This window comes from Ammospiza caudacuta, chromosome 1, assembly GCF_027887145.1.
Source record: "Ammospiza caudacuta isolate bAmmCau1 chromosome 1, bAmmCau1.pri, whole genome shotgun sequence".
In the NCBI taxonomy this organism is placed as follows: domain Eukaryota; kingdom Metazoa; phylum Chordata; class Aves; order Passeriformes; family Passerellidae; genus Ammospiza; species Ammospiza caudacuta.
Window position 1 is genome coordinate 43936316 of NC_080593.1, and position 275959 is coordinate 44212274.

Consider the following 275959-nt stretch of genomic DNA (forward strand, 5'->3'; position numbering starts at 1 on the left):
AACACAGCAGTAAAAGGCTTTCTGCACAGCAGTGGAAATGGCTGCTGCTTTTTTTGGAGGAAAGGAAGAGCACCCATTACAAAAAGCTTTCCCACCAGTCTGCCACCTTGGGTAGTCCTTGGAACTTTAGGAAGAGGAAACACCACTTTTGAACTGTCAGCCTTCACAGGAGAGGTCACCTGGATTTCACCTGATCAGTTTGGAGGATCTCTCCAGTTTTGCAATGAAATTGGAAAAAATATCATTGGGAGTGGGAGTGCAGCCGCTGATGGTTAGCAGTGAGTGCTGCAAGCAAACATGCAGCTGGGCTGCATTCATATATCATTCATATAGCTCTGTAATTGCTGAAATTGTCTCTGGTATAGTGCAGCTCCGCAGCTCAGGACTGCAGGTACAAATAAGACCTCTGTGTGAAGGACAGGAGGTGCTATAAAGTCTATTTTTCTTGTGGCAAAAATAGCACTTTCTGTGAATAAAAAAAAAAAAACAACCAAAACATGAGAAGTGTAAACTTATCCTAGGAATCTTTCAGCTCATCCTCCCCAAAAAACACCCCACAAACAAACAAACAAACAACAAAAAAAAAACAACAAAAACCCACAACCAACCAAAACCAAACAAACAAAAAGTAGAACACTACATTGTTCATCATGGTAAAAATCTTTGTATGGAGAGGTTTTATCTTAGGGTAATAAGCACTTAGCAGATTTTCTCAAATCTCTTGCAGACTTAGTTTCTCCTACAAACTAAAAATGCAACTCATCCCAGTATCTGGCTCAAGAATTATTGATATTATTGTAGTTTGGGCTAATAGGAGGTTTTTGTGACCTTTTTTTGTGTTTTTGAATTGGATTTGAGATAAAAAGGAAGGCAGGGTTGTACTTGGCAGAGAATATATTTTAGATCATTGGTTATCTCAGAAGGACAAGATGTAATTTATTTTAAAGCAGTTTTCAGAATTTAAAATGATCCATCAAAAGGCAGTTGAAGTTAAAATTTGCATAAAAAATCTGCAGGAGAAATAGATGGCAGTTCAGCCTAAAGGCAGAATGGCCTTGCTAAAACCTTAAGTAGATAAAGCAGGAGAAAAAAAATCCCATTTCAGAGATATATTCATATATTTAATGAGGTTACCCTGCACAAAGTCCACAGTATTTTATTGCAGAGAGTAGCTTGGAGCAATGAAAATAACATTCAATGCCTCATTAGAAAGCCTTTACCATATGGCCTGTTTTGTCTTCTGTGCATCCTGCACCAACTCACCACACTGTTACGTGTTTGTCTTACATGCTGAGATCTGCACATTCTGAAGGAGATTTCCAATTGATTTTTCAATACCATGAAGGTATCTTTCCAAGTACTTGAGGGCTGCTACAAAATTGCTGACTTATATCAGCCACTGATAATGATTTGTTTTTAAGTAAGAGCATTTATAATCTGGATTGTGTGAAATTAACAGAAAGATCTGCAGCAGCTGGGGTTCTAAAGACACTTATATAGACCATGTACACACATGAAAATGATTGATGGTTTATCTAGCTCAGCATACAATAGCCTGTTATCTCTGCATTTTACCTGATGCCACATTTTAGAAGCACCTCGTAACATCTCTGGAAATGAAGAGCTTTAACTGCCCAATTCTGTGTAACTATAAACACTTCAAAAATTAGTTTAGTCAAAGATCACATGCACCAGAAGGACAATTTATCTGATTCTAATTTTTTCTTGCTGGAAGCTTTCTTTCATTCAGTCTGGGAAATTATAAAGAAAAGGCTGAACTTCTCCTCAGTTGTACATGACATCCCTTAATGCAGGTCCCAGGGTGATGTAATACTCTTTACATGGTGAGAGCACCACCATGCCTCTGAGGAAGGATCCGAAATCACTTTTCAAGTATTAAAGTCCCCCAGTACTATTGCAAGATATTTATGATACATAACAGTGACCTTCATTTTACAGAGGAGGAATGTGAGGTGCAGAGAATTTAAAAATCTTGGGCAAAAAACAAAATGAGATACTGGAGGAGGAAAGAACACGGAGTCATTGATTTTTCAGTCCTGTGCTTTAACAGCTAGTAAATGCTCCTCCTGAGAATAGGAAAGGAAAGAAAATAGAGGAGAAGTGGGAGTAAGAAACTAGAGGTGCTGGATGTAAGAATTAAGAGTCATTGGCAGAATGGTCTATGACACGTAAGGGGAGATCACAGCAGCTTCCAGATGAAATACACCCACAGAGGGAGAGATGTGCAGCCTGACAGGGTAAGCTCTCAAATGGAGTGTCAGCCATTACATGGAAATGTGGATTTGAGATCTATCAGTTTGGACATCTCCAGACAATTTATACCCATGACCAAGTAATACTGGCTGATCCTATGGAAGTTACCTCTAAAGGAGAATCAGGGAGCTCAACTCCTATGTTACCTGCAAACTCATTTAACAATACATATTTCTTAACCAAAACCGCTTGCTCACAGGGGAACATTTCCAAAATTTTCAGCACTGGGCCCAAACAGCTTCTTCAGGAACTAGCAACAAGAATGTTTTCAGTTCAGTGGGAGTACAACTCATCCAAAATTGTGCCTTTTGGACAATCCCACTGAGATTATTTTTTGTCAAATTTTCTCCTTAGTTTTTAAAAAGTCACATCCTTCAAACACAGAAAATACTGATCTAATTTCTTCACTTACACACAGAAATATTTCAATAGAAAGTGCAATCCACCACCATTCTAATCTTGTGTGTGTCCTCTTTTATTTAAAAAAAGGTGGCTTCAATATTCTTTTGGTAAAAAGCAGTTCTTCTGTTGGGTGATCTGTGTGAGGATGAAGTTACAAATCACTGCTTGTCACAAAATCAGGCCATGCAAAATTTCATTTGGAAAATGTGCCACATAGAGTTGGATACTGCATGTGAGATTTAGAAACACAAATGAAACAAAAGAAGAATTCCCAAACAGAAGAGGTTATAGAATTGGATAGCCAAAATACATCCTGTTTGAAAGCCAGCCAGACTGTTTGGATTAAGTTGGCATGTTTTAAGACATGCATTCTTGATGGATCATGCTCTCCAAGCCAGATCTCTTTACAGCTATGGTCTGAACACTTTGTAACAGCTGGATTTGTCAGGCTTTTGAAAAGTTACTACTCAGGCCACAGACTGAGTGGGCTTGTTTGGGGGTCCATGTTAAAAGCTGCTAACATTAGAAATGTCCATGCTTCAGGTCAGGTATCTCTTGAAACCCTTTATTACCCTTCCCTTGGAATATGGAAATTGAAAGCAAGGCAGCCTTGTTGCAGAGAGAGAAATAAAGACAACTGCAAAACTGTGTTGTTTTTATTTTAAACATGCAAAATACAGTTCATGCATCTGCCATTTTGAAAAATCTCTCAGTTCATAGCAGATTAAACCAAAGACATTTTGGCTATCGACTCTCAATAAATATTTCAAAATGCTTTACAGTGTAAATATAAGAAATTTAGCAAAATTTCAACAAACCTGTATAAAAACCAGATACAGATAACTTTTTATTTCAAGGCAACATGCTGTAATGTAAAGAGTTCACTTTTTTTTTCTGGATTTTTTTTCTCATAAAAAGGTTTCAACAATACAACCGCTTAACAGATTTAAGCCTTTAGGCTACACATGCAAAAAAACAAAAAAGGTATTTTAGTTAAAAATCACCAAAACGTGCTATGTTTTTGTTTCATTTTTTAAATACAGCAGTTGTAGACAGTAGCATTTTTCTTTTTTAGTTTTGTAAAAGAGTGCAGGCAGGTTCATGGAGCTAGTGTCCTGGAAGACTCGTACTCTGACATACATTTTGGTTTTATCCCTTTGCCATTGTAATAGTCCACGACTTGGTTTGGAACTTCAGCCAAAACGCTTTTTGCTAGAGCAGCTGGGGATGCCTGCAGGAAATGGTAGAAAACACAAGCATTAACCTGGTTCTCTGCTTGAAGTGCCATGGGTTTTAGAGGCATTGGTGCCATGAGATCAAGGGAGGAAGTATGGTACAGAAATGGAAGGCAAAAAAGACTTAAAGTGAATCATACGATTGCTGGAAACTCATTTTATAAGCCAGTTTGGGTATGGAGCTGTAGCTGCCTCAAAGTACACTAAAGCCAAAATTTCTCTGTGTGACTTCAGGCCCATTTGGACTATTTTAAGTTCAGGGTAACTGAACTTCCCTGCACTCTGGGAGAGCCCCATATCACAATAAAAAGCTGCAAAGACTTCATTCATCAGTGTTCAGCAAGGAACCCCACAGAGCTCCAAGCTGAACATGAATGGACAACACTGAGAAAGGCAGGCCTTCATCACCATTCTGTTCCTCAGAATCTGGCATGGTGTTTTAATGGATGGGAAAATTTTAATTCAATCAAAAATACTTTGTGTTTATTGGAGCTAAACCTTGGTTACAAGAAATCTTCAATCCTGGGCTTGGTGGAGGCTTCAGAGCTCTTCCTGCAATGTAAAACTGGCAGGTATCCACCAGACTAAGAACTGATGACCCTGAAAGGTAGGGACAGATACAGAGATGGCCACTGGCTTTCACCCCAGGCAGGGAGGAGGGCTCCCCATCAGTGCAGTGAGGAACCCTGCCCTCCATCAGCCACACAGAGTCGCTGCCTCATGTCCTGAAATGCTTCATTTTAAGCAGAGGGGCCTGTGGATGTTTTGTGGGCAACCATTACCTGTGTGTGTAGCATGGACATTGCTCAGCCCCTGAAGTCAGCAGTGACAAAGTTGGACTCATTCTCCCATGCACCCTCTTGCCCCATGTTTTGGATTTGCTTGTTTCTAAGTGTTTGGGTAGAGCTGGTTCCAAGTCCTTAGGAGCCAGCCTTCTTGTTTCCTTTGAGCCCACGACAAAATGCAGTAAAAATGCAAACACTTAAATGTCATTTTGAGAGCTTTAAATTGAAGTATTTATCTCCAGAGGGTGCAGACTGCACCTCAGACGATGCATGGGAACTCAACCAGTGACTGGATCACATTTCTTCTGCACACCAAGTACTTTTCCCCAAATTAATGAACACTTTCCTCCTCACTCTCTCTAGTGTTATCAGCCAAGTTGCAAAACTACCCTGTCACAAGCAGTTGCATTGACTATTTTTTGGCCTACTCTGTTTCATGGGGTGGCATCCTTATCCTTACAGAGTCTTAAAATTTGGCTTACACAGAATGTAAATGGTAATCTATTTGTAGGCACATGAATCCCAGGGTAAAGAAAACTCCGGACTATTAGAAATTCCAGAATCAAATAATACTAAGATAATGCTGGCAAAACCAGAAACAGCTGGGGTTTTTCTTCCCTGTATTGTTGTATTTTGACTCACATATGAGATTAGTAACAAATAAGATTAACTGCTGTGACATTTATATCAAAATATTTATGCAGCCAAAAAAGCCTGGAACATTTCTGCATGAACAAACTGGCAAAGGATAGAGCATACTTTATGTGTCAGTGCAGCAAATGTTTTAAGGTGTTACACAGTAAGAGAACCCATTCACTTTAATCCTGAAAAGGGAAATGCATGGTTTTTCAGAGTTGCTCTATTCTTGCCTGAACCTGTTTTATAGAATAATGAAATTATTTGGGTTTGAAGGCCCTAAAGTTCATTTAGTTCCAACTAAAATAATCAGAAACTATCCCTTGGAATCACACAAATGGCTGATTTCTACAATGCTATTGAAAATTACTGTTTTTTTAAATCTCCTTCCCAGTGTGTCAAAGCTGTACATACCTTAGCCTGCCTCTGTGCTATTTTACCAAAAATACAACCCTACATAGAAGTAAAAACAGGGAGCAGGGGAAGAGTGCTGAGTCAGTGCTGCACACACATGCTGTAGCAATCTGGAAACTTCACTCTGCTCTGTGTTTAAAAATGCTGGGCAAGAGCATTGCCATCAGCTTCTCTGGATCTGTGTAGTTCACATGTTCTGAACTTTGGGCCAACAGCACTCACTGCTGTGCATCATCCTCCCTCCACCACTTCCCTCTCCTGATGCCACATCCATTCCTCCTGAAGGTAGGAAGGGTCAGCCCTTCACAATAGGCTCTGTCAGGGCTCAGATGCACAGCTGAATCACTCACACTTCAGGAGCTCTCAACTGAAAAGCCTTTAATTGAGGTTTAGGCAAAAACAGGTACTGTGCCCACAGGTTCACAAGCAATATGTCCCCACACAGGATTGCCCTGGAGTAGTTGGCTTGACCCATACTTCAGTCTGAGCATGGGCACCTGTTGCTTTAGAGTTTCATCATGCCAGTGACGTCTTTTGGTCCTGGGGCTCTTTCTAGCAGGGAACATCCCAAAAACAAGCTTGGGATTGTTTTCCTCTCCAATGATTTGGACTACCTGTACGTTACATAGTTTTTTTGGTGGTAAAGCACTTTCATTTGCGGATCAGATGGTGCAAAGCAGCGTTTTCATCAGTGAGAATTACACTCAGTAACTTCTAAGCTAAAACACAGACCCAGTTCATCAGTGTTGTGAAAAGATTGCCTTTGCTGGGTCTTTACCACAGATGGGATATTAAATTAATGTTTTACTGTAACATTTTCTCCACTGCTTTAAGAGCATTCTAGCAATAAGCAGCTCAGATGAATAGTTATTAAGTGATAGCTGACACACAACAGTCAGATCAGTCAGCAGCAGGAAAATAATCCCCTGTGAGTCCATAATTGGTGTGTATTACAAATGACTGTTGGTTCAGTTCTATAACTTCACAATGCTTAACCTTTAACTACAATGCATAGTGCAAAACATTGCTCCTTGCAGTGATTATGAGCTGTGCTTTCCACACTCCTTTGTGATGTATGTTATTAACACACAGCCGTTAACCTTTGTGATTAAATACAATGCAGAATGGAATACAATCTACCTGTGGCATCAGATTTGTGCCCAGTAAATATATCATAAATCCCAAAGGCAGAAAATTTCATTTCTTAAAATATGACTGTGAATGCATTGAGGCAGGTGATTCTCTTCAACTGCATTTCAGTGATGTAACATTGCTGTTTTACAGTTTCAGGTGAAGGACACTCACATTACTGAGGTGTCCTTTGGTGGTGCTTACAGAAAGAAAAAAAGTCACTTGGATTCAGGGAAAATATGTTTCCTTGGTTTGTTATGTTCCCCTTTAGCAAATGGCATATGTCACCCACTCTACAATGGGACATGTTAATGGTTACCTTGATTTTATCAAGCTTCTACAACTACAGGATTTGTCAAGAGTCACTACTGTTGCCGTTATTATTTTGATGACATCAAAGATACTCCTTAAAGAGAGAGAGAAAGAGCATAGATGTTTTTCTGAAGTACTTCTGCTGCACTGTATCTTGTAGGAGATGAAACCTCTATAATAGAGGCTGCTGTCTGCACTGAGTCTTAAGCCAGTAAAACATTGATGTGGGTATAAGATTTTAGGTATGTGAATAACTAATTGAAATGTGTTAAATTCCTGTGTTAGTGCTGTGCAAGCTCAGAACCTTCTCTGAAGTCAAACTTATAAAATAAAAGGGATTTGTTCTATAGGTTATTTTTTACAACTTCCTTCTCCCCCCTTCGATTTTCTCAAAGGGGAAGGTTTTGCACAGGTTATTTTTGATCTCTTTGGATAGATATGAGATTTTGAGTTCCAAGCTGTCCTGAGAATAGAAGTAATGAAAAAAAAAAAATTGCTTGGGTTGACCCCAAGGGAATTTTGGTTTGCTTTTCCAGCAAAACAAAAAAATAAATGCTCATGCATAACATTTTCTTCTCTCCTTCTGTCATTAACAGATATAATATGGATTTAGGAATAAGTAAATAAATACTTGATTTATCAGAAAAACCTATAAACCTTACACAATTTGATTTTTAATATTTCTAAAAAGATCTTTCAACTTTTTTTTTTCTTAATAAATTAACACACCGTTCATTGACAAAAGGAATGGAATTTTTACCTAAACATGTATTTTGCTTAAAGTTGTCAAAAGTAATATGCTGATGTATGTAAATTCTTGTGTTCAGACAGAACTGATCTGACAAAAATCTCCCAAATGTGTTAAATCTGCATTTCCTCTGTGGGAAAAAATAAATTTGAATCAAAACATCACACTCATTTCTCCTATGAAAAATTATTTCACTGGCTGATGTATAGTCTTTTGTTAGTGCTAAATAAGCAAGGAAGATGTGAATGTCACTTTGTTGAAAGAGGGAGATTATTTGGGATATGACAATAAAGAAATTCAACCAGAAGTGACTATTTTTATGAACACTCATCCATTACACTGACATTTGTTGAAAAGCTGAAACATCACAATAAACAGACTAAATATCAGGTTGCATAAGATATATTAACTTTTCTGATAGAGAAAATACAAATCTATCTCTATACCTGTGTTATCTTTGTTACTGAAAGAGGGAGAAAAATATCACTATTTAAGAATAAGAATACATAAAGATTGCTTTCCTCTCCCAATACCAAGAAAGTTAATCTAAATCAGCTAAAAAGAATATATGCTTGTCATTTGACCAGTGCTGGTAATAACAATGCCACAGATTCAGTCACAAGTTAACATCAGGGGCACAATATATTTAGAGCCCAGAACTGCAACTGTCAGCATTAATCTATTGAATCCAGGATGATTTTAGCTTCATTAAAAAAAAAAAAAAAAAAAGAGTGAAGCTAAAAATAACAAATGTAGCTGGCTTTGCCAGTTCCTTGCAGAAACATGTCACCTAATTAAAAGTAGCTCTCCCACTCGCCCATAAATAACTCAGCCCTGGACACTTTTCCAATGACTACAGTGCAGCACTACACACTTGTGATTATGTGCTGAAGGAATCACAAGCTCTCAGGTGGTTGTGCTCATACTTTGATTCAGCAGGTAGGTGGCTGTGTGCCCCTGTCAGCACAGAAATGTGTTTGTCTACAACTCAGAAGTCAATCTGCAGCTATGTGGCATGGTGGCACCAAACTAATACCATAAGGTGAGTTTTCCCTCCTGTGTGCATCCATGGCTTACATAAAGATAGAAGGAAAATAAGGAACAAGTTTCTTTCTCTTGCTCCTCAGCAGAGTTTGTGAAAGTAAGAAGCGTGTGTGGATCTAAAGCAAATATTGCAAAATTGCATTTTTAAATGAGAAAAAAAGAACCCTTGCCAAGAGAAAAATAAAGGTATTTTGGAAGTAGCAAACAGAAAAAAAAGCTCATGTGGTGACAAAAATCCCAGAAAAACTAAAAAAGAAGCTAAATTTAAAACGAAATGTAAGCAGTGCGAACCCATATGCAGATCAAAGCCAGCCCAGAGTTGAGAACTTGGCTGTGACATATCCAAACTAAGGATCTCTAGTGTATGGGAGCAGATTGAAAAGAGCAATCTCATGAGGAGAATGAGTCAGTTGCACTGCGAGGTAAAGAAATTCTCAAATTGAATACTGAGGATATCCTTCCTAGACAGAGCAAAAAGACAGCCTTGAGAACCAAATCAATGTAACAGAAATGAGAGGAAAGAAGAATGATGGAAAAAGGAAGGAAAGGGATGGGATCAGCATTTCAGGAGAACATAATGCATGTCTCCATATGGAGCAAAAGGGCTTGGAAAAACCCCTCTGGGTGTGGGAAAGCTCCTTCTGCTGGTGAATGCTGTGCCCACCCTGCTGCTGAAAAGTCTCTGGAACAGATGGCACAGTGTAGGGCAGGTGACTGAGAAGAAAAGTTCATGACCAAAGCTTTACTTTATATTTGGTAATTTAATGCTGGTTCTGTTCCTTTCTTTTCTACAGAGTGTCTTCTACACCACACTGGCCTCAGCCAGGAACAGCTGCTGAGGGCAGAAAGAAGCTCTCAGTTATGCCACTTTCTTGCCTTTGTTCTTGTGCAGAATTTGGGAAAGGGTTTAGAGGTAACCAGGATGCCGTGGGTGGATTGCCCTGCATTTGAGAACTCAGGGACCAAACCTCAATAAAGGAAAAGCCTCCTGGGGAACACTGTGAGGATAAATTCAAAGCCATTTCATCTACCTGTGGAAATGAAGGAATGGAAAGCAGAATACAATAGTCTTAACAGAACAGTTGCAAAAGAGAATGGGAAACAGACACCATGAAAAATAAGGCAGGGAAAGTAACCAAATTAAATCAGGGAGAAAGTGGAAGCAAGGACTGACACCACGAAAAGCACAGGGATTGTGCCTGTCTCTTCCTTCCCCACCCTCACCAGCTCACTAATGGAACACGTTCTGATTCCTTTTTTTTTCACTATTTCTGACACAATAATGCCCCAGACTTACTCAACATTTCACACATATGCAGAGTTAAGCCCAGCCTCATGAATCATTCACTATACCCACTCTCCCTTCGGTGGCAAGGATGAAAAACCAGCTTACATGTTTGAAGTTCCTGAATGGCACAAACTGGACAATGTCTCGAAGCACAGGCTCGCCCTTGGGGGACCTCAGGATGCCATCATCTCCATCCAGCATCTGCATGTCACTGAAATCAGCGTTGCCCACGCCGACGATGATGACGGACATGGGGAGGTGGGAGGCGTGGACGATGGCCTCTCTGGTGTCAGCCATGTCCGTGATGACGCCATCCGTCAGGATCAGCAGGATGAAGTATTGCTGAAGGTGTTGGACAAGTGAAAAATTATGGCATTGGTTAATAGTCCAAAACTGCTTAATCTTTTAAGTTAAAAACTATAAAGTTATTTCTGGTAACTCACTCGTGGACCTTTTTAGAGAGAAAAGAACCTTTATATTGACTACACAGAATTTTCCATTCCAAGCTCCTCAGCTACTAATTTCTTCTCTGCAGAGTAAAGGGGTCCCTGAGGAGAGCAAGGCAGGAATATATCCCTCTTCATACTCTTCACACAGAGCTCCAAAGAGAGGTTTTCTCATTCTCTAGTGCACAGCAAGTAATTTGGTGAGCTTGTAATTTCTCTCCCAAATCTCCAAAGCCCGCTGAACTGGGAGCATGAGCTATGACATGGTAATGGGAAAGAATGACCCTTACTTGGATCCTTTATTAATTGTTGGGCAGCTGGAGTCATTTATAAGAAATTTATAGTGCATTAATAGAAAAAATGAACAAATCATAGGATTTGGTCACTCTGCGTGAGCAATACCAACACACTATACATTAATAATATTTATGTGTGTACAGTGGTATAAATTCAGAGTGTTCCAATCATCATGTCCTGCCACAAATAAATTAAAACATGCAGGGACAAAACTTCATCTTGAACATTTATACTGTAAATTGTTTTTCAGATAGAAATATCATATTAGATCAGAAGCAGCACTGGGAATAGAGTGAGCCATCTCAGGATTAAGGTGGGTATGGAAATTCAAACATAGCAATTTCCCATTTTAGGACTGGGACCTTAAATACTATCAAGGTTCTGGAAACAACAGTGGAATCACAGAATCATAGAATGGTTTGGATTGGAAAGGACCTTAAAGATCATTTAGGCCGAACAGATGATGAAGCAGGGACACGTTCCACTAGACCAGGTTGCTCAGAGCTCCATCCAACCTGTCCTTGAACACTTCCAGGGATGGGGTAACCTTAGCTTCTCCAGGCAACCTGTTCCAGTGTCTCACCAGTCTCACAGTAAAGAGTGGTTTTCTAATATCTAATCTAAAGTCATCCTCTTTTAGTTTGAAGCCATTACCCTTTGTTCTGTCACTACATGCTTTTGTAAATATCAGTCACAAGCCAGACTCAAGAACAGAAATATTTGGCAACTGCTGCCCTAATAGGACTTTAAAAAGGCCCTGCACATGGAGAAAGCTTAGAGTAAGCTCTAGGCCAGGTGATCATGCACATGCCAGTGTACAGCTCTATTCTGTCCTGTACTTAGCACTTTTTGTGCTGCAGTACACAGTATCTCTCTTACATCCTTTACTCCTTTTCAGCACTGCTCTTGTAAATGGCTCAGACCTACTCGCTCACATATTCCCTCCATTTCTCTTGGTCTCCCTTTCTCCCATTCTGTCTTCAAGGCAGGATCAAAATAAACTTAAAGCATCTCAAGGGTGTACATTTAAAATGTGATCTATATGTAAATGTTTTAGCCCAAAAAATCTGTCCTGGGGTTTTTATCAGGTGCCGGCTAACAGATTTTCTTCCAATTTCTAAAAGGCACAAATCACTTCATCAGTAATAACAAGCTGAAAATTGTATCCTTACTATTTTCAAATTAATAGTTGGAAAAGTTCCCTAGGTGAACAGAAAAATTTTAGTACAGCCTGTGCAGGAGACGCAAAATTGGATAGTCTGAATTGGGAATCATTTGAACTCATCTCATGGTACAACCAAGACTTTTAGGGCTTCAATGCTCAATTTTTGTAACCTTAGCAGTGCCATTTCTATTTCCACAGTGAAGAACTGGGTGTGCTACAATGAAACAGTACTAAAAGCAGGAAATAGATCAGTGGGGAAAGACTTTAAAGCTGGGACAACCAAAGCTAGAAAGACTGGATACACTGTTCCAGCTGACACACGTTTACGCTGCCGAATAAAAACTGTGAAGGCATAGTCTGCATTACAAGGCCTTGATGGCCTACAAGAGATCCATCATAAAACAAGAAAAAAAGGCAAACACAGGGTTTTTTTTCCCTTACTGAGGCCTCCTTGGTGTTGGTCTCCTCTGATGCAGATTTTGCCACTTTCTGGATGATGGGAGCAATGTTTGTTGGTCCGTACAGCTGCAGCTTGGGAAGGCAACTCTGATAAGCTTCCACAACACCTTGTATTCCTGGCATGAAAACCCAAAAAAAAAAAGAAAAAGAAACATGGAGCACTTAGCCTATATCAGGCTTGTTCAAAATGTAAATAAAAGGTGGGTTTTTAATGAAGAAATTTAAATACTACATGATAAGCAAGGACTGGAATCTTAAGATAATTTCCAGGAATCTGTCTCTAGTTGTCTTAAATCTACTTTTTAATATATAATTACTATACCATGCTTCCCCTTCCCAGCAGCTTTTAATGCCTTTTTTCAGGTATGAGCTTGCAATGCCATAGCTTCCATTCTTCTTGGTTTAAGATATGATAGCTTCCTGATCAACATCTAAGATTCATGATGAAAATTTAAGCACATATTAAGAAACACATCAATAATTCTTTCTCCTCTTTAGATAATTTTTTTTGTTTATCATAGCTGTTGCCAACAGATTTGTCCTTTGTACTTGTGCCCTAAAGCTGTTAAGGAATTCAAAACATCTTTTCACTCTCCTGTGCTAAGAAAATAATTTCTCAGGGTTAATTTGCATAATCACTCATAGATTGAATTTGACTATGACCAAAAGCTGTGAAACCTTGGAAGAAACAGCAGGATGCTTTTCAGCCTACAGAAAAATGAGCTTCAGCTGAGAAATTTTGATGGAGAACTAGCTATTTTTGGCTTTTTCATTTCAGGATATATAGTCAGACCAGAGAGCAAAGACTTAGTTGCTGACTCACTTGACAGATCACAGAATGGAAATTGGTATTTTCAATCATTGAGAAGAAGGATTTCTTGAAGTGATGCACATTAGCCTCCCCATTCAGAACTCCCAGCTTACCAGCCCTAAAGGATTAGAGGTCTAATGTTGGAAAGAAAGCGATAGACTGAAAAGCTTTGCAAAGGATGCTGAAGAATGAAATGGCTTTGGTGAGATCCTAAGCCACTTTCGGTTTGCACAGAGACTCTCTCACTCATGAGATTTTTTTTTACCCAACCATATTTACAGGATAGATGGGTGCAGACTTTTTGCTAAAAAATGACAAGGAGTTGTAATTGTTTTACAATGACACACATACACTCCTATGAAAAAGTGGTGGAGAACACAGTTTTCTCTTTTTAGAGCCAGCTACAGATATATTTTTACATTGCAGTGCCAAAAAAAAAAAGTTCCAAACAAAAGAACTTGCTCCAATTATAGTTGCATTGGTTGAAATGTAAAGTAGTGTTACAAAATGTCCCTTGGTAATTCCAGCGACTAAATTACATATTGCAAAACTGACCTTTTGGTAACTCCCAATTTTAAACTTGCTAAGGATTTCATTACATATACATAATGATGTTGCATGAAGGCCTCATAAATCTTCCCTAAGATGATGACAAGATACACCCTACCTTTCTTCTTATGCAGTAAAATAATGTAAGATAAACCTTACTCCTTGCATTCCACAGAGATTGTATTGTTCATGTCAGAAAGTTGCTCTCATTTTAGAAGGAGACACATTCTGGAAACATAATTTCTTTTTTGATTTCTCAGATTAATGCATTTTAGAGATATCAACTGTCTATCCAATCCCAACTCAATAGGATATGTGACTGGATTACTTTGTAGCTTGATGTTCTTGTACTCCTTTATCTTAGGCACATGTGCATTTTTTTTCGCAATTCAACTCCTTATATTTTTATTTGGAATTCACTTTAAGCATCTCAAATGAAATACAGTGTGTGCATACATATATGGGTTTAAGACAGATGTGTAGAAGCAGTCATTCAGACTAAAGGTTTTTCCCTACTTTCTTCTTCAGATAATAAACTAAGTATTAATTATAAGACTATAAAAATAAAATATTATAAATATACTAAATATAAGAATATAAATACTAAAATTTTCAAGAATGGAAATGGTAACAGGTGAGGATATCCATAGGTTATGAATTCCAGTGCTCTTCATCTCAATATACAGTCCCTGTATGTAGAGAGATGCTTCACACTACCTTGTGCTAGGAAAAACTCTACTTCCACAGATAAAAGGATTTCATTACTCAATGGCAAAATAGACACATACTTTTTATATTGCATCCAACTGCTGTTTCTTTGTTTAAAACAAGATACTCTTAAGCAATTTTACTTTATTTTCTGGCAAGTATGCTAGATATTACAAGGTAAAATAGTGTAATCACTAAGCACTTTATCTCCTCAGTCTTGCATCCTTTCTCCACATGACTTGCTGATGTTACTGTTCCCTGTGACACCTAATAACAGTGAGAGCATCTAGAAAACATCACAGAATAAACAAGCACCCATGACAGGCAGATGAGCAAGCTGCAGCAGATAATTAAACAACACATTTTCTGGTTTGTCTCCACTTCTTGCTTTCACCCAGGTAGATATTATTTAAAAAGGTATCCTTTAAGACAAACAAGTGCTTTTAATATCTTGCAGATACAGGTGCAAATGCTGCAAAATTTCTTCCCTGGCATTCTTTCATGTTGCAATGATATTTTTATGTTTTCTTAGGCCTAGAACTCCTTTCAGGCGATGGGCTAATTTAACAGATAACTGACTCTTATGCAAAGATACAAAGTTTAAATTATTAAGTGACATAAGTCAAGCCTCGTAGAGCAGCTCCTTCCTGGTTTTTCTATCCCCTTTCATTTCCATTGTTGCATTTAGTTTTGCACACAGATTGTGGTTTGGATAGTAAATCCTTGCTTACAGAGGGTTTGTCTGTCTAAACTCTGCTGCTGGCACCACCTAGATGTGGCAGCCATTTCAATCAATAAAAATCATTATATAACAATACCAGTGTGATAAAAGAATTAGCCTTGAACTCAAAAGAAGCAGCAAAGAGGGAGCAGGGGATAAAAATAAGTGTTCTTTGCATGGACTGCTATAGCTTTTCTCTGTAGTTTGCAGAGGGTCACAAATATCCTGCAGTTAGATTGAGAAACAAAGCTCTATTTGAACACTAAACACATAATTATGTTATCACCTAATGCTGACCACGGTTAACTGTGTGTTTTAATGACACATTATTAAATATGATGGTCCAGATGAAATTCTGAGGTCTCTTTTGCTTCCCCACCCCATCCTCACACTGAAGTCTCAACATGAAGCTGGCTTACAGTCATTTCTAGATGCATACATGTAACTCCTGCTTCTTTTGACTCCTTAAAAGCGCTGTAAAAAGCTGTGTGAGCACACCAGGCAGCTGTAGGACTTATGCCCAATTGCATTTCAAGCACATGACCTGCAAAGACTGGGGCAGTCCAACAATTCAAGTGCAATAACAAAGCAGGAATGCCCACTGAACCAAAAACAGGTCTTGCATTTAAGATGTATGAACTCTGAATTCTTTTATTGTCTCTTTTCCATGAATTGCTTGTCTTCTTTTCTTTTCCTCACTTCATTTCTCTGCATCTTAGTTCTCATCCTGAACATTTGTGCTGCCCATGTCCAAAAGAAAGCCACTAATAAGCCTGAGAAGGGCTAAAAGGAGCAGCTAGAAAATTTGAACAGAAAGAGCATTTTGAAATACCCAGTTCAGTATTTGGATGGAAGCAGAAGGATAAGGGAGAATAACAACCTGTGGACTGTAGACAGCAATGATCACCCAAGCAAGATTCTTAATTGTTACTGGATTTAGAGGTCATTTTCCTGGTATTGTCTTTTACAAAATGTGTGAATTGTGGCAGGAGATTTTAAACTGCAGATCTCACTTGCAATACAAGACATAGAGCAACATCTGCTACATAAATCTGGCCTCTGATTACCAAGGATTAATGACTGTTGGTAGAACACACCAATATCTTACACTGTAGCCTCCTGCTGCATTTACTCTCAGAAAAGGAGGTTTCTTTCAACCACAGCAGTCATCAACTGCTTCCCTGCCCTTGACTTGCAGCAGGCTACAGATCTGGTCAAAGTGTTGGCTCTAAACTGAGGGAATTTTTGATCACAGAGGTTCATAGCTTGCTTTTTCATATTCTGTCCTTCTTAGCAGCACAACCTATGAAGTTGAGGTAGCTGAAGATTTTAAATTAGTCTAGTTCTCAGAAATGCAAGAGATTCCAGAAAGTCCAAGTGCTGAATGTCCACCAACTTTTCAGGAAATTATTATATGGCACTTTCCAAGATTTCTAAAGACAAGCTCAATGGTTTGGAGTCTGTCAGGTCTCCAGATCCTAGCTGCCCTCTTTAATAAAACCACTTTGAATAATACTCAGGTGATGCAATAAAAAATGCACATTTTTTTGCACGCAGCAAAACTATGGCAGTCTGTCCTACTGTGAGCATTACCTGCACATTCTGGGTTGTCTTCATTGAAATTGATTGCAAAGTCATGAGAGACCTGCAGATAAATGGAAAGAAAAGAAGACTGTTGTCAGAAAAATTATTCCAAGAAGACTTGTGGTTAAACACTCTTGACATTTTTTCTGTGCTAAACTGGAGACCTTTCAAGCTTTCAGCCATTAAGTGTGAAATACAGTCCCAGCTGGAGCTCCCTGCAGAACCAAAGCAGCAAAACTGGAATGAAACTTGTCAATAACAGCAACAAAACAAAACAAAACAAAACAAGGCACGTAGAAAACCCACCCAAATACATTAAAAAATCATATAAACATGGTGTCAGGATTGGGCAATCAATGCTGGGCACAGAAGAGGAATCTATTGCTGAGGCCATTGAAATGGCAGCTCTCCCTTGCTCAGCATCTCAGACTGCAGGAGAGAGAATGCAGGTTGTGGTACAGCAGTGACTGCAGAAACTCAGCTCACTTCTGCATCCCGACCTCACTGCGTGAACAGTTCCTCATCTAAGGCCAAGGAGCACTGGGAAAGTAATTCTATGGAGAAATCAATGATCCACTGTGCAATAGTAGTGTAAAAAGTGTAAGGAGTTGAAGTTGGTTAAAATGTTACGTCACTCTGGGGCATAATAAATAAATAAAAAAAATCCCGAAGACTCTTTGGTTTTCCTTCCGTGTGGTGAATATTCCAATCTCTCTCTCTCTCTCTCTCTCAATCTGTCTATCATTAAATCCTACAGAGCTGTTTTTTAAAAGAACTCACTGTGAATACAACAAAGTAGCTGTTTTGTTTTCATTTTGTTTTCTAACAAAACAAAGTATTTTGTCTTTGGTCCCCTGGGAAAATATTACAAGACTTTTGTATGCTTAAATAATGCTAGGCACTGTAAGTCTCCCATTCCAGAATTCCTCTTTAAGTTTTATTCTTGCCTGCATTTTTCTTTTTCTTTTTCTTGATTCCCTTTAATCTCTTTGGGTCTGAAGCCCAGCCTCTTAATTCTGTTTGTCTTAATTTTTCTTGAATGAAAAAGCTCAGATTTTGTCCCACAATGCATAATGTGTGAATATACAGATATGTTTATATACATATATTTTATATATATTTGACTTGCAAAAAGTGGCTGGGAGTTTAGCAGGTAATTTGCATAATTTGAAGTTCAATTTAGATGTGTCATCCCAGATTTAAGAAGGCATTTATATAACTGCAATTATACACATTTAATGTTTTATAGATCTCTGTAGGATCTTCAAAAGTGCCAACAGTTTTAGTGATATGGAAAAAACCTCCTGTACAATGGAGCCAGATTATTTGCAGGAAGAGATTTATTTTTTCTATGTTGCTGTTCCATTTGCTAGTTTAGATGTCTCCATACAGCAGGGTATGGAAATTGGTCTATGACTAAGGGTCCCATAGATCAAATTTGTGACTGCAGAGAAGTTTCTGTGAAAGTGAAGTGGTGTAAGTTGGCTTATTACTGCCAAAGAGAGTTCTTCATGGAGAAATGGAATTTCCCCATCATATGCTAGTCTTGTTTACCACAATGATGCCTGCCATTATTAAGCAGTACTTCTACCATGATGAGAAAGAATTGAGGCAAAACTTCACTGAGAGTCTGCAGTTGCCTCCACCCAGCAGTCAGCATGCCTACACCAAGCATCAGTCTTAGAGAGGGTTTTACATGGTCCATTCAGTCTATCCCACTTGGCCATGGAAGATAATGCAGGAAGTCACTGTTTCTGTTCCTCACGGAGCAGCACAGAAGATCAGGGCTGCCAGATACACTTCAGAGGTGCTCAGAGCCCTTCTGCCTGGCTGCTCTGGGTGTCTCTCAGTGCACTTTGCCCAGCAGCTATCTGCCAGTCTCACAACCAGCTGCAGGCCTAAGGTAATTGCATCTGTCAAAACCTGTTATGGGAGTTTTCTCATTGATATTTTTTGTTGTTCATTAGCCTTTCTCTTTCCTTTAGGGTTTCTGTATTTTGCATTAACTGTGTTAGAAAAGCAAAAAGGATGGCAATGCATGTTTATCTATTGCAGACTGATTCTTCAAACACTGTGCCTCTTCAGTGATTTTATTTCTTTATTCCAAATGCATTTGAAATTATACCTAAAGGAAAATACAAATCTTTTCAAAAGCTATGAATACAGTATTTCAATCTCACATGCAAGCATGGTTTGGTTGCTTTTGTTGCCATACCTCTTTCAGAATCACATAATGCAAAGAATTTATCTGGTTCAGAGCTATGGGACGCAGGCTATTATTTAACAGGCCCATAAGGAAAGCCCAAGTCTACTCAGTGTGCACAATGATGCAAAAAATAATACTGTCTGAGCATCAGCTGCTATCCTCCTAAAGCAAATGGCCCTCATACATTGTCATTCTGATTCACAGAACAGTGTTAAAATGTACCCTGAAGGCAGCACAGGAAACACAATGAATGTGCAGAAGCATTGGCTTGTTTCCTATGCTCCTTGAGTAATATATCACAATTTAAACAAGATTTAAGTACAATGTGGAGGAGAGAAATTCTTTGAGCAGCTCAGTGATGGTTCACAAACAGGAAATCATCACTCAAGGCAAGGCAACAGCACATATGTTTTAAGCAGAGCTTCTCCAAATGCTCAGATCTCAGCCCCCTCTCTGTTAAGCAAAGCCAAGTGTGCTTCAACCTGCCCCTTTGCTGTCTTCCCTGTGGTGTCCAGAACTCAAGTGTCCAAACCAGCAGAGACTTCAGACTCATACCACCTACTGAAGGCCTTACTAAACTTGGGCTGCTACCTGATAGGACTCCATGTAAAGCTCATCCATGTCAAAAGGTGGTTTGGATCAGACATTCAATGCTTTTGCTTTCTAAACAGTGCAAGGTGATGAGTTTCCCTCCTTTTTTTTCTTTTTCCCTTTTTTTTCTTTTTCTTATTAAACATGCAAGGGCTTTGTGGCTGAAGGGCAAACCATACTGATGACATAGAACCAAAAGCTGGTATACTCAATGGCATCTTTCTGATATTGAATGACACAGCCCTTGAGTGACACTCCCAGAACTGATAAACTAATGCCAAAAAGGAGGCAAAAGTTTGAACACTTAAGATGCTGAAAACTGAGAAATCCTCAGTGGAAACAAGAAGACACTGGGCTGCTCAGAAGCAGGCATGTTTATATAATTTTCTAGGATGGTTTGTATTGTGGATTGATCTATCAGCCAGAAAATCCTGGAATGTGTCAAATCACACAAATACAGAATGGCTGCCTTACATCAGTACCTGGCACAGAGAATTTTGCCCAGAACTGCAGAGCACAGTCTGTGGTGGAAGTCAGCCTCACATCAAGGAATGTCCTCACAAAACCCTGAATGTTTTGTGACTGGACTAAGATTTTGCAACCCTGGACTAAGTTTCAAATATGAAGCTGACCCTCTGCTCAGCCCTCCTCTCTTAACATTGCTCCATAAAATCAATCCATAAAAGGGAAGGAGACAGAAATGCTGCATGCAGAGGTGATTATATGGGATCAGCCTGGTGTTACTTGGGCTGCTGCACAGAACTGCACTCAAAGCCTGCAGCTAAAGACATTCCCTTGCACTTGTATGACTCTTTTGCCTCTGCAGGGCTCCAGATACATTCTTTACCAGATACCATCATGGATGTGGCATTATTAAACTACTACTAGGAACTCCCTACACCAGGAACACACTATTTCACAGGCAATTCCTTCAAGGTTTTTAACAAGCAAATTAACTAGCTCTATCATACATTATAATATAGATTACAGTGACAGCATTTCTGGCTGTTTCTGTAGGATATGACAATTAAATAAACAGTGCAGAATAGTTTTGCTAAGACAAGTTATAGAAATGTTGCTTTTTACCACTCTATAATGCTTCCTTCACTGTCTGTACATTTACAATGACAAACACCTGTCACTGTTTTCCTTCAATGTGATGGCACCCATGAGACTCTTGGAAGAATTATAACAATATTTCCACATGCTTATGGCCACTTTTGTAGAAAAAATGACATTGATTTAACATAGCATAACATCCCTCATATTGGGATGCAATGAAATTCATTCTCATAGCATGGCCCTTGCTGGAAAAGTTTCTAATTTAGGCTGAAAGAAAAGGAGAATTTCCTAGTTGATGAGAATTTTTGAGATTTCTTAAAAAAATATTTTATGAATTCAGATAGAGACCTCAAATCACAAAAAAAAAATATCCTATTTTGGAATCTGAAAAATAATAAATCCCCCAACACTGATAAAGCAAATTGCTGGAAAGCTTTTGAACTATGCAAAGGCATTTTATTTAAGTTTCATTGAATCTTGTTATTCTAGTTTGGCCTACACATTTTTTAAACTCCTTTAACTGAATTTCTATTTTTTAAAATAAGAGGTTTTCATTTTCAAATGATGAATATGGATGCCTGAATTCTGAAAATTAATAATCCTTTCCCCCCCCCTCTCTAAATTGTTGAATTCATTGAAATTAACCTTCATGTCCCAAACAGCTCCAGCTTTTCTCTGTGGTGATGGTACTAGGGCTATTTGACAAACAATGTGACAAATTCAGATTTCTAGGAATGCTTTCTTAATAGTTTAAATAGAAATTGTAAAAAAATCCATGAACAATAGATGCATACAAGTGTAAATGCCAAAATGCACTATGTTGGACACTTATCTGTGAATTAATTGAATGCTACTAAGCTACTGTCATTCAGAAAACTAAATATGAAATGCCTGCATATTTTGCAAAAGCTTAAGACACTAATGAATTTCAAGTACTTTTGGTCAAAAGCTATTATTTTCAGAATGCTCATTAATCAAACAGCTTGGGAGCTGGAAAGCTTGTGTTTCTCACTAAGATACATTGTACATATTTCTGCTTGGCAAAGCTGGGCCACTTGTTTCCCTTTATACTTCATTTTTGTACATGCTGCCCAAGTTTCCATGTCTAAATCCAACTTGCATGGATAAGGAGACTAATTCTGTTTTGTCCCTTGGTCTGCTACACATCCTTTTTTTTTTTTTTTTTGTCAGGTTTGCATATATTTTAGCCATCAATCTCCTGAAAAATGCAGGAATCATAAAGAACACAGTACTTCTCAAGTCCCTCAGCTGTCCAACAAACCAGGGCAGGTTGGGGCTGTAAAGATGCTGCCCTGTGTCTGTAACTGCAGTGAGTTTGTCTCCAGCACACATTCACAGCAGAAGCAGGCAATGAAGCTTTCACTAAAAATACAGAAATAACCAGGACTCTCTTAAAACAAACTGGAAGTTGTTTAGTATCTATTCAGGTGTCAGCTGCAGTTCTCCTTTAGGGAACAGGCCTTCATTAATGACAATCCACCTGTCATGGGGCTGACACAATTTGAACTTGCTTTTCATTTTAACAGTAAGTTTTGTGCTGCTGTGTGGTTTTTCATCTCCTTTGAGTCCTGCCTGCTAAGAAGTCAGTGTATGTGGTTTGCTTTCTTTCCTCCTCTTCACTGTGACCTTTCACAGCCATGTCTGAGTCCATATTATCTACCACCACTTCCCTTTACATCAGACTTCTCAGATGCTTCCTTTCATTGCAAAAAAAAAAAACAAAAACAAACCCAAAACCACCAAAACAAAAAAAAAAAAATTCTGGAAGTTTGTATGATAGAAACTCACCCTCCATGGAAACATTTCTCTCAGAGCTTTACTTAGATCAAGGAACAGGGTGATGTGTTTGTCAGGTCTTGGTGGAAGAAGCTCATATTGTTGAATATTAGATGAAAGATCTCTACACTGATGAAGAATGATGTATATGGCATTTCCTGCTTCCTTCACTTCCACAGATTCCTTTTGCCACTAAGAAACTGCTGGTTTTCTACTAACAGCTGAAGTGTGTCATTTGGAGATGAACTGAGGGAAAAAAATGTCAACACAACATAGCAGTGTGCTCTTGAAATGGAAATTCTGTAGAAAACATATATAAGAACAAGATTTAAAGGGGTAGAACATCAAGAGATTTATGAAAAGCCTGAAGAGATAGAAACTGATATTGCTGATATGTTATTTAGGTTGTATGGGGGCTCCGTGGTTACTTAGAAACCCTTGGCAGTGGGAGTAATTTCTTCCATAGCCCTAGTTCAATTTGTTGTCTACTCAAAGAAATAAAAGACCAGATGCTGGAATGCAGAGACCAACATGCTATGAGCAGGTTAGATCACTTCGTTAGGACTGGAGACTTGAAAACAGACACTCTAAATTAATGAGAAGCTGATTTATCCACATGATGGGGCCAGAACTTAGAAGTTCTCATCTGATTCAACTTAAATTTGAAGATGTAAAATTGTTACAGTAGTGGCACTGCTCTTCTTTAGTAAAACAAATGTATGGTATGTATGACTTGTAGTACCTGTGACTGAAAACATGAAAAGCTCATTTGAATAGCACCAGATCTGCACTGTTGCTGTGGTGTCTAGCATGTTAGCACATTTTTGCAGCAGGAAATAAAAGGTTAAGGAAGCAACTTGGCAGCACTTTTTTCCTTCAGTCTCTGTTACTTTTAATTTTATCTGTTTCTTCTCCATTTCCTATGCATCCTTGCTATCTTCCACATCAAAAACTAATCATTGTTGGCTTTGAATTTACTTTATGCGAGTGTAGACTAAGTAACTGAAGGATTTTCAGGTTTATTTGTCCTGATTTAATAATGCATCATGATGAAGGTGACCTTTCACTCTTGAAGGACGTATCTTTGAATTCAGAAGAGCAGTCAAAGCCAAGCAGGGACCCAGAAGTATTGACATAATTTATTTTAAGAAGCCAGGTACTTTCATGGACTGTGTAGAGTATTAAGAGAGGGACTGAACTATGGCACAGATGACTGTTAACTCCTCATGCAGTTCCAGCTGGATGTGCCCATGATAGACACCAAGCTGATTATTGGTCCCCAACTGTGGCACAGAAGAGTTTGTCCCCTGCAATGTGGTTCTTGCCTTCTTCGAAATTTTATTATGTTTGAGAGCTGATGTCATGTCATTTTGTCTTTGTCACTTTTTGTCACAAGTTTAATTTCCATAGCAGAAATTAAAGATGTTGTTCCGGCCTTCAGCGGCATCTCCATTTACTTTGGGATTTGTTTTATTTAGTCACACATATGTAATCCACAAGAAAGCAGCCCCATCTTCTGAAGTTTACCCTTACTTTTCCTGAACTTTGCAAAATCTGAAGGTCCTGAATCCCATTCATTTTCTTGCTTTGAGAAGTTAGCAACGGACAGACTGTTCAGGAAAGCTCATGCTACAGGATAAGACTCCTCATTCATTCATGGACTACTAAGTTCAGTGCAATTATCTGAGTTTCTTAAGGGCATTTGTCAGGAAATTATCCAAACACTAATTCTGCCAAAGAAGAAAACCAATTGATGTTTGTGATTGCAGGAACAATTGGTTACACAGACCCCTGAAGTTACTTTCTGGCAAGACATCTGTTTTCCAGCAAGCACCTGAAATGTGCTCTCACAATCAGGTGAGAAGGATGATACTGGAGTCTAACAAAACTGCATTGTTGCCAACAGGTTCATGTGACCTGAAGTATCAGTGCTACCAGCTGATTATTTTGGCTGAGAAGAGCACCTTTGTGCTGGGATCTTTATCTGACTTCAGCTGACACAGTAACACCTTCCTTCAAGCAGTCCTTAGATAAGGATGACTCCCTATGACTGGAAATGTAAGTTTTTCCCCATGCACCGGTGGTCACCTCACAGATGCTGGAACAACCAGGCCCTGACACACCACCTTAAATAAGAGTGAAGGTTGTCAGCTGCTGCAGTTGGAACAAACATACAACAGACACAGATGGTCTGAGCTCATAATACCACATTAAAATGTATATCAAAGCCCTGGAAGACATCTCTGACTTTGGAAAACACTAACACTGGTGTTACCCTTAAGGAATAAAGCAAGGCAAACACCTTGCCAGGCACAGACAAGCTGAGAAAGCAATGTTGTTAAAACATACATGAACTTACCTTAGACATCTGTTTGCAAGACATGTATCAAATTCCCTGTACATCACTACTGTTATTCTTCTGCAGGTACCAAGCCTACAAGCCGTGAGGAACACACTGGTACATTTTTGCTCATCTGCTGACTCATGCCTTACAAGGCAGAATGCACACAATCCCTCTCAGAAATTCTTACCTGGCTAGTGTTCACCTCCCTACCTCAGCCACAGCCCAGAGACACAACCAGAACAGGGCACACAGGGACACTGGATGAAGTCTGCATGATTAGATGGCTGATACTTCTCCTTTTCAGACAGTACCTGGGTTGCAGATTGCCCACCAAGATTTTGGTTACTTATCTATGCAGAACTACTCTTCTGCCCCCACAACCTCTGCGAAACAAAGGATTTGAATTTCTCCTTATTTTTTCTTGGGCCTTTCTTTTTGGGTGGATGCTCCTTCTTTTACTTCACTATCTTCACTCCAAGCCTACTAGATGGCATGTTTATGCTCACAGTTGCAGCATCACTGCAGATCACTTTTAAAATTTTTTGTTGTTGTTTTTGTTTTATTTTTGCTTAGTTTTTGGGGTTTTTTTGTTTATAAATACCACTTCTCTCTAGCATGGCCACATGCTCTTGTATTTCTCTTCCTGGTAGAGAAATACAAGAACATTGTTGACTCAATGACAGTGTCCGCCATGACACGGAATTTTCCCAAATTCTTCTCAAGTCTTTATTTTCAGGAAGATGTTTGGCAAGGGATGTTTAGGGTATCATCAAACAATTATTTTAAGTCTAGCCCTGTCTGATTTCTGGTTTCACTGGGGATCACTGGATGAGAAAGCCAGATGGAAGAAAACAAGCAGAGTAGCTGTTCCCGTTTGCCACTGCCTTGCCTTTCACCATTTCTCCCTTATTTTGAGTCTCATAACTCAAGGAAATTAGAAAATTACACTTAAGCACCTACTTTGTATTCTGGGGGTATTCTTGCTCCAAATCCAAAGGCTGGGAACATTTTGTCACTGGAAAAGAATGAAAAAAATATAAGAGTACCCATAGAGAAATATTTTTACAATAAACATTTACTCCTCTGTATGCACTCATGAGAAATGCAAGCCTCACAACAGCACAGAAATGGCTTCTAAGTCAAGTGATGGCAGAGTGGAAGGGTACTGGATTGGAGAAGTAGGGTTGTGTACTGAACAAATTAGGGGGAGTGTGTTATGGAAGATTTTTCAGTAGAGCTCCTAGTATTTTTGGGCAGTTAAAATCACTTGGAGAATACTGAAAGATCAGGATGTCTTGTACTTCCCCACAAATGCAATAACAAGTCTGTATTACCCACTCTTTTGCATTACCTGGCTGAAACAAGAGAGTTTGTTGACTGAAGAGCCTGTAACAACATTTATTTCATATAAATATGGATGTGCTCCCCCAGCTCAGAAAATGAATCTAGTGAAGCTATGACTCAGATTAAAAGTGTTTACAAATTTGGGTTCTTACAGTTGTCCAGTTGCTCAACAGGCACTTCCTAAAATATCAGAAAGGGGCAATTTCATGGTCCCAAACCTGCAGGTTCTGTAAAGCTTTCCACCGGCATCTTTAGCAGTTCCACTAAAACATGAGATTATTTTAATTAAGCTTAGATTGACTGATAACCTGCCAAAATGCCTTGGCATGGTCAGTTTGCTTTCAGACACTACAGTGAGGTTATTTTACCCCAGTTAGACATGCAGGAGAAAAAATACCTGATTCAGAGAACCTGGAAACTTCAAAGCTGTTAATACCCTTTCAGAAATGCAATAATGTCTCACACAGCCCACATGCTGTCAAGCTGCCTCTTCCCAGATGGCAAAGTGGAAAACAACAAGCTGCAAGGAATGTCTTGTCCCTGAGTCAGCAAAGCACTTGATCATACATTTGAGGTTAACAATTCGCTCAAACATATGCTTAATTCCAGACATATCCTGAAGTCTCACTGATGTCACTGAACTGTACCCCAGTCCTCTGATGAATCAGACTAAGTTTACCCTAGTCTACTTACAGGGTTTCACGGCGCTTGGAAAAGTTGAATTCCAACTACCATGATTGGAACTTTTAAAAATTCCCAGGAGAGGCTAGCAGCTTCAGTATTTTTGGTGTAGTTCAAGAGATGGCCACTCCAAGTATCAACTGAATAATTCACATCCCAGACAAAAAGATATTAGCACCCATTAAAGCTGCTCAGTTCTTTTGTCTGGCATAGGCTGTTAAAGGCACCATGATATTTCAGATACAACCTAAAGAAAAATTTAAAAGAAAGCAGAACTGTGTCCCTTCTGCTGCATAAATCTTGGGAGCACAGTTCTGTGTACCGTATGTTACACCATGTGACAATGGATCTTGGAAAGAAAGACTAACATCATTTGCATGGTAATGAAACATTTTTTTCCCAAGAGATGTCAGAAATGAAGTGGCAGCTGACATTCTATGCTAACCACCTGCTGATAGCATTCTCTTTGATTAAACACTCCTGGAAGAGGGAAAGCCCTTACAAATGGATGCAGGGAATTCAGGCACACTTTGAGGGCAAGAAAGAAGAAATCATTAGAAAAGAATCTGAAAGGGGGGAAAAAAAATCAATCTTGTTTTACATAAATGATTAAGCATGGCTGGATTAGAAAATCAAACTCTTTGGAGCTGTAGTTAATTGATTTGGGGCAAGAACAAACAAAGACCAAAAAAGAATTTTACTTAGAATTTTACTTAGGTTGAGAATAAGTGTCTAAGTTCAATGCTGGCAGCAGTTATACAACTGGGAGATGCCTGAACCCATCCAGTGCCTGAATTCCACTGCAGTGTTTCTGGAGTGTAAACAAGTGTAGGCACTCTTGTATCCACAGCTCCATCTTCTGCTCTGCAGCAATAAGTCATACCTCCAGCAGCCTGGATTCTCCTTCTGGTGGTGAGCCTCCCACATTCCCAGTCACACAGTGGCACAGCCCCCACTGTTATTCTGCACCCAGGATGCCTTACCTCCACAGTCAGGACACTTGTCTTCATGTTTGAACCTCCCACATCTCCTTTTTGAGTAAGTGCAGCCATTATATTGTGAAAGAGTGAAGCAGGATCACGTAGCCCCTCAGGATGGGGCTACATATGGCTGCTTTTTTGAGTGTTCTGGGGTCTTCTGTGCTTAGTACTTTCTGTTGTCTCAGCCAGAATAGCTCCACACTCTCATTAGGCAGCTCACCAGAATTTAAGTCCATACCTCTAGTAATTTGATTCAAGCTGCTGGGACCAAGAAATTAACTCTCACGTGCTACTGGAGCTTGATTTTTAAGGTAAGAAGGGAAACTTTTGACACTAATGACATCCCTTGCATAAAAAAGATGATAATGTCATTCCCTGACCACACCTCAAAAATTGCAGCTGATAGCTTTCAGAATAGAAATAAAATTCAAATGTATGTATTTAAATGTATTCCCCTTCTACCACACAAAACAAGGTGTTTAGCAATATTTACTCTTTAGGATGAGCAGTTTAATGGCTCAGTGGAGTTTTACAATATAACCCCCTCTAGTCTTCCCATCCACCCTTCGCTCGATCATATGAGAAACAAATCCTACAGCTGATCCGGCTGCCCTCATTCTGCTTGTCCTGCACTACTGAGACACAGCAGGGAAAAAATGACCCAGAAGGGCAGACAAGAATTCTCTCACTTCCAGGATAATCCTTTTGTGGTGTGGCAGAGCTGCTCTAAAAGGCCTGGGGATATCAGGGCAGCATGCAGAAGAAAGCAGAGCAGCTTCCCAGCTTCTGGAAGCTATGTCAAGGGTTAGGCCATTCAGGGACTTAAACTACAGTCAGAAAATAAAAAGAATATTTTTCTCCTGCCTCAGGGGTGAATCACATGCATCAGAGACTCCAGCCTTGTTACTCAGCCTGGCATTTCAGTAGGAAAGGGATTTGCTCTAATGACTTTTCTTTGTAATTGAAACTCACTCCAAAGAAGAAAAGTGAGAACCAGTTTCCTTTTTCTTCATAGTGCTTGATCAGACATTTGGGTGTTATTTATAGTAGGAAACAGGCCTGCAACTCTGGTTGAAGCAATGGGACATAGCCACAGACATGATCTGTGAGCACCCTCTCTGGTGCAGCACTGGCTCCTGCCAACCAGAACCCCCAGAGACCTCCCAGGGACTGTGCTGGGTCTGATGCCTCAGACCAAACCTCAGGGCTTTGGCTTTTGTATTTTTCAGATTCTGTGCTGCTTTGGTGTGTAGTTCTGAGCTTCATGTTGGGGGATGGTAAGCTCTCTTCACAGAGTTTTTGGACAAAGCAATTCTCACTCTAGCTGGGGACCAAGGACAACTGATCCAAATCTCAGACCCAAGAGCATAAACAACAGTGGAATAAAGAGAGAAAAACAAGAAGGATGGGACTTCATAATCTAAAGCTATAATTGGACAGTTAACTCCAATATGTTGATGGACCAGAACTTATGAAAGTGAGAGATCTCGTGATTGATTGTCCATTTTGGGCTCAGCTTGGGTGTAGCCCTGGCTGGGCTCTTGTACTGCCCAAGGTGTATCCATTGAGGCCTTTTAATAAATCCCTACTTTATTCTTTAACTCTGTCCAGCCTCTGTTCTAGGTCAGCCTTCACGAGGCATCAGGTCCAGCTGTGCCTGACACTGCTCCCAAATGCAGTTTGGGCATCACCAGTTTGTACTGGGAGGAAGAAAGCTGAGACACAAGGACATGGGCAGTGTCATGTGCTTGGCCTCAGGCAACCTCAGGAACTTTGACTTGTTTTGTTTAAAGGTGGCCAGAGTGTCCTTGACGCACAAAAGGAAACTGCCTGCACTGTCCTGCTGGAGGCAGATTGATAAAGGGAAAGGACAGGAGAGAAACATGCAACTGGAAAAAAAGCTAGTTCTATAGAACCTGAAATTTACAGAATCAAGTAAGAAATAGAGGACTGTGACTTGGCAGAATGTTTACAAAATTACTCTGTCACATCTACTTCACCTTCTATAATTTCTTTGTTCTACATAGGTTCCCTTGAAAATTTAAATGTGGCATAACTTTCAAAAAGCTGAAGTACTTGACATGAAGATCAAAAAAGCAAAAGCATCAGACTATGAATTTTATACCCAGTAATTTAAGGACCATGAGTAGTCATGCAAGCACAGATGTATATGACTTCTGATACTTTTTCAGCCAAACATGCATATATTACTGAAAGGTACCCAAGACTGAGCAGATCTATGGCATTGCTTAAAATGTTTAAATATTTCAAATGATTTCTGTATTTTCTTTGGAACTGCTGTTAATCCCTGTAAGCTGTTATGATTCACAATTTACTGGCATCAAGCCCTTGTCAGATAAGTACTAAATAATATACTCAGAAACATGATTAATTCATATGCTTTAGAAAAGAAACAATTCAGTTTGTAGTCTTCAGTCACCCTGAAAAAAAAATCAGGGAGCGGGTTCAGATTCAGTGTTCATATTGATCAATGTAAATTAATGCACAGGGAAAATAATTGTCAGGGCTCCAAGACTGCAGTCTTCTGAACAGAAATACAACCAGCTAGAAAAAAGTTTGTCAGTAACCTCAAAAATAGCATAACTCAATAGCAGAAAATAATATCTGAAAATATTGTCCTTTTGAGACAATGCTTAGTTTTAACCACCCATCCTTCAAGCTATCTACTGGAAGCAGAGCAAAAGCAATGACAAATCAAAACACTAATGGGGCAGAGAGAAGAGAGATTTCAGTGACCTGTACTGCACCTACAGGAAAAGAGATGAATAGAGGTAATATTATGGTTTTGTAAATCTGTAAAAGTGATACAGATAATGATCCTATTTTCTATTTCACTAGGAAGTCCAGTGAAAGGGGCTACTGGAAGGAAAGAAATATGCTTATTATAAAGAGACAAAATAAAGAACATTTCAAAATCCTGTCTCATTAACCACTGGTACCTTCTGACATAGAGTATCATTGAAATCAGGATATTACATTTATTCTGGAAAAGATTTGCTATTCCTATTAATGAGATGAAGAAAACTCTTCCACTAGGTAAAATTAATTAGTCAGACACTAAAGACATTTTGCAACCTCCTCAGAAGTCCCAGGGACAGATGATGCTTGAGATATTCAGCAGTACAGCAATACCTGGATTCAAAAAGGTTGCCAGGACTATAGTCTCTGTAAATCAGTTGCTTTTCGAGATTGAAATTTGGAATCTGGGTTTTTAATTGTATGGAGAAAAAAGGCCTAAACCATTCTATATTAATTCTGAATTTATTAAATCTGAAAGATTAACTCCTAGCTAGCCACTTGCACAACTTGTTCTGGACTAATTTTATTGGTTCCCATTAAAGCCCAGTGGTATGTAGCTGTAGCTGTCCTTAAGTTTATTCTCTTGAATCCAATGCAGCATTTTTATGGATGCTACTTAACTGACCTTGGAGACCATCAGCATGAAAACCTGCTCACTCTATGCTGGAACAACGCAGTAGCACAAGCAGTACTAATGATGCAGTGGATGGGGGGAAGGAAAAAACATGGAGTGAGGAGAGAGAAGCACTAAGAGCTCACTTTTAGTCACAAGTAGCTGAGAATCTGAAATTTACAGCTTGCAAGGAGAATACCAGACTTAAATCCCTGGATATTAAGCTGTCACTTGTAATTTTGGTCTTAGGTCAGATCAGAACTACCAGGGAGATATTTTAAAAGTAGTGGAGGCAGCAAAATCAATTATTATGCCTTTCATTTTCAATTCCGATCTTAAAAGAGTAAATTGTTGATCTGCTCTACTTGACATACTTTTTTATGACAAAATCAGATAATTTTCCTCTGTTAGTAAGAAATTTCAAATTGACAGCATTAAAAAGGGAGGTGTGTAAAACATGTAATTAAAAAAGGTGTGAATGTGAGGAGAGAAAGAAGGAGGGGAAAGGAACATGGAAAGAGGAAGGGGGAGAACAGCTCAGAAAAGGTAAAGATAGAAGAGAAAACAGCAAACAGCACAAACAAAATAGAGTTATCTCTAAACTCAATTAAAATTGTAATCTTTCATGTTCAGGGAGTGAACTGGAAGACTACAAACTGAATTTTTTCTTTTCTAAAGCATATGAATGAATCATGTTCTGAGTATATTATTTAGTACTTATCTGACAAGGGCTTGATGCCAGTAAATTGTGAATCATAACAGCTTACAGGGATTAACAGCAGTTCCAAAGAAAATACAGAATACAGAAATCATTTGAAATATTTAAACATTTTCAGCTCCCGCTTTGCAAGCAGAGCTGGGCAAATAAAGGACATGATCTGGCATGGGGATTGGTCCCTTGCAACCCAAGCCATTCCATGATTCTATGATCAAATAGGGCTAAATAAAACCATTTCAGTTGAAGGGACCAGAGCCCATCCATTTCACCACTTGCACTCTTGCACAGCCACCTGTGCTCCTCCAGGGTGCAGAGCCAGGCTTTGGTCCAGCTCTCAGCCTGCCCCAGTCAGAGCCAGAAAGACCACAGGAGTTCAGCAGTAGCAGTGTTTTCACTCACTGACCTGGATTCTTCCCTAAGGGGTTGCTCCTCTGTCACCACATATTCACTGTGTGGTTTCATGTCTGGTTTGATACAACCACATCCCTGGTTTTGGCCAGGTTACTGCGTGTTGCATCAAGCTTGCTCTGTGCCTAACACAGCCTGGCATTCAGTCCATAATGCACAGTGATTTCCAGTGGAGTAGCAAGGATGATAATCATCCATCTTGGTCACAAAAGAGGTCTGGGAGCATGCAAATCAGTGGTAAATCACTGCTACAGTACATCATCGTCTGGGCTCTCACAGAGATGCTACGTCATTGGGTGCAAAACCCTGACATTAAAGTTCACTCACTGTCCTTAATTACAGCTCTCAGGCACCTTAGGGGAGTTGGAATCTGCTGAATACTGAGAAATAGATGCTGTCATGTAATAGTGTTTCAAAAATATGAAGCAACGCCTGTCTCACCTGAGGGAGAAATAGTTAATGAAGCAGGGGAATACCAATCCCCTGAAGCTAACCACCAAAAGGCATCAACTCATGAAATAACTAACCAAGCCAAATCCAGATACAATGGATTTAAACTTGCCCTTGTTAACATTAAAGAATTGCAAAAGAAGCTCTGCAGAGTAAAAATATCAAGTAAATTCAGAAATTTTGAGGCTGGGGAATACACACAGTAAAAAAAAGTCTCCAGAGATTTAGGGAGGAGTAGGTTAAGCAAAAGGAAATGGCAGTGAGATCTATCACAAGGAAATGGCAATGAGATCTATCACGTGCTAGAAGAATAGCCTAATAAAATAACATAATCAGGAAGGTGAGACAAAATGTCAAGCTCCCCTGCAAGATAACAAATAAATTGCAATGACCTGATTTATGCCTACATGAATGACCCAATTCAGTAAAATGCATCTTGAAAAAGAAATGAGACTCTACAACTGGGAATAAACAAGGAAAGGAGATGCTGCAAGAGGCTACAACAAGTTGTCTTTAACTTCTCAAACCAGGCAGTTTTCAGACAGTCTTGTATTTTAAGGGATTGGCATGTCTCTAAACCTTCCAAAACCCTAACTCTATATAAAGTGATTTGGCTTATCTGTGGCATTATGCATAGATGATGGCATCTGTGCCATCACTGAAAAGGTGATTTTCACACAATCTGTAATCTCAGATGTTTAAAATCTGACATGTCTTGAAGGCCACACTGCAAGCAGGAGGCTGAATTCCATCAGGTTGTGAAGAACCCCAGACTGAACAGAGATGGGGCCCTGCCCTCCTGAACCACAAGTGTGGCTGACAGTGTGTGCTGCACTAGGCAACCACAAGAACAAAAGGTTTGCCACCACATATGCACATAATTCTGTCCTTTTTTACAAATGACATTGAAAAGGGTTGGTAAGAGATCTTGCTCTGCAACACTTTTATATCAGAAAATATCTGTCCATAAGGGGTGTGCTGAGAAGAGGGGATCCCAGGACTGCATTGGCATATATATATATATATATATACAGAGAGCTGCTGGGAGAGGAATTTCTCATCAAATGCTCTCAAGATACAAATGAACTTTCCAGGATGAGCAGGATAAAACCTTTATAGAGATGATACAGTGACTTAATGCAATCAAATGAGCTGCTGATGTAATTTTACCAAAACTGGAATGATATTAAGTCAAAATGAAGAACACTAAGAAAATAAGTTAAAGCAATACCATAATTGAAGTGTACTGATGACTACACACATTCAGCTAGGCATCACTAAATATGCAGGAGGAAATGGGTTACTACCTTCTGTTCATCTGATAATTTCGAATCTCTGACCAAGGTCAATTTCACAAGAATTTGGAGGTGATACTATGATAATAAGTGCAACTTAATTCACAAGAATTAACTAGTTTTAACTGAGCAATTGGACACATAAACCTGTTAAGGTCAACTCAGGCAAGGCGTTCATTTGCCCCACAGATGGGTTTCCAAATGTGAATAATTCTCAGCTATACCCTAATATAATGGAGTGGAGTGCTTCTGAAATTGTGGAAAGGATTGCATTGACTAAAGGTGCACTAAATTAATATCAAATGGCATCAGTGAAAATGACAACAGAAATTGCTCCTTCACTTATGAACATTTACTCATTGTTTACACAAATGTCTGGTTTCAACAGCAGTAAGTGGAATGCAATGTTTGCAGGGCTTTACATGTCATGTACTTTTCTTCAGAAAGGACTTTTGACAGAGAAATCCCTACAGTACCCATTTGCACAGTTGCAGAAAAGCATCAAGTACTGCACTGATCAATGCTCTTCAGAGGAGATTTCAAGCTGAGCTGAAAAATAGTACAGACCACACAGAAAAGCCATGTAGAAAGTTCAGATTTTCAGGTTTCTACCAGCTGACAGAATGCAGCAGAGGTCTGAAAAGCATTTGGAGGTAGCTGCAGCTAAGCAGTTTTGTAACAAAAGAAACTTGGAAGGGACTGCTTGTGACTGATGCATTGGCATAGGAACTGAGTTCCTGGAAGAAAAGGCACAAAGATGAAAACCTGGCAATGGAAAAGGCAGAGCTTAAAGAATTGTCAGGATCTGCCCAGAGAAGGGGCAGATAGATGTGTACATATACACAGATGTGTATAAATGTATGGATGTGTATTTAAATACATGCAGACACCCCCACACATCTGCAGGTATGTACATTTGCAAAAGAAGCCATTATGAAGTCATCTTCCCAACACAGTTGGTGTATGAGACTAATTCTTCTGTACTGATTCTTGGGATAAAAAGTAGTGATTGTGGAAACTCCTTGGTGATGTGGGAACCCTTATGTGGCAGAAGTCTACAAATGACAGGTTCTGCAAGGTCAAATACTGAATATATGTTTGCATTCATTATGTAATTGTGCCAGTCTGGGTCGTCAGCTTAAATCCAAGGATTTTCACTGCAGTTTGTAAATGGAATCTATCAATGGTTCCTTTTTGCCAGTGCAGTTCTAGACCTGGGTAATCCAAACACTTCAGAATATGTTTACCCACACCTGAGCTTGTTGACAAACATAAGCTACAAGTTTGTATAGGTTACTGTTTCTCAATTCTTGTTTTGTTGTATGTCTATGCAAATTTGGTCCTATTAAAGCACTAAATAAAAAGATTCATGTCTTTTCCTCTGAAGATTTTTAAACTTGTTTAGATATGCTAATCAGGCTTTTTGCTAAACAGGCTCAAGAAAGGTTGTTTCTGTAATTAAAGTGATAAAGAGAGATGCTTAATAATTAAGCATATTTTTATTTATTGATCTGCATGAGTAGATAAAATTTTAACATCTACAGCTCTATGTAGGAACTTCATGAAATATTTAATGTCAGATATAGCGCCAGTAATTCTAGGCATCATTCTTTTGCCTCGGTTTTAATGAACTACAATTGTATTACTATCACAATCAAAGCAAATTGCTGCTTTTCTCTTGGTGTCTGGCAAAATTACCTAGAGACAGATCCTTCCAGTCAAGGTAGCTTTCTGAGTTTTCATCCACAAACCCAGACAGAGCTTCAGGATGAAGTGACCTGTTAAGTGCTTCTTGGGGACAAGCTTCTGATTACTAAAGAAAGGTGTAAACTCTGGGATCTCTCTCCACTTAAAGCCCTAATTGAAATCACAGTATTTAAGTGAGGACTGATATTTGTATTTGGGACTGATTGCACTGATTTATAGATGATTTCCATAACACGCACTGTGTTACAAATCCCTTGTTCTCTTTCTCTTCCCCAACTGCCCTCTGCTGGTACCTCAGGAAAAATATTTCTGGGACAGTTGAAACCACTCAGGCATGTGTTTTTTTCACTTCTTAGATCTACACCAAAAGCATCATATTGGGCTGGGAACCCTGGTCCTTTTATTTTCTCCTTCCATTTTTTTCCTTCTAAAATTTGAAGTGCAGTTTACAGAGCAGGAAGGGCTTATAAACAGTTTTCAGTCATAGTGAACATACTTGCTCAGGCCTAAAATATGAAAAAGAAATGATAAAGAGCAATTTTTGCATTTAATCAGCAACTGCTGCAATTAATTGTTTGCAGAAGGTAATGATGCAACTCAGACTGACTTCAGGAGTTTCATGTCTTTTTTGGAATGTGGCCTGGTTTCTAAATTTTCATTCCTAAGTATTTTGTAGAGCTCTACACATAAATAGAACCTGCCCTTTGCAGGAAAAATGTACTCTTTGTTCATTAGTGGCCTTTGGGGGGGTTGCTGGTCAAGTTTGCTTTACACAAGCAGTTTATTTGTTAACACACTCTCTCAGTGTGAATGTCACTTTCAAGGAGTTACTTGAAGATTTAGAGTTAAGGAGACTATTTGCCTAATGAAAAGAAAACATCAGTGTCAGGAAACAGAGTTTATCTTCCATGTGTTTCAATGAATCTTGAAACTGAAGAAAAATCTGCAGTATCTTTAAGAGTGAATGAATTAACAGAGAGATTTAAAATAATTAAAAATAAAGACTATTTTGAAATAGGTTTTGGATAAAAAAAAAGATAAATTTGACAGGACTTTACAAAACTGTGCTTAAATACATGGAATCATGCATTGAGTGCCTAGATAAGAATGGGGATGGCCCATCAAGAACAGGAGTTCCACAAATATCCAATGCAGTAAATGCTTTTGGATTTGATAATGCAGTAAAAGCATTTGATAAACTACCTCTAATCTTGTCTTTTCAATGAATGAATATTGATTTATCACACAAAAACTGATTCTCCTACTTGTTTGTGAATGCTTTTTATTAATCCAATGAAGAATCTGAATGTATCCACAAACATAAAACTAGGTGTAGGAAAAAAATTTAAAAAATCAGCCAGGTAAATGGGAGGCAGTGGACATTTGTGTGTGGGGCAAACAATTAATAATAAAGTTCAAATTCAGTAAAACTCTTAATTCCATTTTAGTGCCGTCTATACTTTGCATAATACCTCAGGATTAGCTTGAGTCAGACTGAATTCAATGGGATTAGATAATAAGCTCTAGTGTCTTGCTGATTCAGAACAGAAGTTTTAATGCAAAGATAAATATTTAATGTAATTTAATGAGATTCTTAATAAGCACAAGAAAAAGAAAAACTACTAACTGCAGAAATCAGATTTCAAAGTGAGGAGCAGATTTGCAAGACCTGCCATAGGCTTCACCCACAATAACATCATTAAAACCTGCAATAATATAAGATCATTCAGGAAGTATTTCAGCCTTTAGCACTGTGTACAAGGAAAACATTTATCCTTGCAAACAAGCTATTTACAGTACCATTCCAGCCCATTTTTCCTTTGATAGAAACAGCAATCACTGCAGAATGAAGGATGAGCTACACTCATGCCTACTTGCTTGTATTCCTGCACCGGTAAAACAAATCATTAAGATCAAAGCACCAGCCATTTTAATAAACTGTGAGCACTGTTGTTATTGTGGCTTATGGATTTGCTCTGCACAGAGGGAAGATGTAAACAGCACAAAAAATCTTTTTTTTTTGCTGAATGGCTCTGTATTCACACTAAATATTGTACATACATATTTAATAGCTCTCTGTTATATGCATACCTATATATTAATATACATGAGTAGACCTCTAGTTTTATATACAAGGAGGTAGTTCAGGTCCTGACTACAAGTCAGGACATGGCCAGACATTATGCTGGGACAAAAGGGGAAAGCAAATGTTCCCTGATTCCCCAGGTTTTTTCCTCTGGCTTCCAAATAGGTGGTGTTGTTCCGTGCCAAGCAGGACGCAGTTTTATCATACAAATTGAAAAGCTTTGGGCAAAAGCTGCCATGCAGAACAATACACATTCAAAATTATTATATAACTTAAGAGAGCTTCATGGCTTTAATAAGATTTTAGTCACATCTCCTTTATTTCAATTGTTGGATTAGTTTGCCTTTCCTCATATCTGGGTGTTCAACCAGCAATGACACCTGGCACCCACCGTTTGAAAGCAGCATTCTCTTGCAGGGGTCTCCACCGGGCTCCAAAACCAATGGGTGGCCAAAACCATTGTTCAACCAGAGTTGCTGAAGGTTAGAAGCCCTAAGCCAGCACAGGGAGTTAGGTTTAATCCCACCTGCCTTAAGTAAACTTGCTAACTCATTGTGCAAAACATGTAGAGGGAATATACATATATATAGTAGTGATCAACTGATTTTTCAGGATCCTGGCTATTCCTGGTCACCAGAAAACATTTTATTTGACTTCTGATACAGAGAACTCAAGACAGAAATTACTGAGGTAAAACAATAAACATGAAATTATACAGAAGCAGATCTTTTAATATTAAGCACTCAGTGCCCAATGATTTTTCATCATTTTCCCGTTTCTCTATGCTAAAAAAGGTGGACTGGACTTGCACAATTTCAAGGTAAAATCATACCAGTGATATAACTTTTAATATAAAAAGAAAGCTTCTGAAAATATTTAAACAGAAATACATATTTCTCACTTATTACTCCATGAGGTTGTTTTTAAACATTCATGAGTCATTTATCTTAAACTAAATTCTTCTCCATGAAGCTGTCTTCTTATTTTCAAATTTTTAATGTGTTTTCCCCTTTCCAGTGTTTATAACTGCATTTTAGAATCAAATTCCTTAAAACTAATGAATATTTCTCCTTCCTTTATGATCCACTGCCGCTGTTGCTTAGCCACTGGTTATATCACCTGCACACTCCATCTTCACTCTTATGAAAAAAGTGGTTATAGCCCAAAACAATGCTACCATATAGATAAAGTATTAAATATTTTGTGCAGGTGAGCAGCTCTTCCATTTCCCTTATCATTATCAGATTGGCTTATTCCTACAGGACTGCAGCAATTCTACAATCAGGACAATAATCAGTGTCTCTCTCATTCTCTGAATATTGCTGATAAAAAAATGAATCTTATTCTTTCACGCTCAACTATACAAAACAACGCTACTCATTTAACTGCTTCAGGAATCTCTGAACCTGGATAGAAGTGCTCTTGGATGAGCAGGGTTCATTCCACTGTACCTAGAGATGTGAGGCAACACTTCATTTGGAGCATTAATTGCTTACAGGCGCATTATGCTAGGCTGATTTGTACAGAAACGTATATTATGAGAAGATTTGGCTTGATAGATCTAACTAGCTAGAGTTTAAAAAAGAAAAATTTGCATTTTGAGTGTAGTCTCACTATGTATTACTTGCTAATCCAATTCCTCCCAACATACAAATAAATTTGAATGTTTCTAATGAAGTATTTTAACTAATAACCATATGGTTTTTTTGGGGTTTTTTTTTACAATTAAAAAAACCAGTCTGCTTATATAAGTAGCAAAAGTACTTAGAATTCTACAGCTCTGCTATTGGAATGCAAAAAGTATTGTAAAAAACAGATTTTACTTTACTCATCTACATTTGATGCAAATACATTAATCCCAAGACGAAGGTAAAATCACTCTATTTTTCATGGTTTGGATTGAAATCAGCCAGTTCTGCCTATTTGAGAAAACTGATGGGTACAAACTATAAAACTTCACATAAGAGCACTACTATTGTGTGATCTCATATTCTAATCTTATTTAAATACATGCCCCCAAGCAAATGATGACACTGGCTTGAAACAGCCCTTAGGTTTAGCAAGTCTGTTTCTTTTTACCTCTGGCTTGTCTTAATATGGAACAGATGTCCTGCTCTATTATCTGAAGCCCAACTGGACTCACTGGAGCAATTAAGGATCAGTGCCACATTTCAGATTTTAAGGATTTGTACTTTTTTTTTTTAACTGTATATACAGAAAATTTCCTTGTAGATTATATTTGCCCAGATATACAAAGGCTTCAACTCAACACAAAAAAGGTCTATACAGAACCTGTAGATCATTTTGTGTGAACGCTTGCTCCTCCTAATTTCTTTCATTGTTTTGAGAAATTTTAAATTCTCCTTTCCAAGTTACTGGATTCAAAATGTGCAAGTATAAAGAAAAAGTCCTCACTTGACATTTGGATCAGAAAGCATTAACCATGTTGAATCAACTTGTCCATGGGAATAAATAAATTCATAGTGCCACAGCTTGAGAACACGTACTGGTCAAACTCATGCCCAAAAGGTGACATCTTCATGAGAAAACAATTGGCTTTTGTTCAGCCCTAGATCAGCACAGCTTTCAGACCCTCAGTTGTGCTGATTAGCATCAAAAGGCATTTTCTGCAGCACAATAGAACAGAATGATGCTGATGATTTCATTTAAAAAATAACTGGCTCTTTTTTTGGTACTGATTGCAATATACTCATTGAGAGAAAAATCCTGATTTGGAGTTAATATTCCTGCATAGAAGGGACTGTGCCATTTAACTATTTAATTTTATAAAAAACCTACAATTTAATTAATAAAATCAAAAATTCTATGTGCATAAATCAGCCCATTTTACTCCTTTCCCTATTTTTTGAAGTTTATTAATGTTCTGAATTATTGCTAGTAATTATTAAGTTACTACATAATCACTGGGGAATTCTCAGCTCACTTGCAGTAAAATATTAATTTTCTCAAACTCATTGACTAAATCTGACCATCAAGTTCTTACAGAACTCATAAGAGAACAGTATTTTTGTCATTTTTGAGAAGACATTTCATTACCATGCAAATGGAAGTGCCTCTGAGCAGGCTAGTTGGTATATGCAAGAAGTAACCTGTAAACCATAGTCTGAAGTCACTCCACAATTTATATAGAAAGTTTAACTCAAATTTGAATGGAAATATCATTGTTTTCTTGAGATCTGGTATTTACATATGGCAAAGTGGTGGGTGGATATCTATCATATGTGCAAATATTAGAAAGAGCAGCTGTGTAAGATACGGTGTCTCACCACCAGAGAAAGAACATTTAAAGGAAATGCACTTGGTAATTAAATTAATAATGGAAAATTAATTTGATAGAAGCAGGCAGCCTATTTGAAAGCAACAGAAGTACATAATGTAATCAAAGCATATTTGGTCCAATTATTTGCATTTGTTTGTTTATTTAAAGGCATGTTATGTACACACACAGTACCTTTCAATATTTATTTTAGAAGAGAGTGCAATGTTCAACAGGCCAGGGGAACACTGAAAAAGACCATGGGTTTACTTCTAAAAATAGACATAATCAATAAGCAGTTTGGGCAACTACAAATCCAGTTTCAAAGTCAATGTCTCAGGAACGCTTTTCAGTAGAACAGGGCACAGACTCCCAACTGTATCAGAAAGGATGCCGCCAGCATCTGCAAAACTGGCTCCAAGTTGTTACTCTTGAACACATGAACAATCCACCCTAACATGTAATTTTAACATGTGAATACAACCCTGAAACTTAACATGCAAATCAGCCAAACAGCCAAGAACTGTGACTTTTCTTTATAATGAAACCAATCTAAACCCAGTATCACTCGCAAAAGCAGGTTAAGGTAGACTAATCTTTCTGTCATTCTTCATAAGTGCCTAAACATGGAGTCTCTGCAGCCAGCCACAGGCAGTCATTAATTTCACACTGTGAAAACACTTTCTAGAGACAACTCTGCAACCAAACGTGGTTATTTACCTGTCATAGTCTTGGCAAATCTCCCCAACAGCCACCAAAGCTTTCAGGTACTCGTTGGGCTGATAGGGGTGGATGTAGTGCAGCGAGCAGCTGTTCCTGGGGTCGCCGTTGGATGCAGTGAAATCTATAGCTACCTGGAAAAGAAGAGAAGTCAATGTGCTGCAGAGCTCTTCTGGCCATAAACACACCTACAGCAACTATGTATCTTCACCAGAAATAATCTGCTGCAGCAAAGAGACAGCAGCCTCACAGCAAAGGTCATTTTACAGTGCACTTAATCAAATTGGAATTAGGATTGTACATGTAAATATATGTAGAAGCAAATGACAGTTTATAAAATAAGAGATAATAAAATGAAAATGGCATAATTAGGTAAAAAATTACCTGCATTGCTATTCTATGGGGAAAATTATGTTCTAATACAAATGAATCAAATTAACTATCTCTAGGTTCTCATACTTAATTTAATTATTCCAGCTCAGGTGACATTCAGGACATAAAAGCTTTGCAGCAAAAATGTCCATAGAGAGTTACAAGTCCTACTAAAACCATAAATTAGAATTCCAATTAGGGATATTTCTTAGCTATTTTAATCGTTACTGTGGCTGTAGTAGTAGATATTGCTTGTCTGGTATTTTTTCTCTTCAAAACATCTAAACATTAAAAATTAACCCTCCCAATTTCACAGTTGATAGCAAGCTTAAACATGAGCTGCAGGGTAAAAAAGTAAAGCTTGAATCCTGCAAAGATGTTTTGTTTTTGTTTTTGAAAAACCTTAGAGAAGATTGTGGACAGTAGTCAATGCAAAAGCAAGTATTAATGAATCATCTTAAAATTAATTTCTCCCTTTTAAAATGCTCTTTATATGTCTCACTGAAGGTAGGCTCTGGCCTGCATCTTCCTTTGTTACAGAACAGAAAGGCCTCTGCTGAATTTTTGATGCTGCTTTATAGGAATCCCTAAGAGGAGCAACAAGAATTCCAAGGGTTTTGCAGAGGGAACAAAGCCATTTATAAAATGTTCATGTGTCCAATAACCTATTTCTCTAAAAAACCCATTATGCCTGAATATTCAATAGACAAATGCAGCAAGTTCAGATTTCAGTTTTACAGTGTAGCTGAAAGGTAAGAAAGGGTCTTGCTAAAGGCTGCAAAAAGAACTCTGAAGGCACAGCTTGCTTTTGCAAATGTTCAGCTTTCCCAGCTGCAACCTCTGCTTGGCACAGGGAACACTACTTTATGCAGCTTCAAAATGAAAATGAAACATGACATTTTCATGCTTCCTTAAAAAATATACACAGCCCTTCTGAAACTTATTTTTGTTGCTAAAAATTTAAAGGGAAATATACTAGGTCAACCCAACACAGCTTTCCCCCACTGGTTCTGTTTTTTCACCTCTATCTTTTAGCTGAATAAACTAACCTCTAGTAGGCTTGGAAATCCCTTCTTTGCCTTGATCAGCCATGAACCCTGGCACCTCACCACATCCAGTCAGGAGAGAGAAGAGCTTTTTGGCTTGCAAGTAAGAGTAATCTTTCACCTCTGCTTCCTACTCACTGCTCAGGCACCAAAGCACTGAGTTTGTTTTCCACATAGGCATTTCTCCAAAAATGGTATCTGGATTTAACTTGAATAAATCAATGGAGAGCCTCTCATGACTTCACTTTTGAGGGCACATAACTGAGGAACACTACACATATTTAACTGAGGAAGAAAACAACACTAGTGGTTTTTAAAACCCAAGAGAAATCCATGGATGCTTGTATGAACTAGCTTAGTTTGGGGGAATTTTTTTTGTAAAAAATCTTATTCAACATATGTATATTTTCTTAAAAATAAGTATATTTCCTCTGATAATAATTCAACCTTAATTTGATTACAGAAAGCACAAAAATGCCACTGTATGATAGGGAAACAAACAATTGTAAAATTGTTAAAAGTAGGTGTTTTTACTGACAATCCCAAAACACTAAAACCCATTAACAAGACTTTAGTGACACCTCAAACAGATCTGGACAAGTCTTCCTTTATGGCTAGCTGCTTTGGAAATGAAATCAAGAATATGGAGCAGGAATAAGGTTTCATAAGCTTGGAAAAAAGCCTGTGGCTAGTGTTTGGGAAAGCAAAAAAAAAACTTCCTGGAACAAGCTTCCTTTTGGAAATGGTCCTTGCAGTAGAGGTCTGTTGATAAGTAAAAAAATATCCTAATTTCCTATGATGAAGAATTTATGAATATTTGTACTCGGATGCAGCATGCTTCTTGAATTTGATCCAAATCTGTTTGACTCCCACAAGGAGGACTTATAAGAAAGATGACCGCTGTAAATTGCCACGATTCCAAAATAACAATGCAGAGCTCTGCTCCTTTAGCATTACCCAACAGGACCAAGGTCTTGTGCAAATATATTGGATAAGGATTTGTAAAAATAAGTTAATATATGACAAAAGTTATGTTAATATCTTTTGAGCAGTAAAGTAGGAATCTTTCTTATCATGCATGCATTGGATTTTATCAGTTTATCTTTAAATGTATCAGTTCAAGTGTGGCAGTCATCTTCTCTCAGCTAAATAAGAGCATAACAGAGCAATAACTACACTCAGTACCAGCTTTTTTTTTTATCCTCAGACCTGTAAAAGGGTGATTTTTACCACACTCAAAACATCCTACATAGCTGGGACCTCCTGCTAGATCTGTCAGCAACAAATCAGGCTGCCCAACACCGTGACCTGCCTGAGAGAGTATCTGTCCAATATATCTTTCTATTACAGTTCCTTTCTGCATGTTACACATGCTTTCTGCTGTATTTCCTGAAGTGATGAAAATGTCTTCTGACTACAGACCCATTTGTACTGCCAACCTCTGAACATTTCTTCTGCAGCAGGGAACACTGTCTGATAAGAGATGCAGTGTTTGGCAATAAGCTGGGCTTAAAAATAGAGGGCTGGAATCAGCACTATTGATCTCTACAGATGAAAGCTTCTTAATAACTGGTTGTAAAGTGAAGGGAAAGTTTACTTTCATTTTACAGAGACATTCTTTCTAACTACAAACCATGTTTCTATAATCAAGCTACAAAGTATCCCAGGAATGCACAGCATGATGTTACCAAGGCTTCCATTAGTGCCTGAAATTATCAGGTACATCACACTACAGCTTTTTGTTACCAAATGTGTGCCTAGCATCCCAGTTTCCCTCCCTCAGCAAGTGCCCTTTCAAATCACAGTTGTGTCGTACTGCCTGTACACAGCACGAGCTCAACAGAAACACCATTAATATTAGGACAGCAACAACAACAATACATGTATCAGGAGAGTTTCAAGCAATCCCAAATCCACTACAGTTAGGAAAAATGGAAATCTGGGAAAGTCCAAGCAATAGGCCTCCTCTGTTTCAGTGGTCTGAATTAATCAGATTAGGTGAAGAGGAGATTATATGATGTATGCAGAAAGCAAGGGAGAATGGAATATCTCCCCAGCAGGCTGCAGCCTTTTGTTTCAGTGACCACTGAAGAATTCATTTTGGAAAACAACAACACATCTCACAACCAGTCTGTGCTGAGGACTGCTGGAAGAAGAGTGGAGGAAAATATGTGGAGAGGCAGTTTGAGAGGATGTTGAGGTAGAACCAGTGGGCTGTAAATGCAGACAGCCATAGCTACAGAGATGTCTCACTGGCTTACCCTGGGTCCCTGCAGGATTGAAAATTGATAGGGATGAGTTTACACAATACTGTGGATTTACCATTAAGGGCAACAGTATTTCAGGGATCTCTGTGGCTGACAGTATAATACTGTTTTATTTCCTTTATGTCCTCACTGCCCATCCTTGAAGATGAGCTTACTTAAACTTTCTGTAACCAATTGTTTGTTTCATTTTAGTAAAATGAAATACAGTAAAACACAGTAGAAGCCACTATCCACTTTAACTCATTTGCCTTATCACTTTCAAACTTGTGTTTTGCAGCCTACTAATAGGAAACACGTGACAAGTAAATAAAAGGCAAGCAAATTGCCATAACCCTTCCTTGCAGGAAGAACTTGCTCTTCCATTGGAAAACAGTTATGAAGAATCAGAGTTTGAAAAGCTGTAATTTAATATGTAAATCCCTAGACACTTTCTAATGGTGGCAGTGCTCCTGTTCTTGAGCTGGAGTTGTGGGAAATGCATAATAACTGGTCTTTGCATGTGCCTAACCACATGCCCTTATTAGAAAAGGCTTTCAAATATAACATGAAGGCATTAATGTCTTTCTGATCATGACCTTGAATACATTTGCTAATTGAGATTTTCCAGTCATATTCTAGGGAGGAAATGTCAGAAAAGATAAATTAAAGGGGCTTCCAGTGACTGGGAAGTTTCAGACTTCAAGTAGAAATGTGCATTGCTGGTACGTGGGGATAAAAGAAGTAGCCAGGTGAGGTAGAGAAGTAATTACACAGTATGCTTTACATGAGAGAATACAATTATAAAGATCTTTGTCCACTGCAGAAGGTATTTTCTTCAAAACCAAAACAGAGTCCTGGGTCTATCAAATGAGTTTGTGAAGAGTATGGGCTAAGTCCATGTTTAACACTTAAAAAGTCTGATCTGTACACAAGAAGATAATCCACTACTGTCTATAGCTGCTGCTAGAACTTCCTGGTACAATTAAAAAAATCTTTCTTTTTTTGTCAAATCTTTTTTGGAAAACGGAGGCTTGTCTGGAAAATGTGTAATGGAACAGCCAGTAGTATCCAGTGTCTGCTACTTTGTATGTGGGAGCAGAAATAGGGCAAGATGCTACCAGAAAAGAAAAGATCTCCAGAAGAAGAATATTACCTCTGTGCATAAGATTTTAGCTCTTTAGCTGGCATAAATTAGAAATCACATAAACCAGATTGGAATTGAGCCACAATCCATATTCCTACACTATGGGAAAAACTGATATACTCATTATTGCATTCTAGTTAATTCATATTACGTTATATTAAGTATATTAATTTTTAGATACATGATACAAAAAAAAGATCAAGCCCACATATCATTTCATGTTTCTAAATTTATTAACCGGAAATACAAGAAACTGTATTTCTATTTATGAAGAGCCCTGCAAATCCTTTCACACCCTGTTCCTTGAAGTAAATAGCTTCTGAGTACATTCTAAATTAGAGCTGTGTCCCCCTGTAGTGCCATCTTACTTGGTAGCTATGGCTGAGATATGAAACACCAGTGTTTACCCCAGGCTGACAGAGAAAAGTCCCTGGCTGGATCTCTCTGTGTGTGACTTTCAGTATGGCACAGTTTCAGGGGAAACAACTTGCTTTAACAGAGGACTCATTCTGGAAAGGAAGGCTGGCCCTTAATACATTTTGCAAGAAGAACTCAATAATTTACCAAGGAATGGCATGTAAGAATCATTTCTCTGAAAGTAATGAATTGGTATCTAAGGGGATTCCTTTTCCTCAAAACAAGTTAGAGAAGTAAGACACTTACTGTAAACTGTATTTGGCAGCCTCCCATGATATAATCTAAGAAAGAATGCATCTTGTGTATCTGCAGACAAGAAAACAAGACATTGAACTTAGCTGTGTACTCATAAAACATAAGAGAACTGCCTGAAAAAAAATTTGGAAGGAGGAGAGGGACCAACTGAAAATAAGGTAAAGGGAGAATCATTAAATACAGTTTGAGACAGAAACAAAACTATAAACAGTAAAAAACCATCTAAACCTACAGAAAGGAAAACAAAAAAGTAGAACCATGATCTCAGTGGGAAGTCAGAGAAAATTTTGCTGTTTGTTTAGGAGAAACAAGAGCAATGTTGTGGATATAATGGAAGCATTACAAGGGATACACACAAAGTTGGAGAGCATTTAGGTGTTAGAGTTTAGTATTGTCTTTTCCATTGTACAAGAGCAGGGATAGGGCAAGAGAAATGAAATGAGAGTTGAGGACAGTCAATTTGCTTCTGAGATTCAAGTCCTTGTTCTTTAATTTTTGTAGGGAATAGTTTCCTTTGCTATTCTACAGGCAGTTCCACTTTGTTCCAAGCACCATTAAAATGTATCACTGAGAGCTTAGTAAAGAAACAGTCAAAGAGCAAAACATATATTTACCTTGCACTGGTTAAGGATGACAATGCCTGAGTTCTTGTAGTTCTTCTTCTTTGCTTTGTACTTGGGGTTAATGCATTCCCATTGTACCTGTGAAAAAAATAGCAATCATTCTCTGCAGGAAAAAAATTGTATGTACAGATTGAATAATTAACAAAAATTGCACTGCCCAATTTCCACAGTTGACTAAATCATTACAGATGATGGTGCAAAGAGAGGAAAAATAATGAAAACTGTTAACTATGCTGAGAATAGTTAATAGAAAAAGGCCCAGGGCAAACATCAGTCTTGGAACATATACATGTGGATATGGCACTGAGGGAGACATCCAGATTACTTTGTTGTCATCTTTCAGTCTTGTAGTTTGAGATGCTACATAAGCAAGATTGAGGATCTTTTGAGACAACAAAAAAAGAAGGAACTTAATACAAATGAAAACTGGAGACAGTAACCTGATGCATTGTATTAACTACAAAACTGTTGTCACACTGACTTTTGTATTAAACTCATGATTATAAAAATTCTGGTCAGCAATCATCTCACTTTCTCCTTTAAGTCTGATAGCAAAATAAAAAGTTAAGAAAATCAGTAAAATGTTCACAAAGATGCAGCTAAGTAATGATATATTTGAATTTTATCCCCAAGAATATATTAAAATACCTTTTTGATTTTTTTTCATAGTTTTATTTACAAATCATCAATTTTACAGCACAAGTGTCTTACCTTGTAACTGAAGTACATCTCCTTATTCTTATAACATGTCCCAGGTTCTTAATCATTTCCACTTGAAATGTCTTCCTCTGGCATCACTCTCCTTCAGGCAGAGTGATAAGGCCAAGCTTTCAGACCCTCATCTCTAATGTCTACAGTATTATTCATGTTTTTTACTGCAGGAGTAAAATGTACATTTGTACATGCAAGTGTCTATTGGCATTTGTACGTACAGATTTTTATCTCTATTATGCTCTTACTGTGGTTAATGATAACATGACTATTTCCCTTCAGGGAGCTGTTCTCAAGCGTGGAGACAAGACGTCAGACTGTGTAACAGAAAGAAATACAATTCCAAAAGGAAGCAGAACAATCTATTATCTAAAAAATCTCTATTATGACATTTTGAAATGAAACATGTCTTAAGTGTTACAGTGTTTTGCCTACAATGAAAACCTGCCTGTTACAATACTTTGTCTACAGTGAGGTACATATGTGATATATTTTAGCAAAGTGTTGGAGCATGAAAAACTATTTTTACTTTGTGTTCAGCCCCAGAAATTTCATCAAGCTTCAAACCATTGTCTAACAGCAATTATTTGGATGTCTCTGAAGTATTCCAGACTTAGAGATTTTGTCAAACATCAAAAAAAGGGAAGGCAAAACATATGGCTTTGGAGCAATATGAGACCATTTCTGCACAGGGGAGGAGAGGTATCTTCATCACTCTGAAATGGAGACAGGCGACAGAGTGAAGAATAGGAAAAGACAAAAAAACTGTTCCAACTGCAGGAAGCACATCTGCTTGCTCTCCCAGCTAGCCTACAGCTCAGTTATTTGTCTTGTGAAACAGATTTTCCAGCTGAGAAGAAGGGCAGATACTGACCCTCGTGTTCAGGGGAAATCCTCTGTAAACATTTTTTCTCTGCTCAAGAGAAGCAGTCAGGCTCAAGAAATAAAATCCCTTCTATCCCAGCAAAGAGAGTGCTCTGTAACACAACACTGGAGTGCAATAAGCTCATATTTGGGTCTGAAAGCAAGGCAAAAGCACTGCCTAATCTTGATAGGTTGCTGTCAGGCAAAATGGTTTAATACACAGCTGTCTGTACCCTTACTCAAAGCATTTCTACAGAGAAATCATGCTGTCCGTATTTCATAGATAAACTGCAATATATCAAATTGAAAAAAAATAGGAGACAGGATTTGCATTCCTCCCTTTGACACTAAAGTACACTGGAGAGGTGCATTAGCTTTCCCCTGAACATCCAAGGTGAACATCCTTAATTCTGGCATCCTCCAACATGAATATTTTTTCAATGTGCATATTTAAACAAGGCCTGACCTATATGAAGCCATATACTATGCATATAATTTCTCTTCTTAGGAAAAGGATTATTTAAGCCTGATAAAAGAAATTTCCATGGTATTTTTATGGAAGAAGTTTATAACAAATAAGGACCAAAGTGGCATAGAACATAACTTCAAGAGAGAAAAGAATATCTCAGGTTCCTTTTGCTAGCTGTAAAATGCAATTATGAATGTTCACCTATTTTGCAAAGCATTTTGAGATGTATGGATAACAATCTCAGTAACTACTAAAGCTCATTAAAATATTCTATGTGCAAGTCACTAACATTATTGGTTTATATGGATAATACAGCAAAGGATAGAACAGACTAGAAAATTTACAGAAAGGAGGAAAACAAAAATAAAGAAAAATTTTGCACTTATTAAATCTATTGATGATAGCATAACAAAGGGAAGGGAAGAAGAGAGGAGAGAGAAGACATTTCCCAGTTCATAGGCTTAAAAAAGCCAGTAAGACTGTTTTACACAAAGCTCAATCTTCACTTACCCACCAAGATCCAGTTCTGGATCCTTGACAACTCCCACAGTTGAAGCTAAAGACGTAACAAGCATCATTTGAAGGAAATTCCCTATACAGGTCTTACTGTTTATCCAGCTTTTATAATGAGAACAGAGTTCAGAATACAGCTCTAAGCAGGTAAGTAATAACAAGAAACAATTCTCAAATATTTTGCTTGCACTGTTGAAGCCAACCTCAATTTCCAGTCTGCTCCTACATTCCCAGTATTGATTTGGTATCTGACATTGTTTTTTATCGATCCATTTTTGCTCTTAAATTAACTTTTCAGTGGAGAGGAACTAATGCAATAGTCTGCAATCTGACACTAATGGTAAACATTGTGAAGTTTGGATTCATCATTCTGAAAGTCACTTAGCATTTCCTCCAAATGCCTGACAGCTCTGGGCTGTGCAAGCTCTTTCCCTATCAAACAACACAGAGAATCTGAAACAAAGCAACCTGGTTTTAAACTATCTACTGCTAATTTAAGTAATGTTGCAAATGTTGGTAATGGACTCCCAAGACTATACTGTGCTGGTGTTTCTTTTACACACTTAAATTTAAACCACTGTGTGGAGAATTTCGGAGCCAACTCCATTCACCTGCTCTTCACCTAGAGTCAGTGAACTAATGCTGACACTTGGAAGGTCCCAATCCTCTTGTGCCTGTGATGAGGAGACACAGATCCCTCAGTGGGAGATGTTACTCTGCACTGAAGGATACTGTCTTTCCAAACACCCTTACTCCTTCCCTTACAAAACCTCCAGAAGAGAGACAAAAGCAAACAATGCAGCCACTTATGCCACACACCAGCAAAGGGAAGTGGGGCTGGCTAAATGAAGGCAACCATTGCAGAAGAAAAATTTGGACAGTATGTGGCACAAGCTATTCAGAGAAAGGACTGAAGGTGCCAGGAGAGTTTCATGTTCCCCAAGGCCAGACAAATGACAGCAGATGCTTTCTCTGGGACAGTGCTAGCACAGCAGGACATCAGGTAGGCCTGTGAGGAAAGGGTTAGAGAGCTTTCATTGCTTGTTGTATGCTTGCGGCATAGCTCATGTTAGCAGTAAAATGTTCTCTTGCCTCCCCTGCACTTTAGTTTCTCTTTTCTTCCTTCCTGTTCAGCTGCTGCAATGAATTGCACAGTTTGTGAATGACAAAGGAGGCACTGCAGTCTAATGGATGGGGCAAAACCCCCAATCCATAGCAGGCAGCATTATATCCTGCACTGGCTCTTTCTGATGCCTAAAGAAAAACAAACCACTTTTGTGTGAACTGAGTCTCCTCCCACGAGGAAGGCTGCTTTTTTGCTGCCATCCCTCTAGGCAAGAGCACAGGATAGTTTCGTGGTTTTTTCCTCTTTCTGTTCAGAAACACATCCACCAAGAGAGAAGAGCTGCCTTTAATCACAATCGGAGGTTTCCTTTGAAAACTTGCCCCCGGAATGAAGTGGAAATTAAAGCATTTCTTGTTTCCCCAGTGTCCCCTGCACTTCTGAGGCTGTACCAATGGTTGCCTCCTGACAGGGATTTGGCAGGTGCCTGGTGTGGCTGCCCCCTCTGCTTCCCTGTCTGGGGCCAGGAGCAGCTGCTGATGCTGCAGACAGTCCTGGGTGAACTGGGCTGTCTCTTGATAAAACTGGAATTGTCCATAGGTGTCAATAACACCTTGGCCCATTACCAAGAGCTTAAAGGTCTCATTGTGCAGAGTCATCTGAAGAGCTACCAGATGGAAAGCCCTCCCTAATAACACCCTGAACCTGAGGGAATGTCAGTGGAGATGAGAAGTGCAGTAGGATCTCTTCCAACTCTTTCCTTTTGTGTGTGTGCGCAAAGGCACATGTGTCTATTTTTTATGTAATACAGGAACAGATTTTTCCCTTATGTAACTCCTGTGCTGCATGGGGATCCAGGTGATTTCTCTGACTTTTTTTCCTCTCAAATCCCTCTGGCTTTATTGCCTTGATTGAAAAAACCCCCAAAAAGTGATTTTTTCTCATTAGTAGAGGATTCCTTCTTTCAACTATAATAAGCTTTAATAGCATTTACATTTATGTAATCTCAAGCTTCTTCTTGTCCTGTTTAAATATGCTTGATAGATCAATATTAGAACACCTTAGAAACTGCCACTGTACACACATATTAAAAACATATATTATATGTATTCTTGGAAGAAATCTTAAGACACAATAAACTAAGAGTACTTATTAGTATTTCACTTAAAAAGATAAGGATGGAGTTATTCTTACTGTGAGGGTTTTTTTTGTGTCAAGATTATGGTGAAAGAGTAAATAAAAAAGTTTGAATGGTGGAAAGTGTTAAGAGGAGATCTAGAAACCACAGAATTACACTTTGGAAAAGACTTCTAAGATCATTGAGTCCAACTGTTATCTCAGCACCACCAATTTCATCATTAAACCATGGTTCATGCAAGGGCTGCTTCAGATGGGCACTTGAACAGGAGGATGTCCTTGTGCCATTTTCTATTGGTGGCCAGTATGAAAACAGGCAAGATGTCAAAACATAACAGTCTGTGACCATAAGATAATTTTTATGGAACAGAAACACATAAAGTTATTATCCTGAGGTTGTTCACGATCAGAAAGTCTCCTTAAAACAGAAGAGCAGCAAGTTTTCCCAGAAGTCAGTCCTCTCAGTCATGGAGAAGCACCTAACACTCTGAAGGAGTGGTAATTCAAGATTTGTAAACCTCACCCAAGACATACCATGTTCAGAAAAGAAATTCATAAACAACTTATGCCACTTCTGATCAAAACAAGTGATCTCATTCAGGTAAGGAATTTTCTCTTCACACAATACTGGTTCAACCACTCAGAAGATACAAGTGCTAGATTCACAGCATTTATCTAAATGATGCCTGGTCTCACACATGCATTTCTGAGAAATCTCACAGCCAAAGCAAGCCAGTAAGCTCATCTGAGGCTGACACTCAAAACTTGGGATAATCAGTACATAGTCCAGGGATGGAAGAGCCTTAGAAGCGCTACCAGCTCCTTTAAGTAAGCAGGTGACACATATCCATTCTGTCCATCTCAAGCAGTTCTGTAGCAGTTGATAGACTGGCTACAACACAAAAATATCTTTACTTTTAGAGGGGGAGGTTAAAGAATGGGTCAGAAGGCTCTGTGTTTTCTGAAGGATGAACTATGTACAATTAAAAGGCAGCTTCAACACCATTGTCAGCTCCTCTAGAGATGAGGTGAGCTGGTGAAATGGTGAGAAGCACTAGCAGCTCACACCACACAGTCCATGCTGCTCACCAGCACGAACTGTGGTACTCCCACTCTCACTGCTTAATGCATCTTTGACAACTTGTGCTGCTGATTCCAGCCAATGCAGACATTGCTGATGGGCAGAGATGGAGATCTGTGCCACTGCTGTAGCCTCCTTCAAAACCACACAGATATGCAGCTGAAGCTTAATCACAGTTCCTGGATCTCCTATCAATGATGAATGTTCCTTCCAATTCTCTCCAGTTTCCTGGGAAAGTGAAAAATCCTGGCTGACAATCACTAGGGCGTTTTGATTATCTTTTGACAGAGCTATAGCAATGTACTGTAGCTGGCTGTAAAGTCTACTGCACAAAAGAAATATAGCCAGAACAAGAAGCTTCACTTCATCTCCTTAGCAACTCAAATAGGGATGCCAGACCTGAGCCCCACTCTTTACTCTGGCTTCCAGAGCATCTGAGATGAAGTTCCAGCCTTTGGCTCCCATCTTGACACTGTTGTGATGCAATGTGAAAGAATACTAACATCGGGGGCTGGAGGATGTAGTTTTATTCCTCTGACTGAAAGGAGTACATGGAAAAGAATATTTTCTGAGGCTATGAAAGGGTCTCTTCTAGAAACAAAGCACTATGCTTAACCTACTCATCTTTCCACCCACATGTAATTACATTTCTCTGATATGGCCTTCCTTATCAGAAATAGCTAGCAACACATCTACTTGAAGGCAAAACACCTTTCTTCTCTATAATTTTCTCAAGGTGCACTGTAACCTCTTTATTCAAAGTAAACACTCCACTGCACATGCTTTTCCTTTAGGGAGGCTAAAACTAAATAAAAGAACTGACAACTGCTAATCACACTACTTAATGTTGAACAAAGGATGTTGACATAGACTATGCACTAAGATGTTTTTATGGGTCCACAGACAATGGAATGTATTGCCTTTAGCAGCAATAGTTCTTTCTCCAGAATAGAGAAAAATGAGATAGGATGAGGGAGACACAGGGAGAGAGTGAAAGGGAAATTGCATTCTGGCTCCAGCCAAGTGACATGGCTTCCCACGCGACTGACCTCTCCTGTACAACATGGGATCACAGTATTGTTTTCTGTAAGTACCTCATCTCCACCAGGACCTGCTCAAACACCTACTGCTTGTTCTTGTCTATTGTGCTGTTAGTGCTCACCAAACCCTGACTTCATCAGGGGCAAGAGCCATCTAGCACGTGCATTTATATTTTTAGACGACTATTTATCAGCCACTTAAATGACTAATACTTACTATCTTATCCACTCAATCTTGTTTTTCCTCTAGAATAGGCTACAAAACAAGGATTAGAAAAGAGGAGAAAGGAAACTGAGTTCCACCTTGATGGCAACTGTGTCCCATGAGAATTAGTTATACCAAGAGCAGGGTTTTGCAGGTGCAAGCCCACAGAATAACTTCACAGCCACAACAGAGTGAGAGGAACAGGGAAGAAAAAAGGCACAATTCCTAGGGCATGTGGAGGAAGACTGCAGGTAAAAGGTTACAGGTGAAAGACAACCTGCAGAATGGCAAATGGCAGGCCCATAGCAAGAGTAAGATTCAGACATACAAACCACAGGGCAAAATTAGAACTTTTTAGGACAGCAGTCTGATTCTGTAGTGACAGCCTAAAAGAAGAACTGACAAATGGCTGCATTAACTTCTTATGCCTCTGAAAGAGTAATCATCCTTTTTACTAGCTGAGGATGAAAAAAAGCATACTATTTTTCCATCAGAATAAAGAATGTATCTTTTATCTTGCAGAGCCATTCTTACCATTCTGGACAACAAGGCTCTTGTTTTGGCCAACAAGCTGTCACCTGGGAAGGACCATGATGTGGTTTTAAGACACTTATATTGAAAATACACATCTTTACCACTCTCACACAGGTACGTACGTACCTGAGACAGGTACCTGAGACTCAGGTATTTGTATACAAATTTGGAGTGTTGTCACATCACTGGCCTTGTTAATGTTATTTATTCTGGGATTTGTTTACCTCCTTATTTCCACTGAAATTTTGTTTGATAAAAGTTTTGATCCTCTGACTTGATTTAAGAGAGCAAACAGGGTTTCATTTACACTCAGGTTGTGTTCAGAAGTTATTTATAATGGACTAATATATGACTGATGCATATCAGCAGTATTTTACACACATGAGCAGCATTTGCCAAACTTTAGTTTATTCTAAGAACTTCAACTGAAAACATCTAGAAGAGCCATAAATGCTTCTTGACCCATGGCATAGACTGACTGCTTACCACTTATCAAACACCTTCTGACTCTGTGTTAGATTGTTGTTAACACATTATAAACAGAACCTTAATAAAAAGCCCAGATAAAGCTTATTAGGCATTTGTGTTTGGGGTTGAGATCATAGCAACAGTGGAACAATGAATACAAATTATCTGCAGGATCAACATTTTTAACTCCCCCTCAGAGAATTTATCAAAACTAACACCTTTAGAAGTAAGTAATAATAGAAAATTATGATTTCTGGAATTAGACATGCCAAATCACTTATCATATTAAGTAATTATTATCAACTGCAATTTGAAAAGATCAGGCTGACATAAAGAAGTGAAATTATTGATAAGCTAACAATTTCATTTTTCCTTAGGCTGTAAATCAAGAAACACTTAGAAAACCAATTAGTTTCATCACGATGGGTTCTAGATAAAGCTGGCAGCGATGAATGCAGCACATGAGAAATGGAGAGAGATGGAGAATGACCCTCACCCAACAGAGGCCTTTGGGACAGCAGGGAAATGCTTTGAGTTAGCCAGAATGGGCTTTGCAGCACAGCACCTCATGGAACCCATGTGCTTGGGCCCAAAGGAAATAAATCTTAACAGAAAGAAATGCCTGTGGAATGGGAACTAGGAAAAAAACCTTAAAGTATTTCAGGCATGGACGTACAAGAACAAATGCTCTTTTACATTTTCAGATTACTGTGCCCAGGTAACAGTAAGACCTGTGGGGGAGATCAACACAACTAAATGCTGGGAAATGATGAGGCAATGCCATCTGCTTTATGGCAGGATTGTCTGGGGCACACTGCTCTACAAAGATTACATATTGAGATTGCTCAGGTGGTTCCCACTTACCTGTCTTCCCTCCATGGCTCCTCGCATTTCCTTAAAAGTCGAGCTAAATTCTCCAATGAAGTCATGCTTGCCATTGGAATCCCAGTCCCAAACTATGCACTGAGGAGACAATAAGGAAAAGAACAAATGAGCACATTTTTCTTCAGACAGAAAAGAGATTTTATTGAAAAACACTACAGGAGAAATTATTATGTACACTGGGTGGAGTGTTTTATCTAAAACAAAATCACAAGACATTAAAATCCTATTCTTGTTCTGATCAAACTAAAATGGCAAGTGGAATCTCAACACAGCTTGCTGCTGATGGTTCTGTGTTATGGAGTTTGCCTAATGAAGCATGTATTTCAGAAGGAAAGGATTTCTCGTCTGCATCATTTTGCTAGGTGTGAAAATACAGGATTATGTGTATTTGCATATTCATGGTTAAATGGTGTCCCAACTTACCTTGCTGATTGTGCTTTACAAATACAAATTAATATTCAAAACCCTGTTTGCCTTGGGCAAACATTACTTTTCTCATTTTTACAGTCAGTGAAGGTGAGACAATAGTTACAGACATAATTTTTTGAAATGGCTTTGAAATTATACACATCAGTGTTTGGTGACCATATCTTGGCTGTTTCCCAGTGTTGCTCAACAGTGACTATACAAACCAAACCTCACTGGTAGACTTGCCTAAATTCATGCATAAAGATGAATATCTCAATGAGTTCAGCTTTGAGAATTTTATTTTACAGATTTTTCTAAATACAACTCAACTAGCCAAGACAGAAGCACATACCAATAACTACATGCTTTGCTAAATTGTAATTTTAAAACTGCTCCAAGGACAACAAAGGGGCTCACAGCTTTAAAGAACAAAATCCCAAATTCTGCCTTATGTTCTCTCTAGATAAAGGTCACATGCATTGACTGAATCTGGAGGCCTTTACTGAAAATGCCCTGCTAAAAAATACCTTTTAGGGTTTTTAAAAGCAGAAATGTGTCATCTGCCTTGTCACATGAGGAGTGCACTGTTATATTACTATCTGATGGTTCTGAGGGTAACAGCAGATAATTTTTAACAGTTTTATCTGCCTTCTTTGTCTCAATGAGGCTCTGTACTTTTGACCCAGCACTGGTGGTCAGACAACACAAGAGGAAGAGCAAGGTTTGCTCCTCAAAGACTCCTCAGGCCAATTGAAGTTAGCTTGGTCCAAAGGGGCACTGAGTTCACTCAGAAGGAAACTGAAATCCATGGATGTCCACTGGATTTTGAGTTTTAAAAATTAATAAAAAAAAGCACTTTATTAAAACAGACTTCCCTGCCTACCACTTATGCTTTCTAACCAGTCTGAATAATCCAGTCAAAGCTGGTAGGTGGACAGTCCCTTTGGAGGGTGTGGGAAAGACTCTAAAAAGCTTGAGATTTGGACCACCCTATCACCTCCTATTTTAAGATCTCCAGATCAATATGTGAAAATATTTTACTCTAAGACTTGGAGATACTTTTTTTAGCAGCTTTGACATTTATGGGGTGGGTAGATGGAAAAAAGGGGAAATTCCTGCATGCGTTTGTTTATAGGCTAAATTTCATACAAGAGCAATCAAATAAAAGTGGGTTTCTGATTCTGATAGTGGTAATAGTGGCAGGGAAAAACCTAGACACAGTATTTTCAACACTAACAGTCCTGGAGTATTCTTTTGGATTACATCTTCCCTAACAATTACTCTCTGTTTCTTATCAACAGAAAGTTTTTACATGAACTGGTAACAAGAAATAAATCCAAGAAAAACTAGTTTAATTCACAAAAAAAATCCTGAAATCAATTCTGTTTCATAGAGCTTGAATATTTCATTTTATTTTTTCTGTGAAATTTCTTGATAATATAAAAAGCTTATTTTTTATTGAAATTACTTTATAAATATACAATAAAGAATGGATTACATAGGTGAAGCATGACTTAAAATTATTTTTTTCTGTAATGGTTGCAAAAGCTATTTAAGATCTTAAAAGTAATACTAAATAAAAAGATTTGTCAAAATGCCATAGTAAATTGCTATAAATGTGCAAAAAGTGTAGTTTTAGTAATGCTGGAAACTTTGAAAACAATGTTTTTGAAAAAGTTACGATTTCACAAAGAAAAGGAAAAAAAAGAACTCTTATTATAAAATTATCCAACCAGATTTCCTTTTCAGGTTCTGTCTTTAAACTCAATTGGAGCATAAATACAAGAACAGATCCAAGGTTACCAGAGTTGTCCAGGAAAAGGTACTTGGAAAAATTTCTATTAGGGTGCTGACTCACCCTAAGTACAGAGAGGGAAAAGCTCTGAGTGCTTATTTGTGGTTAGAACTTTGAGTGGAGAGGAGCAAAGTTAGATTACATATGAAATGTCCACTCAACGGGGATCCAACTGCTTTTTCTTTCAAGCTGGAGGTTTTCTAACTTTAGTTTTCAGAAAGCCAGATGGTACTTTAATCTTCATATTGGCTTAATGGAAAAGGCAAACAATTACAGAATTATCTCAGTGCCATTTGTTCTATTACAGCTAAGGGAGAAAGGGGATTCCTGTATGTACATCCATTATGACTTCTTTTTTTTCCCCCCAAGTTTCACATCTGGCTGTAGAAATTAATTGTTACTGTCTGAAAAACATGTTGTACACAGTAATGATCTCACATTTTAAATGTATGTGAAAAGCATTTCTGAAACATTGAACTAATGTGGTCCAGACATTTTTATAAAAACCAACTCAGACAGATCAAATAAGCAGGGAAGGATCTTTGCAAATTATCCACAATCAGGTAAAGACCACAGATGATAACCAAACCAAAGCATTATTTCCCTATGAAATACTTTAAAGGTTTTTTGGTCTTTCTTCAAATCAAATCCTCCACAATGTAAATCATACTTTAGCTTTAGGCAAACCTTAATGTGTTCTTTGGGTCTCTACTCCTTGAGGTTGTTAAGTAGATGATTAACAGTATATCTACAATCTATTAAAAGTCTCATTAATTTAAGGAGGCTTTCCATACACTTAGTTTGAATGCTGGTAAATCAGTGTTGAGATAACTTGTGAAAGAATTCAGTTTCCTACCTACAGCTTACAAGCTCCAATACAGGGAATAAAAACCTCTGCTAATGCTTCATGGTGCTGGAATAGCACTGACTGGAATGATGGAGAACATCTTTCCAGTCAGTGCTATTGCATCAGCCTGCATGATCCTATCTTCCTCCTTAAAATACCCACTGAGTGCAGGGAGAGGGAACCCTATGCTATCCTTACTAGAGCTAACCAGTAGACTGAGTTAAAATGACATCAGAGGATCACTTCTGGGTATCCACATCTTCATTCTTTCAGCTCTTGTAAATACAGCAAAATGAGAGATTTCTTTCTAGGCTAAAATGGAACATTTCACTGGAGAACGTCCATTAAAAAAAAAAAAAAAGATATCTCAGTTGGATGCTGATGGAATTTTTCCCTGGTTTAATTTTCAAATTTTTTACCAAGATTAGATTTGGCCAATACTCTCCCTACAAAGGGCATTCAAGAAAGATTGCATTGGCACTGGAGCTACAACAGCACAGGATTCTCTGGCTGATTTTCCTAATGCTTCCCAGAAAATGACAGCTAGATTAATCTCGCTACCTCTGCCTGAGCAACAACTCACATGCATGATTTCTGATTATACTGAGACTTTTCCCAAGTCTTGATACTAGAGCTGACAAAATTCTGGTACAATTGTTATAAAATAATTCTTCCCATAGTCATCATCCCAGCTAGCTTTAACTACCAGAACTAAGTAAGAGAAAAGTCTGGCTACAGTAAGCATGTGCTTGTGTGTCTGCAGATACTGAGGTTATTTTTCCTACACAGCTTCTGAGAAATGCTTGAAGTGATTTGTCCCCATTTGAGTTTCACAATGAGAGAACTATTACATACAGCACCTTTGGGGACGGGTAATGGAGAGATGGGGAACTTAACAGTGTAATTTATGATCAAGCCCCAGACATGCTCTGAAGGTTAGTTTCTAAAAGACTGGCAGGGAGTCTCCTGACTAAATTCTACCAGGAGGCAGCTGACAGCCAGACTGTGGAAATGTACTTCTTGAAAATAATCCATTCAAGTTTCCCTCAGCTAGCCAGACACTTCAGATTATAGCATGCACAAAGCCAGTAAAAAAATGGAATATTCCCAATCTTGCCAGCCTGAGTTTCTCCAGCTCTGTGTGTGTATGTTCAAAGTCCAACTATGAAATGTTAGCATGGCTTGTGCTGGTACTGCCTTGCCACTTAGCTGGAGAGGAAGAGTGTTAGACAGCCCTCCTGACAACCTAAGAGCTCACTTCACTTAAAACACTTGGATAACTTGTGACCAAAAGATACTGGCTTGGGTGGGAAAGAAACCCAAATCCCTGGCCCACTCTCCAGCTGCTCCATGCCAGCAGAAGTGCCAGACAGAGAGAAAGGCAGCAGCCTCAAGCAGTCACAGTCAAGTCCCTTGAACAGGAGGCTCCCTACCCTGATCTGGCTCTGATCTAGTTCATCTGTTGCATCAAAAAGGAAACTTTTTTCTGTGTTTTTACTTCAGTATGTGACCCCTGACATTCAATAAGGAGTGGAAGCAATACCTTTCATGGAAGAGAATTCTCTTTGTCCATTAATTACCTGTTGTGTCTAGCTGTCAGAATTCAGGACATACCTGTGGCTGTCCTGGATTGCTCGAACCCCTGCCAGGGGGCTCAGAGACCTTGGCACAGAGCCCAAGACACCTGTGACTTTGATTATGACCCATAAAAAATCACCAACCTTATATGAGGATCTGCAAGCCACAAAAGTCTAGGTAGAATAAGAGTTAGTTTGTCACGGGGTGAAAAATAGATTTTCTGGGGTTTTTAGAATGGAGGTTCAGGAGGCAAGATGGAGGAATCTGGGCACGTCCAGTCTTTCTCCTTCTTCTTCTTGGCCTCCATCTCCTGCTGTGATGGTGGCACTTTTGGATTGGTTTAGAGTAGAAACTCACTGTCTAACATAGATGATAGGTATTGGGAAGTTATTGTAAATAATGTACACATAGTTTTTAGTGTAAAAAGATAACACCGCCCTGAGGGTGGCCGGTGTGCCTCTGTCTGACCTGCTGAGCAGACCTCAGCAGGCCAGAGAAAGAGTTTTATAGATAGGAAACAATAAACAACCTTGAAACCAAGAACTGAAGAGCTCTGAGTGCTTCTTTGACTGCTGGGCTGGGAAAAGAGACTCTCTAACACATCTTGGGGTCACTCTGACCAGCTGGAGTCCCGAGACCCAGCTATGTGTTAGGGTAAAAGTACTGAACAAAATGGCTAAAATTCTGTACAGACACTGCCTTGGATGGCTCTTCCTTGCATTTCTGTGAAACAAGATATATTGTGGCAAGAAGGAGAATGCTTACTGTTGGATTTGAATGGAATGAATTACAGCCCAGTCATTAAGTTTTTACCAATTAACTCTAAACTAAAATAACAGCACAATAATTTTTATTGGTAGAGTTTGTATGACACTATGTTTCAAAGAAATGAGGTCTTAAGACAACATCAGTGACCTGCTCTACTTCTTGTAGCCCTCTGAACTGCAGGAGGTATGTGGTGGCAAAAGGCTACAAACAACTGCTTCTTTAGTTCATCCTCTAGTATCAATGAAAACTTAAAAAAAACCTTACCAAACAAACAGAAACCCCAACACACACAAACCCCCCCCCCCCCCCAAAATGCCCAACTTGCCATCCCATATCCCCCTGCTCCCCTCAAACCCCCTACCAGATAGAGAAGGTGAAGAAAATCTCAGAAAAAAATGTACTTGATTATCGAAATGATCTTTCTGGAACAGTCTGTCTCTCATCAGGGTTATTACTACTTAATAATGAAGCAAATATACAACTGTACCTCCCTAAATTATCCATACCCAGTTTGGAATACTTAAAAAATGTCTTTTTTGTAGGAAGACCTTTTTCCACTATTTACCCATTCTCCCCACTTGGGTATCAGAAGAACTATGTAAAACCTTCAGTATAAAAGAAAACACTTCAAGTTATCTTGTTTGTCTAGTTGTGACGTTCCAAAGCCAAATTCTACATTTTAAACAGCACAGTACAGAAATTTGTTTTTTTTCTGATATATATATATATATATATATATATATATATATATATATATGAAATACTGGTGTCGCAGACATTTTTTCACAGAAATCCTTTCTTTCAGATTTCTGCCTCTTCTGGAGGGCAGAGGCCTCAGAAGAGAATGTAAACAATTGTTATCAGCTGCTGTAGAATGCAATGAGATGCACCTTGATTGGCTCATTTTATATGTTTATAATTAAGGGCCAATCACCAGTGCAAGCTAGGGGACTGAGTCCCTGGACACAACTTTGTTTTAGATTTCTTTCTTTCTATTCTTAGCTTAGCCAGCAACCTCTGCAACCTCTCTCTTTATTCTATTTAGTATAGTCATAATGTATTATATATCATAGATCAATAAATCCAGCCTTCTGATCTAGAAACAAGATTCACCGTCTCTCTCTCACCAGCAGCGACCCACTCAGGATGCTGTAATAGTAGGGCTTCTCCAGAAAGTGAAAATAAACTTTTAAAGTCTCATTTCCAATTTCCTCTGAAGTTGGTTTCCAGTGAGAATAGAGAGAAGCAACTGAAATGAATCAATGTTTCTTGCAAGTCTCTCACTGGCTCAAGTAAAACCTGCTTCAGAGCACTGTAGATAAAATATTTTAATTTTTTCTTCTCAGAGAGATTAGCTCAGTTCTTCAAACTAAAGTACTCAAAACCCCCTGAACTAATGGAGGAAAAAGAGTTCATATATTATGCTGTTAGAATACGTGTAGCTTCTGTTAAAGCTGAAGTAGAAGCAGATTTCAAAGTCTTCTTTTTAACTACAGAGCAACATTTTTTTAAAAACCACATCTTCTATTCTTCTGAACCAGAATGGACTGACACCAGTTCATTCCAGCACAGCTGAGTTTGCTCCTCAAACATTAGGTGAAATACTGGCTCCATTGCAGACAATGAGAATTTTCACATAATCTTCAACAAGTGCCAAGATTTCTTTAACACCTTTGTGCCTCCTGTACATAGATGGTGGTAATTGAGATGTTAAAAGTTTATAGTGTTTATAGTGTTCTACTGGACTCAGGTCCTTTGCCTGTTGAAGGACACTTGAGACACAAACTCATTGATAGCTTCTTCTTGGTTAATGCCAAGAGATTCTGCATTGCCTTTGACATGCTGCAGTTATTATAGCAGCCAAGACAGACACAAAACACAAAGAAAATAATCTGCCTGTGTATATAAACACATGGGAAGTTTGATTTTAAAATTATTTGCCTGGAGAGAAGAGTGAAGGGGAGTTCTTATTTTTCTACAAAACAAGGCAGATACTCTGACTCAAAATGGAAGTGAGTGAGTCATTTTTGTTGACAGCTGTGATATGGCACCTGTCTGAGTCTACTTCAGTTCTTGAAAAGTAAAAACAGAGACCATTTACAGAACCACTTTCACTGAACCAGCATCTCTACACCAGCACTAGAGGTTTAAGTACAGCAGCAGTGGCTCAGCAATGACAGGAATCCTCACAGTTGGACATTGCCCTTTCTTGACAGCTCACAGCAAGTAAGGATCATCAGAGTCATTCCAAAACCAATTACTTAAAACCACAGCTTGTTGATTACCCTTATTTGTATTACAAGGGTGCCTAGGAGCCTCAAACACAGTTCTTTCAGTGCTGACTAATGAAGCCCACAGATACTTCTCTGAAACAGAGAAATATGCTACAATAAGGTAAAGTATGTGAGGGAGAACTTATAACTGGATTTTCAATGACTCTGTAGGGTTTTCATGGTGAAAACATAAATAAGCTTCTACTTAACAGTCTAGGTTTATGCAACAACATCCTCAGTATATTTACAAGCAATCAAACAGTAATTGAACAGGTTCAGCATGGACACAAATGCATGCACACTTCCATTTCTGCAGATGAGACCTAACATACATATAATGTGCTCTGTCTCTACCTATATCTCTTGGTTTTCCATAGGAAACATGGTTTAGAATATTATTTTAATAAACATTTAGAATTGCTTCATGTTTCTCAATTGATTTCATGTCCTCTTTATACCAAAAAATTTCTATGTTTGAAATCTCTAATGGTCTTCATTTTAGAACTTACATCTGTGTAGTTCTGTTACACTTTCTTTATATTAAAGAATTCCATGTTAATAACTTTTTTTGGGCATGTCTGTCTAAAAACACCCCTAGCAACTTAATATGCAACACAGAAATTGGGCAAGTTTTTTAATATCCTGCTTTTGGTCATGAAGACTTAAATTGTCCAACAATTAAGAGAACAGGCTGGACTATTTTTCAGGTGAGTATAAAATGGTGACTTTCCATGTCAATCAAGCAGATTTAAGTTTCTGAGACTGTCTTTGGCCCTGTAGTCCACAATGTAATGTGCAACATTTTTTCAGTTATGATGAACAAATAGCAAAATGTAGCAAGAGCAAAAACTTCTGGAAATACTCTCCTGAGGCTCCTGTTGTGATATTATCAATATGCCTCCTGTAGTTTTCTCCATGAATATCCCTTCTTCTAGTTCTCAATCTGTTCTGTCCTTATGCAAAAGAATATTTCTAAACTTTTGTGAGAGATGATAAACTAGTGTACTGACCCAGCAGCGCCTCCTCCCATTAGATGTATCTGAGATTTCTGCTCATCGAAGTTACTAACAATTCCCTACATAGCAAAAAAGAGCATTACTCATTGGCAGACCACTCTGGGTTACCTTTTGGAGAAGCTGAAAGCACAGCAGTGAAATTCACCATAATTCACGTCTGCATATCTAAAAGCTCTCAGAGAGAACAAAATTCTATCCAGTTTCCACTATCTACGTTCAGTTCCTACAAAAAGCTTGTTAGCTTTATCTTGCCCTCTGAAAAGCAGCAGATAAAAATCAGCCATTGCCTTGTATGTCAAAGAGGAAAGCAAGATGGTGATGGAAGAGTACAAAATGCTCTTCCACACCAGAGCAACATCAAGCTGTCCCCAAACACCAATTGTAATAATTATGAATGTTTACAGAAAGTAACTGATTACACTGTTTGTTCTGTTGTCAGTCAGTGGGGGACTTAATGACACATCTCTTGGATATCATTACAAAAGAATGACCTGGCAAACAGGTTTAATGGCCCTGAACTGGCCACACTATTCAGTGCATGACAACACAGTGGAGGTGGGTCTTCCCAATTATAGGCAAGTTCTAAAATGAAGACCATTAGAGATTTCAAATATAGAAAGTTTTTAGTATAAAGTCGACAGGAAATCAATTGAGAAACATGAAGCAATTCTAAATGTTTATTAAAATAGTATTCTAAACTATGTTTCATATGGAAAACCAAGAGATATAGGTAGAGACAGAGCACAGGCCATTATAACAGAAATGGCTAAAGTAACCTTAGACATCAATGTTAAAGGTTAAACCTGAGCTTAACTTAAGGGTAAAGGTCTGAGAATAAAGGTCACAGTTCCTTATCTCATAGTCACATACTTGATTTTTTAAATCCTTAAGAAATTTGTAATGAACACTTTGCACTTCTTTTAGCAGTCATCTCCAAGTGCAAAGGGCCTCATTTCTGGGATGTGTTTTTTGTTCTTTTGGTTTATTTACTTTTTGTTTGTTTTTCTCCTGTTCTAAGCTTCAGTTAGTGCTTTCACACAGGTGCACAGATGCTTCAAGGTGAGTCCTCCATATAACACCTCACAATTAGTGCACAGAACACACAGTTGGAAACAAAACCACCAGCCCTTTTCAGCACTGTTTTAGTTTTCTGTCCAGAGTCACATTTTATTTCCTATGCTGTGTTTAGTGTTGAATTCATCTCCCTGCACTGAAAGCATCTCCATGAAGAACCTAAATCCCTGCAAAGCCACAAGTACCCAAGGCAATGTACTATTATAGATATCCAGTAAAGAGTTAAATTAAGATGACATGGTGCCTGGATCTTCTAAAAACATCATGTATCAGCTAAAGAGCAGTTATTTTCTTGGAAGCTCATGAAACTGCCAAAACTGTGAAACAGCAACACTTGACAAATATAATATTTTTTATGTAACTGCTCACGTTTATGTGGGATTTTATATAAAAAAAATTAATATGCTGGTTTCTTGTTTTGTTCTTGTACTGAGTAGAAAACAACACTTTAACATAGTACATTAGAATATCTATTTTAATCTTTGCAGACTTCCTTTCCTGCTTGTATTCCCCTTGCATGCATTCAAGTGTTTAATAAGTGTTCTCCATAATTACATATTCTTAGTAGCTGCTCTATATTTTCCAGGTTTATCTCTTTCCATAACAACAGATGTGACACTTGGTACAAACAAGCAAGTTGTATGGTGGGGTGGGAATGTGAGGGTGAGCATCCTGAGAAAGCTGGCTCAGGAGCAGGGAGCTCTTGCATTTGCCTATCAGGTTTGTTTCCAACATCTCAGGGAAAAACAGGCTGAAAACCTCAAGTGCTCAGCATCCTGGTAACCCTGCACGAGTGGCAAAGCTGAGGGGGTGGCCATATATGAACAGAGCAGTCTCTTCTGTAGGAATATTTTATAAGGACAGAGCCATGGAAGGAAAGGAGAAAAACAGTGGCAGAAAATTTGCTGTGGAAAATAGAATCACTGAAGTTTCACATGGGTGAAATGATCTAGAAATCAGATGAAAGCTTCAGCCTAATGAGGTAATTGAGCGCTTTGCTGTAGCATCTGGGGAGGCCAGATTCTTCCCCTATGAAGATGAGGCACTGTAAAATATACATATATACTATAATGTAACATATTATAATTCTATATTAATGAAAGAATATAGAATTAATTTATAAAAAATGGTATATATATTTAGAATATATACATAATATTATACATATTGTATGTATACATATATATGTGTATGTACATATACACATATATATATACACAAAATATATATTCTAGAATACACTTTATAGAATATATATGCATTCCAAATCAACAATTAAAATAGTATTTTGATCTTGCCTTGTATGAGTCCTTCCCTGCTTTTTATCAGGGAAACATGATGCTGTTTAAACACTGACTCATAAGGAAACTCAGCTACATACATTGGAACTAAAAGAAGGAATCTGACAGCTTTCTGTAAGTGTAACAATATTACTAAGACACAAATAGTCTGCTGCACACTAAGTGCTCCAGAAAGCAGTTGCCTTAAATCACTGCTGTGATTTTCTTTTGCTAAATATGCAAAGCGTGCACAAACAGTTATTAATTTGATTAATTTTCTTTCCCTTCCTCTTCTGAACCGCCTAAAAACAGATGATGATTTTTTGGTGAAATTATATCTTTATTTTGAAGAGTTTCTATGCTTATCCTGTTTCTCACTCAAGAGCAATATGTTGTGACTTAAGCGAAAGTTTGAAGTTTGGTACTAAACAACCTCAACAAAGTTCTGCCATATACACAACACAGGAAAATGAAGAGCCCCAAATGCCCAGAATCAGTGATGAGAAGCTCAACATTAAGATTTTCAGGAAGGAAACATTCAAATTCTGTTTCTTGGCATGTCTTCCTGTGACAATAAGAGGTGATTGTGTTTACTATCAGTTTTATTTTTGGGATTTCTGTTTTTCTATTGCATTATCAGATTTCTAACAGGTATGTGTCTGTTTTGAAAATAAACCTGTATCCAACCACTTTTCTTTCCTTTAAAATAAAGAAAGTGACACATGGCTATCATCAGTGGCATTTGAATAAAGTGGCAGAGATATACCTTCATCCTAGCCTCAAAAGACAGGATTTTGGCAAAAGATACCAGTGAAGACAGACACTGACTTTATTTGGGTGAATCCTTAGGTAACAGGGTTACAGGGTGGGCTCTTCAGCTCAGGGAAAATCCTCTAAATACAGGATAGGATCGAAGCTCGCTGCAAAAATTTTCTGCTGCAACTCCAAGTGCTGCTGCTGCATCTGTGATGTGCCAGAATACTTTTTTTCAAAGGACAAGAGAGCTGACCCTGTTTCCTGGCCTGATTCCAGCACAAGCAATTAAATTTCTGCCATGTCAACAACCCCTGCAGTTCAGGCTGGCACAGAGTTATTTGCTGCTTCCTGCCCCGAGGTGTCACTGAGCACTGATGCCAGCTCGTGAGGAGGTGCCAGAGTCAATTCCAGAACGGAATTGGGCTGCCCAGCAGCAGCAGTGCATGAAGCCTTGCTCATGTGAAAGATTTTGCAATTACTGTGCTGAAAGCACCTAAGATCATCACTGCTCATTGTTCCACCATCATCTCTCAGCAGCTGAAAATCTAGCTCCTTTTTGTTATTGAAAGTGACTAAGTGTCAAAGAACAACTTAAAAAGCATATACTTCCATGGCATAACAGCATAGAAGGATAAAATGAAAACATATCCACCCATTTTAAGTTTCCTCCTCTGCATTTCAAATCTGTTCTCAGGGTGTTGAGGAGCAATGAGAAGAAATGAAAGAAAATGTTTGATTCCATGAGAAATTCCTGTAAAGATAAACCCCACACATTTCAGTATGCTTGTTCTCAAGTTACAACTACCCACTAACACACCCCAGACTGAAGAACACAAAAAAGTAGTAGGGTTACCATACTTGACTATTTTATAGCATATAAACCCAGCAAACAGTTTTGGAGAAAAGCAGCAATGCCTGTTTCCTGGGTTTAGCAGAGGGCTTCTGCGTTTTGAAGATGCCAAGAAATGCTGCATTGTGGAAAAGCAAGAACTTCCCTAAGAGTGGAGCTGGCACTCTAAACCCAGACTTTCAATAGCTGATCTCTGTGTTTGTACTCCAAATAAGTGGTAGGAAGTAGCAGTGCTCAGCTATGTAAGTATCTTCTCTGAATATGCAATCAGGATTGCATGAATTACAAAATTATAGCAAAAAATAACTGAAGGTGAATAAAAAGAGGTCTGGTTAAAACTGAGCTGGCAATTCATTCCCTAATGTTAACATTATGTCAGATGAATGTGCAATTTCCTTTGCGTTTGGGAAAATCATGTAGGTGCAGACGTTCTCATTACTCTGCTAGGTGAATTAAGAAGCTGTCATTAAAATAATTACCAATGGAAGAAGAAGGGGAATCAAACATTTACTTCAATGTAATTATAAACCCTATTTCCTACTAATGTGGGTAATTTATCTTACTACTATTAAAGGAAATAGAGTAAAACGTGCCTGTATCAATACCCTATTAAACAACGATCACATATCAGTGAAAGAGAGACCCTACACATAGCAGAATATTCAGGCAGAAAGAAGTGGTTATTCCCTCTGCTCTGCAGATAGTCTCTGAAGACTACCCACAAGGAAAATTAATTTAAAAAAAGATCCAAGTCATAAATACCTTAGTTCATCCTATGAAAAAACTGCAACTGGAACTAATAGGATTTTCTCATGTCTTCTCTATTTCACCATGTTTCTTTTCCCAAACAAAAAGTATGGTATGTTTGCCCATTGTCTCTGTACAGGTTGCCACTTCTTATTTTCATTTATTTAGGTAAAGCAAAAATGCACTCTATTTTTAACAGCTATGAAAAGGAGGTGGAAGAAAAACTTATGAAAATCATGTCAAAATCCACATATTAAAAGTAATAATAATAAAGAATTTGTAGCAGAACACTTGGTAGTTGGGCCATTCTTCCATACAAGGAAATAGGTTTCCCTATAAAACAGGAAAAGAGAAAATCAAATAGATCAGAAAGACACAAGAGAACTACACTAATCAGTTAATCATTCTGATTTTACACTGCTAATAAGAAAATATCTCTCAGATTCAAACTCAGGTTACATGGTATGAGCTTTTTTATTGAGGATGTGTGCACAGGGGCTGATATTTGCAATGAGGGGTCTTGGCAGGTTCCAGAGCACTTGGTATCATAAAGAGCTACAGAGAATAATGTACTGAGCTTTACTGGATGCCTCTGACGAGTCAGCAGTGCAAAGATTACTGGTGCAGTGACTACATTTCCAAGGAAAATACTGATAAATTTAGGGTCCTATTATGGTAGCTGAAATAAAGCATATTTTCTTAAAATGCAGTCCCTTCTACAAATAACTGATGATTGTTACCCTTCCCATTTCTGTGTTTTTCAGTGCTTTATTACTGTGAGCCACATTATCCCAAACCATTTGTATAAGGCTGTGGACTGCAGGTGGCACCATTATGTCATTATGAAATGAAACAACATTATTCCTGAGACAGGTAGGCAGAACAGAGTACTCTAACCTAATTAGGGACCTACTCTGTGAATATGAGGTGTGCAATCTAATACTAGTCCTATATACATATAGGAAAAACAATTCTCTCTAAGGTGAAGATTAGGAGGTATCATCTGATGCACACTGTCAATATTAGCCAAAGTAAATGGAGCTGTATAATTTACACCAGCTGAGAATGTCCCATTGACCTTCAATGGCCTTTGGATAGGGCCCTCAGAAGGAATACCTCAGGAAAAAACCCCAAACTGCAAGTGTAGTAGTGTGAGAACTCTATCTTTACAGCAGCTGCTCAGGAGTAAAGCACATGCCACACTGCAGTTAATTCTGATATGCATTGGATGAAATGAAGAGCAGATATAATGATGGAAAAATAAACCTGTGATATTTTCAGGAATGTTACTGGAATGAAAAAGTTGCTTACATGCTCCTGAGGAAAATGTATAAATTCTATGCTCATGTATTACAAAAGAAGTAAGCAGTGTACCAGGAACCCATCTGGTACGCAACTCCCATCCTCCTAGAAGTTAACTCTGTCCTATGAACAGATAACAAGAAGTTTCTGGTGGATCTAGCACGAAGCCAGAGACTGGCTTCACAGAGCTACTTAGAAAGAGAAGGAACTCTGCAGTCAGAAAATACTTTTCTTTACCTTTCACATGCATACACAGAAATATTTCCAATTTGTGATGACTCTGCTGTGTACAAAGACACTGATTCCCAGAAGACTTCTGCTGAGAACTCAAAAGAGGTACCTCTTGCTGGCAAGGAGATCAGCATGCAATGTGTAGAGCCCACAAAAGCACTCACTTCCACTAGGTGTGCACCAGCATGTCAGCAATTCACTGCATTGTCTTTCTGCAGCACCGTGGGGAAGAGTTTTTGAGTCATTAACAGCTGTCAATCTCCCTGCAAACCAGCCCCCACCTACCAGTTGGATCAGTTATTCCAAAGCCACACAAACTGTCCCTGGTAGACCTTCTCTGGATGCAGAAAAAGTATTTTTGCTTAGCAGTCAGTCAGTTTACAGCCAAGATACTGTTGGTGAGGCTGAGCAGTCAGTGGGGATTCACAAGTGGAAAGATGAAATCAAGGGTAGAATCTCTCAGGAAATACAGAGAGAAATTGGTAAATAACCTTTCATATGAATAGGCCTGAGAATACTCCGGGCTCAGAGAAATCTGTATTCCAGGAAATCTAACATTATTTAGGACAGAACTTTCTTCAATATTTGTCATACACTTTGCTTTCTGACTGCTCACAGAGTACTGTTAGGCTTAATTCCAGTAGTGTATAAAGAGTTGGCATGGTCCTTAATGGAGATTCAAATTATTGAAAACAGGTCTCGGACTTGAAAGTGGATTTGCTCATTTTTGAAGTCATAATTTCATTTTAGTATTGCACTGTGCAAGTGCGAGCTTGCACTTGCTGACATTTGAACAAAGATGTCAACTTGTTACACATCATTAAATTCTCATCATTATACTGCTGCATTTAGTTGGGAAATATATATACAAAATGCCTCATATTCTGAAAATTACCTGTATGTACCTAAGCACAAAGCTCAGTGTCTAGAACTACTAGAATAATTTTGGGCCAGGAGTTAATTTCTGTGGATTTGTTTCACTCATCTGTTAAAACAAAATACCAATAATCAGGCTGGTTAGATATTTTTTCCAGATATGTTAATGAGGGCTCCAAGCAGGACCTGTTGCTCCTCTTAAAGGGATTAAATTTTATGAAGACTTGTTGGTTTCTCATGCTATATAATTCTAATTCCTATCCTTAGACAACAGCCTGGATATCCTGCATATCTCTAAGATTCTGCCTGCTACACCTGTCCTAGTAAATAACAAACTCTTTTCTAATGAGAGCATGGGAAAAATGTTTTTCTCTCCCTGGAGGTTTTCCAGGATTTCAGAAGACTCCCTCCTCCTGAACCAGAACAAATCCAAGACTGTTAATATTTCTTTTAGGAATGGAGGAAAGGAAGAGAAGATAGTGTTTCTGGCCTGTGGGTAAGGGCCTTTTAAATTTTGACTTGTTGCTCCATCATTTCCCCCACTTTTTATGCATGGGCTTTATCCACTGTTATAGAAACTATTCCAGGCTTCTGCTCTGTGCTTCTCTGTTGTTCTTCTCTGTTGAAGCTGCTTTGTTTTGCATAAATCTTTAAATATTTATTAAGGCAAGGTTTTGAACCTGAGTTTCCCACATGAAAGAGAAGCATTTAAATATCATATGATGGCATCAGCCTTTCTCTTGTTCACTCCCCCCATTTTAATTATACAATGTGGATCTGCTTCAACAGAAAAGACTGGGAAAGCCAGCCTGCAATTAGTCAATAAGTGAATGACTTGTATTCAAATGGCTTTTCTGCATCTCAGCCAGCTGCTCTGGCCTGGGGACTCTTGCAGTGCTAATTGCTTCCTCCCTTTCTTTCTCTCTGTTATTCCAAACAGAATTTCCCATCCTGCTTAAAATATTTCTCAAGGAAAATTTTTGTCAAAATAGGCGTTTTTCCATGAATTTCCAGATGCAGTTAAATCAATCTTTTCTGGTAAAATTCTCTTAATCTATGGAAAACATCTATTGATGCTTAGCAGCCATCACGAGTGTTAGGTACAGGTGGCAATGAGTCCTGGTTCTACCACTGATGAACTCTCAGTCAAGCTATTTCTGTACACATTATCACTCTTCCCATCCTCTGGAACTAGGAAAAAGATGGGCTTAAGGTATAAAACTGCTTGGCTATGTAACCTGAGTGACAGTGTCCCTGCATTAAACCAGAAATGTGCTGCAACTTGTCCCAAGTATTTTAACAATTTAAAACTTGACTTCCTGGAGTTTCATGACTATATCTCAATTGACATATAAAAATGAGTCTTTGTACATACGAAATAATTTTCAGATCATAAGGTAAGCAATAGTATTTAAGAATGTTATCCTTTTGTTTTATTTCTATAACTTGCTGAGGTCTAATTCATTTTTTGGACAAGGGTGCTTTGCAGTGTCACCTGAGTTAAAGGCAGGTTTTGCTCTCTCTAGTTCTCCTCAGGGCGGTCATGTTAGAAACCAGCTCCAACACCACATGTGTACAAAATAATTAATTGCAGGGTGTTTCAAAGTCCTTCAAAGGAATGCTCTGAATAAATAATCAATATTAAAATTATGAAGTAAATGTGTTATGAAAAGATTTGTTAGTTCCACACACTGGAACTGTGAAATAAAGAAATACATTTAACAAATGCACAAGAAAGCAAGTAAGAAGAGGAATGGCTGCTTTCAGTGGTTATAAGTATAATCTTCCATTCACTTACAGAAAAATGGCTATTTTTTTATTATCACAACATACTAGCAAGAGTTACAAAACCAAATGCAGTTAGCATAATTCTCTTTAAGAGATGTGCTCCTCACTGTGTTAGAAGATCTTGTCTTCCAGAAGAACTGAAAGCTACCATAGAAATTGATCAAACATGACAGTCAACTGGCCCCTACCAGGAAATATGATCTCTGCCTCTGTTTTGCAAAATTTAAGAAGTCAGTCAATTTAATAGACAGTTGAGTTCAGAGGGAGCCTAGATGTATATCTAGACAAAATAATAAAGTTGAGATACAGAACTAACTTCACAAATGAAAAAAATTCATTGGAGACTTGTGATTTTGACTCCTCCAGTTAAGTCTCTTCAAGAGATTTTTCAGAGAAAAGTACTGAGAAGAAACCCTTTTGAAAAATCAGATCTTCCTAGACTGCCTCAGGTTAGGTACATAGAAATAATTGGTACTTTTTAAAAATCCCAGGCAAAAATCCCCAGTGAATTTCAGTTAAAAGCACTTGAATCAGGCTGAACGTCACACAGTTTCAGTTTACTTCCAGTTTAGGGAAAGGGCTGGAAGATAAAAACTCCTTTCATGTTTATTCTCTAGTTCTACATATTCATCTAAAAGAAATACTGTTAAAAAGGTCTTTTGAATTAAAAACATTAAGGTCCCTTCCAGGCTAAATTTTCATACAGTTCTGTATCCATCTATGGGCATCCAGATCCAGAACAGTAACAGAAGACAACATCATTACTCTCATTTTTCCAGCAGATACTCCTGAGGCTTAAGGAGGCCTAATATCCAAAGACTCAGTACAAACCCAGGCCTGAAGAGCACCTGCAATTTCATCCCAGCCCAGAAAGCCTTTCCATGGTTTAAGTCACTACACTGATAGGCTTTATTCATGCTATTAATACAGCAGATAAAATATCTAAGGGATTCTGAAGGGGCTTTGGAAGTAAATGCAACATTAATAAAATCTTGAAGAAAAAATATGCTGTAGGAGTGACAATATCCCACTGGCTAACCATGATGTCAGAACTGAAACATGGATAGAAATGGATAGAAAAATAGTTAAGGAATTATTCCTGAATATTACAATATATTATCCTTTTTGGATATCTGATTGTCCTTCTTCAGTTATCAGTGGAGAGAAAATACAAAACAGCAAGTGATGCTCAGACATGTATTTGCTTTAAAGTAGGTTTGATACATAATTCAATGTAATGTAGGAGTAAGGTGAGATACAGATATTAGAATCAAGTGTTTCTTGACAGATCGAACTTCACTTGTCTTTCATTATCTGAGATGTGATAACCATTGTCAACAACTGAGAAATGTATGAAACAATTAACCCCTTTTTGGAAATCACTATGAAGCAATGGAAATGCCAAAGGAAAAGGAGATTCACATCATCTCTCATAAAAAAAAAACAACTTGAAAAAGGGAGTCTCACCGAAATGTCTCTGTGTCTCTGTGAGTTACGTATGGGAAAGAGGAGAGAGCAAAGGAAAAGGTGGACTAAAGAGCACTACAAAATCAAAAACAAAGCGGTAAAATAACTTTGGTTTAGCAGAAAATAACTTGAAAGTATGAGCAATGATACTGCCTGCTGCTTGAGTGCTGTGTTCAGAGTGAGAAGACTTGCACATTTTCTGTTTTAAAAAGCCTAAAACCAAGGCTTAATCAGAAACATCCCTGAGTTCTGAAGCAAATGTCCATCTCTCAGATGCTTAAGATTAGCATGGTCAATGAGAGCAACTTTTCATTAATTGCAATGCACAGGACATGGGTAATAAGCTAGAAAGTGGGCTTATGAAAGAAAAATAGTGACCATTTAATTGAAAGTACATTTTTTAATTGAGGCAAAGAGGAAAGAGGGAAAATAAGTTGATAGCTTGTTGTTTTGGTTTTTTTTTTTCCATCAACTACGACATCTTTTTGATAATCATTCAGATCTGGAACAGGAAAAGGCACTAAAGAATTATTATTAGCATGGCAATGTCACATGAAAAATTGATGTTCAAGGAGGAGAAGCTTTAGGAAACTTGCTTAGCCTCTACAAAATCAACATGTGAAAGAGTATAAAAGAAGTAATCTATTTTTGTAAGTAATCATTTTTATAAACTCCAAGCACAATTAATTTCAATATACCAGTGTGTTCATGTTCATTGAATAAAATCATTCATGCTTAAATATGGTTATATTTCTCCATTGTAAGAAAAGAAGGCAAACGGAACATGCAGTTGCTCCTTGTAGTACTGTAATATTCATTTTAGTAACACTCTCCTCTAGATGAAAACAGTATTTTATCACAAAGCCAATGACTGTGTAACATCTTGACTAATATTTGAAATTTACAAGGTAATTTAAGATTCCCAGAATATAATCAAGATACATAATTTACAAATTATACAAGGTAGAAAATTAAAATGATTAATCAACAGCCCCTTTTCATACATGACAGCTGGGAGGTGCAGATCTTACATATATGAAATGTATTCTTCCAAAATATGGTTTTCAGCAAACCACGAGGGGGCTTGGATCAAGCACCTGGACAGCAAAGATGCTGAATTCATACTGCCTGTTCCCCAGGAACATCAGCCTGAGCTCACCACTATCCAGTTTCCTGGAACTGAACAATGGAAACTGCTGCTTTGATTGGAGGTTGCAAAATATATTTCAGCAAATTGCTCTGTTTGATCCAAACTGATAAAAACAATAATTAAGCAAGGATAATAATAATTTTTTTTTTAAAGAGTAATGGGCTTTAATTCCAGTTTTAGAATTTAAAGCAAGAAAAGAAAATTTATCTACGAAATGCTGTCTTGACTAGCAAAAATAACTTTTAATTTGGGGAGCACTTCTTTTGAATAATAGTCTGCTAAAATTGTGATAAATTCAAATTGTTTTATGTGAACCAAGCAGCATGTTTTGGGGAAAAAAGTTGAGATGATAATCCTGACCAACTTTAGCCCTTTGTATTTATGCTTGTTTGGCAAGAGATATCTTCAGCATTAAGACAATATAAGCAGAGGGATGGGTGAAAAGGGGATCTGAAAAAAGGATGGGTGAAAAATCTGCCAATATCCTGAGGTTTTCCTTCAGCACAGCATTATGCTGGCACAAACAGGCTATTCACTAAGTGCCCTTGTGGGATTGCTGTTGTAGGACTCTTACTGCAGACCTGCACAGATGCTTCTCTTTCTCCATGGATAGCAAGTGGAAACACGAACATCTAAAAGTCACAAAAGGATCCTGGCACCTGGATTTCGTGGAAACTTTCCTAAAAGATGCAGGGCAGTATTTCTTAAAAATTATCATTAATTCTGACTGGTTTTGGCAAGTAAAACTTGTGCAATATTGAGATACTGGAGCAACGGATATCCCAAGAGTAGCATAAATTAATGGATTGATGAATAAGGAAGGTGAAGGAAGGAAGTCTTTCCTGGCAACAGTTTATGGAATAGTGTTTACAAAAATTTTCATTTTTGTTAGTCCTGGCAAACAAACGAGGGAAGGTTTCATTATGAAAAATATGCCTACATTTTGCAGAATTCACTGGAATCTGTAGTGTTGGGGTCGTGAAGGACCCCAGTATCTGCAAATGGGAGACACATATCCTACATCCAAAATACCAGAAGCAGAACTGACTCCAATACCAGCCTCTGCAAATGCTGCACCCTCTGAAACAGAAATATTGAAAAATTAAACAAACAAACAAACAACCCAAAAAAACCAAACAAAACCCCCCCCTACCCTAACCAAACCAAACGTAAAAGAAACCCCTGGCAAACCTCTGCATGCCTTTTAAGATGAAAGTATGCTTAAATGTAATACTCTGTAATGAAAACACTTAGTTTTACAAAAAAACTCAGATTTTTGCCTATGAAGGAATGCTAGTCTACACAAGACTGACAAATTAGTGTCCTTCTTCAGCTCAATTCTTTTCCCCAAACTTCACTTTTACATCCTAAGCTCCTCTGAATAGCCAACCTGCAACTAATCTTGATTTAAATTTGGTGGCAAGCCTGTCCCTGGGCACAGGGCAGTGACAGTGACAAAGTGGTGACCAGAATGATGGTTTGCCTTCTGTAGGAATGAAGGAAATTACCAGCCAAAGGAATCAGCACTGAAACTGTATAGAAGACAGATCAGGCTCTTATTTCTGTATCATTAAAGATCGAAGGAAAGAACTCAAATGTCAACAGCTTTACAAGTGCATGCTTAATGCTCTGAACAGCCAGGAAAATGGGAGCAAGTCAGACTAGGAGAGCATGCAGGGAACATCACATTACCAGGATCCTGTATTTTACTTTTGCAGGTCACCTTAAAGCTATGTAGTGTCAAGGATTTAAAGCTCTTAAGGAGATTAAGAGTTCAAGAGCTGTGAACAAACAAATTTAGGCTACTAAAATCACAATTCTAAGTTTTAAAATGTGCATGAGATGATTATGAGTATGAGTTAGTGATTTTTAATTATTTTGTGCAAGTCTTGCATATTCATAAGTCTGCCTGGAAAAACACACGCTGCATTCTGATGAAGAATGCCATTACCTCTCACTCTTAAAACAGCCTCAGCATAGCACAAGACAAAGTTTCAGGGGCAGGACATGACACTGCAGCAGACTCACTTTCAGATACCCACAGTGACACTGGGGACTGATCCTTCCCACAGCCTCATTTCTAACCACACATGGCACCTTCTGCTGCCCATTCTGCTTCACCTCTGTCCTCCCCAGGGCTGGTAAGTTTCATCTGCCCCAATTCCTCATATCCAGCATGCCATGGGGAATGGCTGTAGCCAAATCATGCTTCTGATTCCCCAAACCATGCTTCTGCTTCCCCACCTCAGTCAGCCTCTGCCAAATGTCAGAGCTGGGGCATCCAAGGCTCCTAGGAGAGAGGGGCAAGGGAGGGAGGAGGTACGAGCTGTAGCACAGGGTCCCACACTCAGGAAGAAGTTGGAAGGCATTTAGGCTTTGGTTCCATGTCCAAAAAACACAAACAAAACAAAACAAACAAAAAACCAAAAGTCCCCCATGGCCAGATTCTGACTCTCCCCAGACAGCTCCAACTGGTGGGGAGAACACACCTAGGGAGGAAGGACACACCTTCCCCACAGGTATCTCTGTCAGATAATCTGGCTGTGCCCTTTCACCTTTCCTTCTTAGTGGCAGTATCATAAAACATTTAGGTGATAACTTTCAGCACTGCTTGGATCAACACAACTCATCTATCAATAAGATTTATCATCAATGTGAAGCAGCGTTCACACAAACCTCCCCTCCCAGTTCAATTTTATTAATGCATAATACTTGTGGTATTACGAAAAAATACTCTTGAAATCTGAAAATTTGCAATATTTTACTCCCATATTTTATCCTAGTCAAAAACTGAGGACTCATTTCTGGCACAACTCTAATAAATAAATCTTCCAATATTTTGAAGTGCAAGGGTCTGAAACACTGTTGTCTGAGAGAACAATTGTGTCTCCCTAATGTGAGTAGCCGACTTCTCAATTAGCCTGTAAAAATAAACCTGCCTTTCCAGACATTAGTCACCAGACTCTCAGATGTTTTGCTTGCAACTAGAGATGGATTCATTAAAAAACCAGAAATAGCTGATATCAAACAGGGATTCTGTTGAAGGGCAGTATTTTTATGAAAAATGTATAAGCTGATACGTACAAGAAAGGAAGGCAGCAGAGGGCTGTGCATGTGTAACCAGGGTCAGTATTTGAATCAGGATGAGTATTTGAAGGCATACACAGAATTCCCTATGCTCTACTGCCACTGCCACAAAATAGTAAAGAACTAGACTGGCTTATCTGGCTCATCTATTTTGTTTATACAAAGCAAATGAGACACACTTCAGCCCTAAATAATCCATTTACCTTTTCATAAAATTTTACTGGAGCAAAAAAAAAAACAAACCTTGCAGCATGACCTACTAGCAGTATCCACATCACCTTGCTATAAATATGCAGTTTCTCAGATAATGAAGCCCTAACAATTTAAATGTGTTTCAAATGAAAATCAGCGGAAAATGAAGCTTAAACTTAATTTTGAAAGCTACAAGTATTCGTCATAAGAAAATAATAAAAGTACGTGGTACCAGTATCATCTTTCTGTCAGATGCTAGTGAACACCTAGAGAAAGGGAAATTCTTCTTTACTTCACCACATTTTCACAGTTATTGGCAGTGAACAACTTTGCACTCTTGTGAAGCTGGAAAGAGAATCTAATAGATGCTGTTAAAAGCCAGCCAGACAGCAATAAACACTCATGAATTTGTCCACTGAAAATTTTAGCATATTGACAGATTTTGGCCTCCCAACATCCTTTGACAAAATATCTCTGTCCCATCACCAAATTGTGCTCTATAAAAAGAGAAATACCTTTGTGCCTGGTCACAGTGATTTTCACATTCACGTGCCCTGAGGACAAATAATGAAACCATTCTCTCACCATTCCCCCAAGTCATTAATGACTTCAGAGCTACCTCTTTACCTTTTCCTACCATAGAAAAAAAACTGCTATCAGCAAATCCTGGAATTTTTCAGAACTAAAATCAATAAGGAGCCGCAATAGGGACTCTAGGCTAATAATGTAATGGTCAACAGTGTAAGAGGTGATTAGTAGATCTAAACAAACCTTAGGCATTTGATCTCTAGAGTTGTCTAAGAGATCAACTGCTGATGCTGTTGCTGTTATTATATTGTAACTTCAGACCAAGGCAATTTGGAGTGCATGGGGCAGGCCAGCCACAGCCTTTTCTATCATCTCTTCTGAAAGCAGGCCAGGAGATCTGACAGCCTTACTGGTACTACTGAGAAAGGATTTCTAGCATTACTCACCTTCTCTTCCACTCAAGGATATATGGGCAATTAATGTGCTTTTCAGGAGAGGAAGGATTAGCACGTTTGTGAAAGGAAACACTGTCACTGTGCTAATCTCAGGCAAAGCAGATACAGTGGCTGTCATGCTTAGGACACGAAACATCTCTATGATCACAAAGTAGTCTTATGCTCAAAGCAGCTTGCAAATCCTTTAAGGTGTTCTGTGGCAGCAATGAGCTAAATACACCAAACTTTGAGCAATTCTGTTGAGCAAAACTTCTATGAATAGCATGGTGGAACAGCTAAATGGAAAGGTGTGGGATTCACATTCTCTGAACCTGAGAGATGCAGTGAGAGAAGCAGGGAAGAGAATGATCAGAACAATTCTTATCTCATTTGCTGCTCCTGTGTTTGTGCACAAGTAGAATGCATTATGGAAGATGGTTTACCTGAAGGGATTTGGTAATTGGATTCTGGTATGAGTGTTTTGTTTTCTTGACCAATCTATGCAAGCTGTGTCCTGGTGGTCGGTCAGGAGACAGTAACGAGATTTTGTTCAGTTTAGATAGAGTGAAATATAGTATAGAATAATATAGTATAATGAAGTAATTAATTAGCCTTCTGAATCAATGGAGTCAGATGTATCATTCTTCCCTGGCATTGGGGTCACCTTGCTTTTCCCATAGAAAGGGGTAAGGATGGCTGCACCTCAGCTGGCAGGTCAGTGCGGGGCTCTGAAGAGCACTGGTTTATCTGAGAGCTGGAGCTCTCAGTGGCAACAGCTGGGGCTGACACAGTGGCAGCTCAGCAGATGAGGGGCCAGGAGAACACCATCCTCCAAGGCCTCCTGAAGGACACAGCTGAGCCATTGCTCCTGGTGAGCAGGCCATTAAAATAACCCCAGTGTCCCCAGTGAACAAGCAGCTCTCGATTTCTCTGTCTGGGTGATACTGGGATGGAGGTGTCCCAAAGGAGATTTATCCTAACATCAAATCCTGCTCAAAGCTCTGAGCTAGTGATAGCAAACAGTGGCAAAACTTCCCTGGCATGCTTTAGCAGCTGTAACACACTAACAGAACAACAGCTACCCATAAACACACTGAAGCCTCTGGTCCCAAGAGCCATGGTTTCCTCCAGTATTACCACAAGGAGGGCTGTTTTTTTTTCATGGAATCCTGTAGAGAACTGCCATTGAGCAATTTCAAAATTGTTGGGAGAACATGAAAATCATGCTTAATTTAGGGTAACTAATTTAGATTTGGTAAGGGAGATAAAACATTTTTTATTGCAAAAAATAATTAATTATGTCAGGTGCATGTACATTATACACATGTACTTACATATTACAAAATGTGTATATCATCTAGCTGTGAGAAAACATGTTTTTTGTAAACTAAAAATGCAGATCTAAATTTTAACAGAATGAGTGTTAGATGAGATCCCTGGGTACAGAAGGGCTAAATACACATATTTAGTGTGAGACTAAGTTCACACTTTTCAAGTAACCACTGTGTAATAAGACATCTTCTAAAATATTTGCATTTAGACACACTTAATACCTATTTCTGCCCTTGTGATGCCCTGAATATCACAAACAACTTATAATTGGGCCCCTGAAGGTACTAGTTCTATTTTTTTTAACAAATGTTTTCTTTTGCCTAATATTTGATTCTGCTAGTTTCTCTGAGAGTACTAAAATTTAAAATACACATTTTATTATCTGCACCATGTAGCCATTTTCACATGGCAGTATGTTAGCCCATAAACTATCAAATACAATTTATAAGTGGAATTTTAAGGTAATCTTTCTGTTTAAAGTATGTAGTTCATTGCAATGACTACATTTATTACAAGATTTTGCAACAAGGAAAGAATTTCTGTGAGTGCCTAATTTTCAATTTACACAGTAAAAAATACAACTGGAAAGAAACCAAAGGCCTTAGTAAGTTGATTATATTTCAGCCAATGTGAGGCTTTGTTACTTTATAAGAGACTGAAATGAGATTGTCTAGAAATTGCCTTCCCTATTTTTTCCAATCTCAGCAGAAAACAATGAAGAAAAAGAATATGAAAAACTGGTTAGACTTCCATTTTTAATATCACAGGATGGTGTAAGTCACACAGTAAAATGTCCTGGAGACACAAAGGCATGAAAATGATGGATTTTCTTTAAGATACACAAGACTTCAAATTCTCTCAGTACAGCATTCAGCTGCTTTACAAGGCTACAGCCATGCCTAATCCTGATCCAGTTTAGTGACAGAAGAGCTTCATTCTTTTATTTTAATTCAAAATGGTAACACTTGTTTCTAAACTTACACAGTAAGCAGCTCTGAGCTAATTCTGGGGTCTGTAAGGATGTTCAGTGCACTATCAACACAGAGATATGAAAATTGGGAAGAATATAGAGGTCATTTAATTAATTGGCATCCCACATGCCCGCCCTCCAGTATGGAATGGTCCTCATTACCAGGGCTGTGCTTTGTTTCATTTTAAATGGTCCCAGGGATGGGACTTAGTGCTCTATCAGCTATTCCCCTGTGAGGGAACCAGACCCCTGATTTGGATTACAGTCAGCAGCACTTACAGGAGCCTCTGCTTCATTTCAGAGGATTAAAACTCGGTTTCAAAGATAATGAGAAAGAGCCCTTCAAAATGTTTCTCATACTGATGACTTGCATAGCAAAGCTGTAGAAGCCTGTACTTATTTGTCTTGAGATGGAACCATGGAGGCAGTTGGCAAATTGAAGGAAGCTCACAAGAAATGCAATGTACAAATTATTTGGAGGCAATCCTCTTATTTGCAAAAGAGAAACAGAGAAAACACTCCTCAGATCCCCTAATCCAGACAAACATAGTCACACAAAATATTTTTTTGTTTTTTGTCCTCTCTGCCCTTGCTTCAGACTATGAATTCTCCTTGTAATGTCAGGATGAAATTTCATTTCTCCCCAAAAGGTCATGGAACTGGTGGTTCTGGTAAGGAACAGGAAGTAAAAATCTCTTTTCACAGGGTGAACTCTGAAATTTGGTCTGTCAGTCATCCAAGTTTGGGAGAAAGACTCCTGTCCCTTGCTACCCTGCCCATTTTATTTAAATATACCAGATTTTCAGCCTTCTACCACCTTTTTCAGCACCCAGGCCCTTGGAGATGTGAATATAATCTCTTTTCTTTATAACAACAGTGTGTCAGATGATCTCTCCTTGTGCAATTCACTTGGATCCTTAATTATTGTGACAACATTTGTTATTTAGAGAGCTCTTTCATCTTCAAAGCACGTCACAAACATCAATTAACCCAAATCTAGATTAGTTAATGTGACAATTAATTTGCTATATATCCAGCAATTCACTGGAGTTCATTTCAATGGAGAACAAACTAGTGGCTATGAAAGTCACTGGAATGAGTTCACTTGACTCCAACAGATATGGGATCAAGCTCATTTCTTGAGTCTATTTCTCTCCCCTAAATCTTGACTGCAACATGGTATTTTCTTCCCTAGCATCTTCAGCTGCTTTATCAAGAATACAACTAAGGAACAGCAAGAGAAAAAAATAAATAAATCTGTAAGCTGAGATCACACACACACATAGAGTTAATCAGTTTTGTTTTGAGGGTCATCTTAAATCTTACACTCCACCTGCATCGAGTTTATGAAGATTGATCAGGTCAGTCCTTGACACACTCAGACAAGTCAGGGTTCCAAACACACTGCTACAATTAGTGAATTCAGGAGGCACTCATATCATAAGCCAATTGTAGATTAACCCAAACAGACAACAGGGAGAGTGGTTGCAGCAAATTCCCCACAGTCACTGTAAGCCTTATGAAATAGGCATCTAAAGTTTTTAATAATCATTGTAGTGCCTGTGGTAGCACTTCTCTCTCTCATGTAGAGAAAGCAAGGGGAATATGAAAGAAAAGGAAAAGAAACATTTACTTGAAATGAAGGTTAGATGGTATTTAGGCAAGAAGGTCTCAGACACTGCCTTTCATAGTGTGTTGCTCGATTTTATAATAACCCTCAAAATAATGCATCATTCTCTCTGAAGACTGTATTACAACTCCTATGCTTATGAAGCATAAGTATGCACTGAAACAAATATTTCTCTTAGCTTATTAAATATACACCTCATCCTAATATTTAAGCCTATTTTTTTTCTTCTTCACCAAGAAGGAACTTTTAATTATCCAAAATTATCAGCTGCACACTGAGCTCTAGAAGAACTTTGCTGAAAATTCACAACACAATAACATCCTTGAAGTGGCTAATAAATAAATAAACAAATAAATAAATAAATAAATAAATAAATACTATTCAGTCTGTAAAGAAAGAGTGGTATTCTCTAAGAGTGACGCAATTATTCTACAGATTCCAGGAAAATGCTTTGACCTAATGAAAAGGAAACAACTAACTAAAAAAGAAATTTGAAATTATCTTTTGATTCATACTAAAGGCATGTAAAGGTTGAGTCACCCTTCTTTATTTTTGAACATTTTCTACATGAAGGACTCCATTTGCAAACATCTCTTCAATAACACCAGGGTAAGCAACCAGGGAATGATTGGCTCCACTGGCATTAATTTGGTGAGTAAATTGAAGGGAAAATGTAGAACTGCTTAGTTAATCAAGTATGACTGAAATCACCCAATCAAGAAAATAACCAGCAAATCTAGCCTGTGTTGTAATTTGTTCTTGGTGCCAGTCTCTTTCTACATGGAATTAAAAGCCCAAAGAAAACAATAAATGAGCCTTCTTTTAGGGAACAGCATAAAATCCTTCAGCTCATGCCTTTCTAATCATCATTTGACACTGCTTGAATTGCCTTTTAAGGCATGTGCTTTTCAAAATCCTGCAGAAATTATTGCTGTTGACCACAAACTGTTTCTTTCCATACTAGTGCTTCACATACTCTGGCAGCTAAACTGTGAAAGAATAAAAGCACTAATGGATTTGTCTGACTATATTATTCCTTGTATTTTAAACTTTACTTGGTCTCCTTCACAGGTTCTGCTCAGTTACTTTCACTAGTGGCTTTCAGAGATACTGAGGGTTTATTTTACAGTTTATAATGCACCTTTATAAGCAGAGCTGTAGTCAAGTATTAAAGGTCACTGAAAACTTATTGATCTAGAGAACACAGCAGCAATAATTCAGAGAATATAAAAATATCCGCTGCTATTCACTTTTCCTTAACTCAGAATGGAGCAAACAATCTGTAAAAAGCAATTTCTTCCCCTAATGATCCATCATTTTGCATGAAAGAGTCAACACTTTTAAGAAATCAGAAGGAAACAGAAGGTTATAACTGTCTGAAGCAGACCCAACATTCCACCCCCAAAACTGCAATAGCAGACACTGGGAAGTGATCATTATAATAAGAACAAATTCTCATGTAATGATTTTAATTAATAAAATTAAAATCAAGTGATTATCTATTTGCATCCAGAACAATGTCAAGATCTTTTTTGTAAGCTGTGCAGCTTCTTCTATTAATATTGTAATGAGGTTCACATTATATAATAGTATCAACAAGGCAGAGACAGCACTGCATAGATTACTAATTTAAGCAAAGTGCTGGTCTCTCAAGACCTTGTTAACAATGACCTACCAAAAAATGTAGAAAATTCACAGTCTATGAAAATTCACATTGGAAAGTGACTTATTTATCAAGATCTTAATAAGGAAATAAATTGAAAATGACCTTTAAAGTCCTGAGTGCACCTTGCTAGAACTAAGAGCATTGTAGATACACTGCAGTTTACAAGCACATGGAAGTAGACTTGTCAGCAGAAACCCAAACATTGCCTGTGCTGAGATACATCTACTCCAACACATCAGATAGACAGAGCCAAGAGAGTCAACTGGACATAAAAGAAAATGGAGAAGAATGGCAGGAACCAAGTTTTAATCTCATTAGAAGCACACAGGAAGAGGCAACCTTACCATGGTTGCCAAAAGAAACTGTACTGTCTGAGGGCTTCAGGCTGCAAAGAGCCATTCATACACACAGAGAGAGGCCTTACAGCCCGGTGTATGGAACAGCCCTGGTAACCACGGCTGCGTGTCCCTCTCGCAACTGCACCAATTTCACTGTGATCAGCACCTGTAATCTGGGTCACGCAGGGATGAAGCAGTAAACAAGCTGACAGCAATGATATAATTGCAACAGACAGATTTTTGAAAGGTAGAAAAATATCTAATGGACAGCCTTCCTTCGAAAATTTCCCCTATGTGGGTGGAAGATGGAAAGGGCTTTCTATACAGATATGACATGTGCCTCCCACTCTCCTAGCAGCTTATCAGTTCACCTCAGAAACATTTTTATTCCCTCAGTTTTTTTCCCTCAGTTCCTACTTTTCCTTGTGAACAGAACTTCTTTTGAGGAGGTTCTCCATACAACCTCAGCAGGAGATAGAATTATTGTATGCCGTGTGCTTGTTTGGCCTTTGCCTAACAAGCACCTTGTTAGGAGTTTATTTTCCAAGTGTTATAGCACCTAACACTAAAACAAAAAGAGATTATTTTTCTGTATACATTCCCAGGACTTCTCTAGAGAAAGAAGAACCCTGCAACTATTAGAATGGCAGTAGATGATCTCTACCAGAAGGTAACCACAATACAATCTTTTATTTCAGATAAACCATTGACAGCAACATAACTCACATGCTGAAACCAGATTTGAATGCCAAAGTTTCACAATTTACAGGACTTTCAGCAGAACAGACTAGGATAAACCTGCCCTCAGAAGGAGTACAATCCTCACTCAGATTTATCAGTAGTCACTTTTGTGATTTGAAAATCTTTACATATCAGAAAAGCAATGCACCACTTTTGGATCTAAGAGGCATTTTGTTCACTTCAATGCATACACTAATTGTCTGTCCTGTTAGCATTAAAAGAAGGTATGATTGGCACTGAAGCGTGACCAGACTTCTTGGATGGTTTCACTGTCTGGGAAGAAAAGCTTAGTAGGTCCATAAATCTAATATATACTTCTCATAATAAAACCTAGAGCAGCAATAATTGTAATAAAGTTTTACAAGATGTCCTGAGAGGAATAAAATGTTCATTATTCTCTGCACCACAGCTAAATAAAGCAAAATTAGTTTTTTCTTTAAAAGCCCATAAGTAATTAAAATTAACAGACTTTGTAAAGAATGATAGCAAAAGACTTTTGGCAGACCCAAACTATTGGTTGCTTTGATTTTAGTGACCTTGCTCATCTTATCTTTCTAAACAGACATTTGAAACCAGAAAGTTTCAAATGCCCAGACAGTGTAAAGACTGCTTTATGTGCAAGATTTATGAAGAGCAAACTCCCTGTGAGCTGAATGACTTTCTGTGAGTTGTTAGGGTTCTTTTCCCATGTTAATCCTCATTCCCCATTACAAAAAAATCTGACCACTAAGCTCAGTACCCATTTGAATTCAGTGGCAGAGATGAAGGGCGAGGACTTCAGGCTTCCAAACAGCCTACAGAGGTAAACCAAAGGTAGGCATAATTGCAAAGTGTCTGCAGTTGAGAATTTCCACAAGCTGACAGCTCCCTCCGAGCCTTTCTGGTGCCTCTTTAAGCCTTAACTTAGATTATGCTTTTAGAGTATGTTAAAAACTAACAGCAGGAAGAGACACAAAACTACCCAGCCTTATGCAATTACTGCTCACAGTGATCAAACAATCTTGGCAAGAAGCTGGTGCTCAGCAAGGCAGCTGGAATACACTAAATCTCCCCCACGTTAAATAAGGCGCAGGGAACTCTTCCAACACTTAGCAGTAACATATTGCTATATACTTTATGAAGTGAAACAAAGCAACTGAAGTCAAAATTTCCAAAATATGGTAATGCAAAGAGTAGAATGCTTAGCCAATCAGAGTAAAACAAAATATAAACATTCTTACAGTGCTATACCAGTCACAGACACTTCATCTCTCTAATTCTTATAATTTTCACTCTTCTGTCCTAGCTGCCATCCAATTCCTAGGTTATAGATCATCTAGAAAAGAAGTAAATAATTATCTGAGAAGTACTATATGGCATCTCTCAAATATAAGTGATTTGGGTGGCTGCTCTACCATAACAGTCTTATCTTACACTCACCAAAACTTATAAAAGGCCTGATTTGAAATAAGTATAAAGTTGTTTTTTTTTATTTTACAGCCATAATTAGTTTTAAAATATTCCTGTACTCATAATCTGATGCACATCTTAGTACTTTTAGCTTTTCTGCAAATAGCTGAACTGTAGCCTCAGGCAAATACTCAGATACCTAAAGCAGGGCTGCAAACATTTGCATACACAAGCGAAAACCATGAAAAGTTCTCCCAAAAAGAGGGAATAAAAGATTGTCTTGAAAATTACCAGTAGTTTAATGAGACCTGTCTTGCTCTGGTTTTCTTCTTCAGCCATTCTCTCACTGACTGCCTGTATCTTCTCTACAGGCAGTCCTAAGGGACTACTCTTGTTCCTCTTCACTTCTACCCTTTCAGCCTGTCTTTTGGCAGCTTGTCTGCAAACAATTTTGACTACTGTCTCTGCTCATAGCTCAAAAGACCATCTTTATTCCCAGACCCATCTTCTTCTGCCCACACTGAAATCTGAGCCTTTCTTATACATTCTCACCTTGATTTCAAAGATAAGAGCATTTTTCTCCCTGTGGAACCTCATTTCTCTACACTTATGGACTTGCCACTTGTTCTCACATCCTAGACTTCATATTTTGCTTGCTTCTCTTCCTAGGTTTTCTCATCTAAGTGATTTAAAGACCACATGTACACAATGTGATGAAGGCAGTGCTGTGCTAATTCTGCTTTTCATTTCAGTAGCAGAAATCTGATCCATTTCTTGACTCAAATTTATATGTTGTTCCATAATAACAGGGCTAATTTTGTGAATCCAAGCATTCATAAGACAGCTTTTATACCCTTTCCACACATCTGTGGAAAGGGTAAAAAAGTTACAGCGAAGATGTGCACTGTAACATGTCCTCACCATCATTTTATTTTTTCCATCTGCACAGTGCATCCTGCGGTAAGGAGTGAAAAATGACAAGACCTGTTCTCCAGGGTTTTGCAGCTATAATGATGAAAGAAGAAATGTTTGCAAGGACAAAATAAAATTCTATTAAGTAATTTGATATAGTAAGAAAAAAAATAGTCATACTTTTAGGTCCAATATCCTTCCATCAGGTCTAAAAGTCTGAATAGACACTCTGCACCAGTGCTCTTTGTTTGATGTTTTTAAATTTAGTATTAGCCTTAAACTTGGTCAGAAAAACAATTGGATAAAGATTTGATTTAAGACAAATTAGCCAAAAGAAGATGATTTTTTTCTACACAAAGCTCCATGTTCCCAATTATCTGTCTTTCTGCCGACTAGAAACACTTCCATTACTATGACACATGTCTTTTTGCGGCCATCCTATTCTTCAAGTATAATAAAAAATCTCCTATTGCAGCGTTTCTTTTACAGAAGGCCTCCAGATATAGAAGTGAGGAAATAGTAGTTAAGATTGTGGTAGGGCTGCCTCTTCTCCTGAGTATACTTTCACCAGTTAAATGATGTTGGATTTAAATTATGCAACTGACTGGGGAAAACAGCCCCATATTTTTTGAGGTTACTGTAAAAAATATAGAGCATAATCTACTCATTACAGTGGATTACCACCTCTCTGCATCCTTAATTTGATAATGGTAATCATAATGCAGCTGTGTGATCATCTTTTCCATCAAAGAAGAGGGAAGTGAAGAATAGCAATCTACACTTGAAAAAGAGAGACCAACTTTTGTTTTCTATGAGTAAAACTACTAAAAAAGTAGGAATTACTTCTGACCTTTAGCCTGCGATCCTGGTCTCCACTGCACAGAGAATTTACAGACACTTTAAAGGTCTTCCACGCTGGATTTAAGTTATTCATCACAACCTGTGAGTGAAAAGAAGAAAGAGAACCCTTAACATTTCCACATCTCTCAGCAGAATGCTAACAAGAGCCACAATTCTCAATACAGTACATTCACCAGCAAGAGAAGAAAGCAGAGCTCAGCTGGAGTTTTCAGAACTACATCCAATGAGATATGAGCCCTTGAGCAACAGGCACTTTCCAACACTTTTCCTCTGCAAAGCCCCAAAAGGAGCAGGAGTGGGAAATGGACCCATACATACCCACAGATGATGTTACAGACATTGCTCCAGCATTGCCACACCCCAGTGGGAGAAAACTGACAAGGGAGAGGGTGCAGAATTTAACTGGAAGCAATGAAGACATGCAGGACTGGGCTTTGGGGATCGACAACATCAATTTACAGGCACACTGTTTACCTTACTAGGAAAACTCTGCGGAATCCATAACAGGTTTATAACCCCTAACACCTGCCACAGCTCCACCCTGTACACCTAAATGCCATTTTTAAAGGCAGTGCCATTTATTATGGAGCAATTATGTCACTAGTTGATAACAAACAAATGTAAAGCACCCAGATTACAATCCCTGAGAGGATGTGGGGAAGAAGCAACATAGTATTAATGGGAAAATATGATACAGCCTGTAGCCTGGTTTTGGCTAAATCCAATGTTTAAATCTCCTGACCTTCCAACCGAGTACCTGCCAATTTAATTAGGTTTGGACCTTTGGCTTCATCTTCCTTTACTCTAAGGTGCACAAGTCAAGACCTGATACCCATTAGTTAACGACATCAGAGTGTAACACCAGGAAGTGTATCGGTGATATTTTTGCCTGACATGTGAGAGGAATGATGCATCTGACTCCATTGATATCAGAAGGCTAATTAATTACTTTATTGCACTACATCACATTACATCTAAAAGGAATCTGCACAAGCACCCAACTCAACTCAACTCAGCTGAACAAAATCTCATGACTGTCTGCTGACCAGCAGCCTGGACATGTGCTTGGCCCTGATAGGCCAAGGAAACAAAATGCCATCACTTTCGGTAAACAATCTCCACATTGCATTCTACTTTGACACAACACAGGAGCAGCAAATGAGATAAGAACTGTTATTTCTTTCTCTGAGGTTCCTTGCTGTAATTCCCAGAAAATCCTTGGGAAGTTGTGCCTTGCTTTTCTCTGAGAAGAGAAATGCGGCCACAGAAAGTGTTTTAAAGTGTGAGTGTTTGCACATCCACATTTAAAACCACTTCCCTTTGTGACATGGGAAGCATAAAGTATGCCTCCTGACAGCCCATCTGTGTCCTTGGAAAGTGAATTCAACTCTATTCCTTACCTCAGTCCTGTGAACAAGTTGTTGGGTTGCATCATCGTTCACCCGAAAAATCTCCAGAAAAGGATCAGATTTGCTGAAAAAATCCTAAAATAAAGTACAGGATCAGTTACTCTTGAGGCTTCATTTTCTTTCATCTTTTCAGGCACAATGCACTGGGTTCTTCCCTGACTGCTAATGAAAAGGAAGAGCCAGAGTAGTTTTAGTGAGACGTCTTGGTGTTTCTCAGCAATACTTCATTCTTGTCCTTGTCTCACAAGGATTCCTGTGGTACTGTTGTTATTCTCAGTTTGACTATTTAATCATGGCATGCAAAACTGTAAAATATCATTTTACAACCTCTTCCCTTCTTACATCCAGCCCAGATTCCTGAGCATTAGCTCTGTCATCCACCTACCTTGTTTCTTTTTTCCTCCACACCTGTTTGATCTTTTGATACCAGTTTTCTAATGCATTGCACTTTGAAGCATATTCCACACTGGGGTTGAATTGCACACTGTTCACCTACCCTCTCAAAACAGAAATTAATTGGCCAAGACATTATGCTGCCACCAACTAACACAAGTCCTGTCACAATGGATTAGAGGTGGTTAGAGAAGCCAGTCCTCTTCAGGGTGTGGTAACATGGCCCATGCTAAGATGACAAACAGAGCAGTGTAATGCAGGAAACAACTTGGTATCACTAGGCAAATCTGTGACACTGCAGAACACCTTCTCCTAGTCTTGTATCTAGCTAACAACCCTGAACTTTCTTACACAAACCTAAATTAAGTTGATTTTTATAGTGCTGCTTTAGTTTGGTCACAGGCTCTTTTGTTTCAACATCTCATTTATTCTGGATATGCTAGTTCGGAGGAAGAAGAGTAACTGCCTGCTAACCCAGGAGGGAGAAACCTTCAAATTTCTAACTGTGCTATGCTGAAAAAGTAGGGTTCAAAAGCACTAAGTCCATTTCCTATAGTTTCAAGTCCCTTCTTAATTTTCTTCTTCAAAAGAGCCACATGATGAACTTTGTGCATATGCATATTATTCTTCTGTATAGGACATATCCAAAACCACACACCCCATGTCAGTTTGGGGAAGTGAAAAAGTCTGTTCAGTATCCAAGTGTTTCTATGATAGTGTTAGTGTAAAAATTACTCTAATAGATATAATTCTATTAATTTCTCCTCACCAAATGTCCACCATACCTATTTTTGATTAGCTGCAAAACCATTGGTTTGGGAACAACTTTGGATAAGATGCTAGCCAAAGTCTGGGCCTTGCAAAATTATTTTTAGGGCACTTTTTCAATTCCACAAGTTCAAAACAAACAAAAAACTCAGGGCTTTGAAAAGGGACACCTGAATTTGAATGTCTGGAGAAGAAAATGAGTTCCTACAGACCACAAAGCCTTGAGCAAGGCTCAAGGGACCTTAAGTCTTGTCATCCCCTAAAAATGACATAATGTTGTGTTGAGAGGGCTGTTTTATCATTGATCTGCTTCTTCACTTTCTAGAGAAAACTTAGTGGCCCGTTTAACAGCTGATGCAAAGCTCATGAAGATTTATTTGTCAAATCCTTTCATGGGGAGCATGGAACAACAAAGCTGTTGGCTTTGTTATTTGTTCCAGCTACATGGTAAACAGGACATTTTACATCAACCTCTGTAAAACCGGTGTCAAATTCAACTAAATAACTCTAGAGTTTGCCTCAAGGCCCTGATGAAGATTTAGTATCTGGACACCACTCAAAATTTGAAACTTCTAGGATATGGGGGGTTTTGGTGATCAAATTCTGCCAGATTGCCGGTGTATAGCAAAGAGAACAAGCAGAGAGAGAGGGTGTTGGTTTAATCATAGTGACACGAAAATCCAGAGTGCATAGGGTTAAAAAAGACTGAGCTGTCTCTTCTCACACAGAAGCATTCTGATTGAAGTTGGGTAAAAGCTTAATGTTCAGAGTTTCTTTATCAAACACAAATTGATAAGTTATTTGAAAGTACCTCAAAATGATATATCCAAAGAATGCACCCTGCTGTGCAAAAGCATTCAGAAAGGAAGCCAAGATTTCATTTAATGCTCAAAACACAGTATTGTTCCTAGCTGAATATCACAAAGGTATGACAGCACATCAGCACAAAGGAAATAATTTCTGGTTTTAACTACCAAGATAACACCACATAAAAGGAAAGATTTTAATGCTGGATGGTTGTTTATATTACTCCTCCTCCAATGCAAAATAAAGACCTAATTACTATCAGAATTGAGGTGTGAACAAAAAAATCCTTCTATATTGGAAGTGCTTTGCAATAAGTAGAAATGATAAGCTAAAGAAACATTTGCTTTCACAATTAACTTTTTTTGGTTGTTATGTTGAAATTAATAGCTTTGTATTATCCTCCAAGAATATCCTCTGAAAGAAGAATAGCTGCAATATAGTGTGCTATTTTAATAATATTTAAATGATTAATGTAATACATTTGCTGGTGGTATAATGCACATTGTTCTTTCAGTATGCGCAGCAGTTATACAGTAATAACACAAGTACATTAGATTTAAAAAAATTAGATATATCTGTTTCTAAGCCCCTAGTTTGACACATGTTTTAGTAGATTCATTTTCAGACCTCAACAATTTTTAAAATTCAGGATTGGGGATCAAGTCAAAGGTCCCTTAAAGAAGGGTGAAGCTGCCAAAAGACTAAAATGTTGAATACTATGCAACAGGGCATTTGATGAGGTTTTTTTCGGTAGTAGTTTAATACCAAAGAACTATATAAAAAAGCAATATTAGCTCATATTTTGCAGATATTTGCTGGATAATCTTTCCCAAAGAATGGTAACTGCTTCTCTCAGAACAGGAGAAGCAGTTTTCCTGCCTCAGTGCTCATAATTTATTATAGCTATCATAAAAAATGTAGCTGCTTGTTATAGTAATTGTGACACAGCTATTAATGCAATAAAACCTTTCCAAAAGTTATTGTTCCACAGTGAAGTGTTCTCAGTGGATCTCTTGAAACAAAGATGTGCCATTTGAGCTGACAGAGCTTCAATAAAACATGAAAAAGCAGTTATACCTTCCAAATAAGCACTGTAATAAAAGAATATAACTGTTATTTCTGCTGAAGTCAGTTAACTAAAGGAAACTTTCCTATCCATAATTTTCCAATAATTTTTCACTGAATGTTTCAGCCACTCCAGTAGGAAAAAATTATTAGGCTTTGTTCTGTAGCTTCTCTAAAATTCTTGCAGTTTTACGTCAGGAGAGTAAAAAACATGCAACAAACATATCCTCCCTGATAAATCTGATCAACAAATTCAGTTTAATTTTCCAAAAATGAGTTTTTGGAAATAAGTGTTTTTCCTTAGTGTAGGAAATACATACAGAGGCTTCCTCTGTTTTTCAGGAGACTCCAAAGCCAGTTTCAACCCTCAGTTTGTTTCTCTGATATTACATCTCTACTCAGGTGGTCACTTCTCTGAGTGGGGAGAGGCATGCAAAACCATGCCTAGGATTTTACAAATTGGCTCTTTGCAATTCTTGGATGTTTATTTCCCTTTTTGTGTCATCAGAGCACTCATTCTTTTTCACCAATGGCTGAACTGTGAAATGTAAGTAATTTCAAACCTTAATAAAAATAATTACCAATAGTGCCTTGCATCTAATGATGTCAAAGTTCATTATAAGCTGTACAATTTTTTTATAGAGGAAGTATCCTCTATAAGAAAATTTTCAGCCTCTAAAATCAAGTTTCAGCCAGGTATTGAGCTACATCTTTAGCTGGAGGAAATTGAAAGACTTCTTTCAATGCAATAGATTTCCAGAGATTTTCATCAGTTGAAGACAGGAGTTTGGATTCAGATAAGACATGATGAGTCACTGCTTGACTTGCACACTGCATCATCTAAGAATTCTTTTTTAGATGAAGCCCACCTTGACTGGACATGTTCAATGGCAAGAATGACAACACTGTTGCAGTATTTCAGACTGATCCTTCTCACCTTATCCCCATAAAGTGTTTCAATCACTGTCTAAAACTGCTTCTCAGTCAACGCTGACTTGGCTCAGAATTGCACTCTGGCAGTATCCTTTATACCAACAAGAGCTACAAGCAATCATAATATTTAAAGCAGATCACATCTTGCATTTGTGGAAAGCAATAACTAAGTGGAGTCCTATTATGTTGCTTATGTCCTTTCCTTTTTCCTAGATGTGACAGCATGTGGAATGGGAGGAAATTGTACAAGTTTGGGAATCACCTCTAAAGATACCTGTCTAAAGAAAGGCTATTAAATTGACATTTTGACACCTAAATAAATTATGCAACTCAAAACCGCTCAGACTCCAGCAACTCTGGAAGAGGAAAGTAATTTATTTTTCAGATGAGATGCAAATTCAGGTCCTGATAATTTATGATTGTTAATGATCCTGAGCACAGTAAAATTCTATACATTTTATAAAGTTTATTTTGAAGTTATATGCCAGTACTATTCATCTTTCAGTGTACTTTCTGCTTGCCTGAGATTTTCTGGTAGTTTCAAGTGAAAATATTTTTCATAAGTTACAACCTGATTTTGTAAACCTGATGTATATGTATCCAAAAGTAGTTTCACTGATTTGATTTTAAGCTACTCTCACATCAGATGTTTACAAGAACACACTTGGGGCATCACCATCCTAAACCTTTTTATAATTCTGCCATATGTTTCTAATTAGAAGCATCTCCATGTATAAGAAGGGACTATATACCTCAGAGTATTCTATGCCTGCTATTACACTGAAATGACAGAGAGTGGTACAAGCAGACATCAGGTTTTCTTGGGTTGTGAGTCGAGATACTTATTATAATTGCTAAACAATAACAGATAATTTCAGAAAGAGGTATTCCTTATAATGTTGAGAAGTGTTTGAGTCAGTGGAAAGTTTTTTTCCTAGAGAAGGAAAAAGTTTTTCACAACTATGCAAGTCTTTTTCTCACATTTGATATACTTTTTGTTGAACAAAATGTCTATCATGACTGAGCTGTTATGAAATTTTCTATCTGTATTTTAGGAAACTTCAGTGATAACATCACTGACTACTCACAGAAAGTTCACTTCTCTAAACACTTCTGATCTGTGGCATTTTACATAATTAAATTGTCTTGGTTGTAGTGTAATTAACTTGTCTTGATTTTAATTAGATTTCCTTGAGGTTTTTTTTTAATTACTTGCAACCCGAGGAAAGCCTCATTGTGAACATCCATCTGAAAACCCTGATGTGTTTAATAACACAAGGTTAAAAAAAAATCTGTCATGGAAGATCTCATCAAATTATATTTGCAGGCATTCTTATATCTTTCAGAAAGGTTAATATCGAGCAGCTTACCTTGTCATCCAATTTCCGTGCACTGAATGAAAGTTCAACGTAGTCATCGTTGCCAGACAATTCCTCAGCAATCACCTAAATGAAATGGAAAGCTACATTTGAGTTGTGCATGGTGTAATGGGAGGGGAGAACTATGCCATTTTTTGTGTGAAGACTGGAGACTCCTTTTAGGAAACTGAAGTTAATGTGTTTCTCTTTGCCGTCAGGAAGGACATCACCTTGGTCAGCCCACAAACCTGAGTCACTTTGTGCCATGCAACTATGCCTTGTCAATCACCTGCCAATGGACAGACACCCACATCCACCAGGGATTCCTTTCCTCTGACCAAGTGCTCCTCCTCAGAGTGGAAAACAGAGAATTCCACAATTTCCCAGTGTCCAAGGGGACAAAAACGCTCTACAAGGGTTGTATTACTCGGGTCTAAAGCCCAATTATTTTTATGCCACTTCAGCATCATTTGGCAAGATAAATGAAGAAAGGAGTGAAGTCACCTGGCATTAGCTGCCATGAAAGGCTCATTTTCAGCAGGAGAGCTCTCCTGATATAGCTTTTTTGCAATAGCCACATTGGCAAAACAATTTACCATGGACGGAGTCAGAAGCAAGTAATCCTAAAATAATTTAGTGTGATTCTTTCAGATGGTGTAAGCTATATCAGTAATCATGCCAGTCACTCTGCTGTGCAACGTCATAAAAAAACCCAACAGAACCAACTAAACCAGTTTCCTAAGTAAGCCATTACAATGCCTCAGGGAAGAGAAGGCACTAACCAAACCTGCCATATTTCACTGAAAAATATTCTTTGAAACAAACCACATTATATTCTATTTGACAGCTTTAAAACTTTTTCCTCATTGTAAATGTTCTCCCCACGGATTAAATCTCCCAAAAAAACCTATTCCCTAGGTGTTTCATGCTCATGACCACACACATAGCAGCCATGGCACCTTGCCATATAGGATCTGGCTGTCTCCACCACTTGAAGTCCTTGAGGAGCTGCTGGGAAAACCCAAAAATTTGCCAGACTGGTTTGGCAGCAGCTACTGACTGCTCTCAAAAACATCAACCCATCAGAGGTGCATATGGGGTGCCATCTGCATCTTGTGAACCTATGTCAGAAGTGCAGCAGCTGCCAGAGGCAAGAGACACAAAGGAAGGAGAGGTGAGAGGCCTGCAATGCCCCCCTAAAGAAGATCCAGGAGGAGGCATTGAGAAGGCCATGTTGTGGGAACGCAGCTGGAGATTCACTCTCTGATGGAGGTGCTCCATGCTGGAGGAGGCACCTCTGTGTACACCCACAGGTAAGACCCATCCTGGAGCAGAGATGCCCCTGAAGGGTGTGTGTGAGTCCAGAGCAGAACTAAGAAAATGAGAGAAAAAAACCTCAAAGACCGGCAAAAAAAATCACTATTTTCTGATCCTGACCTGTGTCACACAGCACCTCATCAAAGGGACTGAGCACAACATGAAGTGAAGGCAAAGAGAGTGAAGACTATGAAGGAGGCAGGAGAGGTGTCAGAAGTGGAGTACAGGAGAGGGGCAGGAAAAACATTTTCCCTAGGAGTTTTTTTTTTTTGTCCAATTTGTTTTTCAGTAGTTTAAAGTTTACTTTGATTGGCAATTCATTAAATTAAGTAAAATTCCCTGAGCTGAGACTATTCTGGCTGTGACACCTCCCAGCAGCAAGCTGTGGTGTTTCTCCAAACAAAATACTCACATGCAGCCACACAGGGGCACAGATGGTTAACTGGGGGATAAAGTACCATCACACAGGCACATATGTGGTGTGTTACATCCTCCAGGCAACATCAGCTTGCTGATGAAATTTGACCCATGGAGTCTGACACATTTCTCTCCCATGTAATCTGATGGTTTACAAGATCTGGTTAAGCTGTGTGTGACTAACAGCGCTCTGGGAATTGCACACTAAATTTCATGAAGTATTTTTAACTGAAAATAATGAACCTGCTCTTGTAAAGGTTGACAGACTTCCAACTGGAGAAGCAGAACAATGTTCTGTTTGCTTCCCACAGCCATATCATAAGATTGTGTGGATGAGACATTACACAGTCAAGAGGTCAACAAAATTCCAGCAAAACTTGCTAAGATAGGAACTTTCAAAATACTATGAAAAACTCGTAATTCACTACACTGAATGAGTTAGGAAAAAACTTCCATGCTTGACAGACACTTGGTATGTCCCCAGGTCCAGAAATAATGATCATTAATCAGTTTTTAATTATTCTGTTGAGACAAAAAACTTTCCACACAGTATTTTTTTGTGTGGGTTCAGTTTTCTCCCATTCAAGTCAACTTGCTCTTTAGAACTGCTGGACAGAAGCCAAAGCACGTAAATAAGGTCCATATTTCATGGTTATCATCCAGTGTGAGGCCAGCAGGGACTATTAACTCATTTTCTCTCATCTTCTGTTTATCACAGTGATTTAATTTTTGCCAGAACACTGCCCTAACAAGCCTAATAATTTTAGTTGTACTACAGCATTTGTGTTTTCACAAGACTAAACTACTTTGTGCTCCTCAAAGAACAGAAGGGAGGTCCAGAACACCATAGGGATGCGTGAGATGAAGTATGCTCAGATCATCCCAGCAGGCAAACCATATGAAATTATTTAGGGAACAAAACTCTCTCCTGGTTCTGTTCAGCCAGATGAGGGGGGAACTCCCTTCCAACCCCAGACCAAGACCAAGTTTACTGTATGCATTTAAGCGAATCAATTCCCAGCCAAGCACATAGGAAGACATCTAAGAAATCAAACTCCCTGGGTGCTCAAGAATTTACCTCAGAGTCTGCTCTCTCTTTTGCAGCTGAAGGCAGAAAATAAAACCCCAAACAATCAAGCCAGAAGAAAACCATCTGGCAAATCACACATTAAGGAAAAAAATCCTTCTGAATCTCATGAGGCAACAGAGCAGATATACCCAAAGCAGAGTATTTTATTATAGCCTTAATGCAGAGCTGCAAAAGTCACAAGCATGGCAGTTTCAGTGCAGACAAGATTGATCACCCAAGCAAGCCAGCATTGATGAAGATGAAAGAGAGGTAATACACTGATTTTCAAATTTCAAGTTACATCCGGGGCTATGGCAATCCAGTCCTTAGTTGCATCACAACACATTTAAAACTAATCTCATCAAACTTTTTTTTTCTTGAGAAGCTGGAAGCAGCCCAAGGGAAAAGAAAGATGAGGTTCCTTTATGTGTCAAAGCAGGTACAAATTAATTTCTGAAGGTTCTAGTCATTCAACTAAAAGTATCCAAGCAGCAGAAGTTACTTGCTGCCATCCAAGTACCCTAAAAGTAGTAGTTGTAAGTATCATGGCTTTTTTACAAGTCATACATTATTTGTTGCCATTTCCTTAAAAGAAGCATTTGTCAGAAATAGTGCAAATTGTCAAATAAACAATTTAAATACATTTCTCAATCAAGGGCTGTTCTGTGGCTTAGCAGGATGCTTTTAGAGAGAATTAGTCACTTTAGATATTTCTAAATAACAGGAAAACAAAAGCATGCTTAAGACTGACTTACTGTTATAGATGACTTTCCTGCTGTGTTGCCATGTTTGAGTAAGGACTTGGAGAGCTTCCTCTGAGAAACAATCTGCAGGAAAACAAAAACAAAGGGAAAAATAATTAGAATCTGTAGTAAATACATGGTTTGTTGTGATTTCAGTTTTATGTTGCTTTCTTTTTTTTTTTTTCCTTTTGTATCAAGGTACTTTCTCAATCCATGATCAGAGTTAATGCAGTAAGACCACAACCAACAAGAAAGGTCCCCAGGAAGTGTGCATAGCATAGGATGCAATGGAAGGACAAAAAAGCATTTGGGGTCAAGCAGAATGGGAAGAACACAATTCACTGCATTGAATAGAAGAGTGAGAAACACAGAGATTTTCCTCAAGTATTGCAGTGATGGTCACAGGGGACAGAAACAAGGTTTAACTGGACTTAAAAGACAATAAGAAGGGAGCAGTAAACAGCAAATCTGTCAGAGATACCTCCAAAACTCAACTCATTAATTTTTATTGGAAACTGAAGTCCATTTACAAGGAGAAGGAATTAATTTTTTCTCAACATGTCAGTAGCTCTAAATTCAGGGCAGAAGTAAGCAAGCTGTCCCACACTTCAGATCCAAAATTGTCTCCTTTGCTTACCCCATACCAAACCTCCCCTAGAACTCAGCATTACAAATGAACTTGGTCATTAACCAAATTGTAAATATACTACAAATAAATGGCATCAGAGGAACAATGACAAAAGATTTTATTTGCCATATCAATAGTAACAAGCATTCCCTTACGATTTTGAAACATTTAAAACCAGACCAGCAAAAGTATTAGAAAAGGAAGAAACTTACAATAATGTAGAACTGCTAAGCTACAGTGATGTTCCAATGTATTGGTCACCAGTAAAGTGAATGCTATATTCATTTATTTATTTATTAAGTGGAAACTTCAAAATGTTGACAGATGTAAAGGTAATCTAAACCATTGCTTAGAAGTCACAGCATTATTTGTAATCTGAAAATAACTGTAGTACAGTTGTGCTGTGCAGATACTGAGTAAAAGATTGTGTCCTAAGAAAAAACTTAACCTCTTGAATGTGGCTTTTATCCTAGAAGCAGTCCTTTCCACCTTCCCACATCCAACAGTACTTGGATAACTTCATCCATACAGCTGATCTAAATGAACCATGAATAGACATCTTTGGCAAATATGCCAAAATATTATATGCAAAAGAAAAAGTGAAAAGGAGAGTTCCAGACTCTTCATGCGAGTCCTGGGCATCATAGAAACTTCAGCAATAAACCACAGCAGTAGGTAATGGCCAGAGCTGACATGCTCTGAGTAATGCAAAGTTGCAGCCAACCAGAAAATGTGCCGTGAGATAGGAGTGAGTAGGATGCACATTTTAGCCTAACATCAGTGGGGGGAAACATGTTTGTCCTGCCTATCAATTTACTAAATTGAACAGAGAATCAAAGCTGCACCTCAGATTATCCTCAGGTACAGTTGTCATAGAAGCAGCAAGACAGAAGCAAGTTTTAAACAGGCTTTAAATGTGAGATGGGAGAACCACCAAATGACAGGAAAGCACATCTGGAATCACTCTGACCAGCTTCTTGTTCCTATTTCAGCTATACCTGACAGGGGTATATCTAATCAGTTCTTAAAGAACTTAAAGGGAAACACTCTCCTGTGAAAATTTATTGTATTCATTATCCTTATGTAAATATATTTTCCTAACAGCTAATCTGATTCTCTGCAGTTTAGAGTCCATTATTTCTATCGAATGCACCATGAATAGGTAAAACAATCCTTTTCCCCTTTTCAGGCAATCCTTGTATCTGAAGACTTATTACCAACTCCCTACAGTCTTCTTTACTACATAACCTGAGTTTGTCCTATCTTTCCTTCTTGACAAAATTTCCTAGCTCTCAAACCATTCTCTGCACTCTCTGATGAGCCTTCATGGACTAGCTCATAAATACTCTTAAAATAATGCTCAAAATTGGGCATAATAACCCTGGTCCTTCCCATGAGAAGCAAGAAGAGCTTCTCTTGCAAGGCTGATACACTCCAGAATTACATTTGCCTTATTTTAAGAACATCATGATACTGTTAACTAATGTTCATAATAGGACCATTTCAGTTTTGCAGCTGGCTATTACTTAAATGAATAATTTAGCACTCTTTTTTGGACTGCTTTCCATAATGCTCTCTGTTGCCAACATCTCAATTTTCCAAACTAACTTTTGGATTTCAGCTATAGCGTTGGTCAGTGGCAACAACAGACAGGACTAAAAGTAAGATGACAATATTACTAGCAGCTCTTTTTCTTCCCTAGAATCTTGGAAATACTGTTTGCAGAGATCTTTTAAGTCATCCCTACATTTATCTTCTTGCCAGCTAAATAGGTTCAAGTACGAATCATTGCACTCCTGTGAACTGTGAGGTGCAATTCAAAAAATCGTGTTTGAGATTCTCAGATAGGAGGGAATACAGGAATATGACAGATTTTTCTTAATATATAATTAAACTGTGGGATCTGTACTGGCCAGACAATGAATTATGGCAGCTGAGGAGCAGAGCCCATTTATCTCCATGGTCAAAGAAAGATGCTCAGGCAACTTTGTAAAATACATTAAGCTAAGAAACCTTTTCAGACTTCTTACATATACATAGCCAGGGTATGAGATAGAGTTTGGGTGGGAACCTGTCCTAAAGTAGCCTCTTTAGAAACAGCAGGACTGTCCTCCTGAGCTACCCAAACTTTTCCAGCTCCCTTTGCTGCTTTTTGAAGTGTCACAGCTTTCACAGGGCATTGCACAGCTCGGGAGCTCCTGTGCAGGAGGCAGATAGCTCAAAGTTCCAGAAAGGATAATTTATTCTGACATGCTCATTAGTAGGCTGCATTAATGACACTTGCTCTCTAAGCCAGAAGCATTGCTCTGACACAGTAAGCACTCTGCATATGTAAATATGTGTATTTGGGTGCAAGTGTTTACCAGCTGTTAATTAAGTGGCCACTAAAACCAATCCTCTATCTGGCAACAATGTGCCAACATCTTTGCTTCAAATTGTAGTTGTAATTGCAATAACCATAAAGGAGTCTGTTTTCCATAGCAGTAATTTGATTCTTTTGTTCATGCACTGTATGAAATGGGTCTCACTGATTTAAAGAATCACTTCTGTGGAACCTGCCATCAATTACCTATCATATTTTTGTTAATGTCTCAATGCAAATCTTCTTCTAAACATTATTATACAAAGCATTTGCTGACCTGATTTTCAGACAGCAAGTCCTAAACAATGATAACTTGAGGGACTAGCAAGCATTAGTCTTAGTTCAGAGTTGCAGAGGCAGCTGAGCTGGCAAAATGCCTTGGTAGAAGGTAATTGACTACAGGTCTTTCATTTGTCAGGAGTCTTTGGCTTGACTCCGACTTCAAAACCTTGCAATTTAAAACTTGTGCTTCAGAGAAAAAAAAAGGGTTCTTCCAAAACTGGTGTGAAGAAGTGCAGAAAGTAAATATCTCTCTTCCTTCTAGAACACAAATAATAGAACCCAGTTCAGCCCTAGAAAACCTCATTACAATTCAAGAACCTGTATTTTCACAACATTTTATTAGAAACATGACCTACCAGTCAGCAAATGGATGTAGAAAACAGTCCTTGTTCATGCTGGAAAAGAGTTAATTTTCTTAGTAGCTGGTACAGTGCTGTGTTTCATATTTAGTATGAGAATAATGTTAACACACTGATGTTGTGGTTGTTGCTAAGTAGTGTTTACTCCATATCAAGAATTTTCAGTTTCCCATGCTCTGCCAGAGAGGAGGTGCACAACAAGCCAGGGAAGATAGCCAGGATGGCTGACCTGAACTAGCCAAAAAGATATTTCATACCACAGACTGCCATGTTCAGTATAAACACTGGGGAGAGTTGGCTCAGAGCTGCTGATTGCTGCTAAGGGATGGGCTGGCATCAGTCAGCAGGTGGAAAGTGATTGTACCATGCATCACTTCTTTCTCTTGGGTTTTATTTTATGCTTTCTCTCTCCTTTCATTACCGATATTTTTATAATAATAATAATAAAATTTTATTTTGTTTTAATTATTAAACTGTTTTTATCTCAAGAATGAAGTTAACCTTTTCTTTCTGATTCTCCTCCCCACTGTGGCAGCATGGGGCAAAGGGGGTGTAAGCAAGCAGCTGCATGGTGCTTTAGTTGCCAGCTGGGGTTAAACAACAACAATCCTTTTTAGTGCTCAGTGTGGGGAGCTCATACCAGGGCCACACCTCAGAGGTATAAAAGGTGAGACTTAGAGAAGTGAAGCCAAGTTCATTTTCAGCTACATACAAACTACTACCCAGTTGTGGCCTAAGAGCATGATATGTCCAATAAAAACATCATAGTAATATGTTTGCATGAGGTGGAAAAAAGATGTAAAAGCCTCTGTTTCTGAGAGAGAGCATATGAACATGAAGTTATTCCTATTTATCAGACACGCAGTCATCTAAACAGAACATCATCTCAGGGAGATTTCTGGTCTGAAGTGATAAGGGATGTCAACCCTGTGGTAAGATGGAAGTGAGAAATTCCCTTGAAGATGATCTTAATTTTCCTTATTACATACAAGCTCTTACAGGTTAAGGACAGATGCTCAATATTGTAGAGAAATCTGAACTTACATCTCCATTTAATCCTATTTCTAATTTAAAATAGCTAAAAGAGGCCTTGCACTTTTTTTTTTTCTTCATTATTTTAAAAGTATGAACAGATGCAAGACTCTAGATAAAAGCACCAAGGCTCTGACACCAGCTGTGTACCCAGCATTGCTCAGCAATCACTCAGAGACAAGGACTCTGATGAAGGTTTCCTCTCTCCTGTGCCTGAGTCGTGACTAATCAGCACTGTGTAAGATGAGCTGTGAAATATAATGGCTTGTTTTACCTGGCTTGTTTAAGCAACTTTTAAAATGTCTTTCTCTAGGTGGTCCTTTTTCAACCAAGTATAGGGATAACTTTCAATAATACCATGCAGAATTCCCAATGCTCATAAATAGAGCCAACACCAAGTTTTCAATATGGCTTTTTAACCAAGTTATTTCAACAGCATTGATTCAGCTTTGCAAGGTGCCACCCTGACCCAGAGGTTAAGTGTCCTAAATTCTTTATTTGGATTGTCCTCTTCTGCACATTGGACTTTCTTACAGGAACCCCAAATTTAGTTATTTACAGAGAGATTAAGCACAAATTTCCCTCAATCACAACAGTACACAGCTTGAAGAAGTCTTTGTATCTCTTCCTTGCTAGCTGGGATAGCCAGAGAAATAACTTTTATTTCCTAGCACCTCTGTGTTAACTCTTCTCCCAGATGTTATTTCTGCTACATGTACTTTCATAGTTACTCAACTCAACCTCTTTTTCAGGACTGCAAAGAGCACCTAGTCACAGTTTAGTAGCATTTTTCCCTTTATCCAAATGCCTTTTTCACAGACTGAATCTTCATGATCCAATGTATTTAAGTGCAGATCCCTTGGTGGTAAACACACTTCAAACCTGGAGAAGGAATTTCCCACCAAATAGCAGTGGTACATATAGAGTGTGTTTCCACCATCTGCTAGAACCATGTTGATATATCAAGGAAAGAAAAGTAGCAATCATATTCTTTCAAAAAAACATCTCAAATCTTGCACCAACCCTTGTGTTGTGGCTTAACCCCAGCCAGCAGCCAAGGTCCACACAGTCACTGCTAGACTCCACCCCAGTGAGACACAACAGAGAATCAGAAAAGTAATAAAAACTCATAGGTTGGGACAATAGCAGTTTAATAGGTAACTATTAAAACTAGAAACTGCTATCTTGTCAAGTTTGAGTGGGGATTTTAACATATACAATCAAACTAACTTGACTGTATTCACAAAATCCTTTTAATCCTCAATGCACAGCAAAAGAAGGATCCTGTGGGACATAATCATATCAAAAGTATTTGCCAGTTATGCTACAGACTCTCTTAAGCTCTTCCCTTCTAGTATAAATTTTTACCCCTTAAAGCACATTTTTCACTGCTACAAAGTGTCCCAAATGAAGGACAGCAATACTTTCATGATATTGCTGTAAGTGGAATGATGCAACCAGAGTGACTAGACAAACAATTGAAGATTTAACACTTGTAAAATATATTCTGAAGCTTGTAAATTAAAATATTAGTGCATGTAAGTCAGATACTGTAAGCCTCTAAACACCCCCAAATACAATGTCAGAGCTTGATGGCATTTCACCTGTATAGGTGAATAATGAATGATCAATTTTAAGCACAGGCAGCAGAAGTATCTCTGCCTCACAGTGTAAAAGCTCTCTCTTCACACATTCCTCTTCAGCCTGGCCTGTGACAAAACAAGGTTTATACAACTCTGATGTGCTTGTGTTTATCTTGCCATCTATCTCCCAGCTGTTTTTGAACCCACCAAATAGTTTTCATGAAGAGTGGCAGACCATTGCAAATGCACCAAGCATGCTACATTTCAACACGAAGAGAGACCAGACATTATGTAAATGTTAGAGACTGTATTCCACTCTCATTGAAAAAAAAAGTTTTGGGGAATGGGTCACAGATACCGAGAAAACCCTTCAAGTGATCACGTTCAGATGTATAGGTCCACAGAGAAGAAAGTTTCATTCTAATTGCTCACAGAATTCTTGTTCCTTCGTAGAGCCAGTTTCAGTGCTATAATGATCCTCTCTGTACATATGAGTCTTTCTGTACCATGCTCATCACTCTCCAAGATGTCTTTTGTTTGCTATAGTATTGTTCAGCTCAGAGTCTATTTACAGCTGAATTATACCTCTCCCTGTCTTTGTTAAAGATCTGTACCTGAAAATAGTCAATCAAAATGGAACACAGAAAAAGAGATATGCCTATCACAAGAGGCATAATGTTATTACAGGAAATATCTTATCAATAGTTTAAAAGGTCTTTGAATTTAATTATTGTGTAGAGTAGCAGCCCTTTTAGAATTAGTCACAATAATACCTCATTATAATAGCAAACTAAATTTAAATTACTCTTCCAAAGACTGCTACAGTAATTCATACAAAAAGATAAAGCATGTGAAAACAAAGCAGTACAAACTGTATAAGAAATTCTATTAACTATGGCAAAATTAATCTAGAAAATCTTACAGCTTCAGAGATCATGCTGCAATGTCAAACCAAGAGTTTCCTGGGGATAACAGAGATTCTGAAAGGGTTAGGCAAAGTTAGGGAGAGTGTTGCATTCATTATTTGCTTCTGCTCTGAGTCAGCGCTGGTAGAAAATGACATTCACGTCTAATAAAGTACATTATTCATCCTACTAATGAATTGAGCAACTTCATTTGGAGGAGATCAAAGGCCAAGTATTTAAAGGTACCTAGATACCTAAGGAGGCCCACAGACATCTAATGAGATTTAGGAATTCAAACACCTTGAAAAAAGCTGGTCATATGTCTTTTGCACCACAGAAGCAGTCAACAGTCTATTAAATAAATATTTTCATGCAAAATGTTTCAGTTTAATTAATTCAGGTGCAATCATGACTCTTTTAGCCTTTCTCTAATTCAAGAGCAAGGGGATTTATGATGGCTGAAATTGAACTAATAATCAGTCAGCTTTTTCAAGTGCATAATCTGCTAATGGCATATACTATGGAAAACACACGAGAAACAATTATATTCATTACTGAGAAGGAAGATTTTCAATCCAATTTGTACACAAATGTGTGTATGGGTAATATTAAATCTCAGAAAATCCTTGAAAATGTTCTTGACACAAAAAAATTTACATCTCTGCAGCTTTCTTCTGCTACTAGTTGAGCAAATAAGGGAGTAACAGCATTTTAACAGTTTTAAAAATTGAAAGAAATTAAACAAGGGATAAGATCCCAAATTTGAAAACAGCAAAGACCAGCCACAGTAAGTAATGGAAGAAAAGCCACAAAGGTTATTCCCACAAAATATGTCACAGAGAACAACCCAACCCACAGAGCTGGGGTGGTTCACATTTAAGAAATAAAAACTCTATTGGTTTCCATAATTTAATGGTGTTGCATGCACAGCTGAGCAGTAATTGAGACTGTCTTGGAAATGTGTTTTTAGTTTTCATCAGAAAATGGTTATCCATTGAAATAGTTGTTGGAAGCTCTTATAGAACAGACTAAAATTTCTGGGTGAAATTTCAGAAAAAAAAGTCTTTCTTGGCCACCTCCCTGATAATTACCGTGTGGTTAAGAAATTAACTTTGGTTATTAGAAAGTTTGAGCCCTTACTGTACTATATGATGCAATTTCAATGTTCTACAAAATTTATGGAATATAAAGCTGAATTATTCCAATAAGAGCGCTTTAGAAGCTCATGACATATGAAGGCACTAACCTATAAACAGAAGAGGACCTGGATTTGGGGTTTTGCTGTCTGTATTAGTTTCATTTTCCTAGAGCACCCTCCAGGTGCATTGGTACCTGGAAAGGTGCGGATAACACACCAGGGTTTGGTGACTGCTGAGCAGGGTGGGCACAGCATCAGCACTGTCTCTCAACATTTCACCCCCTCTTCAAGGAGCTGAGGGTGGGCAAGATCCTGGGAGGCCAAGTCATTGGAAAAAAAACCAAATCCCATACCATGCACCCCAACCACCACACTATCCCACTTGAAAACCATGAAAATCACACTGTTAAATTTCTGACTGTGCTTTTCCATCTAATATTATTTCCCCGTTGCTTTTTTTCACGTACATAAAACCCTGACCCATTAAACAAAAATCAATCTATCTTCTGACACTCAAAACAATTACAGATTTTGTGAGCAACCAAAAAGCATGAGAAGTACAAAACTCTCAGGTACTAGGTGAGGATTGAGTTGGAAATTATTAGTCTGGGTGAGAGGAGTGCTCAACACTTTACCTAGGCACAGAGAAGTGGAAAGAGAAAAACAAAAAGGAAAGAGGGAAGAATCTACTCTCCAAAGTTGCAGACATCTGCAAAACCATGACAGAGCAAGAACTGATTCATAGCATCTAAGGCACCTGTAAGAAAGCAAGAGGTCACCCTTATAGAGTGGTGGCCCAAGATGGCAATTAAAATATTACTGGTTGTGATTTCACTGCTTATCACTACAAAGCTGTGGATGGGTGCCCTTGCTTGCCAGTGCCTATGCAAAGAACAGCAACTATTTAGGGTGAACTGAAGAGTTAGAGGATTAGTGGGCAGATGCACAGCCTGATGGAGCATCCCAAGCAATTTCTGCTGAAGCAGAAAGCACAGTGCCAAACCACTGCTCAACCCCAACACTCCCACTCCAAAGAATGAGAGCTGTAATTTACAGCAGCAGCTCAAGAAGGCTGATATTACTGCCTTCCTCCCTAAGCAAGACCAGCTAAAACTAAGCCATACTTGCTCTGGTTATTTTTACTTTGCAAATTCAGGCTTTCTTTTGCCACCTGAAGGCTACTAAAAGTAATTGCATATAGAAGTGAGGGTTCACTATGCCTCTGCTTACACACAGGAAGCCATCACTGCTGTGAGGGTGCCAAACACTGGGACAAAGCCCAGAGATGCTGTGATAACTTCATCCTTGGAGACATTCAAGACTGGGCTGGAGAAGCCCCTGAACAATCTGCTCTTATCTGTTTTGAGCAGCAGATTGAACTGGAGACCCCAGGAATCCCTCCTCACTTAAATTACCTTATGATATGAAAAGCACACCCTCCCAAATGTCTATGCCACTTCCTTGTATGGTAATTCAAGTAAACCTAACTAAGGATTTGCTCCAGAGACACCACCCAGAGCAAAGCATCCAGTTTTGGGTCTCCAGAGGAGGGCCATGAAGAGGGGGTCAGAGGGGTGGAACACCTCTCCTTGTGGAGACAGGCTGAGACAGTCAGAGTTGGTCAGCCTGGAGAAGAGAAGGTTCTGGGGAGAGCCTACAGCACCCTCCTGTACCTAAAGGGGGCTACAAGAGAGCTGCAGAGGGACTATTTACAAGGGCATGGAGTGACAGGACAAGGGCTGATGTCTTTAAACTGAAACATTTAGATAGATATTAGGAAGGAATTTCACTATGAGGGTAGTGAGGCACTAAACAGGTTGCCCAGAGGTCGCTGGAAGTGTTCAATGCCAGGCTGGATGAGGCTTGGATCAACCTGGTCTAGTAGCAGGTGTCCCTGCCCATGGCATGGGAATTGGAATTAGATGTTCTTTAAGGACACCTCCAAACAAACCCTGCTGGGATCCTGTGAATCTAATTTCACAAACATGCTCCCAATTAAGAATAATCATTGTGAAGTTACAAGCAAAACATGCTACAGTTTCCTTGATTAAATAACTACCATATGACTGTAGAACTGGTATTATTAGATATTAGTTTTATACATTTAATTAGAAATTGAACAAAAATTTTAAAATAATAGCATATTTTTAAAAATTACAGTTTTTAGTTATGCACATTAACATATTTAACAATGTCACTATTTAAAAATGTCACTATTTAACAATGTCACTATTTAAACAGTACAACACAAGCTGCTTGGAGTATGGTACATTCTCTCAATGTGAAGTTCCTTGAAAAACTCTGTTTTATAAACTATGTGCAATTGCAGACCATATTTTAAGACTATGCTGCTAACTGAGATAAATTTGTTTGCACTCTCAACTTTCCTGCCTTCTCTAATATTTTAGGGTTTGTTTGATTTGGTTATCATTCTGACTGTAGAGAACATATTTGTTGATATTCTGCCAATCTGCACATTACCAGGACACTCAGGAAGCTGGGAAACTGGAATGTAGAAAGAGCCTTTCTCAGTACAAGGAACAGACTTTTAGTTCTTAAAAACACACACCAAAAAATCCCTCCTAAACACCTCATACCAAGCCTGCTCCTGTCAAAGCCTTCAAAAGACAATCTGCTATTGTTTTGTCTGGAAGGGAAACTTTTAAGTGTGATGGACAAAACAAATCACTTTGAGGAAATGTTTCTATTTAGCGTGTTGACATTTATGTATCTACACTCATCAGGTATCTACCCACAACCATTTGTTCTACCATGTTTAAATGTTGTGGCATAAGAAATTCCTGTTGATTAATCTGCTCTTCACATCCAGGTATGACTGACTACATGCCAGGATGTTGCTAACCACAGTATTTACCAGTAGAGGCACACAATTGACTTGTCCTGGCAAGAGCAGTATAAATAAATCTTGCAGAAAATCCAGTGGGATGTCTCTAGACAGTATATGCCTCAGATCTAGCAGCCTACAAGTCACTGCCTTCATCACTCTCATAGAACACAAATTTATTAGAGCATTTGGAAGGAGATTATTGAAACCTCCCAAAGGAATGCATTCCTCGTCATTTACATCCAAGACCCCAAATTTGTGACAAGCCTGTACCTAATGGGTAGGCTACATGTAAGATTGAGATCAGAATAAAGCTAAAATTCAGTTCTCTCTGTGAGCTTACTGTATAACCATGCTATTGTCTTTCCCAGCATTTAGTTTTCATACTAATTTTGATTTTGATAGAAGAGTTATATGATTTGGGTAAACATGCAGGTTTGCCACACATCTAAGTGATGATCTACAAACAGGTACAGGTAGCACAGAATCTTAGAGATCAACTATTATCTAGAAGAGAGCAATGAAAGTTGGCACTTCTATGTGGGGGTGGGAAGGGCATCAGTCTTTCAGACTATGCCTAAAAATCTACAGCCTTCCTGGATATCTCATTAAATCCTACTTGCACTGGGAAAGTGAGTTGGGAGGCTGACACACACTCTTGCAAAAAGTTCTGTTTTATTCAGGCATTAAAATTATGTAGACAACAAAAATTATGTCAAAATCGTCTCAAGAAAAGCTGTGCGTCTATTATCATAATTCAATGGTAATTGAATTATGTAATTACACCATACAGCTAAACAAGAGTGTAAGCTCCATGTGTACAGCCTGTGCTGTAGGACTGTCAACTTTGGAGTCTTCATAAAGGCTTGACTTGGATGACAATTCCAGTGCTACTCTTCTGGAATTTCCTAAATCAGTTTTAAATTATATAAAGGCAAAAAACTAGAAAAGCAGGAGGAAGGAACACCACCAAACATAACTAAATATGAGATCAGAGTCCTCCAAGTTGCATTACTGTGAACAGAATTCACACTGTTATTTTTTCTTGGTTACCATTGAAATTATGCTGCAAACAACCCAGCTGTGTGCTATTTATAGCCATCAAATAATTATAAAGACATTTACGTTACAGGCAGCAGCAGTGACATTTTTCCCCCCTTCTTTTTCAAGCCAATTAAGCAAGAAGAACATTATAATAACATTTTGCTTTGTTTCCCATTCCCCTTCATGTTATAGGACAGCTTCTTTTCATTTCTCAAGACCACAAGAAATCTGTCAAAAGGAACAGTGCACTGTAAATATCCTAAATACCAACATCTTTGTTTTGAGCTTCCAATTTATTAAATGCATATATTTCATATTATTTCTCTTGCTAAGAGGACTTTTCCTCGTCCAGCATGTTTGGCCTAATAGCTGTGGGAAGAAAATCAAAGTGATTCCTCTGTGGTGGGGCTGAGTGAGGACCAACAAAAGGTGAGAAAACAGGGAATCAAAGCTTTGCAGCATTTTCCATGACACATACCCTGTTCATAATACAAACTTATGTGGAAGCACTGCAAAGGAAAATCTGAACAAAAGAACTTCCTGCTCTTGGCACACAGCATGAAGAACAAATTTATACTCAGCTTAGTGAAATTTGGCATTGCCAAATTTCTGCACTAGGGACAGAGCAGAAATCTGTGCTATGAAACCCTGCATGACAAAAACTGCCAGTCTGAAATAAACAGTTATGCCTGGAACACTGCAGTGTGCCACCAGTCAGCAGTACGGGAATTCACCACAGAGTTGGCTATGATGACATCTAGATATTGATCTTGTGGGTAGGACTCATCACCGTTAAATTTAGTAATCAAAAAAGTTAAGTATCTCCCCTAAGCCAGCTGTCTAGACTCTCTTGACAAAAGATAAGGAAGGACAGGTATCTCCTGAGGACAATTTATCCTAATCTAGGATAGATGTCTCAGGCAAAATGAATCAACGGCTGGAACTGTCTGTTTCTCTCCATTGAACTTAAATGGAAATCAGAAGAGTAACTTAGTCTAGACACCTAACTTTTGGATAACTGAGAGTCAGGGAGATGAATCCAACCCTATCTCTCTATTTGCCACATCACCAGGCACTACCCTACATGAATAAAGTATATTTCTAAGTGTTTCTTGGACTTTGAACTTGCTTTAAACCCCATGCAATGTAAGGAACAATAACTTTCTTCAAAATCAGTCTATTTTCCAATGCCTAATGAGCATGGCCTTTTACTGTCCAAGGCAAATCACTGATCTTCCATTTCCTGTAAGCACTGAAGCTGTACTACAGCAGTAAAACAAACCAGCAGAAGTTCTCAATTATCCCATTCAAAGCACCAGTTAAGAATTTTGCCACAAATCTCACCTATCAGTCACCCAACAAAGAACATATTCCACATATACACAAAAAATGAGCAACAAGGGGGAAAATGGCACTGGCACTTACTTGTCCAAGCGTGCACTCCATGCCACCGAGGAAATCGGCTTCCTTCAGCCCATTGTGATTGCTGCTAATGTCATGGACCTCAAACCGCAATCGCTGCACCTCTTCAAAATAGAAGTCCACCGTGAACAGCTTGGAGAAGACGGGATTTATGCAGGTTCGGATCACTTCCGTCCTGTCCACCTGTCAGATCGAAAAGAGGTCACATGAGTGGCTTCTCTTTCTACCAGTGATGGACAGCCATAAGCTCCTCAAACACATTTTGCTCATTGTCCTGGATTGCCAAGCAATTTGTTTTCTATTTGCCATCTGTATGGCAGTTGTCTTCTGTTAAGTGGGCAGTTTTCCTTATCTCTTCCACACCCACTCCTTCCTCTGGGGGGGACATCTTCTGATAACAGGCTATTGAATGTCACTGCATGACTGATAAGAACTATAACATCCCATTATGAGATGCTCCACCCAGAGGGAGGAGCCAAGCATTCCTACACAGATATAATCTTGAGATTCTGGAACACCTGTGTGGCTTCTCCACTGGATATCCCAGAGGAACAGCTGCCTCTTCCACTTCAGAGGAAAACTACACCCTTCTACAGGATCCCTGCTCCAACAGAACCACGCCTGTCACTCCAGGAGGACTGCAGCCACAATTCCAATTGGACGGTAGCAGCACCCTGACCAACAGGATGCCAGGTTGGGTTCTGACTCTGTGAGTGTTGTTTTAGTCTACTGCATTGTTTATTTTATCTTTTTATTTTCTTCCCTAATGAAGAACTGTTATTCCTGCCCCCATATTTTTACCTGAGAGCCCTTTAATTTCAAATTTATATCAGTTCAGAAGGAGGGGGTTTACATTTTCCATTTCAGGGGAGGCTCCTGCCTTCCTTAGCAGACACCTGTCTTTCCAAACCAAGACACTCATTTACTAGGACTGACAGCTGGGACTGTGGCCATGGACAGTCCTGTTGGTACTGTCAGCAGCAGCTGCCCTTTCTGTGCTGGGCTGACCACAAGCACAAGAACACCTTCCCTTGCCTCTCCCTTCCGGCAAGTCTTTAGCAGAATAACTGGGAAATAAACTATAGAATAACTACAGAATTTACACCTCCAGCAGTACTCATCTGTCACTACAAAACAGCAGCAGAGTGATACCGTTTCATCAAACTAAATAGAAAAGAGTGTAACATTGTCAGTAATTACTCATTTCAGATAATTTGCATGATTAAGGAGTGGAGAACTGGATCCAAAGCGACAGCTTTTCTTAAAAATACATAAATTTTTCCATCCTCCTAAGTTGCATCACAAGAATCTGATGGGTTATACACTGTTTATTCCTACCTCTGAGTCTTAAAACTTCTAAAGAAACATAATTTGTTATAGTGTGTTTTTTTGGTTTAGTCCGTTTCTCCCCCATTTCTTCATGATGGTTCTGCCCTCCCAGTTTTCCCCACCTCAGTTTCTGTTTATCATTTAGTCACTATGGTTTTCCTTATGTTATATAATTTCCCCTCCCTCTATTTCCAAATATGTACAGTTCTTTCTCCTCCCTGGGCCCAGTCAATCACTCCCCACCCCTCCTAGTTTTCCAGAATGTTCCCCTCAGTGGGAGACGTGATTGGCTGTGGTCCGGGGGCCCCTCCTATACTTTGTAACTATTGGTTTTCCCTTCAAGTCTGTTAAGTTAAGCTCATCCCTTGACTTTCCCCGATTGGTTCACTGTAAACACCTCCCTTTATCATACCTCCCTTTATAATCCCATGCTCTCCCAATGTTCCTTGTCACTCCCTGCTGGTCGCCGTAGGGATTAAACCTGTTTAGACCCCAGGAAGTGTCCGACTCTCATTCCTTCGTTGGGATTCGCAGCTCTCCGCCGAGACCTCGTCCCCGCAGGCACAGCTCGAGGCCTCCGCCGCCGAGGGGTGCCTGAAGCTGTCAGCCCTGGGGCCTTGGCACCGGGACTGACAGCCCCCGCTGCCTGGGCTGTTGGCCGCCCTCCTCGCTAGCCGGGTCAGAGGTTTCAGGCCGCGGACCACGCTGCAATCATTAAATCTATATTGCTATTTCTTAAAAAAAAGTGCTCCTAGATTACTTTCTAGTTCTCTTAAGATGTAATACTTGGGCTTCCTATTTTTGAAATAGGCGTTTGTTATTTTTCATTATGACGGTGACAACATAAGCAATAAAGCAATTTCCTTTTTTCCACTCTCTGTGCCTTGGCACAGAAAAAAAACTTAATAATTCTGTAAGATTAAAGGAACTGATCCTGAAATGAAGTAGGATGGGTACATCAGTGACTAGATAGGAGGTGGCTGGTATGCCATGGAACAGACAAATGAAATTGCTCAGAGGAAGAGTGATGAGATCCTTTGTCTGATTCCTGATCAGGAACATCTGTTGTGTAAAAAATGACAGCCGCTTGCTTCCCTTTTCAGAGTTTATAATGCATTAGCTTTTCTAGTAGTTATCGGCAAGGACGCAAAGAGTCAAGCAAATCAAAAGCAGGTTAAAAAATGAACAGTTCCTGGTAGAACAGATTTATTTTAGTGCTCATCAAAGGTGTCAGATTGACAGCTCTGACAGCCAAAATCCTTTAGCTAATCACCAAACAGGTGCCACCACTCTTGGAATAGATGCAAACCAGTGTATGGTAACACTGCCTCCTCACACAGCTGTGTCAATGTGCTCTGACTATGGCAGGATGAGACCATCACAAAGAGGAAAGCAACCTTGCTTACATAATCATTCTTAATAAATTTGCATAGACTACCTGAAAATTATGGGTTTGACATCAGTCATGCAGAGAATAATAAGAATAATACAAGGTGGGAAAAGATACCATTCATTCAGATGCTGGTCTATCTCAAATTTTTTTTATCTCCACCAGCAATCAGTATGACTTCAAATCACGATTACTGCTACAAGGAGAAATATTTCTTATGTTAGATAAAGAAGACTAATTAGTTCACTGAGACATTCCTGAGACCTCTTCTAAGTGAAAAGTGATCTCATTCACTTCAGAACAGCGGTTGTCACATGAACTAGTGCTTCAGCAGACCAAATAAACAAAAAATTTAAATGAATGGTTTCAAATATTTTTCATAGCCGCAGCAATCTCCTATACGCATTCCTTGTGTAAAGATTGTTAATTCAATGTCATCATTTTAATTGCTTCATTGGTCCAACAGATCTCAGGCAGTAATTGAAGTTTCCGTTATTGTTTCACCTCATCTTTTCCTTTCTGCTGGAAAGGGCTCTCCACTGTGAAATACATCAAGATTTACACTTGCACTCAACACAGGTTAAATATGTGGCTGCTCAAGGGAGTAAAGTGCCTGAAAATGGAGGCACAGTTCTTCACACAGGGACATTAAGAATTTCAGTCTCACACAGAGATAAGACATTGCTTGCTTTTTCCAGCCTGTGATTGACTGACATGCTTCCCTTGACACACACCGTACTGAAATACAGTCATTTTACTGAATTTCCCCAGCCTTCCCACATTATTGAGACAATACATCAAGCCAGCATGTCAGAGCATGGGATTACATGTGAAAAATCTGTATGAAAGAAGCAATGCCAACAGCTCCACAAGCAATACAAAATTCTTTGGTCCTCCCTCAGCCATCAGCTATAGCATTAACCCCGATTAGTCTGCCTAGCCCCCAGTCTGCTTTGTCAGCATATTCCACAGTTACCCTACTCCTTGGCCAGACAGTTGGGAAGAGTCCCCAGCATGGGAAGCCCAGCTCCCATTCCCTGGCTTTGACTACTGTGCAGCAGGGCTGAGCACTGAGAACCAGCTGCAGTGACTCGTGATGAAGAAGCACTGGCAAACAGAACAGCTCAAAAAATTCCCCAACTCTCATGGAACGCACTGGTTAGGAGATGCTGTGTAAGCACAAGGTATAATGTCCACTTGATTCCTGCCACTTTTTGAAGGTTGTTCTTGCTTCAGTATTCTTGCTCTCATATTGAATAATAAAGCCTTAACACTCTCTTTAGAAATGTTGGATGAGCATGAAACCTTAATGAAAACTGGTGAAAATTTTGCACTTGCACTATTTCCAAGTGCAATATCATGCTGATAACCATCAAAAAGTTCATGATATACAGGGCTGCAGACACTTACAAAAACAAAAACAAAAAAAAAAAAAAAAAACACAAAAGAAAAAAAAACCAAACCTGACCTGGTTTTGACCACAAGTTACCCTAATACCTGATGGACCTGTTTCATTTTGATCAAAATATGGTGTCATCCTTCATGCTAACCCAAAAATACAGGTTCATAGCAGTCTGATAAGATGTCATCCTCAAGCCATATGCCCTTAATCTTGCTGTCACCCAAAACCACTTCCAGCACTTTCACTTATATGGATGATGAAGGCTAAAATACTTAATTGCACAGTTTAGCTTTGCCCAGCCTCATTAACTGAGCACTCAGGAAGTTACAATTTCTCAGCATAAATGTTTTCCAAAACATAATGAAGAACACTAAATCTCCATTACTTTTAGGGAAGACAGCTTTGAAGTCCAACAACAGTATGTTATAAGTGAGTGGAACTTATGCTTTTGGTCTTGTTACAGAAAACCCTAATCCTGACGAGATGCAGATTTTTCAACAGGACATGGACAGGGGTCATGTCCACAACTTCAGGATTTGCTGATGCCTGACATATGAGCCATCTGTTATTTTAGGACTTTGCTAGAACAAGGAATTTCTCCAACTCACTGAAGCAGAACAAATTTTCAAAAGAAACAATTGACAGCTACATGCACCTTTGGGCTGTGTCATGAGGTAAAACTGACCTTAAAAAGAGCAGTGTTCATCTGACACCATGATCCGAACATCTGCTTCATGGTGCAGCTTCATCTGCACTTTCCCTTCAAGGACAATTTCAACAGAGAAAAGGACTTGCATCTTCACCTCCTGGGAGGGACTCACACTGCTTTCCCTCTTCATCTCTTTAGGTCCTTGTCACTTCACAGAAGGTGGCACCCTGCTGAGTAGCCAGGATTACTTGGCAGGCCCATCTGGATGCAGCCACCCTGTGAGCTTCCCCTTGAGGAACTATGAATGACATACAAACACCAAAGTTGGCATCCACAGTGCAAAGTGCCACCTCAACAGCAGGAATTAAAATATAGGAAAGAAAACGGGCCTTCTGAATCTTCCTGTCAAACTCACAGGGAGTTGGAAGCTGAGTTTGAAAGCTGCTTTCTCTCTGTACTGTGGACATGCATGGACAGTTGTCAGAAATGTTTGCCCACCATCACTGCTGAAGAACTGCAAAACTGTCTTTGCAGTCAGATAGCATCAAAGTAAAGAAGGCACAAAGGACAGATGAACAAATACTAAAATTCAGGTTTCTTATGGTGTTCATATATTTTGTCTGTGATCTGCTGAAGAGCAGTGAGTTTTGCAGAACTGTGATAAATATGGTATCTTCACCGAGGAAGCAGTTTTTTATCCTAGAAAAAAATAATCACTGACGAAGAAGTAATTCAATGGTTGAAGGATCAACTAAGGATCTCCACTCCATCTTCCACCATTAGTTGAGAAGTAAAGCCAAGGGAAAAGATCTAGCCCAAGGGGGATTTTTTTATCTTCTATCAAAATTAGATGAAGTTTAAGCTATTGCACATAGAAGGATGAACAAATATTACATAGAAGCTTAGTGTCGCCTGGTATCTAGAGCTTTCAAGTGATTATAAGAACAACTTTCTCATTATGTCCTTGAGAATCAGGAAAATGGGGAATTGTCTACAGGACCTAAAGCTCTGCACCTCGAGGCCACGCTTGAGTATTTAGCACAGATCAGTGACGTGGAGAACTCCATGTCCCACATAGATAACTGGTACCTATCTGCTCTCCACTGTATTTCTAGCAGACATGCAACTAGCACAAAAGAAATGCATTTTCACCAGTTGTTTCTCAGCATCTTTGAGGTGAAGAGTGGCCAAGGGCCATGAAGAACTCACTGTGTACTCACCAAAAGGACAATTTTGGGGGGACAATTTTAATCAGGCTCATGAAATGGTATAGCTGCCTGACAAACTAAGGAGTCTTTTGGTCTACAAAATGATGGTCTGAAAATTTATACAGCTGCTGCAGCTCCTTCAGTGTTTGTTGCAAAAACCTAGTTGAAGAGGTATAAAAATGAAAATTCCATTAAGTAGAGAATGCAAGTACCACCAGAATATGTTTTTTGGGGTTGTTACATTTTTAGCAATTTCTTAGTCCAACAAATTGACCCATTGTTCCTTATACATTTTGGAGGCCAACAAGGGAAAACCAACAGGCTTTATTTTCTGTAGAAGTCATTATAAAATGCTGATTAAATCTAGTAGAATCACATTTGTCAGCTGAGCTGACAAAAGTACAGAGGTGAAGGGGTAGCATTATTTTTAGGTCATCTGAATCTTGACAAGACTGAAAATTTCCATGATACAGTACCTTACATGAAAATTTGATACCAAGCAGAAAGCAATTTACACTTTGCTTGCTGGTTTCCGAGTAAGTTATTAATGTATTTTTTATTATTCACAGTGCTTTCACAGCACCACAATTCTATCCCACAAATGATAAGTTATTGCAAAAGTTACCATAATTTATAGCCCTTGTTTTCAGTTTAATTGATGATTGAAAACAGTGGAAAGAAATTAGTAGATCCTTAATTCTTTTCAGGCTGTAGAGCTCAGGGCTGAGCAAAATCTCAGTGTCAGCAGAAACCTTTTGCCACAGGCTGGCTTGAAGTGGAGCATTTAATGTGAATGGTCTTAAAATTATTTGCAATTAATTTCTTTTATTTGTGTATCTATATAAGTATTAGATGGCTTATAACCCTCTAAGTCACAGCCATGAAGACCTGCTTTTCAGCACTTGAAAACTAATATTTAGAAACAGCCCAGACAACTGAAATTACAGGAAAACCAGGATTGTAATTTCTTAATTGAAAAGTTCTTCATTAAGAAAGCCCATTTCTCTGCTAACAGCCACTGACCAGCCTCTGCTTGATTACTTTTACTTGCTCTGTTACTTCTCATTGCTCTGAAGCAGGAAGCAGATAATTTATTATATGCACTATGTAAAAATTCTGTGAGAAGTTAACAGACGGAGTTGCCTTACATGTTCGTAGCTTATAAAAGAAGGGAGAAATGAGATTGTTGATAGGTACTTGCACGTGGTTTGTCTCATTCCCTCAGAAACAACATTCACAATTCTCTAAGTCACTGCACAGTCATTCAGTGCTAAAGTTATCAATGCAGTGCTCACAGTTAAAATAAAAAAGCAAATTTGGACTAAATTTCTCTCTGAAGTTCTTTATGAACCTCAAGAATTGGAAATGAAAATAGATTTCTGTATGGTATTTAGTCTTCCTAGGTCAAAACAAAATAAAGATAGAATAATAGATGGAACTTGAGGGCCTATACTGAACCCTGTCAGACTTGAAGCCTGTGCAGGTTTCAGAGTATCATCTGAGCAACTCCAAGCTCTCACAGCTAGAAAACAGTGAAAAAACCCTGTGGGTGCAGTACAGGTTAATTCTAGTGCCAGGCAAATTGTGGTGACATTGTAAGGAGGAGAATGGGGAGTTTCATGGGATTGGAAAGAGTGCTGCTCAATCCCCAGTATGATGAAAGGAGGACCTAAATTGGTTGAGAGCCCTTGTGCCAAGGGACTCACTGGTTTTCTGGAACAAAAGAGATCTCTGAGGAAGCTACAACAGTCCCCTTTAGTTTTCAGACCATGTGCAGTTGTTGTCAGTGATTTCCTTGGTAAGCCTAAGCTTTCTAGGCTGCATAAAAATCCTGGAAGGTGCATGGGTTTCCCTCCCACACATTATCCTTTTGGAAAGCTCAAATACAAGAGAAAAAAAAAGCAAGAGCTCTGCTAGTGCATTAATTCACAGTCATACTGTTCCTGACTGAACTAGCTACCTGATTTTACTTTACTCTCCTCTGGAAAGAAACCATTTCATTTCATTCAAAATAGTTCTGGGGATTAGAGATCACCAAGTCTTCTCAGCTTAATGTCATGAAACACAAATATATGGTGCAGAGTGATAATTTTTAGTCACTGTGTGGACTGCTACAAAAGCAAACAGATTAAAATTTTTATCTTGTTGGACTTTAATGTAATTGCCTTGGATTTTTAACTGTTTTCCTGGCAACATGGCTACTGAGACTCCAGCTGCATCACAGGGTGTGAGTTAAAGCTGTTGTGTGCCTTAAGTAAAGAGATGATCAGGCATATTACAGGGAAAGAGTGTGCAAACATGAACTTGGGTTAAACAAGAAGTCAGGTTGAACAGAGGTTTGACAAAAATTTTGCCTAGAAAGGTTTGAAAATAAGCCAGCTGCTCCTCCTGGACACCAGACTCTGTGTGCTCTGATTTAGACCAGAAACACAAACTTTCATCCCTCACACCATTGGGGACCATCTGAGCCACCAAGCCACTGGTACTTTCACATGGCTCCCTCTGCACTCTGTTCTCTACACAGTATAAAATATTCTCTCAGAGAAACACATTGCAACCATGTCCCACCACAGAACTTTACCTTTCCTGGCTAAGAACACCTTAAAATGCCACATTCATTTTCTTGACACACGAATGCAGTGCCACCGCACAGGAGGCACGGCAACGTCGGCCAGGCCCCAACAGCACCAGCGTCACCACAGGGTGTGTGAGGGCAGGAAAGGACACCAGGACAGCAGGGGTCACGCTGGGCTGAGCTACCAGTGAAAGGTCTTAAAATTATTTGTAAATAATTTTTTTTTTATTTTTGTATCTATGTAAGTATTAGATAACTTGTAAACCTCTAAGTCAGTGACACACACAGACACAGCAGTGACTGAGCCCCGGCCCAGCCTGGCCTCTCGGGCTCTCTCTGTCTCGGCTCAGCTGCCGGCACCGCTCTGACTCTGCTCCGCCTGCCGGAGCTACAGTGGGAAGCACCAGTGGAAGAAGGGGTGGTGAACTTGCGGCCTTGCCGCTCCAGGCTCAGGGATGCTGGGGAAAACATGGGAGCCGACTTTAATTTGCCTCCTGTGAATTTAGATTTGACATAAAGCATGGAATAACAAAGAACTACAGCCCTGACATTTCAACTGAAGAAAAACATAAATGCTGCCACTTCTCTGAGACCAACTGCAGAACTTCCATGGGGAAAAACTGTAAAACATGTAGCTTTTTTCCATCTAATGACCTCGAGCTATAAAGAACAATGCTGCTGCACTGTGAATGTTCAAGCCAGTTTTGAAAAGCCAGCTGCAGAACATCTCAGTGAACCTGAAAAGCACAGTGTCTTTTTAGAGCACATCATTAATGTAGCATAAATTAAAGTTTTTCCAATGAACAATGATTAACTGGACTGAAAAGTGAGAGGACCATGATAAGGTAGAGAGATAGCACTGTCTTTTCCATAAGATATTTTACATTATCTTACATTTAACATGGGAATACTTGTAATTCTGATTTTTGTGTAACATTTTGAGTCCTGCTAGAGTTAAGAAGGACAAGTTTGAAGAGAGAATGTCAAATCAGGTATGCATAATAGATTTGGGTAATTTCTTGACAGGCAGTGGAAACTCCTGCAAAGCAGTACAAGGATTTAATCTCATGGATTTAGCCTCCAAGATAGGCTCCCCCAAAGGGTTAAGGGGTCTCAGTATTTTGGCCCTCACTATCACTGTACAGAGTAGTGTTCGTGCCTCAGCAGGGAGCCCTTTTTTCCACATCTCTGCTTCAGCCATGAACGTTTCTTCAGAATTAGCAATGAGCTGTAACTCAGAGGTGACCTAACACAATACCCTTTTGGGTACTGAAAAGTTTAGGCTTACATTTCCACATAACTAGTTTCTCTTATAGTCTTTTATAAAAAGCTTGAGCATCTGCACATACAGTCTCCTAGTGGGGAAGCCCAGCAAACTCCTTGACTCCCTCTGCACAAGGCCAGCAGCTGCAGGAGCTGATATTCTGGAGGTCACACCTTCCAGAGTGACCATTGCCATGCACCAAGCTGTGTTTTGCAGCAGGGAGCAATAAGAGGGCTGCACCCTTGCCTGCACCAGATTACCTCCTGCAAGGTCATTTAACAGAGACAAGCAATGATTATACCAGAGCCCTTTATCTTATTCTGGTTTTGATTTTTGAGCCTTAACAATCACATAAAATTAACTACAGAATTTTTGGGATGAAGGTACTCAACACATCCTGACCTGGCCAAAGTAACACAGAAGGACCTAAGAGAAATCACACAGTGGCAGGAGGTACCCATGTGCTGTGCTCCCTGCATATTTAACAAGTGTTCAGCAAACAGCACAAGTGCATAATGACCTGCATCAGCTTATGGGATAAGGTGCCATAACTCATCAGATGTGATTACACTGGCATATGTGATTACACTGGCATAAGAAAGAAGAGAATTAATTTTTTCACTGAACACTCTTGAATACTATCTCCAAGCTGAGCCCTGAAGCCTCAATGCTAGATCTTTCTTTACTTGATATCCCAGATACAGCCCAGACATTCAAAAACTATGATGACTGCCATTTACTATTCCACAACCTTCATTTGGTGTTAAGAGCTTCAATCAAATCTTAATTTACATGTCACTGAGGACACAGGCTTTCTGTAGAGGACAAAACTGGTCCTTCAAAGTAGTAACAAAAATACATATTTTACCATTTAGCTTCACTTCTAACTTGCCACGAATTGTTAGCAAGCAATTTAGTGCCTGGCAGCTGTCTGAAGTCAGAGCACTATGCAGCCATTTGGAAGTTCTTCAGCCATATATTCTCACAATTTCCCTCCCAGGTTAGAAAGTGAGCCTTGGGAATACAGGTTTTCATTGAAGCAGTTTCAATTTCATTGTTATTTGATTGCTCTTTTTTAATCTGTTTCTATGGAGAAACACAGTTTTGCTGATTATTTCTGTCCAAGAAGGGAGAGTTTTTTATGTGTCAAATACTTGGCTGCATTTCCCCTTATAGATGATATTTTAATGTCTCCCAATAAGCTAATTTTTAAGTTCTTTACTATAAGATGAAATTGTTTTCAATATTATTTTCATTCACAATACAACAGATGACCTTGCTTGCATGACAGTAAGAAAAAGTGCAAAAAATGAAGTATGATTTAAAATTTGCTAAGCACCTGAAGGTTGATTTTTTCAAATGCCATTGCTTGGGAATCCTCAGTTCATGAACAGAATACTGTACTCACACAATTAGATTCTGATATATCATGAGGTTACAAAGAAATTAATTCAAACTTACTCTAACCAGGATGCAAAGCATTTATTTGCTAATTCCACCTTTCATTACTCTAAAACTGACTTCCAGGACTAATTTTAAGTACAGCCAGATAATCGCACATCCAGGGCACCAGGCCTCTACAGCATTTACAGTCCTGATTCTACCTTTCCTGATGTCCTGGAGGACAAAATATTTAGCAGATTGACAAATATGTTGTAGTGCCAGCCCATTGGAACAGCAGGGCAGACATTTGCTATTGCTGAATAGCACTTAACCCTGCACAGAGACCTTTAGAAGTGCTCATGGTGGCACAGGATTGATCAGGAGAGAAATCCCAACATTACACAATTTCTCAGGAATTTACACAAAATTGACAACAGAGAAACATCAGGTGTTGGGATGATCTTTGCTTCCTGAGTATCAGTAGAGCTACATTATACTGCGTAAGAAGTCTATGCTGCTTCAGTAATTTGCTCTTTAATTAACTGAGTATAAAATTTATTTTGTTAATTTATTTATCTTGAGAAAGATTTCTTGCCTCATACACCCAAGTAAGTTAAGCATAACTAATATAGATTTTCAGATGGGTTAATGAATTATGTCAATTGATATAGGCATTAGAAAATTAATTTTGTAATGAAGTGTTCATAATTAAAGATTTAATAATTTGTTTTTACTGTTGTATTTCAACAGCTAAATCAATTATATAATGGAGTCATGAGCAGCAGAAAGGCAATGTACTATTACACAAGGTAGATGGTGCTTTACCAGTTTTTTGTGAATTCCTATACCAGAAGTAACAATTCACAAGGTCCATTTAAACCAGCTTGAGTCATTGCACACAACTGGGGAATCTGGACCATGTGCTCAAATGACAGCCTAGAAAAATAACAGATTTGTTGTAACTAAAGTCCATCATAAAGTACTCTCACTCTTTCTTTCACACATGGATCTTTTGAAGCTTCTCAACAGGGTGACCATTTGCTGAAGCCATGGCATCCCAACAGCTTGACCCACTACGCAGGAACATCAGTGGAAGCCTGCCTGTGAACTACTGCAAAATCCAGGAAAATAGAGTAGGGCACTGTTCTTCTCACAAGTATACTGACAAGCACACATTCTGGTGTGTGAATAGTACAGAGCTAATCAGAAGTAGACAGCAAGTTTAGCTGAATTGTATTACAGGCTTGCAGACAGCATCCTATCAGACTCCTGACTTGGGACCTGTTTGGTACTGCAAGGATCTCAGTGAGTTATGGGTGCTGTAAGTATCTGGTAATACGTAATTCAAAATGGTTTCTGAAAAACAAGAACATTGTAATCAAGCCTCCTATACACGCATGCTATACAAAGATGTATAAGCTCAATCTGAGATGACCACAAATTTCCCTTCCATGAGCATGACTGGTGCCTGGGATACACCACATACAGGGATCTTCTTTACTACATCTGACTTGCCTGCACAATCACCACAGGCAATAAGCAGCTAAAGCCGCTTTCTGTAATGGCTTCAGGTCCTCCTGGAAAATGTTATGACTTTCCAGGAGTTATTTGTAAACAATATGTCCACACATAACAGATATGTGCAGCACATGCACTTAATATGTCCCTCTTACATTCACTGTGATTTATAAAATTGGCTGGTATATGCATAGCTGTGCAGAGGTACAAATGCTCAGAGCATACCAAATCCAGCCTGGTAGACCTCTTGGCAACAGCAGGGATGCTAAATGTGGACTTTCTTTCAACTAGTGAGCACAAGATCTGATTGTTAAAGACAAGAGTACTTCCACTGAGTGCAAGTAGTCCATGTATCTACTCTTGTTTCCTACTATCATGCTCTACATGTTGTAAATACAGTTTTATGGGTGTAAATTATACATGTTTCACCATGATTTGGTTTTGTATATCCCACCACAAGATCTTTCAGCCCTGGCACTCGGGGGTTTTAACTGAGGATGAAACAGCCAACAAAGAGAGCACAACACCCTGTGGAAGACACTGCCCTCTAGGAGGATGGTCAATACAGATATAGAAGAAACCTAGGGCAAAGATATCACAGAACAGCCAGATCTAAGCAACCTTCAGACAAACCCCATGGAACTCCCAGGAAGCCCCGTGAAACTGCATGTACTATTGGCCACAATAAATAGGCAGTGCCAGCAGGATTTGGTCCCTCCTGCAGGACCAAAAAAAAGAGCTATGACAGAAGCTATGAACAAGTAGACCTGTAGCAAGGCAGGTTTAGATGGAGATTTGTCCATGTGTAGTTCATGGCTTCCCTTCTGAGACTCATGTTAAGGATGGCTTTAGGGACAGACACATAGACATGAAAAAAACCATCTTCAAAATGAAAACACTGCTCAGGCTCCTCTGACTGTGAGAATAGAGACAAAACACTCAGCATTACCCCAGCAGTCCAGCATGCTCAGACCATGATTGAGGATCCCAGTTCCCACAGTTTGCATGCACAGCCCACCTGGGGTTACAGCCTGGTGGCTCAGGAGGAGTCAGTCCTGCCCAAGGCTATTCACAGCCCTCACAGCTTCCAGCCCCTGCCTCCCACTCTGGGACACCACTTCAGTGGAATGTGCCTAATTAGTTAGTAAGTAATTCATAAGCCATTTTGTCTTTATTCATGGGGTCCTAAAATTTGATATTGCTAACACTGCTGAAAATCTAAGCATTGCATCAGGGATGAAAGGCATCACCAAGAGCCATTTTGGCTAAAATCTCCCGAATTATGTCCTCTTTTTAAGAAAAGAGCAAAAATTAATGCAGCTACATATGATCATGTATATTCTTGTCCCAAGAGAATGCTAAGCTTGACTCACAGAATCACCACATTTGGCAGTGCGGCTCTTCCACTTATAGGGGCTGTAAAACTGTAATAAGCCACAGAAAGCTTTGATTGGATTTCAGTTCTCTTTCTGTGCATTTGGGGTCTTTTCCTGATACCAGTAATGTTGAAGTCAACAAAACTCAAATATGCAATTTCATGTCTTGCTAAACAATGAAAATGAAAAGCAACAGAAATCAACAGCACTGCTATTATGTATTTGTAGTGTTAAATGTGTTAATTTTCTTTGCATAAAATAAATAGCATTTTATAAACCCACCTCTCAGCATAGCTAATATATTTCAGGCATGCTTTTTTCAATTGGTATATTTGGGCAATTTATCCAATGCTTCCATAATTTAAAAAAAAATTAAAATATTTTAATATCCACTCTTCGCATATCTCCTCTAAAATTCCCTTTGACAAGAATACTTTTCAATACCCTCTATGAGCATCGTGGCATTTTCTATTAACACACTGATACAGAGAAATGAGAAATGTAAATAATGCTTGACAAAGTTTGTCTTTAGACTTGGAACACCATAGAAAAATGTTTCTGTTGCAGATGTTTGGGGAGAAAACACACTCTTGCATTCTGTTCCAAATTATGAGACTTAAAGCCATGCACTTAGTATTCTTCTGTATCAACAGTCCAACCCCAAAACTGTAAAGGTTGGACTGGAGGATGCTGTTGGTAGTAGTTTCAGCTCAGAGTCTTGTGCAGCCCACAGGTTGGGCTTATTAGGGCTAGATTAAAACCAAGCAAAGGGTGGGTTGAGGCATGTACCATCACTAGGGTGTACTTTTCTGAAAACCACCACCACCCAGGCTGCCACCTACCCAAACAACCCTGGCATTAGATACACTTTGATATGGTGCAGAAAATCCTTCAGCATTTTATAATGATTGCAAAAGTCAAAAGAAAACTCTCCCTTTAGCAACTCAGTGCAAGAAGGATTTTGGCTGAACCATGCAGTGGAAACCAGGAGCAGCATGTCAGGGTGCAGCCTGAAGAACCAACATCCTACTGCTGTAAGAGTGTAGTCTGCACATAGGTATCACTGAGACAGCCCTTAGGCCATTTGATCACTGATGGGACACAAGGAGCTACATGTGTAAGAAGTCCAGCATGTAATCCATTCCCTACCAATCTGCCATGGGTTTGGAGATCCAGGTGACAGCCCTGAAAGACACATAAACATCCTGCACTAAGTGACTCATTCCTTCACAGCACTTCAGCCTAAAACATGGAGCCCATTCTTCTTGAACATTAAGAAGCAAAAGAAGGACTTGGTTTCTGCCAGGTGGAATTAGTAATCTAGTAGAGTGATGTGCCATGCAATGGGGAGAAGAGCAGGTGAATAACTACAATTAGAAGAACTAGAGGAAAAAAAAAATCTAGGGAAAAGTGAAAACTCCCATTATATAACCAGGAGTGGAGTTTTGTTCATCCTGCCATCTTATTGCATTCCTGCAGAATAAAAAGATGGCAGTATGAAAGAAGAATTACCACAGATATGCTGATCTTTTCAGCTTCAAATAGAGACGAACAAGTGCAGTAGATACCAAGCATGCCAAAACACGTCAATATTGGGACAGACTGGTCTTCAAACATTCTGCCTCTTCAGAAGACCAACTTATTTTAAATCAAGAACTACCTCTTTTAATAAATTCCTGCTGTAATTTTTTGATAGGAGAATCCTCCTGTTTACTCAGAAGAAAGAAGTTCAAGGAGAATGCTTTCTGCATCTAGACATATTGAAAAACAGGAAGAAAATAGTACAAGCAATCAATTATTCATTTGGGTCGAGTCCTATGGTCTTTACCCCTTGTTTTCTACTTCAGATTTCTACCTTTGCTTTTATTTTATCAATGGTAAGGAATGACTTCACATTTCTACCAGTTAGCAGATTTTATTTTGTCTCTAACATCACTTCCTGTATATGCACAAAGCAAATCTTTTTTTTAGGGCTAAATGTATTCAGCAGTGGCCTTTCACTTCAGGCATCTTGGTTTAGCATCTTTCCATCAAGATCTGTACAGTCTGATTTTTAAGGCTGCTGTGCTCCTGCTGCTCCAGCTGATTCCAGCAAAGACTGTAAACACTCAGCACTTTTGAAAGTCAGATATAAAGTGGTGAATAGCAGGACAGGCACAACCCAGCTTGGAGGTTTCCCACAAGAGAATGTAGCTCCTCTGAGCCACGGGGAGCAAGGGGGATAGAAAAGCAAGAGGATTGCATGAAATTTGTCCTGAGAGTTACACCAAGTTGTGCAGGAAAGCTGCTGAGAGTGATGGAAGATACACCAGGGAATTGATAAATGCATGGAAAACTTACAGTAACCTTCTCCATCCTAGTGTTTCCAACTGCAAGAATCATGAGTTTTGGTACCTCTCATAAAGATCCCCACTGCAAAAACAACCATTTTCTTAATTAATGCTATTTTCTTTGTGTATTTTGAGAAAAGTTCTGAAATAGAGGAGAATTATCTAGGAATTTGAAAACTAAAAACTAATTATCTAGGAATTTGATAATAAAAAACTAAAATGGAGGGAACACTGATTTTTCTTAATCCCTTTCTTTTTAGATATCTCATAAGCTGGGAAAGTTGATTCAATGCCCTGAAATGTGTGAACTTGGTTTTGTCAAACTTTGTAATTCCTACTGTAATGCCATGATTGGTTGGGTCACATGTAGGGAATAAGGACTTCATGCTTTTAGGTTTTGGTATCTCAGGTTTGAAACTCTGGCACAAACTGCCAGAGCATAGCATCCCATTTGGTCTTGTGAGTTACAATGTCTTGGACAAGCATGAAACCATTAGTGAAAATTAAAAAACAGAGCTGGCAGCCACTATAGTTAGAGAGTCTGGCTGAAAAACCCATATGTATTAGCAACTCCCCATTATAATTCAAATTGATTTAATGCTAGCTACCAAAAAGTCAGCTGGAAGTTGCATGCAACCATCAGGATGCCATTAGTAATCCAATCCATAGCAGTCTGATGGTTAATGAACCTTTTGGAATGTAAATCACTTATCTCAATTTCAGCATCAGTCTTGGTGCAGGGAAGGACAATCTTCTGCTAATCCAGCTCAGCACTAAAAAAAGTTGGGGTTTTTCCCTTAACTACTTAATGATGTTGCAGAGAAAACTAAGTGTTAATATAAAATTGTGGAAACGTGGCTATACAAGCTGCTGCCACAAAATTTTTAAAGGGCAGGTGTACCAAAACACAGAGAACAGCTGAGAAGAGAATATTTCAGCCATGATTCCATTACGGATAACAAGCTGCAATTCTTATGGTGCAAACAGCTTTGATGAATCAGATACATTGGATCCACAACTTTGCAGAATGTATATTTGTATATGCATTGTTTATGAAATTAAAAAAATAAACAAACAAGAAAATCAACCCACTTTGAATCAAAAACTATAAAACAAGACATATGAGTTAGAAACTCTGTCTATTGCTTCATTTCTCCCCATGATCCCAGCCTTTATTTTGTCTTCCTAACCATAGACTCTTCAAGGCAAGAACTGGCTCTTTTAAGATATGGTGGGGATGTTTCTATAATCTAATTCAGCAGCAGATTATTTCCTCACAGGCACCCATATAACAGGGGTGGAAAATTTAAGGACATCCATGCAGCTGCACCCTTGTCAGCTGTTATGGAACTGCAGATCACACACATCAGTTATAATGGGGCCTAGACTGTTTAAACATGTTTAATACTGCTTCCCTGCCTAAATCCATGCTTAATATGACAATATTCAGAACATATGTAAATCCACAATGCAGAAAGATGGTCTTCAATCATTGCTAAGCTTTTCAGTGCTTCTACAAATACTACAAGAGCAGATTTGCTGTCATGCTTTTTTTCCCAAAAATGTCCTTTTTTTTTTTTTTATTCATAGGCTGCTCTATTTATTCAATGAAAATTGTTTATCGGCATATATATGAAATCCTCCAGACTTTGCAAGGCTTGTCAGAAACTAAATTTCCATGGAATAGTAGGTAGTGCTGCTAGTTCAACTCTGATTCAATAATGCATTGATGCATTAATGCCTCCTTTCATGCAAGCTCAGAATTCTCCTATTTTAAGGGATGAGCAGACTGCAAAAAGGTAATGAAGCACCTAAGCTTTTTGTGAATTGGAGCACTTCATAATACTTTAATTATGTAGCAATGTAACTCTTCAAAGTCTTCTTTTCTAACAGTTACAATACTGCTGCTTAAATTGCATATGAGTCCTGTTTAATTAGCTATTGCTAGGAAAAATTTTGAAAACCTTTCTGAAATGACAAAATCCCAACAATTATTTCAATAGTTTAAATCAAGCTTATTTTTGCTTGCCACAACTATAATTGGGCCTTCGTTTAGTAAAGCTCCGCAAAAATAGCAGAAGTATTTTCCTAAATGTTTGAGCACTGTTCATTCTAGCAGGAAAGCTTTGCTGTTGCTTATTTTCACACATCATTTGGGCTGAAAACTACTGAAGCGAGGCAGGGTGTGTGGACCCCGCTTCAGCACTCCAAGTAGCATGGTCTGTGAAGCAGAGAAACTCAAAAAGACCTAGGTACTCTCAGCAGGTAGCAGGTCTGCCTTTTTTGGCATTTTTTGAAGGACTTCCATAAACATACTTGCTTATACAAGAAAAAAAATTCCACAGATTTCGTCAGCAGTAGAAAGTTACTGTTCTTGTCATCTGCTCCTACACCATATGGAGGCAACAGGAATTTTAATCTAATTTTTAACCTTTAAAAATCTCTCACCTGTATTCTAAAAACACTGTAATACCCTCTATGGGATTGTCACCAGGCAGAAGATCTTTCAGCATCTGTCTTTATCATGACAATCATCTTAATGAAAAGGGACACTGATTTCATTTCCTTTTATCCTGTAGGGAACACTTGTATTTTTAATTGCATTGATTTCTTAATTGTAATGTGGCATGGAATTACTGTAAGGCAAAGTCAAAAAACCTCACTTAATTACAAATTCTTTAGAACATGATATTGGATTTTTCACCCCTGCAATACAAACCCACAACACTGTACACTCAAACTCTCAATACATCACAATGTGGCACAGCTATGTAAATGGCTAGTCTCAGAAAATGAAAGGTTGGGGTCAAGTCATTCTGTAGAAGGTAATTTATGGAAAGAGCTCCAAATGAAAGTGTACATTGCAGCTTTCCTCAGCTATAAGACCAACCACAGAATGAAAGAAGAAAGGGAAAAGAACCAACATATTTAGAAATATCAGCAAGTTTCTCAAGTGGGTGTTTTTGTTCACATTACTCAGTTCTGAGATATTCCTGGGTTAAAAACTGAGATCTATACTTGTGCTGGTAATGTTTGGATGAAGTCTGGGATCCATTAGGGAAAATTGCACAGGGTCTGTCCACTACACATTTCAAAATTAAGTTGAAATGGTGATTAAATACCAATTTCTCTGGCTATAATATCACATAAGTGACTGTTATGGTGAACCATCCAGAGGCTTGAGAATCAGACCGAAAGGACCATATTGATTTTACCTGCTGAGACAGACTTCCTAGAGTCACAACAACAAAAACAAGAAACTAATACAGTGCCCAAGTTAGATACCACATAGTCCCTTCTGAGAGATTTTTTCCTTCTGTAGTTACCTATGGAGACAGCAATGCTGGAAATATAGCATGGAAAAAGTACCAGAAGATCAAAGGGGCCAAAGAGACTGGCAGATATTGTTGGCTTGTGATGGTGGCAGACTACTCACTGTATACTACAGAAACCTGAAAATCCAAATCTTTCAGGAAAGGCACTGCTCATCTTATGAGAAGGTCTGAAGCCTTTGTGAAATATTCTGAAGGGCAAAACATTCCCAGATGACACATTTCACTAAGAGAAGTGGGAGTTACTTCAAGGTGGTATAAAGTGCCTTGGAAAGCTTGTCAGGTGGCATATGGAAAATTTAAGCAATGTGTGCAGGAGTGCACATATGGTTGGGAGGCTCTCAGAAGCACTAGCAGAAGTGGCCAACAAGCAGCAAGATGATGTCTCTGACATTGCACTCATCAGTTACAAGAATAGACTGGTTGAACATGGCTTTAGGTGCATCCTGTGACAAACAGCAAACCAAACCACCAGTGTCACACAGCACTGTCCTGTTCTCAGCAGATGCGCATTGTAACAGGGGTGGCTCAGTGATAAGAGCACTCAATCCAGTAAATGCTTCCTGCATGCATATCCTCCTAGATGAAGTCAGGAAGGTGCTTTTCAAACCTGGACTGGTTTTGACAATATTTCATAAAACTCCTGAAGAGCTGGGGGGCTGAAAATTCTCCTCCACTAAACAGCTAAACAGCTACCCACACCTTCTGTCAAGTACATCTGTTATTGCCAAACGTATTGTCAACACCTCTATTTACAACTTAACACATTTTTAATTCATGCCACTTCCAAACTGTGTGCAAATACTACTATCCCCACCCGCTCCCTCAAAATTCAACCCCACACAAGTAATGGAAGAATTTCATGTGAAACAGAGAACTGGATTCTTGGGCAGCCTGTGAAGGATGCCACAAAGACCTGAGCTCCTTTATCTGAGGAGGCTGGGTAGCCAAAAGCCAATTCTCCTCAAAAAACCCAGCCTCTACCTTAGGGGGCCTACAAGTTTCTAAGGAACAGATGCTGAGAAGCCATACAAAAAAAAAGGATTCAATATTTGCCCTGTCTCCTGTACAAGCCACTGTAGGAGACAAGCAGTTGAACTAGGCCCATCTTCGGTCAGACACTGGTCGCTTTTTGTAGGATCTGTTACTGGCATAAAGCTGTGGTATGCAAACAGAGCTAACTCTCTTTGGGAAAAGAAAAGCAGAATCCCAGCAAACCCTATCATATCAGTCTGGTCTGGGGGGCTTTGGGTAGCCCAGAGCCAAAATGGTGTGAATTGATGTTACGGGGGAAGGCTGTTCACACGACAGTTCTCAGCTGCAGGCCTGTGCTGAGCACACACCACAGGCACCTCTTCTCTTTAAGAAGCAACAGCAAAGAGAAGTCAGGAGAGGCAGAAAAGCTGCTGTAAATCCATATGGACATGGAAGCTTATTTAGATGTGTCTCTAGATTTTCACATATGTAGAATGTGCTCCGAAATCTGCTTTCCTCAGTGTGAATCTGCTCTGAAATCTGTTCTCCTGAACAACTGCTAACAGAAGTGATATTAGCCATCCAATATAACACTTGCTAATTATACACACTGTTTGCTAACATCGCATCTAAACGCTGACATTTTTTTCCCCATTTTTTTGTTTACGGTTGGAGCATCCTATTGCCTTGATACTCATGTACTTCAGGAAGTGCCCATGTAATATGAAGGATTTATAGGAGGGGAAGAGAGGCATTGCAAGATTCTGAAACAAAACCACATCACTTCTCTGTAAAATGTTCAAGAGCAGATGATGATTGTCCTAAAAAAGTGGTAGTAAGCATAAGCCAACCTCCATAGTGTTTAGTGGACATCCAGCTCACTTGCAATAAACCCTAGACCTCCAATTTGTTTTACTTTTTATATGTCTTTCTCTGCATTGACATTGCAATAACAGGGACCTTTCTGTTCAATCCTGTGTTTAGGTTCTTTTCTGCTTTAAGTGCAATGTCTTGTCTCACAGGGATAAGAAGAAAATAAACCCCATCATGCACATACTAAGCATACAGTAATGAAGTCCATTTCAACAAATTATAAAATATTTCTCATTGCTTTCCTTATTCTTCAAGTAAGATGATAAAAATATTTACCAAAGTTATTTAGCCACAATGGTTTATTCTGATGTGTATCATCAGTAGGGAAAGAACTGAACCTAGATACAGATATAAATACCATGGGCATCAAGGGACAGCACCAGTATTAAATGGGGTGTTTAATTTTGGATGGAGTAATTAAAACAAAAGCCAGAATTGCTCTAGGGTTATAAAACACTTAGGGATAAGCTACACTCCAGGAAATCTGTGGTGTAGCTTCTCTGAGCTTCTGATTCCTCTGCAGTGGAGCCATCCTGGTGTGCATGGAGAATTTTGCCTCCAGAATCTTAAAACATAAGTAAAGAGAATGTTAAATACTAAGCCAGAATCATTAGCACTGTAGAGATCTTTTGAGGGAATCTGTCCATACTTTTCCATCCTCCTGACCTCAAATATTATTCCTCTAAGAAACTTTCCTATGGACAATTCCTGGTGAAAAAGGAGAAATACAAATAAAATCCCTGAATTTTTCAGGAAGCTTTGAGAAAACAGAATATGGAAAGCAACTCTTTTAAGAAAAATGTGGACAGCCTCAGTATTACTCAGGCTTACATGGTTATTGGGTTAGGAAGCTAGTGAAAGTAACTGGTATTTTCTAGTCTGTACTTATCAAATGATAATTGAGAGGTGGGGACTTTTGTACATCTTAAAAATATATCTCCATATATATATATGCTTTTAGAAATACTTTAGTCCTATTTAGAAAGGTCTTGAGCATTTCAATCAGAGAAGAAAGCTTCTAGTAATCCTGAACCAAACCATACTTAATATTTTTTTTATCCTGTTTAATATTTCTATTCAAAACTGCATTCTTTCTTACAGGGGCAAATGTCACTGCAGGGCCCTTACACAGTGCAGGTTACCAGCCAACACATTTGTCCATTTCAGAGAAATGGACATGAGATGCCAACAGGGTTCCAGGTACTGCCCTTCATAGTTAAGTGCACTACTATCCCACCATGATCCCACCATGAAAGATTTCCAGGAATTTTCAAATTCATTCAGAGAAATATTCATCTGCTTAAACAACAATTAAGAAGCAAGGAAAACACATCGGGGGAAAAGCCAAGCATTCTCAAGGTGCTCAGAACTTTTCACTTATTGTTTTCCATGCCATTATTCATCTCTCATCACTCTTCACATCTTACTCATCCCACTCTGAGGGAGGAAAAACACACAGAAATCACAGGTTCACCATGACCACCCATGTGGGCACATCCATGTCTGAAGTGAGACTTCAGCTACACAATATTCTCCTCCCACCCCATCATAGCTGAATGCAAAGGACAACAAGGTAAAATGAAATACATACAAACCTTTTTAGTGTCAAGGAGTCAAAGGCAGGGTGCCAGGGGGAGGAAGACAGGTATTTGTCCTCACTCTTCCAATCTAGCAAAGGTACTACCTACCTCCCACAGTGTTTTCACCACTGTCAAATATATCTCACATATGTGACTGTTATAAAAGACCTTAAATATCAGCATGTTACCAAACTTTAAGTACGGATTGCTGATTTTTCCATAACAGTAACAGGGACTTAATGAGAAAGAAATAGTTTTGGTATTTAGGTTCTATCAAAATCAGCATTACATTTGTTACTACAGATTTCGAGAGGAAAAATTTCAAGACAAAAGATTTCCCAGTTCTGCAAATGTGAATGATTGAGGAAAACTAAAACGGGAAATATAATTAAAAGGTTTTGTAAATAAAACCGCTTTTCTGTGAGAGCTAAAGGGAGAAACGCTATTCCTCCTCCTTCCATTCACCTCCCATTGCAGGATGAAATTGATTTAACCTCATTTACTGCTCTCTAGGAAGAAATCATTCAGCCATAAGCCTCCCAGGGAGCTTCCCTTGGCTGAACAAAAGCTCAAAATGTCACTGCATTTACAAATGAACAGAGCCTCTTACTCAAAAGGCTTCAGTGGAGTCACCAGGAAGAGCTGTGGCCTACAGGTCTCTTCCTCTCAGGGTAAATTTATTGGCAGGATAATGTGCATGTTTCTCTCAGCGAGGAAAGGTGCCATGGGCTTGGCAGATAAAGCAGTCCCTGGCTTAGGTTCAAATACATTCATAGCCAGGTGTGACCTTACAGGTCTAACTGTGTGACCTGGAGCAGTGCCCATGACGCTGTGTGTCAATGCAGAGGTCCCCTGACATGGGTGTAATTAGCACTGACTCCATGATCCAGAAGGCTGAACTATTGCTTTATTCTTCTATACTATATCAATACTATATTCTTGATGTTATGTTTGCCCAATTATCCCATCATAAAAAACCCAAACAATATTAAAAGTAGTAACAATTTTAATAGAATTGTTAAAATAAAAAAATATAAAACTGGATACAATATAATTTGATTGAAATAAGAGATAATTTGGTTCCAATAATAGTGCATAAGCAAAAGATAACCACAGGGTACGGAGGGCAGGGCTCTTGGACCCTTGCCACATCACGTACAAGCTTGCCAAGTGAAAGTCACCCCTTATATGCCATGTGTCAATACCATCTCCTCCTATTTTCGGTTCGTCATATCTCTGTCTCCGCCTTCATTACCACCTTTACCACGCATTTGCCACCATTTGGTTTGGTGATCGCACAAGTCTTTTGGGGGTCGTCTGATGAAAATTTTGTAGTCTTCCTCTGTGTCCTTTAATTCACCTTTGGGTTACACATGCACATCAAGCCAGTACAATGTAAGCCAAGACTAACGTATCACTGCATCTGCATATCAAGGCAATAAATCCCTTATAATTAGCATTTTCTGGGACCCAACCAGGTTTTGCTCATTTTTAGCAACTGCACCTTCAGCTTCTTTCCTGTGGTCCTTGAGAACATCTGCTGGGTAGGGGGGGGTGGAGCCCCTCCTCTCCCTCTCTTCTTTGGCATTACAACTTTTAACTACTTTATTATTCCCAAATATTAATTACTGTATCAGTATTGATTACTGTTTCAATTTTTATCAGCATGAATCATACCTATTTATCACATTGAGAAACCTGTAACTCTTTCCAGCCTGTCCAATACAGCTTTGACATCACTGGTCAACGAACCAAAACAGCACCACCCTTTCTTAAACATTCCACATTTGCCTAGCAACAGATACAGCAAGCGGAGATAAGAATTGTTTTAATTCTTTCTCTGAGCTTTCTCACAGCTTCTCGAAGCCTTCCCAGGAAAAATGCCTGGGAAGGCCTGTACCTGCTTTCTGTGGCCAGAGAGCTGCTGCCACAATTATATAAGATCAAATTGCTTGGTCTCAGTTTCATTGGGAGATATTTCCAGCTGCTTGAGCCTTTTCCTAAAACTGCAGCACGCTATTCTCAGTCCCCTGCAGCAGTGGTATGGTGGGACCAGGTTACTCAAGAAATCAGGGGACCAAATGGTGCTGAGCTTTTCAGTCTTCCCCTGGCTTTGAAAATCTGTTCCAGTGTCTCTATGAGACTGTTAGCCACCAACAGAGCTGGCAAGAATGGATTCCCTTGTCTCACAGACCCATCCCATACACGCACCTCTTGCACATCTACTGCCTGCAGACACACTTGGACCTTATTATCTTTAGTCTCACATAAATGCATGATTGCAAACAATCTCAGCTACCCTGAGCCATCTTTTTCACCACTCAGCATCTCCCCCCTTGGTTCATCACTGCCCACAATTCCCCATGCACACTGCTTCCTGCCACAGAGGCACACTTACAATGCTGTCAAAAAAGTGCAACCACAGAATGTTGATGGTGGCTGTTTCCAGCTTGCTCTAGATTCCTCACAGCTGTTTAATTTGTTAGGGGAACAAGGATGTTGTGCATATAGACTGAGACACATCCAGAGCTGCTCAAACCTTTTCGGGAAAAAAGTTAAATACACATTTCTGAAAATTTTGATTCTTGTCTCGGACCTTCCTCCCCTGGTCCTTTGTTGATGGCTCTGTGCCCTGACCTTGTGCTGATTTAGCCCTATCAGGAGTGACCTCCAAGTAACACAGATGTATCCCAAGTTCCACCAAATAAAATTCTACCAACAAAATTCTTCTTTGCTAATGAGTTATTTTGGGTTTTTTCTGGGTTTGCACAGGCTTTGCCAGCCAAGGGGCAACATTAGCTGCACCCCCTGGAAGATGTTTGATGGTAGAGCTACTCAGGAAAAACATGGATCTGGCCTGTGCTTGTTCCCTACTGATATTGCTGTGCCTTGAAATGGTTTCTCTAGGGGTGAAGAACAAACATATGTTACAGCAATATCACTTGCAGCACTACACAGGTGGCTAAATCCATCATCATATGGCATCCACTGCAGGCAAACTAGCTGTGAAACGGCACAATGCCAGCCAAAACCACACATGAAGAGACAAATTTATAAAAAATAAACCACAACAATGCACTACTTAATCCAAGGCCATAAAATAGACAATTCATGAACATATTTATAGTTACGTGAATTCAAGGAAGTAATTGAAGGAGGAAGGACAGAGAGCTGGGGATGTAAAATTCAAGAAGGTGCTTTTTGCCACTCCCCATTGCAAAATCCCACTGCATGAAAATAAATGATCTGCCTAAATTGTATTTCTTACTTCATTTTTGTTGTTTCTTTTTTTAAATTGTGTATACAGATGCTTCATGAGCATAAAGTGCATATACAGGTATATATTAGAACTGACACACTTGGCAATTAGCCGTGAATTCTCCACAGATTTGTGCATGTACATGCACTATCGTGTGTGCACACACTTTAGATACTTGTGCCTTTGAAATCTAGGAAGCCATAGGTACTTGATGTTGGGCTGAAAGTAAGTGTGACTGCCAGAGGGAATTGGTTCACATTGGTTTTCAGTGGAAAAGGTAAGAAAAAAATGCTTGCCACAGTCAAACAGGTTCTCACAACAGTACTTCTTAGGTCTCTCTCAGGAGAATAAAGACAAGATTAAAAATTTAGAAGGAACATAATAGAAAACAAAACAAGGCTTTGCAGCCTCTTCTGCTCAAGTGTTTTCTCAGTTGGTGGAGATACAAACATAAACACAGTTTTCACACATTCTTCTCCATCAGGTTCCTCTGTACCTGCACAAAGCCCTTCTAAAAAGACAGAGTTCCACTTCTCACCAAAAAAGGTTGGTACAGCAAAAGCATGCACGTAAGAGATGCTTCCCACCAAACTGCAAGACTTGCTGAAAACCTTCAGAACAGTGCCAGTCATGAAGAGAAATGCAGAATGGTTACACTTTCTTTTGTAAATGATCTAATTTAACATGAAATAATTTTTAAATTGCCTGCTTTTACACATCCCTTTAGTGTAATGACAAGGATACTTAGGACACCTACACTAGCTGATCTCATAATTCGCATTCTTCCCTTTCTTTATGAGCAAAGTCTATCACCTTCCTTCCACAATAATTAAACTGCAGTTTAATTCACTGATATAGACACAAATACACTAGAAAACCTACTTAGGCACACATCACAGATTATAATCTGATTAACAAAATAGTACAGGATTGCAGCATGCAAGGACTTTATTCAGGCAAGTTCAGTCTCAAGCATACCCTTAAGTCTGTCTTGATTCTGTACAGCATATATTCAAGCCCAGCTGATAGTCAGGAGATTTAAATACATATTTAAATTCTTTATAAAAGAAGTTGAGGGGAAAAGCATTATTTAATTCTAAAATGAATTATTCTTCAATGCAGACTGTGTTCTAAGGAGTTTGATTGCAATATTTGCCAACTCCATGGTGAAAAAAAACCACACTGCTTTTATCATCAAAAAGCCCCTTCTAGGTGTATTCAAGGAAGTGGGACACCAGAAGAAAAAGTGTACATGCTTCAGCAGAAAAACACCTTAGGCAGGCCTGCTAACACCTTGCATCTCTCCTAAGTTGTTGTGCTCTTTTGTAGAGCATAGGCTCCACAGGAGAAATTAGGAAGACCTCAGAATTTCACTTGGATTTAGCAAAAAAAAAAAAAAGGGGAGAGATGAATCTGATAAGTCATGAAGAAATTCTGCTCAATGGTGAAAAAAAAATAATCCACATGAACACAGGAAAAAAAAATCAGCCCCATTCAATCTACATAATGAAAATCTGGATTAGTGCCTTATACAGGAAGACACAATTGAGCATCTTCTCTCTCAAAGCACCACTGAATACAAACGAAATCAAACTATAAAAGGTTCAGTCAAGTCACATTTTGAATTTAAATTGATCTTATTTGGTTGGCTTTAGTAATAATTGTTTCTGAGGTAGCCTGGAAAGATATTACCTGAAAGATTTCATATAAATTCATTCCCTTATCTTTTTACTTTTCTAGTTTTCCTAAAGCAAACTCACTTGCTAAATTTATGCTGTGTAACCTCTCTGCTAGGCTTTCACAGCACGCACTTCCCATTCGCCTTCAAACACTCGAATCAAAGACGATACAAAAATGAGCAAGTAACTGCAGCTTTCAGTTCCTCAGATTTTAAGATTGTAGCCTGAAATCAAGAAAAAAACCACTCTAAAATCCCATACAATTCAGCTTCTGTTTAAGCCCCAGTAAAATCAGATTTCTGATTTGCCTTTTAGTGACTTTCCTCAGCAATGCAGTAGGACACATGTTCAGTAATATACTTACATCCTGGTAATAATTTTGATAATTCAAAACAAAACAATAGTTATGTGCAAATGAAATCAGAGCAGCTTAAAAAACAGCAGTTAAAAGTTAGTGCATATTATAGCATTTTACTAAATATAGCTGATTAGCTGGAATAGATTTCTAAATTAATACAATTAGGCATATATGTTATTTAGAGGCAGCTTACAGAAGCAGCAGCTACAAAAAAGTCCAGTTTTATAAATATCAATAGCAATGAGTTAAATAATTAAAAACATGAGGTATTTTCATTCAGATAGAAGTTAAATCAGCTTCATAATTTTATAGTTCTCTGCATGCTTTTTTCCTTCAAGCGACCTCTAATCTAAGAGACTCATAAAACTGTCTTTGCAGAAATTCTATAAATCAAACACTACAGATAGCAAGAGGAGAGATGTATCAAAAAATGTATACCCTGAAGAAGATCTCTGATCCCAAACAAAAACCTCTGAAATATTTCTGGAGTGTGAATTTCAGCCAGACATGCAGAACAGGTGCTCACAGTTTTCTCTGAGCTCCTTTCCTCTCAAAAGCCAAATCAAACCAACCAAAAAAGTCTAATTGCGAATCACAGATTTGACTCCAGCATGGCTGAGCACCTTCCAGAATTCTCTTACAAACTACATTACTTTTTAATAAATTGAAGATGAAATATTTATTTCATCTTTTCCTAGAGCTGTCAGTGGCACTGAATACCTGCTAGGATGACCCGAGACTCAAAGAGATAGTGATACCATATTCTCATACCTGAAGGCAAAAACTGGCAGGGAGGTGAAGCTGCAGAAATTGTAGCCTTTCCACATTAAAACTGGACATTTCCAAGCAAATGGACCATACACATTATTCTGTGTGGCACCTGCTGTTCCATTAAAGTCTAATAAAGCCAGTTCAGAGTAGTTCTGTCTCATGTCACACAGGCTCTCTGACCTGGCACTTTCTAGTACTCAATAATTTAAATACTGTATTAGCACATTTAGTGAATGTTCTCTGAACAGTAGCATGCCACAAATCACTGATTTCAAGACAAGGCAAGCCAAAATGGCTGTGACTTTGTTTTAAGAAAATATATCCACAGGATGGGGACAGGTTCACAGCCCCTACATGAGGAAACACAGCATGCCCCAAGAGCCAAACCTCTTATTTTCAGCTTTTAAAGATTATTTTGATCAAAATAATTCCATGCCAGGCCCTAGTCAGAAGTCCTTCTGTAATGCATTGGCTGCAGTACTGAGTGTTCAAGCCTGCAATGACCAACTAAGGTTGGATACCAGTGAAGAGTTTCCAAGTGCCAAAGGGTCAGAGAAACTGTGGAGCAGAGTAGCCTGTGCAGGGGACTGATTTCTACAGACTTTCACATCACAGGATCCTACCAGTTCCTTTTCCCCCTCCATTTCAGGCCACAGAGCTCCACAAGCTGAGGCAGGTGGGTGAGGGTCCGTTCTCTCTCTGTCTGAGAGGATGAGACTGCAATGGAGTGAGCTGCACCTGCCGCCACATCCAGCCCCATGGAGAAGAGATTCAAGAGCAGGTCTGAGTTGCTTGTGCATGCTGAAGTCCCAGTCATTCCCTGTGGATTAAAGCTATTGCTACTAAGCCAGAAAAGCTGTCAGGGAGAGTAGGACTGAAAAATGAGTCTCATTTGCACTGGAAAATGAGGGCAGTACACAGACCCAACACTCCACCCTCCAACATATTGTATACCCAATCTGAGATGTGTACAGGTACAATAGCTCAGGTCTGAAATCTGTAGTGTTGTTCTGATGCAGTGGGGCTCATTGGCTTGGGTGGCTACCTTGCTTCTTAATCCAATCTGTTTTAAACCTGTATGTCTCCATATTATAGGCTAGTTGAACAGAACTGGCAGCTATGTACCAGAAGACAGGAAAAAAGAGAAAATTATCCCAGCTCTCACAGTTGGCTAGCAGCAAAATGAGAGAAGCAGCCAAAACCCACTGGAGGGCCACTCCCCAAATTATACTTCCTCCAAGGAAACATTTAAGTCTATCTGGCATAGCTCTTACAAAAAAAAAAAAATGCTTTTAGGAATGCAACAAACTGGTGAGTAGATACTATCACACTTAGGATAAGCGGAGCTAGAGAGGATCAGGAGACCTTTGGAGAATTCAGAAATGGCAAAAAGGTTTCTCTCAATAAATGGCTGATTACAGCAATATTTTGTAGGCAAGCAATTCACAAAAGGCTGGAATACCCTGGGGGTGGTTAAAGAAGGGATATCTCTGAATTTCACAGTACAATCTAAGTAGAGTGAAGAAAGGTCCAGCATGGTGTTTTGGCACTGGAGATTGCCATATTCATTTCACTCTGGATATCACTCAAACCCAAAGCAAACTAAAAAAATTCTATCCTGAAATTACCTTAAAAACTAAGCATACTGCCAGCCACAGTACTTTGGTGCTGAAGGCCTCTAAGTGGAGACCTATCACCCAAGCTCAGAGTTTCAAAGAAGCCTGGGATTTCCTAGGCCCAAGGCTCATGTCAAATCCCATCTGAGGAAAATGTCAATCTGAATTATAACTTTTTAATGTGAAGCATACTGCATTCCCTTTGAGAGAAGCAAAAAGCTTCTCTGACACAAGACTGTCATTCTAAGCCTAATTCCAGGCAGATACAAAGGCTGGGTTACCCCAAAAACTGTGGTTTTGTGCCAAAATTTACATGGTGTGGGGGGCATTGCACTGCACAGTAAAATCCATACAAAGGTACGTGATCCCCTTAAGGAAGAGAATGTTTTTATCTGCAGTGTCTCTTTAAATTAGTAGTAAGACTTCCAGTTGAGTTAATATTAGGATGGGAGAGAAAAGCATGCAAAAAGAAAAATAGTGCAGGGTAAACACAACCCACCATTGTTGCATAACTTTGCCCTACTGCAATACTTTTCACACAAAGATTTCCCTTTACCATCATTAATCAGCAGGATTTGCTCTTGCTTTTAAGTGTACAGAGCTGGAAGGAAATTATCTGACTGTGATGTAATTTTAATTTCATTAATATGCAGTAAAAGTATGTCCGTGGCAGCAGGAAATGTTATTACTATACTACTTATTGGTTTAAATATTAAATACAACTGTCTTTTTCAGAGCTTGTCCTCTAATTACATTTTTTATTTTCTAACATATATTCGTTTTCCTAAAAGCATTTTGGAAACTAATGACAGCTTTCAGGTTGGCTGGATTCCATTCTTTTTAATACAGCCAAGTGACATTTAATTTGAAATCTGACATCACTTTAAAATATTAATAAGATCAGGGTAGCTTTACAGTGCATATTCATCTCAGTGATTGAAACAAGCTTCACAAAGTTGGTGCAGGCACACCTTAAAATGTGAAAAATTTGTATCAATACACAGATGAATCTAAATCTTTAGAGACTAAAGAATAACACAGATTAACCTGAGTGGCTAAAGCACAAATTTTGTTGCCGATTATTATCAAAGCCAGAAACTCCTTGAAAGCTGCCCAAAGGGCGGCAGATCCTGGAACTCTCTATGAGAGAGGAAGGATGTTAGGTCCTCCCATAGGGAGCCATATCACCCAAATCCTGGAGCAGCTCCACACACAGCTACTGCCAACATCCGACCTGCAATGTCAGTTCCCTTGCTGACAAAACTGGAGTTGTCCAAGGCATCATTATAGATGCAGAACTTGAAATGCTGGCAATTCTCTTGCTAGGGAAACAGTGACATTTCCAACTCACCTTCCCATTTAAATCACCCCATTCTCATACAAATTCTCTTCAGTGGCTTGGACCATGGTGGACCAGCAACAGAGAAAAAAAAATTGTTAAAGATGTGGCACAATAGCTGTTAAGTCTGAGGAGACATTAAGCTCCTTTTTAGAACCGTGCTAGTTTGAACAGTGGGAGCCAGAACACAAAAGCAGTGTGTGTGTGCAGGAGCAGCAAGGAGAGGGTGAACAGAGCTCTTCTGAATGGCTGAAAGAAAAGGTAAAAAATGGGCTTTGTTTTAATGGAATTGTGTATGTTAGTACTTAATGCCAGAAAACTACACTGAAACACTGAAAGGGCAGAAAGCCTGGGAAATCCATGGAAGTATGTACATATCATGCCCCAAGAGGGAAGAGGAGCTGGAACACAGCTTTTTTCCTAGAGTGCCAACACAGAGGGAACTAAGTTTTCAAATCTAAGAGACGAAAAATGCCTCCTGTGTTACAATTGCTAGTGTGACTCATGACAGCAAGCTTGGCGTACATTTTTTTTTCACAGAAACATGGCCAGATCAAAAATGTACAGCTGACAGATTTACTTTTTCCAGAACATTAGGTACCAAAGACGTACAGCCTTGAAACCGCAATAGCGACAGACAGTGAAATGCATTCAGTGCAAGACAAGGAGGATGGGAATGGCAAGTCATGAGAAATCCTAAGACTGGCAGAGTCAAAACCCATTTCTATATTTATTATTTTAACCACATACTGTGCCAATCCAAGCCATCTTTGGAGGTGATGGTGCTGCTTAGTGCTACAAAGGAGCATAAAAGTTGTGCTTTGGATACATAATCAGACTTGTAGGGGATTGTAGAGACTTTCCTCAATTTCTGGAGGATGGATATAGCTCATTTGCCTGAACAAAACAGAACATTTTATTTCTCAGGAGTTCATGAGTTACCACTACAACTACACTAGTCTCTCATTAGATTTAATTCCAGTATCATGCATAGCAGCACTGAATTTTCATCTCCCCAGTCCTACACTCCTTGTAACAGAAGATGAAACATAATCTGAACGTTCATAATGGAGTACTCTGTTGTAACCATTGTTTCTGTCTCACTATTTTGACTTTGCCTCATCTTTGTCACTCAAAGACATGACAGCAAATTAGTCTGTGTGAAAAGGACCAAAGAAAGTATAACATGGTGCTCGCTGTCACTAAAAACTGCTAGAGGTGCAACAGTTCTGAAGGAAAGCTATTTTGAATGTCAGATTTTCAAGAAAGCAACCAAATCCAGACTCCAGGCTAGCTGAAAGTCCAAGTACTGTCACATGCAGTGATGACACAAGGGATCAGAAATTCCAATATAAAACTTATGAAGCCAACAGAATAAGATTAGCAAACTCAGTTCAATCTCATCCTTTTGTGTTGTGGAGGGTTTTTCTGTTTGTTTATTTGGGGTTTCTTATGAGAAGCCATGGGGAAAAATAAAATGGTTGGTTGCCAACTGTTGACACTTGCTATTTCAAACACACAAATATTTTAGTTACTTTAAGGGTACTAATTGTCCCATTTATTTACACATTTATAATTTTCTTTCTTCTTGAAATAATTCTTGGAGACATTTTCACATAAATGTAAGCACCCTTCAAAATTTTTCATGTATCTCTATTTCATTCTTAACATTTTAACCCACTTTATTTGTCAACATTTTTTAGCTGCCAGAAAAACAGAAAAAGAAACAATTTTCGGTGTATTAAAACACTTCAGGGGTACCTAATCCGCCTCTGCACAAGTAAAACCAACTCAGAATTACCCCCTAACTGCACAAAGTATGTAAAACCACTAACAGCACATTACTTTTGCCTTGAACCTCTTGAAGTTCATGTATAGTTGATTGCCTTAACATATGATAATGTAGCCAGCTGCCTTACTGTTTATCAGTGGAAAAGTAAAGGTCTTCAAAAAACTTTACCATAAGCATACTATTGCCACTAGAGGTATAAAAAAAGACAGCACAGATCTCATTAATTTCAACCAGAACAATGGTCAGAATGTGAAAGACTGAGGCTTTATAGAAAGAAAAAGACTGCTACTCGTGCAACCTCCACTTTCACAGTTTTTGCACTAAAAAAAAAAGCACAGCTCAGATGATCACTCTTAAAAACCAGACTATACTAGAGACAGCTAACAGAACACTGGTGATTTAACACCTCAGTCTTTCTGTTCTGTTAACATTAGTAATACTTAATTAACATTATTTGTTCTGCTTTCACCAAAGCCTTTTACAGATGACTATCAGAGAGAAGCAGATAATCAATTTAATTTGTCTAGGATGATTTTCAGTTTAGCCCACTGAAGACAAAGATAGTAGAGCATCCATCCTAAAATGTGACATACCATCTAAAAGCAACAAATCTATCTCTAAGCATCAGATTATTTTCTATGGAGAACTTGAAAAGGTTAAATCAGCTGAAATAAAGGCAGCAAGGATTCTCATCATTCCTTCCACTTGCATTTGCCATTCACATGAGTTTTCTTTGAAGATAAATACAACTACATATGCTAAGGAGGAAACGGGTTCAACATTGAAAAAAAATGTGCATGTTGTTCTATGTACTCATTCAATCTATAAGTGCATTTAAACTTTTTTGGTACTTTAGAAGTAAATGCTTGTACTCATTGAATAGAAATATTCATATTACAAGGAAATTTTTTTTAAACAATATTTAAAACTAAATTTTGGTAAACTAGGAATCAATTACAAACACTGGTAAAAAGTGCTATAAGATTATGCTTTTACTAGATCCCATCTGGTTACAAAAGCATGTATAAACAGTATAAAAAAGATATTTTCTCTCTCAGGAATGCCAAACACCATTCTTCATGAATATGTATAATTAGATGTTCTCTGTGAGTGAGAAGTAGTAATTAATTCAGTGTTAAACATCACAACCTATTACTTGAACTCCATGGCAACCAACATTGCCAAAAGAGAAAATGAAATTTCAAAGCCTATTTTTAGGTTATTACAGTTACACATTTCCCAAAATTTCAAAGCAAGCTTGCAGTGTTTTTGGATACAGACAAGTTAACCTCTATAATTGAGAAAAGATCGAGGTGACAACTAATGATTTTTGCTTTTATTTTAAAAATAGCTTGATGTCAGTGAAGAGGAAAGTAGCCAATACTCACAGCAGTTACTCTGTGATATGCACAGCACTTGTAGGGATGTAATCCCAATGGTTTTCACAGTTTGGGACACCTTGATGTCACTGACTGCTCTGAAGGAACAGGCCCTCTACCGGGGTTTTAGGTTCTGACCTTGATGCTCAAACCAGGGATTTTTACCCCTGAACCCACAAAGATGAAGGCAGGCTGAGGAAAGACCAGAGAATCAGCATATCTCCAAAATATGGATAGCCTGGCTTAAATAGAGATGTTTGTACCTTTGTGTTGTCTTCTTTCTTTACCCAAACAAAGCCATAAGGGAGTACAACAGAGTTCAAAATCTTTGGCTTTGGAAGATGGGAAGACAGCAAATTAAAAATCAATGACATTCAGAAAGACAAGTTGTAGCACAGAGGGGGGTGTGACTACATCTCCCTAGGAATGCTGGGGTAAAGGAAAAGGGTAGTAAAGAGTGGCATTTCCTCAGAGAAAGCACAATAATGGCAGACAAGCAAATCATCCTCTTGGTAGAGGTAAGGTAGCATACACAGCTAGAGAGCAGATTTGATTGTGCATTGAGCACATGCTGTACCTCTAATTCAGGTGTTATAAAAGCACCAGGTCAGTCTGTTGAGGACAGGTAAAAAGTACAGTATGAGCTGATATCTTGCCTGGCTTTGAAAAGTAAGGCCATAGATGCAATTAACAAAGCATAGGAAAAACAAGAAAAGTGTCAGTAAGTATTTTAATATAAGAAGAAAGCCAACAAAAGCATTTGTCTGCTACTCAGCGGAACTGAAACCTTGCTTAGCAATATCACTTAGCAATGTCCGAAAGCTGAAATTGGAATGCCTTTTTTGCATCATCCTTTCATTTAACATCAATTAGCTCTCACACTTAGTATCAGCAAAAGATGGTGAGATGTCAGACTTGAATCAGGAAAGAAAAGGATTAAAAAATACCTTGGTAAATCAGACATTTTCAGTTTGGTCTGGCTTTTCTTGAAGAGTTGCTGGATGAGCTGCTGACATTTATCTAGAAAATCTTCTGTGATACACTGAGTTACCAGAAGACTGCAAAATGGCAAACAATTACAGGAGGAGCCACAAACCTGTAAATCCAACACCTTAGCATCAATTCCATGAACTGTAAAAGAATAAATAATCAAACTACTTGTAAATTCCTAAAAAAGAACCCAAGAAGATGAGTAACAGACAGCATGAATTTGTCAGGAAGAGGACCCATCAAACCAATCTAATTTCCTTCTATGACAAGATGACGGCCTTCAGGGAATAGAGAAAAACAGTAGCTGTCCTATTACTTTATTAATAGTTCTGACTTTGATTTCATGTGAAATTCTTAAAAAGAAGGTGGAACTATTAGGATGCTCTAGAAGTGTTTGGAAAAGGCTATTAAGAAAACATATTTGGCTCATCATAAGTAAAGAGAGATGCATGCATTCAATGATATTCCACAGGGAAATGTCCTAAGTGTGGACAAATGGAATATTTATCTTAATGAACTGAAATATGGCAAAACAAGTGTGTTAAATAGCACTCAGCTGTGAGGGACTTTAAGTGTATTGGAAAGCAGGACTTCAAAATTTCTCAGCAAACTGAGAATAGGATGAATGGCATGTGCTGCTTCTGAGCAATATAATGTTCTATAACTCTGCAGAAATAATTAGGTGTATCACTGCAAGTGAGGAAACCCATGGCTACACGGAATACAATCTGTAGATTAGAAATGTACACATGACAACTCTTTCATCATACTGTTGGGAAGACTAAAACAATTTTACAGCAGTGTTTGAGGAGAGGTAGAGTTTATGAGATGCACTAAGTAAATCTTTCCACTCAAATTCAAAAAGCTGCTGGAGCAACTTCTCAGTTTGCTGCATTGCATTTCAAAAGAGGGATGAACATCTGAAGCAAGCTCACAGGCAGAATAGTGAAGATTGATCACAGCTCTGGAAGACAAGAGGAAAGACTGAAAAAACTGGCTTACTGTCTTGAAAAGACTGACAAAAATTTATGAGCAGCAGCTACTTCAAAAAGAAGAGGAAATAGTCTTCATGCTCAGAGGATTTAAATGCTGAAACTGCACAAAAAACCCTAAGGTTAGATGTAATGGAAAGTAGAATAAAATGAACTTTAAGAGAAACAGTGCTAGAATAGGATGCCTGGGGAAGCTCTGGCATTTCCATCACGGAAGGTCTTGAGCTATAGGTGAGAGATAAATCAGCTTTTAGAGCACAGAAAATGAGCATGGTCTTAAGACCTTTCAAGTTCTGAGAAGGACAGACAAAAGCATCCTTTGCAAGGTATCTAGCACAGAAACAAATCTGGATGACCTTTAGAAGCCACTCAGTTTCATGTCTATACTCATATCTAAACTATTAGACATCCCTCTGTCCTTACCAGAATGTAGAAGGAATAGGCACAGCAGTTCTGCAAAGAGAAGTGCTTTCTTTAAAATACAACTAAGGCTAAACCAGGCAGTACTGGGTATTTTAGTGATTCTTACTGCTACAGTCAAAGCACATTTTGTGTGTCAGAGATTGCCAGATTAGGTTTCATTTAAGAATCAGACACAGTCAAAGAGGGAAATTTCATTAGACACAGGCAACAGGTGAGTATTTGAATGAATAAAACACTCAGTTACCAGGGAGCTCACACCATCTGCTGGATTGCTGTTTCTGCTTCCTGAGCCAGCCAGCACTGCCTGAGAGTGCAGAAGCTTCTGCCTGCAGTGATCTAAAGATATTAGCAATCCACTTCCAGCCTCAAAAGGCAGCCCTTTGGTCAAGTTCTCATCCCACCTCTGTTCTTTCTAAATTATTTCTCAAGAAAGTTTGAAAGACAATTTTTCTTTTCAAGTCACAAGATGCATTTTATCAGAGAATAAAAGACTTTTGACAGTAAGTGGACAAGAGCCCAAATTCTCCCAGCAGGCTACTGAATGAGAAAAGAAATCATGGAGCTAGGCAAAGCTTCAGCTGATTTCCCGCTTGAGCAGACCTATGAAAAAAGAGTTGCAGTACTTAGTCAGGTAGTTGCATTCTGCTCAAAAGCAAGACTTCACCAATAAATCTTACCAGCTGAGGTTTAAAAGAATGATCAGCATCCTCTCCATTTTCTGACATGAAGCCATTTGGGGAACCTGGAGTTGAAAGTAATTACATTATGGATGCACTTCATATACCGGCAAAACTACAAAGCTTCCCACTCTGTAACTTGCTGATATTCCAAGGCTGCTCCTCAGTTGATGGAAAATGGCCTGACTCTGCTTGCTGCAGGGGAGCTATGCGAGTTTAAACTGCTGATGATGTGCATTTACATTTTCATTAGACTACTGAGGAATGTCCGAAGTACAGGAGTAATCAGTCAAGGAGCACACCTGCTGAATATGCAAGACACTGAAGAGGTTGATGTTGTACTGAAAAGGAGTGAATGGAACACTCATCCATGTATGTCATTTGTGCCATAAGCAGCATTTTTTTGTGCTTTTTAATCTAATATTCTCACAGAGTTTAGGCAATATGTCCAAAGTGGCTAAACCCTTGATGGTTAATGCCACTGAAATATTTTCATATAAATGAAATGCACTGCCTTCATTCAGGAGATAACACTAAAATTCACCACCCAAATTGTAGCACTCTCATCAAAGTGTAGGAAAAAAAATACCACACCAAAAAACCAGAATAAGGAAATAGAAAACACTGCAGTGCAGGGCCCAGCAGTCTGCTGGCAGTGCTGGGGAGGGACAAGCATGGCAGTACGGGAACATCACCAGGTGAGGTGAGATGGAACCTTTGGACACATCGTGAAGGTTTGAACACCACTGCTTCTGGTGCTGATTTTTACACACCTACGACTGGCTCAGTAACAGTGACCAAACTTTGTTTCCCAAAGCATGCAGAAGCAAGCTTTAAATACATAACTGGGGAATAATTGCCACATTCCATAAATAAAGCGGTTTGAGAGAAGCACTCGGTCTCTGAGCTGTGATATTCCTGATCAAAGAGTAGTGCACTCAGTGAGAGGCTACCCCTTCTCTGCCATGAACCACTGCTTCCACAAGTGGATCCCAGCTTTCAGTTACCTACCATGAAATGAGGATTTAAATGGTATGGCTCAAGCTAGCAAATTTTAAGAAAAGATCTTAGAGCATCCATAAGATGTCCTGCAATAAAAGCCATGAACTCAGAAACATAATCAAAATCACACTCTGTGTTTCCCAATCACATCCATGGCTCTCAAGAATTATTTCTCCTAAACGCTGCTTCAATTTTTACTGCTTATTTTTTACTCACCTGGGCAGCTCAGATGTTTAGAAAGCGTAAACTATGCTATGTGGTATGAGAAGCTGAGCTTTTAAATCAAGGAAAGGCCACTGCATGCAGCACAAAGGCAATCAGACTGTACAGCTGAAACAGTAAGGTCCTTCACTTTCAAGTCACAAAATTAATTCTGTTTATCCCATTCTTTCTCTTACCATGCTGAAGAAATAACTCCAAATAATTAGAAATAAGAGTTTGCAAAAATTGTACATATGAAGGATATAGATAAAACACACAGAAAAAGTAGGTTTAAAAACCTTACTAAAAATATCATTTCTTGAAATACTCCTTTTCTCCACAAAAATACAAGGCCACTGCATTTTAATGCATGTCTCTCAAACAGTTCCTGACTTCCTAAATCAGTTTGAGGGCTATTTTAAGGTTAATTTGATATTCTATTGCTATTTAATGACTGCCTGGAAATTGCGCAGAAGCAATTTCTAAGTGTCTAAATGTCTAAAGCAATAAAGCCACTTCTGAATGGAAAATGTAAAAAAAAGAAAAAAATAATCAGAAGTTGGAGAATACTCATCAGGAGAAAGATAAAATTATATCAAGTTTGTTTTCTCCCTTACACCAAAATCTGTTTGCTGATGGTGTGAGGTACATAAAAGAAGACATTCATTATCATATCACACATTCTTCAGATTCTTATTTTTGTGTTCTTAAATACCACGCTACAAAGTGTACAGGTAGGCAACATTTGCTTAAAAGAGAACACATCTTCCTGAATCAAGTACTGAGAATACAACAGATAAGGGGAAAATATAACAATTTAAACCCATTTGGAAAGTAATTTTTCAGTTCTTAGTTCCAAAGATTATGCCTCAGGCCACAGAAGTCAGAAATCCTATGTTTGCAGGAGTGGGATTTATCTCAAGATTGGACATAGTTCAATTTAATATTTGTGTCAGAGATAGATTTCTAACCATCTCTTCTGGAGAGGCCAGCGAGCCATCACCTGGTGTGTCTCTCCCTTAGAGTGAGATGGATCTGTCTCCTTGCTTCCAGGTCTGGAGAGGGCAAGGGAGGCAAAGGAGCAGAGTTCAAAACAGTCAGAAAAAACCAAACCCGAACAGCCAGCAGCTACACAGGAGCCCAGGGCCACTCAATACTGCCACAGCCTTCTCCCCTTCTGCAAGTGCCTCTTGATCAGCTTTGGAGGCCTTTGGTAAGCTTTATCCAAGTTTTAAAGAGGAAGAGAAGTCTTCAAGCCAAGTGACTTCCTACAAGTTTGGTGAAAATTAATGACTTGAAATAGGTCTCTGAAGGTCCAGGGTAGTAGGGACATAACTAGTATTCTTTTTGTCGGTATTTCCATTTGATATGATGCAGAATTAATATTTGCCCTCACACAGCAGGAAAAAATTAATGAGAGCACACCACATATAACGCTTAGCATTTCATGATGTGTAATAATGTTATTGTGTATTAATTTTGTTTATGTAGCACAGTCACACAGCTTAAATAGACACACTCAAACCTTGCATCAGGAAAGCATTAATAAAGTTACTAGATGAAACAGACTTCTCTGCTTCTCAAGGTTGCTTGTACAACCCCAATTTTGGCCCTTTTGTCTACATGCTTTATAATACAGCCCTTAATTACATGTCCACATCTTTGTTTTTTTAACCTAACCTTTGCATCATTCAGCACACAAAATAGAAGATGTCCACTTAATGAACAGCTGTATTCTTCCTTTCTTCTTGTTGTTCAATGTGTGACCCTTTAGCTTATTCACTGTAGATTATTCAAACGGGGCTCTAAAGCAGCATTAACAATTTCTTGGGGGTTTGTGAGCTGTATATTTAAGCTTTCTATAATCAGTGATAAGATTATCCGCTAAAATCTAATAAATCTTGATTAAACATAAGCTTACTGTTTAGAACATGCTTATAAGTGTTGCTTATTAGTTTATAAGGGCACATTTGCCCAGAGACAGCAATGGGCATTCCTTTCACCAAACTGCTGGTGGGAGGCATTGCCCCTACCCAAAAAAATAAATGCATCTTCAAAGACAGGCAGGACAGCATACTGCATAATTGGTTGTCCCCAGCAGAAGGTTTGATGAGAGCAGAGCTGCAGGTAAAGTCACTGTTTTCAGGCTGGTACAGCTAACACCATGGTGTGTGTGACTCAGGTCTGATCCTGAACCTTGGTTTCAGGATCTGTCCAAAATTTCACACTAAATAATTCCCCAGCAGGCTTATACCTATCTTGTAGCATGGCAACCCAAACAGAAGCAGTTTGGCAAAATCAGCAGCAGCTGAGAACAAGCTTTTAGCATGGAAGCATGAGAAGGTGTTTATAGTCCTAGTGGTGTGTATAGTCCTACAGAGGAGTGTGCTGTTTGCATTCCTGGTGGGCTGAGCACAGTGAAAAGCACCGTGGTGAACTGAACTGTGACGCCTTCTCAGCACAGAAGCACCAATATCTAACCCAATATCTAAGGTGGTGTTCATCTTGTCAAACTGCAAATTGAATAGCTGCCACTGAGGACAGCAAAGGCAAAGGGAAGTGCAGACCACAGGAAAGCATAATGCTCTGTCAGCTGAGAATGAAAAGGCAAAGCTAAAGTCAGTTCTGGGCAAAGATGCCAGCTATTGCTAAATCTTGCTCGACTGGAACACCAGACAAGTACGAGCTGAATTTGCCCATGCTTTGCCTTACTAAGCTGTAGTCTGTAAACAATAAATCAATCCTTGGAATCTGAAATAGCAATGATGGCTTCAAAAATCAAGAGTTGCTGATTTTGTTTTTGTTTTAGAATAGGTACATTGTTCAACAGTTCTAAATTTATGCTGTTTTGTGATCTTATGGATATATTCTCTCCTGCTTTCTCCACACAAAGTAGAGAAAGGAAAATAATTTTGGAAGTAGATAGTCATTGGGTCAGGAAATTAAAGCTGGATATTAAGAAAAGCAATGTACTTTATGGAATCTTTTCCTGTGGGACTCAAAACATCCTTTTTCTTCATTAGCTGCCCTTTGTTATTAAGTTGGCCTTTGCCTTTCCATACTGTTAGACATGACAGTGATGAGGTTGGTGAAATCCACTAAAAGAAGACTTAGTAGCCCATTTCTCCTGTCCTCTGGCCCATTTTCACAAAACTCTGAACTACACATTTGTTACAAAGCAACTTAGAACAGAGGCACAGGCACTGAGGTTCAGCCATTGCACTGACACTGAAGTGGGTGCAGTAATCTAGAAACACAGATGCCTCTGAATGTGAACCATCAAAATTCTGCCCATAGCAGGAATCTCCTGCAGCAGGAAACATAATCTGGTAGAATTTTGTTTCATATTCATTTAGACTCCAGTAGTTACAGCATTGTACAATGAATTGGCTGTTTTCCAGAGAATACATCCCGGGAAACTGTTCAAGAAGGAACGATATATAGATCAGTGAACTTATATTTCCATGTCAGTAAGAGGAAGACAAGTGAGAAATTGGTCTGACAGTGTTGCTGAGGTGATAAAAGGTAAAAAAAAATGGCAACCAAGTATAAAACTCAAATTAATTTGAGTTTTGGATTTGAAAGCCAAACAGGAGTCGATTTGACGAATATCAATATAGCAATGTAAATGTAAAGCATCCATTACTCTCATTTCCTAGGGGACTGAGAGTTTATCAGATTTATGCATCCTCTTGGTAAGACACTGTGTCAAACAGCAGTTAGGATTTCTAAACAGCCACTACACATGGTGTGACTAATGGCAAAAAGGCACTGGACCAGAAGCCCAGAAGTTTGCTACTCACATTACTGCAGCCTGCTTGGTTAAACCAAGCCTCAGACTAGGAGTCCAGAGAAACACTCTACCCTTGTAAAACAAAAGCAGCTGACTTTACACCACACAGATTATACATCTTTGACAAACTGTGCTTTCTCAAGCTCTTTCAGCACAAAAAATGCAGCTGTAATGCTCTGGATTTGCACTGAAGATGCAGCTGTTCCACTCTCTCCCTTCCCATCTCTTCTCTCAGCACCTCCAGTATGTGAGCAGTAGCTGTGATAATCCTAAGTTTTTAAATAATACACATGGTAAAGAAGAGGTTGTGCGTCTGGGGAAACACAAACCAGTCCATAACTTTCCTGCACTGAGAACTCCAGAGCTGGGGACTGTACTCCAGGTAGGGTCTCACCAGGGCAACACAGAGGGAGAGAATCACCTCCCTCACCCCACTGGCCACATTTCTTGTTGTGCAGTCCAGAGTTTAGTTGGTCCTGTTGAACCTCACCTTGAGCACACACTGCTGGCTCATGTCCAGCCTCTCACGCCCCAGCACTCCAAGTCCTTCTGCACAGGATTGGTCTCTATCAGCTCATCCCCAGCCTGTGCTGATACCAGGAGCTGCCCCAACCCACACACAGAACCTCGGCCTTGTTGAACCTCCCAAAACCTCACCCACTAGTCGTATATTTTCCCTTAGATTAGTTTAAATGAGTATTTATTTTGAAAAAAGTCCCTGACATTTTATCAGGCTGTAGAACCACCTGAATTCCAGCTGATATGTAAGAAATCATAGCAGCATACATACCATATAGTAAAAGATCAGGAAGGCCAAGTTTGCCCCCATCAGCTGCTCCAATTAATTGCTTAATTGACTAAAGTCCTCAATTTTCCTTTCCTTGCAATTCCAAACACCAGGCTGATTTGGTCATTCCACCTCTACACTTACTAGCTCCCAGTTGTGTAAAGGCTTCAGCAAAGTGGATGCCACCAGGTGAACACCACAATATTTTACCTGTTGATCAGCTTAACTCCAGACAGTGCTGATGTACCAAAGCATACACCTTTTATAGCACCCAATGGTTATTTTCCTGTAGGGAACACCCTTGCAGCAAGAAGAAAGGTTTTTACCCAATACAGGTGACATTTCATAGCTGCTGGTTGTGTCAGCTGGCCTTGATCCTCCCTGGCCTCAGGACCTGCAACCATCCTGCACCACTGTTCAGAGTCACAAGACCCCCAGCAAGGGAAGAGCTTGACCACTCCTGCATGTCTGTCTGTCCTGCAAGAGGCATTTCAGCACCTCTGAACTGTCACACTCACAGGTGAGTAAAAACCTTCCCAAAATGACAATGGCAGAGCAGTAGGAAAACACCCTCCTCCTTGGCCAAGTGCCTTTATGCATTGCAATTTTTTCTAGGAAAAAAAATCTACCAATTTCAGATCCTGCCCTTTAACTGACTAGACTTCTTGCAAAGCATCCAGTCCCTCTCTGCTCAGTTGGCACTGAGAATCAGAAATTAATGTTTGATTACTTTTCTCTAATGCTGAGGGAGAGAGGTAACCAGAGAACCAGAGCTTTTGTATCTATCCAGAATACTTTTTTATCTATTCCAACAGATGATTAGGAAACTCAAGTGGTACAAAGCCAAAAAATGTAGAAAATACAGAAAGCCAGCAAACTTGATAAAGACAGAATTACTTGCACTTGTAACACTACCCCCTCATATTCACACCAAATTTAATTCCACTTTTAAGATAAAATTCCAATAAGTATTCATGCATACTGTATTTTTTCAGAAATACTGATAAAAGGTGTTTGAGAGACAAGCAGTATTTCATTGCTCAGAAGCCTATTCTGTCATTCATAAAAGTAAATTTTACTCTTTTCCATACTTATTTAACAGCCTTCAGGAGATCAGCTCCTTGTTGCATATTTGGAGAGCAGCATTTCTTTGCTGCCTGTTTTGCCCAGTCTCTTTTGAGAAGGTAGAAAAAATCACCACGAATTATTTCCATTTCAGTTTGTTTAGTGATTCCCAGCTGAGAATTACATATACAACACACTGCTCTAGAGGCTGAATGTCTTTACAGAAGCAGCATGGAAATGAAAATATCTGGAGCAATGGGCATCTTGGTTTTTCCAAACATTTAAATCACAAAATGGTTTGTGTCATTGCAGTGAGCTTTGAGGGCATTGTAAGAGATTTATTTTTGACAAGAATTGTCCTTCTTCATCATTAAGGCATATTTATGGGAAGGAGACAAACCTTATTCATTGCTTATGCCTGGTTCTCCTGCTGCTCATAAGTCTCTAGTTTGAGGAGTGGGAAGAAAGAAACAACACCACCTCCAAAGATTCCCCCACCCCTGTAACATAGTTTCTTAGAACTTTTAATGGAATTCACACAAGAGAGAAGGATTATGAAAAATTTTACTAATATGGGCAGAAAACCTCAACAAAATAAATGTGCCCCTCTAATATTCACTGAGACTTAATGTGGCTGAACTGCGTCCAAAACCCAATGGGATTTGTTTCGTCGCATGCTTTAGGGTCTGCCTTACAGTAGAATCCATTTTTCACCCAGGTCAGAAGCAGCTCCTGAAATTCTGGGACAGGTTTGGTGAGCTCATGGAGCAGTTTCTGTGGTTATTGGAAACCAATCTGCAAATTCTAATTCTGCTTACAAAGCCCACAAACACAGGCAGGCTATTCCAGAGCACGTGACACAGGAGGGCAGCTCCAGGGAGCCAGCACAGCAGTGCATGGTTTGGCACTCTCACAAGCACTGGGTGTCTCCACAAAAATCAGATGTAGCTTAAGTTCTGCCATGAAGAAACCTCATCTACCCTGTATGCTCCCGTGCCACTCCTCAGCATCTCTCTGCCATTTTTGTCTCTTTCTCCTCTCGTTGATGATAAGACACAAGTCCCTGTGGCATTGTGGGGCTGGATTTGGCGTCCCATGAAGGCTTTCACTGATTGTGAAGCTTTCCAAAATGACATTTCACAGTGTAACTCTGGACTTACATTCATTTGATTCTTATATGCAGAAGGATATGCACATGTACAGAATCCATACTGAAACTCCTGAAAGCAACTCAACATTTGGGTTTTTTGTGGCAGATGCTTTCTTCATAGCCATGTGTTTATTTACATCTAAATTTTCAGGGTGAGAGTTACCTCTTCCTTCAGACCAAAGAAGGCTACACTTAGCTGACAATTGCACTCATGACTCCAACCACAGTGTCAAAATGAACCCATTTCACATGTCCAGTTCCTGTGTGATTATAAAAAAATTTAAAAAAAAATACTCTGAAACTGTCCCCACTATTGCAAGGTCAAACAGCTATGGATATCTGGTTACTACAGCATATAAATATTAGTTTGTGCCTTCAGCTTAGATAATTTAGGCCAGAGAGACATAAATCTGTCCTAAAATACTTTGTGTTTCTAACTTGTGGGTGTGAAAAAAACCCAGCACCTGAAACACATCTTCTTGCTCATACTGTATATATTACATGCATTTACCCAAACTACCTTCACATTGCAAAGAAACAAGGGCACTTACAAACTTCAATATAAAGCTAAACCACTGCAGGATGCTTATTCTAGCAAATAGAATTAATCTGAGAAATCTTACCTTTAAGGCTAGTAAAAGACTTATTTCTAAGACACTGGTTGGCACAAAGCCACATGATTTGCTATTAAAATATGCAAAACCAGAGTGGAATAGTGCTGTGTGCGTAAATTATGCATGTTTCTGATTAAATCCCTTTACCTCCTCCCCTCCTCCACTTATTACACAACTTGTCATCTCTTATTTACATGCCATATGATACACAACCCAAATAGAGAAGGCAAACATCCACAATATGTGCAGAAAAGGGAGATATTTGCATTTTGGAGATGAATATGCATTAGGAGGCAACACATTTAGGATACATATTTTAAAAGTGAGACTGTTTATTTTGACAAGCCTATTGCTAGAAATGCCACTATGTGCTCCCCCATGCCTCCCAGCATGGAGTTTGTTCTCTGACTGAATACACAACACCCATCCCTAGAAAGAGAGCCTGCTAAGCCAGTTTCAAAGCCATGGACTGAAAAGGAAGTCACAACACTGGCAGGTGGAAGCAGGAAATTCTTGGGGAACAGAGGGAGTATCCAATTCATAGTTATTCACCCTTTTATCTCTCTCTTTTTTTTTTTCTCCTGCTTCTCAATGTAACTTCTCTGTTAAATCAGAGAATTTCTCTGCTAGAAAAATGTACCACTTATGAAATCAGCATTGAAAAAGGCTGCTGTTTGCTTCTGAAATCAAAACAGAAAGCCAGCCTTTCAGGGGAAAAAAGATAACTTGCTTTCGCCTTCCTCTTTTTCTTTTTTCTTTTTCCCTCTGTTTTTGTCTCTGGTTTTCTCTCAAACAAATGGGTAAGGCCTAAAAAAAGGCCTAAAAAGTTAAGGTTATTACTTCGGATTTAAGTAAGTTTTATACAGTCCCTTTTACTCCATAGATACTTGTATAACCTTGGGCACTCAGATCACCTGTTTTTGGACTCTACATCTATATAAAGAACACAACAGTGCTGTTAAACCTCACAGAAGTGGAACAAGTATAAATCAACGTGTAAAAAAATGTTCTATGAAGAGATACATAAGCTAGGCAGATAAACAGAGCCTAGCCTGGGTCAAGGCACTGAACTCTAGAGCCCAGGCTCTGCCACCAACCAGACTTAATTCTCAACCTTATTTAATTCTCAGTTCCTCATCCACAGGAACAAAGAGTGATGTTTACCCTCCTCCCTGAAATGGCTGAAGTAGTTAGTTCAGACCAAGCTGGCCAAAGCTTGGACAGGAGGGGGCATGTCTTGTTTTCGTAAAAGGGAGATGACAATTTTATCATTACATTTTTCAAACATTTATATAAAATTATAAAAAACAGTCAAACACACTTCCAGCCAAAATGCTATAACATATGGCTGTTTGAGTTTGCTGTTCAAATATTTTAAGACAGCAGCTTCCTCATAGTCTCTGTCTCTCCCTGCTCAGGGATTTTGCTAACACTTTGTGAAATGCAGGGGAAAAAAAATTGTTTTCTACTCTATTTTCTTTATGTTTTACTTTGAATTGATATGAACTTAGAGCTCCCTCTTCTTCCTGCACATCCACATGAGTTTTTTTGCTGCTTTGTCCAGAGTTTCTGAGCAGCTGTCTGGAAGCAAGAGCTAACAAAGTCAAATATGCACGGTTCTGAGTGATGGGACTTGTGACAACCCCAGAGAACTTGTCAGATCTACTAGAATTTTATAAGGGGTTTGCTGCTCTGTGGGGTTTTTCTGGTTTGTTTTGGTCTTTTTAACCACATACAACATCACAAGTACCCAGGGTGTTTTATGGAAATAAATTGACACTACTGTGTAGGGCTTACAATATGAGAGGTTTGGTTGGCTGATTTTCTTTATTTAATGCAAAGACAACAAAGGTGAGATGTAGAGAAGGGCTGGGACAGAAAAGACATGGTTTGCATAGGAATGTAACTGATGGTTATTTGACATATAACCAACATTATTATTCACAGACTTTTAAAATACAAAGTCATGTAGGCCTATTGCCTGATCAGGATCAAAAAGAACATATAGAAGATAAATTCATAGAGCCAGAGAATTGTTTTGGCTAGAAAATACCTTCAAGATCATCAAGTGCAACTGTTAACCCAGCACTGTCAAGTCCACCACTAAACTGTGTCCATCCAAAAGTCTCCTTAATACCTCCAGGGACTCTACCACTTTCCTGGACAACTGCTCCAATGCTCAATAAGCATTTTGATGAACAACTTTATAATAATATCCCCTCTAAACCTCCCTGGGTGCAACTTATCCTAGCAATTGTTACTTGGGAGAAAAGCACTAATTTGAACTACTTAAACTTTCTGGCCACCAGAAGAGAAATGTTGTGCTATATATCCTTAAGAGAATAGCTGAACTTCAGAAAATTTATATAATGACACAGATTTCACATATCACTTAATGTGTTTTCTATTGTTGTACTTAAGGAGTTTGAAATCATGTCTGACACTGGTTTTAATTCATCTGAAATTCACTGATATGTGCTTGCTAAATTCATGATTCAGAACAAAAAGTTTGCAAAGCAGCCAATACCATGGGACTTCCAAATATGTAAAGGCACAAGAGCCAACACTACCAAACCAGAAGACAACACAACAATTCAGGAACATTTTCTTTGTGTAAGCTATGAAGCCACAGATAATAGTAAGAATGTCACAGTAGAAAGACATGTAAGATACCTATTTTGGTTCTTCTATGACAGAATAAGAGTGATTGAGCTTGGCAATTCTGTCTACCTACAAAGTTCTTGAGGTTGTTATTTTAGATCCCAATTGCTGCTCCACTCTCCTAGTGCTGCTCAAGGTGCCACTGGCAACTGGAAGCAGGAGCAAGGCTCAAAGGCAAGGATGGCTTTGGTGCACTGGGGGATCCACCAGAGCAACAAGAGATATTTAACACCAAATAGGCAAGACCAGCCTTTGGGAAATAACAGGTCCTGAGCTGAACTAATGATAAAGTCATCTGGGACTGGGTTCCTGACAATAGCAAAGGAGAGATGCAACTTTATCAAACAGTGGATGGTTTCTGCTTTTCTGGATAGGAAAGGATATCTGATATATCTTCACTAAGTTTTCTTAGTGAAGTGCACACAGAATACTCAAGAGAGCACTGCAGTTAATTCTGTGAGCCAATAAGTAAGTCCATGAAGTGGCACACTACTGCTCTGCATCACATTCCATTATTTTTATTTCAGTCTTTTTTGCAGTATCTGCAGTTCTGTACACCACAATATCAGAAATTCTTCCACAGTTTTTGCTGAATCACATTTTTTTATGTTACAACCTGTATTATCTGCCAAAAAAGAGATCTGAAATTAACCAAAGTACAATAAAAATAATAAAAAATTCTATAAGCTTTCAATTCTTTCTGGCCAAGAATAATGAAAACTGTAAACTTTTTTTCACAGTTGAACAGTACAGACTTTATGTTACAATCAATTAGACTATCAAACTACTCCAAAGCACATTAGTATATGCTACAAGAAGAAAATCTTAAACATATAGCAGGGCTGCCTAAATGTGTTGACAGAACCTTCTTTAGCATTAAATTTACTATCTGTCATAATCTGAGGATAGGAAATAATTTTGACACAAGAGATGAACAAGGAAAGGAGAACAAGATTCTCAAGGTTACTTTCTCAAAAAAGTGGAAGAACCTAAAACTGGTACCATTAGGTACTTAAATGATAAACCACAACAAAATAACCAGCAGTAAAACTTATTATAAAAAACAAAACAAACAAAACGCCCTAAAACCCAAGCAAAAACCAAACTACTTTTCTGGGGAGGAAAAAGGAGATCAAATGGTAGCATTTATCAATATATACAATAATTGCTCAATTTTTTCAATTTTTTCACAGGGAAAACCAAAGCTACCTAAACCCAGGCAAGCCCAACCCACCCCAAGCCCATTCTTCCACATAGCTCCATCAACTTCCCATCCTCACTTCTCACAAGCTTCAAAAGGTGTGTGCACAGCCACAGGCTGAACCTGCTCCAGGAAATGATCCAGCATGGTTCACAAGAAAGCAAGAACACATGGTTTCTACAACTGTGTCATTTCTCCACAGCAGGAGAAACACAAAATAGTGGTGTCAAAATAACCTCACAGAGAGGACACAGGAGGGGTAACCCTTTAGAGACCAAGACACAAACAGAGCCATAGAGGACATGCCACCACCTGGTCATTCATAGCTACTGTCCTTCAAGAACAAGCAATTGCTCAAGGGGGAAAGCAGCCCCTTACAGGAGGCATCCTTAAAACACTGGACATGCCACAAGTCCCATGGTCACAGAGAAATGCTGCCCACTGGTGAGGCTCAATTTCAGAAAGCCCCTTAGCTAAAGGAGAGTTTCCTTTCCCCACTCAATGGGATAATAGTGATCCATGCATGCTGAGCTAAGAACATGCATAAATGTTTGCAGGATCAGTATCCAATAACCACATTCCTCTTCAAAAGCTCTCTATATAATCTGCAGGAAGATTCACAACAATTACATATTTCATGACTAATTATTCTAATTAAACTGACTGGTAGCACATTAGTGATTCAGACAGAAAACAAAATATTCAGACTTTACATTCTCCTCCTCCACACTCCAGTGAAATCTGTAATATATCTTATTATTTCTTTATATAAACTCAAAAGCAAAAACACACTGAGAGTTTTTTAAAAAATCATCAGCTTCCTCCAGCCTCTTACAAGAAATTCACCCTGTACAGGGAGATGGTGATGCTGTTTAATGCCATGCTCCCTGTTTCACAGCTCTAGTTCATAAAACCTTTCTGTACAGATGTACACCTACCCACACCATCTCTGAGCACCAATATAATTCTTTGTAATCTGTTACCATGAACTGCCTGTTGGCAGCTTCTTGTATTGCAGCTACTGCATTGTAAAGGTTCTTGCTGATGGTTCACATCTCAGAGCATTTCCAGTGGCTGAGTTACTCAATTCTGTGGCCCCACTTGCTCACAAACCCAACTGTGTTTGCTTATAAGGGGCTGAGTGCCCTATGGAGAGCAGGAACAAAAATCCCTAATCCCTCTACATCTTGCTGAGAATGGATCTTGCCATGGTTTCGTACTTTTGAAAATAAAGTTAAGACAGGACACGGTTGTCTTGTGTCACTTTAAATGGGTAAAGCACCAGTATATCCCTCTGTCTGGATCGGGCTTTCCAAAAATATCATCAGGGTGAAGACTTGTGGTTTTAAGCCAAGTGCTCAGAGTAGTAATTTCCAGAATGGAGACAACCTGGGCAGCCAGGGTTTCCCTTTTGCTTCTGAATTATGATCACCCTTCATTAAATTATGATTCCTTCCTTCCCTTCAACTCATTCCTGTGTCCCATGTGAGACAGGTCTTTTGTCTTACATGGGGCACAGGACACTCCCAAATAGAATAGGAATATAATTAAAGGATTGTTTCTTTCTCCCATGCCCCTTTACTCTGGATAAATCAATACAGAGAATTTATTGCAGTGATTATGAATGTTTTACTGATGAAAAGACTGTCTTCATATGCTGAACAGACACAGAACAATTTTGCTAATTTATGTCTGTATTTCTTTTTGCAATTTATAAGTGTCTTCCTGTTGACCTAAGGAACTTCTTGCATAAGCGAAAAAGAATAAAAATACATTAAATCAAATGTTTGATAAATCAAAAGAGTCTAGATTCACTTCTTTGTCTGGGTCATATTCTTAAGATGCCTGGCTTTGTAGAACTAAGAGAAGATCATAATCTGCAGCTATATGTGACTGGGAATTGGAAGTACTTCAAAATCTGAAGAGCTCAGCACCGTGCTGTTCAAATCAATTCCTTACCAAGTCCTCAAATAAAATAATAAAAAAGAAGAATTTAAATTGCCCTACAAGGTGCTGGCCCAGGGTTCCAATTGCCTCTAAAATAAGATCCAGGTGCTCTTAAAAGTCTAAACCAGCCTTTTAATATTAAATTGCTCTTCACTGCATGTGCCATGAATGCTGATGTTTTAAAGTGTGTCTAAATCAAAACACTCCATATTGCAGGATAATTGCTTAAAAATATAAAAAAGCTGCATGAAGATAGCCCCAGCCAAGTTAAGTGGCAAGCCATGTTTAATATTTTCTCTTAGCAAAAGATATCAAATAAAGACCAAGAGTGTTTTGCTCTCTTTTCAAATAAAAAACTTTCACTCCAAGGTAAGCTACTAGTTAATTTCAACTGTATCAGACTTACTACTACCCTGAGACCCATTGTTATGATTATTTTATTGCAATGACACCTAGAGACTTTGGAAAGGTTCTTACTATTCTTTGCAAATAAAGCAGAAGATGTATTTCTTGCCCCTGAGACCTCATAGCTAAGTATTTATAAATACACACAACAGCATTGCAAGAAACTGGGACAAAATAATCACCTCAGCAAAAGGACTACTTAAGGTCTGAATTTGCATACATATGTTTTTTAGAATAAAACTGCAATTTGTGAAATTAGATAGAAGGTCCCTGAAGAGTTTAAGAGATCACTTTTAGAAGGGATGGTGAAGAATATGTCCATCACACCTATATCTGCTGCATGAAACATCTCTCTGCACACACACCATGACTGATTGGAGGTATTGGCACTTTGGAAAAAAGGATCAACAGTGAGAGCATCCATCCAGGTATAAATCCCAGTAAAGTGTGATCCCACTGAGCTACGTGCCAAGTCTTGAGTCCTATAAGATTATTCCACTGAGAATGAAAACAGAGTAGAAGCACAGGATCATCTAGTTTGGAAAATACCTTAAAGAAACTATAAACCTAGCACTGCCAAGTCTACCACTAAACCATAATCTTAAGCATCACATCTAAAGAACTTTTAAATAACTCCAGGAATGGTGATTCAATCCCTTCCCAGAGCAGCCTATTCCAATGCTCAATAACCACTTTGGTAAGGATTTTTTCCTAATAACTGACCTAAACCTCTCCTAGTATAACTTGAGGCTATTTCATCTTGTTATCTGGGAGAAGAGACTGACACTCAAATCTCTACAAACTCCTTTCAGGTAGTTGTAGAGAACAATAAGGTGTCCTCTCAGCCTCCTTCTTTCCATTCTAATCAAATCCAGTGCCCTCAGTCACTCCTCACAGGACGTGTCCTCTAGAACAGAGTGGCTTTCCAGAAGTCTCTAGAGTCAGGAAGCTTTAATTTAACTATTTTGAAGCATTCATAAAGAAGTAAAATGAACAAAATTTTCCTTCCTCACAGACAAAGATGCCCTTTAAAATAATCTCAGATCCAAAAGTCTGTTCTCTGGGCTTCTCTTGGAACATCATTCTGCTGCTCTCAAAGCTGTATTAGTTTCCACCCTATTGTTTTTTAGATACAATCTCATTTTGATTATACATTAGTGTCTGTTCCATATTGTCTTGCTTTCCACTTTTTCAAATTCAAAAATCCACACCATGGCCAAATAAAACTAACATGAGCCCTTCAAGCCTGGTCATCCAGGACTTTCAGTATCTCCCTGCTGGGGAAGAACAAGGACACTCAGAGCTGTCACACAAGAATGCTGGTCACAAAGTAAGGTGCAGCGTGGGGTTTGGAATGCAGTCTGAATATGGAGTTGTAAGGAAATCAACAGTAATGTTATGAAAAACCTCAACTAACTGCTTTCAGAATAAACAAATCCTTCATAAATACTTCTCTTCAGCACTGTGTGACACAGACCAGCCCTCCTTTGAATTTCATATAAAAGCACCAACTTCTGGCAGAAAGAGGATTTCTGAATGACAATCACAGTATGTAACTTGGTCAGCAACCAAGTTCTATGTATTACATCACTGCCTTCTTTTCAGCTTTTCCTCTCCACATCTGTAATGAAGGGAAAAGGCAGGCAGATGGTCAGCAAATTATGAATTCTCACCACAAACATCCCCAGGAGTGGCCAAATTACACAACACTTCACAAGAGACATCGAGACAAAAGTGTGGGCTCTTTAAATAGACTGACATCCAGCTCCAGCTGAAATCAGCAGAAAAAGCAGTGTGATACAATGAAAAGGAGGAAAAGGTAATTAGCCTGCATCAGCTGGGCTCGAGTTAAATAGATAAGAGCATGTGGCTGCTTTGAAAGAGGATATCCAGATGGAAAGATGCATACCATGACAATGTAAACTCTGTGAACTTTATCATTATGTCAGAATCTTATTTAAAAATATTCCAAACTGATACGATTAAAAGGTATTCAAAACTAAGGACTTCCTTGGTTTCAAAATTAATTAAAGATGCATATATTCCTTAGGTTTCATAGTATTACCCTTCTAAAAATAACACAAACATAAGTTGCTGATGCCCAGCTTAGGAGAGTTTATGTACAGCTCCTCTAAATTATAAAGAAAAATTTTGAATGGTTCCTTAAAGTGTTATGATATTTTCTTTCATTCTTTAACCCAAGCTGCAAATTGGAAATGTTTCCATCATTACAACTCAGAGACCAAAATATTACCAAGTTGGAAGAGTTACACTGTGTTGTTTTCCATTAAAACTGGCACTTGAAACCATCTTCTTTCCCACAAAAGGCAGGGGCACCTGAAGGTCAGGACATGGCTACTTTAAGTCAACATCAGATCAAACTTGAAAAGCCAAGTCTAGAATATAAATTGAAAAAACAAGAATGCAAGTCCCATGAACACTTTATGTTTTGTGTCAATGCAGCAATTCAATGTTTAGCAAATTCAGAACCAATCAAAATCTGGGCAAAAATCTCCAAAAGTTGCAAAACAGTATTGCAAGCAAGTTGAATTCAAAAGTAACAGTTTTGAGTGGAATCAGAGTTGCATGTAGAATTTTAACATGTTAAGGATAAGTCTCACTCTCTACCACATGGTAGTTATCATCAGCATTTTCCAATATTATTAGAGAATCTCAGACCATTCCCAGGGAAAAGTATAAATTATACATATATAAAAGGAAAATTTGTCTATAATATTTTGAACATGATATCACTGTGGAGCTATCAGGCTAAATATGGCAGAAAACCAAGTAAGTCCCACCATCTAAGGAAGAAAGAATGGACACCCCTTACCAAATAGCATGAAGCTGAGTCCAGGGAGGTTTAGGCTGGATATCAGGAAAAGCATTTTTTACCTCAAGGGGTGGTTGGGCACTGGAAGAGGCTCCCCAGGGAAGTGGTCTCAGCACCAGCCTGACAGAGCTCAAGAAGGGTTTGGACAATGCTGTCAGGCACAAGGTGTGATTCTTGGGGATGGTCCTGTGCAGGGCCAGGAGCTGGACTTGATGATCCTTGTTGGTTCCTTCCAACTCAGGATATTCAATGACAGCTTTTTTTATTAAGAGGAGGAGTAAGACTTAATGCAAAGATGGTCAAGGATCTACTTTGGTATTTAAATTAAAGAATCAAGGAAGCAAGCAGGCAAGCACAGGGCCTTCAACAAAATTAGGCACACATGGGACTGTAAAAAGAGTACTGAAACACTGGATGACAATGAACATAATGCCAATGACTTCAAACAGAGAAACAAAGGCATGGGAATTTGTCTTATATATTCTTGTGCAGAATAGGAAAGACACATCCATGGCAGCTGAAAAGCCCAATCTAAGCTGGAGAAGTGCAAATACAGTTTTAAAGAAGCAAAGCCTCTGTCAGTGAAAACAGTTCCTGCATCCATGTGGAACCTGAAGGGCAGCCAGGGGAGTAAGGCTGCTGAAGCTAGTCCAGTTCATTTGGCACTGACACAGCACAAGCTTTTAAGTTTACCCCACTTACAAGGCAACAGCAGACTAATCAGCCCTCAAACAGCATTTAAAGTTAAATACAACAAGACGCAATGATCAGTCTAATGTTTCTCTGAGGAGGCATATAGAAGGCATGTAGTGCATCACTTGGTTCTGCACCAGCAGCTGGTTCTACACCAATGGCATACACAAGCCAGCTGGTGCCATAGCTAGGCGATGAGTTTTTCCAAATATTTGAGAAACAAAAGCCTCAAACCTTGTATTTTTATTGACTTTTTTAAAAATTGAAATTGACTTGGAAAAAAACCCTCAAATCCTTCTGATTAAGTTTATTATGACAAATCCAGATTACCACAATGGACAGTTTTCTGCTTCAAAAGCACAACATTGCAGGTTGGTGGTGTGTAATGAACCTGAGTAACTCACAAAATTATGACATTCACCTCAGATAGTTGCAGTTAACATTTTAGGAATTTCAAACTTAAAAGTAGCTGAACAAAACATTGTAGGCCTTTTGAAAACAAAAAAATATTTATAGGGAGCTACAGCAATGATTCCAGTTTCAATGACTTAGGTGCTCTTCTACAGGAGACTGTTCAACCCAAGAACTGGCTTGTCAGGTATTTTTATTCTGCCATCTTTAAGTGTGACATTTTGAACAAAAGGCAGGTATATTTATAAAGATCACCTACACAATTCACACCCAAATACTATGAACTTTATATGGATTGTCCAAAGTGCCCTAAAATTTTCTTCTCAAATGAGCACCTTTGTAGAGCCAGGATTGGTACAATTTCACTTTGTTATCAGCAGCAGTGGCATGGTGATTGCAGCAGCCGCTCCAAGCCCTCTGCCAGAAACAGGGGATGTTTTCAGCCCTGAGACTTCCTCTTCTTCAGAGACTAGTCTTACTAGTTTACATCTAGGATCTTCTTTTGGAGAGCACTAAGAGCGGCAAAGAAGCAAGAGCAGAAATCACAATTCTGGTAGTTGATGCAATGTGGCTCTGCTTTGATTACCTGTTTTCACAGGCAAAATTGTAAAGTTCTCAAGGGGAGAAAGAAAAAATCCAATCCATCCCATTTTGAAAGAAACTTAAAAAAAAAAATCAGGCAAATCCTGGAATATCTGTTAATAGATGAGGTCAGCACATCTATACAGAAATGTAGCTTGGACATTTCAATTCAGATTTCAGGGAGTCTGTATTCTGGCCTGGTTACAACATAACTGCTACAATATATTGTTAAGCTATACCAAAGATGAGGGAATATGGAAAACAGCAGTTCCAGTTTCCAGGGAAATTGCTTTTACTTTCCTTTCCATAAACTTGAACTCCATCAATTTGTGTCAACAGCACATTCCCTTATTATGTAATGGTTTTAAGCCAAACCAGCTAAATGAACTTAGTATCCCTGGTCAATCAATATTTGAATAGAAGTCTTCTCAAAACACATTTGCAGTAGTTCAGACTGTTTTCCTAAATCACTTATTCTCAGAGTTTCATAAGTGCTGTTTTCCTTCAGGAAACAATTTGTGTTAGACCCTGAAACCCCTCAGAGCAAACACAGAAGAGGCTCACACTGCTGACAATCTCTCAGTTCCATCCTGCTGTTACAGGTTAAGAATCAGTGTACTGAATCAATCAAGTGAATTATCTACTTACAAAGCAGCTCCAAAGATTCCTGTTTACTGTAGGTTTATCACAATCTGTCAGACTACTGAAGTCAAACCAGGCTTAAAATCTGTCCTGGAGATGTGTGAAGTTTGTGTATCTGTAAAAAATAGCTCATGAGAGGAAGGCATATTACTGAGGTGATCTGAAATGTGCATCTGCCTGCCCATGATAAAAGCAGACTTAGACTCTCCATCCAAGTTTAAAATACTACATATCTGATAGATAATTAAACTGCAGGGGAAGAAAGCAAACGAATTTTTTTTTTTTTAATATAGAGCTGCTGACAGTATAGAATTCCTTCGGTATATATTATTACCAAACCAGTTATTCAGGGTTAAGAAGGAGTTGGAGCACTGTAAAACCTTCTTTTTCCCTGATATCTTCCCTAGATAATTTGGAAAGCATTTTTAATGGTCTTTTTTTTTTTTTTTTCTTACCCTATTCATACAACAAAACTACAAGGCCCGATGTGGTTAAAAAAAAGTAAATATTAGAAAAATCTTGTTTTATTGCATATTTGTATCTGTATGACTGCATATATATATATATATTATGTGTGTTTATATAGTGTGCGTGTATATATAGTGTGTATAAATATATATATGACTGAGAACACTGTGTGAGTCACAGCTTTTATGGAAAACTGTCCTGAGAAAAAGTTGTGAAAAGTTAATGAAGCGTGAATTAAGAACCATCAAATAGACAGCATGGCTAAAGGCAGTATTTACAAGAACATCGTAGGATGATTAGAAACATTGATGAAAGTACATTAAAAGCAAAGAAATATCTAAAACAGCATGGGAAGAGGAAATAATTTTTTACTTCATTAACAACTGCCCTGTTAATGAGGTAAAAATAGTGCTTTTATTAATGTAGAGTTAACTATTATGTCAGCCTAAGTATTTCCACATTTTAAATGTCATAAATACAAGAACAGATGAGAACTCTTCTCAGTTCTCTCTTAGTATTTCATGTCTGCAATCCAATTCCTCAAAAGTTAAGATAAAGGAAAAATTTTCAAGTAACTTTAAATCACTCAAAGGGTTTCTACCAGCAACAATACACAAATGTTTGCAAAGCCATAGAGAAATCTGGCACCAGAGCATCTGGCCCGGTTCCTCCACAGGTACGAAAGGCAGGGTAAGGGCACAGTGCTACCTGCAAACACAGACACACTCTGGCTGAAGACATCTGCTGCAGGAATGGCTACAAATACATTGTTCACCAGGAAGGAACAGAGTTCCCCAAACATTTCCATTATCCCTGATCCTCTGGACATTGAAGCAGGATGTCAACAAGTATGGGTCATTCAGATTTCCCTCTAAGCTAGCCTAGTATTGAACTGATTTTTAAGCATGTAGCTATTTCCTAACATAGAAAAATGACTACATGATCCCACATTTCATTTCCATGGCTCTCCTAGGGGCTGATTTACCAGGCAGAGGCTCCTGCAAATCAGCCCCAAAAGATGATCTTCCTGGGAGAGGATGCCCCAGGCCACAGGTTCAGGTAGAGACCATGTAGCTTTTATCACCTCTCATACACAAGCACTCCCTCCTGACTTCTCAGGACTACACTTGGTTTTATTCAATTATGTAAACTATGAGAAAATAACTCTTGACTCTCCATAGCTTGAAGACAGGGGACCTGAAGAGGTTTAGTTGGACAGAGAAGTCAGATTCCAGCTCTGGTAGAGAGGAATCATCGACCCAAATATGACCAGCCTCAATTAGAACAAAGACATCTACTTTCTCTCCTTTGCACATGCATTACATTTCATAAACTGCACTACAGAGGCAGAAAATGATGTTTGAGCTAGTGGAATAATATGATATTTCATCTATATTGACTCAACATGACAGTATTTGTTTTCAGTTGAGACAATCTGTCTGATTCAAATGAGTTCAAGCTGAAAGACTAGCTGATTAAAAAAGACAGGAAAAAAAAGCACTGTGGCTGTCTTTAAATGCTGAGGCAAGGAGGAGGCTCAAGAAAAAGCAGCACTGATGGATGACATAAAAACAAGAGGGAGTTATTATAAAATGGATTTAAAATAAATAGGCACATTACTACCTGGGGTCTAAAAAACACTAATCATCAAACCTAATGATGTTCATATTTTTGAACAAGGCACAAGAGGAAAACAATTCCCAGTACCAGTTTTTTATCAAATGTTTGCCAACACAAGAAAGTTACAGCCTTTAGTTTTCAGACTTCCAACTTTGCATAAGTAGTTTGGAAAGACCTGGGAGAGAGTTCTCTTTCTTTTTAACAAGAAGGTTAATATTAATTACAGTTATAATTACAATTCCAGATTTGGAGCTTACTCATATATATTTGTAAAAATGTACTAAGTGCATCAGGGAATGAACAGTGTCTTTTGAATGATGCTCTCTTGGACATGGAGAAAAACTGCGTAGCAGATTCCCTCCATGTGGAAAACTTTTCTTTTTCCAGAAAGAGCTCACAGGAGGTCTTCAGCAGGCAAACCCTTGGAAGAAAGTGTGCCTCCAAAATATTAAGGCTTGGAAAGGAAGATATCTGATTAGATGGATTCAGGCTGAGAACAGACCAAGATAAAACATTCAATTAGCCTGAGCCTGACCCCACAGACTTCCAGTGGTGCTTGAAAAAGATGAGCTGTCTTTGACAGTCACACCATACAAAAAGACTTCAAGGAAATGTACCAGGAACAGAAAGCAGTAGCTAAAAGCAAATCTTGGCAGCAACAGAGGTTACCAAATAGTTTTGAGTAAAGAAACATTCATTAGCATCAACAGAGACTTGATGAAAGAGGAGAAAGAAAAGTATGATATTGAATTATGAGGATGAAATAAACCATAAAGGCATATACACAGGCACTGTGCTATGGTGTAAATAAAATCACAGCTTTCAGTGTGATGAGTGAAAACAAGATAAGTCAAATGCCACCTAAAAACCTCTTAGGCATCCTCTTCTAGGGGCACCCCTTGGGAAGTAAATGCAGCAGGACTGCTCTCATTTCTTCCTAGGTCCATAGTTCACTAATAAAAAGCTGCACTCACAGATCATCACCTGCAAGTTGTGCAAGGCATAGACCTGTGCTCAAAAAAGACCACGTGCTCTGAAGGCCTGAATGACCGGGGCAGAAGGGGTCAATCAACTTGACTGCCAGCCCTGAGTCAGAAAAGGTAGGACCTTGGCCACCTTGTGGCTTAATTAGAAAAAATCCCATTGCCTTTATTTCCTGATGAAAGTCTTGATCATTTAAATTAAAGACTCAATTCTTCCCCATTGGCTTTCATCAAACATGATCTGCATGAATCCCAATTTTACAATAGATATAGTATTTAATTAAATCCAATTTTACAACAGATCTAGTATTTCATTTGATCTAAGTTTTGGCCAGAGAACTCACAGGTAGCATTTCCAATTACCAGCCCTCTTCTACATCCAGAAGAGAAAAACTCCCAAATCTGCAAATGAATCAGAAGCTTCTTCACAAAGAGAAGAGCTAATTTCATAACCTCTATTCAGTGAAAGCATCTCCTTGCCATCAAATTTGGCACAATCTGATATAAAACATTTCATCAGAACTTTGTAAGTTCCTTTCTTTGTCAGAGAAAAATCTTCCTAAGATGGTATGTTTGTCTTACTGTAACGCCATTACTTACAAATAATTTCATACAGGATGTTTCTTCACCAAGCTGAAATCTTAAGAGTGAAATCAGAAAAATAATATCTAGAATCTGCTCTAGCATTGACTAGAGAATTGTTCAAAGAAAACCAACCCAAACCCATCAAACTTCCAATAAGCCAGTGTACTGTGAATCCTTGCAGTTCTTTAAAGCATAGAATAAATCCCAAATCACTGCTCAGAAATCACTGTGGAAATGCAACACTGCATTGCATCTCTGCAATGCTCTGAAATAAACATAGTTCAAATAACTACCCAAACAAATCCATGTTTTATGATAGATTGGGCATGCTGAATCTTCAAAATAAAGGATGCGTTTTTATACAGTCATGGACAAATCAGAAGAATAAATTCCCAAATGGCATTGAGAAAATGAACAGGGATTTTCTCAATGTCTCCTTTAACACAGGAAAAATGAATTTAAAAATAATTAGCAAGAGCTAAATTCAAAAAATACAAGTCATATTACTTTATTCAGCCTCCACTTAAGCTGCTGAACTCTTATGTCCCAGGATATCCTAAAATTTTATCTTTTATATACAAGACTTTTAAAATTATTTGAACTAAGATATGGAAGTTAATCTACCAACACTTTTTTTACACTTACAAAGGCATAAACTCCTGTTTAAGAACTCCCTGAGCTGCAGATCACTGAGAGCTGGAAAGACAATTCTATATTTCTCTGATCCCATATTTCTTCACTGTCACCAACTAGCAACTAGATGCATGATGGGGTTAGACAGCCTCATGCCTCATTCTGTATGGCTGCTGGTGGTAGTTCTTCTTTCTGATCATTGAAACTTCCAGTTCCATCCAAATGCTCCATCTATTACCTGTTCATCAAAATGAACTAAAAAGGATGTATTTTTTCGTGTGTGGGGATTTTTGCCTCCTCACAGTATTTTTGTGTTTATTTCGGAACAGTTTGGTAGAGTCATGGAATATATCATCCCACAGACTCCCCTATTTCATGGCTTGTTGGCTTCTGCAGTGGGCTGTAACAGCCACAGATGGATAACATGAAAGCTACTTTTGGGTATCTATGGAAACAAAGAGCTGAAGTCTGCCTCAGAGTCTTCTCTTCAGATCCTTCACCCAGGCTAGGAAGGGGCAGGGAATTTCCCCCCGTCTCCAATACAGAGAGGAGAGAAACATGGCAGCAGGTGCTGGGAATGTAAATGGGGAGCTGACATATGTGAAAAGGCAGAGGAAGGAGAAGGATGCTGGAATTCAGAGATGAAACAAAAGAGAGAGAAGGAGTAAGAGGAAAAGCAAATACAGATGGATGTGCAGGTTGATGTGAAAGGAAGAAGAAACACAGAGAACTCAGGTTTGTTTGTTTAGTCCTGCCAAGCTGGTCCTTGAAATGTCACACTGAATTACAAGTGAATAACTGTTATATTAAGAATATCAACATATTTTTATCAAAGCTCACTGAGTTTTTCACAAATTGTGACTTCAGAGAAAATTTCAACAAAAAAAATCTATTTCAGTAAACAAACTTATCCATTCTAATGATTTCACCCAAGTCCATCAAGATGAATTTTAGCAAGTGCAGGTTGTCTTTGGGTGCTGCTTCATTTGCTCTGCAGTTACTGAGGTTTAATAAAAGCTTTGGGTAAAACACAAAACCTCCTGCTGGCTGTTCAAATCCACAGGGAAGCAGGCACTCTGTCCTGTTGCTGAAAGCCAGAAGAGTGCAACTACAGAAAGCCCTCCCTCATTGCCAAACATGACTACTTGTCTTCCTAAGCTCCTCTTCTCTTTTCAGACATCACATTCCATCTGGCTGTGTGACACCTCCTGATCTCATGTAAATCTTGTATGACCAGACACAGCTCTGCAACTTACTCAGCTTTCAAAATAACATGTACTATGGGTATTTGCCATATGCAGATCATCTGTGAACAGGGCTAAGACACTTCCTTAGGATTAAGGAGTTAATGAGAATGTCAGTGCCAGCACATCTCAGCTGAAGGCTCCAATGCAATGCATTAGTTAACAGTTAACATTTATTACACTTGGACATTCACACTCTAGGTGGGTAAAATAATCATTGGAACAAAGGAATTTATCACCATGTGCCTCAGTCATTCACCATCTGGAACTTGGTACAGTATTTAAACTCCTTGAACACATTCAAGTCAAGACAGAAAAACAGCTGTTGAATAATTATCTTATACAAACAGTTTAAGTACAAATTTTGGGCACCCTGCAAGTGCACACCTGCTTAAAATTATGGCCAAAAGAGCTAAAATTCAGCCCTGGATGAGCAAATTGGCTTTTAGTACATAAATACAGCAGAATTTAAGATTATGCTGTATCACACCCTGTCATGTTAGGCTTCATGTGTGAGAAGGAGTAAACTGCTGATTTTCCTGGGAGACACAATATATCATTTACATTCTAGCTTGGTGGAGGACAGTGCTTTACAGACAGCACCAACATGCACACATAGGGAAATGTTAGGGGGAGTTGTGTGTGCACACTTGTGACTGTGCCAGTTTGTTTACAGAGAAACATCTACCCAGACAAGAGGAAAAAAACAGCAAGCATATCTGTACCAGAATGGGGGACAGCACCAAGAATTCTTTGAGTATTTGTCCAAGTTCCCCATGGTTTCACTACTGAGGAGTTTTGTGTCCCTCATCACATTATCTAGGGAAATACAGCCCCACCAACTTCACCTCAGTTCCTGGGAACTTGGTACAGCAACTTAATCCTAGGCACATGAAGGACAAGAAAATCATCATGAGTAGCCAACCAAGAAAAAGTCATGCCTGAGATGAAGTCGATCTACCAGGCCTGGTAGATGAAGGAAGAGCAGTGGATATTTTCTACCAGGACTCCAGTGAGGCCTTGGACACTGCCTCCCATAAGATTTTCATAGAGGAGCTGCTGCTACAGAGAATGGATGAGCAGACAGTGAGGTGGACTGAAAGCTGGCCAGGCTCAGAGGCTGGTTATCAGTGAGACAAATTCTGTTTGGATGCCAGAGACTAGCAGTGGGACACAGGGGTCAATACTGGATCCTGTTTAAGATCTTCATTCATGACCTGGATGGTGGGGCAGACTGTACCTTCAGCAAGTTTGTAGGTGACACACCTGGAGCACTCAGGGGACATTTCATGAGTGTAATACCTGAAGGGAAGGTCCAAAGACAACAGTGACAGGCTTCCCTTTACTGGTGGCTAATGGCAGAGCCAGAGGTAATGTGCACTAGTTGAAACACAGGAACATTAGGAAATATTTTTTGCTTGTGACAGCAACTGGCACTGGCACAGGTTGCCTGGGGAGAATGCAGAATCCCCTCCTTAGAGACATTCAAAACCTGTCTGACACAGTCCTGGGCAACTGGTTCTAGGTGTCCCCACCTGAGCAGCACATGGGCCATGCGACCTATAGAGGTCCCTTCCAACCTCACCAATTCTGTGTCTGGGAAACAAACAAACCCCCCCCCCCCAAAACTAAACAAAACAGGAAAACCACAGTTAAAAACAAAATAAGAAGAATACTTGGACGTCATTTCCAATCTCTGGAAACAGCACTTACCCACTCTACAAGAGCATCAACACATTTTCATTCTATATTTACATGTGTGGGTGGCATAATTTACACAAACACACACATATGCACACACAGAACTACAGAACTGCAGAACTGAAATAAAAATTCCTCAGCAACAGGCTGACATATTTTATCAAAATTCTCCCAGAGACAAATGTACACAGATCACTCACTTTCAGGGATTGCCTGCACCTGTAGAATGGCTTTCTGCATATGCTCACCATTACTATTTTTTATCTTTTCATAGATAGGACAATCCTATGCTAAATGCTAAAACTCTTGAATAGAGAGGGATGAATATGCACTCAAAATTACCTGGATTTATTAAATTCCTAATTTTCTATTACATACTTTCTATTCTCTTTTTAAAATCATACCTTTCAGCTTGATTAACCACAAACTTCTGTGCAAGAGCACAACGTACACAGACCCAAACCTGTATTTTGGACATTTCAATTCAGCTTCTCTTTGCTGACAAAACCTCCACACAACCAGAGCATGTGATCAGTGTGTACATTTCAGTCATACTGCATCTTGCTACAGCACCTTTGGATCTCCAAGGGGTTTAAGGTACCTGGAAATTCAAGAGAATTTATGAAGGCACTTAATCCACACTCCTCAGTTTTACTTCTTTCTTTGCCATTTAGTGATTTCTATGTTGAATATACTCACTTTATTAATCTTTATTACTTTTTAATTATTACTTTGTCTGTTTTTCCAGGTCTTGCTGGATCATTGATTGCCATCAGCAGAAGATTCATCCAGCCAAATTATGTCTCCAGCTATACCTGAGTGACTCTGCTCAATTTAGTTCAGCAATAGGAACTTAATTAAAAACTCTCTTAAGAAGGTGCTGGCCAGAAAATACTCATCATGGCAGAGTGGCATTTGCTTTGCAGCACTGATAGGAACATGAACTAATAAAACCTTTCTTTTTTTCACACTAAAATGAATTGCCTGGACTCTCACTAGACAGTAGCAGCAACTGACGTAAGATGAGAATCATATCAATGGGCAGATCTATTCTATAAGATTTACTCTATTCAGACAATCACTTTCCAAATTAAAAACCACATCAAATAAAGGGAATCTCCATTACTACATCAGAATATATAATTTAAATCAACTTACCCTGCCAGAGACAAACGGTATGTACATGCACCCAAAGTTATTCAGAAAACTGAGACAGCATGAAAGTTTTCATTGTGTCCTTTCCAAACAGGGCCATTTCATTTATTTTGACCTTTAATTCATTTCTTGAATAATTTCAACTATTTGTGTGATTACACACAGTGCTGCTAAATGCTTTTTTATACACAGAGAGCTAAAATTACTCTTTTTTAGGCTATTTTATCACACTAAACTTCAATTACATGGACATGCTGATTTCAATTACATGGACACAAACTAAAAACAATGGTGAGAGTTTTATTTCCATTTATAGTCTGGTTTTCTACCAGGGATATGTCTAGTGGATCTACAAAAGCAAACTAAGAAAAAAAGAAGAATGCCATCAAAACCCCCTTAGCTTTCTTAGGCTCTGAAATGGAAAAATTTCATGGGTCAAAACAATTGGAATAAATAGAAGAAACTTCTCAAAGTCTGAAAAACTTGGCTGAAAATGCTAAATTAAAAGACCCCTAAATTTAAGATTTTGCTTTCTGCATATGCTCACCATTATTATTTTTTATCTTTTCATAGATAAAACAATCTTATGCTGAATGGTAAAATTCTTGAAAAGAGAGGGATGAATATGCACTTAAAATTAACTGGATTTAATAAATTCCTAATTTTCTCTTACATACTTTCTATTCTCTTTTTAAAGTCACACCTTTCAGCTTGATTAACCACAAACACTCAACTATCATTTTTAAGTAAAATAACCAACAAGATGCCATTAAAAATATTACATTCTATTCTATGTTCTATAGTTACAATTTGAATTTCTTTAAGACACCATGTTTCCAGTTATCAAAGAAATCATTTCCATGATCAGGTAAAATAACACAAAGCAGGATTTTAATCAAACATGCAACCTGCAATACAAGGCAAATTGGTAAGGCAAACGCATTAGTTTTACTAACTGCAACAAGGAATCCAACTGTAATGCTCAAAATTTTCAAATCAAGCTACTCTGTCACCAAATCCCTTGCCAACTAATGATAAATCCTCCTCTTCCACAGTATTCCTCTTTATGTTGTAATACCTTGTGGTCATTATCATCATCTGTGCTATTATATAGCTTTTATGAAAAATAAGGCCTGAAGGGAAAAGTTTTATGATGCTTCTTTCTTTATTCATCTTGATTTTTAATCTAGATTCCAAAGAGAAGTTCAAAGTTTCTGATTCAAACCGTGTTAGGGTTAATGGAAAATCTCCCTTCGCTCTTGCAAGATTGTGCCACAGGCTTCCAACTGCTGCTTCTCTTTAGTGTTCTTGCTATTTCAATTTTGCCTCAGCAGTTTGTCTATGCCATCCTAAAGTGCCAGAAGAATCAATTTTATTTTATTAAACACTCACCTCAAACCACTGTCCGTGTGACTGCATTTTAAGGATGACACAAGGGTCTGGTTTTGAGAGGGCATCCCTGTCAGATATGCCTTTGCACGCAACTCGCAACTCCACTTTAGTCAGGCATGGGCTGTTAAAAATTCCCAGGGTGTTGGCTGCTGATTCATAGATGTTGCTCATTTTCTTCATTCCTTGTTCTGAAAGAGAGAAAAAGTCTATTAAGGATGGTGCACACAAGGCCCACAGCCCCTCCTTCCACACAGTAACAGTGAATGACAACCAGAGCATGAGGGGAAGGAATAAAATCAAAGGAATACCTATAGGAAAAAGAAATAATCATCTCATATGTTTATAAGTAAGCCAAGTTCAGAATGATATTTTCCACCATGCCTCTGAACTCTGGGGGTGAACTGTGACCTTGACTTCCAGCTCTGCTCCTGCTTATAGAGCCACATTTCACCAGCCACAGGCTAGATAGACAGGATGGTAATTCTGTATTTCTTAGGACAACACATTGACAAGGGTAAATTAAATTGGTACAGCACTCCTCCAATCTGCTTTTATTTCCCTCTATTCCTTCTAAAGAGTACGCACTTCTTGCATAAACTTTTGGCATAAATGCCATAGAAGGCCCCTTTCATACCAGTCCTAAATTCCAAAATACATTTCACTGTTTCCACACTTACTGCAGCAGATTACCTGCCTCCATTCCTAAGCAAGTAGCCAAGATTGATGTTCTGTACAGAAGGGCAGGATATTTATGCTGCCACGTGTTGTTGTTGTAGAGTGTTTGCTCTTTTGGGTCAGGCATCAGAGTTACATAAGCACAGATAGCTGGAATAACAGGGACCTCCAACCCTTACTTCATTATGAACACCACCACCCATCTTGTAGCTCAAGAGTTTCTCTCAACAGAAGCAACAAAAATATTTTAACACAGAGATTACAAAAAATCCCTATATGACCATTTCGGCATCAATAAAGAATACAGGAACACTCTAATTGGCACATTTGCTCTGAGCTTCACAGCCTGACCCTTTAAAAAATTGCTTCCTAATACATGGATTAGTGCCTTCATCACTTTATCCTATATACAACGGCCACAAAAAAGGAATCTCATACTTCTAGCAGGCAGATTTGTCTTTCCATTTAATCAGCAAGACATTTTAACTGTCTGTTTCAAATCTTTTCACTGTCTATTCCACAACATCCTGTTCTCAGAGGTTAATGATTTTTGAGAATTGTTCTGATAAAAATTACATTTCAGAGATATGAAAAGGGAAGTGAAGATTTTTTCCCCCAAATCTGCTAAGTTAAAAATAAACTCAAAACCTGCAGAACCACACCTATCCAGTTTTCCTATGAATTAGGAAGACATTTCTCAACTCAGAGTACGGGGAGTTGGCAATTGAGTTTCAATCAAATTTAAGGAATGGAAGTGTGACTGATGAGGCAGATTATCTGCTCCCCTGGCAGGAGGGACAAAAGCTTGTTAACAACTCACAATTCTTCAAATCTATACAACAACTTACTTTGTGAACCTTGACCTGCTGTGACTACCCCATTCAGATATAAGTGAAGGGAGTCCAAGTGGACCCCAGCCACTCTCTGAACCTCAGGCTCTCCAGGAATATTTGAAACGTGAGCCACACCACAAACATAGTGCCTGACATCCTAAGATCAAAACAGCCACCTTCAACTCCTCCCAGTTACTTGTAAATATTGTCACCTAAACTACTATTCCTTGGAGTTACTGCTAGGAAAGAGACATGACTGAGAAAATGGGCAAAACTGAACAACACATGAAAAAGGCAATGATGTTGGGCTACGTTATAAAGCCAGGGACTGGAGAGACTGTTGTCTAATTATTCATCATTTTGTAATCCCATCTCCTGCAGAAAGCTGCTCAACAAGCTCATCCCACACATTTACAAGACATTTTTACATGTTGCCCTTTCCAAATTGAAATCCATTTGAAAATTGGGTTAATTCTGTCTCATACACATCATGCATCATTAATAAAATGTCATCCTTTGTGCAGAAATAGGCTGGTGATTTAATTAAACTGGATGATTTCAACACTGAATAGAAGAGGAAAAAGTAGCAGAGTGAGGGGGAGAGATGTATTTTTCTTCCTCCTACAATAATTATACATTGGTTTTTCAGAACAGCAGGTAAGTATAAAAATTATATTTCTTTTCATCACAACAACTATTATTTCAGCTTTTGCAAGTTCTAAATTTATCAATGGAAAAGATCAAGGTACAGCCTTATTCTTTTGTGTCATTATATTCTTCTTTTAATATAATCACCAGCTTGGGCTGTTGTGCTGATGTCACATCACCAGGAAGCTGGAGGCCTGGAAAATAGATTTTGAGCCCACTGAAAGTGGCTAAAAATGGTATTGTTTTGCACAAACATAGAGAAGTTAGATTGCATAAGATTTTTTTTTTTGTCAATTAACTAGGTACATTATTGATGGAGGAAAAAAATTATTCATTTTTCTTTGCTACAAACTCTTCCTTTTTCAGTTCATTAGAACCTTGTTTTTCATTCAATGTCCACACAGTTTTGATATTCACTGAACAAGAGCTGTGCTCAGCAGAGGAAAGCAATAAAACACATACAAAAAGTAAGTGATAGGTCACATATTTGTAAAGTTTTCATTTCATCATTGCATACATTCTCTCTCATTTCCTCAGGAAAACGGAAAGTGGTGGATCATATGCTTCCCACACAAACTTATTAGCCAGTGCTAGACGGAAGCAAAAACAGGCCGTCTGTTTTCACCTCTCCATGGTGAAACATCCATTAAACAGTACCAACTGGAAAAAAAATTAAAACTGCATTATGCTGAAATTGAAACATACCAGGCTACAAAGAAAACCCAAAAAACAAACAACCAAATAAAACCCCACCAAAGGAAAACAAAAAGACACAAAACAAAACAAACCACCAAAGAATGTGTCAGCTACAAAGAAAAAGTGAGAACCTACAATACAGGTCTCTGTCTCCAGTCTCTCAAACATGTTGTATATCTGGCATACTTAGAACTCATTTGCTAGAAATTAACTTTTGACCTTTTTAAAGAGATTCACAGCTCAAAGTGATCTTACTGATACATAGGATGAGATGGGGAAACATGAAGCCAAATTCTTGTCAGTAGTGCCCAGTGACAGGACAAGAGGCAACTGGCATAGACTAAAATTCAGGAAATTTTGATTAAAGAAAAGGAAAATTTTTACTATAAGTTTGGTTCAACACTGCAACATGCTTCTCAGAGAACTTGTAGAGACTTCATGTTTAGAGATATCCAAAACTTGTCAGGACACAGCCCATTTTGAGCACAGGCTTAGAATAGATGATCTGCAGAGGTCTTTTCCAACCTCTTCTACTCAGTGACTAATCAGCAAACAATCAAATTATAAACTTTTCAGGGTATAGATTGTTTCTGTGATATGTTGTTGAACTAACTGATTATTTGAGGCCCTTGGCTACAAAGCCATGCAGAAAATCAAAATGTACACATAAGCCCAGCATTTCTGGCACAAAGTAGTGCTACACAGGCTCCCATGTGTAGGTACTTCATTAAAAGCACACAAGTTCAGAAAGTTGTGCCTGCCTGGATAACTGGATTACAGTGAAAATCAGTATTACACATTTGACAGCTACATCTTTCTCTATTCAGGGGGACCAAATGGCTTAAAAATGTTCAGTTGTCTAGTGCCTGCAGAAGTAAGGATCTTTGTGACACAGAACATAACCGGTACATGCCTCTCTCTCAGAGTTAAAAGACTTGAATTCAGCTCACTCAACCAGATCCAACTTGTTGCAAAATGGTGATCCACATAAGCTCAGCATAAATTCAGAACCAGGCTCCTTAGACTCACCATGAAATAAACCTAAGATGCCAACTGAATTCTGATTTCAAGTTTACTCCTTTGCCCACGGTGTCATCTTGCCCTCCTACACACACACAATGTCCAAAGAGTTTTTCTGCAAGCTGTCTGGTTGAAAAATGAAGATATTGCTCTCTACAGCCCCTTGTGAAGAACCAGGGGAATGTTCACACTCAGCCTCACCTTCAGTTCAGGTAATAAGAGAGCAGCAAATGACAAAGATGCTGAGATTAAAAGCAGTAACCAATGTGCTTTGCATTTAGAGAAAGGTCTGGTTATTTAGAAACCTGTACCCAACCTGTACTCCAGACCAAACCACACGGAAATGAATTTGGGGGTTGCAGGCTTCCCATCACCATATGCTGAGAGCTGTGTCTGAATTATTTTACTGCCACTTAGGTCACGAAATGAAAATGAGCTAATAGCATCTGTCTGCTTCTACAGAAGTAAACAGCAAGAGCCTGCTCCTGGAAAGGTAAATTATTTTTGCAGTATGTGCACATGGTGGGAAATACTAATAGTAGAGTTACATGAAGTAAGAGCTGTGAATAAGTGCCTCCAAAAGAGAGCAGCCCTAAAAGCACTGGTTGTTGTGGCACTAGCTGCTCCCTACATATTTACATCTATAAATTATAAATGGGAGAGACATTTAGTATTCAAAACACATGAACAGCTTAACTCTCTAGACAGAAAGCTTTGTACCTACAGTTTCTGGATCATCCAGGTTTTAAGTCTAATAAAAGGAAGTATGGAAACCAAGTCTACAGTTAGAAACTTAAAATTAATAAAACTCAGATAAAATTAAACAAAATACAGTAAGAGCAAGATTTATAGAAAAGGCTGAAATTAGGCAGGAGGTTCAGATAGGAGAGCTTTTAAAAGTTCCTCTGTTTAGTAACTTGTTCAGCTCCAGCAGAATGTAGGCCATGCGCCCCTTCAGGGAGTGACAGTAATTGAGATAAGTACTTATTTTTCTTTAAGAAGTTTTATGTAATTGGGAATTCCCACTCTCTAATAATTACTGTACCAGCTATTGACACCAAGGTTTCCTTGGTTGTGAAAAGCAAATCCATTCCTTCACATTCTGCTGTAAATAGGTTTTGTGCAAATGAGGAAAGGTGGGAATTCATCAGGAGTTCCTGATTCAGCAAGTTCATTAAATTAATATTCCATGTGCTTAATCAGGGGCTCACTAAGACACCTGGCTTGCCCAGGTCTGAACAGAGACCCTAGCATGACAGGGAAAGCAGACCTATCTTTATTTTGATATGCATTAAGGTTTTTTCATTATGTCTAATCTTTGTTGCTGCTGTGGCCCTTGCCTTGGCCCTTTCTCTGTGCATCTCTGGAAACTGGTCATGAACAATCAGTGCTGTCTTAAACAGTCATTCAATTACTTATCTTGGACCATGTTCCTAGACTCCTGGTTTTCAGCCATATCTCAAATCACTGCACAAGACTGTCCTCCTGTTGGCATTAAAAATTATCCTGATCAACATCAATTATATTATAAAATGCTACAGAATTTTAAATTATCATAGATAATACAGACAAAATGCAAGCTGCCAAAATTAATTTGAATATGAATTATTATGTAATGAAAAGTCAATAGGTTAGCTAGACCCCTCCACAGGATAGTTTGTGCAATTAAAAATACAATTTTTCCTCCTTCACTTGGATTATCTGACAACTATTAATGAAGATTTATTTAAAGTTACACCTACCAGAGTTTGTCAAAGGCCTTTGAAAAATGAGCAATAAACTCAGTAAGGAAGGGGGATCTGGAGAATCCACAGCAATGCTATTGTGAACAATGAGACAGATCTGATAGTGCAAGTAATCTATTTGGACAGAAGGGGAGAAGGTTCAGAACAAAGTGCCAGTGGTGTAAATGGAAATATACACACAATGACAGTTCAAAGGGACTCATTACCATAGAACCAGCTGTTTCAATTATTAGGGGAAAAGGGATAGTCACTGGAAAGAAACTGAGACACCTAATGCATGACAAAACACTGTACAGATGTGTGCTGCACCTACACAAATAACCCCATTTCAGTTAAGAGAGGGAAAATCCCCACAATAACTGGAGCACTGGGAGATGCTCAAATGTGCCCAGTTCTGGAGGCTCTGAGTGGCTCCCACTGAAGTCAGACTCAGTGCAATGCAAAGCACCTGTAGGAGTCAGTGCTAAAATACATATATTTTATTCTCCTCCACTGGAAGAAAAAATCTAGGATTTGCCCTGGCTCCTTTAGCATGTAGCTAATGCCATCAGTCACCTCTTACTTCACTGAGTTCCCACTGTCTTCCTTCCTACAATGCTGTAAAACATGCAGGGGAAGAGAAATCAAAAATTCACTAATACAAAAACCAGGAGACTGAACAAATGCAAGATCAAAACAACCTTCCTAGGCATAAATACAGACAACTCCTCTACTGAAAAGCAGTCTCAAAGCTTTTTACTGGAAATGCAGCAGAGATTTTTTTTTTTTTTTTCCCCACAGAATCAACCAAGGTCTGTTTCATTTACATTCACTGGATTTGTACCAGTCACAAAGGAGTCTGCCTCTCCCACAGCAAGGCTGGCTCTCAGGCTGGCTCCAGAGGGTGAGTGCTTGGTCTTGTTGATAAAATGGCACCTTCTAAAGCAGTGTGTTGGTTCAATAGGATAACAGAATGTGTTTTATTTGGAACAGTGTAGAAGCTAGAGAGAAAACAAACTGGATCATCTACATGCTGAGACACAGTAATGCACACAGTTGTCCTCTTATCCAGTCTTGTTTCCTTAAATATGCCTATCCAAAGCCTTCACTTGCAACTCAATACTTTCAAGCAAAAGCATTAAATAGTCCCAATGTTCCTCTTCCAAATCATGAAAATGGTATATTTTCCCTTAAAAACATGAACGAAAGTTCATTTCTATTTACAAAGCATTTCTATTTACAAAGCAATTAGAACTGATGTTCTACAGCCCCTTCTCACCATTATAAAAGCTAAAAATATAGCTAAAAACTAAGAGAAATAAATGCCAGCAAAGTTCACAGTGTTCTATACCATGACTCCTGGAGCTGATGATTTATAAGCAGGACTGAGTAACATGAAACCCCTGCAAAATTCAGGCTTCCACAAATAAATTATTTGCCTGCTGGGTTGGGTATTGGTTCTCAGAGTCTGGCTTGAGTCTGTGCTACTCTTGAGAGAATACCTGAAGCACAGGCAGCTATAAGAGCAGGGATTAAGCACTGATACATGGAAAAGCTCAGGACCCTTGAATCCACTTCAAACACCACACGGAGGAGTTACACACATAAAAAAAACCCCAAACCTACAATATGCAAGCAGTTTGCAAATATGAGTGACACGTAAGCCTTGAAAATCAGAGAAATGTAATTGAACCTCTCTAATCAAAAATTTCAAAGCTACTACCATGTGATATTTATTTGACTGCTTATCACTAAAAGCCATTACAATTTTCTTAGGCTTGTCATTTCAGTTTGCTGTGTGCACTAAGTGATATATCAAATGAAACACAAGAACAAAGGTATACTCACTATATATACCTTTGTGTTTGCTGCCTTCTAAAAATTGGTTTTCCCAATCAGGTATTAGAGGGAAAATAAAAGTGTCTTAGCAAGAAACAACGCTTTACAACATAGCTACTTATGCAAGAATCTTAAACAATTGGATATTTTGCTATACTTAAAAGAAAGATAAGCCTGGAACAAAATCAAATAAACCCAGCACTCTAAGGTGCAGCAGTCAAAATTATGATATCAAATAAATCCAACTGAGAACCTTCAGAACATCTTTGAGGCTAAATTCTTGAAATAATTAGACAATTCTGAACAACAAGATAGATGTATATTCTACTACATTAATCCTTGCCTTATCATCTGCACTTGCATAAAATACATTTTAAATTAAAATTACCCTTTATCCACCCTGCAAAAGCATATTGTCTATCATCTAGAGGAGAATCACTGAATTGTTTACATGGAAAAGACTCCTAAGATGAAGTCCAGCATTAACCCAGCACTGCCAAGTCCACCACTAACCCATGTCCCTAAGCACCACATCTATACATCTTTAAAGTATCTGCAAGGACGCTGAATCACTTTCCTGGGCAGCCTGTTCTGCTGCTTGAAAACCCTTTTGGTGAAGAATTTTTCTCCTCATATCCATTCTAAACCTCCCCTAGTGCAACTTGAGGCCATTTCCTCTCATTTTATGTCTCATTGCTTGGGAATGAAGCAGCAAGTTGAGTTCCTCAGCTATACCCAATTACACCAGAGTATGTATATAAACACACGGAATGCCTGCAAGAGTTTATAAATTTACAGATGTAACATATTGCACACTGCTAATTTTCCTCAACAGATGGCTATAGTGGCTCTTTCTGCAGCATGAAAATGATTCTACAAGCGAAGCTGCTTCCTGCTCCTGATCCAAAGAGAAGCACATCAAGAGGAGCAGTGAGGAAGGACTTCCCATTTACTGTTTGGTTGTTGCATTTGCAATACAGCCAGAAGGTACACCTGCTGTAAGTTGGCTCAGCTTCCTAGCAATGTGAGAAAAACTGAATTTATTGATTACAGAGTTGAGCCCAAAACTGGGGCAGAGCTTTAAAGTCAAGTTGCTCTGTCAGGTAGGGCAGGAGGAGAAGAAAAGGAGCAATGGATAATGCTGCAAGCAGTTGCTCTCTCACTTCATAGCTGCTCCCCCAACATGCTTGGCCCCTTTCTCAGCAACAAGCAGAACTCCTATGGCCTGCCAGGAGTCTGACAGACAAGGAGCAGCTTTCCCATCCTCAGGGGGTTTCTGGGTAATGAACACCTTTACCTGATGGCTGGAGCCAGTCCTGAGTTCATTCCCTTTGCAACAGAGATTCAGGGACAACACACTGGGATTTGGACCACTAGTTAAGGTAGATCCTGAGCCTTTCCTGCCTTCTTGTCATTTACTTACTTTCTATTTTCTTTCCAAAACCCTCAATCAAATATTTGAAGAGTCACCCATGAGATTCAGGCCAAGCACACATTGTCTCTGCCTCAGCTAAATCAGCAAGAGATATGATCACATTGCAGCTCCAACTGCAGGCACGAGAAGAGCCATGACAGCCAAATTATATTTATATGGAGAGTGTTAATTTCTCTCCTAGTTTAGTTTCTACTAGTTTATTCTGGCTTTCCTCTAGGAAGTTTTATCCTACTCCATACTGGGAGTGTTTTGTAATCACAGTACCACCACACCATGATAGACTCAGTCTCTGAAAAAGCCAGTAGCTATTTTTGGTATCAAATTGATTCACAAAAGAATTGCAGCATGCTGTCAGCAAAAAGTCCTACCAGTGCCAAATGTGCCGCTGGTGCCAGTGGCGTGCCATTCCTCTGCTGGCGTGTCCATGCTTCCCAGGATCTGTGCTCTACTGAGCTACCAAAGATGGGTCCTAACGCGGCAGGACACAGCGCAGCCTCACAGAGATCCTAACCTGGGCCCTGGAAGCAACAGAGCTTTGTCAGCAATGTTATAGGAGACCTACTTCCTTCTGACACAGTGCCAGGACTTTGGCTAAATAACACTTTCAAAAGCAAGCTCTAGAAATCCAAGCCACCAAGAATTTTCAAGAGTTTCTCTCCCGCGGGAATTCTTGAAGTGTGAGAAATATCTATGTTGCCAACCAGTAATAAAGATGAGAAGAAGCAAGATACTTGGAATGTCTTTTATAAAACTTTGTCTGACATGATAAAAGTCCCTTAAGCACTTTTAAAAGGAACCTATGAGCATACAAAATAATTATGTCTTCCTTTTGAAATCTGCAAGTCTCCATCTGTCTTTGGTAGCATAAACTTACAACAAAAGGGCAAAATGAAAAATTCAGTTCCTTAAGTGATTACAGAGTTAGAGGCAGAGGGAAGGGGTTCTCAGTTCCTAAAATTATGCATACAGAAAAATGAACTCACATAATCAATATTGATGGAATTCCTACTGCCACACACAAAAAACACTGGAACACCTGCTAGTCTTGACATCACAGCCGTGTAGGAGAACATTTTATGCAATTCACATTAGGCAAGCAATACCCCTAAGATTTGGGCACATATTGCACAGGACTTCACCTGCATTGATGTGTGTCTTTAAAGGACAAATGTATACAAGGTGCAATAATGTCCATGAAGCACCCACTGTTAACAGGGAGAAAGGAATGCCTATAAGTGCCTATAATGCCTATAAGCAGTGATGGCACTCACGGGACAAGAGACACAAGAGGCTGGTATTGAAGTCCCAGACAGATGTTTCCACTTCACAAATGCAATTTGACTATGGTCAAATTATCTAAGGCACAGTTATGTATTAATTGGGATTTGAAAGCTATTTCCAGACTTTCTCTCCAGACCTGTGAAACTCTTAATTCCTTCCCTCACCTGTCCTCTGCTGAGTATGATTGCTCTTCAAACAGAAATTTATCTCCTCTCTTACAATGTCTGTTGAAAGACAGTTGCAAAGCATCAGGGACCTAAGGAATTGTAAGGCAGAGTCACCATATTTCCTAAGAGCATAGAAGAGTAGAACTAGACTCTGTAGATATCTCACCATGCCAAAAAGGAGTGTTGATGACTTAACTGGGTCCCAAATATTCCATGAGAGATGCCACAAAATTTAGAACATGCTTTTTGTTGTTCAGAGCACAAGGCAATGTCTTCCTTTTCCAAGTATTTATATCTCTCTTAACCCTGAATGGATAGCCATTGGGCTCCTTTATACCTGCATATATTTAGAATTAGGAAAATGCATGTTGGCAGTAACTTGAATGTAACTGTACCAATAAAAAATGTTCAAATTGATCTTTGACTTCTTCAGTGACATAAGACATTTCCCGTGCTCTGTGTGCTCATCTATGTCTTATTCCTGATCTGCAGTGATCCAGTGCAAATAGATCCAATAGTCAAAGATATTTTTCATAACTTAAAAATAATTATAATTTCATAATTTCATATAATTACTGGTCTAATGCATGAACATGTTTCCGTGTACACAAGTATAGGTTAACTCCAAAATTAAGAGATTGAAAAGCCCTTCATAAGTATGGAAACCAAGATCTTCATTTCTGTTCCTTTTAATTAGTAGAAGATTGTGCTTTTATTTTCTTCTCTGCTGTCAGCAACTGCCTTAGGTAAAGGTGCTTTGAGAGGAAAAGAAGCAAAAAAATCATAGAAATTAATAATAGAGAACATGGGTTATAGCAAATGCATGTCCTCACATTTCAGCCCACCCAATGCATGTCCATCAAAATTTCAGTGATAGATGCCTTTGTAACATCTTTATGGTATCAAAACCACGCTTGGATACCTGTGGAAAAGATGTAGTAAACATTTCTAAAACATTTTGAAAATATATGCATTTTTTCAAGAATTTTGGTGTTTCAGTCATAAGCATTATTTTCCAAGTACAAAGATTACAGCAACTCAGACCTGACCCAGTGAATGATGCATGGCAGTCTTTATGCTCTGGAGTCAACATGTAAATTTTACCTACAATTTCTGCCCTCCACAAAAATTGGGTTATACAATAATGAGGTGCTTGACTGCTGTTGCATTAAGTCTGTAATGAGACTGAAGGCACAGTCACTCCATTTAGTGTTTTAAATTGCTTCAATTTCGGAGTAAATACATCAACAAAGACCGAGCTGGGATATTAAGTGTAGAGCAATACATCAAAATAGGATGTTAACTTGCTGATGTTACACAAATATTATTTCCATATTTCACTGAAGAATTCTTCAGATTATTCACTTGTGTAATATGTTATTAAATGAAGCACATAGAGGCATCTTAAACATTAACTTAATTGAAGGTAGGAATAACACAGGAAAATATTTATTACTTGCTGTAGGAAAATGCCAGTTCTTCTCATGTCATGAGATTTTTATTATAAGCTAGAAAGCCTGACATCAATTAAATTTCCTACCTGTGCTGGCTTTTAATTTTACCTTTTACAAGAATATGGGCATTTTACAACATGCTAAGAAAACTGTTTCAGTCAAATGATTACTGCGGCATTTCTTATTTAGCTACTTCCAGTGTGAAGTTTCAGCTTGCTTTTTCCATTCCTCCCCTTTTTTGGCCTCCAAGCAGCCATGTTTTCCCATCTGTGGTAAGTAACCTACAACCATTTCAGACCTCTGCCAAGATTATGCTTTCAGGGGAAGGCTTGCCCAAGAAAATAGGCTGCCCAAGAAAACTCTCAGAGCAGTTTGAATACACCTACATCATGTTTCTCAGTGATACCACAAAGGAGTTCTTTAATTCTGTCACTCCAACATCTGACAAGTGCTGCAGTCAAACTGCACTGGGCCTTCAGTACAGTTAACATGGGCCAGTTGTCTAGTAAGAGTAATTTAGGTTGAGAGGGACCACTGGGAATTTCTATTTCCCATCAAAGCTCAAAGCAAATCTTGTTCAGATGAGCTCTGGCAGTCTCCAATGATGACAATCCCACTACCTCTCTGGGTCTTTATTCCAGCACTTGACCACCATCTCTGAAAATTTATTGTCAGTTTTCCTTGTTAGGATTTATGCCTGCTGCCAAACATCCTACCACTGTTCCTCCAAGAGAACCCTGGCTGCATCTTCTCAGATGACAGCATTAAGATCACATTCCTTTAGCCTCCTCCTTTTAACACTGAACAAAGCCAGGATCCTTCCAAGACTCCCTTCACTGACTTAGCTAGTGTGTCAGAAGGTCTGGTTAACTCAGTTAAAATAATTTAGGACTAAAAAGGAGAAAGATCACTGCAATTTCCAGCATGTTATGGGCAGAAGGCAGGGTGTAAAAGACCATAGTTACGTTAAACAAGCAGCATATTCCAGCTGGGACCTGCATCCATAACTGGCTTTTCAGAAAGGCATTTGCAATGAAAACTTTGGCTGGTCAAACTCTACCAACACAAATGCAAGCTCTTGAACACCTCACTTACACACTGCCTACAGAGTAACTATTAATACAGAGACAAACATCTTTAATGGGGGTGTAGTACTTCCCATGCATTTCTTCAAGGGACACTCAAGAAAGGTTATACAAATTATTGCAAGTTTAGTCTGGTTGCTATAATGATGTGCCATAGCAGAAAGGTGGCTTAATAAAACACAATGATAAATAGGGAGGAATGTTAAAAACCTTATCTTTCACTCCTTGGCATTTTGAATTCCTGAATAAGTCCTTTCAGTCAGTGAACACATTTTGAACTCAAACAAATGGTATTTTAAGATTTCTTTCCCCCCTCAGAATTTCGTTCAAAGATTGTTCTGAGAAAATGAAATATTAAATGTTGCTTTTACTTCCTGGCTGTTCAAAATAGATTCTAATTTCTGTTTGCCGTATTTTCAAAATAAAGTTTTAATAAAAATTGCTGTCCAATTTTAATGGCTCTAACCTTTTTTGTTTCCTCATTTTATCTATCTGCTGTCCAGTACAATTAGTATTTCTTATTATGTGAAATTTAGTAGTCTGCTAGAAAAATTTCTGTCTTAGCTTCAACCTGCTGTCCAAAATGAAAACACTTCATATCTGCCCATTACGTGAAATTGTAATGTAGGAAAATTAAAAGTAGTTTGGTGACAAACTTACTGAAACAGACTCTGGTAAAGCCTCTTAGTCTGTTATCAATATAATGGGTTTCTTAATTGCCACAGATACAGCAGTTTTTAACTTTGCTGGATTTTGTGTTTTCTCTTGGATGCTGTCCTTGCCTTTCCCCAGTTTTTAAAGCAATAACCAAAAGAGACAGCTCACTGAAGATACTGTATTTTCTATCGCCTTATTTCCAATATTCTCATCTTCTGTTTCTTATCCTTAAAAATTGCCTCATGTTTTGTACTTTTCAAAACAATAGCCTCAAACTCCCCTACACTAAGATAAAAGCTCCAAGACATCAAAACCTCATTTTGTTGTCCCCATCTAAAAGCAGAGAATACAATCCTTAGGATTAGACAGAGGATCACACAAAAGATTTCTGTCAAAGAAAAAATCAGAAAATGATACCTCAAAAACAGCTTTAAGTAAAAACAAAAAAAAGTTCTGATTATGCTATGTTTAGTCTAGTAAAGGTTAAAGGCCACAAAATGATCTTTTTAATCTGGCTGCATGAAAACTCAAAGTATTTTGCTCAAATATCACTCCATTTCTCACCCACTACTCAGGCATTTCGATTTTTGCCATGTATAAAATATTTTTATTTAAGCTGTGCCAATTGTACAGGAAATGCTCACCCTTCATTTATAATGACCTAAAGTCAGGGAACCCTTGATATTGCCCCTCAAGCACCTACAAGCTGAAAACTCCTAAGCTGACACAGCACAGACCCCAAGTGGGAGGAACTCATCCCTGTTCTGTCACTCCAATGTCTTCCTCATTTACAGTAAAATACACATTAGTGTGTACAGATCCCAAGCAAATGTGTAAAACTGCATTGTTTACCTAACAGGCAGCAGTCAGCCAGCTTCCATGAGAGGAAACCCTGCTCTACACAGGACAGAAGAAACCACTTCAATCTAGCCTGGCTTAGCCAGCTGTCTGACATGATCTTACCCAGAACTGAACTGGCAAGTACCTGTCACCACTGGGTCAGCAAAATCAGGACCTGACATCAAGAGAAACTGAGCACTTCTTTACATTTGAAGAAAATAATGTGTTTTGTTCTAAGAGGGTGCAAGAGACTACCCAGAGAGTAAGCTGATTGAAACCACCCCAATGCAGAATGCCAAACTGCACCTCAGCTTCTCAACCACCAACCTCTGTGTCCAAGGACCTGGCATTTCCAAAGAGCAAATAACTCAAAGACGACACTGCTCCTCACTTTTCCTACGTGTTAACAAGGATGGAATGGTCCTGCTTCTATCCTGGTCGGATGGAAGACTAGGCTGAGAAAACTACTGATGGATGCTACACTTTGTCATGTCATTCTAGTCTCTGTCCTTTCTAGTTGTAAGCTTTCTGCTTTATTTTCCTTTACCACTTATCTCAAATATCCCACACAGCTGTCACTCAAGGTCAAACCACACAGACACAGGCAAATCCCTCAGATAATTAAGTTTTGGCTTCATATAGCACCGTGACTATCAGAATTCAAACATTTGGGTAACACAATTTATGGTAGAAAGGGTGTAGAAATAGGAGAGACATATTAGCTGGTGCTGTTGCACTACAAAACTATTAGCACTCACTTGTGCCTGTCCAGTTCATTCCTACCACTGCTCAGAGAAGCTCACAAATGCCCATATACCCTTGTCTGATTACAGGCAGACCACAAATATGCCTGTAAGTACCAGTGACCCAGAGAGAGGAAGAAGCACTTCTGACCAGCTGTTTCCCTGCAGATCACGGGGAGTCTACAACCTAAATTTTAAAATAAGGGAAAATATCACCACATGGAAGGCCAATTCCACATTGTCCTTCACACAGTCTGTGTTTACCCAAACAACCTGTAGGATTTCCTATACTTTTCCATCTTAGATGAGCAAATTTTTAGGTACAAATTACTACCCTGGATCCTATTCCACTAATTCCAATTCAAAACATAGTCCCCACACAAAGTAATGAATCTCACTTATCAACCTGTTGCCTGAGGGACTCAGAGATGACCTCCAAATAATCACAAGATAGACAATGACCCTGCCTATTCAAAAACAGGACAGTCTTTACAAACCTCACAAAAGGTAAGATTAAAGACAGTTTTCCCTTTTTACCTCAAAATAAAAGATCCAAACCAAAACCACACACAACTCTTGTCTTCAGAGAGGATATGAGGTCTAAATACACAGTTGCTGCGACAGAACAAGCTCCTGTGAAATTGAAGAGGAGCTATTCTTTTTCCAGTAGCCAATGTTCTTTCCCAAGGGAAAGATTTGGAATACTCATTTTATCCTCTGCTGCCAACACAGCAGCTGTACCTACATGCTCTTTGGTTAAAAAAGAGTTATTTGGCACAACAGCTCATCTCGTCAACTATCAAAAGGGACCAACTGCTTCCCTTTTGGAGTGAAAGTGGAGTGGTTGGAATTTCCACAGCCACACTGACCACAGTCAAAATTCTCATCACCTCCAGAGCCAAAAGCTTGGATCTGATACAGGCAGTATTTTTCCAAAGGTATATTGCTCTAGAAAAGCACAAACTACCCAAAATGCACCTTTTAATTCCCCTAGACCAGTTATTCTATGGTATTCAGTAGGATTATTGACACTGTGGCAAGAGCATGGTCCAAAAGGACCACAAAAGCCATGAGAGAGGTAAGAAAAGGACACAGACCATTAGAGATTACTTATGAAAACAGCAAGGTTTTCCTGTCCCCAACACCTCTCTAGTGGGAGCTCAGACATGTAACATGCAGGATTGAAGCTCTTGAGAAGCCAGAAGCCAGTGTTCCCCTCAACAAAACACAGTAAGCAATATTTCTCATTAAACCCTTTTAGAAAGAGTCTGCCTCTGACTTGCCTTTTCTATTTACTTTTCTTTGCCAAACTTTTCACAGTCCTTCGGTCCCAGCTCCACCTTGGCCAGCTTCCCGACCTTTTTTGACAGCACTGCAATGTCACTCCTACTGCCAGCTACGGACAGCAGAGTCTGCTGGTCTAGAATGACTTACTAGGAGAGAGGGGGAATGAAGAGAACTATATACACAGTGTGGCCCTAATGTTCCGTTTCTCCAACACAAATAAAAAAGTAGATCTGGACTGCTGAGTCAAATGTATCCTGTCAATTTCCCTGGATAGAATCTGCATCTGCTCCAAAACGGTGAAGAATACTACAGATGACCATAATTATACCAGGCCTACCTGTCTTCACTCAAAAAAGAGAAAAAATGTTTCCATATTTTCCCTTAAGAGCAGCAAGCCACAGAACTTTAAAACAGCTATTTTCTATGCCAGTCTAAGAGAAAACCTTTTTTCCATGAGATTTTGGCCATATAAAATCAAACCAGAAATAACAAAAATCATCCACTGGCTGGTCACAAGTACGCAATAAAAATCAATGTTTATGGAAGAATGCTGTTTGCTGCTTAAATTTTGTTGAACAGCAAATACACTGAGCACATTATCACTTTCTTCATGGGCATTCTGCAAACACAGGGAGAGACATCACATAAAGTATCCATTCAAAACTATTTGCTCAGTTAATATCATTTTATGGCTGTGGAGGAGAATTTCTTGAATGTTTCTGCAGGATTCTAGTGCCTCTCCAAAACAGAATTTTTCCTCATATATCAAGGTGTTCCAGTGATTTATATGAGAGCCTTATCCCCAGCTGATGTGCTGTGCTGCTTTGGGCTGGGATTAAGCTAATTTTCCTCACACAAGGCTATGTTTTGTTTTGCAAAAACGTTGTTGATAATACCAGGGAAGTGTTTTTTTTATTATTAGGGCTTACACAGAGTCAAGGCCTTTTCTGCTCCTCACACCACCCCACCAGCAAATGGGCTGGGATTCACATGGAGCTGGGAGGGAACACAGCTAGGAGAGCCGACCTCCACTGACCAAAGGGACATCCCATACCATATGACATCATGCTCAGCATATAAAGCAGGGGCAAGAAGGAAGGCAAAGGCATTTGGAGTGATGGGGTTCATTTTCCCATGCAAACACTACATGTGATGGAGCCTTGCATTCCTGGAAATGGCTGAACGCATGCCTGCCCATGGCAAATGGATTCCTTATTCTGCTTTGCTTGTGTGTGCAGCTTTCACTTTACCCATTAAACTGTCTTCTTCTAAACCCATGAGTTTTGCTCACTTCTACTCTTCCAATTCCCTCTCCCATCCCACTGGGGTGAGCAGCTGTGGAGTGCTTAGCTGCCAGCTGGGGTTAAACCACGACAGCTGCTGCACACTGAGAACGCAGATCAGACCCTTACAGGGAGCTGGGAACACACATATGGAAGCAGTAAGCACGTGTCAGAGGAACGACTCTCCTGAAGCAACTGTTTTCAAAATATTCAGAATAACTCTATGCTTCTTTTTACACCAATAATGTTTTAATTAAACTATAAAGACTTCCAGGATCCTGAACGTTCTCTCCTAAGGCTTAAGTATTGTGAATCTTCCATCACAATTACACACAGCTTATACTACTAACCAAATGCTTTGTTCCTTGCAATTCCCTTGATTATAAAAGGATTGATTTTTTTTTACCTAATTTAAGATCCTTTACATCACTTTAAATTGCATTACTAGATTGGAACATAAATCTTTACTGTTTGTGGGGTTTTTTCATCTAAGGAAAAGTCTAATAATCGCATAAAAGAACAACAAAGCATCCAAATGTTTAAAAAAAACCCAAAACATGAGATTTTTAAATAATATATTTTAATACAAAACTACTTTATATTACCTAGTGTCTGAAAAAAAAAATACAAGAAAAAACGTTTCCGAAAGTAAGGGAGCTGTGCTGAAATCCTTTTTTTATGTCTTCCTATCAGTGAAGTCATTGGAAAAGGAAAAAATTCAAGTCCAAATTTTGCCTGAATGTGAAGCTCAGTCTAAACTCTACTGAAGACAATGTGAAGATGTCATTCACATCACAGGCTGAGGAGTCCCTGTATTCTCTCGCTTTTGCACCATTTGACCTTTCCTACAGGCAAATTAAGGAGTGAGTCACCCACAAATCCATTTGCCCTCAAAAAGAGTGGTAGAATTGCCACCAAAGATGGCAAAGACTCTCCTGTTTCAGCACTGTCACAGAAAGGCATGTGAACAGTTCATAAAAACCAGTGTCATAACACACACAAACTAGAAGGCTCAATTGAGTAATTAATACAGCATATTTTGTTCTGGCATTTCCTGACCCTCAAGGGCTTGGCTTTGCTTTTCAAAGCAGGGAGCTACCACATGAAATATGCCAGAGTTATTCAGAAAGCCAACCATTAGCAGACAATCCCTCCAACAAACACTTGGTGGTACAAAACAGAGGCATCAACAAGACAGAGTGGTTTTAACCACCCAGATACCTCCTGCTCATGATGAAGTGGAGCCTCACAGCAGCAATAGACTTTCCTGTCTGCTATAGGCCATAGCAAAGCAAAGGCTGTGCCAAAGCACACTCCATGGCAGTGGGGTCTGTACAAAGGAGCTTTGCCCATCCACTCTCAGATCCTGTCAGGGGAGCAGTTGCTCCCAGACAATGGCTGCTGGCATGGGTATACAGTACTGGGACCTGTGCAGCAAATGTAATTAATGCAAAAGCTCTTCTGCCAGAGAGCACAGCAAGAGCAGCAGAGGTGATAGAAGGCAAGCATTTCATTAGCAAAAGGTTTGTTCATTGGTAACTCTGCTGTGAATTATAGATGAAGAGCAATACAAAGAAAAAAAACAAAAACCTCAGGTCCTGTTCCAGACTGTAGCACAGCTATACACTGCTCATTTATGCATCCTTCCTGTTTGCTGCCTGCCCTGTCTCCTTTCTACTCTTAGCTCAGTTTCCATTTCTGCTCTTTATTTGAGCTAACATCACCAATCTTCTACCAAATTTCCTTTCTTAAGTAGCTTCCAGTCTTGAGTGCTTCTCAATCCACTCTGCTCTCTCTTCCACAACAGTTCTTTTGTTTTTGTTTGGGGTTTTTAAATTTCTTTTTGTGTGGGGTTTTGGGAGGAAGAACAACACAAGGCTTTCAAAATAAACCTTTCATTGCCTTTTGCTCCTGTCACCCAAATCATCTTGATGAGGAGGCTCCCTATCATCATCCCATCTAACCCTTAAGAACTCTATTTCGTGAATCTGAGCTCAGACCTCATCCTTACCACAGTACCAATCTCTCCTCTGTTCTCACCTACACATCCAAGCTCTTTCCAAAGACAACCAAAATGTTGCCTAGCCCTTCCAACTTCCTTGCCTAGTGTACAGCTCCCCTTTTTCCAGAAGTTAATCTGTCAGTTTCTCTTCTCAAATATGGTTCTCACTCCTTTTTGCCAAAAAGACAAACTTGAACTAATTGGTGTCAACAGATAAGGAGAAAACTGAGGTACTCGACTTTTATTTGTCCAAGTCTTCACTGGCAGTCTGTTCCTGTATCTCTAACATGGATGGCCGGCAGGACAGGGATTGGAGAGCAAAGTGCCGCCCACTCTTAGAGGCGATCAGGTTTGTGGCAACCTGAGGAATCTGAACATACATAAGTCTGGGAGCTGAAAGATGCATCCCAGAGTGCTGAGGGAATTGGCTGATGTAGCTGCCAAGCCCTTCTCCATGGTATTTGAAAAGTCATGGCAACCAGGTGAAGTCCCAGGTGATGGGAAAAAGAGAAACATTGTACTCATCTTTAAAAAGGGTAGAAAGGAGGACCTTGAAACTTGTCAGCCTAACCTTTCTGCCTGGGAAGATCTTGGAACAGATCCTCCTAGGAGCTGATTCAGGACTGCAGCACAGCCTCACCAAGGGCAAGTCCTGCCTGACCAACCCAGTGGCCTCCTGTGATGGAGTGACTGCAGCAGCGGACAAGGAAACGATCTACGGACATCAACTGTCTGGAGTACTGCAAGGCTTTTGTCAGGGTTCCCCAAACATCCTTCTCTCTCCACTGGACACATACAGATTTGATTGATGGACTGTTTTGCAGATGAGGAATTGGCCAGATGGTCACATCCAGACAGTAGTGACCACAGCTCAATGTTCAGATGGAAATGAGTGACAAGTGGTGTCCCTCAGGGGGTGCAGTATGGACAGAGGCATTCAGAGGAATGGAACATCTCTCCTGTGAAAAAAGGCTGAGGAAATTCCCTCACCTACAACAAAGAGAACATATTCTTGTTCAAAGACAAGACCATTGTGTTTTATTTTAAAGGTATAAAAATGTCACTTTCTTGGAACCTTACTTCAGCAATGTTTGGGCTTTCATTTGCAGTAAGGAATACAAATTCCAGCATAATTTTTTTTTAAGTCAGTAGGCAATTCTGAATGAAGAAATGTACTGTGAAGTGTCAGAAGAACTTAATAATAACTTTAGTGTATTTTTATTGTAAAGTGATGCAAAATAGCATCCCAGCTTCATTAATATATTCGGTGCTGACGACAGTGTTGTGAAACCTGCAGCAAGGCAAGCATAAATGTTTTCTGAAGAAAACAAATTAAGTTTTAGGTTAACATCAGATTATGCCTTTATTAAGGGAGCCATTTCTCTCTCCCACCCAATACATCAGAAGAAAACCAACTCCTCAGAACTTATCGGTGCTTTCATTTTTTTAAATAACATTTATACTTGCTTTCAGTATCCACCGAGATGAACTTCTGCTGGCATTAATGACTGAAATAATTTCATGTGACTCAGCAATTTGCACAGGACTTTGTAAAGGTTCTCCATATTCTGAAGAAATGAACCTCTAAATTCAATGCCCATGTCTTTCTCTAGGTTTTCTTAATTACTCATTTATCCACAAAAACAGAAGGTTGCACGTCTAGAGTTATGTATAAACACAGAAGCAGAGGACTGGAAAGAAGTCATTTGCCCATGTTTGCTTATTTTGCTGGGAAAACTTAACACTTGCATGAAGTGAGAAAGCTGTTAAGATACTATTTTTCCCATCCCCTAACTAAAAGTCCAAACCACACATATACACGAAAAAAAAAAAAAAAAAAAAAAAAAAAAACCAACCAAAACCACCAAAAAATAAACCAACCAAAAAACAACTTGGTAAATAACTTGACCTACTCAGTCAGGCAATCACATTATATAAGACCACAGGATCACCTAATGCTGGAATTGTCCCAAGTTTCTCTAATGGCCCCTGGCAGCTCAATCAGTACCACTCAGTCCAGCTCACACACTTATCTACTGATAAGCAGCAAATGATCAATCAGTCCCAGTGGGGCACACATCAGATCAAATGATGGTGATAAAAGCTATCTGAAACCTTCACAATCACAGCATACCTCAATGAATCTTTTTAGTGTAAGGTATTTGACAGTTTGGCTTCTTTACAAAGGTAAAGGGGAGCAGCTCATCCAAACAGTTTCATCATGGAGGTTTGGCCCAGGCAACATCCTCCCTGTTAAAGAGCTGGCCAGGAGGACAGACACCTTAATCCTTCACAAATATTCAATGAGCTGTAATATTCGTTCTCAAAGATGTATTGCAGCATCGTTCAAAGAGCCCATGACAAGAGGAGATTTAAAAGAAAACCGTGATTTGTTTGTTAGATGCTGTGTTATTTTTTCCCCTTAATATTACATTTCAGCCATTGCATACATCAATAAACTTAGCAGGATGCTGCCTGACATTTTGAAATATGCAATCAATTATGAAAAGTCGTGCTGTTTGAGAAAAAAATTTCCTATACTGAAAATATGTATTTAGTGACTCTCCAAGCTTTTAAGGTAATCTTATTATCCACATAATAATGTCCAGGGGTATAATAGTCTCCAGAGGCACCAGGCCATTGTGTTAGTCACAGTGGAGTAAGTCTATAGAAAAAAAATAATTGCCTTGACCTTATCTAAAGTATTCTGATGGAAACATCTGAAATACAGCTCTTCAGCCACAATGATTTGTTTGTACCCTTTTTACAGTGGCTGAAGGACAAATGGGATTCTGGTGTCTGTTCTCAAGTCCACTCCTACCAAATGCCAACCCACAGAGCTTGCTTAGACAACCAAGGCCAGTCTCTTCACACAAATCAAAGAAAGCATATTCTTGGATGATCTGGATCTTCTTCCTAATATCTGTGACTTTTACACTAAGAGAAGATTACTTATTATTTTAAATTATGTGCAAAGAGCAGTGAAAAAAAATCATGGTTCTAAGTGTAGCCCTGCACCCAGGTGCACCCATCCTTGCTCTATCTTATTTTAAAATATCAGCTGTATTACACGTGAAAGTGTAGGCAGCTCCTTTCATCTGAAGTGAAAGGAGCCTTAGTAGCCCTCCTGTGACCAGGTTTAAACATTTATGCAAACAAGTCTTGCTTAGAAGAGCCTAATTCCAATCTCCTTATTGCTCACCTAAGGCATTTGATGCACTTGATAGGCTGTGAAGAAGACAGCCACATTGATCCCAAGATTGTGGGATTGAAACTAGTGGGAACTGTTATAAAATTTTAATATATGTCATCTTCCAGACAAAAGGAGACTCCAGGGAGAGTTGACCTTTGAGTGAAGAAACCTTGATAACACGTCAACAGTAGGGTTACATTTTAAATACAAAAATGAATGACAAAATTAGGGATATTGCACTACAGATTGCCTAGAAACAAGATTTCTGCTAGGCTTAAGTGAATTTGTGGGTTATATAAATTGAAATAATATGAAAAAACATAAAGACCAAAAAATGCTGATGTAGTTGCCATTGATTTCAAGCAAAGATGTGCCAAACAACAGTTCATAGTTGATGCAAGTGTTATCTCATCTTAACTTCTGACTATCCACCCACAGTATTGACACTGTTTTTAGCAATCCTCCTTCAACTTGTACCTTTCCATTCACACTCATTATTATTACGAGGGAGGGAAATGCAATCACCCGCTCAAAATAAGCGGCATATTCCCCACGAACAGAATCTCTTGGAAAACAAAACTATTTGAAATTAAATTTAAGAAATAGTTTTGGCCTGTGGAAAAAAGGTGAAGAGTCAGTTAAAACTTTGAGGGAGTTCAGGAGGTCATCTAGTCAGACCCAAAGGATGGAATATTTAAAAAGCCTAAAAACCTAGTTTTAAAATTTCAGAATAATTTTGCAGGTGAAACACTCTGTAACTGATGGCATGCTTTTTTTTTTTTTAATATTTGCCTTTAAAAACATGCTTAGAAAATTGCTACTTTCAAACTGACCCTACCCTATTCTATCCCAATTACTCTGTGCAGGAAACCTTTGGCAACATTATTCATCATTTCCCAACATCTCTTGATTATGAAGCTCTACTCAGACTTATATCCCCTTATTTCATTAATTATCAGCCTTATATCCCCTTATTTTATTATCAGCCTTAATTCCTCCCACAACAAATTTCAATCAGTAGGAAAGGTAGTTAAAAAAAAACCCAAGCAAAAAAAAAAAAAAACCAAAAAAAAAAAACCCAACAAAGTAAACAAGTAAACAAAATCAAACAAATGCCATGATTCTCAAGAAGAAATTCAGTGTCTTCAGAAGAACAGCATTGAAGAAATGGGTCTGCTTCAGAATGATCAATAGTTCTTTTCATAATTTCTTATCTAGCTGCAGTACAGAATATGTTCCATAGCACTGCACTGTATTCCCCATTGTTTTTATTAAAATTTCAGACTATAATATGACAAGTTTATTGATTCTTTTTCTGGTGTTTGCATTTCCTAAGACCCTGTCTGCCACACACCAAGGAGGAGCTGACAACTGACCTCTGGTGATAAGGGAATTACACAAGCATATGTAAAGCAGAGGCTGTGACTACCATATATTTAATTTAATACTGTCCTGGAAAATACTTAATGCATTAGACCTACAAATAACAATAACTGGAATACTCAGACCTTTGCTGCAAAATCACATCAAGACAACATTACTGAGAAAAGTGCTTTCACTGATGTCAAGCTTAGACACATGCCTGAAACATCAGTGGGAAGAGAATATGTATGTTTATACACAGCTTTAGAGTAAAGCCATGTACTTCCCTGTTTTTACCAGCTTTGCTCTGGTTGTCATGAGATGACAATGATCCTACACAAAATCTGCACAGCAGAGATACTTCTGTCTTTGCACTGTGTGGAACCATTTGCAGAGGTTTCCTATTTACTTTCCTGATCAATTATTCAGTCACATATGTCTGTGCAGAGAGGTTTTAAAGCACAAATCCTAATTATTTTCCTAACCTAAATAATTAAAGTAGGATGGCCATAATGTTCTTTTATAACAAGGAGGATTGCTGGACAATCAGCAAACCCCTAATATTGTGGACATAAAAGCATTTTCAGGAAGGATGATGGTATTAATTTTCAGGACCCAATACTCTTCCTGTTCTGCCAGCCCTCTCCTGCCAGAGCTCACAGTGAAAACTGAGAAAATCATGATAAGCCTTTGTCACACAATGGGCATCAGAAAGGTGATTTCTGCCAGCTCTGTTTAAGGCACTCTAGAGAGAGATGTGACTTGTGCGTTCATGCTGAGAATGAGCAAGAACTAGGGCTTAGGCAGGCTTAAATAGAAATATTAATATAGGTGCTTTATTCATTAAATTCTTCTTAAAAAGTTATTACTTTAACTGATTGATCTATCAAGACCCCAGAGCTAGGACTGCACACTCCACAGTAGGTTTAAGTAGAACTCCTCCATATTTTATGTGTTCTTTTGTTGAGGGGTTGCTAAAAAGATTTTCGTATTCAGCAACCCAAAACAGTCTCCTGGTATAATTAATTTCATTTTCCCTTTCTGATCTGGGATGTCTGGAAGTTCTAGACTATTTTAAGCCTTCCAGAACAGGTACAATCCCTCAGAAGAATGGCAGTCTTCAATATGAAACAATTCTAAGGAGTCATGGAGACAAACTGTGTGTCGCTTGCAATTGTTCACACTTGTCCTCCCAAGTTAAACAAGAAATAACTTCTATTAGAGGATGTTAAAATTACAGTTAAGGTACTTTGCTCCTGTACCTGCCTCTCACCTCCTCTTAGGGTCACAGCATAAGGTGCACTGATGAATATCTCGATGCTGGTGGAAGCTTGATGCAATCAGCTTCAGGTGACTGCTATTTTCTTTTATTTCTTTAATTAAGGACAAGACTAACTAAAGAGCTAGGGACAGCCCCAAACTATTGTTGTCTTTAAATGTCTAAATTAAATGTCTATAAAATATTGGTTGTCTAGCTTCTCACTAACCGCTGGAGGATTTTTTTTGCTGTTCTCTACTCTGTGCACTACACCATGCTTGTTGGATTCTGGCAGTCAAACTGCAGACTTTAGTTTCTAACTGTTGTTTTCTCACATGACACTTTTGCCATCTATCTTTCTTTGTAAAAATGCTCAAATTGAACTCCATGAGCTCTATTTTTCCCAGCTAAAAGTAGATTTTATCTCAACAGGAATAGCGGCACAGTATGTAAGGCCACATAGAGGTGGAGTTGTAAAAGGTTTGTCATTACTTTTTTTTTTCTGTTCTTTTTCTTCCCCCTTAAGAAGTACTGCAAGCACATTGTAAAGTAGCAGCAATTCTGAAAGCTTATTTAAAATAATTTCTTAAAATTCCTAATACTTTCATAATTTCATTTTTCTATACATGAAATATGTCATAAAAGAGTCCATAAATTTTCAAGTAGAAGATCTCCTGGCAAAACAATCTCAACTTCACAGTATATCAAAAAAGGAAAATATTGAACTAATGTTACAAAACGATTATGAACAGCTGAGCATACCCAATAAGCCCAAGCCTTACTGTGTTTACTTCAATAGGGAGAATATGTAACCTTTAGATGTAGTTACTATGGATGAAATGAGCTCATTTTAAGTTGCATCATAATTTCTGAGTTTTTAAAAGTTTGGCCTTTGACTCAACAATAAATCATAGGCTCTCTTCTAAACTTCAGCGATTCTGATGCAGAGTAACAAACTTCTTGTACACAGTGACCTATTCTGTCCTTAAGGCAAGGGCTGGGAGCTGGATCAGCACTTCAAGTTGCTGCCTTTTACAGAGGGGGGGCATTCATTGCATGTTGAGTGTTACATTTGTTATACTGCACTCCCCTAGTGGAAAAATGTCTGGATTTTGGCGCCATTAATGCGCCTCCAGTTTTTCACAGGCTAAGCCAGACTTTTGCAGCTCTTGGGAGAAAATGAAGCAGCTGAATGAAAAGCTCAGTACGTGGCACTGCTTAGGTATTAGACTAAGGAAGATCTGATGATATAGTAACAATGATTTATAAGAAACCAGAAAAATACTTCTACAATGATTAATTTTCTCATCTCTGGCAGCCATAGAAACAGATCCAAGGGGCTGTATCTCAAGTTACTGTGTCTAGAGAAAATTGGATAAGATGATGGGAAAACAGATCTCTCCTATAGACGACTACCAGTTTTAAAGTGCCAAGAGATTTTTGGATAGATGTAAATGTATGTATCTACTTCCTCCCTGTTTTCTGGATGCTTTACTTCAGAAAGGTTTCCACAACTCTTCTCCACTCCTCTTGCTTTGCTGGTTACAGAAAGTCAAGTGTGACTACCTGAGAGTCAGCATTTTGTTTGCAGGTCCGTGCCACACACACACTACAGGGAAGATAGAAGTGCAAAAGGAACCTCTGTTAAAGGTTTCCAAAGCATTGTGAAAACAAATGTGTTTAAATCAGGTCTTCTTGAGGGTGTGTTGTGGTGAGGGTGGGGAAGGGCACTAACTACTTGTTCACAGTGTTATCTGTGGCAATAGTGTCCCATTTAAGACTTTTCCTGACCTGAATCTGTCATCTGTAAGGAAAAGCTGTTTAAAAGAGCATGGAGTCCAAAGAATGTTTTTGCCAGCCTCTCCTGTACATTATTTAATTCTCCTTTACATTAATGGATGTGAGTAAAATACAAACAGTATGCAAACTGTTGTAGCTGAATTAATGTTATGACTGGTGGGTATTTTAAAAAGAAAAAGCAGTTTTGGGAAGGGCTGTTTTTAATTTTCAAGATTATGGTTTGCCAGTTTTGGTGAGGATCCTAGACCTGTCAGATGCTGTTCATGAATCAGAAATGGAGATAGGAGAGCTGTTAAAAGGCCTAATTCTAAAAGACAGAATACATGCAAGATGAATTTTTAATGACAAGGCAGAGCTCTGCTTCAGGTCACTGATGCTTACATGGAGGCTCATCAGTGCTGTGCATTGGAGGGAATTTGCTGGTGCCAGGAGCTCCCTGTGCATTTGTGCAAGAGGCTGCAGCAGAGAGCACGTGTGCTGGCTGTCAGCAGGCAGAGCTGGGCAATTCAGCAGTCCTGCAGTGAAACACGGTAACTCAGGAAGTGTAGGGCTCTGCTATTTATTAAAAAAAAACCTAAACCAACTAAATAAAAGGCAGAAATTACTCCTCCAAGTCGGAAAAATGCCCATGTTTCCTCACAATTATTTCTGTCTGCTTTCATCCCTGGTTCTTGCTTTGGCCTATGGTCCAGCAGGACTGCTATTTCCCTTGTTCAGCAGAAGAGGTGGATGCAAAAGACCAGTGGCTGCCCCTTGATGACTCTGTCAGCATGGAACATGAGTGCCCAGTGCATGTCCAAAACCCCTTCCTGAGCTCTGGGCAGTATTTGAATGGCTCAAGTCTGGTATCACATCTCATTTAAGGCACATCTAGATAATGATGGGATATTATGTGACTAGTCCAGTAAATGTTGTTACTAATGCACTGTTCCTAATACTATGGAATTGCACTGCCTCTAGAATAACAATGGGGAGAATTGTTCCTAATTCCCACAGTAACATGATTGGCAATGTGGTCATGCTCGAATTGATCTTTTTCTGGCTCTGGAAATGCACTGATTGCTTTGCAGCCTTATTATCAGCGCATCTTGTATAGAAACTGGAAATGTGAAGTGGGGGATGTGAAAATGGGGGAGTCTGAAAATACTGGTGTGAATACTTGAAAATGGTAGAGCAGAAGGAAGTTCCTAGAAACTCCCAGTTTTGACCCTGTTTCCCTCCAAAAGAGATGCCTCTGAAGTGCTGATATGATGGGCATCCCAGCACACATAGCCCTTTTAAAGGAGAACAAGAACATTATCCTTGCTGTTCAATCTATGTGCTTGCTTTCTCAGTTCAAGTTCAGGCACCTCTAACCCACTCATGCAAGTCCTTTTGATTAGTTAATTTATTGCCCTTATTGAATGTCATTCTGAAATTAAAAGGCTGGCGCAGGAAAGCCTCAACACAGGACCTTTGCAGGGCCTATTTGTTGAGCAGCCCAGTCCTTTTAATCAAGTTACTGAATTGCTCTGTTCCATCAGGCATGGTCTGGTCTCCTGAGCCTCAAGGAATTTGGATGCAGGAAGAGGTAAATGTTAAACGTATTCTAATTTAATGATTTATATTCGGAAAAGGGTAAAATTGCTATTTAGCTAAGTAGATAATGAGAAACCAATTTTTGAAGGAATTACTAGGTCTGGAAATATGCATTGGCAATTTTTCATGGCAAATTGAGGTATTAAAATAATGCACCTCTTAGGGATTTGACTTATATGGCCGATTTTACAGCTCTGCACTACTCTGTAGAATGGGGTAGAGTGCTGTGCAAAAGTCATCCTGGGAAGTTTATTTGTGGTACTATATAAGACAGCATTCCTGGCCCCAATAGACTCTGCAATACAGAGGCTGTGCACCCCTCTGGAGGGGAAGGAGAACATCATTTGGTACTGTGAAGAATGGAAAAAATTAATCCTGAAACTCCTAAATTAGATATAGAATGGATGTCATCCCAGGACACTAGGATAAAAAAAAAAATCCATGAATATAATGACACAAAAGACTATAAGGTCTCTGAGACACTGCTTGTACTAACACCCTTTCACAGACACATACTGAAAACTGACTGGATCATTGCTCACTGTGGCTAAAGTTATTGCTGTCATACAATACTGGGTGGGAAACACCACTTGCTTGAGAGGTCAGGTGATAAACTTATATATGGTCTCCAAAACGGAAGATCCAAAATTAAGTACCATCTTTTCAACATGTCACTTGAAGGATGTGTTTTATCCCTCACCACGGGTTTTAATCATCAGGGTGATTAAAAAAACATGACAACAACAAAAAAGCCTCAAACAGAAACCACCAACAGGATAGGGTGATTAGCTGGAGCTCTGTTGGGGAACCTGAATTTGAGTTTCCCAAGTCCTGCTCCATTAACCTAACATTCTCACTTCTTGCTGTAATTTAACTTTTTTTATAATATACTTCATGTATAGAAAAACAAAATTATGAAACAACTAGGAATTTTATGAAATCATTTGAAATAAACATTCCAAATAGCTGCTGTTTTACAATGTAGTAAAGTATTAATTTATACTTTATAAGAGGGAGGATGAAGAGGGGAAAAATAAAAAGAAAAACCTTTTACAGCTATACTCTTATGTGGCATTAAATGTTGTGCCACTGATTCCCGTGGAGATAAAAAATTACTTTAAGCTGGGAAAATAGGGCTCCCAGGGCTCCTATAAAATACTCAATTTGAGTATTTCATAAAGTAAGATGGCAAAAGCGTCATGTGAGAAAACTACAGGTAACAAATAAAATAAAATCTGCATTTTGAACTGCAAACTGCAGTTTGACTGCCAGAATCCAGCAAAGACAGTATACTACAGAGAAACCCACCAGCAATTAGCAGTTTCTCAAGCCATGGTGCCAAATGGACTTGGCTGGGCTTGTGGGATGTTTTTCACAGAGACAAATCTCTTACATAGATTTGCATGCTTGAAAATAGCTTTAAATTTGTTCAGCTGGACCCAGAATAGCAAGCTAGTGCTGCATTACTTGGTAAGTGGAGATTCTTATTAAGCAGGTCTTTCTAAAATAATCAAAGATAGATGAGGTGGAACAATCAACACTGTGCCTTTGTCTACAATGAAAAGACTTTGCTGGGACACCAAATTTAAAAATTCCTCTCCCATGGTCATAACAGGTATAAATCAAGCCAGACTTGCTAGCAGAGTCAGGACCAACTTGAGCTTTTACACATTTTAACCTCTTCGGCCTGTATAGATGCAAGATAAATGAACTGGCCAAAAAATCACAGGCTCTACCAAGACATCCTTGTGCTACCTGTCATTGTCCCTTCCCTATGGCTCTGAGGATAAAAAGCACTCCCTGATCTCCTTCCAGCAAAGCCAGTGAGCTAATTCAAACCCACTTCCCCATGCAAAGCAGGTTCAATGAGTCTAACAGATATAGACTGAAGCAGACTAGGATAATCCAACACATCTGTTCTGCTTGCAGACCTGTACACAAACATGGTGCTGGTAGGTACCTGCAGATGAAATCAACTTCAAACAGTGCAAAAACGTAACGTTTTTGCAGCCAATGATTTTTCGTTGGAGTTAGTTTAGTCAGCCAAGTTAGCAGCTCAGAGCATGAGCAGGAAGACTTAGTTTGGCTCGCCTGACTCAAAGTAAGTTGAGAGCCCTCCTTGACCCAAAGTTTAGGTGCTGGTATTGGTTACTTGAATCCCCTTCCTGTGCTTGGCAAGAGCTGATTAGGAGGAGGGTGGGGAGGGACTCATTGAAGTACAGGTAAATATTACCTTTAACAGACAACTGTTGCAGCTAAAAGAACAAAGAATCCTTGCACAAAGTCCCAAAATTGTATTTTTGGTTTTGCCTCTTTAAAACACCCTCATAAAAAAAAAAAAAAAAAAAAAAAAGAAAAAGTAGAGACTAAGGAAAAAAATCCTCCCAGACTTCACTGGGCTGTTGTTCCGTTCCTTGATACCTCCACAAATCTGACATGCACCAGTTCTGTGTGCCACTTAATGACCTATCCCTTACACCTGGTAACACCCAAAGGAACAGTAAAGTCCAATTTTAAGAGAGAGGGATAAAGGTACCAGGGTGAGGTTAGGAGACTCCAGAACCCCCTCTCCACCCACACCCAACCCAGACCATGACTCCATCCCTCCCATTCCCCACCACACCCACACCTCCAGGCACGTCTCACCTGCATCACCCTCCTTCCTACCCTCACAAGCTTTCAGCTCAGCAGCATCTCTTCTCTTACCTTCAACCCAAGGCAGCTGCTTGTCTTCTCAAAGAGCAATCAAATGCAATGCTAATGCTCAGACATCACCCACTGCTGCAGGCACAATGCTTTTAAAATAGTATACAATATTTGAAGTAAATACCACACAGGCTAACTGTGTATTGCAACATGATTTAAGTCACTGTCTTCAGCATTGTTCTAGCCATCCATTTGGCTGCCAGGATGGAAAATGCCAAAGCTCTAAAGACTATTGTTTATGACAATGGGAGTGTGAAAGTTTGCAGTCATAATAATATACAAAACTCAAAAGAAAAGAAAATTGAAGACATCATTCCAAAAGCCCCTTACACATAAAAGATTTGACTGTCCCTTTATGCAGCTGACAAAGGAGCTTTCTCCCTCCTTCACTACTACCTCATAAAAAAAAAACTCAAAATATAATGAAGACTGAAAGGAACAGGAAAAATAATTTTATGGATTTTTTTCTACATACATTACACAGAGCAATTTTTAGCCTAGAAAGAGGTATTGCAGTTTACCTAAATTGACTCTTGAGGGTGTTGTACTTAGAATGAATGTTTAATAGATGTTAGTTCAGTTGAAGTAGTAAATAGTGCATGGAAGAGAAATAGCTCTAAATCTCTCCATAAACAGTAACTTTTCCACAAGGGCCCCTGCGTAGGCTAAAAGAATATCTGCACAATATGTATCACAAGCAACTATTTCTGCCTGTCAATTTGTTTGACTAGAAATTAATCAAAAGTTTGAGATCAAGCGTTCTGTTCTTTTTGTCCAATATGCACAAAATACTGAAAAATGTTTTTTAGCATTTTGTGTCAGCATGTGTGCTGGGCTGGAAGTCCAGACATCCCTCTTCTGGTGCTGCCACAGGTCTCTTGTATGTTTACAGACAAATCCCATAACCCTGCTGCCCTCAGTTCCCAGTCAGCAGAGCTGGAGCAGCATTACTTCCCTTCTTTACACAGATTTGAAAAGGCACAGCAGCAATGTTTGTGAGTCATTCACCACAGCACAGAGGAGCCACACTTATGCAATGGTTGTAGGAATTCGGGGGCTGGTTCAAAGCGTGACTTCAAAGGCAGTTTTTCTTTTTAATTGTCCCTTCCTTTTCTTCCTGTTCCAACCTTTCATATTGGCTCTTCCTTCCCAGGGGGTTAAAAGCAGCTCCCAAATGCACACCTCAGGTAAGCAAGACCATGACAGGGAGATTTGTCACCTGGCATTGCTGCCCAGATATACCTCATACCTGAGCCTTGCTTTCCCAGAACACCCTACAGGAACAAGAGCAAAAGAAGCTGAGAGTCACCACTGCCCTTGACAGCTGACAATACCCTGCACAATAGCAAGAGGTTCCCAAACAAGTTGAATAGGATGGGGTAAGAGCTACCAAAAATGTTTATTCAGATAAACAACCCAATAACCCAGAGTTTCAGTCCCTCTGACACACCAAGTTATTCGTCATTTCCACTCACTTTGCTAAATCCCTTCAACTAAAAATTGAATAACACTTCTGTTCCTAACACCAGTGCTATTAATGCAGTTAACTGATGCTGCCTCAGTAAGCGTGCCCCTGCCAGTGATGTACTCCAGCAGCACATGAAACCAGGCTGAAGCAGAGGCACTGCGTCTCTTCTCCTTGCTGCAGCCAGCTGAGCAGGGAATCCAGGCAGTTCTCTTGTCCTCTGGCCCAGCTCCAAGTACAAACATTTTACAGAAAAAGGAAAGTTTCAATTTACCCACAGAAAGTCCTCTAACCACTAGCCCATGCACTTAAGGACCAGCAATCCTTGCTATTGACTTTTAAGGCCACCTATTTGTTGTGCTGCCATGAAAGCTACTTCAGAAATATTTTTCCCAAATCTTTAAAAAAGTAAATCATTGTTCTTTCAAAATAACTAACAAGTTAGATGAAGATTTGTATACAATATACAATTTGTATATTGTAAAAGCAAGCATTTATGGTTACTTGGTTCAGTGGCCAATTAAAAATCTAATACTGTATTCACCTGACCCTGCAAGCAAAGACAAATGTTTCCTGACAAATGAAAGCCAGAAAGCACATCTGCTTCAATCCAGGTCAATGGTTTAGGAGTATAATTCAGGCTTCCCATAGCTTTCTAGTCCCTGAACCTCTAGGCTGGGTTTGGGGTAGCAATGTTCCTCCCACTGTAAGCCAAGAGCAGGTCTGGGGCTTGATGGAACTGAACAGACACAAGTCCCCAGAGCCTGATGAGATGCATCCCAAAGTCCTGGGAGAACTAGATGATGTTGTTGCCAAGCCTCTCTCCATCATATCTGAAAAGTCATGGCAGTCAGGTGAAGTTCCTGGTGACTGGAAAAAGGGAAACTACTCCTGCTTTTAAAAAGGAAAGAATGAAAACTACCAGCAAACCTACCGTTGTGCCTGGGAAGATCAAGGAGCAGATCCCCTTGAAGAAATGTTAGGGCACATACAAGACAAAGAGGTGATCCAAGACAGCCAGCACACCTTTACTGAGGACAAAACATGCCTGACCAATCCTATGGCCTTCCATGATAAAGTGGTGGCAACAGTCCACAAGGGAAGGCCAATTGTTGTAATCTATCTAGACTTCTCTAAAGCTTTTTGTGACTGTCATATTATCTGAAAAATCCCTTCACCAGGACGACTTCTCCTGGGAAGCTGAGAAACCTCGGAGAGAAATGAAAACAATAATTATCTGATTGCTTCTTCTGTGTTTGCTGCTTTGGAATGTGATCTGGAGATTGTTTATCAACTGGTCATTTTTTGATTGGTTTCATGGGAATTGTTTTAACTTAGTGACCAGTCATGTCCAGCTGTGTCAAGGCTCTGGAGAGTCATGAATTTTTCATTATCATTCTTGTTAAACTTTCTGTCTGTATCCTTTCTCTATTCTTTAGTTTAGCTTTAGTATAGTATTCTTTAATATAATATAATAAAATAATAAATTAGCCTTCTAAGAACATGGAGTCAGATTCACTCCTTCCTGCCATGGGAGACCCCAGAAAATACCACAGCTTTTGACACAGTCTTGAATGATATCCTCATCTCCAAACTGGAGAAACATGGGTTTGAAGTATGGACTATATTTTGGATGAAGAAGTTGCTGGACTGATGCAGCTGGAGTTTTGGTCAATGGCTCCAAGGCCAAGTGGAGGCTGATGGCAAAGGGTGCTCCTCAGGGCTCTGTCTTGGTATCTCAGCCCTATCACATCTTTATCAGTGACATAAACAGCAAGACCGAGTGCATCCTCAGCAGGTTTGGAGATGACACCAAGCAGAGCAGTGCAGTTGATGCAGAGCAAGAAAAGGATGGGATGCCATCCAGAAGGACCTGGACCAGCCTGAGAAGTGGGCCCATGAGAAGAACCTCATGAAGAAGTTCAACAAACCAAGCTGTTCAGCCTGAGGAAAAGAAAGCTCCATGGAGACCTAATTGTGGCCTTTCAGTACAGCAAGTTTTGACATGGGCAGAGAGTGGTAGGACAAGAGGAACAGGTTTTTAACCTAAATCTCTGCTTTTTCAGATATTAGAAAGAAATTCTCTGCTGTGAGGGTGGTGAGGCACTGGAACAGGTTATCCAGAGAAGCTCTGGATGCCCCATCCCTGGAAGTGTCCAAGGCCGGGCTGGATGGGGACCTCAGCAATCTGACCTACTAGATGATGCTCCATGGAGAGAGGTTGGAACCAGGCTCTCTCTCAGGTCCCTTACAACCCAAACTATTTTATGGTTCTATGATAATTTTAAAATTAGAAAAAATAAGAGTTATTACACAAATATGAAGTAATTAGAAGCAAGTTTGGGGTTGTTTAAAAGTTTTTTATCTTAACAATAAGGTTAAAGAGAACCATAAACTCCTTAAAGTCTATTTTGGAAAAGCCTAACAGTAAGAGCTGAGTAGAACCAAGAGTTAGATATTTAATGAGTACTAAAAGCCTGTCATCTTTATCTCTGAATAAAATAGAAAAAATACTCAGTTGAAAATCTTTATACATAATTTGTTTAAATAGAACACACCAAAAATCTGAACATCTTCAGATGTTTACATTTCATTTTGAGACACTGATCACAACTTGCTTCATCATTTTCACCACTAACAAGAAAACAAGATAACAAAACAATGTAAAATATTAAACTGTGTCACTGTAGTTTGTTTGGTTTGCTTTCTTTTTTCATATTCTACGCAACTTAGTGTTGTTTTGTGCTTTGTGAGCATTTTTAATGATGGAAAAAACCAAGAAAAGTCATAAAACTGGGCTCTGCAAATGCTGTAATTCTGTAATAACAAACCCTGAGGGAAAAAACATACTACGAAATAGTGTTTCCCGTCCCACTTTCTATTTTCAAAGCATCCCAGATGCATGAAATCCTTAAACCCCACACCCTACAAGAAAGAAATAATGAAGAAAACCCTCTTAGTATTTTTGCCTAACATTTCTTCTTCATGAGCTGTCATGAAAACATGGAGTGGGGCTGATGCTTCAAATTGTTTCCTTGAGATTGTTTCGTTTGATTTTTAAGCATATTTCCTTCTTATTTGCAATAGGGAAATGTTGTGATAGTCTCCTTTCTGAAAAGTCACCAAATCAGTGCTCTGAGGCCCCACAGCCTTCCTTTGTGTTCCCTTAAAATGTGGGTGGTGACTAGCGCAGCACAGAGAGAGGGCCAAGTGACAGCTGGAGACACCTATGCTGCTAAATCATGCTCAAAGTTTATTTAATCTTCTCTGTTTAAAGTCTGAGTGCATCTCTGAAAACATACATGGATGCTCCAAGCACCAAATATGATTTAGTGAACTATTTAGAACAGGCCTGGCCAGCCTTCCTTGTCACCAGAGCCTCACACAGCTCCAAGCATTGACCCACACCACTTAAAGAGAACCAGAGATCATTCACCAGGAAAGGGATGACATGAGCTCTCATGAATCACACCCTGGTAACACAAGTGATTTCACAATGGGAGCTGTCACAAGGGGCCCTTTCAGGTGTTCATCATCTGTAAGCCCAGCTGTACAGGCAAGTAGGGATTAACAGACAATTCCAGCAGGAATTCCTGCAAAATGCTCAGCTGCTCCATCCATCCCCACCCTTATCAACCAAAAATTATCAACAACTTTCAGTTCCTCTGCTCCAAAGTTTCTGCTGCTCACACAATGTTTCCTCTGCAGAGGAATCCTGGCAAGCCACTCTCCATGGCAGGTGACAAACAAAGCAAACCAAATGTGACTGCCTCACTCTTTACAGGGCTCACAAGACATTTTACACTGACAGCTAATGCATTACCTCTTCCACAGAGGTCATCTTCTGTGTTTTCCTCCTAACAAATGGCTAATAGGAGCATTTACCACCCATCACTGGCTCATTCATAAGCTTTTAGCTGCATACTAATTTTTCCTTCACTTCAACACAAGTGACATGACCTTCTACCTTATTCTCTACCTGCAAGTCCACTGGGTGTTCTCCATCTGCTTACAGCGTCCATAATCAATTTAAAACAAACAAACACAAACAAATAAAAAAACCCCAACACAAAATCCAGATTACAAAAATTCTTCACTAACAGAGCCAGGGATAGGTCACATGAGAGCCACTTTAGAGAAACTGAATTTGTGGTCTAATGTATATATCTTCACTAAGCCAAGGAAACCACAATCAATAACAGGTTATGCTCAACTGGGGTTTCTTGGCAACAGCTGCATGAAAAACGTTAGGGATTCTCTCTCCTTTGTTTTCCCATATCTTTCAGTTACCACTGGTCACTGCCACTTCTACAGAACTCCTGTGTTCTGCTGGAAACCTACACACTGGTAATCTGTGAAAATCTCTGGAGCGCAGCTCATATTTTGTCAGTGAATTTAAGGAGATCAGTTACACTGCAAGTCACTTGCTGCATCCATCTTCCCTAATTGTCTTGAACTGCAGGAGAAATGGACCATTTCAAATTGATCAAATCCTCAACCTTCTCTCTTTGCTATTCCATTCAACCCCAGCTTAGCCTCCAGTCACAGTTAAAAACAGCACTCTTTGAAAAAATTCACATCAGACAATGGATGGTCATAGAGAAATGGATGCAACAGCATGAAAGAATTATTCACCTGCTAATTGGGTGGTTAAACATAACTATTCCATAATAAAACACCACCAAGTCATAAGTGCAAGTAAGGAAATTAACTCTGGGTACTCACTTTGGAGAATGATTACAGACTAACTGCCCACAGTAAAAGCAATTATAGAAAGGAAGGTAGTAAAATTCAAGTCATGCAAAACTTTGCTTTATGCACATTATCATCCTAAATTCCTACAGAATATCTTTATTTGGCTTCACTTGTAAAAGTCATGCTTCATCTTAAACTTACACAGTACAAACCAGGTTTAGACCCTCTAAATGCCATGTAGGTAGTGTTTATGAAAGGAAACTGTCAGGAACAGATTTATTCCAGTAAAAGAAGGATGGGACAGGAAAGCAAATCAATGCATTAACATCATGAGTATCAAGGTGCAGGAATTAAAGATTTGTTTAAGGCAGGAAACAAACATCTTCACAATGAAACTAGTTTCTGTGAGCACCAGTTAAACATTGGTTCAAAGCAAATCCATATCCATTGCAGATTAGAATAGCTTATTTTTTAATCTTCTCCAGTCAGCCCTTCTGAGAGTCACTGCTTGCCTTCAAGCACACTTCTTTGAGCCGTTAACTCCAAAAAGTTTAAAAGATGTTGCTTCAAAAGAGGTTTTAGAGAACTTCAAAACAAATTGTATCTGATATTCTGACTATTTTTAAACAAACCAACCCAATCCATTTACTTAGGTGACAAATTCAACCCTTAATTAGGGAAACACCTGGAAAGAACAATGCTGTAAGAAATTTTAACTGGATACAAGAATCCCTGCAAATTTTTGTTTTGCTACAAATTTTTGTTTACAGGAAGTAAAGATCATGGATGGGGAAAAGTCATTCTTCAGCATCACATCCGAATGAAAGAGAATTTTAGCATGCATACAGTCTTGTCATTGAATTGATTGCTTTGAAAAACAAAACTAGCAGAAATCATCCTGTAAAGACTTCTTCAATTTAACTGCTCTCAAACTTCACAAAAAAGCAACCAAGTCACAACCAAAATCAAACAACAAATCACAAAACCACCACCACATACAACCACCACCACTCCAGTGCATAAAATAATCCTGAACAGAGCAGAAAGTGGAGGATGACTGATGTGCCAGTCACTTTGATAACACCTGATGAATGCTTATGTCCCATGTCTGAATCTTGAAGTGGCATCTCTTTGAGGAAGCCACCACAGCGTCTGTCCCTCTTCATAAAGAGCAGTGGGAAGTCATTCACATCACATTTTACAAATTTCCAGCAGCAAGAGGGGTGGCTGACACTTTTCCAAGGTGTCAAACTAGCACTTGACTAGTATGTCATAGAAGTCACTTCAAGCAGTCAAATATCTAAATTGAAACAGCAAATACACCAAAAAAGTGTTAATAAACAGCCAGTTTGCAAAATAGGACCATTACCAGCTGCACACTACCAGAACTCTTAGTTCAAGGAAAAAACCTACATCAAAACAAACCCCATTATTTTCACAGTTTTTTAACTCTTGTGATTTTCTGCCAGAAACATGTTGACTTCCTTCATGTACTGCATAGATATTAACAATTTAAGAAAGCTACGCCTCTGGCATAGAAAGGATCAAACAAATCTGAAAGCCTACTTCTGGAAGATTTCATAAAATCATAAAGGATGTGGCTGAAATACCATTTGTCCCCAAAACTGAATTAACTGTATCTGAAAACTTCACAGCAGACACTCTCTGCTCTTCAAACCTTCAAGCAAATGAAATTTCAATTATTTCAGATTTTTTTTCTGCTGCACTACTGTTCCAATGAGAAAGTTTTTCCCAGTGTTTGACCTGATTTTCCACTGCAGATAACAGAAATTCCAAGTCTGAATGCTTGCAAATACAAGAAAACATTTAGTTCCTTTCCTGGTATTCACTTCCTTTTCTGACATTCAGGACAGAAATAATTCTAGCACCAGTGAATGCAATATAAGTTTTGCTATGCATTTTAAGAAAGTGAGAACTTTACTAGCTGTTTTTTCTTTAAAACACACTTGTAATATTTGATCCTTCTATCCCTTGAGAAATACTAAAAGTATCTTGTCTCTTCATAAAACTTATTTTTATTTTTAACTTCCTTCTAATTTTACCAGCCTTTCCTGCATAACACATAGCAGGCATATGTCCTGATTCTCACCCTCAGTCCATTGCTCCTTTACAACTCCTGTCAACATCTTGAGCTTCACCTTCTTCTATTTCTTCCTTTTGATAGTTTTTGTGCCCTCTTTTTATAGAATTATAGAATAACCTATGTTGAAAAAGACCTTTAAGACCATTGAGTCCAACAGTTAATCTAACACTACCAAGTTCACCACTAAACCATGCCCTTAAGTGACATATCTGTGAATCTTTTAAATACTTCCAGGAGTGGTGGCACCACCAGTTCCCTGGGCAGTCTGTTCCAGAGTTTAACAACCTCTTCATTGAAGAAATTTTTCCTGATATTGAACATAAACCTTTCCTGGCAGAAAAATAAAAGAGTTTTCCTGGCCATAGGCAATCCATATCAGCACCACTTGTCTCTGTCAAGGATCAGGCAAGGAGCCAATTACAAACCACATTAGTGTCAGAAACACATACAAAATCACACTGACAGGTAAAAGTGCAGCACAGAGAAGGCTTAAGTTACAAAGTTTCTCCAGTTATTTTGAAAGTAGTTCAAATAACCTTGCAGCTACTATTCACTGTATGTCCTCCTAAGGGAATTGGCACAGCATAGCTCATACTGAATTCACACCTCAGCTTTGTGTGAATCCTCCTCCTAGGGGTTCAGCTATCTGTGATTCAAGGCCTAGTTTTGACACAGCAAAACTGCATAACCTTGAATGAAACTTCTGAGGAAACTGCCAGCTTGCAAGAAAGCTGTGCAACAATACTCAGACGGGAGCCATGACAGACAGGAATGGTAAATCTGCAGCTAGACAGAAGATCCTTGAAAGAACCTAGACTGTTAACAGTTCAAGGAGTCAAAAAAAACCCAAAACAAAACAAAAACCAAAGTAAAACGGAAAAAAAACCCCAACCAAAACCAAAAATGACCCACAAAAAGCTGTGGAAAAACCCCAGCAATACTGGGAATCAGTCCATCCAAGCACAATAGAAGTGAACTTTCCCCAATACCGATGACTGCCAGGCCAGCAATGGTCTGGATGAGTGTGGCCACACCTGGAGATCTGGGTTCCTCAGTGAAATAACAATGTGGACATACTGGAGAGAGACCAGCAAAGGGCCACAAGAATAATGAAGGGATGGGAGCACTTCACATGAGAGGAAGGAGAACTAGGACTGTTCAGCCTTGAGAACAGAAGGCTCAGGGGAAAATTACTAACATATACAAATATTTGAAGAGAGGGCACACAGAGCATGCAGCTGGCCTTTTTCCAGTCATGCCCAGTGACTAGACCAGATGTGACAGGCACTACATAAAACACAGTGAAACACAACCTTCTGAGGAGCAGGAAACGCCTTTTGCACTGTGAGGGTGACCAAGCACTGGCACAAGCTGCCCAGGGAAGTGGCAGTTTCCCTCCCTGGGGAAATTCAGAAACCACCTAGACACAGTTCTGGGTGACTGGCTCAAGTGGCCATGCTTGAAAAGGGAATTGGACCAAATGACTTCCAGAGGTGCCTTCCAGCCTCAGCTGTCCTCTGAGGTTGTGAAGCAGGCGTCTCAGAATGGTATGTCAGTGCTTTGCCTGGTTGCTAGTCACCTACCACACTTCTCAGTTGGTAAATAACAGTTTAAAAATTACGTGCATCTTGTTTTCATGGTCTCTTTGTGCACACACTCTTTGTTCACTTTGTTCACAAAGTGGCCAAGGGAACATTACAGCTAAATGCATTAGCTTCTCCCCACAGGGGTGGTTCACAAGAGCTCCATCTAACAGAATCCACACTGCCAACCAAATTCACTGAAAAGTTCAAAAAAGTCTATGGCTATGAATGCACTGATGAAATCAGAAAGTTCATACTTAATAAGACGCCATGAACCAAATATTTTAGCTTTGAGTGCAAAAACTGAAATATTTCCCTTACTAGTCCATGGAAAACATTTAAGAATTAATCACCTGAAGAGTACTTTTCCAATTAACTTATCCTTGCAATCTATTTTATTTAATGTTGCAGTTTTTATTGCAAACTGTTTTGAGTTGATGGGGAAACATTGCATCAGCTTATTCAGGTATCTCTTCCTTGAGTCCACAGTTGAACATAATTCATAAATAGGACTATTAAAATTCAACTCACACAAAAAATAGTTTCTTGTACAATCAGTCACTTTCATATCATTATTTGCACCTAAAATAAGTACAGAAGCAACACAATATTTAATTCAATATAAGGGATAATCTCATAAAAACATTTAAATATTTTCATGCTTTTTTGTGTATACCTTATTTTAAATCAGCCATTTATTACAAATCTCTGTTGAGAGATGAAGTTTTAGTCTCCTGTTTCTAATTATAAACTGTTCTGACATTTCAAACTGCAGTTACAACCTGCATATAATGAACATTTTTTCTGCCTCATCTCCCAGTCCTTGATAGAGACACAGAGTATCTGATTTTGTGACTAAAAAGTGACTTTCTAACACAGTTCACCAATTTCTTCATTTCTGACTACTCTGCAGTCCTAACCCTTTTTTTTTTTTTTTTACAGAAGACAAGACTTTGATGGATAGGAAAAGGAAAGATTGATACTGTCATTTTCCCTAGAAGCTGCATATGATCCTTTAAGATATAAAACCAAAACTAACAGCAATATTTATTTGGAATCTATAGCGAAGTTAGCATGACTGCTTATGTCACAAAGACAAGCAAAATCAAAATTACAGATAGTCAGGTGCCACTTAAATTAGATGAAGGGCCAAATGGACTTTTCCTAACTTCAGAGAAAATTACAGATGCCTTAATGGTTTCTGCTTGATCTTTCTTAACTTCACTGTGGCCACCTCTAGCATATACTGCCATCCCCAACATAAAGAGCTGACATTGTATTTTGTACATCTCCAAAATCACATACACACAAAAAAATTTTAATTAAGCTTTAGTACAGCATTTTTTTTTCAGTCTTCTCCACACAAGTAAAGCTGGCCTCAGCCCAGATCTTTAATGCAAACTTAAAACTGAAAGCTTTCTGTGAGTTTAAAAAGAACATCCCCAAGCAGTTACAAGCTGCCTGCAAACCCTACAGAGGACTGGACCCTACTAAAAACATTCTGACAGGCAGGCTACTCCAATTTTCTATTTTCCCTTCCCTCACTCTTCTCCTACATCTACACACTCATTCCAAATAAATAATTTCATGGATTTTCACAGATTTTCTTTTCTTCCTCCTTTCTTTGATCACTATACAAAGATGAGTCTGCCTGGCCAAATGTCTAGCAAGATCCCCAAGTCATTTTCTATCTTTTTCAGTGAACTCTAATGATCCCATAAAACTTGCACCACAAATTAAAAGCCAAGTAAAAGCATCTGCTTTTATCAACACATGATGTACCAGGGCACCATTTGCACCAGGAGCATACAAATGATGTGAAACTCTATCAACTCACAAATGCAATGGTAACAACAGCAGCAATTAGTGTAAAACCTAATAAGAAACAGCTGTCTACATTACTTAGCACACTGTTAGCTGCATGTTATTCAGTTGTCCACATTTCTGAGGATTTTACTGGCAATGACTTCAAAGTGCCAGTCACAGTCCTCACATAATGATACACTTATTACCTTACTGCAGATATTGTACAAGATATTTTTAATTCAACAAGCCACTTCTGCATTTTTCACGATATTCAGTTGATTTTGGCAGAGTTCTTCTAGATGGCAACTAACATTAGCAATCCCAGTCCTTCACATTATGCTGAGCCAGAGTGGCAAGCATTACTAAAGACAACAATCTTGCCTGAAGGCTCTGGACAACATAATGCAAAAGGAGAAATTTTCTCAAGTAAACAGTTAAAAAAGAGTCAGAAATTAATTCTGGGACTGCCCCTGTCTGAGCTGCGACCCACAGGCAGATTATTGGCTTTTCCCACCTGTGAGAAGGGTGCCTTGCCCTCTCCAGGTACACAGTGAATGTCTACCTTGCTGCCTGATGAATGACAATCCGAGTAAATTTTAGTGATCAATTCACAGGAGGAAATTATGGAAGGCAGTAGATTAGAAAATCATGGATTCATTGCCCTAGCAGCTCCCCAGCTCAGTCTTTTACACAAACTTTTCTTACTTAGGGCTCACATGCTTTCCATTTGTCTCTTCTTTAGCTAAAGGGAATCTTGCCCAGTACTACTCCACCTCTCTGTAACAGCCCCTGACTACAGGCTTTGCTGAGCCACTTTGCAGTCACTAGCAAATAACGCCGTGGGTATTCTCCCTGTGTCAATCACATAATATTGACAAGAAATGAGAAATCAAAGTCACACTGATGGGAATCACTGCTTTAGCCCTAAAAGGTTGGTCTAGCCAAGAATCTTCCTAGTGCCCCATCCCGAGGTGCTTCTTGCACTGCCTTCAGTCAGGCTACCAAAGAAGCTGGCAGAGATTTCATTTCCAGCTTTGGAGAGCCTGGGCTGGCAAAGAGGAAAGGAAGGGGGGGCGGGGGGGGGGGGGAGGGCAGCGAGATAAGTTAGGAGAGGAATCTCCTTCTGCCCTGACCAGCTCCTATACATAACGAGGCTCACAAGGAAAGAACAGGGGAGCGGAACAAGCGGCTCGGGATGCGCATCCCGCGGAGAGGATGCCCCTCACCAGGGGAGGGAAGAGGTGCCTCGGGATGCGCGTCCCTCCCGCACACCCTCCGGCATCCCGGGTGCCTCGGGATGCGGGTCCCGCCCCGCACACCCTCCGGCATCCCGGGTGCCTCGGGATGCGGGTCCCGCCCCGCACACCCTCCGGTATCCCGGGTGCCTCGGGATGCGGGTCCCTCCCGCACACCCTCCGGCATCCCGGTTGTCCCGGGATGAGCGTTCCGCCCCGCACACCCTCCGGCATCCCGGTTGTCCTGGGATGAGCGTTCCGCCCCGCACACCCTCCGGTATCCCCGTGGCTCGGTACGCGGGTCCCTCCCGCACACCCTCCGGCATCCCGGTTGTCCCGGGACGAGCGTTCCGCCCCGCACACCCTCCGGCATCCCGGCTGTCCCGGGACGAGCGTTCCGCCCCGCACACCCTCCGGCATCCCGGGTGCCTCGGGACGCGCCGGGATCCCCTCGAGCTCCGCCGGTCCTCGGGCGCCCCCCGGTGGCTCCGTCCCGCTCGCCGGGATGGGAGCGCCGGGAGCGCCCGGCCCCGCTCCCGGGGGATGCCCGCAGCATCGCCGCCGCCCGCGGAGGTCGCGGGTGGGTTAATGGGACCAAGACCGGGTCGGTACCGGAGTTCCACACTTAGCGCTGGTCCCGCGTATGGAATCAGTTAACAGGGACTGACACAGAAACGTCATCACTGGGCAAATCCCACCGTTTCTGCAGGCTGCAGGTGGAGCTGCCAAAGCAGTTTGCTTAGGCACACCCTTCGCATAATCATTTTCTTAAGGAAATCAGTGGGAATTGGGTTTTTACTGCATCAGTTTTCACTCGGCGTTTGAGTACCAGAGAAAAAGGGAAAAGTACTGGTAAAATTTCCCAGTAAAGGGACTTGCAATGTAACATTTCCATTCCTGGTTAATTTTTGCTGTCCGGATGGTATCCAAGCACCTGCCCTGAAATTCACTCCAAGCCCTGCACTCAGCCACAGCAGACGCTAGAGGTTTAGTATTTCTGCACCCTCACAGCTGTGATTCAGCAAAGCATTCCAGCTTATTCACCAAAACACTTGGGCATGTGCTACTTTTCAAGCATGCATGTAGCTCCCCTTATCTCTGTGTAGCTTTTTTCTAGGTCACAAATGCCACTCTCAGACCTACCTTTCTCTGAGAATCCAGGCTGTTTGAGGACTGCACACCACTTGGAAGGAAGAATGCATCCTGAGTCAAAGCTAGACAGCAACTTCACAGCTGTGTAGCATTTGCAGCATAAAAGGGCAAGCAGGAGCAAATTATCACAACTTCATTTTCTTAAAGACAGCAACTACAGTTGGCTGATTAATGGGAGACAACATGAGGGTCTTTAGCGACTGAAATGTGAATATAAACTGAATAAAAACCTCTCTCTACCAACAACTAGCATCTTGGCAACTGCACCAGCAAAGAACACTTCAGTTCCAAGGGCAGACAAAAGCACAACTCCTCAGACCAGGCTACTTTGCAGGTTTTGCTGTCAGGCATCTTGCAAAAAGACTGAAAATACTTAGGCACCCTAAAGTTTTACACTGCAGTTTTTATAAGTAAAAATGGACTTACACTTTTGAGTCACAAAAATGTACAAATGCTTCAACCCCAAGTTACCATTTTCACATCAGCCTTGGCACAGCTATTCGTAGGCATGTATCCTTCATCCTCCAGTCAGAACCTCCTGCTTACCTAAAGTCACCTTTCCAATGGGATTCCCTACGGCGGATGATATTAAATTTTAGATTGGTATTTATGCGAAGAGTTGCTGACTGATGGCTGCACAAGAACCATAGTGCTGACCACTGGCTATCTCACATTCAAATTTCACCACTCCAACTATCCATTAACAGAGCCTTGTTTTGGCATGGAGTCTAATAGAGGATTTTAAACCATCAAAATAATAAACCCAGGAAAAGGGAAGCTATGACAGCATGATAAACTACCAGATACCATGTGCATGCAAAGAGATAGAAAGGAATGTAATAGAAAAACAAATCAGACTTTGAATGCTGTCGGCCAACCACTGAATGCAATACCTAGAAAGAGCTGCTCAAACAACCTATAGCAAACAAGGCAGACAAGCCAGATCAAACTGCCAGTCTAGACCTTTTTCAGTCTGGCCTCAATGTTTTGCTCTTTCAAACTCAGCAAGGCACTTAATCTCTACATATCCATGGCACTTTTTAGCCCACCTCGTGAAGGCAAATCAACAATTGTGATATATAAGTGATAGCTGCCACAGAAAAATCTCCTTTAAACCAGCACTGAGCACACAACACCACAATGTGCATCCCATTAGATTCGCTGTGCAGGGAGATCTCCAGGCTTTGGCACACTGTTAAGAAGATAGTTTTTCTGTTCAAGTTGCAAATATCCAATCTCTTGAGCTGAAAGAGTTCACCATAATTCACCTTATTTCAATGCTTCAAACTGGGGTACATTTAAGCAGCCTGGTTTAGAAAAATCTCTACCCAAGGATTAGGAGATGGACAGTTAAGCATGATAGCTCAGCTGCCTGCTGGCTACTGAGCTCCACAAACTGATAATGCTCTTCACATGCATATTAAGGATCTCCTTTTGAATGTTATTAACAGCTTTCTTGAATACTTTTAACTTCAGTGATACACTATTTGTTTTCCATTGCCCTAGCTCTGGAAAGCTGTTCATCTCACCCCTGAGTTTTTCCCATTGATTTGTCCTTAAAGACATTAGGTATCCAACCTCCAATGAGGTTAGCAATACCAACACATGTATCTGCAGACATTGAATTTGCATGCAAAGGATTCATACTGGATTGTGGTCTCAGTTTGGGAACACCAGTACTGAAAACCAAAGCCAACAGTTATTCCCTGTTTCAGAAACACTCCCTATTCTTTTAAATGGAATTGCAATTGTCCCAAACATAGCAAATACACCTGCTCTCCTAGAGACTATTTCAAGGCTATTCGAAGCTTTCCAGTAACGTGCATTTGAACTCCACAGACCACAATACAGTACCTTTTCCTCATTTGAATAGCTAGATCAATCAGACCTACACCACCTGAAATTTCAAGGAACCAAGAACAAACTTGAGAAGCACCATCCCAAAGGAGTTTTTCTCATCTGAAAGTAGTTACAAACACAAAGAAAAATGTTGGGTTTTGTTTGTTCCACCCTCCCCAAGTTTGGTCCTGTGTTGCTGCTACTTGAAGGGCAAGAAAGTTTCCATTTTATTCTACCTACTTTCCTACCTTAAAAAAAAGCAATTTCACATAAACTCTTGCAGCTGCAGCAAGAAGAAAAGTTCCACAACCAAGTGACTGGATTCTGTAAACTGCTTACTGTCAGGTATTTCGGCAGCATAGAAAAAAAACAGAACAGCAGTAACTGAATAGTCAGCTCACATGTGTGGAAATTGAAACCTCCAAGCTATTCTGGGAGCAATGCTCTGTTTTCTGTAACATTTGTGCATAATCACACCAGAAAGCATGCTCTTTGCTGGAGGGACTATGATAACATGCATGTCTGTACACCTTCTGTTACAGCTGAGTCCCTGCTTATTAAATAGAGCATCTGAGGCTCAACTGCAACACAAGCAAAATCAAACACGTTCAGGATGAAAGCAGTTAACCTGGCACTGCCAGCAAAATACATGGAGCATTTCTAAACTGCAATCGCTGTCACTCCAAAGGATGTCACCAGCTTCCCTGTTTCCCCAACACGTTTACTCTTCTTTAAGGCAGGTAAAAAGAGTCCTCCCCCTACCTTGTACACGTCAAGCGGAGAGGGCTTCAAGTAGAGAAATGAAAAGAATTTGACTTGAAAGTACTTCAGCTGGACCGGTGAAAATGAGATCCAGTTGCAAAGTTATCTAACTGAGCCCGTACTGCACAACTACAGCCAGTTGTGTAACAAACCTCAGGACAATTTTACAGCTCTTAATCAGGCAAAACTCCCCGCTGATTACCACGAGGGAGCTCTAATCAATCAAAAGCTCTGAGAACTGATTCCGGTTTTCTCCTTTTTAATGAAAAGGTTTATTTTGAGCTATGAGAACATCAGAGTATATGAACTCGGCAAACCCATAGCGCTCACTTTATCGGCATAAGGAATTCGTCCTATGTTTTAATCTACCAACTGCATTTGGTAGGGTACAGGAAAAAAAGTAACAACACCTGAACTGACATAGAATCATTTCACAAATAACGGACCTGTTCTCCTGACAGGCAAAAGATGGAACAGACAGAGGGAGATCCGCGGCTCTTTAATCAAACACCATCCCCTTCGGGCGAACGGGGAAGATCAGCGTCCCCGCCCGGGTTCCTCCCTGAAGTTGCGCCGCTCCCCGCGGCAGCCGGGAAGAGAATCCCCCCGCGATGCGCCCGCAAGTGACCGGCGGGGATTCCCCGAGCATCCCGAAACCGCGCAGGGAAGACCCTGCCGGAGCGGCGGCACCGAGGGTCGGAGGGAGGCGGGCGGGATGCGAGGCGCTCCCTCCACGTGCGCTCCCTCCGTTCCCGCACCGCCGGCCGGGGCGACAGAGCCCGGCGCGCCCGTCCCGCCGCCGCCCGCTCCCCGAGTCCCCTCAGGTGCGCCGCCCGCCCGCTCCTACCTGCCCGCCGGCGGCAGCGGCGACGAGCCCCCTTCTCCCGCGCCGGGTCCCTGTCAGCGGTCGGCGGAAGAGCAGGAGCGCCGTCCCGCCGGCAGGACAAGCCCCATGTGAAGAGGAGCGAGGGCGCCCGGCGGCTCCACCAGCGCGGCCGAGGGGAGGGGACGCGGGGAGGAGGCGGGAGGGCGGGACGCGCCCGGCGCTGCCCCCGCGCGGAGCCGCCCCGGGCCCGGCCGCGCCGGAGGCGCCGAACCCGGCAGCGCCCCCTGCGGGGAGCGGCGGGCACCGACGGGCGCTGGACACTGGGTGCCCTCCGGGGCTCCCGCGCGCCTCTCTGCCCTCTCTGCCCTCCCTGAGGGGAGCGGCGGGCACCGACAGGAGCCGGGCACTCTCCGGGGCTCCCCCGCGCCTCTCTGACCTCCCTGAAGGGAGCGGCGGGCACCGACAGGAGCTGGGCACGCTCGGCCCTCTCTGCCCTCCCTGCGGAGAGCCCCTTCAGCACACCCGATGCAGTTTGCTTGTACTGCTGAGGGGCCGCCAGTGTTTAACCCCAACCAGTGGTTCCAGTGAGTTAAACACTGTGGTAAGTTCGGGCTGTAACTTCCACATGCCGGCGGAATTCTCAGTTTCACAGAACTGAAAATGCATCGGGGCCCAGAAGGTAAGGAAGCAACAGGGTCAGCCTGAAAGAATGAAACAAGCTTGGCTGGCTGCTGTGGGACCATTGCTTCTCCTGGCATCGGGGCTCTTGCTGGCTCTGCAGTGCCTCCCTAAGTGTCCTAACCGGGAGAAGGGATAGGATGGCCCCAACTAAGGAAAAAGAGAGTTCTTACAGTTAAAACACAGCACAAGGACTTGGGATATCAGGATTCACTGACTGACTTTGCCCACCCATGGCAGCCACTCAGTTCTTGATCTACCGAGCGACTGTGGTGATGCCGAAGTGAGCTCTTGTTAAAAGTTTGGCTGGCTTCCCAGAAATCCTCAGATTACACAGGGAATTGGATTCATACTTGTCAGTTAAACAAGTGCACAAATATTTGCAGAATATGGCATCTTTGTGCCGTAGCTCCCCATCTCTATTATCAAACCCCCCGCCCTACCTCGCAAGAATCCGATGAAGACCTATCTGAGGCACAATGATTTCACAGTGACAGAGCTCCCAAAGCATATCCACTAAGAGATAGATGGTGCAGTTTCACCCCATTCTCCTCCAAACAGGCATAAAGATAAAAACATAAAATATTTTGAAAAGAAGGTATCTCCAGGGATGCAAATTTTTCAGGAAAGGAGTGAGAGACAGAAGCAAGTCAGTGTGTGCTGTGAATTTGATGCCAGGTTTTGCTGAGCTGGCAAACCCTGGACTATTGCTCCTTACACTGTGAAGTGTGAAACACAGAACAGGCAGGCAAACACATTTGCTAGCCCAAACCAGGAACACACATCACAAGCCTTCCAAATTAAAAATTTGGAGACACCTCTTGGGATATAGCTGAAGTCGTCCATCAGAATACCACGACTCTCTAATTAGAGACTTCAACATGATACTGGTGCAAATGTTAAAACTATACACAGTAAACCTGATCTTTTTTCACATTGCTCATAAAGTGCAACAAAAAGCAGCATTTTACTGAGGATATTATGCAAAAAATCCTGCTGACCAGTATTTTGTTCCCATCATTAAAATAAAAAAGTCATTCTATTTATGAACTCACAGAAATAAACTTATATTCCTTTTATGGTACAGTGAGAACTATACATCTAAACTCATTTAAATATAATAAACATTATGATTTCCCTTGTCTTTTCTGCTTATCTCTTCTCTGTTACTGTTTTGTAAAACTGTGATTTTTTTTTTTCTTATGTACCAGTACTTAATAGCATAACCATAAAGGTAATCAAGTTCTCCAGGAAGCCAAGATTTCCTTTAATTTTACTTGGATCTCACAAGTCTTTAGCTTAATAGCAGCAGGACCATATTGCACAGATCTGCATAGGTGAAGCCTCCAGGGAAAATCTGTGAATTAATACAAAGGCAGACTGTGCTGTCCCAGAATAGCTGCTGGGCTCGGCTGCTGGGCTCCCAGGCTCTGCGTGCTGTGTCATGGCTGGGAGCTGTGACAGCACCCTGGCACTGCCTCCTGCCACTGGGACACAGCCTCTTGCACACCAGGGTGCTGGATGTTGTGCTCAGCTCTCTAGAAAACAGCCAGAAACACAGGATGCCCTGCAGGAACAAGGGAGACCTCATGCATCTGTGGCTTTGGCAGGACTCTCACAGAACAGATTTGTGGTCTAGCTGTAGGCTGGAGCCTACCCCTGGGGTAACCTGCGGTAAGGGGCTGTGAGAAGGAAGGAGCAGGGTCTAACCTCCATCTGTGTTTGCCTGAGTCCAGATGAACACGAAGAGGGAGCTTTCTGTTCTCTATCTTACACTCCAGCACTAAAATAATACTTCTCATTCTGAGGCACAGATCAAATAAGGGCTTTGAATATCACCCTGTAGTTATGTGCCCACACAGCTACATGCCTCGACGTCCCCTCTGCTTGCTAATATTACCAGCTTGTTTTGCTAAATCACCCTTAAAAGCCCAGAGAGCTGCTGTAAATTAGGACAGAACTGCTGAAAGTACCTGAGTCCTCCTGCGGGTGGCATCAGAATGTCTTCAGTGGACCAAGATGTGCCGAGGAAAGAGGAGAGGGATGATACTACGTCCTACTTGCCAACTGCCAGAATGATTACCGTACGAGTGCTGCTAAGAAGTTCACATAAATCACCAGATCTTTAAATTAAAAGGATGATTTAAAGTAGTAAGAATTAACATCACTCCATCAGCCCTTTTCATTCTGACAAAGAAACCTTTATTAAACCTTGCAGCCAAGCTCTGTACAGGTTACAGTTATCGCAAGAGGAGGATGCACATGCATGGTTTAAACTCACAGCTTCTACAGCTTCAGCAAAATGGGAACTTTATCAACACTAAAAGTGCTTTCATATTTCTTAATGTAAGCCTCAAGGAGTCAGCTTACTGAACACAATAAAAACTGAAAAAAAAAGAAAGTACTGAAAAAAAAATACCTGATGAACACAAATGAATCACCACAGTCACCCAACAGGACACAGAAGGGTTAAGTGTAGCCAGGATAACAAAAGCTACAGATGAAACCAAAGCAGCATTGTCCAGTGTTATTAAACTGTTGTGTTACAATTGTCATGCTTGTTTCTAGTACCTATATGGATCAGGAAAGACCTTATCATGCTGAGACAGGTCAGTGTATACTCCCAAGCCAATATACATTTTGGAAACATTCAAGTTCTATGGGTCTGACTACAGAGGAAATGACTGCCTTACCTGCAGAGTATCTTGTGTTCATTTTAGAACACATTTTTTCAGAATGTGATCATGCCTTGTACTGCTCAGTTGCCCATATGACTAAATTGCACTGCCTGAGACCATAATCACAGCAAACCTTAGTCAACTTGTGCCCAGCAGCCGCCATCAGTTGTAGAAGGAGGAAAGCATGACCTTCAAAAACACATCAGAAATGTTTCTTTCTTTTTTGTTTCTTTTTTTTTTTTTCTTTCTCTGCTTTGAAAACATTTTAGATGACTAAGTTGGTGTTTGTTGCTGCAAGCATTGATCTGCTCACCTGACATTTACATCTGACTTTCTCGCCAGAAAATGTGATTTTGCTTAGGAACTTCATTGACACTGTTTCTTGCAAAAGGCCTGGATTAATTTCATTAGAGACTGAATACTTGATCTCTACAACAACTGATAAGGTGGGACCATTTTGGTTATTAAAGTTTAGGTATGTGAAAGAAGTCTGAAGTTCAAATCATCTGCCTTCTGAAAAACTGGGTTCTTTCAGAATATTTCCAAGAAAAGAAATCCCATATGTTGCTCTAAAACTCATTTCTGATTAGTACTGATAGAGGATCAATTCCAGTTTACCATTTCCTGCCATTAATTTATTCTTTACAAAGTTCCTATTGAAAAAAAAAAGCAAGATTTGTTCTCATGAGATTTAGAGTTATGAGTCTGTGTGTACAATAGTCATCACAGAGAATGAGTGGGGTTTTTTTCTTGTCAGCAGTGATGCTATTTTTAGATTTGCATGTGGTCCTTATGTGTGTCATAGATAGGCACAATAGATACACATTGGCAGCTTTGATCATATTCAGAGATGGGCTGATCTCCCAGTCCAGGAAATTGTCCTAAAACGCTCATTGTGTTGGCAGCAGAATTTTAACCAACAGTTCCCAAGAGCCTCTGCCAGTATATTGTTGCATTTAGAGGATCCAGAGCTACTAAACATATTAGAGGAAATGAGAAAGGCACAGGAATTATATATTAAAAAACCCAAACCCACAACAACAGAATCTACTTGGGCTACAGCTATAACTTTGTATCCCAAAGGTCTGAGAAATCATTCAGGCAGTTGTGTGATATGTGGCACTATCTGAACCCTCACACCAGGCTCTTTTGGCTTCAATCCATGATCGCCCAGAGGTCCTTGGCACAGCTTTGTGGCACTGAAGAGCAATAGAGCTGGCACCATCGCTGACACGAGGATGTGGCATGGAGTAGTGTGACAAGACCCAGTACACATTAGCCTGAAGGCAGGGCTGTGCTTTGTAGCAAAAGAAAGCTGAGTGGTACAATCTCTTGCTGCCTTCCACTGCTGGGTCACAGGCACTCATGCCATGGCATGACTGTGGGGAGCCTGAGTAGTGCCCAGCAGCTTCCATGAAACAAGAGATATCCCAAGCAACACCATTATAAGCAATAACTGATGCAGAAATTGATTCCAGCAACTTTTCAAGACCGTATTATCTCCAGTGCCACCTGCTAAGCTATTTGACATCTCTGGGAATTGACACCAAGTGAAAGAATGTGAAAAAGACAAAGATATCTTTGTTTCTCTAAAATATTCCTGTCTTGAAGAAAATTTGCTTAAAAGGAAAATAATCAAAGTGATAAAGTTGAAGATTCTGAGGCACACCGAATCACCTCACCTTTACCTGCTCATCTTGCTAGGGGAACTTCATGCCATTTTACCATAGGTGGTACTATTTCCCTTCCCTGATATATTCATCCCTTTTGTGCAATCTCACAGCCCCGCTTAGTGATATCAAATTGATCAACAGGGAAAATAGTAAAAATAACCCTACCTCCAAATAAAAACAATTATCACTGTCCAAAACTTCAAAAAGGAAAATTGAATCCTCCCTTATCCTCTCCAGAAAAGTCACAAGGACTTCTCATGGCTGGTGACAGTGGCCAGCAGTGATGCCAGAGAGCATCCTGTAGCAATGCAATGCAACTGTAAATAAAGTATAATGTGGAGCTTTATGGCAGTTGTGTTTCCACCTGTGGAGTTTAGGTGTACAGTCCTTCTGATTTCAGTACTTGTCTGTTTCTGGCTTTACTTGCTGGTTAATTTTTGAAGAACCACGAAGCTCAGCAGAAATCAGAGTAAGCAGCCAACCATTCACTTGGCACAACTTGCAGGATTCATAGCCGTGTTCAGACTAAGTCCTGCCTGAAAAAAAGGAGTCCAGTACTAAAGGGGACCTGTAGCTTCTCTATAGGCTCTGTAATTATAGTCAAAACATGTTCAGCAACAGCTGCTGCGTATCACAGATAGACAATGTTAAGGACTTGCCTAACTGTGTCACACCTCACATATTTCATGAGTCTTCATGTCATCAGACAAGTAGTTAGGGGAGGCTGTTCCTCCCTGTCACAACAGGATCACAATTTCAGCTCCATTTACCCCTACATGGATCTTCAAGCTCAATACAGGCAGCCAAAATAGTCTTTCACGGGCCAATGCTGGCCAGTGGTGGTGCAAGGCCTACCCAACAAGTATGGTGCTGCCACTGTAAACTGGCATTGGTCAGGGTGCCATAACCAAACTTCTACATTGTGGGAAGGGATGGAGGATATAAGTTTATAGTGTGCAGAAGGAAGCTGTTTGCTGTTTGTTGGTCATGTCTGGACTCAATGTGCGGGAATTTAAAAGACAGTTAAAAAGGTAATCTAGCTGGCTAAATATTGTGGGGAAATGAAGACAGATCACAGCATCTAGAGAGAGATATAATGCTTTAAAATGGTATTATATTATTGAATAAAGTTTTCCTTGTAGCAATTGTGAAAATGGGACAAATTATAGTAGGACTTACCTAATATTCTTTAGTGATAATTTTGCAAGGATATGTTAATATAATTTTCCTGTAACCAGCCTTTTCTGTGTTTTGGCAGCCCATAATATTTTTTATGTGCCCCCTCCCCTGCCCCCAGAGCAGAGCTAAGAATGAGAAAATGTTCCAACCTAAACCAAGTTGAAAATAATTGGTCCATCATAACATTTTTTTCTGAATGAAACATAAAGTCTCACCTAGAAACAAAGATTCAATTTCACCTGGTTTTTTGGTCCATTAGTTAATAAAGGGTAAGGATTACACTTTGGCCATGCTGTTGCCCACATGTGTTTGGCCATTTTCCATTCTGGCTGTTTCTGGACAGGTTTTTAGCTACAATGTAGCATATGCATTTCTATACTCTGTCAAATAGCAATTGATTACACCAGCCTCATGCTGTTTGCCTTGGAACAAAAATCTCTAAAGCTTGTTGAACAGTAAGAGTCTGTCACTTTCTCTCAACAATTGTCTGAGAGAGAAAAAGCATCTTTTGTTACAAATGGTTTGCTTAAAAACACCCAGCTCCTTTTGTGCTGAAGTTTCACACACAGCAGGAGACTATCTGTGTTTCAGTAATAAAATCTCTATTTTACAGTCTCTACTGTCAAGGTCCGAGGTGGGTTTTTGCTAGGTACCATGGTTCCTGGCAACACTTAAAGCCCTGATATCAGAGAAGATATTTAATATCCCTTATTCCCTGTATCCTACAGATGGTGTATTTTATTGGCTTTTATGAGAATATGAATAAGGAGGTAGTGTACCAAATGGGAATTTACCACATTTAGGGCCCTTAAATATCTTGTTATCTTCACCATTTAAAGACATCATCAAGCCTGTTCTCTCTTATAGGGTAATACTATATGAAGGCAAAAATCAGTTTTTCACCATCACAATGGAAAATTCCTCTTCACATATCCTCTCAGTATCCTCTTAAGAAGAAACAGAGGAAAAACATAATTTCAGTCTCTTCTGATGCAAAGCTAAGACTCCTAATTGCTCTGTACAGCTTTTAACAGAAAAAGGGGACACCTTAATGCACCTTAACGATGAATTCCAGTTTCATTTATAAGATTCTTTAGTATTTCACCACAGAAAAATAAAGTTAACTTATCTAACCTGTTCCTACACTCTCTTAGTATTTTTTTTCTAAACATCAAAAGCAGCTTTTCTAGGCCAAAATTACCTCTACTGCAGCTGTCTTCTAGTCATGCAATTAAGTAATGCCATCTTTTTAGCAGTAATGATTACGGAAACCATTGCTTCCATCTTCTTGCTATGGAAAACCAGTTGTGATGTCCAGGGCCAACAAAGACAGGCCACAAGGATGGGACTCTGAACAGGGAAATATTTGCCTTCAACTGGAAGAGAAGGACAAATATCCTGCAGCATTTTCTCTTTTTCATTGTCAAATTTAGAAAGCCTTTGAGATTCCCTGCAAAGCAGCTGGGGACAAATGTAGAGAAGAACATAATTTTAACCTCAACCCTTGCAACTAGCAAATCAGAACTAAAATCACTGCTGGCTGGCAGGGAGCATTCCCAGACTAGTCACAATGACATGATTTCCTGCTCCTTTCAGTAGCTGACCCAGAAGCAGCCACAGTCTGGTTTTCATTTCCGTATTGTGCAGTGGCATTAGTCTGGTCATCTGAAGTGTTATTATTACACATGCTTCAGCTCTTTGCTCCTCACTTTTTAAAGGGACTGCAGGTGTCCAGGAACAGGTAAGAGAAGGCAGATTTCCAATGAAGAAGCAGCTGAATGGGCAGCTTCAGGAGCTCATAGATAAATGCATTAGAAAGAATTATATGAGAAATTCAAGGCGAATGAAAAATTAATTTTATCTCTCTTATAACATCAGATTTAATTCTGCTAAACTTGAGGTTCAATTTTTATTATTGCAGAAGCTGGCCTGGACACCAACTCCACTTCTGCAAAGCAGAAATTAGTAAAATAAATTGCTGTAGCCAGGGAACCCAGCTGAAACTGAAGCCTCCTTTGTTGGGGCTTTACATGAATAAAATAAGCAGCTTGTGCCTAAGAAGATGCCTAGAGAAGGTGGATGTGAGTGGGAAAACAGTGGCACAGATTAAAAATGTGAAAGAATTTGTTAACAAACCAGTGTCAGAGCCAACAGGAGACCCACAACTTCTGATAATAACCTTCCCTCATTATCACCTGGTGTACAAAACCTCTATGAACAACCAAGTGTTCTCAACTCACCCAGGGGTTTTGAGCCTAGGGAAGTATTTACTATTAAGAAGTTGTTCCTTACTCAAGGAAAGGATAAACTTTACATTTTGAAGTGTATAACGATCCCAGTGAACATTTCAGGCAATATGAGCAAGCCAGCTTGGGCTAAGCCCCAGATTATCAGAAGAGAGGCAGAGAATTACCAAAAAATGTGTGTGTACACAACAATTGGTTAGTAAGAGCTGTAGCAAGGGCAGTGTGAGGAGGTGTCAGATGTTAACAGAGAGGCCTGAACCATTCTGCCAGCTTCTCTGGCTAGTGCTAAGAGAAATAATTACCACAGTAACAAGGGTGGAAGAGGCCTTCAGGGGTGATGAAAATATACACCAAAAACATTTTACACAAAAGGACGCCTGAAATGTGTTGTTTGCAGTTATTTTAACTACTAACATGTGAAGCAGGGTGCAGACCATTTTCTTTCTTGTTTCTGTTCTCCCAGCAACAGAATAAGTGTTTTTACAAGTGTGAGCCACAGATATTCAAACAGAAAATAAAATATGGTGAGTGAAACCAGAAAAAGTGATCCTTACAGGGAGATTCCTGCCTTGTCAGATTAAAAGGATGAATTCAATGCAGAATTTGATGGGGATCAGTCACAGAAAATCACATTACAGGACAAGGACTTGAAAAAACCCCACCCACTATATTTGTAACTACATTTTTTAGAACTTATGACTATTTTAAAATCTACTTGTTTAAGAGTGCAACTTTTCATACAGCTCAGCAAATCCCAAACCTTCTCTGATAAGATTAGGAAGAAATTCTGCCTATGCACAGGTTTTTCTACATTAATCAGCTGCCCACCAAGGCATTGGTAGCCTTCTTCAAAGATAAGATGTCAGAACAAGATGAAGCATTGGTCTGATTCAGCATGAAAAGTTCTCACATGCGGGTGCTTAAGGTTTTCCCCAAAGTGCTGACTTTTATCCTCACTGGCTTTAGTTCACACACAAGTGTATTAAACAGAAAAAGAAAGATTGTCATCCTCCTTTCTTCAGGCTGCTGTGCATGCATGTGTTTTTTACAGCCTATAACAGGGTTTCCATAAATGGAGTCTGTGACATTTCAATGTTTCAGACGTTTTGCGTCATAAATAAAAGGGTTGAGGAATCCTTAGATTTCCTACAGAAAGGTTTTCTTTTGTACTGTGACTAACACTGCTGATCTGATATTTTTCTGCATATTTGCTGAAGATGGAGGTTAAAGGTAATGAGAAGAACTTCAAGGGCACTGTGATTTATACCTGAGTTTTAATGAGAACAAGTTATCTCCTGTTGTGTCCTTTTTCAACTTTTTTTTCAAGTTAACAAAATATTTCCAAGAATTTACCCTGACTGACCTGAACTGCTACCTGTGAAGACATTCAACTATCTGCTGAAATGATTTCTATATAACACCTTGCTTAAATCAAAAATGTAAGCTGAAGTTCTAATTTGTGACCAAAGGGAAAGGGCTTGTGCACACCTCTACCTCAGAACAGTTCTGATTCTCTATGCAGGAATCCTGAAAAAAATCAGAAATATGTGGGTTTATCCTTTCTAGGATCCCTTTTTATCTTCTCTGTGTGTGTCCTGCCTCTCTTCATGAATCTTACCTCTGGCAGGTCATCTGGGCTTCCACTTTTTTGTTTGTCTCTTTCCTCACCCCTCTGCTATAAACTCTTCTAGCTCTGTTTCACTAACCTTAGGCTTGGGTTCATTTTCCTTTCTAGACAATATTCAGGATGATCAAAATTATTATTAATGACATATTTTATCATTTTATCAAAAATCTTTCATATGCATCGGCTGTACTGAGAAGCCAATTAGAAAAATAATTACTTTCCTGTGCCTGAGCAGAAAATTGGCTTAGCTCCAAAAAAAAGTGCTCTCCAGGAAGGTTCCCATTAAAATGTAGCTTACAACAAGCAGGAACTACTGAACACTATTGATTCTATTTACTGACTCCTACCTAGGCACAGTGTTTATTTTCCATAGCAAATACATCAGTGATGAATAAGTGGGTTCAGCAGCTCCTGTCCAAAGATTTGCACTTGCTTACTGGAGGGAATCCTGCATCATCTGTTATCCACATGCTGTCCTCAAGGGTCATCATTAGCTAGGAATGAGCCTGTTATTTCTTGTATGCCATTCTCTAGACACGCTCATGTCAGCTGCTGAAGTTTTTCTGGGTTCTTGGAGGCCACCCACTGTAACAGCCAGGCCCTGAGGGCATCACCAGCCTTGGCTGTTTCTGTCTCACTGTGACCACTGCCCATCATGTCCAGGACCATCAGAACCTGCCCCAGCACTGAAGTAGCAGAGCTGGACTCTGCCATCCCACAGCTCTGGCTGGCCAAGAGCCCCACTGAGTTGTGTCCACATCCCATCCCATCCCACCCCATCCCATCCCATCCCATCCCATCCCATCCCATCCCATCCCATCCCATCCCATCCCATCCCATCCCATCCCATCCCATCCCATCCCATCCCATCCCTGATGCCCAGGGCTGGGGCTGCCTCACTTCTGGGATGACAGGATGGACTCCTACTTGTGAGGTCCTGTCCTGCTGCCCTGGGAAGGAAGGACCCTCAAGTCCTTGTCCTTCAGGGAGTATATGGCATTTCTGCATGCTTACAGTAACCACAATATAATCTTTATATGTGAGACTCATTGGAGGAGTTGGTAACACTGATACTGAAGGGCTAAATCTAAAATCCTTCTATTTATGAATGTTGAGAACTAGAGATTGTATTTTCAAGGAGGAGTTAGTAAGTGAAGCATTTGCCTAAGCTATGGACAGAAATAAGTATGGGTCATCAGGAAGAAATAAAATTGGCCAGGATAACAGCAGCATGAAGATACTGCAGCCATCATCTCTTCTCCTGCTCCAGTTTGGGACAGTTTTTATTCTTGACTCCACCTTGGCCTCCCTGTGGATATGACAGCCTGGTCAGAGAGCGAGAAAACGAGATTAGTTTTCTCACAACGGACTTGTGAGACTTTTTAGGGAGTTGTAGAGAAACAATGATAACTTGTTATTATAAACAACCTGCAGGTGATGTTTTCCTACTCTTTCTGTCCTTCTCAAGGATTGTTTGTGGGAAAGGTGTTTTTGTTAATTAGCCAATCAAGTGGAATGTATCAGAACAGTCTATAAAAGAGTTTTTCCGTATTAAAGTGCAGTTGTACAAAGCCACCTTCTTGGAGTCCATGCCGCTTTCTTACTCAGTGGCAACATCCCTCCCAAATCGTCCCTCTAAAGTCCACACTTCCTCACTGCAAGGGCAACAGGACAAGGGCAACAGGACAGAGGTACTACAGAATCAGATGATTCACCATTTGGTGTTTTTACAATTGCAAATATTCAAACACAGTTTGCTATGTCTGTTCTACAGCCCAGACCACTGTCTGTCCTGATTCATCCAGGATTTACCCCTCAGCTGGAATATGCCCTCTGTCCACGAGAGAGAAGGAGCACATCCACCACACCATCCGCATCTGTGATGCAGTCCCCACTTTGGCTGACCATCTCCAACCCTGGCTCCAAGAACCTTCTGGATTTCAGTCTGGATTTTTCCAACTAACATGAGCTGTTTACATAGGGGATCCCAGGCTCTGCTCAGCTGTGTGAAATCAGAAGGCAGCACATTCCCACCTGTGCTGGAGCTCTCCTCCCCAAGCCATCCATCTTTTGCTTTCTTTTCTGTGACTATTCCCAAGAGACTGGAGTTGCAGGGTCTTTTATCTCCAGTGTACTGCCCATCAGTCACATTCCCAGACATGCTTTTTTGGCCTTCCTTCCAGCCTGCTGGCCTGCTAACAGAAGCCATTTTATATCAGTTACACAGCTCCTTGTGAAAGGTGAGCCTTCCATCCCCGTGCCAAAGCCACCCCTCACAGCTTTCCATCAGAGTGGGCTCTCTGCTCTGTGCAGCATGCCCGTGCTTGGAGAGCACCCAGTTAGAGTGGCAGCAGGCAAGTACTTACCACCTCTGAATCAAACACTTTTGGCTGTTGCTTTCAGGTTTTATCAATGTTTATTAATTCCTGTTCATATCTTGCCAGAAGCATGATTTGGAAAATGGCAAAACAGTTAGAAGGTATCCACAGTCTCAGTCTTCTTTTTTTTTCCAGGATGTTGCACAAACTGATTATTAGAGAAAGACTAATTCATTATCCACAAATAGTTCATAACCCAAATGCACTGCCACCTGAACACATTATTTTTTCAGCAGAAGTATTCTTTTCTGTTGACGTATGCTGCTTCAGAAATTCCTTCATTTCTGAAGCATGACAACAAGAAATTGCTGTGTAAATCTGGGGGCATGACGATGACCAACCCTTAACCCCAGCACTTGGAAATGTGACAGGTCTGTATTTATTTTATTTACCAGTTACAGCATAGCAAGGGAAGAGTTTACTCCCTTCAGTCTGTTTTCAGCAGGAACACTTGGACAATTCTCTGCATTTCTAAAGAACTTTAGGCAGTAATACTTCAAGCCTCACAATTTCTCAAATAAGGGTAACAACAGGAAAGAAAATGAAAGCAGCTTACCATTGAGAAATCACACAAACCACTGTTATGCTTCAGGAGCTCAAAATGTATCACACTTTTGTCTTCACAGTCTGCCAGTTGCCCAGATAATGTACTTCTTGTCTTTCTCATTCTCCATAGGGATAGGCACATCATCTGCAAGCAAAAAGGATACTTATATTCTAATATGGAATCTGGAAGAACACTCCCTGAGAAAAAAAGACATGGCCAAGTATTAATGTAAGAAAAAACACAACAGAGTATAAAGAACAAAGCTGAGACCATGAGCCATGGTCTGTTTGTAGCTGTCAGAATGCAGAGGTATCTACCACCCTCTCATAGACATTTTAAACATGCACTTTGCAGACGGGAGCTGGAATATAGATCCCAAGGTAACTCTGAAATATCCTTATTTTAATATTTCTTTTTCACCTCTAACCAAAGTATTTGCTTATTCATTAGACTCAGACCAGAGTGTACAAAGCAATTCCCATTCTCAGAGCTACAGAAATCTAAACAGAAAACCCTCATGTCTTCTTTTTAACCCTAAAAATGTTGCTATACAAGGAGTCAACTCAGAGACAAATTTCTGGTGAAGTAACAAGTCTCCCACCATCTCACAGGACCTTAGATAATGACCTGCTTGCTCTTCCTGGCTGGACTTACACCCTGGCATTGTCACACCCAAGCCCTGCCCTGATTGCACATTATTATTTTCCCAGGGCATGCCTTACTGGTGAAAGCGAGCAACAGTGGCACAGCTACCTCAGGATGGTGACCTCTGTGTGCAGAACACTTCATGGTCCATATCACCTTTCTCACAACCATTATGTCTCTCCTTCTATGGGAAACAGATATTCTGAGATACTACAACCTTTATCCAGAGGGTTCACATAGAGCAGTGTTTCAGTACTAATGTAAAGGAATAATTCATGCCAATTCTGCTGGGGAGGTCTTAACCCTCCTGTAAACTCATCACACAGTTCTGCAAGCAGAAAGAAAATGTAAGACACCGCTAGCAAATAGAAAACCTTTCACATCAGCTCTCTGGCACAAAAGCAAAAGTTTTTGAGTCTGTCCAGAAAACAAATCTAGAGACACAAAGCAGTAGTAAAGCATGATTACCTTGTGCTGTTTTACTATTCACTATTAAACCTTTTCATGCTGACAGTAAACCTCTGCTGCATGCTCTCCAAAACTCAACAGGACACAACAGAAAATTTTCACTTCCCAGAAACAGAGAGGTGGATGAATAAGCACAGAGAATATGTTTTCTCTCAAATTGACAGTACTTTTCTTAATTCTACAATGATGCAAAGTTTTTATTACCTAAGAGTTTCATTTTTTAAAACAAGAAGTTCCTTTTCTTAGCCATTCCCAAAGAAAAATGAGCTGTTTCATTAGTAAATTATTGACGTTTAGTCAAGTTACTTATAACATTAGTTTTAAATCATCTAATGTCAACCAGATCATTAAACTCTGACAATATTCACTGGCATGGCAACACCACAAATGCTTATTGTAATTCCAGGATGGAGCTATGCAACTCAGAGGGCTTCCCTATATTCTCTAATATATACAGGGTAAATTCTATTTATTTCAGTTCCGTAGACTAACTTCAAAGATGAGGAAAAAAGCAACAACATCATGTCATTACTTGCAAATGCAAAGATGTTACGTGCAAAGCTTTTCTTTTTTAACCTACTTTTTTTCTTATTTTAAAGGACTGTGTTCCAAAGGTTTCAGAGACACAGACAAAAAGTGTCTGGGAAGGTAAACTAAGGCAACATAGAGGAATTGTCTTTTATTCAAGGTCTCACAGCAACTCCAAAGCATCACCAGTAATAGCAGAACTTCCCAATTCACAGTGCAGGTCTTACCTGGGTTTTGGAGACTACAGTGACTACAGAAAAGAAATTTATTGTTATGAGCCCTGAAAAACCTCTACCATTCCATACTATGCAGTTGCAAGATGACCAGAAATCACTCTGCATGTATTATGTGTCTGCAGGTAAACATGGTGTAAACAAGATATTTAACTGAAGAAAAAGTAGGCAATATACAGATAAAATACTAATATTAAAGGAGAGTAACAGTTCAGAAGAATGAAAGCTCTAAATTTCCTGCTCCATGGCACATTTCTGTTAACATGTTTCAGTCTTCTGAGCAATGCAGGTAAGATGGACACCCTCAGAGGATCCCTGATGTCAGATCCTCGCTGAGGGACATTTTAAGCATCCCTAGAACTGTTGGTAAAATTGAACTCAGAGCCCACAGGGATATGCCCCTGCCCTGTAACAAATATCAGACTGCTGGTGACCTCATCACCACCCTATCAGAGCAAAAATTAGAAAAAATCACTTGCAAAGTAAGGATAGGCAAAGAATGAATGCAGTAAATTTAAGATTTTTCAAAAGGAAACATTTTTACTTGCACAGAAGTGCTTAAATTGTTCCTTTTCCAGGACTAAAGTGCACTCTGGGTCTTCTTGTTGAGCAAAATATAGTAATTGAGGCTTTGCCCCCAATAATAGTACTGTGACCTGCAGATAGTCCTGTGCTGTCTGAGATGGAAATGATATTAGTGTGGTTGATTTAAAGGTGCAGCACATTTTCATACTTCACAACTTGGTCAGCTTCTCTGAAGAGTGAACAGAGAAAGGAAAAGGAATATTTAGTTCCCTACTGCTATCCTGCCTGCTGAAATATCTGTAGATGCTGCACTTCTACTAACTCCATAATCCAGATAAGTTTGAAGAAAGCAAAATCTGCCCTCAAGAGCTGGCATGATTTTCACAATTCATTTCTGTGCAAATGCCAAATAACTTTCCTGGACTGGAGGAGAGCACTTCAAGGTGATGCTGGGGCCCAGAATTGTAACCCATGATTTGTATGGTTTCCCTTTGCTGATTTTTTCTTAGTGTTACAGTCTGATCTTGAGTCATTAATGGAGGCTTTGAGCTTATATAATAACTGGGCAATATTCTCTAGGGGATGGAGTGAGTACCTAGTGTATTGATTCACAGCATTTCTCTGTGGGCATTTCCCAAATCTACCTCCTCAGAGTATCTAAGTAGTCTAATGTATCTTCCTATTCTATAGTTCAAAATGGCTAAAAATGCTTAGTAACTTCATTACAAGTACTTGCTCATGAAGTTCTGGTTTTTTAATGTAAAATGATAATGTGTCAATACTTCATAACTGAGATGTGCTGGAGAGGTTTTCTTCCTTTAGCCAGATATTTAAAATAGCTAGTGATGTGTGATGTATATTTTTAGAGGCTGTCAGGCAATGCTATTTTTGATGACACAATATGTCTGTTTTCCCTTACCACACAGGAAGACAGTGATGGTGGACTGAACATGTTTTTCTCCCCAAATAGCAAGTCTTTGGGGAAATATCAAGAGAAGTGACAATACATAAACAAGACAAACAGCATGATTTAACAGTCCTTGCCTAAGACCCATTATTTAATTAAAAGAAGAAAAATCTTTCATGGTTAATTTTTCCCAAGGAAATTAATTTCTTATCAACCTTAAACCTACTTCTGCCCTCCCTGAATTCAGTAGAGGAATTGAATGCATTCAGTCAGACCCAAGGCAATGCACTTATTAGTGTGGTTGTTGTTAGTGGATTAGAGAGAAGAGTCTGCTAATAAGTCAGCATTCTAATACCAGGATCAGTATCACAGAGTAGCAGAGAGAGGCTGTAATTTGTGAGTTGGTTTGTGGTGAGACAGCTGTAGGTGTGTGCAGTAGGAGTATAATACAGGCACCAGGACTGTGTTGTGATTCATGTTATAGATCTTAATATAAACTAAGAAGGAAAACACATGCATTAAGGACTACAGTGTGCCTACTCCTTGCAGGCACACACAGAAGTAGAGGAGGAGTGTGGTCTCTCTACCCAATGGTCTCGGGATTGGCAACTAATGCTGTGCCAAAGGTGCTCATGGCAGCACTGCTTTTGCTGTTTAAGACCAAATGCAATAGACAGTCAAGTTCAGCTTTGCCCATTGCAGACACAAATGTAATTATCCTGCAATTAAAGAAAAAAATAGAACAAAACCTCAAACAAAACAAAAAACAACCCATAGAATCATAAAGACTTCTAGTAAAATGAAATAAAATCCCAGAAAAACATCACTATAAGACTGCTAACATCTGTGAGAACAATAACTGCCACAGGCTGAAGACCTCTCAGTTTCTTCAGTAAAAGGAAAGAGCAGAATCTGCCCATGACATAAAAGCCCTTCTGAGTATCAGTGCTGGTTCAAACCCTGCTTAAACTGTGATAGTCTGTAGAAAGCAAGTAGCTGCTTGTGACCTGATTGGCTTCTTCAGGACTGAGCATTTGCACCACAAGCCAGTCTACTGCCTTCCAATCTCATCCTTTAACAAAACAATTGGCTAAAAGACTGTTCTGACAGAAAAAGAATGAGCCTTGGCAGGCACATGACATCTAGCAAAGTACTCCAATTCTGAATGCTGAAGTTAATATATTGTTCCTAATTAACCCCAACCAAACCTCCACAGACACCCTGGAGCTAAAACAAAAATGAGTTTTGCCCATTGTGTGGGAAACCAATAGAACCCACAACTCAGATGAAAAATTGCTCCAGGTTGGTGGCAAGTAATGAATCAGGGCTCCTCCCATAAGAAGCACACATAATTACAAACCTTCTAGGACACCAACACTGCTGTTTCCTGGCACAGAAATCTGCTTCTGAACAGGGAGGTTTCAGAAAAAATAATTGCAAATTAAGTCATAGGAATATTCCATAATCTGAATATGAACAATGTCAAGGGTCAGAACATTATAAACCTATTACTCCTCCACTGTAGTGATGAAAACATAAGAGACTGAATTTCTATAACTGATCCTTACCACATAGAATATGGTCATACTAAGATGGATGTCATTTTGGATAAAAATACATCCTACAGATGACTAGGATTAAGTATAGCAAACAGCCACAAAGGATTCCTCTCTTTTCTCTCTATTTCTTGGTACTCAGATTTTAAAGGTTTTCATCCAATTGATGGGAGAAGAGAGACTAGAGCAGAGGATTTGCTTCAAAGGTGTGACCTGTAGGACTGACTTCTGGCCCAGTAAATGAGCCACCCTCTGCCTTCCCAGTGTCAAGAATCTACTTATGTACCATCAGGGACCTTATTGTCATATTCAAATCCAAGTTCCTGTGTGTTGGACACTTCAAAAATACTGAAATACCTTACCCAGGGCCTTGAAGCTAAAATAAGAAATCAGCAATATTTCAGTGATGCCTCCACACTCTGTTTCTTTGTTACACAATACTGTAACTGAGATATGCTTGCCAAATTGATTTTAAGTGAGAATTAGGTGAGATGTTCTCATTCTGTCATTGTTCCTCACTAAAGACGTGGCCCAAACTGATTTTGTTACAAAAGAAGGTTCTGCTCAGGTATCCTCACAACTCAAAAAAGGAAGCTACTCGCATGATTTTCCCCGGGAAGAGCAAGACTACTTGGTCCAGATGCACTGAGGACACAGGAACAAAGAGCCACAGGTATGTGGAAAGGACATGTAAGTTATAATGCACTCCAGAAGGGTGACTGCAGATGCAAACTTCTTGCAAAAATTTCCAGTCTCCTTCACCAAAAGAAAATTTCACAAGTTGAGTTTGCTACGAGGAAGTTGCCAAGTTCATAATGCCTTAGGGTGGCTTGGTACAGACAGTCCTACAAGAGTAGCTGAAATTCCTCCCAGGGAAATAAATTCCTAACTTTTTTTAAAGCAGCTGATCTGCCTTGGCCCCTGATTTATCTTGCAGAGCTGCAGTATGGTAAACTGCCAGCTGCTGGAGAGCAGCATCACGCTGCTGCCAAACAGAAGGTAAAGGAGCTGCAGTGAGGAATGACCTGCAGCTTGTATTTAATTCCTTTTTTTTTTTTTTATTGTTTCTGTGCTGGCTTGAAACAGCATTAGGGGGTCTGAGATGAGTAGGAGAGAAGAGCTGGAGAAAGCAAGAAGGATTAGGTCCTAGAGCAAGGAGAAAGTGCTGGGGTGGAAGTGAAATTTCCACTTCACACAAAGGGGAAGGATTGGCAAAAATTTTGTGAAGTGATATATGGCTGCAAATATTTCCAGAGTGGCATAGATATTTTGGTCAGTTCCATAGCTTGCAAAGCATCTTCTATATGTACCTTTTCCTCACAGAAGAGTGAAAAAACTTCACTGTGTATAAAGTTACAGAGGAGCAATTTAATAACTGACCCAATAAACCAGCTCCTGCAATTCTGCATCTACCTTTCTTTTCCTGCTATAGAAGCAGAGTTTATACTTTATGTGTATGTGGTAATAATTTCTTTTGCAAACTTCCTTGGACAGCGAGTAAGTATCTCAGATGTTTTTGCACTTATAAATGATCCCACATTCAAACTTTCTGAATGATGTGCTGCATAAAGCCATCTTCCCAGGCCACTTTCTGTCAATGTGGTTACTGTCAATGTGGAGCAGACATGAGAAACTCAGCAATCACAGGCTCATGCAGCCCAGCACACACACTTTATACTTCACACAATTGCTTACAAAATCTGATTCTCCAACGGGCAACTTTCCATATTAGCTGTTTTATTTTATTATTCCTTCATAAGTGAGTTTCTTTCTCTTTATTTCAGTGACCTTTCATTTTTAATTTTTATAGGAGAGTTAGCTGACTGCAGCTATGTTCCCTTATTAGATCATCTATTCAACCCACTGTACCTTACAGGATTAGTCAGGAAACAGGAGAGCACACACTATTGAATTTTGGGCTTTGAATCTCTCATGTGTAGCTCAGATCACTAAAAGGGCCTCTACAACTTAATTACTCACTAAAATCAAGAAGACAAGTGCTGAGCAGTGATGAGCCACATTTTTTCCCTAAGTCCCCACCAGCAGTCAGCATCTATTTGGAAGGGCTTTATTGGTTCTTTTTCTGGCAAGGAATAAATTGCATCACATCATTTTAAGGTCCAAAGTACTTTTGCTTGACACCCCCAAATCCCTCATCATTTTAAAGTGAGTGAAAATTTAATTTGTCTCAGTAAGCAAGCATCAAACAGCCACCTGCGACCTTCCTTCTATATCCTGCCATAAGTACCTACACACATATAAAACATTTCTTTTTAGTTGTACTGAAGTAAAATGTGACACAAACATTTGGTTTAGGCAGTATATCTGATAGAGCTGTGGTTCTGGAAATTTCTAGCAGCAGATAGATATCTGAACTCTTGTGTAATAAATTATTTCTAGGACACTGAAATTACCAAATTTATACCTGATATGCCCAGTTATATTGTTGGAATGATATAAAAGATGATGCTCACTTTTTCCCATTAGCAGTCCCATGGAACATTTTAGAGGAAAAAAGAAGCTACAAGTTCATTGCTGTATCTTAAAGCATTGGAGATACTTAGCATGATGAGTAGCATTTCCATCCTTACCACCCACACAAGGTCCATGTAAGCTGGTTGTTTTACCTTCCTCTTCAAATACAAATCTTTTCCATTAACAGAACTGATTTGAGCAGTGACCACCATAATGAGGATACAACAGTTTCTCCTGGAAGTGCCAGTCTTGTTTTCACTGCTGAATCTCATAGTCCAACAATAAGTAGTCTTCATTCCCATCTAATGCAATTCTAATCTTTGTCTGACCATCAGCAAATTAAACATTTAGCATAGTCTCATGTAAATACTAAACCTCATTTGTCTTCATAGCCATTGTTACAAAAAAATCCTGTTACAAACACATCCTTGTTTTCAATCATTCTTGTTTTCAATAATTCTCATCTACCTGCAACTCTACCTCCCTCTGGCAGAGGAACTATGATGCTGCTCAAGCCTCCTATGTAACATTGACTCATGGGAATCACAGCTTTACTTCTAGGCATTTAAGAAGAAATTATTTCATTTAGCCTTCTAATATTAATTAACTGATATTAACCCCTACCCTTCCCTTGGCAGAGTGCCCCAGTCACCTTAGAAACCACATATTCCACACTGACTTGCAGAAGAATGAACTTTCACCAGCTTGCAGACCACTCTGGATCAAGAAATGAATCACATCAGTGTGGTCTCTATCTCCCACAATCTTATCAGAAAAATCATCTGGAGCTTTTCTTGTCAGAGTGAACTCAATATTGGAAAAGTTCTGGGCTCTCAGAACAGACTGCTAGGGGAAGGCTGTGACCTCATATTTCTATTTCTTCTAAACTACATTTCTATTTCCAGATGTTTGTTTTAAAAGTTAAGTTTGTGCTCTTCAAAATGTGACAGACTGATAGTAGAGAAGTGAAATTTTTCTGTCCACAGAAGTCTTACCTGTCGAGACTCATCATCACAAAAGCAGAGAAGATATAACCATGCTATTGATTAACTGCAGGGCAAAATCTCAAGGGTAAAACATTTTCGCCCCCATAATTCCTTCAGACAGGAGTGTTTGCTCTTTCTCAGGACATCCTCAAAGTGTTTAAGTTGGTATTCTCATATCACAACCTAGACTCTCACTCCCACCTTAAAACTGCTCAAATAGTCCAGCCACCCGAGAGTTTGTGAAAGGGGTTTATCACCACCTGAATGAAATACATGGTTCTTCTTAAAAATCAAGTATCATGACCATCTTTTTTCTGATTTGAATCAAGAGGATCCATTTGAATAACATGATCACAGTCCAGGCTCTGGGGGAACATGTTTTAGGATCTTGTTAAGAAGTAGAATACCTGCATACGAGTCATCATCTTACAAATCAAAGTTTGAGTAGGACTTTTCTCTCATATAATTATAGCAGGCAAATTCCTTCCTGTTTTATTTTTTAATTATTCACCAGTCAGTCAAGTTCAGACATAGAGTAGCATTTCAAAAAGAATAACTGGGTCTTGGGCATAAAATCTTTATTGACCTTTACAAACCCTTGCATGGAATGTCTTGTGGGTTTAGATGTTGCTGCCAGAGTTTGTTTTTCAACCTTTGTCACTTAAGACTGGGACAGATTATCTGCAAAATCAAAACCTGCTAACCATACAAATATATTCATTTGCTTCTTTCTCCCAGGATGCAGTATTTCAGTGAACAACCTCATAAACTTTTAAAGAAAGCTGAATGCAGATGGAGCTTCCACTGCATCACTGTGTGTCATAATGCAGATTCTCAGATGAATGTTACTGCTCCGAGCAGTAAATAAGCAGAATTTTCTGGTCCTCATTATTTCAACCTCAATCACCTACCAGGAATGTGAAGTTGTCCATAAAATAACAAAACAAAATAACAAAAAACCTCACAAACTCTCCACCCCCAAAACAAAAACACCACCACAAAAACACCAAACTAAACACAAAACCCTAAGAAACAAAATAATGCCTCAAAAAACCCAACTGAAACTCAACAAAAAAACCCTCTACGTTTATCTGTGCCCAAATAAGAGTCCTAAAAAATTATTAAAGTAAAAGTACATCTTACACCACCTCTTCTCTACCTACAGATTTTTTCATAAATGCACAGTGCAGCTCAGGACCAATCTAATGCAGTCTTAATATTAGAAGGAAATCTGCATCTTGGGAGAATATCTGTTTCTAATTTATCTTGATTTAAATTTGCCCATATTTCAAATTCTCTATGCTGGAGCAAATATTTGCAACCCCCCCTCCCCCCCACCCCTTAATTTATTAGTAAAAGAAGAAGTAGGATCAATTGATCTATACACTAGACACATAAAACTTCAAGATAAAACTCATGTTTTGTGCTATTTGGTGCCAAAGGAAATTTGGATTTCATTAAACAGAATTGATTTTTTTAGAGAAAGCCAAATTAATGAAGATGTTTTTATGTAAAACGTGGGAATATGAAACAATGTTCATTTTAACAAACACACTCAACAAATCCATTTAAACCAAAGCTCTGTATTAGTTTCCAGCAGTATCCCATAGGAACAAGACTGAGCATGTAAAGATGAAATAGGTAATTTCAATTTTTGCTTACTCCAGGGAGTGGGACAAACATTCATTGACTTTACAGGTATTCACTCCTATTACACACCAAAGGAATACATTCTGCCAAACAGGACAGACACAAAGCAGTCAAGAAAAATCAAAATCACTGGCAGTCAATATAGACAGAAAACAAACCAGACTCTGCAACAAGGGCTAAAGAGTGCATATCCTTAAAATCAATAGACAGTTTCTCTGCAAGGGCCTTGCCAGAAGAGGTGGAAGAAAACAGATAAAATGCATGAAATTAGCCAGCCTTGCAACATTTCCTCACACCAGACTGAGGAAACAGAAAGCTGAAGAGATGGCAGCCTTAGTCATACTCTTTGGACTTTGAGGCCAAATTTAACATAAACATTCAGTTCAGAGATCATCTCAGTCCATCTTCCAGAAGTACTCCCTTCTAGAGTCAAACATTAATTAACATCAGCTTCTATGCAAGTATGGTAATGCCAAGTTTAAGCAGGTGAATTTTTTTTTTTTCTAACAGTGTTACTCATGGAACCTAAAAGGTGCACTTGTACACCTGTGTGTATATATGTATGTATATATTTTTTATATTTTTAAACTCTGGTCCACATTAAGTCCAGCCCTTGTCCTTTCATATAGGAGAGAAAGTTCCAGTAACCAACAACTAGAAAAGGGTTGTATGAAAAAAAGTTAAAGTAAATAACTATTTGAAACTACTCTTTGGCCGTCAAATAGTAATATTTCATAAATATAGAGTCAGCTGGACAACTTAGAGGAAGCACTCTCAAGACTTGTAGATCTTCATTCAATTTTTATTGCTAGGTTCAACAGTGTCTTAAAATTTTATGAAAAAATATTCATCTTTCCTTCACCCACAAGGTCAGTAACCAAGTATCACCATCCTGCCTGGTCATACTGACAAGGGGATGAGAAGTTACAAGATGATCTATTAGGTTATATTTCAGCACTAAAAATAATGGAAGACATTTCTACATATAACAGTATATAGTGATAGAAATGTCTCCAGGTAGTGGTGAGAAACAGCTGTTCTGTACCGCTAAGTACCTTCATTAGGAGTTTGGATTTCCATCTTCAGAGCTCATTTGGGAAGGAGCTGAACAGTGATTTGAGAAGCCAACACAGGTGTCCAGATCCAGGTCTTTTCTACTTCTTCCAGAGAGTCTCTTGAAAATTTAGGAGAGATTTGTGGAGGGTGCCTGAAGAAGGATACTGAACTCAGAAGACCTGCAAGAGTTAATAGCAGCTGAGACACTGAGATTTTCTCCCAGTTTTCAGAGTCCACATTTTCTTGCATCTTAAGCATGGAATTTCTCACAGAATTAACATCTCTACTAATGGCAAACAAATTACCCAACTAAACAGTCCATGGAAGCAGTGAAAGGAACATTTCACAAGACAAAAGGAAAGGAGAGAACAGTTCCCCTTCCTGTCACATTGCTCACACCAGGTTTCCCTTGAACTGGGGTGAGAAGGCAAATAATTGTCTGCTATGTAGGTTTAACATCTGCCTGTGCCACAGCAATCAATAGCAGTTAACTTTGTTTTCCTTTTCCCCCTTCATGTGATAAGTACTGTTTCTTTCCAGCTTGTGTCACAGTTTGTATTATCTTTGTTGACAGCCCAGCTTGCAAGGGAGCCCCTCCTCAGTGTTATGCTAATAATTTTAGAAGGGAAATACACAGTGCTAATTCTTAATAACCAGGGAAATGAAACACCACTGTGTACCTGGCTACAGCCCTAAAATTGGAATGACAGAACTGTTTTGTCTGAGTGCAATGGCACTGATCTCTCTCCTTCCATAAAATTATCATAACCACCGCATACATCAAAGCATTGGTTCCATTATTTGAATGTCTAGCAAACAAAACTGCACATTATATCCTGCACCCTAAACGTCTGCTGTGTGGACAGCTACACTAAATGTTTGGCTGCTGATAGACCATCTGCAAGACATGTCACTATAAATTGATTTATGGAGGACAGAAGGCAAAATTCTCTGGAGACAGACATAAGTTACACTTGCAATTTCAGATTTTCCTCCTTAAATACTGCAGTAATTCAGAAGATTGGCAAGAAAAAGCAAACACAGATGTTCCCCAGTTTTGGCTAGTGCTTGGTGATTGGCAAAATACAAAAGTCCCAAATCTGCCTCTGGTAAAAGGCCATGAGAACTCTGGGTCCTTGTCTAAGTTTTAAAGGTGATTCCAATAAAACTTCCATTCTAACAAAATATCTTTCCAGATTGTCCTTACATGGAGAAATAAGCTGAAACATTAAAGAACAAACACAAAGTGGTGGTCAATTTTTTACGTTTGAGTGAAGGAAGGACAACCTCCAAATTTTTATCTAAGAAATATAGCATTTAAAATATCTTAAAAATCTCCCATAAAGAATACAGATTTCATAAATTATTATTTACCAGTGAAATCAAAAGTTTTTCTCCAAACTTAACAGTGAATTAATACTGTATTGCATACTTTGGTATGCCTGTTTTCCACAGGATAAAAGTATTGAAATATTAAAAGGCTCTACTCAAGATAGCCCTTGTTGAACAAAACTGAAGAGGTTTATAAAGCTCTATTTCCAGTTAATGGAGTTTGAAAAAGTTTAAGTCAAGGCATCTAATCTCCTAAATATTTTTTTAAATCAAAGTTCTGAGCCATGACAGGTAAAAGCATTCAAGAGTATAAACTATATTAAAAAAACCCAAGCAGCCAAAGCCAGTGGGTAAAATATAAAGGCTATGTGACATCCTGTAGTTATCTATGACAGCTTAATAGCATTTCAGGGATATAACAAATACAGCAAAGATTTCTCCAGAACATTAATTCTTGGCGATACTAGCTCAAAAATAAAATAAAATATTTGATATTGATAGCTACAGAAAATACTTACAGCCTTTTCCCCCTGTCATAAACATTGCACATTTTCCTTACAGGAATATCCTTAACAGCCTCATCCTCACAAGTACCACTTTAGAAAAAAAAAAAATTACCATAGGGTTGGAATATAGCCTGTGTTATCCATCCATGCAACTCCTACTTCTGACATTAATGTTCATGGGAACAAGGAGAAAAAAACAGTAATAGAGCACCATGAATGTGAGAACATATAACACATATTTTTCTGTTCTGTCTTTTTGATCCCTTTGCTGCTTGAATTTTTGTAGTTATATACTGTTTTCCTATGCAAGGAGAACGGCATGACAATCCTTTTAGTGTATTTCTTCATTCTCACACAAAACTAGCTTGAGAGGTTAGCTAACTATACAAAACTTAACTCAGAGATAAAAATGGAGAAGGTGAGGAGGAATACTTTTCCCTAAATAGTTGAGCTCAAAATAAAATCTTCAATAGCTCTTCTCTACTGTGTATTGTGCACCTTCACAGCTTTGTGTACCTCCTTGTTCAACACTGAGCTAGAAACACACACCAAGAAAACCATAGTGGTTTCACCACACTTAAAACATCTATATGCTCCAAACAAAGAATTCTGAAGGGAAAGTATCAAAGTATTTACATTAATTAAATTCACTGCTGCCAGAAGCTGTAACTTCAAAATTGTAAATAGAATTGAGTAAGAGAAACAAAAGCTGTTACAACCAATTCAGAAATGAGCAAGCACTCCAACTGACTCTTTAAAATACTAAGTCATAAACCCTCAGAAATAAAACATAATTGAACAGACACCATGTGGGAAAGGTTGCAGGCTATAAGTGGCTGCAGGAAGCAAAAAAACCGAAAAAAATTGTGAAAGCCACTGCAAGGGTAAAGGCTGTACTGCAGGTACAGCCAGGCTTAATTAAACACATTAAAGGGTAAAACATTGTGAGGACAAGCTCAGAGTTAAATGCATTATTCCTGTGAGAAGCTGCAGGTGACAAAATCCAGATGGCAGCAAATCATGACTGTAACAGAAAAGGGACTTTAAACATTTATCATTTTGATCATTACCACTGTTACTATTTTTTGTAATAAGCAGCATCTCTAAAAGTGGCCAATATCAGGCTGAGATTTATGCACAGTAGACCACTACCCCTACATCCCTAAGAGCACAGCACTTTGCAGCCTTCAAGATAGACATGGTGCAAAAACCAGGTGGCCTCTTGTGCAGTGTGCTGTCAGCAGTACTGACTTCCATTTAGGTCAGGCTTTTAGAGACAGTCAAAACTCTTAAGAAAGATAAAGATTTATTTCAGGCTGCTTATATCTCCAGGCTTCCCTAGGAAGAACCCTGCTGGAGGGTTTCTCCCAAGGTGCTTCCCTCAGAACCAGTCTCTCTGGAGGCTGCTGCCCAAATTCAGAATTCCCACAGAAAAGCCCCATGGATGACTGCTAAAGACCTTTTTGTTTCAGCTTTGTGCCAGACCTGCTGTTGTAATCACCAACTCAAACTATATCACACTATATCTATAACTCTAGTCCTGATCAACCAAAATTGTCAGTTTCAGGTATTAAACTTAAAATTTCAGTGTTACAAAATTGCTTCAGAGAGAGTTGTCATCAACTCAAAGGGAGCTAAGTGAGGGCAGAGATTCATCCTAGGCACCACACAGACTTCTCCTGGAGGATGTGGACTGTATAGTTAATTCATCACACAAAAACCAAGGTGATAATTAAGATGTCTCACATAAAGAGCAGTTAAGAACATTAGTCCTGGCTGTGATTCCTGGTCTCTGTCCTGACACACCAATGCTATTTTCTATCCCCTCATCACTTACCAAATGCTAAAACCTCCCAGCCTTTTCTTTTCCTATAACTAATTATTACTGGCAACTGGCCACAAACTTTAAAACATCCAGTGGTAGTGTTACATGTAGTTTTCAGAAAAAAAAACCTTCTTAAAAAATGATATGGTGAAACACAAGGATACAGAGAATAAGGACCGTATTTTTGACTCTGGGATCCATACTGTCATTTCACAGTACCACATTACTGCACTGTATGTATTACTCACAGGTATTTACAATTTGCAGGTCCAGATCTGGACACAGAAACTACAATCTTTCAAAGAAGGACAATAAGAAGAAAAGCTTTCTTTTAAACACTCAAAGTAATTTACTTTGAGTAAATTTACATTCATTTCTTTTACATGTATTAGCATTTTGAGAGTAGGGCACAAAATGGGTCTTGATTTTGAAGGGCTTACTTACCTCTGATACATATGGTATTTCATATGGAAATCAGACAGTATTTCTTCCCTTGAACGAACCCCAAGTTCAGTTTATACAAAAATCTAGATTTATATGCCTAGAAGAAATATTACCCCCCCATATATTTTCAAGCTCATTTTGAAGCACAATCCAAACTCTGGTAACAAAGAGACTGACCCACAAGCACTTACCATTTGTCCAAATTTACCCAGCTTTGGCAAAACTTCTTTGTCTACTCTTCCAGGATTTTTGCACATTGTTTGGACAGAAGTTCACTCAAAAGGGTTGCTACAAATCAGCAGTGCACAACTGGTGTTTTTCATGGGTTTTCTATACAAAACCTGGAATTCCCAAAGTTTTTGGCTTTCCACACATTGTGAAGATACAATGCTGATTTAACAGCCCAGAATTGCCCAAACCATTCACTTCTGTGAGAAGAATGAATAAGCAGTAGCACATCAGGACAAACTAGCAACATCTATGCCAAAATTCACAGCATTTACATTTGCTTAGCACCCAAACTTTGACCCTAACATCCTGATCCAAACTACCATTAGATCTGAGATTATTCTAGTTCAAGCCACCCACTGGTAGCCTTTCAGAAGCATATAAAACACATTCAGATCAGCTTTCTGTACTATGAATGTTTAATCCTAGACCCATTAAATTCAGCAGCAAAAATTTAGCTGCTTTCTATGATATTGAATGGAAATAGTCTGAAGTAAATGGAAATTTTTTACTTAGTCCAAGGTAGCATTCCAATACTTTAGCTGACACAGACTATTAATATAATATTAAGTTTCTCACCTTTAGGCTCAGTCTTTGAAACAACGACTATTAATTCTCATACAGCATTTTTAGCATGAATTAAATATAATATAGAACAGGGAGAGTCCTGGGCTAGACTGGGGTAGGTGGGATGGATATCTGCCAGGACCCTGGTTTGCCTAGACCGAAAAAAAGAAGACTTGAGTCCTTGCTTAGAGCTGTTGGATGGGAGAGATTAGAGAAATGGTCAGACTCTACAGTTATACAGTGGGTAGAGGAGAAGCAGTAGACACAAGCTGCAACTTAGGAAACTTCCATTTAAAAAATATTTATATTGTCAAAGTGGTCAAACACTTTGTCTTTGTGGTGTTCAGCACTTTAGGTCTCACTGTACAAGTTTATGCATGCTATGATTTTGATGTTTGTATTTGTAATTCTTGCTCTGGGTAACGCTTAGAAGGCAGTGCTATACTCAGAAAATATTTTTTAAGATGCCATATATATTTTTGCCAAGGACATCTGAAATTTTACAAGCTATTTATTTTTTCAGAAGTGTCTGATCCTTTCATTTATTCCCCACCTGAAATCATCCTGAGGTGCATAATCATTCCTTCAGGAACCCAATTGATTTTACAGAGTATTCTTTCAGTTGAGAAATAAGCAGGAGATGATGAAACCTGCAGGGAAAAAAGCATTCTTGAAAACTTTCCCCTCTCCCAATCTAAAAAACCAGAACAGCAGGGAAACTATACATGTAACAATTCCCACACTTTTCATGAGAAACAAGCAAAGTAATGAGGTATCTGGACGACCTATGAATCATGAGTGTTGGCTAAGAAGATGCCTCTCTGAGCTTGAGCCAATGTTGAGTTACATTGCATCCTCTCCCTTTCTCATTTTCCTTGACCAAAGGATTCCTTCCTGTGTGGCAGATAAATCAGAAGAGCTAAGGAGGCTCACAGGCACCAGCAACTGGTGAGTGCCACTCACAAGTGAAGTGTTAGTATAACTCCATGTAGCTCTCCACAGCAGCTGAGTTAGGCCAGCGTTAACACCTCCAAAATGCCATTTAACCCAACACTCCATGGGAATAAAGTTGGATTATAGCCCACTCTACATATCTGTATCAAGTAATGGAGTCACTGAGGCAGAGTCTATTCCAGTATTACATCCCTTCTCTAGTTCTTCTGCTTCTCAGAGAAAGATATCATGATCTCTTATTAGATACAATCTTGCCCATTACACTGACTGAATCAGAAATACAAAGAGCAGGTGCTTCGTAGCTACAGCCAAATGCAATGGCTCTGAATCTTCTATGTGCCACTTTCACACAAGGTCAATTGCACCTATAATTAATTTATACAAGCTGAACTCTCAGCTGCTACCCTACACAGCCTTACAAATGCACAGGCTGCACAAAACTATATTGGTAATTAATTTGTCAGGCAAATGCTAGGAGAGAACAACACTGGCAATTTATACCATAGATATTCAAATGAAACATCTCGCCCGAGTAATTTAATGTCAGGGAGTAGGAGAGCCACAAAGCAGAACAAAGAATTGGAGTCCTCCACCAGATATTTCTTGGAGGGACAGTACTGTAATGTGTTATGAGCCAATTTCAGACACAGTAGAAACACATGCTTCTTCCCTGAATTATTCTGCTCAGGTTTTGGCATTAAAAATGGCTGTGAAATTATAGATGAACATCCTATGGACAGTGAGTAGGATGACAGAGGATGATAGAAGTCAACCAGAAAAGATCTGTATGGAAGACACTCTGTGTAATCCTGAGAAAGTATGGGTTAGATGTTGAAAATATATGTTGCATTCTAGTTCTTAGGAAAAAAAAATAATTCTAAAAAAAGTGCAGGACTGGCCCCCTCTACCACTCTTAGTATATTGTGGTAGCCATTGAAGCCCTCATCATTTATTACCAAGTCCTCTCCAATGATAACACTAGTGATTGTAGTTGTTGTAGAGTTACTTTTTGTGTATATGTAATAGAATTTCACTTTTTAAAAAAATGCTGGGGTGATACAGCAGTGCTTTGCCAAGATATCCTGGATTCACCGGACTTCAGGAAAACCAAAAGTGGGATTCCCTGGCTATGTGACTGAGCATGGAACTTCACTGTACAATGGAATGATCTAGCATTGGAAATGCTTGCCGGGCTAGAGGACTGTGTCTGAGACACCCAGAAGCTTCAATTTCAACTTGGTCAGCACTTCATCCCTGCTGCAGCAACTTTGGGAGCCTTGGTGAGAATTGTATGCTCTTGAATAAAAGATGAGATCTGAATCTTTCTGATCTTGAATAAAAACCTATGTCAAATCCTGGTGTTCCACAGTTCCACCCTGTTAAGTGACTTCCTCAAATCTTCTACCAACACATTTTAGAGATCTAGACCAGCTGACTTAAAGAAACTAAAATGTCCCAGTCCAGAATCCCACACCATGTTTCTTGGTTTCTATCGCCTGGAAAGCTCTCACCTCAGCAGTCAAGAAGAAGGGGAGAAGAGGGAATTATTTCTGGTGGCAGAAGTTAGGTACAGCATTTCAAACCTTGTTGACAATAGAATATTTTATAATTTAAATTGTAAAAAACATATTATTAGATGTATTCTCAACAGATGATGGGGAAAACTACATTTCTATGTAAAAATAATTAATTTGCAGCACAAAAGAGCCCCTTCATTTTCTGGGAGTATTGCCAGTTCAGGTATTACAGCCATCTGAAACATGCATCCTTAGCACCAAGATGATCCATTTTCCTGACTTGTCTGTCTCTAGGATGATTTAGTGGGATAAACAAGGGTATATCTGAAGGAGCAATGGTAGAACAAGCAAAACTACGCAAAAAAAATATCCCCTTAGCTGTCTGTCTGGTTATGAAATCATGAAGAGAAGTAGGTCCTTTGGGGAAAATATGAAAGCAAAGAAGGATAATTTGAAAGTTGCCTGACCAATGTTAAAACCTCTTTCTCCAAGCAAAATTTGTTGCTAGTCTGGAAAAAAGTTGTGTTAATGTAGGTCTGACTGTGGGATTTGCCCCCTGATTTTTTACACAAGCCATTTGACAATAAGGCATATCACTACTAGATTTTAATCCGGCTGTACTTTACTCTCAGCAATATTTCTGAAATATATCCTGCTGAACAGAACATGATGAAACAAATGAAAAATGGGATGTAGAAGCAAGAAGAATATTTTAAAGGAGGCAGGTAGGAAATATAATTCATATAGAGTTGAAAAGTCTTCGAAAAAAGTCAGAGGAGATGAGGGGAGCTCTGCATACAACTTCTGCAAAAGCACAATTAGTGGATCTCCTATGTGATAAAAATATCACTGTTCACAGACACTCCAGGTGTACTTCAGCCATACAAAAGAGAACAAAAGAGCTATATCTCGAGCAGTGTGGAGATATATATGTAAAAGTCAAAAACAACAACAGAAGCTCCACAAGATCAGCTTGAAATAGTCTGAGGAACTGCTGAGGAGGATGAAACTATCATTGTTTAGAGGGTAAAAATTAATTAGTTACCCAGTTTGACAGTCAAAGTAAGCAAACTAAAAAATACAGCATGGATGAGATGCAATCATGAGTAACACATTCAGAGTATTATAAAATAACTATAAAGCAGTGGACATATCTCATTCTTGAAATATCACTCAACATTTTGGCCTCTCTCTTGTGCCATCAAAGGACTGAAAACAAGTCATGTTCCCAGCAAGAGAAAATATGGGTAGCTTTAAAAGGGAAAAATGTGGTATAAAGAATATACCAGCTTCCACAACACAGGCTTTATAATGGGAGAGAGAACTGAGAGCCAGAACTGTGGGCTTTGAAATCCCACCTTTTTTATTCATCTCCTGGGAATCTATGAACAAATCACCTCTTCTCTTGCTTTCATTTTCTTGTGAAGAACTGGAACTGATGCATATCTGATGGGAATTTGACAATCCTGATGTGATCACCACTTGAAAACCTTTCTAAAATGTAATATGGGAATGTTGGAGAAATGCTGCAGTCTTACCCCCTCCAGGGTTTCTACTCACAGGTGTATGAGGGGAAGGACCAACCTGTTTTTTTTCAAATTAAAATTGTATTTACTTACAACGTGGATTAATTATTTCTGCTCTCAAGAGAGAAAGTTTGAGCTAGTGGGTGTTGAGAAGTTTGAAAATTATATTATGGCCAGCTCCATAGATATTCACTCCCAGCTCCATTACACTATTGCCTGATGAGAAATGCAGTGTAGGCACTCCAATTTACCAGCTGACTAATGCTTCACACCCAAGGACAAATAGTGTATTACAATTCACTAGAGAAGGAGACCATTGCTATAGCACAGTAATCTCCACATAGTAATTGTTTGATGGTTTTCAGCTGGAAAAAATATGCTAATAGGATCAATAAACAAAGATAAAAAAGCTTAGAAACAATGATGAATACAGATAAAACAGCTCAGTGAAACAGAGATATTTCCAGATGGCAGCCAAGCATGAGCTAGGAAGAATTGCAGTGTCTTTTCTGAATGCAAAGAAAGAAGCCAATGCTCAGAAATAGACCCTAAAGTTGTACTGAGATAGGGAGAAAAACTCAGTATTGGTTAGGGGTAAGGACTGTGAGGTTGAAACAGACAAATCTGTGTCATTTCAGCTCATTTACAGTCACTAAATATCTTTTTTTTCTTTTGACACTGTGGCCAAAAGTGTTGACTATCCTGCTTTAAAAAAGGGTTGTGGTCTGTCATGGAGACCACCTTTTCTGGGTGCTGTACTTCAATATTTGTCTGGGTACCTTCATTTCACTTTTTTTGTTGAAATTTTAAAAAATTCTTCAGGAACTGTCATTAATCTGGCTGAGTTTCCCTGAGTAATTCTGTTCCCACTTGGAGATTAACAATAAAAATTCCCTCATCTCTCTCTGGGTTCTCATCAAATGTTGCCTGAAATACACCACAGTGTTATTCCACCCATTCTTGCTGCCCTCAAGTTATCAACCAGTATTGCTGACCAGAAACAGCCCCACAGATGGTGTGATATGAAAATGTATATTCCAAAGCTGAGAAAGAGCAATGGCACAGTGCTGTTGTGGTTCAGTGTGGTGGTTGAATAATAGTTAGCTTCATTTCATGTGATGCACCTGTTGAGTGCATCAGAAACCAAAGGCATGAACCAGAAGTGTCATTGCATTAGATTGTAAAACAATTTACAGAGCTTGCCAAGAGTAGTAATATAGAAGAGAAGACCTGTTACTTAATTTTTTCTTCATCAGAAAACCAGACTAGCCATGTAATGCCATTGAGTTGTACAAAGTAACCTCCTGATTCAATCTTATCAGAGCACTCTGGTTTGCAGAGTTGCTGCATGTCACCATCATACTTTCTGGAAAAATCCCTTTGGCAGGATTTCTCTCCTGGGAAACTGAGAAGCCTCAGAGAAAAAGGAAAACAATAATTATCTGATTTGCTTCTCCTGTGTTTTGCTGCTTTGAAATGTGGTTGGAGATTGTTTAACCAATATGTGAATTGTTTTGACTTAATGATCAATCATGGTCAGGCTGTGTCGGGACTCTGGCAGGAGTCACAAGTTTTTCATTATTATCCTTTAGCCTTCTGTAATTATCCTTTCTCTATTCTTTAGTATAGTTTTAGTACAGCATTCTTTAATATAATATCATAAAATAAAATAATTAGCCTTCTAAGAACATGGAGCCAGATTCATCTGTCCTTCCAACAACAGGGACCCCAGAAAATACCACAGCTGTACAGATAATTCCATGCTTCAGAGTATGTAATGGAAAGTTGGCAATGCAAAAGTTCCAAGGTGGGTCATTTTGTATTCAATGGATTTCAAAAGAGGGATGGTTTGAGGAACAACAGCTTGGATGCTTTTCCTAATAATTTGTAGTTTTTGTTACACAAACACAAGTTTGTTGCTTTCAGTCACAATTCAGAGCTGATGTGAAAAGTGCATATGTCTTGGTGTGGATAAAAGGCCCATGTAAGTGTCCAGCAGACAACCATTGATGTTATTTTGTTTACTTTCTGGAAAGTGCACATTTCATTTTGATAGAACATTTGTCTGAAAAGCAATCACAGGTTGAGCTGGTGTTTTGAGATGTGAATTGTACTAACACAGAATAGGCTACAAAAAGCTGAAAATTACTACAGTGGTGCTGTGAAAAAGATGAGATTGTTGGAGGAGTCCCATTTGACACAGGAAAAGTGGTCACATACAGCATGAAATCACAAAGGTTACAATTGCAAGGACTTCAGAAAGGGCCAGGACTCAAGAGATTTGTACTTTCTCATTCTTGCTAGTTTTTGGGGTTTTTTGGTGGGGTTTTATTGTGAAAAGAAGGAGGGTTGAGTAGTTTGCCATATCGAAGGCTGCTGTTACTTAGACAGCAATTTCTATAGTGCTAGGACATGTCAGATACTCTGCCATAGTCAGGAAGGACACTATCCTTGAAAAGAAAAGAAATAACTTAGAAAGGAAACACTAGTTCTTTTCTAAACACTATAGGACCAACATAAAGCAGTTTTCAAAATATTATTGACATGTAGAATTTTCAATCTGGCATGCAGTAGGAGATTAAAAAAAAAAGTCATCCTAGTAGTAGTTTTCCATCCAAATACTGCCCTACCAGGGAATGTGGTTCTTCACTGTCTCCTCCCTCACAGATTGTCTCACACCAGTCATTTCCATTTCCTGCACTGTAACACAGTTGTCATGCTGCAGCTCCATGTAAGAAATTCAAAACATTAAATCAAATAATCACTGTTACATATTACACTAAAACTATGTACTTCTGCTGTTCTCTTCAAGTTTAGCCTAGATGTACTTCTATTTTATGATGGCAAATTCAAAGGCAGATTTTCTCCCAGAGTAACCCTCATCATTTATATGCAGCATACATTATGGACAAAATGGAAATCCTAATATTTTCCTCTAAAATCATGAAAAGAAGAAGACTGTTTGGATCAAATAGTAGCATACTATATAATTTATCCAAATTACTTTAATCACTGAGGTCCACATATAATCTTTTATAAATTAGTACAGAATATTTAATGTAATTTAAACACTGACAGGAAATCTATGCTTGCTTGCTCTTCTTTACATTATTTGAATGTTAATACTGGAAAATAATTCTAAAAACCTGAACAGTTTGTTGACTTTGCAGTATTTTTTTAATACTGCAAAGAGGAGACAACTGCATGTAATTTAATGAGGCAGAGTGTAAAAGACCAAAAGGATAAAATCAGATTAAGATCTTTTTGTTAATGGGTTGCATTTGTTTGCTCCTTAGGGCAGGAAATACACCTGCCTTCATAATTGTATGTGTCCAATGAAGATATTCTAGGCCTAAATATACCTTTAAGGCAGTACAGCAGAATATGCATGTTTTCCAGAACTTGAAAATTAATTCACTGAATTATGCATTGGCTAATTAACTTGTGAATCTTAAAAAAGACATAAGAATAGAATAGAAATTTTTGTATTACACATGGTAATCATCAAAAGGAGAGAAGATTCATGTTTGATATTGCACAGCCCCACTTTCACTGAAACTCAAGAACAAATCTGTCCTGGCTTTGGTTAGCCAGAAAGAGAACATTATAGGCAGTCTGATCATCTCTGAGTGAGAAACCCAGCAGAAAGAAACATGTTTTACAGAGCAGAGATGTCAGGAGCTGAAGCAAGTAATCATCATATGTTTCTGATGCAAAACTATTTGCACAGCAAAACTATCTTCAATTTCTGCAAGGCAGATCACTGGGACTTTTGGAGACCAATGGTTCAATGGTTTGGGTGCATGTGTGTGTGTGGGCATGCACAACAAGTGTACACAGGCATCACAGCTGGCTCACAGATGGGATTAGAAATATGCCCTGAGAAAGAGACACCCTATAACAAATGCACTGTTTGCTGTAACAACTATTTTTCTTCCTCCATTCCATGACATATTAGTTCCTCCAAGGAAGTTCTATCCAAAGAAAGTCCTTGGTTTTTCTAGGAAAGATTGCTGTCACAAACAGCAAAGTAGCCAAAACCAGTGGTTTTTTTGGTCAGTCTAATTTTACTATCAACTGTAAATAGAAACATTTTCAGACTAGTTTTGTCAGATACATCTATTACTTTAAAATTAGTGAAAGGGTAAGTAACAGAGATCAGACAAACTGTAAGATGGAACAGTTGATTTATGAGTTACCCTCTCATCTAGTTTTTGTTAACAATTCCTTGACTAATATAAAGAGGAAGATCTCAAGCACTGCACAAACTCCCTGTATGCAGCAATTTTATAGCACACAAATCTCACCTGCTCTCTCTCGGTATCCAGCCCAAGTTTATAGCTGTCTTCACAGATAAATTGATAGTTTATAGAAATTCATACTTCAAGGGCTCTGATTTTTTTAGTCATTTATGAAATGACTATGAAAATGGAGTTATGGGAGCTCAGTATTTTGTTAAACAGCTGTTATGATTTCCATTTAATTGACCCAGTCTAACCAAAATTAACTCTTAGCCATTCATCTGGCCAGAGCATTATGGAAACCAAGTGCTTAAAATGACCTTTCCCTTGCTTAATTCCTTGGCTATTATAATACTCATTAATTTAACAATCTTTCTCTCCTGAGTACATGGTACAGTTTTCCCCACAGCTTCACAGTTGGAGATGTCACAGTTTCCAATGTACTTTCACACTATTGATGTAAATGACATTTCTCCATTCAGCAGAACTATATTCACATGGAGGAAATGTTTTGGTCCACAGGAATCATTAGCAACAAGACATCCCAGGTCAAAACTTCTTATTTTAATCAACAGCAATGAACATAAAGGGTGTGAGTTTCTCCAAATATTTGACTTTGTAAAGAAACAAACCAACAAATCTTCTGTCACAAAAAGTGCTGAGAAACAGCTGCATATTTGTTCTATTTTTGCCTCCAGCAAAGTGAGTGATCTTAAGAATGAAGCTATTGTCCCTTCCCTCTGAAATACTCTCAAGTCTCTGAGATATGCATCTTCTGGCTCTTTGCCATAGCAAAATCTCAGCCTATGGCTCATAGGGACTGGGAGTTTGGGCATCTCTTTTCTTGCCTTACCTTAAGCAAGGCAGCAACAATCTCTGCCCACAGTTGACCAAAAAGGAAGGAGAAATTCAGTTATCCAATGCACAAAACAGCCAAGTCAAAAGGCATTGAAAGTATATTGCAATGTTCCACTGATTTAATTCTATAGTAATGTCATTTACTTTACAGAATATACCTGGAACTATTACAGAACACAAGTATGTTCTAGAACATTGTGATGGTCTCATGGGTTTAGAGATGGGTGGTAACTCAATTAGCATAATGATCTCTGGCAATGGTATCTCTTCTTTTCTCATTTTCTTCAAGGGAAGTAATACATATTTCCCAAACTGCATCTACTTGCAATTTACCTGAAATGTCTAAGACCCAGCTGTATTAGCAGTCCAACAGTTAATGTATACATACATACATAGTTAAGAAATTAATAAAACTACCACATTTATCTTTACATTTTACTTTTACCTTTCCAAGGTGAGCAGATGATGAAATGTACAGTAAACTTCTCCCTTTTCCTTTTCTTTACCTAGTCGACAACTTTCAGCAAATGGTTCCATGCAAAACCATTAGTCTGAATGGTTGAAAACTTTTTCCTCCCATCAGTTGAAAAAAATGTATTAACAGAGAGGGCAGTGTTGCTGGATATACTGGAGCTTTCTTTATATGCTTCTAGATGAAAATGCTTTTTTTTAAACATCATACAAATAGGAAATTACAGCTTCAATCACTGAAGTACAGCAAAGTTTTACACAACTATAAAGCAGGATATCATAAAGGTAAAAATTCTTTTTAAAAGGAAGTGTTTTCAGCCAGCTGATAAAGTTCTAATCTTCAGCTCACTATCTGAAAGTCATTGTTACGAATCAAATGAATTCAAATTAAAAATAAAGCATGGAAAGAAAAATGTGAAAGCTATATCATCTTTGAATACCATCAAGAATAAAACATACAGAATTTCTCTTTTTCACATTAAGTAAAACCAAGAACTAAGAGGCATAGAGGAGAAAAATCCCCAACAAACTATGTGAAAAGAGGAAGAGAAGAAAGTACATTACCCCAGCTTGATCCTTGTGACCAGTTACGCTCTCACATTTTGTAAAATTAATCCAAAAGCCTCTGTCTCTTGCTGAACGCCTATAACACAGATGAAAATATAGAAAGAGAAAGTTATTTAAGAGTTAATAACACAAACATATAAAAATTAATGTATTGTTTTGTCACCTCATCTCACAGTGTTGAAAGAAGAATCAGACACTGACTTAAACAAACTGTTAACTTCTGGGGGGTACATATATATTGCCAGCAACCCTGAATATAGGAGTGAAAAATGATTGAAATTAATCTTTATTTAAATTTGGAAATATGGCCATGTATTCTCAATGTCTGATTGCAGTAATGCTGTTCTGCATTTCTCAACACATGATGGGATTTCCAATGATTCTCACAGAAGTGTCCATCAGGAACCTACTGCAGCTACAGCGACCCAAAGTGCAATGAACAGAGGAGAGTTTAACACTAGATGGCAATATGCTTTTGCAAAATATTTATCTGGGGTGCCTGTAGATAAAGGCAAATATTCTTCAAGCGATTGTACTATTTCTTGGTTCTCATATATATGTTTAGACATACTGTTTTTCTTTTGTTTGCACTAAAATAAACTCATTTCATGCTATTGTATTTTTCTCATTGTTTGCTTTAAATTAAGTTTAGACAATACTCTGATCCAGACAGAAGCAATTCACAGTTTAATTGAAAATATATTACAAATTATTCACTATTTTGTGTGCATAGAAAACATGTGAAGAATCACATGTGGAATGTTGACCAAATCTCTCCTGCTTGGCAAACTGCAAATCAAAAGGAAGTTTGTTTTGTGGCCCACCATCTTCCTTCTACTGATGTAAATCAGAGCATGAACCTAACCACGTACCTTTTAAACACTGGATTGCTTTGGGTAGCATTTTTTCCCATTACCTGAAGCATTAAACTTGCTTACCCACTTTTTGCTCTCACCTAACCGAATAGCTTCCACCAAAGCCCAAGTCTGTTATACCTTTGGAATAGCCTGGATTGTGCTACAGTTACCCACTGTACTTTGGGTTAAAAAATCAAAGCATTCTGTACTTTGTGTAGGGCTTTTCCCAATTCCTTGGAAAGCTCAACATGTTATAAATCAAACCAATAAACCTACACTTTGTAAAACTAAACCCACATTATAATTATCAGCTAGCTGCTAAATAATGAGTAACTTGGTTGTTTCCAAGAATTATCAGTATTTGAAGGTAACATTGATCTGTCTCAGCAGTGACAGCAGCTCAGAAAGGCCTTGGTCAATTTCCTGCATGATTTTAGGTGCATCTTCCTTCTACTGGCACTTCTTTTTCTAAAAAATTGGGTTCCTTGAAGCTACTACCACTCCCACACACAACCTATTTTCTCTTCCCTCTCCCAAAACAAAACAACAGGGTAATTGCCAGTACCATTTTGTCTGTTCTCCATCTTAGCTATTGCCCTCTGGACAGTTTGTCCCATATTTCTGCAAAAGGCAATTTTATGCCTTTTTTGCTCTTTATGGATGTGTCTGTGAAGACAAATATGAACAACACAAGATTATAGTAGGTAAGAAAATGGGAGAGTATTCAAGGTACTTTGTTGAGGCCAATCAAGATACCTGATACATTGTAACTTCTAAATTAAAGGACAGTTTCAAATTTCCATAACCCTGATATACAATATCTTTTTTAGTTTGATTTAAAGTGAGAGAAATTGGACATATGACCTAAAGGAAAAATACACAGTTTGTTTCTAACAGCCTGTGTATTTACAGTCAATGCAAATTTCCTTGGAAATGCCAAGGACAGCTTTGAAACACACCACCAGCCAGTCTAGTCAGTATCAATAAACACATTGTAGTGACATAAAAGCACAGTCATCCATTTTAACAGTTCTGACAGTTTCATTCAGAAAACTTTTGTAGCAATATTTAAATTAATCACCAGCTTCTCAAGAAAGCATCTGATAGAAAAATATTTGAAATGTGCCATGAAAGCATGCCTATGTCCTAGCATAAAATGCTTTACTGATTTAAATGAGGAAGAGCAAATATAACCAAAACCTTCAAGAATCCAAAGACCCTGAAAGATGATAACAGTACAGGCACAGAACAGAAAGGAGGTGGAGGAGGAATTATATCTGAAGGAACAGCTAATTTATTAATTCTTCACTACTAATTCAGGATTTAATATCAAAAAGTAAATTACTCACAGGGGTCAATGATACTGATTACCAGAAAGATACAATATTTATGAGAACTTATTGGTATTTTTATAAAGGACTTCTTGGTATTTTATTCCAAGAGAAATAAAAAAAGTTATTGAGAGAACATTTACTCCCTCCCACATATTTGCATTTCAAATCTTGCAGCATTGTGCTAGTGCATGATCAGAAATCATTACAGCTGAGCAGAACAATTGCTTTAATCATAGCTATTGTAGCCTCTCTCAAAGTTAAATATAGTTATTAAAATTTAAAGAAAGCAGGAGCCCAAACCCCTCAGGTATTCTAAGGTGCACAAGGACAATAGCTTGATGCTTGATTACACACAGGGAGGTTGTTTGGACTGATGTCAGCACCTGCATGAAACGCTTGTGCTTTACGCCCAAGCTAGACAGCTGTGGCCGTGGCTGGCTGAACAAAATGTTCTTTCAGCACAAGTAATATTTCATCTCTCATTGTCAAAACAACATGATCCTGCTGGTCCATACAATTCATTAGCAAGTCTAAATAACTAGATAGTGTCACTGATGTAAAGGCCTCCCATCTCCTAGCCATTTGCTACCACCCTTACTTCCTTCCTGCAGTGGCAGTCTGGTTATGGAATACAGCCATCCATCACACTCAAGCACTTGAATTTGTTCACAGAATTTGGAGGAAAAAAGAATAATGGAACTTTGCACTGCACAAAATTCAGGTTTGTGACTCACTTATGGTCCAAGATCAAAACAAGATCCACCACTCTGTGGAATACTGCCAGCAAACCCTTGTTCTGGTATTATAGTAATAATCTGTTAAAACACAGCTACCAAACTGCATTTTAATTGGCAACTCCACCATGTCAGTGTATTTTATGACCAAACGTTGATGAATCATAGAGAACTGGAGAGAAGGTGCTCACATTTGAGAGGAGGGAGTTTTACAATCCAGCAAAACTCCAGATAAAGCTGATTGAGAACACTTCCACTGAGAACATCATCAGTGGAAGACTAGCTGTGTAAACACAAAGGAAAATCTATCTGGATTAAGTTCATCAGCTTCTAAACAGTTACTCTATATTTGCATCAATGTAATGGAGAAGAAGCTGGCCACTGTGCAAAAAAAGTACCTTGTCTCAGATTACATCAAGAGTGCAGCTTTGAACCCAAAAAGAAGGCAATTGCCTAGAACACTGAATGGCCAGAGAACAGCCACAGCAGTAGTCCTTACAAGTCCCAACACTGACTGCTGTCTCCTCTTTTCTGCTGCAATTCAAGGAGGAACAGAAAATATGGGGTAATAAGGGATGTATTCTGACAGCAGTAACAAGGACATCATCCATAGTTCTTAAGAGCCCCAGCTCCCACTGAAGATCACTTTATTTGCAGGGCTCCATTTTGTTCATATTCATGACAAGCCTTAACCCAACTCCTCAAAGCAACTGGTCATGCTTCTAACTCAGTCTGAAAATGTGTAGAAAAGAGTATTATTGAATGAGTATTCTTGCATGCCAACATTGAAATTCATTAACAGAAAAGGTGTATCTGATTGGAGCAGAATTCATGTTGAGGCAGGGGTAGTGTGTGCCTGAGGCAAGGCATGGTGACATAACATGCCTTTGTTTTCCAAGCACAAAGGACCAAAGAAGTCTATGTTAAGCATTAGCCAAATAAAGGCAGCTGATTCCTATCTATTTACCTATTAGCCAGTGGCTTGGAGTCGGATTTTTTTGTTGTTGTTCTGACTGTTAGTTTATTGCAGCTGAAGAAATGATACCATCACTTTTCTTCATCATTTAATCAAAGCATGTAAGCAGGAGACAAAGAGGTACACTGCAAACCAGAGCAAACCTTGAACTCTCTTGACGCATTTAGCTTTGACCTGACTGGAGCTGAGAAAAGAAGATGAGGAAAAGTCATGGAAGCAGACATGGACACTAAAACTACAGAAGCCACAGAAACATGACTTCAACACCAGAGACTGGAATAACAATCCCGCTAAGGAGTTGTTTCAGGCAGGGTTAAGAAGAGGAGGCAGGGTGAGCAGGTTGAAATCTTCCTCCACCTGCCTCCTTCTCCCCACACTGAT

General features: G+C 39.1%; 1 protein-coding gene across 2 annotated transcripts; it reads right to left on the bottom strand.

The window, feature by feature from the left end:
- Positions 1 to 3381: 3381 nt before the first annotated feature.
- On the bottom strand, positions 3382 to 232758 carry CPNE4 (copine 4). Of its 2 annotated transcripts, XM_058817983.1 has the most exons (17): positions 232628 to 232713; positions 192812 to 192961; positions 183574 to 183761; positions 115350 to 115529; positions 101759 to 101830; positions 98213 to 98287; positions 92868 to 92951; positions 91457 to 91546; positions 57161 to 57259; positions 48203 to 48289; positions 47580 to 47639; positions 42109 to 42242; positions 25970 to 26024; positions 17019 to 17070; positions 12619 to 12752; positions 10375 to 10611; positions 3382 to 3907 (listed from the first exon to the last, which is right to left on the bottom strand). In XM_058817983.1, exons 2-17 carry the CDS (start codon positions 192867 to 192869, stop codon positions 3776 to 3778), a joined length of 1737 nt encoding a protein of 578 aa, XP_058673966.1. In that variant the 5' UTR covers positions 192870 to 192961; positions 232628 to 232713; the 3' UTR covers positions 3382 to 3775. The 2 variants fall into 2 exon arrangements, with proteins under 2 accessions (XP_058673966.1, XP_058674039.1); XM_058818056.1 differs by lacking the exon at positions 192812 to 192961 and having other exon boundaries at positions 232628 to 232758.
- Positions 232759 to 275959: the final 43201 nt, after the last annotated feature.

What these genes read in the sequence shown, in the direction of transcription:
- CPNE4 (XM_058817983.1), bottom strand. Translation starts at nt 192,869, where the DNA reads ATGGACACGCCAGCAGAGGAATGGCACGCCACTGGCACCAGCGGCACA. An exon ending in TGGAGTGCACGCTTGGACAA is followed by an intron (nt 101,831 to 115,349) that starts GTAAGTGCCAGT and finishes GTTTTCCTGCAG; the next exon opens with ATTGTTTCTCAGAGGAAGCT. An exon ending in CATTCAGGAACTTCAAACAT is followed by an intron (nt 3,908 to 10,374) that starts GTAAGCTGGTTT and finishes CATTTCCTGCAG; the next exon opens with GCATCCCCAGCTGCTCTAGC.